Here is a 245,727-nt window from a genome sequence, read left to right as displayed (position 1 = left end):
TTATAAAACAAAAACAACTTCACCTAATAAAAATTCCTTTGTTCATTCACTAGCCAGAGGTATAAACTACAAGAAACTTTTTGATTTTTTGATTTCAGATGAGACTGAACTTAGTTATGCTGCCCACCGCAAGAAAAGGGCTGTTGTCAAAAAATTGCAGTCAACTCTACAAAAATGAATATTTTTGGCTGACAATTTTTTTTAGGGTACCCTAAGTACTATAATTTTACATGTAAAAATTATAAATAAAAATAATTTTTAGTTTTCGAGATATAACTTATTTAAAAAGTCACTTTTTTTACCCGCAAGACCTATGTAACCCCTTCAGGGTAAAAGATCTATTGGGAGAACAAGAATTTCCTGGCTGAGAAACCTAGTAGTATAGTTGCAACTCAGTAGATCTTTTCAGAGCAGCCGCCAATAAGGTACGGATAGCTGTGATGATAGCCAACCTCCGACAGGACAAGAAACTACAAGAAGAAAAAGAATTTACCTTGAAATATATGTCCAGTCATCTCGCTCTGTACCTTCCTCTGTATTATCTTTCTTTCCTGTCTTTTCCGTTTTTGTTTTTATATGTACCTATGTTTCGTATCTTCAAACCAAACCAATATGTGACTTTTTATAATACAAACAATACCATGAGTGTAGCATATGTCTGGGGTAGCGGATAATACCTTTTACAGTTCCCATAAACTGGAACTGCTTCAGGGCTGGGCAACCCTGCCCCAACGCCAGCTACTCTTTCTCTCCTAAGCTCTACTCTTCTCCTAGGAGAAAACAAGTCTTAATCTTGCACTCTATTTTATTCCCATATGGTAACCTGTAATATAATTTCCATTAATATGTGATCCCACATCTCGATCGGAAGAAATACTCAAAGCCACAGAAGAATCAAGTGCAGTCGAACTCGCTTATTGGAGTAGCTCGTGCCAAGCAAAAGTATTCATATAACAGGGATATTCTAATAAACGATCATATATGTACTTAGTAAAAACGTTTTGGGATCTCAAATTTCTATTCCTTAAACCGGGATATTCCTTTAACCAGTATTCTAATAAGCGGGCTACACTGTAATTGTTTTAAAAAAGATTTTTTGATTACGAACAGAAACGTCGAAAAAAGAACATAGAATTTTAATTATAACCATTCAATTTTATTCCCAAAATACAAAATATTCACTGTGAAACATGTTACTGGAAAATTGTTTCAGAAATTTTAATCAGTCCACATCTCTAGATTGTCTTTCGATTGTCATGTTTAATATTTCATTTAATTTCACCATCATCATTCTCTTTGCCTTATCCCTATGCGGGGTCGGCTTTCCTAATTGCATTTCTCCATATAATTCTAACTTGGGTCATATCAATATTAATCCCATTTACCAACATGTCCTGCCTACTCGTTTCCCCCCACATCTTCTTTGGTCTTCCTCTTCTACTTCTTCCAGGAATCTGCACTTTAGCAATTCTTCGTATTGGGTGATTAGCGTCTCGACGTTGAACATGACCAAACCATCTTAACCTATGCTCTCTCATTTTGGCATCAATTGGTGCCACACCTAGACTTCCCCTAATATACCCATTTTTAATTTTATCCTTTTTTGTCACTCCACTCATCCATCTAAGCATTCTCATTTCCGCCACATGCATTCGTTGTTCCTCTTTCTTTTTCACTGCTCAACATTCATTTCCCTACACCATAGCCGGTCTTATGGCTGTTTTATAGAATTTTCCCTTCAACTTCATTGGAATTTTCCTGTCACACAGCACACCACTCGCTTCCTTCCACGTCATCCATCCAAGCCTAATCCTACTGCATGCATCTCCATATATTTATCCATTACTTTGTAATACCGATCCCAGGTACTTAAAACTATTGCTTTTTACAATCAGTTCACCATCCAAAGATACCATTTTATTTGTAGTAAATCCATCTTTAAATGAACATTGTCTTTGTCCTACTAAGTTTTAAACATTTTTCCTCCAGAGCTTGTCTCCGCACTGTTCCAGTTTTTGTTTTAAGTCTCTTTCACTATTTCCTACTAACACGACATCATTAGCATACATTAAGCACCATGGAATGTTACCCTGTAGTTTCGCTGTTATCTGGTCCAAAACTAATGAGAATAAATACGGACTAAGCACCGAGCCTTGGTGCAATCCTACTTTCACATGGAATTTATCTGTTTTTCCCACACCTGTCCTAACACTAGTCGTTACTCCCTCATACATATCCCTCACAATCTTTACATATTCACCAGGGACTCCTTTCTTATTGAGTGCCCACCACAGAATCTCTCGAGGAATTCTATCATATGCTTTCTCAAGATCGGTGAATACCATATGAGCGTTTGTTTCTTTGCTCCTGTATTTTTCCATCAACTGCCTTATAATGAAAATTGCATCTGTTGTTGATCTGCCCTGCAAAAAGGCAAATTGATTCTCGGATATTTCGGTCTCTTTACGTATCCGTCTATCAATTACTCTTTCCCAATCAATTAAATTTTATTTAATTTCACCCTGTGTATTAAAAACTTGTCTCGCTTGGTATTACTTACATTATTGTTATGGTAGGGGAGCCCAAGCGGGGATTTTTGCAGTTACTCGAGCGCATCAGATTATTACATGGGGAGAAACGTACCCTGAAAATGTACCTCTATCATATTGGCTCTTAATGCAGGGGGGTTCGTTAAGGGGGGCCCGAAAAAAAATCTGTCCTTAGAAAGACTTGAAATCGTCAGATTAAGATAAGGTAAGTTAAGTATGTACATGCAAAACAGTGGATATTTCAAAAATCTGACGATTTGAGCGGGGCGTAAGGAAATGGACGAGTCCCAAAGTTTCACAAGAAAATAGCGAATATTTCGCGAAATGAATGACAGATCGAAAAACTAAGAAATACGTGCTCAATATTTTTCAAAAATCTATCGAATGATTTCAAACACGACTTCCAACGGAGAGGGGTGGGGGTAAATTTAAAATTTTAAATACGAATCCCGCGATATTTCGCGAAATGAACATCAGATCGAAAAACTGAAAAATAGGTACACTTATTCAATATTTTTGAAAAATCTATAGAACGGCACCAAACACGACCCAGTCAGGTGTGGGGATACTTTAAAATCTTAAATGGGAGCCTCCATTTTTTATTGCAGGTTTAGATTTCTTACTTAAAAATAAGTAACTTCCATCAAAACTGATGGATGTGGATAACAGCGTTAATTGAACTTAAGTTGACTCACCACAATCAACAATATTAAATTCTTGACCACAAATTTGGTTTTTGTTTTTGTTCGTACAGGGTGTAACCATTACAGTGAGGAATTCTTCTACTTTTACTTTTCTTGTGTTGTTCTGGTAGATATTTTCGAGTATTTTGAGTATTCCTTGAGGTACTCTTGAGTACAATAAATGGATAACGTCCTTTAATTTGACCCTGTCAAATGCGTTCTTAAGGTCTACGAAACATAATTATGCCGATGCTTTCTATGGCACTTGTCTCCTTGTATTTCTGTGTGACCTTGTTATTCTTCTACTAGTGTTATAATTTCATTCAATTTATTTTTTTAATATTAACTATTTTCAATGGGAAATAAGCCACAATTTTACCAAAAAAAAAGATTTTATTAACGTTTCGACGCCCAAGTCGGATGTCGTTGTCAAAATACAAAATAATACTAAATTAATCAAAAATGTTGTTGCTTAGTAAAAAATTCTTCTAATTAGATTTTATTATTTTTTTCTGATAGGTAATGTTTTCAGCTGATTGTTGATCTGAGTTCACATCTCATCATCCGTCTATCTTCTATTTGGAGAAAATTTATAAATATATTTTAACAGATTTAAAAATATATTTTTAAATGAATGAGATCTGGAATCTTGTCTGGCTTCATAGGTCAGTAAATAGGTTACTACATTTGCTAATATTTTGGCATGATGACAACTAAATAAAAAGTCAAATAATAGGTAGATATTATACATGGTGTCCCGAAAAGATTGGTCATAAATTATACCACACATTCTGGGGTCAAAATAGTTCGATTCAACTTAACTTACCTTAGTACAAATGAGCTCATAAAAAAAGTTACAGCCCTTTGAAGTTACAAAACAAAAATCGATTTTTTTCAATATACCTATCGGAGATATTTTATTGAAAATGGACATGTATCATTCTTATGACAGGAACATCTTAAAACAAAATTATAGTGAAATTTGTCCACCCCACAAAAATTTTATGGGTGTTTTGTTCCCTTAAACCCCCCAAACTTTTGTGTACGTTCCAATTAATTCATTATTGTGGTAACATTAGGTAAACACAACGTTTTTAAAACTTTTTTGTACCCTAGTATTTTTTCAATAAGCCAATTTTTATCGAGATGCGCCTGCTTTTTTAATATGTTTACATAAAAATTTGATGGAGGTTTTATTCCTTTGAACACCCCAAATGTTTGTGTACGTTCCAATTAAACTATTATTGCGGTACCATTAGTTAAACACAGTGTTTTTAAAACTTTTTTGCCTCTTAGTCTTTTTTTTATAAGTCACCTTTTATCGAGATCAAATTTATTAAGTCACCTTCTTTTTCAAAATATACCTAAAAATATAAATTATAAATAAATTTTTAGATTATTAACAGATTTCTATAATCGTACTTAACCATATACAAATATGTGGCGGATTCGACAAATATTCAAAATATCTCGATAAACGCTGGCTTATCGAAAAAGTACTAGGGAGGCAAAAAAAGTTTTAGAAACATTGTATTTAACTAATGGTGCCACAATAATAATTTAATTGGAACGTACACAAAAGTTTGGGGGGTTTAAGGTAACAAAACCCCCTTAAAACTTTTATGGGGTTCATAAATTTCACTTTAATTTTTTTTCAAGATATTGCTGCCATGAGAATGCCACATTTCCATTTCCAATAAAAAATCTCGATATAGATTAGATAACGACTCGATAAGAGTTTTCGATATATGAAAATAAAACGATTCTCATTTTGTAACTTCAAAGGGCTGTAACTTTTTTTGTGTGCACTATTATATAGGTAAGTGAGGTTCAATCAACCTATTTTTGACCGCAGAATCTGTGGTATAATTTATGACCAATCTTTTCGGGACACCCTGTATAACGGTTACAACGATAGATGACGCAACATAATATGCATTACTGTTGAAATATCAAATCAAGGATTAAATATTTCCTTCAGAATTACAAACATTAAAAAACTGCAACAGTTTTTGTGCACATACTAGAATTTGCTCACTTAACCTTCGCATGCAACCTACTTGACCCCACTTGACCTAACATTAATACAGTATGTCACTGTAACTATGCAGTGGCGTAGCTAGGGTGGGGCGGAGGGGGCAGTTCGCCCCGGGTGTCGCCCGTTCTGGGGTGACACCCGAGAGACCCGATCACAAAAGAATGAATTGTTAATTTGTAACTTTACTCACTTTACACTCAAAATAAAATTTGATATTAATATATGAACACGCGAAACCGTGAAAAGTCAAGGTCAAAAAGGCATTTCTTGGATTTTTTCCGTTAAAAAGGAAAAAGCAGCTGATCTAAGTAACGAAACTCTCAAGAAGCTTGAAATTCATGGTTTAGATAATTATGAAGTGCCGTTCACAGGGATACGATAATGCAGCTGGTATGAGCGGGGGACATGGATGATTAAAAGCTATTATTAAACCAAAAAAAGGCCATTTTCGTTGGATGTGAATTTATGTGGCCAGCACTCTTTTGCACAAAATACATCTTGTGTAATATTTTTTGGAACTGTAGAGGCAATTTTTTTTCTGCTACCACTAGCTGCTGGGAAGTGCTTATTAAACACAGCAAAGCATATGTTAAACGACTTTCCACAATTCGTTGAAGTGCTCACTATGCCGCAGTTAAAGTATGGGCAGAACATTTTGATAGTTTTGTTGCTGCAATTGAACAATTATATCATCAATAAGAAAATTTTAGACACCAGAGGTGCTGCACATAACCATATGCCCGATGTGTGTAATTCTACATTTATTTGTTATATTTTCTTTTGGAGTGATGTACTGAGATATAAATTTTTGTCAGATTAAATTGCAAAGTAAAGGCATAACTGTTGATCAATCAGCGACCGAAATAGGTGCACTTTATATTGAAGAAAAACGTGGTCATAGTATAGCCAAGTATAGCTGAAGCAATAGATATCGCCACGAAAATATGAGGACGACGGCCTTCCTACCGAAAAACGAATTCAGGAATCACATTTCGAGCCGAACTTCAAAAGGATATGATGGAATATTTTGACCTATTTAATTTTGAACTTGTAACCAGTTCAAAGTCCATTCATGATGTGGCTTCATTGTTCGAGGTTGTGCAGACACACACTTTGATTTTCACGAACAGTGAGCAGTTGAAATTAGCAATGATTAGCTGTAGATTTTTTAAAAATTCAATGTGGAATGGGATTTCATGGAATCCCTCCCAAACTTAGTGGTCACATTAAAATTGTATATGACCACTTGTATATCGGTTGTTTCATGTGTGAGAAGTTTTAGTAAGCTAAAATTAATCAATAATTACTTGCGGGTAGTAATTGCGCCAACAAGGCTAAATAACGTCAGCTTATTAACTATGATTCTTAATTTTTTCATTATTCAAAATATACGTTTATCGGAATTTCGTTGATTTTACCAATCTTTATTTTTTTGATTTGGAGTGACACCATCAATTACCGCCCCGGGTGTCACCCATGTTAGCTACGCCACTGTAACTATGTATAATAAACTTTCCAAAGAATGAAGCATGCAGCTGCTGTCCTGTCGCATGGTAATGGTAGTCGTTTCGCATAACCCTGTAACTTTCCATCCGGTATAGAGACCGTCAGTTTAGTACGAGTTGAATCAAATCGCTAAATACCTTCATCATTTTTATCTACTTACAGTGTTGTACATATTTTACATGTACTAAATATAAAAATCAGATAAGTAAGACAGTTTTGTTGAATGATGAATTTAGATATCGCGTATTTGTTTTAATTTTGAAATTACATAGAAATAATAGCTATAGTTTAAAGAATATTTAACAGTTGTAATACGTGGTAAAATAGATAGGTATACGTCAGTATGTCAGCAGAAGAATTGGATCAGTATTATGAAACGGCTGTTGCTTTGGCAAAACGATTGGGGGCAGTAAGTATCATTTTTCTTAAAATCCATACAGAATACAGTCAAACCCGCTTATTGGAATAGCCTTCGTGCCAAGCAAAAGTATTCCTATAACAGGGATATTCTAATAACCGATCATATGTGCATAGTACAAACGTTTTGGGACCTCAAATTTTTATTCCCTAAACCGGGATATTCCTTTAACCGGTATTCTAATAAACGGGTTCGACTGTATAACCAAAAAGAGGCATCTATTGTAAGAAATTGTCTCTGCTAAATAGGGACTAGGTACAGTCATAGGCGCCTATATAAAAATTTTCAGGGGGAGGCAGACGTGAAGATTTTGCACATTACATTTTGAACACTATGGATAACAATATATTACAGTCGAACCCGCTTATTGGCATAGCCTTTGTACCAGGCAAAAATATTCTTATAACCGGGATATTCTAATAACCGATCATTGGTGGCTAGTCGAAATAAGTGTACCGAATATACGTAATAATATTATTTACATACTATGCCAATGTGTAGTTTTACATACTATGCCAATATGTAGTTTTACATACTATGCCAATATGTATATCATATATATACCTACATAATCAGTATATGTAAATGTTTTTAGGTCTTTTTACGTCAACTACTTATCTATGTATGTGTTAAATACCAAATTACATTATATTATGTATGTGAATGAATACAGTAGCAGTAGGTAATTAATATAAAATGTATGCAATATGTAGATATGTAAATATTTTCTTATTAAAATGCATATAACAAAATTATTTATTTTTTCTTGAGAAATTATCGGTAATTATAGCTTTTTCGTTGTTAATCCGTGTGGTCATCCTTAATCCATTGGTTGAATGTAACTTTTATTGGCGGCAAGAAATGGATGAATTTAACAAAGCCATAATTTACATCTTGCAAACAAGTAGGTAAATACTCTCTGGGTGAATTCTAAATAAACTGCTTCTAACAATTTTATAGCAGGCAACAGTGCCTTTGTGTAGACAAATAAAAATTACTTTATGACCCATGCATTTTTCGGCTAAAGATCGAATTGGTAGGTACTCGTAACAAAGTAATAAATATTTATTACCCTAATAATATCTAATCCAGCACTACAGGCCCTTGACGACTGACCATAATACCAAACATAATTTAAATTTTTAGTAAATTGTAAAAAAAATATTCGTTGACCTGCAAAATATGCTAATAAGCGGTATTATCTAATTAGAACCTATTCCAATAAAAGGATAAATTTATTAAGGAGTAAATGGAAACGTTTCGGGAACTCGAATTTATATTCCATAAACCGGGATATTCCTATAACAGGGATTCTAATAAGCGGGTTCGACTGTATAGCTTAAAGCAAACGAAAAGATAGGGGGCACGCTCCCCCCTGCTCATGGGTAACGGCGCCTATGGGTACAGTCAAATTCATATAATGTAGTAGGTACTTAGTCAAAGATTATAGGAAAGAAATTATTAATAAAGCAGACGATAGATAGATCATCGTGGTAAAAGTCAAAGTTCCAAAAAGTAAGAAGTTTTAACTCAAGGAATTAAATTACAAGGAATTACATTATTCTTGTTGGCATCATAACCCTGGATTTTTATTTTATTTATTAATTTTGTATCATCTTGTCTCTGGGCATCTCTCGGCCCTGACAATCTCTACCTTTTAACCAATCTTACAATATCGTGCCCTTCATTCAACGCATCAAGTTTTCCATTATTTTTCATGTGCCGTCTTCCTCTTGCTCCGGGCCGTATACTTTTCTCAGTATTTTTCTCTCAAATGTCATAGCATGCAATAGCATGCGCTTAATATTTTTTTCGTCATTAGGTACCCAGACCTCACAATCATCATATAGGTTACTACGGATCAAATTAATGTTCTGTAGATAGTCATTTTTGTTCTTTTGTCTAATAATTTCGATGTCATCAATCCTTGAGTAGCATCCCACTGAAAATACTTGCATTAATTTCGCTACTTACGGTATTCTTTTGATTGATTTCTGTATCCAGATATGTCAAGGAATCCACACGTTCGAGGGTATAGTTATCTGTTACGATATTTTCATTGTCAGGTATTCTTTTGGCGGTCACGTACCTACTTGGTTTTTGTTTTGATTATTTTAAGCCCTCTTTGTCGTTCCTCAGGATCCATTTCCTTGTACCCTTGATCCTTCCTAAAGGCGCTTAAATCAATATTTGAAACAACAATCTACCACATATAAATGATGAACTAAAGAATTTGAAAACATGAAGGTACTGAAAAAACAGCTCATGAGATCCCAGGAACTCATGGAATCAACAAATGAAAATAAAGTATATGAAAAGAAACTAAAAGAAAATGTAGAATGAAGCAAAAACAAACACATCTGGTATACCTAGCCTAAAGTATGACTGGTATGGTGGAAGTAACTAAAGGGTGATTCATTTAGAGGTACTTTTTTTGGTGAGGATTTGTTGGGAGATCGTGCATGAATGGTATCACCTAAAGCTGCTTTCTTATTCAGTATTGTTTGACATTTCATCCTAGAAAGACTTAACTGGGCACAACGTCTAGAAATTATTTAGCTGTATTACGAAAATAGGCGTTCAATGAGGAATGTGTTTCGTGCGCTTAGAGCAAAAAAAATATTTTCCGATGAGGCCCGTTTTTGGCTTAATGAGGACGTGAATAAACAAAATAACCCGTATTTGGGTTGATGAGCAACCCAAAGAAGTTCAAGAGTTGCCAATACATTCAGAAAAAACCACTGTTTGGTGTGGTTTATGAGCCGGTGTCATCGTCGGTCCATGTCTTGGACCGGCCAGAATGTTACTGTGAATGGAGACCATTATCGCGCCATGATAACGGACTATTTGGTACCATAAATTGAAGTTCGTAGTTTAAGTGACATTTGGTTCCAAAAATACGGCGTCAACTGTCATATATCCCGTGAAAGCATGGCTTTACTGAGAAAACGGTTCGGTGAGCAATTTATTTCACGTTTCGGACCAGTGACTTGGCCGCCTATATCCTGTGACATCACACGTCTAGTCGTTTTCCTCTGGGGCTACCTCAAGTCCAAAGTCTAAATAAATAAACCGGCTACGATTGAGGCATTGGAGGCCAGTATTAAGGAAAAGTGGGGGAATGGTGCGCGGCGGGTAATCGTGCGCTGCATTGTATTTCAAATTCCGTGGAAGATTTTACGAACTCAACCAGTCCTACACCTTTCAACCGATCTCATGAACGGTTTACGCCATTATCTTCAGTCGACCATTGCACGTGGACTAAGTTAGATCCGAATATTGAAAATTGCAAGAATTCTTCTAGTCTTTCTGCTCCAAAAAATAGGATAGTAAGTCCTTAGGCTTTATTTAAATGCTTTGGACTTATTATTGATTTAAATCATGTTGTTTAACGTGTATTTTGGTGCATCTGTTGGTTGATATGGTTCAGTAGTTTTCCGTTTGTGATGATGATTAGTATTAAGGGCACAAAGGGGTAATAGTGCGCAGGAGTGCGCACGATTACCCCACAAACAATGAAATGGTAAATATAAAAATTACCATTTTTATTGCCAGATGCCACGAACCTACTCTAGTAAATCTACATATCTACATTATGGCTTAACATAAAGAACTTAGATGATTGGTATTCAGGTATGTTGAAGAAAATAATATCCTAAATAATTTTAATAAAGAGAAGAAGTTAGCTAGTTCGCTTTATGGGTTTACAAAAAGGAGTCCTGATATAACATTAAGACAACAATTACAAGCACACCAATGAAGACAAAATTGGAGGAAGCCCATGAAAAGAGATGATTAATGGACGAGAATTTTAAGAGAAAGGAGGAACAGAAAACAGCAAGAAAGGCAACTGCTGAAGATGTTTTGATAAAGAATTGCCAGATATCTCGCCAGGCAGAGAAAAGGAAAAACAAAAAAAGGCAAACAAAAAAAGAAGACAGTGGAGAAAGAGCTAACACCTGAGTCGTCTGATGTAACAGACGGTTATTTGTCAGATATTATCGATGAAGACGAATTAGATGATGTTGAATGAAGATTCATTCCACCACCATTAGAAAAACCAACTGCACGTAACGAGACATGCTCTATTTGTGGGGAAAGAGGGAAAAAAAGGATTATGATATACAAGTGTGTTATGTGCCTCGGGGAATCACGCAGAATGTACAGCTGTAAATAGGTACCCCAGAAAATTATAAATGCAACTTTTGTTTACGTTAAAAATATGACATTTAAGTATACCATACAATTCTTATTTCTTCATAATATTTTTATACTTTTGAAAGAAGTGTTTTTATTACATTAATTTTTAATTTATAATTAAAGTAAAACTTATTTTACATATGCAAAGTAGAATAGTAAGGGCTTACTCTAACGTACTGGATGTTATGATAGATTAAAAGAATTTACCAACAGAACCGATTTTTGCTTAAGTGCGCACCATTCCCCCACTTTCCCTTACTCGAGTCACTGGTCAAATACCAATCGAAAAGCTCGAACGCGTCATCGAGAATTAGAACTTCAGAATGGACCATCTTGACCGCAGTCATGGCAAACATTTGAAAGAAATTATCTTTATATTATTATAAGTAATTGTAAAGAATGGTTCTCTCTTACGACTATAAAGATTTTCAAATAAAATTCATTTTTTTCATTGTTTTTTCTTTTTTAAAAAAGTACCTCTAAACGAATCACCCTTTATTTTACTTCAGCATTTATTTTTACTCCAGTTTTAATCGGTCTATAACTGATGGTTATATTTATACATTTTAGATAATCAAAGAAACTGCTTTAGTAAGGAACAAATCCACTACCAGCAAACTAAACAGAACAGACTTAGTAACCGAAACAGACAAACACATAGAGAAGCTTCTCATCAGCACCGTTAATAAAGAATATCCCCACCACAAAATTATTGGAGAGGAGTCAACGTTTGAAGGAGCAGAATGTACTCTCACCGACGCACCAACCTGGATCGTAGATCCAATAGACGGAACCATGAACTTTGTCCATTCATTTCCCCATTCCTGTATTTCAATAGCTTTGTTTGTCAACAAAGAACCTGAGATTGGTATCATTTATAATCCCCATTTGGAGCAATTCTTCTCGGCCAGGAAAGGAAAAGGTGCGTTTTTAAATGGGGAACCTATAAGTGTGTCTGATACGAAAACTATGGCTGATGCTTTGGTGTTAACAGAGAGTTTCGCTCGTGAAAATTCCGTCAAAGAAAAAGTCATTTTGGAGAACTATAAGATGCTAATGCGGGAAACTCATGGGTAAGTGGTTTTTTTTATTCTATTTTGCAACCTTTTAAAAGCACCCACTCTAACGAAAAAAACTTGATCCTTCAAGCTTTGGAGTTGGAGTTTTATGCCAACAAACTGTCATCTTTTAAAAACAGCCGTTAACATCTTTTTTGCTAAATTCTGATAACTTCTTAGCCTTCTGTTGTCCATTTTTGGATATAGGCCTCTCCCAACTCCTTCCATGGATCTTTATCCTGAGCCACATACTTCCAATTTGTCCCGGCTCTTTTTTTGATGTCATCTACACTTTCCATTTTAGTCGTCTACCTTGTCTAGCGATATCTTGCGAAGCTCAATTTGAGTTTGGCAATTTTTGTTGTTATGTCCTCGACTTTTGTTTTTGATCTTACCCAGTCGTTCCTCTTTCGATCTGATAATCGTATATAACATCGACATTCCCATTGCCATTTCTGTTGTGGCTAGTTTGTTAATATTTGTCTTGGTTAGGGTCCAGGTTTAACATACATATGCCATGATAGGAAGGATACACTGGTTGAACACTTTGCTCCTCAAGTATTGGGGTATTTTGCTTTTCTTATATAAGTATCCAACTAAGTTTTCCAAATCCTGCCCATGCAAGCCTTGCCTTTCTAGTGATTTCCGCACTTTGGTTCTCTTCATCTAGTTTAAAAATGTGTCCTACGTACCTACCTAGATATATTATTGGACTAGTTCTATCTCATTGACATTATAGTTATAATACGTCTGGGGTCGTCTGTATTGTCATTGTTTTTATCAACCATAATTTGCAGTTCCTCGAATGTGCTAACTATAATCACGATGTCAACGAATTTGATGTACTTTAACTTGTTAACATTAACGTTGATTCCATATGTTGACCAATTTTTAGTTTTGGGTCGTCACTTTAAGAGGCCCGGTTTAGGAGCCGTTACTGAATCAATCCTTCAGCAGAGGTGATTGGCCTCCAGACTCTGCTCTATTGTGGCGAAAGTTCAATAAAATTATATAGTTACCGGTGATCCATCTCCGTCGCGCATTGAACTAAAGTGGTAATTAGTGGGAGTGCGCGCGACAGAGCGTTAGTAAGCCATCGGCGCGAGCTGGCGACGCTAACGCTAAAAGCTTTATTATTCTTTAGCTCTTTTAAAGTTCTTTCTATAACTTACAAACAAAATAATATTAAATATGACCATAATGTATTGTCTATTTTAGACCGAGATCACTAGGTTCAGCAGCTATGGACATGTGCATGGTAGCCTGCGGTGCTGCGGACGCTTACTATCAATACAAACTCAACATTTGGGACATAGCAGCAGGTGAACTCATCGTAAAGGAAGCAGGAGGTGTGGTACTTGATACTGATGGCAGCCCCTTGAACCGATTCGCAATGAGAGTCTTAACGGCTAATTCAGAAGACGTAGCTCAAGCTATCGCGAAGAAGTTGATACAGTACGATCCAATCACTGACCAATAGATTTATTTGAATTAAATGTAATAGTTCATATTTCAGTGTATAATCTGATGTCATTTAATAAATTTTCCTTTAGTTTTATTTCTCTCCAAGGACTTATTACAGTTAATAACAAACAGTTGGATATTTTGGTAAGTAGTAAGACAGCAAAATAGTCCATAGGTCTAGCTTTAAGCCAGTTCGTAGAACAATCATAAATAATATTGTTCTGAAGCACTTTCCTTGTGCCATCTTATGCAATTTACTATTTTATTTGGAAATAATCTACAATTTAACCCTACAATTCTGAATTCTTTATTTTACATAATATAAAAATGTATACCATTTTTATTAAGTTGCAATGCGAAGGCAAAACAATCCTATTTTTCACTTAGAACAGGGAGCGCAGTCCAGCACTCTGAATCGACGATTTTCGACTCTTGTTGGAGTCTCATCGGAGAGGCGTAGGCCTGCTGCTCTCTGCTAGAAGTGACCCAACCATGAAAGTTTATCCCCGCATTGCAACTGACGTGTATGGAGTAGGTGACTAGCTTCATCTGGGAACTGAAAGGTAAAGTTTTCAATCCTAATAGCAACATTAATGATATTGAAAAATATTACTAAAAGATTTTTAAATTGAAAACTTATTGGTCCATTTCCCTGGTAACACCTCCATGGCTTCTAAAATTTGCAAGCCAGATGGATGCTGCAGTGAAGACAAGAGGGAATTCTAAAAAGTTGCAATTCACACACAACCCCCGTCTGCAGCTTGGTTAAAGTTCCAACGGAAAATGGACCTAGTTACTCTATAGGAGTAATACTAATATAAAATAAAAATGTATACCATTTTTATTCAGTTTATTCAGTTGCAATGCGAAGGCAAACCTATAGAGTAACTAGGTCCATTTTCCGTTGAAACTTTACCAAGCTGCAGACGGGGGTTGTGAATTGCAACTTTTTAGAATTCCCTCTTGTATTCACTACATATGGACCAAGAGCTAGCAACGTCGGGAAAACAGTGATTTTAAGACACTTGGTTTTTTAATATATTATTCCCTGTGCTTCCTTGAACACCTTACCGCCCATGTGGCTACTGAGACAGGTTGCGTTCATTACTGCGCAGCGCACCTGTATAGGTAAATCTATCGAATTTAAAATTATTTTAAGACGAAAAATTTGTTTGCCATTACTTTTTAAACATTATTAGAAATATGAATTATAATTGCCAGGCATTTCTGTGGTTGCTAAATATGCGCCAGACGCTATTTTTTATAAATAATAATTGAAAAATTTAAGTCATTTTAGTATGTCTGAAATTTTAATATTATATTATTTACACATAAATAAATGCAAAATTGATTTGCCAGGCATTAATTCGGTTGCATTCATCAGCCAGATGGATTTAAAATCATAAAAATAATGTGTATTTTCAACAAAACGATCGCTGCTTGGGTTAAGAAACTAGACAAACAAAAGATACGACAATTTCGGGGGTGAATGTTGTCCGCACATGTTATTAAGATGGCCAGTCACAGTCGCAATAAATTCACAGTTTGTTAACGATTCTTGTCGAGTTTCTATTTAGTGAAAAGTAATTGTGATACAATATAATGGCAAATAAAATACAATGTGTGTTTTGCAAGAAAAAAAACGAGAATATAATAACTTCTGTGGATGAAAAACTGTTAAAGTGTAAAGAAGTTTTGAGTGCGCGTATGAAATACAATTTAAAATATAATAATGTACAGTTACCGGACCAAGTGAATACCACTGATGGATACCATAAAAAATGTTACATTTCTTTAGCAGCCTTAATGGCCAAGTACCGTAACATATCTGACATTAATTCAGTTTTGTCAAATCTTCGTCATACATCAAGTTCTTCGCTGTCAAGTGTGAGTGACACTGTTTTAGATAGTGATGAATTTTCCAATTTATCGTCGACCGGTTTTTCTGATACATCTAGTTCTAAGACATTATTACCAAAAACTTCAATTAGTATAAGTGAAACAGTGGCATATGACGAGGCTTCTTCAAGTTTATGTACCAGTTCAAATTTCCAAGAAACAAACTTTTGTCCTGAAATCCCGCCGATTGATGATCATCAGTCAACAGACACAGGTAATAAAAGAATATGTTTTTATTGTGGAAAAGATAGAAAACAATTGAAGTGTAAGAAACAAATTCTACATTCCTGTAATGATGTTAAGATATATAATAAAATAACAGAGTGGGTAACAAAATTACAAAATCAGGAGTTATTAAAAAAAATTAATGATAGTAGAGCTTTAAATACCTAGTTTAATTTTTTATCATCATTCATGTGAATTGGAATATTTAAATAAATATAAAAAAATTATTTCTGATACTACACGTACCTCCTGGCACAATGTGAGAGATATTCACATGAATATTTTTAAAAAAATTGTGTCCATAATTGAAGAAACAGTAGTAGCAAAAAATAAATATCTGTTATTAGCTTCTCTTTGTGACACGTACAACGACGAATTACAAGAAGAGTTAACACTTCAACCTGATGCAGATGTCCATGTAATTACAAATAATCAGCTTGAAGAAAAAATATTAAAACATTTTAAGCAAATTAAGATTGTAACAAAAAAGAAGAAAAAAATTATTATGCATAAAAATAGTCATTTATTGTAAGATGAAGATATTGTGACACTTGAAGAAAATGATCTTATCGATAAAGTTGCGTACGTTTTGATGAAAATATATATCATTTTAAATGATTTTAAATCCATCTGGCTGATTACTGCAACCGAGTTAATGTCTGGCAAATTAATTTTGCATTTATTTATGTGTTAATAATATAATATTAAAATTACAGACATACTAAAAAAATTTACATTTTTCTATTATTATTTATAATAAATAGCGTCTGGCGCGCATTTAGCAACCACAGAAATGTCTGGCAATTATAATTCACGTTTCTAATAGTGTTTGAGAAGTAATGACAAAAAAATTTTTTGTCTTAAACTAATTTCAAATATATTTACCTGAATCTTTTGTTTGTCTTATTTCTTAACACAGCCAGCGTACGTTTTGATGAAAATATATATCATTTTAAACGATTTTAAATCCATCTGGCTGATTACTGCAACCGAGTTAATGTCTGGCAAATTAATTTTGCATTTATTTATATGTTAATAATATAATATTAAAATTACAGACATACTAAAAAAATTTACATTTTTCTATTATTATTTATAATAAATAGCGTCTGGCGCGCATTTAGCAACCACAGAAATGTCTGGCAATTATAATTCACGTTTCTAATAATGTTTGAGAAGTAATGACAAAAAAATTTTTTGTCTTAAACTAATTTCAAATATATTTACCTGAATCTTTTGTTTGTCTTATTTCTTAACACAGCCAGCGTACGTTTTGATGAAAATATATATCATTTTAAACGATTTTAAATCCATCTGGCTGATTACTGCAACCGAGTTAATGTCTGGCAAACTAATTTTGCATTTATTTATGTGTAAATAACATAATATTAAAATTTCAGACATACTAAAATGATTTAAATTTTTCAATTATTATTTATAAAAAATAGCGTCTGGCGCATATTTAGCAACCACAGAAATGCCTGGCAGTTATAATTTATATTTCTAATAATGTTTAAAAAGTAAGGGCAAAAAAATTTTTTGTCTTAAAATAATTTTAAATTCGATATATTTACCTGTACAGGTGCGCTGCGCAGTAATGAACGCAACCTGTCTCAGTAGCCAGATGGCCGGGAAGGTGTTCGAGGATTCATAGGGAATAATATATTAAAGAATCGGCTGTCTTAAAATACTTTCTCGAAAACGTTGAGAGCCATTTAGACTATAGCGTCTGGCACGTATTTAGCAACCACAGAAATGTCTGGCAATTATAATTCATATTTCTAATAATGTTTAAAAAGTAATGGCAAAAAAATTTTTCGTCTTAAAATAATTTTAAATTCGATATATTTACCTGCACAGGTGCGCTGCGCAGTAATGAACGCAACCTGTCTCAGTAGCCAGATGGCCGGTAAGGTGTTCTAGGATGCATAGGGAATATTATGTTAAAGAATCAGCCGTCTTAAAATAGTTGCTCGAAAACGTTGCTAGCTCTTAGACCAATAGGGTTACCATAATTTATTAAGGCCCAATTCGGACGGGGTAGTCCAACGGGTTGTAGAAAATGTGAATTTGACTGTATTGCTACCTCCACATTGTACATATATATGCGAAATGCATATGGCACAATTAAAAGTACAGCTGTTTTGCTACAATGTGCAACTAGCATCGAATTTCTCTGCCAGTTTAAAATCCATATTAATCTATGTTTTAACATGACAAGCAGTGCGACCAACTTAACTAGGTGCTGCGAAAAATGAAATTTTCCACCGATGCAGTTGGGCCAAGTGTTTTCCAATTTTTTTAGTAAAGATAAAAATCCGGACATTTCTCATATCCGGATTGTCCGTATGGTAACCCTATCACTGCAGCATCCATCTGGCTTGCAAATTTTAGAAGCCATGGAGGTTCTAAGTGAAAAATAGGATTGTTTTGCCTTCGCATTGCAACTGAATAAAAATGGTATACATTTTTATTTTATATTAGTATTACTCCTATAGAGTAACTAGGTCCATTTTTCGTTGGAACTTTACCAAGCTGCAGACGGGGGTTGTGAATTGCAACTTTTTGGAATTCCCTCCCTTTGTCTTCACTGCAGCATCCATCTGGCTTGCAAATTTTAGAAACCATGGAGGTGTTACCAGGGAAATTTACCAATAAGTTTTCAATTTAAAAATCTTTTCGTTAGTAAGATATTTAATATTTTTCAATATTATTAATGTGGCTATTAGGATTGAAAACTTTACCTTTCTTTATTTTACATTAAAAAAAATCATATGCACAAGTATTTTATAAAAAGTCCGAAAAAAATAATTAAAAAAAACGTAGTTATTTTTTTTAATTTCAGGACAGTTTTGGTAATGTATCAAATTTGATACAAAGTGCATTTGTGCAAAATTATATATAGGAAATAAAATACTTAAGTACCTTTATAATATAATATTTTTTTGAATAAAAATGGTATACATTTTTATTTTATAATATTTTTATTGACGAAAATCAAAGAAACAATTTGAATTCTTATTAAATAATAAGTGCAAACCACATGTGTCCCATTTAATGAAGGTTAATTTTTTAGTTTGGCTTTTTGCATCGGATTCGATCGCTAGTGTAGATTTGCCAATGCCCTACAGCATCTATTTGAATATCTTTTGAAGGAATATAACTTGTCACCGCTTGCTTTTTTTTAATTTAGTCCAGAAAGCCACTGAGCATCCGCTAGGAAAAATATTCCGATTCGGATTTTTTGCACAATCTTACTCAAAAAGGACCCCTTTTAACAAATTTGCATGTTGCCAGGTCCAAAAATGAGTCAAAATTTTTTTAAACGTTTTTTTTTTGTTTTTCTCCCAAAATGATTTTTTTTTGCATCGAAAAAAGTTTTTTTAGGTTTTTTGGATCATTTCAAACAGAAAAGGTCTGTAGTGACGTTTCTCTAAAGTTGATAGTTTTTGACATATATAAGCGATTAAAAATTTAAAAATTGCGAAATCGGCCATTTTAACCCTCAACAACTATGTGAAAAACTGAAAATTTCGATGTTGCCAAGGTAAGAAGATATTCTTTGAACATCGATTGATGAAATCGCGAAGACTTTTTTGCAATACAATATCGAAAACCCCTTTGATTTTTAATTGCCAATCAAGGGGCCGCTTGATTGGCAACCGATGCATGTGTATGTATTTTTTTTTGTAACATGCGCAGATATATGGGCGGAAAAATATTTCCATTAAATTTTTTTTTCACCATCTTGCTTGAAAATATCCCCTCTTAACAAATTTGTATGTTGCCAGGATCAAAAAAATCATACCTAATTTTTTTTAAACGTTTGTTTTTTGTTTTTTCCTAAAACTAATTTTTTTGCATCGGACAAATTTTTTCAGGTTTTTTGGATCATTCCAAATAGAAAAGACCTTAAGTGACTTTTCTGTAAATGTAATACTTTTCCAGAATAATCGATTGAAATTTTAAAAATTGCAAAATAGGCCATTTTTAACCCTCAAAAACTATGTAAAACACCGAAAATTTCAGTGATACCAAGGTACGTAGATATTCTAAGAATATCGATTGATGAAATCCCGAAGAGCTTTTTGCAATACAATATTGAAAACCCCTTTGTTTTTTCATTGCTAATCAAGCGGGAGCGACACTATTTTCAACCGTTGCATGTGTATAATATGTAATCGGAGAACATTTTAAGTTTAAAAAAATTGTTTAAAAATTTTTTTTGACACATTTTTGACCCTGGCAACATGCAAATTTGTTAATAGGGAACCTTTCTAAGCAAGATGGTGAAAGAAAATTGAATCAGAATATTTTTCCGCACATTACATACAATGTTGCATACATGCAACGGTTAAAAATAGTGTAGCGACCGCTTGATAAGCAATTAAAAAACAAAGGGGTCTTCGATATTGTATTGCAAAAAGCTCTTCGGGACTTCATCAATCGATATTCTTAGAATATCTACGTACCTTGGTATCATTGAAATTTTCGGTGTTTTACATAGTTTTTGAGGGTTAAAAATGTCCAATTTTGCAATTTTTAAATTTTCAATCGCTTATATCTGGAAAACTATCACATTTACACAAAAGTCACTTAATGTCTTTTCTATATGGAATGATCCAAAAAACCTAAAAAAATTTGTCCGGTGCAAAAAAATTCATTTTAGGAAAAAACAAAAAACAAACATTTAAAATTTTTTTTGACTTTTTGATCCTGGCAACATACAAATTTGTTAAGAGGGGATATTTTCAAACAAGGTATTGAAAAAAAAATTGAATCGAAATATTTTTCCGCACATATATTTACGCATGTTACATATACATGCAACGGTTGCCAATCAAGCGCCCGCTTGATTGGCAATTAAAAAACAAAGGGATTTTCGATATTGTATTGCAAAAAACTCTTCGGGATTTCATCAATCGATGTTCAAAGAATATGTTCTTACCTTGGCAACATCGAAATTTTCAGTTTTTCATAGTTTTTGAGGGTTAAAAATGGCCGATTTCGCAATTTTTCAATTTTTAATCGCTTATATGTCAAAAACTATAAACTTTAGAGAAAAGTCACTTAAAGACCTTTTCTGTTTGAAATGATCCAAAAAACCCAAAAAAAAACTTTGTTCGATGCAAAAAAAATAATTTTGGGAAAAATAAAAATAAACGTTTAAAAAAATTTTGACCCACTTTTGGACCTGGCAACATGCAAATTTGTTGAAAGGGGTCCTTTGTGAGTAAGATTGTGCAAAAAATCCGAATCGGAATATTTTTCCTAGCGGATGCGCAGTGGCTTTCTGGACTAATTGTATATCCTGTTCAATAGAACTTATAGATGGTCTTCCTAGCTTGATTTATACATTTTGCATACCTGCTCTACACAGGCAGTTCGCTACCTCAATTCTAAAATTTACCAGCGTCATAGAGTTGTTTCCAGTTTCTTTGCATACTCTTTTATAAAGAATCCAACTATTTACAAGTGTGAGGTCTACAAGAAAAAAATGTGTAAGTATCACTTTTTTGTATGGAGTTTAATTTTGTATCTGCCGATGAGACTGTCTAATGTGTCTCAACCCATGTGTCTGTTGTATACTTTGACCAGATGTGAACATGATATCTTGATTTTCTTATTTTCTTTTGTGTCAAACTTACGTCCTTCTTGCATGGGCAACTGTCCAGAAAAATTAGTGTATCAACTTTGTTATCTTTCCATATCAAATAAAAATACTTTATAAAAAATAATTTATTTATAAAATAAAACTTCTGCTAAAACATTTTGTCGCCTACGAAACACCAACACTCGTAGGTTGAATATCTTTCTTTTCTTGACTAGCATACATTTTTGCGAGTTCTCTTCTGGTTTTCACTAAAATCCTATGTCCTTTGCAGTCTAAATCTTCTACATAACATTTATCTCTACAGCACTTTTTGCACAGCCTATATGAACATTTCGAGCCCTAAAACAGAAGATAGCGATGTGCATTGGAGAAAAAAGATCAACAAGACTTATTTAAAGATATTAATACAGTAGAACGTCAATAATCCGGATTAATTGGGACCAGACCCCATCCGGATTATCGAAATTACCTCAACACAAGGCCAGTATACACATTAAAGTACAACAAACGTTTTAAAATTTTATGTTTTCTCTTGTATAGTAAAGTGTCCAGAGGTGAAAATAATCAAAACATTTTTTTATGTTTAAACACTTAACTGTATTGTAATTAATTTATATTAGCAGCATGCGTACAGTAAAAACATCAGACACTATTTGGGGTTTTAAAAAAATGTGTAAAATGTTTTTGAACTGCGGTAGAGGCTCGTTTTTCGCAGCTAAGATCTTAATTTATTTTAAAAGAGTCAGATATTTTTGCTAGATACAAATCCGGATTTTTGACGTCCGGATTATCGACGTTCTACTGTAAATGAAATTTTAGCAATAAAATTGACCCAGTATTTAAGTAATTTTGTTAAAACAAAACAGGCATGTTTGTTAAAACAAAACAAACATGTTTATTTTGTTGTTATTTTTTAAACCCTGTAGATTTAAGTAATTACTGTATATTATAATTGAAGAAAGAAAAGAACAAGAAAAAAAAAGCAAAAAAAGAAAAAAAACTAAGAATATGTAAACCTCCGAGATGTTGAATCGGGTTTATGTCTTAGCGTAGTAAAAAAACAATTAATGAAAAATAATAATAAAAAAACAATTAACTAGTTTTGATAGGAAATAAGCCACAATTTTACTAAAAAAATGATTTTATTAACGTTTCGACGCCCAAATCGGGTGTTGTCAAAATACAAAAAATATTAATATTAAAAATATTAATTAATATTTTTTGTATTTTGACAACGACACCCGATTTGGACGTCGAAACGTTAATAAAATCATTTTTTTAGTAAAATTGTGGCTTATTTCCCACCAAAACTAGTTAATTGCAAAAATGCCACAAGAAAATAACTTCAGAACAACAACAAAAAAACAAATTAAAAATATAATAAAAAATACAAAAAAAATAAATATTTACAACCAAAACAGTGTATTATTTAGATAATGATTGTAATATGTTAGTTTGTTATGTATTTAGAGTTAGAAACACAGAAATAATTCCTCTGATTGAAAAAAAAATTTGTTTGTTTTTAAAATAACAAAATGTCTGGCTAATTGGCTCGGCCAAGGCCATCAAATTCACACACAAAAAATACTTACTTTATTTAATGGGTTGCATGTAAAGTCCATAATATGAAATAAATTAAAAGACGTACTCACAATAAATTTATTATTTAGTCCGGACGACCGGATTCGCTGCCTATAATATGCACAGCATCGTCAGGTCCCAGTAACAGTAAACTAAGCGATGCCGATACAAGGAATGATTTCAGCACTATCAATTGAAATCACTCCTTGTATGTATCACTTGAAATCATTCCTTGTATCGGCATCATTTAGTTTACTGTTACCTGGATCTGACGATGCTTTACAACTTATAGACAGCGAAACCGCTCGTCCGGAGTAAATAATAAATTGATTGTGAATATGTCTCCCAATTTTTTTATTTCTTATACATTGTTTTGAAAAGAGATTATACATGCAGAAAGTACCAACAGTATAAAAAATCGTTTTGCTGAGGGTTCTAGGCAAACTGAGGTAATTACACAATATTAAGATATTTCAGTAGGGAAGATTAGAACTCACCAATGGGTTTACACATACTGAACATTTCTCAGAAGGTCTATCTGCTAAATTTTCTGGTTTCTCTGGTCTTCTACTGATTCTTCTTAGTCTTTTCATCTTTTTCCTGCTTATTGTTCTTCCTTCCGAGTCTTCATACTGTCTTTTGTTCTCAGGCTTCTTAAAAAAACAGTTTATTTTTTAATTAAAATATTAACTCTAAATCACTGTAAACTATACATCTGCTAAAATTACACCACTGCTTCAAATTTATACACTATTTCAAGTTGTCTGTATTTATAACAATAGAAAAAAATTGTTTTTTAACATTTTTAAATCGGAGAAATAAATAGTATAAATATTCTGAACCAATACTGAAAGGAAAGATCTAGGGAAAGAGAAGACTAGGAAGAAAAAGACTATCGTGGTAAAGAAACATCCAGCAATGGACAGAGGGCACTTTAAGAAAAAAAAGAAAAATTTGTAATAAAAGATAACAGTTTAATGACAATAGCTGTTTAGAACAATGCATTACAGAATGTTTTGCCATACAGAAAGACTTGCATCAACTGAGTAGATTTGATTCGCTAGATATTATATGGCATATAATAGGCTATTGATTATATTCAAAATAAGACAGCTAAAAGGAACTACAACGTTAACAGGATTTTATTGTCTCATATGGTCAATGGACCTCAAAATTTGAAAAAACCACCGAGTGCTACCATTTAAATTGGTGCGTTTTTGAGAAAGGGGTAAATTAGTCCCTAGGCACAGGGTGAATTAGGTTGAGTTCTATGCACTTTTGGTACAAACACGTCTACAGGAAAATTGTTCTAGGTTAAATTTTCTATTGAAATATCACATTGTAAAGTAAAAAATTTTTTTTACAAAAATATATTCAAAAGAGAAGCAAGAAAAAAACACGAAAGAAATCAATTTTGTTTTTTTGCCCCATAACTTTTTCCACAGGGATATAGGTATAGGCATTGCTTTAGCAAAAAATAACTTCCCTTCCTCTTTAAAAAGAAGTTTGGTAAAAGTCTCTAGGATTTACAGTTTCCGAAATAGGATTTTTCAAAGTTCGTCACTCACAGCATTTTTGGGCCATTTTCCCCATTATTTCGCAAACATTGTTCTGTAACTTTTTTCTACGTATTACTAGGTATAAATATGCAATGGTACATTTAGTAGAAAGAAGTCAATTACCTTTAAAATGGTCTATTGTATAAGTTTACACAACTCTTTTTAAGCAAGTTATGCTTTTTCAAGGTTTTATAGTTTTAATGATTTTTGATATTTTTAATGGTCATTTTTTAAATTTCTTATTATGACTTTTTTTCTTGTACATTTGGGTATATACATTGTGACATAAAAAAAGTTTTTTTATATTCTAAAATGCTGTATTGCAAAAAATTCTAGGACTATTTTTAAACAAGATATCCGTCGGATATCTTGTTTAAAATTACGGATACCAAAGGTATCCGTAATTTGAGAAAAAATTTAAATTTTTTTAATTTTTCTTTTCAATTAGAAGAATATAATTACATATTATAACATAATTTTTAATTCCAAATAACTTTTCTTAATAACACGTTTCGATATTGTGAAACTAAAAGGTACTTTACTCTTGAGTGAAATTCATATTTTTTAACATACCTCGTACACTATTGATAAAATTTGATATCTGATGATTGCATCTTAGGTGTTTGACTATGCATAGCATTTTATAAACAATATTTTTTTTCATAAAGGTAATAATAAAAAAGTTTTCCATATATGGTTCCAACTTAGTGGGACCTATTGCATGTGTATATGTCACATTTTAAAAAAGCATATCTTGTTTAAAAATAGTCCTAGAACTTTTTACATTACACCATTTTAAAGTAAAGAAAATAAGCTTTCTTTTTTATTATACAATGTATATACCTAAATATACAATAAAAAAGTTATAATGGGAAATTTAAAAATAATCGTAAATATATCAAAAATCATTAAAAGTATAAAAGTTTGAAGAACCATATCTTGCTTAAAAATATAGTCATACAGTCTACAATAGACCATTTTAAAGATAATTGACTTTTCTTCATATTAAATGTAATATTGCGTATACCTAAAGATACGTAGAAAAAAGTTACAGAACAATGTTTGAGAAATAACAAGGAAAATGGGCCAAAATCGCTGTGAGTGGCAAACTTTGAAAAATCATATTTTGGAAACTGTAAATAATAGAGACTTCTACAAAACGCCATTTTAAAGAAGAAGGATGGAAGTTTTTTTCTGTGAAGCAATGCCTATAGCTATATCCCCGTGAAACAAAGTTAAGGGGCAAAAAACAAAATTGTTATCTTTCGTGTTTTTTTCTTGCTTTTCTTTTGAACATTATTTTTGTAACAAAAAATATGTTTGACTTTGAAATGTGATGTTTCGATAGTAATTTTAACCTGTAACAATTTTCCTGTAGACGTGTTTCTACCAAAAGTGCATAGAACTCACCCTAATTCGCCCTGTGCCTAGGGACTAATTCACCCCTTTCTCAAAAACGCATCCATTTAAATGGTAGCACTCCGCGGTTTTTTCAAATTTAGATGTACTTTGACCATATGAGACAATAAAATCCCGTTAACGTTGTAGTTCCTTTCAACAATACATAATCAATAGCCTATAAATTGTGAACATCTGTACTTAAAATTTTAATATTAAAGTGGTTTCAGTATGCAGATTTTTTTAATAATGTACAAACTGGAAGTGAACTGAAGCAACAACTTTTAATAATAATACTCTTAGACTTTTGAAGTGTATTAGTGACCTCATTTAATTATTGTCACTCTGTAGATATATTTAAGAAGTACTATTAGATCATGCATTTGATTTTAATGTCACAATAACCTTACCTCTTCCATTTTCTTTTCTTCTACTTTCTTAATATGATTTTCAGGATCTTCCCTGACATACGATTGACACAACCATGGTGGAAGGAGAATATTTTGAGTGTCCCGCTCAGTTGTCTCTTCCCATACTTTTAATCCATTGTGGTATGGCTCATACATGCCTTTGATCTCATTCACTATTTCCTTAAACTGTTTCATTGTATTGGCAGATCCTAGTCTAATTCTTAAGTTGTTGTTCGAAGGGAGAGATAGACTGAAAATTTTAATCTAATACAAAAATCACTTTTGACTAACACTATAGAGTAAAGTGGACTACAAAAATTAAAATGGGAAATATACATTTTCCAAAACTTAATATGATAATCTAGATCCAGATGCAGTCGCTCATTCTACAAGAGACGTGAGAGAGGTGTTTTCAGAACTCGAGGAAGACACAGGCAGTCTGGGCCTTCGAATAATTGAAGAGAAGAATAAATATTAGCTTATAACCAAAAATCTAAGACCAAGAGTTAGGCAGAACATAACTACTAATGACCAAAACTCCGAAATAGTAAAGGAGTTTAAATATCTGGGGACGGTAATCACAAATGACAACTACATAGAAAAGGAGGTCTCAGCAAGGATAGTTGTGGGGAATAGAGCCTTATACTTCCTATCCTCGTTATTAAGATCTAATAGACGTAGAGGCAGCGCTGAAAAATCTCTTTGAATTTAACAAAGCTAAATGTTTCACAGTTGATTACTGTGATTGTGTAGAGAAACATACTGCGGTCGGTCAAGCGAAACGTAGAACAGGGGTTACTAAGAGGGTATCAAAGTTGCTTTCCTACGTAGGTAATTAAATCCATTTACTAAGGCTGAAAATCAGTACACACATTCTAAATTAAATATAAATAAAAGTTATTATAGTCGGTCAGCTGTATGACGGGACAGAGCCGGTCGGTCGGCCCCAATAGTCGATTGAGGAAATGAAGCATTTTGGCTAACAATTTTTTCGTCCAGCATGGATTTACAGTTCACCAAGAATAGCTGAAAGTCTGAAATTCTAACTGCCTGCGCGAACAATGAAGTGAGAACGCACTCGGAAGGAAAAAGATAGCCTGTACGCGCGGGTGAACTTTAAAATATAGGTACAATCGGAGACACAAATATAGAAACGTTTGAATAGTTTCTAATAGGTCCCGTACACAATTATTATTACTGTCATTACTTTTCTTCAGTATATTTGTAGTATTTTTTTACAAAGTGAGATGTAATAAAATAGATCCAACAAAAACCGCTTGTGTTGCTATAAATTATAAACCAAAAATTATATTTTTATATTGACTATTTATACTTTATATTACCATTATATTGACCAAAAGGTTTCGGAGAAAAAGGGCGTAAGCAGTAGGGTAATAAAGTAGTAATAAAATCGTCTATTGCAATACTAAATAGAAATTAGATGTTCGGTCCCGGTGAAGCATAAAATGGTGTCTTTGTACCAGTACCTTTTGTTAAAAGAGATATTTATAACCTTTCTCGTATCCATTTCCATAACATTTGTGGTCATCGTTTTATTCAGTCCACACAAACTTTTCATTAATTTAAAATCAAAACTGACATTTTTTCAGCGACATATTGCGTCATAGAAGTCCATACTAACTCTATAGGATTCAAATCCGGATAATATCTTGGGTAACCGTAAAACTGAATGTCCTTTATCCTCGAGTATTTTGTCAATTTCATAGGTTTTAAACAGAGGTGTGTGTAATTTTATAATGTCGTATAATTCAAGTTTCAACATGTCATCTGTAAAGGAAATATTTCGCGTTGTCAGCCACTGCTGCATTTCTGCTTTCCTGGAAGACATAGTTGGACATTTCTCAGTTTGTACGTTGTGATACGGTGCATTATCAATCACTAAAACGCTGTTCGGGGGCAAATTTGGTATCAGTTTATCCTGAAGCCACTTTTTGTAATTGTCGTAGTTCATTGCATCATGATAATCTCCTGTTTTTATAGTAGGTTTGTAGCGCAGATAAGCGTTTTTAACAAACCCACTTTCACCTCCAGCATGCACTATCACAAGCATCTGTCCTTTAGATACTGGTTTTTGTTGTATGCCCTTGTTTGAACTATCAGACCAGCTCTTTTGGTAGGTATGAGATGAATGGACGTATGTTTCATCCATGTATATAATTGGGTAATTTGTAACGTTTCATACTACGTAAGAAATTCAGTCTAAGATGTTGAATATTGGGCTTTTCCATTAATAATTTTCTATTAGTTCTGGTTTTTCGCCAACGAAATCCCATCTTTCTAATTACTGTTCGTAGGCTTTCTATGGAACCTGAGTAGTTGTACTCCTCTGCAAATGTTCAATGTATGCGTTTCACAGTTGGGACTTGTTTTTGTGTTATACAAAAATCCATTATATAACGTCGAAGACGCCCTATATCAAAATCGTCCAAGCATGTTTTTGAAGCGCTTTTTTTCTCTTTTTGTTTGGAGTTACAAATGAGGAATATTCGCCATCTTCAATTAATTGCATTTCCCGAGCAATTTTTTGAACGCTGCTTAAACTAACACCTGTTGCCAATACCACACGTTCCTGCACTTTTTTCAAATCTCTACACGGTTCATTGTTTTTCGCTTCATTTATCATAAAATGAATCACGTTTGCTATCACTTCCCGTGTCTGATTATTCAAAACTTTTCCCTTCAGATTCGATTTAAACAAAATTTGCAAATTTTAAATTGATTCTCCTTTGCGGTTCGTACTTACAAAAAATGTTTCGCAGACTGTACCGACTTGTTCACGTTACAAACGGTAGATATTAAGTGAACGCTCAGTGCGAGATTCGTCGGATGACGAATGCGCATCATGGGCGTGGTTATTTTCAGACTTTCAGCTATTCTTGGTGAACTGTACTTGAAATTTTCACAGAAGGTAGGGAATAGTCCAAGGATCATTTTCTATATCATGCCGCTATCATATGCTAAAACTTTGGGGGTGGGAATTTTTTATTACATTTTAACCATGTGATTCGATGGAAAATGTGATTCTAAGAAAAAATTGTTTTTTACATTTTCTTCGTAAAACTAATATTTTTCGAGTTATTCGCGCTTGAAAATAACAGTTTTTCGACGAAAAAATCGACTAGAGGGTTTTTTGAGAATACCTCGAAAAATATGCATTTAATCAAAACAAGCTGAAAATGCGAGCATTATCATAACGAAAACTTTGTTTATTTACGTAGTTTAATTCATAATATGGAAAATTGCTATTATGAAAAGATGTTTAGAATTAAAAATTATGTTTTAATGTGCAATTATATCATTCTAATTTAAATGTTGTGAATTATAAAGGTACTTTACTCTTGATCGAAATTCATATTTTTTATATACCTCATATAAAATTAATAAAATTTGATATATGATGGTTGCATCATAAATCTTAGACCATGAAGAGCTTTTTATGAAGAATAACTTTTCTTCGTCAAATTAAAAATAAAAGAGTTATAAATGAAAATGTTGTTAGTATCCATAATTTGAGAAAAATCTTCAAATATTTTTTTCCATTAGAAGGATGTAATTGCACATATTATTATAAGACAATAATTTTTTATTCCAAACAACATTTCATATATTCGGTTCGCTAAACTCAGACACAACTGGCTAGTGATTTTAGTCAGTAATTTGGCCAATTCGACAAAATAATTAGTAATCTTGCCAATTTCGGCAAAATTGGCAAAAAACAAAAAAATTACCTACTAAAATCACTAGCCAGTTGTGTCTGAGTTTAGCGAACCGACTATAATAACAATTTTCATTTCATAACAAATGGAACAGTCCATTTATCATTAGGTGGTCCCATTAAAGGGGAGGCCGTGTACTCGTATAAACCTTTTTAAAGTTAATAAATTATTGCTTTCAAAATATTCTCAAATTGTATTTTTGAATATCTTATTTATTTTATATAATAATTAAATTCACTATCAAATGTCATTGATATTTTATTAATACTTAATTTAAAATTTAGTTTGACATTCACGAAATGTCAAACTCAAATGTAAATAACCCATATGCTTTGCTTAACAAATTCAGATTAAAAAAACTAGCTTACTTACCATAAACGATTTCAGCTGACGTTTAGTGTGTCGGCGGAAAATAAAAGGATTGTGACGTCACATTTTAGACTTTGAGGTCGATTATCTCGAAGACGGTTAGAGATATCGAAATGCCGTTTTCAGATTTTTATTCAGAAGACAAAACTACATAAGAATCCATCGATAAATCTACTCTAAGTATTGCAGGAGCGGCGACGCAATAACACACAGACTTTGCGAATTTATAAACGAAAAGTTTTCGTTGAAAACTGTAGATATCAAAATTGTATATTTTAGTAACACAAACCAAATTATTTTCCAATAATATCTTTAAGACCAATACAAACCGTGATACGGCATGTTAAAGGTTAGCCTTTTCGTCAAATGCATAATTTGAAATATCCAATAGCTTCAGAACAACATTCAAAGCCAAATAATGGGAAAAATTGGAGTTTAAAGAAAAATGGATTTTTTGCAATTTGGAATTTTTCACCTTTTACTTCAAAATATCTCCGAAAATACTGAAGATACGGAAAAAATTATAAACTACTAAATTGTAGCTTTTTTAATGACTAAAATTACCCTGTGCATAGGTTTTCATTATAGTGAATAGTTAGCCAGATATAGCTGTTTAAAACCTCTATTTACCAGCAAACATCCCCTCATTCGAGCCCTTTAAACCCGTCCCAATTAAAAACTAAGGGATCTTACGGAATTTAATTTACACAGTCTTATAGCTCTTTAAAAATCCTACAAAATTATTTTTGAAGAAACTTTTTATCGCCAAAAATATATAGAATATTTTTCGCGGTATTCTCAAAAAACCCTCTAAAAAAGTCGATTTTTTCGTCGAAAAGCTGTTATTTTCAAGCCCGAATAATTCAAAAAATATTAGTTTTACGAAGAAAATGTAAAAAATATTTTTTCTTAGAATCACTTTTTCCATTGAATTACATGGTTAAAATGTAATAAAAAATTCCCACCCCCGAGATGGGGTGGCAACCACCCCCAAGGTTTTAGCGTATGATAGCGGCATGATATATAAAATGATCCTTGGACTATTCCCTACCTTCTGTGAAAATTTCAAGAAAATCCATGCTGGACGAAAAAATTGCAAAATGTTTTCAATTTTTGAGCCAAAATGTTTCATTTTCTCAATTGACTATTGGGGCCGACCGATCGGCTCTGTCCCGTCATACAGCTGACCGACTATAATAACTTTTATTTATATTTAATTTAGAATGTGTGTACTGATTTTCAGCCTTAGTAAATGGATTTAATTACCTTCGTAGGAAAGCAACTTTGATACCCTCTCAGTAACCCCTGTTCTACGTTTCGCTTGACCGACCGCAGTATGTTTCTCTACACACTCACAGTAATCAACTGTGAAAAATCTAGCTTTAGTAAATTCAAAGAGACTTTTCAGCGCGGTGCATGTCAGTTATTCGCTCATTTGTTACCTATGGAAGTGAAACATGGACTCTACATTAGCGGGAAATAAATAAGCTACTGGCATTTGAAAGGAAGGTTCTCAGAATGATATATAGCGATACGCTTTAATTACTATTTTTGCTAATTCATTTAAAATTCACATGTAATACACAATCCATATGCCAACAAGGGCCGTTGATTTCGAGAAACAAAAATGTATTCCTAAACAGATTGTATAAAATTAATGTTTTTTTCAAGGAAACACTAATTGATTACGATGCAAGATTGCCACCCTCTTCATGTCAACTTCTTAAAATACAAAAAGGTTCTTATCTTTTAAAAGGCAGATGCAGTAATTTATGGCCCTTCTGGCCATTATCGCAAAACCACAAACCAGTTGACATAATAGTTGGTGGTCCGGCCAGTTAGTCTCTACACAGCATGCGAACGATTTAGACACACCCTCGCTCTCGCTAACAATACCCTTTCGAGATATAAACAAAACACCACGCTTGTTTACCCAATACAATATATTACTGTTCGTTGTTACACTTATTTTTAATTAATTCCATCAACACACCACCACCGGCATAGATATTTCGCCCTCAAAGAGATGAACTGACAGTATTTAATTGACATTGTACTCAAAATATCTTCAGACATATAAAAGCTAACCGGATAAGATGGAATGGACAGGTTATGTGGTAAGATCAGAGAAAGGCAGAGTGTTACAGACAGTATTTTTTGAGAGACCAGATGGTAGAAGATCAGCAGGCTGTCTCAGAAAAAGATGGAAGGATGATGTTGAAGCCGATTTATCTAGGATTGGGGTACAACAATGAAAAATGGAAGCTTGAAAACTCACCGCAAGTTGTAAAGCCAGTCAGGAAGAAGAAGAAAACTTAGTATCAATAATATGTTAATACTTACATGTGTTGAAACAATTTAAACAAGTGTCCCCTAATGTAAGACAGGGGACAAGGATATTTTTCAGCAAGATCTAGATACTCTTCAGCAGGTACCCATGCTGGAGGATTTTGTCCCATAAATAAAGCAGGATTATATAGATTGCCCTCTGCTGTCATCACACCAACTGCTCCAGTTTCTTCTAAACATTTTTCTACATCTTGGATACATTGGATATTACCATTAGAGATGACTGGTATTGAAACTGCTTCTCTAATATTAAAAATTTAATAAGATTTATTCAAAATTTTAATTTTATGTAAGTATTATATTATGAAAGAACACTTCAAACATCTTATTAAACTCAAATAGATTAAAATTTACATGAATAGATTCGTCACTAATTTACAATCATTTCATATAAATGTGCCGATTCTGAATTTTGATTAATACCGGCACAAATTGATATAAATAAATCTAACATAAAATGGGTAAGTATGTACATAAGTTAGAGTGAGAAAAGAGATTTTGTGAATGGGCAGTTCATAAAACTTTTTGCAGGTATTAAGGTCTCTTATCCTATAGATAATAAATGACAATGCACTGTGACACTCCGCAAAATAAGGGTAAGCTTATTGCTAGGTTAAGCTGTATTCAATAGTGACAAGACTAATAGTATTTATGACAAGGACGGTTTTATGAACTTCAAAAGTGTGATTTCCATAAACTTTAATTACAATTTACGTAGTTATTAATCGAAATTCAGAGTTGGAGCAATAATATGAAATGATTTTAATTTTAAGACGAATCCAATCATGTAAATTTTATTATATTTGAGTCACATTACATTTTCCGTAAGATGTATTTGTTTTCATTTATTAAATGAATGTAGCTTACCTTACTGCCTTAACAAAACTCCAGTCAGCTATTCCTGTAAGTGGCCCTTTTTGCTCCCTTGTTCTTCCATGAACTGTCAACATTTTACATCCTGCTGATTCTAACATTTTCGCATATTGCACTGTTTTTTCCTTAGTTTCAAACCTCCTTATTTTACAAGTAACAGGTACTTTCAAGTTCTTGCTTAAGGTACTTACTACAAACGAAAATTGCAGATAAGTCTTTTGTAAATCATTAATAATTGTCTAAAGAAACATGTCTTTTTTTAAGAATAATTGTAATACACTCGAACCCACTTATTGGAATAGCCTTCGTGCCAATCAAAATTATTCCTCTAACCGGGATATTCTAATAACCGATTATTGGTGGCTAGTAGAAACGTTTCGGGCCTTAAATGTCTATTCCTTAAACCGAGATATTCCTATAACCGATATTCTAATAAGCGGGTTTGACTATAATTAAACGGTACTTACCAATATTTTCTAATAAAGGCCATTCATCTTGGAGAAAAGCCCCATAGTGTCCTCTTTTGGCTATAGCCTGAGGACAACCTAGATTAATGTCTATAGCAGAACAGTAGTCTTGAGCCAGAAGAGCAGCTTCCAACATAATGTCTGGATCATTGCCACAAAACTAAAAAAGATATACGTAAATTATTTAATAAAAATAAGACCGGAATCGTTGCTGTGTTGCTTGAGCTTCAATATTTCCGTTAACCCTTTCAGGACAGTACCTATTTTTCCTTGCAGTACCACACAGTCGCTAGTTTTAACATGCCTTATGGATGGTCATCACATCACATCATTATCAGACTAAAAAAATTAAGGGCTTGCTTAACCTTTCCACTGCCACCCACAATAAAAGGTTATTCTCCATATGCCAGCGAAATATTAGACTCATAAGATGAATCATATGAGGAACGCGAGAGTTGAGTTGCCGGCACATAAACAAAGTTTGTCAAAACGCGAGAGCTGTGTTGCTGGCAGTCAATAGGTTAATAAATGTGTATTAATTCAGTAAATATATCTCTTCTGTCTTTTTGTTTAACACCAAGAAAATGTCAGAATTTTTCAATCTGCTTCATCTTTTTGTAATTTTTCTTGCATAGAAGGCGTACAAAGTCTGTTAGGTCTAATAGTCCCACGAGAATTCATTTTATGTTCATACAAAAAATGTGAGAAGATTGGACTGCTATAAAAATTATCTGTAAACAGTGAGGGACCTTTGTTCATCAATGGTTTCATAACCTGAACCACAATATTTCTAGTAGCCTTTGATAGTTTTTTTGGGAGAATATGTATTCTTTCCAATATAAATATTAAAATCCAGAACAAAACTAGTTTCGCAGTCACATATAACACACAGTTTTATACCAAAACGGAGACATTTGGTTTTCTGTACTATGTATTTAAAAAGAATTCTTTCCTAAACACATTCCGTGCGGATGGCATACATGTGAGCAACATGATGCCTTTACCAATGTGCTGATGGCGCGCATCTATGCCATTGATAACATATGTTACAGTTCAAGTTGATTCTCAGTTAGAGTTGACTCCAACTAGTTGGAGTCAACTCCAACTGAAACGAGCAGTAAAAGTTGATTTTAAAAATTTAAATCAACTTTTACTAGTTGGAGTTGACTCTTCCTGGATCGATTCAGTAAATGTTGATTATACGAGAATCTCAAGTGCATTTTTGATGAGTGTGCGTTTCTTTGTTTTGACCGTTTCAACTACTTATTAGTATAGTCTGTAACGTCGCCCCCGTTAGGTAAATTATTCTGATTCGATTTTTTGCACAAACTTACTCAAAGAAATACATCCGTATAACAATCCTTATAACAAATACACAGGGTGTCACGCGGTACCGCGGTCGAAAAATTGTTTAACCAATTTTTGTTAACCAAATTCACAAAAATAATTTTTATCTACTTTATCTCATATTATGTAAAGCAGCGGTTCTCAATCTGTGGTACATGTACCACTGGTGGTACATATCATTATTTGCGCTGGTACACAAAACACACAAAAACTTAAAATAGTAGTACATAGTAAGTCTTGATTATACAATCTAAAAATATAGAAATATAATAAAAGAAACTTTAGATGGTACATGACTCAAAAAGATTGAGAACCGCTGATGTAAAGGATTTATTGTGTAAAAATTGTAAATATAGATAGCAGTACATGAAGAGTTTAAAGTGTGTCTGAAGTAACAATGTATTTTAAATGGGTTTTACTTTTTCGCAGTGTTTTTAGCACACTTTCATATAATTAAACATCCTTAACTTTCGCCTTCGGGAGGAAATCAGATACGCCCTTGCAACGGCAACTGAAATACTCACAAAACAGCGACCACGGAAGCAAAGATGGATGACAGAGGAAATATTGGATTTAATGGATGAAAGAAGAAAATGCAAACATCACAAAGCAATGTACAAAGCATTAAATAGAACCATTAAACAAAAAATAAAAATTGCAAAAGAAAAATGGATAACCGAACAATGTGAAGAAATCGAAAACTTATATAAAAAACATGATGACTTCCATCTGTATAAGAAACTCAAGGAATTCACAGGCACAACATACTTACAAGGACCAAATAATCTAATCAACGCAGAAGGCAAACTGATTTCAAGCCCTGAAGAACAAATAAACATGTGGGAAGACTATATAAAGGAACTCTTCTATGACATCAGAGAACCTCCTACATTAAATACCGAAAACGACGAAGGTCTTCCAATACTGAAGTCCGAACTGGAATATGCTCTACGTCAACTAAAAAACAACAAATCTGTAGGAAAAGATGAAATACCAGCTGAGCTATTGAAATTAATCAACGAGGAAAACTTAGACCTTCTTCTTGGACTATTTAATAATCTTTACAATACAGGGACTATCCCTAAAATATGGCTTGGATCAGTCTTCATACCACTGCCTAAAAAGAAGAACGCCAAATTATGTCAGGACTTCCGCCTTATAAGTCTATGAAATAACATTCTAAAGCTTTTCTTGCGTATCATACAGAACAGAATATATTATAGAAAATGTGATGAGGTCACCGGTCAAGAACAATTTGGCTTCAGGAAAGGTATGGGGACACGAGAAGCAATATTCTGTCTTCAAACTCTGGCACAAAGATACAAAGATCAGCAAGCAGACCTTTTTATCTGTTTCATAGATTTTGAGAAAGCTTTCGGTAGGGTGAAGCACAAGACCTCGATAGAAAGATTGAACGACATCGGAGTCGACAAAAGAGATTCTAAAATTATAGAGGCTATTTATTGGAATCAGACAGCAATCATAAAGACCAATGGTAATACGTCAAGGCCAATTGAAATACAACGAGGTGTTAGACAGGGTTGTGTGCTATCACCCATACTTTTAACGTCTACTCTGAGGTAATATTTGCGAACTCTTTATCGCACCCTTCAGAAGGAATCAGGATAAACGGTCAGAGAGTAAATAACATCCGCTATGCAGATGACACAGTATTAATGACTGATTCGGACCATAGTCTGCAGATACTGTTGGATAGGGTTACTGAGAGTTGTGAAAAAATGGGGATGAAGAACAATACTGCGAAAACCAAAGTTATAAGAATATCAAGGAACAAAAATTTACCTCTTCCAATAAATATGTGAAACACCAACAGCTTGAATACGTAAGCCAGTACAAATATCTTGGTTGCTGGTTCAACAATCAACTTGATTATAAACAAGAAGTCAAGAGCGAGAATAGAGGTAGCCCGACAGGTTTATCAAAATGAAAAGATTATTTGTTAATTAAGTTATTAAGCCTTGAAAATGGTCATTTTCGTATTTTGCAAATTTTAAATCGAGTATAACTCGAGAACAATAAATTTTAGAGAAAAATCACAAAAGACCTCTTTTGCTCCGAATGACACCCAAATGATGTAAAGAAAATTGTCGTAAATGAATTTTTTGAAGATATTCTTCTTTAGCGGCGAATCGATTGAGGGTAAAATTGTACATTTACCGCGCGCCTGCGCACACTGACAGTATGTAGTTCATTGCTAATCTTTCAAGATAGGTATGTATGTATCTGTAACCGTGCAAATAAGTCATTAAAAGAATATATTAGTGGTTTTAGGAAATGTATTATTTATTATAATTCTTGTGTTTTTGGATTAATAAAATATTATGTAAGCATAACATTTTTACACTATATGTCGCCGTGTTGTGTAATTATATCCGAAACTTACATGTTCATTTCTAGTGCCTCGATGGAGTAGTTAGAAATGCGTTAGCACTGAGATTGGAAGGTTGCGGGTTCAATTCCCGGGGCGATTCATATTTTTTTTTTATTTTTGGTTGTTTTAATAAAAATTTTTGAAAGTGGTAGATAAGAAAGTTAGTTTGATTTTTAAATAAAATACAAATAACCTTTTAAGTATATTTACTTCGTTTAAATTACCTATTATATAATAGAAGAATATCTTCTTACGTGCGTACATAGTACACACATTCTTTTTTTTGTGAGTTTGTTTAAAAAAATTGTTTAAACAATTTTTCGACCACAGTACCATCTGACACCCTGTGGATTCGTTATAAGGACCTCTTTTTGAGTAAGTTTGTGCAAAAAAATCGAACTGGAATAATTTACCTAACGGGGGCGACGATACAGCCTAGACTAATTTGAACATATTCAGTAACATTTAATTTCTAGAATCGGCTGTTTGTGTGAATCAGAATCAACTTTTACTAAATGGCATTGGGAAGAGTATACTTTTCCTAGTTGGAGTCTACTTTTACTAGTAAATGTTGAATATAAATTTTCATTTTATATTTATAATCAACTTTTACTGAAACCAGCCGTTAGAGTTGACTCCAACTAGTTGGAGTCAACTCCAACTGGATAATCAACTTGAACTGTAACATATACACTTTTAATGTGTTATTTTTGTCCGTTCAGAGTTTAAGTCTTAGGATTAGACATCCGCACGCAATGTGTTAAGTGTTAAACAAAATCATATTAAAATCATTGTTGATAGGTGTTAGGTTAGATTAATCAAAACAAATAAAATTTGCTGCCTTATTTTTCCTATAATTTTTTAAGTTTGGAAAGCATATTAAACATAATATTGTGTCTGCTAGTTAATTCAGTTGGTGCTTTTTATATTCCATAAATAATACACCGCAAAAATCCCAGGATTGCTAAAATATTTGAAGATTTAAGTTTGAGGTTATCCATTATCATGGCTAATAATTGTAGTGCTTGTTCCCAAGATCTCGGTACTGATGAAAAGAAAATAATAGCTTGCGACAGTTGCCGTTCAAAAATACACCTCGCAGAAGAATGTTCTGGCTTGTCCACATCCGAGATACGGGCAATCATTTTGCAGAAACGTCTGCTTATGTACTTTTGCACTACCTGTCCTGATGCATTTAAGAGTGTGCCTATGTTTGTGCGAAGATTTGCCAAGCTGGAGGAAGAAATTACCAATCTTAAAGAAAAAATCACATCAATGGAAAATAGCAATTCACAGACCACTGCTAATTCTGTTTTGTACGAAGTCCAACAACGTAAGTATAGATAAAGCTCAAAATCTCATGGTTTATAAAATTCCTGAACATAATTCTAATGTATTAGCTGATCGCATTAGCTAAGACAAATCTCAGGTGAGTGAGATTTTTCGTTTACTTGGCTTACAGCAGGAGGAGTCCGCCATATCACATGTTGTCCGAGTTGGTAAAGTGTCCAATTCCAACAAAGCTAGACCAGTCAAAGTTATATGTAGTGCTAACACAGTGAAACTGGCTCTTAAGGCTGGTAATAAACTTCGAAATACTGTTTGTAGAATCTCTAAGGATCAAACAAAGATGGAACTGGAAGCATACAAGGCAGCTAAAAAGGAACTAAATGAAATAAAATTTGCTGGCAGTGAAAATCTATGCATTAGATACCGCAGTGGTGTACCTACAGTTTGTGAGGTTAAACAACAAAAAAACTAGTATCCTTCCCATTAACAGTTTTTTATCAAAATGTTGGAGGCATTCGTACAAAGATTTCTGAGGTCCTGAAAAGTATTTCCTGTTGCTCATACAATATAATTATTTTAGTGGAGAGTAACTTAAATGATAACATAGCTGATTGTGAAATTGGATGTGATGGTTTTAGTATTTACAGATGTGATAGAGTAGAGTAGAGTAGAGTATTTATTGGTAATAATGTACAAATGTACTTTTACAGGTCAGCAATAATTAAAATTGTCTAAAATTACATTAAAAGTTGACAGTACTTCAGTAAAAAAAAAACCTATTACTAAAATTTAAAAACTAAACACTAATTAAATTACAGGACAAAACAAAATTTAGATCTGAAGTACTCCTCAAATGAGTAGAAAGCACCCATCAGAAGATAATTTTTAATTTGTCTCTTAAATTGGTTAAAATCAAGACTTTTAATAGATATTGGTATACAGTTATAAAATTTCAATGCTAGGTATCTGGTTCCATTTCTGGTCCTCTCAAGTCGACTGAAGTCTGGTACAAGGGCATCATGATTTCTAGTCTGATAAGTATGCTGTTGTGTTTTATACAGATCTACATTTTGATGAACATACAACAGGCACTGCATAATGTACACAGAAGGTAGTGTGAGAATCCTCAGGTTTCTGAAAGACTGCCTACAATCGTCCCGATAACCCTGACCTGTGATTATGCGAATACACTTTCTCTGCTGACCAAACACCTTATCTATATGGCAAGAGTGTCCCCAGGAAAGGATTGCGTAAGTTAGTCGTGAGTGAAAGTTGCTGTGATATGATGTAAGAAGGGTTTGAAGGGAGGTAACCTTAGATAGGTTTCTAAATAAAAAGAGTTGGCTTGAGAGCTTTTGGGAAAGTTTCAGTATGTGCCGTTCCCAAGTGAGTCCCTGATCAAGATAAACACCAAGAAATTTAGCTTCCTGTGAACAATCTGTTAAAATGGGATGTGTAATGGTGTTATGTCTTAGGGTAAAGTTCACTGTTTGTGATTTTGAGTTATTGAGAGAGAGACGATTTGCCAAAAACCATTGGAACAAATTGCTCTCTGTGGTCTCAAGATCAATATCACTGATTTGGGAAGGGTGGTAACTTTGATAGCATGTAGTATCATCAGCAAATAGGACTGTGCTTACCGGGCCCTCTTGTGAAAATCCCAAGTCATTTATATAAATGAGAAATAATATTGGACCTAGAACTGACCCTTGAGGCACTCCATACATCAAAGGTTTTTTATCAGATTTAAGCTGGTTAAAAAACACATATTGAAATCTATCTGATAGATAAGACTCAATCAATTGAATAGACATAGGATGAAAATTATAGGCATGTATTATAGGATAGATCCCAGAGAACCAGTGCAAAGTTGAGTGGCGGTGGTATACTAGTGTTTGTTAACAATAAGCTAAAATCACAAGCCATTAGTATTCGTGAAGATCTGGTTGAGCAAATATACACCTTATGTCAACTTAATGAAGTCAAGTTTGTGGTTGGTGGTGTCTATAATATACCTCCATAGTCACCTCGCGAAGTATACAACTGGCATTGTCAAACTGTGGAAAATGTTGTTCAGCAATACTCAGCACAGAATTTCTATATTTTTGGTGATTACAATCTTCCCAATGCATCATGGGAGAATGATGAGTTTGGTTTGATGGTGCATTGTCCTGCAGGTGATCCAGCTGTGGATATTGCTCAAGCCTTTGGTTTTTTAAAATTGTTTCAGCGTAACAATATTCCCAATAATCGTGGTGTTTATTTAGATTTAGTTTTTTTTCTAATATTAGGGAGTTAAGTATCTTAAGAACAAGCGATCCCCTTTTGGGTCCTAGCATCCACCATGTGGGTTATGAATGTTGCTTAATGCTAGATGTGAAAGAAACAAATAGAAATAAGTTGATTTATAATGAGTTGTTTTATGATTTTCGGAATGATGATTACATAGGGCTTAACAACTTCCTTGCTTCCATAGACTGGCAGGTATGTATAGTTGATGATATTGATATTGCTACAAAATTATTTTATGAAGCTCTTTCAATAGGTATTTCTTACTTTGTGCCATTAAAGAAATATAGAACTTCAACTTTTCCCAAGTGGTTCTCTGCTGATCTTAGAAGACTGACTCTGGAGAAAAAACATGCTCACTATAATTATGTTAATAATCGTTCTGATGCTGACTATATTAGATTTTCCCACCTAAGAGCTGAATGTAAACAACTGTCTGAAATTTGTTTCAACAACTATATCAAAGGGATAGATGCTGGCATAAAAAATGATCTAAAATCATTTTGGAAGTATATAAATGATAAGCGATCTAGTCACAGCTTACCTAACTCATTATTTTATCAAGCCCATTCAGCAACAAATGGTCAAGAAATAGGTAATTTATTTATGACCTTCTTCCAAACTGTGTATTCACCTAATAGCAATAACCTTTACGTACCTATCCATCCATTAAACAACAATGTTAGTACTAATATTTGTCCTTCGAAAATTACCACGACCGATATTTTTAATGGCATATGTGAACTGCCCAATAAGCTTACTGCTGGCCCAGATGGAGTGCCTAATTATTTATTAAGAAAGTGTGTCTGTACCCTTGTAATGCCGCTTGTTATGTTGTTTAACAGATCTCTGGAAACCTCTATGTTTCCTTCTTCATGGAAAGAAAGTTATATTGTTCCTATATTTAAAAATGGTCAGAAAGTCAACATTGAAAATTATCGTAGTATATGTATACAATCTGCAATCCCTAAGCTCTTCGACTGTCTTATAGGAAAGCAACTTTCTTGGTTCTGTAAAGGCTTAATATCTCAATCTCAACATGGATTTTATAGCAAAAGATCCACTGCAACCAACTTGGTTTGTTATCAATCCGATATATTATCTCAAATGGAAAACCGTAAACAGGTAGATTCTATATACACAGATTTTTCCAAGGCATTTGATCGTGTTGATCATCAAATACTATTGGACAAATTAATTAATGTAGGCTTTCATGACACGTTTGTTGAATGTATTAAAAACTCTACATATGGTAGAAGCCAAAGAGTCAAGATAGGTTGTCATCTGTCTGACAGTATTTCAGTAACATCTGGAGTTCCTCAAGGTGGCCACATTTCTCCACTTCTTTTTAATATCTTTGTTAACAACATCACTTCCTGTTTCCTAAATAGCAAATGTCTAATGTTGGCAGATGACTTGAAATTTTGGAAAGTTATAGATAGCCTAAAAGACCAAGCTCTGTTGCAAGATGACTTAGACAGATTACAAAATTGGTGCAATCAGAACAAACTTCACTTGAATATAAAAAAATGTTGTTTTATAAGTTTTTCTCGTAAAGTCAATAGAATCGAAACAAGTTCTATTAACAATATGCCTTTGAATTATGTTTCTTCTATTCGGGATTTGGGTGTTATTTTCGATGAGAAGCTTACTTTCTGTGACCACATAAACACTATTTCAATAAAGGCATCTAAACTTCTTGGTTTTGTTACCAGGAATTGCAAGTACTTCTCCATTAATTCAACAAGGTTAGTGTATTGTTGGCTAGTTAGATCTATTTTAGAATACTGCTCAATTGTTTGGTTACCCTATTTTCAGAATAATATTGATACATTGGAAAGAGTCCAGCATAAATTTTTGAGATATTGTGCTTACCATGTTCACACTACCATTAGAAATCATGATTATTCCTATATTGAACAACAATTATCTTTACCCCCACTTAAGAACCGTCGTGATATATCAGGTACTATATTTATATATAAGATCATACATGGATTTATTGATTGTCCAAACCTGTTAAATCACATTAACTTTAATGTTCCAAACCAAGCTGTACGTTACCACAATGTTTTCAACATTCCTTTCCACAGAACAACATATGGCATTCATAACCCATTGGATAGATGCATGGGGCTATTAAGTGAATTTGACTATGATATTTTCAATTTAACTTTATCTCGGTTCAAAAGATCTCTTACTTTGTGATATATATGTATGGTATTGTTGAATTTTGTTCTTATTATATTTTGTATGTTTTTAGTATGTAGTGAACTTTTTAAATGTAACTTTTGTTATTGATTTTACACTATAGGTAATTCATGTTTTGAAACCTAACTGGTATTGTATTGTAATTTAACTGTTAATGGGGTTATCCCGTGTTTTAAATAAATAAATAAATAAAAACTTTAAAAAGGGTAAACCCTGTAAAATCATATTCTCATCAATAATGAGGTTTTCAAAAGGTTTAGGGTTATCAGATATATCGGTCTGCAGTCCATGTGGCAATTTTTCTTCTGTCAGATATATTGGTCAGTCTTCCTGAAAAGGTTAACATAAAAAATTCAAACTGAGGGAAAATCAAAAAGGTTTAGATTCCGAATAAAGTTAAATAATAGGGAAACACTGTAAGCATACAAATAGCACAAGAATCGCTATTAAAATGAGAAAATATGCACTACAGACTATGTTAACCAATGTGTTACGGGACAAATAGAAATAGACCTCATATTATTACACTAACGGTTGGCTGCGTCGACTGTGTTGAAACGCACTGTGACAAACGTTCACTAGGGGACATAATATGTGCCTCGAAACGCACTTAACGTAAGTTTATAAATATGTCAAATGCAGGCAAGGCCCAAGGTGTTAAAAATAAATAATAATGTAGCAAAATGATTTTTATTGTATTACCTGAACAATCAAGGGTTTGTCTTCCTCGCAAGAAGCCAGGGCTTCTTTCCTATATTTAGGATCTCTGGTAAAAATGGCACTATGTAACATTGGTGTATAACAGAGTTCAGCTCCATATCGTCTGCTTAATAGTCTCCATGCCAGTTCACTGGCATCTACCATGGGAGCCACTATTTTTACAGGAGAACCAAGGATATCTTTCCACAAATCCATGTTTTCTAATTTATTTATAAACAAGATTAATTCAAATCTTTAAAAATTACTATTCTAACCTAAAATTAATTCACAGATGACAGAAAAATATGGAATGTCCACTGTCCACATGGTTTTGTGTCACTGTCAGTTGTCACTAATTTAGACTACGAGGGATCTTCCATACATTATTAATATTCGATACATTATTGAATCCCAGTAGGGAACTTGCACATTTTTTTTATTAGATAATAATGTTCAGTTTTGTTTAAAAATGAGATTTCCAAAATTTCACGCTTCAAAAACTCGTAATAACTTAGAAAAACATATTTAAAGTCTTCTGCGGTATAAAGTAGTTCAAACGGCCCGTGACGTCACATAGTTTTGCATTAGTTTTTATCATGGTTATATTTCGCTGTGTCTAGGTACACGATAACGTGTACGCAAATAAAAAAGTTAGGTAGACGCGAATTAAATATAATACCTACATGTGAGGTTTTTACTTCATTAGTAAGTACGAATTAAACTTCATCAAGCCAGTGACGTCATTATTTAGCTTGCGCAGTGACTATATACAGGGTGTAACAAAAATACAGGTCATAAAGTTAATCACATATTCTGGGACCAAAAATAGTTCGATTGAACCTAACTTACCTTAGTACAAATGTACACATAAAAAAAGTTACAGCCCTTTGAAATTACAAAATGAAAATCGATTTTTTCCAATATATCGAAAACTATTAGAGATTTGTTATTGAAAATGGACATGTAGCATTTTTATGCCACTATTATCTGAATAAAAAATTATAGTGAAATTTGGACACCCCTTAAAAATTTTATGGGGGTTGTGTTACTTTAAACCCCCCCAAACTTTTGTGTACGTTACAATTTAATTATTATTAATGTTGTTCTGAAGCTATTTTCTTGTGGCATTTTTACAATTTTAACTATTTAGAATGGATATTTATTTATAAATAAATCAAACAGATGAAATAGAGAATGTGGAAAAATCCCCTTACGAACAATTCACACATCCACCATTTCGGGTTGGGAAAAATTTTTTTGAATAGAATCAAAGATCCAAACACCAGTTCTTAGAAATGTGTTTCGCCCTCTTCAACCTCTCTGGGCTTATCAATAAAGATGAGAGGTTGAATATCTTTAGACACATTCCAATCAAAAAACAACATTCGAGACCTAGACATAGAAGGTGCGTAAATCTACGGCAAGTCCGACAATGACAGTCTCAAGTTTTAATTCCCTAATTACTTAAAGTAAGTAAAATATATGTTTAAAAACATGAGATGTAGATCCTTGAAACACACTCAGTGATCAAAAGATCCAAGGTTAATGGTTTGACGACCACTCGTACGAAATCAAACAGATGAAATAGAGAATGTGGAAAAATCCCCTTACGAACAATTCACACATCCACCATTTCGGGTTGGGAAAAATTTTTTTGAATAGAATCAAAGATCCAAACACCAGTTCTTAGAAATGTGTTTCGCCCTCTTCAACCTCTCTGGGCTTATCAATAAAGATGAGAGGTTGAATATCTTTAGACACATTCCAATCAAAAAACAACATTCGAGACCTAGACATAGAAGGTGCGTAAATCTACGGCAAGTCCGACAATGACAGTCTCAAGTTTTAATTCCCTAATTACTTAAAGTAAGTAAAATATATGTTTAAAAACATGAGATGTAGATCCTTGAAACACACTCAGTGATCAAAAGATCCAAGGTTAATGGTTTGACGACCACTCGTACGAAATCAAACAGATGAAATAGAGAATGTGGAAAAATCCCCTTACGAACAATTCACACATCCACCATTTCGGGTTGGGAAAAATTTTTTTGAATAGAATCAAAGATCCAAACACCAGTTCTTAGAAATGTGTTTCGCCCTCTTCAACCTCTCTGGGCTTATCAATAAAGATGAGAGGTTGAATATAATATTAATTACCATTTTAATTATTATTGTAGTACCATTAGTTAAACACAATGTTTTAAAAACTTTCTTGCCTCTTAGTACTTTTTTCGAAAAGTCAGTTTTTATCGAGATACTTGGAATATTTATCAAATCCACCACATATTTGTATATGGTTTAAGTACGATTATGGAGACTTGGTAATAATATGAAAATTTATTTATGATTTACATTTTTAGGTATATTTTGAATCATATTAAAAAAGAAGCCACATCTCGATAAAAAGTGCCTTATCGAAAAAATACAAAGAGGCCAAAAAGTTTTAAAAACACTGTGTTTAACTAATGGTACCGTAGTAATAGTTTAATTGGAACATACACAAACATTTGGAGGGTTTAAAAGCACAAAACCCCCATAAACTTTTTATGTAAACATATTAAAAAAGAAGCCGCATCTCGATAAAAACTGCCTTATCGAAACAATAATAAGGGGCAAAAAAGTTTTGAAAATATTGAGATTAATTAATGGTACCACAATAATAATTTAATTGGCACGTACACAAAAGTTTGGGGGGGTTTAAGGGAACAAAACCCCATAAAATTTTTAGGGGGTGCACAAATTTCACTATATTTTTTCTTTAAGATGTTCCTGTCATAAGAATGCCACATGTCCATTTTAAATAAAAAATTTCTAATAGTTTTCGATATATTCGAGAAAATCGATTTTCATTTTGTAACTTCAAAGGGCTGTAACTTTTTTTTTATGTGCATATTTGTACTAAGGTAAGTTAGGTTCATTCGAACTATTTTTGGTCCCAGAATATGTAGTTTAATTTATGACCTGTATTTTTGTTACACCCTGTATATTTTGGTACATGCTATTTTGATATGTTTAGTGTTTGTTTGATAGAAACATATTTGATAAGGGAAGGGAAGCAGAACTATTCAGATGTTTCAAACTTAATTGTAATAAATCAATGTATAATATAAAAGTATATATTTAGGTTAGCAAAATAATTATATGTATTTAGTTTACATGACATGTAGGTACAAAATATTGTTAAAATAATTTTTATACGTAAGTGAATTATTATAATCAACTATTCTAAATGCAAAATACGCCACAATTTAACTAAAAAAAATATTTTATTAACGTTTAGACGTCCAAATCGGATGTTATTGTCAAAATACAAAAATTAGTCAGATTAAATAAATTATTAGAAAAAATTTTTTACTAAGCAACAACATTTTTGTTTAATTTAATAATATTTTGTATTTTGACAACGAAATCCGGTTTAGAAGTCGAAACGATAATAAAATCAATTTTTTAGTTAAATTGTGGCTTAGTTCTCATTTAGAATACTTAGTTGATTACAAAAATGCCACAAGGATAATAGCTTCAGAACAAGTTAATTATTATTGTGAAAGCTTTAGGTCTTCATTATATTTTAATCTTTTACGGTAATACTATTTCATTTATAACTAAAAAAAATATATATTAATTTATAGTCTCTTATCTTTTTCGTACTGTTTTAAAATGTTCTTAAACTCATTAAAAGAACTAAATAATTGTCCACACTCCGTAGTTAATTTAAAAACAAACACTAAACAAATAAAAAATAAGAAATCACCGACACTAACTTTTTTATTTGCGTACACGTTAGCGTATACCTAGACACAACCTTATATTTAGGTATATTCTTCTTCTCCTTCTTTAGTTTATTGGCCTCCACCTACTTGGGTATTTGGCAAGCTCATCGTCGTGGAATAAGTCAAAAATATTTATATTCTAATGACATTTATCGTATATCATTGTAATAATATATACCAGTTTGTTAAAATTGTAGTTTTATACTGTTTTTGAAGGAAAGGAACGAAGGTTTACTAGTGAAAATAAAACCATTTTGTAAAAGTACAAATTTTCTATGAATAGGTCTAACGATCAAAAACACTTGTAACGTCACATAAATGTATTTTCTACTGACGTTTATAACGTCTAATTTAAAATTCTGTTTACTTTATTGGAAAAATGTACATGTAAAACCAAGTGACGTCACGACTCATTTTGGACCACATGTTTTAATTTGAATTTTTAATCCTCTTTAGGGGGCCAAACGAAAGACAAACAAAACTTTTTTATCTTTGATACATGTTTTAAATTATGTTCTGTTGTGATTTATAACATTTTTTTCGAATTTAAAAATTTATGCAAGTTCCCTGTTTTTCCGTTTTCTGGCCAAACGGTGCATTTTTGTATAAAGGCATAAAGGCATGTACAGGGTTATTCACTATATTTTGACTCCCTGTAAACTGCTTTATTTACAGAATTAGAAAAAAATATTAAAAGTTATTGGATTTTTAAATTATGATTTTTTGACATATTATTTCAAGAATTTTTTGTAATTGGGCAACAATGTCAACTTAGATCTCTAACGTAAATAATGACGTGCAACGGTAAGTAAATTAGACGGACTGTATATCATACTAGTGACGTAATCCATCTGGGCGTGATGACGTAATCGACTATTTTTTAAATAAGAATAGGGGTCGTGTGATAGCTCATTTGAAAGGGTATACAATTCTTTATTCAGTAATATAAACATTAAGATAATTATTTATACAGGGTGTCAAAAAAAATTTTAATTAAATTAATTGACACAAAAAGAAGAATGTATGTAATTTATTTATTTCAAAATATCTTCTACTGCTGTTAGAAAACAGAAATAAAAGTTTATTGCACAAATAAACATTGTTTTTTGCTTAAATTCAATGTTTAAACTGCCAAGAGGCAGATGGGTGGCAGCTTGAACATTGAATTTAAGTGAAAAGTAATGTTTATTTGTTAAATTAACATTTATTTGTGTTTCCTGACAGCAATAGAATGTATTTTGAATTAAATAAAACATACACTCTTCTTTTTGTGTTAATTGATTTAATTAAAAAAAAAATTTTGACACCCTGTATAAATAATTATCTTAATATTTATATTACTGAATAGAGAATTGAATAACTTTTCAAATGAGCTAGCACACGACCCCTATTATCAATTAAAAAAATAGTCGATTACGTCATCACTCTCAGATGGATGACGTCACTAGTATGATATATACGTCAAAAAATCATAATTTAAAAATCGAACAACTTTTGTATGTAACATTTTTTTCTAATTCTGTAAATGAAGCAGTTTACAGGGGGGTCAAAATATAGTGAATAACCCTGTACCTATACATTTTTGGAATCATATCAACAATATCAAAATCATAAAAATGTGGCTTTTGAATATGATTAAGTTTTGCGGATTCACGTGCATGAAGTCTTCTAGACATTGATTTTGTCTCTTGTAGGTACAATGCAATCGTAGTAATATTCTAAGGATACCTACTTACGAGAACAACTAGCAAACAAATTTTCTATAAAAAAACTCTAGTAGCTTAACTGTCGACTTCCAATTCACGCCAAAATTAGTTCGTTTTTCTAGAATTTTTGCAGATTCAGATCTTTAACAAATTGCTTTTCAGGTAAACCGACAGTCATAATGAAATTCTGAAGGCCCAGTAAAAACGAGGAACTAATATTATCCTCTAAAGTTGTAAAAAACACTGTTTTATAGCAATACCAAGTCACAGCGGCCTCATAGCCAGCATAACCCATGCCATGTATCAAATTTAGCCTTAGGTGTTCGTAAAAAAGAGACAAAACTCATTCAAAACCAGAAACTCAGCAAGAGCAAAAAAGATATAACCTACAAGACTGTTAAAGATTCTTCCCCTTTTTTAAGTCCCGTCTCTCAATCGGAGATTGGATATCATCATAACTATATTTACCTACTCTATCTACCGCTATCCTGAGGAGTTCTGTTGAACTGCATTTTAACCAGTGTCTTAAACTTTTCAACCATGACAATCTCCTTCCTATACTCCTTCCTCCTCTTATCTTTCTCTTTAATATCAATATCAGCATTTTCATATCGCTACCTCTAGGTCTATCGTTGCAAGATATTGCAACTTTCTTATTTTTTATTGTGATTATTATTTCGTATTATTTGTCCACGTCTAGCAATATTTCCCTGTTCGTTTTCTTCTGTGTCTGGCATGCAAGTCCATATTTTGGTATCGAAAACACATAACATCTCAAAGCTCTTACTCTCAGTTCTAATCTAAGATCTTGATTGCAGAGAATTGTTTTCATTTTTGCAAACACATTTCTTCCTATCTCTATCCTGGCCCTTATTCTGTTGTTTGATCATTATTTTCTCAAATTTAGGTTCCCAGATATTTGTATTTATTAACTCTTTCTATCGTATCTATTTTCCAAATGTATGTTTGTTTGTAGGTATCTCCTGTTTGTTTTCTTTTTTATTATCATATATTCAGTCTTCTTTATATTCATTTTTAGTCCATATTTTTTACATAAACTTTTCACCTGTCTTGTTTAGTAGTAGTTGGAGTTGTTCAGCAGAGCTTGTTATAATCACGGTGTCATCTATGCATATCTTACGTTGTTAACAGTTCTTCCATTAATTATCTTCACTTTCAAATAATAATAATTCAAAGAGAGTAGGTACCCTAAACAATCTTACTAGTTTCATTCTTATTAGAAATCATCAGAGCAGAGCCGTGCGGTACATCTTTTCAATATGATGCAAGTCTTCGAAGTGCCGCCCCTTAAATGTTATTGAAACATAAATTTTATTTTTATTAAATGAAATACACAAAATGAACGAAAACTTTTATTTTAAAAACAAAACATACTTTAAGTTAAATGTAGTATGTACCCTTCTGACTTTAATTTTGACAAACTCGTCAATCAGATTGGTGTAGTCTACTGGGGATAAATAGGTGTAGCAGCTAGTGAGAACTCTATTGAAATAAGTGCTAATTTTTTTAGTTTTGTTTGTCTCATGGAGCTTTTTAAACAACTTTTATTGAACTAATTTTGAATAACTTCTTTCTCTACTAGCTACCGAGATAGGGAGTGTTAATAGAATTCTTAGTGATACAACTACATTAATAGGTATAAAGAAATTAGCTCATTTTGGCACAAATATGTAGTTCAAAACCTCTAAAGGTATCATTTGGGATATACTTATGTATCACGCAATTCTTCTAGAAGATCATTTGCCTCTATATGAAATTGTTTTTCTATTAAAAGTATTGAATGATGATTCATACAATATTTTTTAGTGCTTTATAGGTCTGGATCCCGCGTATGAAAAAAAAGTTGATTAATAGCAAGCGGAAAATTTGTTAATAGCTTAAGGGTGTCCAGTCGGACGAACTTTGATAATGGGAACACTGGAACAGGGGAAGTTTTAATTGTGGAACAGGTTAAAAATTTGGAACGGTCAGACCACGAAAACGTCACATTAATTTTGTCCGACAGAACTTCCAATTGATTTGTTACCCTTTCATTAAACTCTCATGCAAAAATCAGACTGCTATTTATCACCTGTCATAATTCCTGTCATTTGACATATTCTACGTGTTCCACTCATTATAATTCCCATTTGGTGATAAATAGCAGCCTGATTTTTGCATGAGAGTTTAATGAAAGGGTAACAAATTAATTGGAAGTTCAGTCGAACAAAATACATGTGACGTTTTCGTGGTCTGACGGTTCCAAATTTTTAACCTGTTTCCACAATTAAAACTTCTCCTGTTCCAGTGTTCCTATATATCAAAGTTTGTCCGACTAGACACCTTTAAGCTATTAACAAATTTTCAGCTTCCTATTAATCAACTTTTTTTTCATACGCGGGATCCAGACCTATTATCATCTATTTCCCTCAATTTAAAAATATATAAAAATTTAAAATTTTTATTACCAGCTTCTAGAAGCATCTGAGAGACGTGGTCTGGAATAACCCATATATGAGAATGAATAACAAAGTTAGAATTTATAAAACTTGCATCAGAACTGTTATGACCTATGGTATTGAATCAAGATAAGGCACCAATAAAACCAAAAGCATGCTACGAACAGCCGAAAAGAAGATACTAAGAGCAATAGTAGGGAAGACAAGAAGGGATAGAATAAGAAACAACATCATCAGGGAACAATGTGGCGTGCAAGATATAGTAAGATGGGGTAGGCAAAGACGAAGAGAATGGTTCAGTCATGTAAAAAGAATGGAGGGGCACAGACTACCAAGAATTGCGCTAGAAGGAAAACGTGCTGGCAACCGCCCACCGGGGAGACCACCAAAAAGATGGAAAGATAGCCGGTAGTCTACCTCTTAAGAAATACTTCAACGTCAAAATTAACAAATCGACAGATCTACATCAAGTACAAGAAGAAGTTTATAGAAGCAAAAATTGACCAATCAAAGAATTAACGGCAATGTCTAAAATATAGATGAACAAAATTATTTTAAATTTAGCGTCATCTAGCTCGTCCACAGATTTTTCGTAATCAAATTAACGCTTCTCCTGGCTCGAATTTCATTTTCAGCTGGAAATTCGGAACTTATATCAAGATTTTCCGCAATTTCATTAAATTTTTATTTGGTCATTCATTAGTCATAACTTTTATTTTTATTTATTAACTTTTTATTTTTTCTATAGTTTCCAAAACATTTTTAAACAATCTGACATTTTTTTTTATTTTAATGATTATGCAGATGCCGCCCCTCTTGTGATGCCGCCTGATGCGACTGCCTCGCCGCATCATAGCACCGCACGGCCCAGAGGTTGTATATAAGGAGATCTCTGAACAAACCAAAATAAACACAGCCGACCGTTACGACATACGTATCTGTTTGTTAGTCACGGCTCGATACTGGTCGGCTGTGATTATTTTGGTTTGTTCAGATATCTTCTTATAGACAATCTCTGATGATTTCTAATAAGAATGAAACTAGTAAGATTGTTTAAGGTCACCATCATCAGACTCTCTCAATCCACTGCTGGACATAGGCTTCCCCTGTTTGTCTCCAAAGTGTTCTATCCTGTGCTTTCTGCATCCAGTTTTTTGTTGTCTTTCGTAAGTCGTCTTGCCATCGTATTGGTGGTCTTCCTCTGCTACGTTTATCGGCTCTTGGTCTCCATTCAACTAGTTTGCGAGTCCATCTTCCGTCCTTCATTCTGCCAACGTGTCCAGCCCATTTCCATTTTAAATTACAGCTTCTTTCAATGACGTCTATGACTTTGGTCTTAGCTCGTAGATCTTCGTTTATAATCCTGTCTCGCAGAGTGGCCAATATCATTGATCGCTCCATTCTTCTCTGCGCTACTCTTAGGTTTTGTGCGTTTTTCTTTGTGAGCGATATTGTTTCCTCACCATAGGTCATCACCGGTAGCACGCATTGGTCGAAAACTTTTTTCTTCATGTTAGTTGGAATGTCACTCTTAAAAATGTTCCTAAGAGCTCCGTATGCTGCCCATCCTTGTATTATTCTTCTGGATACTTCGGTTGTTTGATTGTATTTACCTATCTTAATTTCGTGACCCAGATATATATATTTGTCTACCAGTTCTATTTGTTCATTTTGTATTTCAAGGTGTTTACTTGGTACTAAGTTCGTCATATATTTTGTTTTTGTTATATTCATTTTTAAGACTATTTTATGACATGCCGTACCAAGTTCTTCCAACATTTTCTCTATTTTTTTCCCAAATCGTCTGCAATCAGGACTATATCGTCTGCGTAGCTTAGGTGGTGTAGCATCTCTCCGTCCACATTGATTCCTTTATCACCCCATTCGAGGGTTTTGATCGCTTTTCTAGAGCCGATATAAAAAGTTTAGGTGACAACGTATCCCCTGGACGGATACCTCTTTGAATTATTATTTGGTTGCTGTCAGCGTGTAGTTGTATCGAGCTTGTCGCATTTTTATATATATATATTACATTTTAGCCTCGAATATCGGCTATCAATGCGGCTCTCGTTTAGTGCTTATATAACACTGTCGAGTTCTACTGAGTCGAATGCTTTGTGGAAATCTACGAATGCTAAAACTAAGGGCTTGTTATATTCTATGGATTTTTCGATGAGTTGTTTTATTGTTTGGAGGTGATCGTTGGTTCCAAAGGTTGCTCTGAATCCAGCTTGTTCTCTACTTTGATATAGGTCTAATTTCTTGTTTAAGGTACTCTCTGAACAAACTGAAATATAATACACCTTTTGTTTTCGTTTCACGACAACATTCTTTTCAAATAATAATGTTTCTTCAAAAATTGTTAAAAAAACATCTACTACAATTTGCGCTCTTTGATTCCAGTAAAGATTTGTTATTATTCTTAAATCCATTTTGTCTTTAGAATTTTGACTAATTTTTCATGTCTTACTTTGTCAAATGCTTTTTCAATATCAACGTAATAAATATGAAAATATCACAAGGAAAAATTCCTGTACTGGCTGTATACCATAAATCACAAAAAATAAAAACCATATTTTGTAAAAGGTATATGTATTTAAAATCCCTAAAAAGGGCTGTATCACAAAACGTTTTCGGAATCAATATTCCATCATCAGTGTTATCGCAGGTTTACATGATTTAAGCCACCAAAATGTATGGGTAAAACCCTTAAATTGATTTTAAAGAGTTGGACTTACATTATGTTATCAGATTTTGAAGGATGTTACAAATATTTTCAGATTAGCCCCTGGCATCACATGACATCAACCATATTGGTTGGAAAATAATACCATATTGGTAACTCAGTTGTCACCTAAACTCTGCCATGTAAGGTTCTACCTACAATTTTCCAACCAATATGGTTGATGTCATGTGATGCCAAGGGTTAATCTAAAAATATTTGTAACATCCTTAAAAATCTGATAACATAATGTAACCCCAACTGTTTAAAATCAATTTAAGGGTTTACCCATACATTTTGGTGGCTTAAAGCATGTAAACCTGTGATAACACTGATGATGGAATATTGATTCCGAAAACGTTTTGTGATACAGCCCTTTTTATGGATTTTAAATACATATACCTTTTACAAAATAAGGTTTTTATGTTTTTGTAATAAATATGCACATCCACATTCATATTCATGTATCTTTGATTAACCACATTAAAAACAAATAACGCCTCCCTGGTTCCTAGTCCGTTTTTGAACCCAAATTGACTTTTAATTATTATCTATTCCATCTTTCAACAATAATTTGAGAACATGACTTATTCTTAGTAATGATATTGTTCTGTATTCAGTGCAGTATTTAGGGTTTGTATTTTTAGGGATAGCGCAAAAGCTAAAGAGTATCCATTGTTTCGGTAGGTAAATGTCCTGTTTTGTATAATTTGTTAAGCAAGTCTACCACATCTAACTATATCCAATGGTTTCATCATTTAAGAATTTTAAGCTTTCTACTGGGATTTCGTCTGGACCTACTGTCTCTATGACCAAAGTATTTATAGTTCATCAGTAGGGTACTAACCTTGCTGAAGACTCACTCCTTCTTTATCCGGGGCTGGGACCAGAAACAGTATTGTTAAGCTACTCAATCCATCTAACAGCACTGCTGGCAGAGTTCTAGGACACATATAAAGCTATAAATAAAAAATAAGAAAAAGAAGAATAAACTAACTTATAAAATAGATAAAATGACGCTCATTGATGATGATGATGATGATGCAGACATGTTAATGTAAGATGTCTAATTCTACTAGAAGAGAAATATTATTATACAAACCAAATATTTAAAAATAGTTCAATATTGGCTTAAAAAACAAAAAGCTTACGTCGTATAATCGTCGTTTTGTTGTTTTCCTGATACTAAATATAAACACATTCAACCTTTCTTAAAATAAACTAACTTATTGAAAACAAAACGATACCATAGAGTTCTTTGAGAAAGTTTTGCTCAATATTGCGGTTCAATCAAAGGTTGTATAACTATTTCAGAAAAAGTTTTTCCTCGGTTAAAGACTTACACAATTATTTGAGACAGCAATCCAACGTGATAAGATCAGAAATACGAGTAAACACCTTTCAATATCTACACTATAAAAAATAAATATTTACATAAAGATTTTAAAGCTTGTTCATCTGACTATCTTCAAACATTTGAAGAGGAAACTAAAACAGTTGGTGAAACAGTAATAACATATCCTCGTTTTCTTCTTCTTCTTTTTGTATAGACATGACTCTGTCTGTTTTTTCAATGTGCCTTTAGTAAGTTCTCGTTCCATCGTTTTCGTGGTTTTGCACTGATCGTCTTCCTATTGGGGAACCGTCTCTCGCTGTCCTGACTACTCTATTTGTTGTCATTCGGCTTATATGGTCATTAAATTCTATTCTTCTGTTTCTTACCCAGTTATTAATGTTATCCACCTTGCATCTCATGTAATCAAGAAATTTCAAGATCTTGAAATTGACAAGATATAAGATGTCAAGAAAACGTCAAGACAAGATTTTTTAAAATTTCTTGATTTTTTCTCAAGACAAGACAAGAAGTTGTTGTCAAGACAAGAATTTTTGTCTTGTCGACCCCTAGTTAAATTGGTGCAGCATACGTTGTAAATCATCTTCACTTTGAGAGATTAATATTGCATCGTCTGCATAGCAGATTATTTTAAGTTGTTTTTCTCCCATTTGGTATCCTTTTTTAGTTCTTATTTTTTTATTATTTCTTCCATGATCAGGTTGAACAATCAGTGACTCAAGGAATCCCCCTGTCTTATCCCATTGCCGGCTTCAATTGGGTCAGTTAGTTCATCTTCCACTTTTACTTTTATTGTGTTGTTCTGGTAGATGTTTTCGATCGTTTTAATTATTCATAGAGGTACCTCTCTCGAGTATAACAAATGGATAACGTCCTTTAATTTGAACTTGTCAAATGCTTTCTTAAGGTCCACGAAACATACATATGTCGGCTTGTTGTATTCCAATGATTTCTCTTGAAGTTGGCTCATTACAAATATAGCGTCAGTACATGACCTTCTTGACCTAAAACCTTGTTGTTCTTCTGCTAAATGGTATAATTTCATTCAATTTGTTTGTTATATATAACTTCTGTTGTTAATTTTAATGTTGTGTTCAATAAGTTAATTTATCTGGTAATTCTCCGGGTCCGATTTGTCTCCTTTTTTGAAGAGAGGTATTAGGATGCTTGATCTCCTTTCTTGTCGTATTCTGTTTTGTTCTATTATTTTTTGTATTAGTTTTAATAGTTGTTTAGTTAGATCTTGTCCTCCGTACTTTAGGAGTTCGTTCAATATTTTATCCTCTCCTGGAGATTTCTATTTTAACATATTATAACATAACATATCCAGGAGCTGAAATTTATAGTAGTCACAGTCTTTTATATGCTCTTATTGCACTAAAGTTAAAAGAGTGCTCAAGTATAAACTAAGAATATGCTTCAGAAACATGAACCATCAAAAAATCCGATTCGAAGCGTATAATGGCATCTGAAATGTGGGTCTACCTAATGCTCTTCATCAGACAAAAACTCACTCAATTTACAGAGAAAAAATTGGGGACTACCAGCAAGGATTCAGAGAAGGTAGATTAACTGCAGATGCGATTAACGCAATTACACAAACAATAATTGAGAAATGTCACAAATACAACATAGAACTCCATACCCTCTTCTTAGACTTCAGACAAGTCTTTGACTATTAGAAGAAATAAATTATTTATTTAATGAAATGGATCTCGAGTTAAAATAATAATAGAAGAACGTAACACAAACACAATAGCATATATGCAGATGGTTTAGTTTTGAAAGAGACAAGGAAAGGTTAAAGGAAGCATTAAAAGCCCTGGCAAATGAAGCACTGAAAAGAGAAAAATAACAAAATATCTACTCTGCTCTAGAAGAGAAGATAATAAGACGAGAGAAATCAAGATAGAAAACTGATTTTGAAATAATTCAACAATTTAAATATTTGGAAGTAATTTTGAATGACAAAAATAAAAGAAGTGATGAAGTAACAGAGCGAATACTAGCAGGAAACAAAACATACTGGAGGTATCATAGGGTAACACAACATAGGGAAGAAGGACACAAACTTATCCAGAAGTACAAAATTGAAAATATAGAGTGGCAATCAGACCAGTAGTTACTTTACTCTGGGCTTATTAGCAAAATACAAGGAAAAGTTATTTACCAGCAATTTTATTGCTGGAATCGAATCTTATGATTGTATATATAGTAATAATATAGGTATGCAAAGTCCGCAGATAGTGTGCTACTTTTTTTATGAACAAAATGGCGCCCGAAAATCGTGTTTTTTTCAATTTTTGCTCTATAACTCCAAAGATTTTAACTTTACACCAAAAAAACCCGAGTAAAAATTCACCGTATAATTAAATTCTGCATGGAGACGTGTTTTTCCCAAAATCTGTACTAATCTATACAAAAAGAGCTTTGATATTACCAAGTTATTTAATTATTAATAAACAATTACTTATCTAAAATTTTAGTTGAAAATTATAGATTTTGTTGGAAAAACCCGCATTTTCCGGGGAAAATTTTCGTCGAAGTAAATCGGAAAAAACACGTCTCCATGCAGAATTTAATTATACGATGAATTTTTACTCGGGTGTTTTTGGTGTAAAGTTAAAATATTTGGAGTTATAAAGCCAAAAATTAAAAAAAAACACGATTTTCGGGCGCCATTTTGTTTATAAAAAAGTAGCACACTATCTGCGGACTTTGCATATCTATAATATTAATCATAAGCTTCGATTCCAGCAATAAAATTGCTGGTAAATAACTTTTCCCAAAAATGGCCTATTCCCCGATAATATAATCTGCCCAGACTACTTATGCAGCTGAGACAATGTGCCTCACAGATAATGAAGAAAAGTTAGGAATATTCGAAAAAATCCTCAGAAGAATTATGAGCCCAACAAGAATGGAAACAGAATGAGAAGAATGAACTAGGAACTAAGAGACATAGTGAAGGGATAAGATATAGTTAGATTTATTAAAACGAAGAGACTGGGCTCGGACACATAAAGAGAAGGAAAAACGATCTACCGATTAAGATTACTAGATGAAAGCCAGAAACCGAAAGATCAAGGGGGAGACCCAGAGAGAGAAGGGAGGACCAGGTCATGAGAGATATCAAAATCGTGAAAGTGAGAAACTGGAGGGAACTATACGCAAATGGAGTAAAAGAAAATTGCATAATTTTTGACAATGCACAAGAAGAGTGCTTAATGATTCACCGCAAGAAGCGAATCAAATAGCTCTAAGTAAGAGCAGCAAACATTCCATCAGGAATAAAATGCCTTGATGATGCTGATGTCAGCTGCTTACCTGGTCCAATTCGTTTCTTAATTTCATTTTAACTAAGGGTTTCTTTAGTAAATGTATGGTTCAAGTGGAAATCGGTGGGACTGTGCATTTTATCAATGAAATTAGATATGTCTCAGACACTCCAGAAGCCGCTAACGATAAAATGTTTTAACATCGCATTAATCATTGTAAATTAGTCGACGGATATTAGTACAGTGAAAATAATAAGACGAGAACTGGACGATAATGATTATAAAGAATAAATTTTAAAATTTTTTTTACTTTAATGACAAAAAAGCAAGCTCATTAGCAGAAACCAATTCAAAATTGTTTTGCACATCATATGTGAAACATTATTTGGTTGAAAAATCTCATTTTTGTTGGCACAAAAATATATTAATTTGTCTGGACTAAATTACAGTTCTGTTTATCTAAAAGGGATATGTTACTATCAACATTCACACAGTGTTGCTAAACTGAATTTTGTTATTTTGGGTGTAAATTTTTTCCACCGATCTCGGTACGATAACTCCAAGGAACTTACATGACTCAACACTCCTAATTTTAAATACAGTGGTCTAGCACTAGATAATTTTGATCTGCTTTTTCAACAACTATGAAAAAAAACATAGATATTCGGTCTGTTTCATATTTATTGTTAAACCTAAGCATTATATTCTTCATCCAACTCTTTGAGCATATATCTTACATCATCCTCAGCCTTAGCTAACATCCCATTCCTCGAATATACGACCCTCTTGGATTATCGCGACACCGAATATTTTACTGTGCAAAATATGAAGAACGAAAGTAAATTGCAAATTATATTGTTGTTTATTGGAGTAATTGAGTAATTGGAAAAACAGATGAGAAGAACGAGGCATTTAGGACCATGCAACAACGGAAAACTAGGACAACAATAGATAGATACAAAAACTTAAGAAGAGAGGAAAAACGTATACACCGAAAAAAGAAACGAGACTCGGAAAATGACATATTAGAACGGCTTGGAAGCCATATGAGTCACGGAGAAACAAGAAAGTTCTACCATCAAATAAATACTATTAGAAAAGCATTCAAACCGAGAATCAATTATTGCAATGATAAGGAAGGTAACTTACTTAACAACAAAGATAATATCCTGTTAGATGGGTAGGGCACTTTCGAGTTGCTGAAAGGGGAACCTACTAACAACATTGAGCTGGAATAACGAAATGAGGAGCTCGTGAAACCCCCCTCGGTAGAAGAAGTGAAAATATCTATTGAAAAACTAAGGAACCACAAATCTCCATGAAGCGATGGCATCCCAGCAGAGTTATTTAAGCACAGTGGAGAGCAGATCACCAAGGTGATGCGAGAAATTGTTTGTAAAATTTGGTCTGAGGAGCAAATGCCTGAAGAATGGAGCTTAGGATTAATATGCCCGTTACACAAAAAGGGAAACCAACTGGAATGCAATAATTACCGCGGAATAATTCTCCTAAATACACCATACAAGATATTGTCAAACATTTTACACGAGAGATTGAAGCCCCATACCGAAACGTTTCTAGGAGAATATCAGGCAGGATTCAGGCGCGGACGTTCAACCATTAACCAGATCTTTACACTACGACAGATCCTCGAAAAAGCGCAAGAGTTTAACATAGATATGTACCATATTTTTGTCGATTTTAAAGCGGCATATGACAGTGTCTTAAGACCAAGTCTTTATAATGCTATGAATGAGTTGAGAATTCAAAAAAAAAACTTATATCTATGATAAAAGTGACAATGGCGAAGATGCTATCAGCAGTAAAAATTCAAAACGACTCGTCAACCCCATTCGAAATAAATAAGGGGTTAAGGCAGGGAGATGTGCTGGCGTGTCAGCTTTTTAATGTAGCCTTAGAAAAAGTTGTACGAGACGCTAATTTAGACAGCAGAGGAACAATATTTAATAGATCAGTCCAAATTCTTGCATATGCAGATGACGTGGACATTATAACAAGAACCAGGGCGAGAACTGCGGAAATCCTAACCGATCTAGTAGCAGCAGCAGAACTAATGGGCTTACATATAAATCAAAATAAAACAAAATTCATGGCGATCAACACAAACACAAGAGCTGGAAATGTTGACGCAGATCTAATCATCAATGACCAAAACTTCGAAGCGGTCAAAGACTTCATATATATCTAGGGACATCGGTTAACCCCAATAATAACACATCTGAGGAAATAATAAGGCGAATAATAATTGCAAACAGGTGGTATCATGGTATATCAAAGTACTTATCGAACAAACGTCTGTCTCAAAAAACTCGTATAAGGCTGTATAGAACATTGATAGTCCCCGTTCTCACATATGGTTCAGAGACATGGACGCTAACTAAAACAGATGAATCCGCTCTATCAATTTTTGAAAGAAAGGTACTACGCAAGATATTCGGAGCGGTTTGTGAGAACGGAATATGGAGGCGTAGATATAACTTTGAACTGCAGAATATCTACAAGCAAACGTTTGGTGAAAAAGATATTATCACTATAATTAAGCGAAATCGCCTGCAGTGGGCAGGACATGAAGCCCGAGCCCCTGAATCGAACATGATAAAAAGGATTCTAACAGCTCAACCCGTGGGAATGAGAAGACGGGGTAGACCAAAGTTGAGGTGGATGGACGGGGTAACACAAGATGCCGAGAAGATCGGAGTCGGCAACTGGAAAGTGCAGGCAAGGGACAGAACAGAATGGCGTAGAACGCTTGAGAAGGTCGAGGCCCTCTAAGGGCTGTAGCACCATGATGATGATGATGATGATTGGAGTAATTATTAGAGCAAAATACTTTCGTACTTCTTATGTTGCACACTAAAATATTCGTTATCGCGATAATCCAAAACAGTCGTATATTCGTGGAATACACCATATGACCTGTAGTCCAGAGCGCATCTAATTTGAGATGGACGTTGAGAGGTGACTCAAATTTTTTTGCAGAAATTGCTTAAAAATAAATCAAATCATAATATTTGAGTTATCCTCCCTCTCATAATGGTCCGGAACATGGTTTAAATAATCAAAATATCAAAAAATTAAGGAAAAGTTCGATTTTTTTCTTCGTTTTTTAAATATAACTTTAAAAGTATTCATTTCCGAGAAAAGTTGTACCAATATAAAAGTTGCGTAATTAAATTTCCTACAATATAGAATTGGTTAAAAATTTAAAAAACAGTCACCCTAGTTGCAAAATAGCAATAATTGCGAAAAAAAACATACAAAAACAAGTATTCGAATTTTACGTTTTTCAACCATTTATGCTACACTTAGGACCTTCATATTTCATCCAGAAAAACTTAATGATACAGTAAAATAATACTGTAAATATCATAAAAATCGGTTCAATAGATTTTGCAAAATAAATTTTGCAATCCAGCTTTCGCAGAAAAAAATCATTTTTCAAAATGTTACAGGACTGAAAATAAAGCAGATAGCAAGTTGAAATTTTTTTTGCTTATAGAAGTGTACTGTACCTTTCATTTGCAAAATTAAAATCGATTAATTACCACGACGTCAGGAAATTTTTTAAATAAACAATAATTTTTGGTGCTACGCGCAGGACAGCGGTGTTCGATTCACACAAGTTGATTTCCACAAAAATTTCTTCCAATCTTTATCTAATATATTATTTTCTTACTCTATATTTTGTTGTATTTTAATATTTTAATTCCACAAAAATCAAACTAATTTTATTATTGTTTGTGAAATATTGTTTAAACAATTGCATATGTTTAAAAATAATAAACTTTTATTTTTTAAGTTAAAATATATGAACAAAGAAAGTTTTTGCTAATAAAAGTGTTATTTCAAAAGATAGAGTATGTGTTTTTATTTTGCAATAAACAAATTTATTTATTTATATCGAAATTTAATAAAAATTAAAATGCATCAATCATTATCAAAGGTCATTGGAATGCCCAATCAGAGCAAACTATCCGCTGTCCTGCGCGTAGCACCAATAATTAATGTTTATTTAAAAAAATTCCTGACGCCGTGGTTTTATTCGATTTTAATTTTGCAAAATTGCAAATGAAAGGTACAGTAGACTTCTATAAGCAAAAAAAATTTCAAGTTGCTATCTACTTTATTTTCAATCCTGTAACATTTTGAAAAAATGAATTTTTTTACGAAAGCTGGATTGCAAAATTTATATTGCAAAATCTGTTCAACCGATCTTAATGAAATTTACATTATTATTTTACTGTATCATAAAGTTTTTCTGGGTGAAATATGAAGGTCCTATGTGTAGCATAAATGGTTGAAAAACGTAAAATGAGAATACTTGTTTTTGTATGGTTTTTTTCGCAATTATTGCTATTTTGCAACAAGGGTGACTATTTTTTAAATTTTTTACCAATTCTTTTTTGTAGGAAATTTAATTACGCAACTTTTATGTTAGTACAACTTTTCTCGTAAATGAATACTTTTAAAGTTATAATCAAAAACGAAGAAAAAAATCGAATTTTTCCTTAATTTTTTTGACATTTTGATTATTTAAACAATGTTCCGGACCTTTTTGAGAGGGAGGATAACTCAAATATTATTTTTTGATTTATTTTCAAGCAATTTCTGCAAAAAAATTTGAGTCACCTCTTAACGTCCAAATGTATTAATATTTTTACAGATGCGCCCTGGTCTACTGCTCATCAGCAAAGTGAAAAGTTTAATATTCTATTTATTGGGAAATAAGCATATTTGAGAAACTCATAGACACAAATTTTACGCTTGCAGTAGAGTTGAGTAGAGGCAACTTAGCAGAATAGAAACAGATCGAGAACCACCGTTAAAAGGGTAATAAAAACTGTAAAAACCATAAAGATTTGAGGCGTCTATGTAGACAAAATCAAACACTAGTAGAGTGAGGAATGTCAATTAGAACAAGATACTAATTGCAAAACTAAAACTCTGTTTTTCTTTTCAATCTCAGCAGCGGAAACGTAAAATCCAACGGAACAATATTACACAATAGAAATCTTCATTTCGTGGACCACAAACGTGATTTACTCACTGCGATAATACGGGAAAGTGTAAATGAATAAAAAACACACATTTAGAAAAAACAACCGATAAAAATGTCTCTTAAATGACATGTTGAGGGTATCGGGATGTGATTGTATAACTCGGCAATACATAACATGTCATTTTCCAGATTTCCCTCAAATCCGCCCGGTTGTTTTCTTTTCTTGCAGTGTAACAACTTTGCATTTGTAGTTATTTCAGTGCGAATTAGTGGAGGGGGTTTATATATACCTAAGTGGTACAAAAATAACTTTCACAGAAGCAAACAACCCTTAACATGTTCTTATTCGATTGAGATAATTAGTAAAAAGTTAATCGAATTTAAAACTGAAATGGTTAAAATTTTCGTGCTGATTTTGATTGTTTTGGAGATTTTTGGAAATTTAGGGAAAGCTAGTCTGTTTGTTTTTCCAAAAGTTTTGCCCGTGATAGCTGTAACTCCGGGTTTTCAAAATAATTTGCCGGTGCAGATTTTGGAGACTTTCTTTATAACTGTAAGTATAATTTTGTTAAAAAGATAATCGCATATGAGATCTAAAATATATTTTTGTTTTTGCATGCAGCAAAGAAATAAAAATATTAACTTTTTCTATCAGTGGTGATTGTGCCTTTGACTATTCGTTAACCTATAACATTTTGACATGGTGTTATTCTGTTCTTTTATTGTTTAACTATAATAAGTAACTGTCAATAAAAAAGGTAATATTTATATTTTTAATTCATTAGATTTCAGAATTCCTTATTTCATGTGTGCTCCCGATGTTTCTCCCTATGTACAAATAACTTTCATTCGATTCCGTCTATTATTTTTATTTTTAAGTTTAAATCATCCATGTTTTCTAACCTTATCCTGACTCTGTAGTTGTTTCTTCATCTGGTTCCATATTCTTTAGTTTCATCCTATTATTATTCTATTCTTACATGAATTAATCTTCTTTCTCTTTGTTTTGATTACAGTCAATTGTACATCCAGGCTGATTTTATTATATGACTTCATTCCTGCCTATTTTTGCATTTCTCTTTCCATTATTTCATTTTCATTATGTTTATGTCGTTTTCTATGTCACCTGATAATCTTGTTCTTTGTCTCCCTTGATTTCTTAGTTGGATTGTCTCTCTTTTGTTATGCCTTTGTTTCTTTTAAGTATTTTCTCTCCGTAGAATTGTCCTCTTTATTTTCCTTTTAAGCCTTATTAAGTTTTCTTCTCCTCTTTTTGATCTTTACTGTTATTTCCTGTATCTTTTACTGTATGTGAAAATTAGGAAAGCGAATGAACAAGAAGCAATAGAAAGATGTGAAGAAATTAATACTCACTGACCGTTGGACAAGACGGAGCCAAAAAGGACATGTCTACTGATTCTGACGAAAACGTGATCTTGGACAAATAGAGTAAAATAAGAATGTAGAGAAAATGTTTGCATACCAAAGAGATAACACCTTTGAGCTAGAAGAGGAGGTAGACGAAGATCTAAGAATATTGTAGCAAGAAGTTTTTTCTGAGAATGGCTGAAGTCTGAGTTTATTGCACTTTTGGTATAAAAGTGAGGATTCTGGGATGTTACATCTTCAATGTTCTTTTGTCGGTGTTAAATCGTGAATCCTGTACGAAGATATGTGCATGAGATTGGATGCATTTGAGAGGCTATAATGTAGAATACTTAAGATCCCGTGGACTGATCGGGAGGAGGTCACAAATAAGGAAATCTTCAAAAAAAAATGAAGAAGAACCGAGAAGTACTGATCATCAGAAAATCTCGTAAAGTTACAATCCTTCCTTAGAACATATTATGCGAAATGAGCCCAGATATACCCTCCTACAAGCCATCCTGCAAGGAAACATTTTTGGAAAGCGAGGTCTAGAAAAAAATAATATCCTGGTTAAAGCATCTCACTGCTTGGTTCAACGGAACATATGTACAGCTTTCCCGCTCTGTTAAAGACAAGATAAAGATGGTCATGATAATCGCCAAAATTCGTATCTCATTATTTATAATTTTATTTATTCTTTTCAGAATCAGAAAGATGAAGAAGAGGTCAACGTGATATCTGGTATTCAACAAGGTAATTCTGAAAACGCAAAGTACAGAAACTTGTTGAACAGCAACAATCGTGAGCACACAGTGTTTTTGATCAAAACCATTCGAGAGAGAAACAAAAGATACTCCACATGTAAGTATACCATGATCAAATGTTACTACAGTAGGAAAAATGAAAGAATACCCATGAACGAACATATAAAACACGCTGTATTTTCCTGTCACCGTGTCACACAAAAAATTGGTCAGCGCAAGTACATGTAATAATTATTATTACATGTACTTGCGCTTTACAATTTTCTTTGTGACACGGTGACAGGAAAATACAGCGTGTTTTATATGTTCGTTCATGGGTATTCTTTCATTTTTCCGACTGTATTTAAAATTATATTTGTCATTTATACAAAAGTTCTGTGGTGATGACACGCGCAATCCTTTAAAACTAAAGATATTGTTACAAAACTGACTTTACGTGGTTGACTTTACTATTTTATTATTTATGTTTTTATAGGCACTAATGTTTAATCTTAAATTACTTTATTTATTTTTAATAACTTACATCTAAACAAGAAGTAAATCACTAAATTTATTATTAAATAAACCAAAGACTTACGTGATATTGTTTTATTTATAAAACGTGCAATTAACACTTAATTTAACTTCAACACTAATAAAACACATAACTAAGAATTCTCACGCGTAATTTATAATAACCTATCTAATAGAAGTAATTTATTCATCTAGGATACAAAAACAACTGAACTATCCCTAATTCAAATGCACCTTTTTATATCTTGTTAATGTTCCATAATAAGAAAGATTATTTCGGAAGAATTCTTACAATACAAACATCCTATTCTAGAATAACAATCGAAGGGTTATTTAAACAAACTACATTTTCTAGAACAAAAGAAACATCGAGGTGTGTACCTGTTAAAAAGGTCCCACTTTTAAACACAAAAATCAAATTCAGTAAACAAAAAGGGGTATCAGACAGTTCGTCGCCAGAAGCTTCTGGTGTTAACAGGGCCGGCCTGGGACCGTGACAACATTATCAGTCGTATATCAGTCGTTTTTTAATCGCTTCGTCCCTTATTCCGTTATTTGAAGCTGCAGATGGATAAACTGCATGCTGAGGAGTCGTGTGATATATGCTACGTTGCTAGGGGATACAGTGTCAGCTCAGGTAGCCAGGGGCTGCCCACAGGGGGAGTCTTATCTCCTCTATTGTGGAATCTAGTCATGGATGGCCTAATAGCTAGACTCGACCACTATAGGCATCATGTTCTGGGCTATGCGGATGACCTAGTCATCTTAGCCCACGGAAAATTTAATGGTACAGGCTCTGACCGTAGTTACGGAATGGACATCAAATATAGGGCTTAACATCAGTCCTCTAAAGTCAAAAATCATGACATTTATTAAAAGGAGGAATTCAGAGGAATTGGGTCCTCTAAGTCTAAATGGCTCTTTAATTTAATATATGGCTCTCACACATGGACGTTTACAAAAGAGAATATGGAAAAAATAGCAAAGACAGAAAGAGCCATGGAAAGACAAATGCTGAACATTAAATTATCAGACAGGAAACGAAACGAATGGATCCTTAACAAAACAAAAGTGAAAGACGTCTCTACCCAAGTAGCAAAGCTTAAATGGAAGTTCGCCGGACACACTGGGTCAAAATGGATGCAAATTGCCCAAGATAGAGAGGCATGGAAGAAGGAAGAGGAGGCCTATATCCAAGGATGGATGTTTAGGGCTGATTAGATAGAAGTCTAAATGGTCTAGATTTAAATCTGGTGAGTGAAGTGAAGTATCTCGGGATAATATTAGACTCAAGACTTACTTGGAACCAGCAGAATAGGAAGAATAACGAAGAGAGCGGTAAATACGTTAATGGTAGCCAGACGTACTCATGGAAAAATGTGGGGTTTGAGACCAGACATGGTATATTGGACTTATAACATGGTGGTAAAACCCACAATTAAATATGCATCAGTGGTATGGTGGCCAAAAGTGTAACAAAAAAAATGCCATCATCAAATTAAGCAAGGTGCAAAGACTTGTTTGTCTCTGGATCACGGGGGCTATGAGGGGCACACCTACGGCAGCTATGGAGGCACTACTGGATATCCCTCCTTTGCATATAACAATAAGAGATGAGGCGAGAATGGGATATTATAGACTGCGAGAAAACCTAAGCAACGTACCAGTTAAATCAGGACATAGTTGAATAACGAATGAAAATAATGATGCCGAATGGATGATAATTTCTGACCATATGACATCAAGATAAAAGCCTGAAGTACCTTTTCAAGTGGACATTTGCCCACGAGACGAATGGGACAGAGGAAACTCTCGACCCAGACTGCAGGGTTACACCTGATATACGGACGGGTCTAAAACTGCAGACGGTTCAGGCGCAGGAATATTCTCTAGTGGTGGAAATTTCAACATTTATATTCCACTGGAAGAATGTACCTCCGTATTTCAGGCAGAGATTTTTGCAATCTTGCAATGTACAAGAGAAAACAACCTGACGGCATTCGAACTGCAGCTGGTTAACATATGCACAGATAGCCAAGCAGCCATTGGGGCTCTTATAAACCCTAATATGGACTCTAGGCTGGTGTGGGAATGTCGACAAGCATTTGACAGACTGGCACAACATAACAGTGTTATACTGGTATGGGTTCCAGGTCATCGGGGCATATACGGTAATGAAAGAGCTGATGCACTTGCCAAGAGAGCATCAGCTACAAAATACCTTGGTCCAGAGCCTGCCGTGGGAGTGCCAAAAAGCACCGTCCGCGATCGAAAAAAAGCCTGGATCCGAAGCCACCACAACTCACACTGGGAGAGTGTACCCGGTCAAACACATGGCAAGATGTATATCGGACGGGCATGTGCTAGTAGGGCTGAGTTACTGCTGAAAACAAGCAGGAATCAGTTCAGAGTCATAACAGGTTTCCTCACTGGACATGCGCCAGTTAACGGTCACCTGCATACAATGGGGCTGTTTCATAGAGACTTAAGCTGTAGACTCTGTAACAGAGAACCTGAAATAGTCAACCATATTTTGCATGACTGTGAGACATTGGATCGGAGGCGGCAAACACTTTTCGGAGACATCGAAGTGACTCCAAATATATATAGCACCCACCCACTAGACCTGTACAAGTTGGTACAGGGTTCCAGAATTCTGGAATGGGTTTCATAAACGAATGGAAGATGTACAATAAGCCAAGTGGCTGCAGTACAACCGGTTCACAACAGACGGCTTCCAGGGAAAAAAAATCGAAAGTAGAACTGGAAGTCGATATTTTGAGCTCTTCGTGTAACTTTACGTCGATTGATATATCGATTTCACTAATTTTGAGTCAGTTTTGCCACACTTGTACTATTTCGGCGGCTTTAAAATAGTACTTCCGGTTACAACTCAAATTCCGAAGTTAGATTTTTCACCTCTAATATCATCTTAATAACAGAGGAGTTATATTTGCGGACAGACGAACAGACAGGCAGGCATAAAACTGGAAGTATATATTTCTTCTCGTCTTGCTAAGGCGCATCGAATAATATATCGCTTGCACTATTTCGGCGACTTTAAAAGAGTACTTCCGGTTGCAACTTTAAAAACCGGAAGTCTTAGGTGAAATGTCACAGCTTTTATACCATCCTTGGGATATAATCTTTCATTCGATATCTCATATTTGTAATTCTATATTATGGTCTAATGGCTGAGGAGTTGTGTTTACAATGTTTGAGGAAAAGCAAACATGGATAATTCAACGTTTTCACGTTTTTTCAAAATGGGTGAAAACAATAGTCTCTAAAAACAAATTGAAAAATCTTGAACAAAAAAGTTTATGCCTCGTGTCTTGATTATTCAATCTAAAGTTATACTGTTTAGGCAAAAAGTAGTTCATTTCGACTTTATACGGTTTTGTAGGACTTCAAAAGGAATAATAAATTCAATTTCTTCACGTAAGCTACTTCTCAGAACAGTTATGTAAATACTTCTTTATAGCTGCAAAAGAGCAAAGTCGAGAAAGGGCTCAGTTTCGAACTAGGTAACATTTCAAACGTTCTCAATTCATGTAACGATAGGGTTGGATATACACAGCGGCGTTCTAAGGGATTATTTTTTTTATAACTATGTTTATTTACAACCTACATCATTACAGAATATTAAGTAAATATGTTATAGATCTGTAAAAATATTAGTACATTTGGACGTTGAGAGGTGACTCAATTTTTTTTGCAGAAATTTCTTTGAAATAAATCTAATAATAATATTTGAGTTATCCTCCCTCTCAAAAAGGTCCGGAACATTGTTTAAATAATCAAAATTTCAAAAAATTAAGGAAGAATTTGATTTTTTTCTTCGTTTTTTGATTATAACTTTAAAAGTATTTATTTCCGAGAAAAGTTGTACTAACATTAAAGTTGCGTAATTAAATTCCCTATAATATAGAATTGGTTCAAAATTTATAAAATAGTCACCCTTGTTGCAAAATAGCAATAATTGCGAAAAAACCATACAAAAACAAGTATTTGCATTTTACGTTTTTCAACCATTTATGCTACACTTGGACCTTCATATTTCACCCAGAAAAACTTTATGATACAGTAAAACAACACTGATAATTTTATTAAGATCGGTCTAATAGATTTTGCAAAATAAATTTTGCAATCCAGCTTTCGCAAAAAAAATTCATTTTTTTTTAATGTTACAGGACTGAAAATAAAGCAGATAGCAAGTTGACATTTTTTTACGTATAGAAGTCTACTGTACCTTTCATTTGCAATTTTGCAAAATTAAAATCGATTAATACCACGGCGTCAGGAAATTTTTAAATAAACATTAATTATTGGTGCTACGCGCAGGACAGCGGATAGTTTGCTCTGATTGGGTATTCCAATGACCTTTGATAATGATTGATACATTTCAATTTTTATTACATTTCGATATAAATAAATAAATTTGTTTATTGCAAAATAAAAACACATACTCTATCCTTTGAAATAACACTTTTATTAGCAAAAACTTTCTTTGTTCATATATTTTAACTTAGAGAATAAAAGTTTATTATTTTTAAACATAAGCAATTGTTTAAACAATATTTCACAAACAATAATAAAATTAGTTTGATTTTTGTGGAATGAAAATATTAAAATACAACAAAATATAGAGTATAATATATTAGATAAAGATTGGAAGAAATTTTGGTGGAAAGCAACTTGTGTGAATCGAACACCGCTGTCTTGCGCGTAGCACCAAAAATTAATGTTTATTTAAAAAATTTCCTGACGCCGTGGTAATTAATCGATGTTAATTTTTCAAATTGCAAATGAAAGGTACCGTACACTTCTATACGCAAAAAAAATTTCAACCTGCTACCTGCTTTATTTTCAGTCCTGCAACATTTAAAAAAAAATGAATTTTTTTGAGAAAGCTGGATTGCAAAATTTATTTTGCATAATCTATTGTACCGATCTTAATGAAATTTACAGCATTGTTTTACTGTATCATAAAGTTTTTCTGAGTGAAATATGAAGGTCCTAAGTGTAGCATAAATGGTAGAAAAATGTAAAATGCAAATACTTGTTTTTGTATGGTTTTTTCGCAATTATTGCTATTTTGCAACTAGGGTGACTATTTTTTAAATTTTTTACTAATTCCATGTTGTAGGAAATTTAATTACGCAACTTTTATGTCAGTTCAACTTTTCTCGGAAATGAATACTTTTAAAGTTATAATCAAAAAACGAAGAAAAAATCGAAATTTTCCTTCATTTTTTGACATTTTGATTATTTAAACAATGTCCCGGACCTTTTTGAGAGGGAGGATAACTCAAATATTATTATTTGATCTATTTTCAAGCAATTCCTGCAAAAAAATTTGAGTCACCTCTCAACGTCCATCTCAAAACAGATGCGCCCTGGACTATTACTGGTTTTGGGCTTGAAGAGAGACATCCAATGATGTTTCTTATTTTATTTATGTTCTAATTTTCAGTGTATAAGCAGGTCTTGGGTCAGGTTCTATCTAGTGTTCATGTGGCAGGAGCATTGTTGAATAATTCCCTTACTAACTCATTTTTCTGATGAATAGTATGTTCATTTTGTAACTCCGTGGACAAAAGGAATCTTTAAGTTATTGAAGTGTTTGATTACTTACGTACCATGGTGCATCCACTAACGATCTTAGAATTTTAGACTGAAATCTTTGGATGATATTCTGCGACGTTGGCTTTGCAAAGACTCATAGGTGTATGTAGTACATAGTAGTAGATAGGTTTGAGTATGGCTTTGTATAGAAAAATTTTTGTTTTTTATGTTGAGTTTTGATTTGCGTCCAACGAGCCAGTACATTTTCCGGAATTTTAAGTAGAGCTGTCTTCTTTTGGTCTGGATACGTTTCTTCTAAGTGAGACGTTGGTCGAGATATATACCAAGCTATCTAGCGTCTGTTACTGTTGGTATTCTTACATTGTCCATTCTTACAGATAGTTGTGTTGTGACGGATATTAAATATTATTTAAGATGATTTTGTTTTGTTTACTTTTATATTCTATTATTTGTCCTCTGAACAAGATTCATATTTTGTAATTTATGGAAGAACACGCTAGAAGCCTCTATAGCATGTGGCGCAGTTTGACTCTTCATTTATACCTCATTTGGTTTAACCTCTTTATCTCTCAGTTTTATTTACCGTCTCGTTATATTAATAGATTTCATAACAGAGCAGGACGGATCTGTTTTGAGGTGGATGTGAGAGGTGGCATTCGGATTTTTGCAGATAAAGTTAGGTGACAACTTCAATCATTATAATTGACTTATTCTCCTTCTCAAATATGCCCGGAACATTAGTAAAAAAATTTAAATATTTAAATATTTCGAAAAATATCGATTTTTTTCTACTTTCATTGCTTATAACTTTAAAACAACTCATTTTGGAACAAAGACGTAGTAGGGAAAGAAAATAAAGGTAATTGAATTTTGTATAATAAACGACTGGTTTAAAATGTCTTAAATTATTACCATTTCTGCAAAATAGCAATAAATAGAAAATAAGGGGACAAAAAGACTGTTTTTAATCAATGTTTTTCAACCACTTTTGTTGCACTTAAAACCTTCATAATTGACTTAGAAAATTCTTACAGCATACTTAAACCGTCCACCAAATTTCATTAAAATAGATTTAATAGATTTTGCATAATAATTTTGGAATCTAAATTTTTTTAAAAAAGATCAAATTTTTTGAAAACTTTCTGAACAAAAAGTAGACCAGTTAGAAGTTTGCTAATTTTTTTACATATAAAGAGGTTCTCTACCTATCTAATACACTTTACTGAATTAAAATCGGATTATTTAAGCGGCCTCAGCACTGTTTTAAAAATATAAACAATATTTTGGCTTATAAACAAATACAGTGAGGACGTTTTAGTTGGAATAAATTCATTTTCTTGAGAATAGGAGACTCTGGAGATAAATCCCGAAACAGATTGATTCTTATTTTGAAATTATAATTTTTTGGCATAAATATCATACTAGTGACGTCATACATCTGGGTGTGATGACGTAATCTAAATATTGGGACTAATTTAATTCAAAATTTTTTTTTAATTCAAACCCTGTATAAATAGTTATGTTAATATTTATATTAGTGAATACAAAATTGAATAGCCTTTCGATTGAGCTATCACACGGCACCTATTCTCATTTAAAAAAATCATCGATTACGTCATCACGCCCAGATGGATGACGTCACTAGTATGATATATATACCAAAAAATTAGAATTTAAAAAAAAATCGACCTATTTCGGGATTCATCTCCAGAGATATTCTCGAGAAAATGAATTTATGCCAACTCAAACATTCTCACTGTATTTGTTTATAAGCCAAAAAATTGTTTATAACTTTAAAACAGTGCTGAGACCGCTTAAATAATCCGATTTTGATCCTGTAAAGTGTATTAGATAGGTAGAGAACTTCTTTATATGCAAAAAAATTACCAAACTTCTAAATGGTCTACTTTTTCTTCAGAAAATTTTTAAAAAATTTGAACTTTTTTAAAAAAATTTAGATTGCAAAATTATTCTGCAAAATCTATCAGGTCGATTTTAATGAAATTTGGTGAACGATTTAAGTATGTTGTAAGAATTTTTTAAGCGAATTGCGAAAGTTCTAAGTGCAACCAAAGTGGTTGAAAAACATTGAATAAAAAGAGGCTTATTTTGCCCCCTTATTTTGTATTTATTGATATTTTGCAGAAAGGGTAATAATTCAGTCGTTTATTATACAAATTCAATTATCTTTATTTTATTTCTGTACGACTTTGTTCCAAAATGAATCGTTTTAAAGTTATAAGCAAAGGAAGTATAAAAAAATCGATGTTTTTCGAAATTTTTAAATACTTTAATTTTTTTATTAATATTCCGGGCATATTTGAGAAGGAGCATAAGTCAATTATTATTGTTGAAGTTGTTACCTAACTTTATCTGCAAAAATCCGAATGCCACCTCGCACATCCAAAAATAGACGTTTTTTCACAGATCAGCCCTGGTCTATTAATAGATTTCATAATAATAATGACCCAAAATATTACGAAACTTTTACCTTTAAATAGATTTATACTTAATGGCACATTGCTGAAACTTATGACATAAGATGTTTGATCTCATTAAAACACCTCGTTTAAAATATTGTGTTTCATAATCGTTTATCGAAAACAGTCAGAAACGCCCCTGTTTAAATTCCGCCCTTTCGTTACATGATATATATTCATGTTCAAATATAGCTATATTATTTTTGATCTTAAAGGGTTTCTAGGTGTTCTATTTGTTTTCAAAAACATTCATATATACCTAAATAAATACACATACCTATAGTTTATAAGCAACTCAATATCACCAGTTTACCTTTAGTCGTTAAAATATTTACAGTATTTTGAAACACTTCTCTTTATCATAGTCCTTTTCACAGTTATGTTGAATAATATATGATTAAATAATATATTGTCTGTCTTTTTAGATTCCTTGTCCGTCCATTCAATGTACTTAGTTTTTTTTTCGTTTATATGAAGTCCTTTTTCTCCAGCCACTGTTGCTAATTGGTTCACTACCTTCTTTATTCTTCCTTGCTTCTGGACATAATTATTACATCATCCACGAATGCCAAACACTGATGTTTTGTATGATGTATTGTAACACTAATATGCCCCAGACACGGTGGGCGACAACTTTGTAGCAGTAATGGATTCGAAAGAAGAAGAGCTCGACACGTTAAATGCCAAATTAAACAAAATATAAAAATATAGTTGGTGCTACTTAACTTTTTGATATACCTCGGTAGCTCAAGTCTTTAGAGACCTAGGGGTGTGGATTCTTAATAGATGTTAAATAAAATTAAAACTTGAAATGCTCGGGGGGCGCCATAATTAAAAAAAGAAAATATCATATATGTTTACTTATAAAAAAAAATATATAAAACTAAGAATGCCGGTTATTTGAAATATCATGCGTGATTACTTTATAAGGACAGAGATTCAACGACATTTCTCTACACTACACACGACATTGTACAGGGTTATTTACTATATTTTGACCCACCTGTAAACTGCTTTATTTACAGAATTAGAAAAAAGTGTAAAATACAAAAGTTATTCGATTTTTAAATTATGATTTTTTGACATGTATATCATACTAGTGACGTCATCCATCTGGGCGTAATGACGTAATAGACTATTTTTTTAAATGAGAATAGGGGTCGTGTGCTAGCTCATTTGAAAGGATATTCAATTCTTTATTCAGTAATATAAACATAAAGATAAAGGTGTCCAAAAACATTTTTTTAAATTAAATTACTTGACACAAAAAGAAGAATCCATGTAATTTATTTAATTCAAAATATCTTCGACTGCTATCAGAAAACAGAAATAAAAGTTTATTGCACAAATAAACATTGCTTTTTGCTTAAATTCAATGTTCAAACTTCACCAAGAGGCAGATGGGTGGAAGCTTGGGTTGCAGCTTGAACATTGAATTTAAGTGAAAAGTCATGTTTATTTCTTTAATAAACATATATTTCTGTTTTCTGACAGCAGTAGAATGTATTCTGAATTAAATAAATTACAACCATTCTTCCTTTTGTGTCAATGAATTTAATTTAAAATTTTTTTGGATACCCTGTATAAATATTCATGTTAATATTTATATTACTGAATAGGGAATTGAATAACCTTTCAAATGAGGTAGAACACGATCAATATTCTCATTTAAAAAATAGTCGATTACGTCATCACGCCCAGATGGATGACGTTACTAGTACGATATATATGTCAAAAAATCATAATTTAAAAATAAAATAACTTTGGTATTTTACATTTTTTTCGAATTCTGTAAATAAAGCAGTTTACAGGGGGGTCAAAATATAGTGAATAACTCTGTACAAGATCTATCCAATTAGAGGAAGATTATTCAAAGAAATATAATTTATTATGTACAGTACTTAATTTTAAAGTTAATTATTAAAAAAATTATTATTCAAAAAATTAATTGAAAGTAAAATTAAGTTACTAAACATTTCCAAACATCATTAACATAACTGAAGTAAGGATCACAGTATATACTTACAATTAATGAATGTACTTTTTAGGACGATAAAATATAGACTACTTCTTACTTTACTTAATATTTTCTATTTATTCAGTGCCCTATACACTATACAGTATACATGATATCACAAGCTACAATATAATGTTTATGTTCCGTTTCTCAAAGTTTGATTAATTTTACTAGATGAGCATTCTTACAGTCAAAGAGCTGCCTACAGCTCATAGTGACAACACTGTACGTTAATTCCTATTCCCTGATAAAGAACCTACGGCTCTTATTACCACGAATATTTTTTTTACATTTATTTTTGGTAAGCTACAGGGAGTTTTGCTTCAACATATTTTTTGCTAAAAAATTTCCAGAATTTTGCGCCCCTCTAATGCCTGCGCCCCAATGCACCGCATTGGTTGCATTGGCGTTAGTTAAACCACTGCGGCCCATAACGTACGATTAAAAACTTTGACAACATTGTAGTTATTTTTGCCATATAGAAAGCACAGGCGTATCTCTGTAACGCTGCCATCTGAATGTGAACTCCAGTATAATTAATATTTATAACTGGCGATAGGTGATCATACGAATTTGACAGTTAACTTACTTAGCCTTGATCTTGTAGGCATATACCCATATTTAGAATGAAGTTTTAAGAGGTTATTTTGTAGCTTCCGTATGCTTATTTCATGAATATTGACGCATTTCCCCCTCAAATTAAAAGTGTTGCATTCATGAGGTATTTTATGAATGTAGTTCTTTGATCTCTCCTGTGTATTGTTGGTATTTGATCGAATATAATTTATGGAATAGTAAATGTCTTGAATTGAAAAGCGTGTTTTTCAGTCGTTGGTTTGTTTACATTGGTTTTGTATTTTAATGAGCGTTGTCCATACTTATTAATAAAATTAACATTAAAGGTGTAAGTAAGGTCTTCTGTAAGATTAATTTATTGATAATAATAATTGTGAAATATATATTATATTATTCAATACTGAATTGTAGATAACTATATTTCTTTTATTTCAGATGTTTCATATTGCCCCTTCAAAGTATGTAAATTTGGTAGACGACGAAGAACCAAACAACTTTTTGCAGATCACCAAAGTTAACATCAATAGAATAATCTGTAATTTTTGGCTAAATTTGAAAGTCTACTGATTTGTCCACTTATTCAGTTAAAACCAAAAAACAAATTTTGTACAAATATGCTTCATGCATTTACCCATTATGACGTAAATTTAATTAGTATAAATGAACTGTTTTTTATAAAAATGGGTAGGTAGGTACTAAGTAAAGAATAAGGCTAATTTTCATTGCATGTTTTGATGCTGGTTTTATAAATCCGTAATATACCAAAAATTATTTTCTATCTATTTAAAGAAAATTCTGGTTCTTAGTAATGTTAAGATTAATAAATAAATTCACAATGAAGATTTTTTATAAAAATTGAATTGAGGAATCAATTATTTGCCATATCTTTACACAGGAAATTGTTCTATCGATAAAATAATGTTTTTTCTGTAATCTTGACCTTTTCTAACGCTGTTGATTTCTACGCCTTTTCTTCTTCTCTTTGTATTATTGCCTACGTTACTCTCCTTTTTCTTTTTCTCTCTTCTTCTAAGCTTTTTGCCCACGCTGCTTTTTCTCTGCTTCCTCTTCTTGCCTACACTTCTTTTGTTTTTCTTCCATTTTTAAAAATTATGCTGGAGGTCTGGACATATTCATTTCTTTTTCAAATTCAGTAGATCCAAATTTCAAATTCATTGGCCAAAAACAAAAAATTGCCTACTAAAATCACTAGCCAGTTGTGTCTGGCACACTGTCAACTGTCAACTTCCTGTATATATACATGTTCTGGCGTTCCAAACTCTACGAGGCATTTCGTGATATTTCGATGACATCTAGAACATTCTAGATTTTTAATACTTCTTCTATTTTGTCAAGGGACTTTTTCTATATCGAGTAAATCTTACGGATTTAATACATTTGGCATATGAGAAACTGTAAATTTTTTTATTCTTAATGTTGTTCTGAAGCTATTTCCTTGTGACGTCTTTGTAATCAACTATTCTAAATGAAATATTAATGTTGCCATTTTTGTTTAATTTATTAATATTTTGTATTTTTGACAACAACACCCGATAGAACGTCGAAACGTTAATAAAATCATTTTTTAGTTAAATTGTGGCTTATTTCCCATTTTTTTATTCTTTTGAAAATGAACTCAAATTTGGAAACAATTCATAATTTGAACAAGGTTATTTACTTATAGGTTCCAAAAGCATTAATGTAGATAAAAAACTATTAATTTTAAGCTTTAAGCATAGTATTTAGCGTATTGTGGTACCAATTCTGTGTCTTAACCTTCCAAGTATTCTTAAATATTTATAGTGGTAATTTGCATGTTTAGAATCCAGCGTTTCTATTTCAGTCAACACTTTTAATAACTTTTTTAATTATTTAATTTAATATTTTACGCTATAGAATGAAAATATCGAAGGAGAAGAGGAGTTTGCAAGATGTTGCATAAAGTGCAATGTAGAATAAGGAAACTCGTATACTAATCAAAGAATCAGGAACAAATGACAAACTGCTTGTAAAAGAGTAATTTTTTTGAAAATTGTTTGCTTCTACTTGGCTTTATTGAACTAGTTAACTTGAAAGCTGGACATAGAAGCAAGAACACACATATAAGCTACAGTTATTTGAAATGTGGTGTTATAGAAGGATGCTTAGAATAGAATGAACACAGAAGAAAACAAACACGGAAGTATTGCGAAAAAGGGAAATAATAAGAAAGAATAAATAACAGATAATAAAGAAACTATAAAAATAAGAAAGTTACAATATCTGGGACACGTAATAAGGGGACAGCGATATGAAATGCTAATACACATAATACAGGGAGAGATAAGAGGAGGAAGGAGTATAGGAAGAAAAAGAGTGTCATTGCTGAAAAATTTAAGGGACTGGTTTAAAGATAAAACGATAAAACTCTTAAGAGCAGCGGTAGATAAAGTAAAGATAGTCATGATGATATCCAACTTCCGATTAGGGGACGGCACTTAAAGAAGAAGAAGAACTAGTTAACAACTTAGGGACAGTTAACGGGAGTTGACTGTATATTAGCTCATTCGGAAGAATACGTAGATTAATTGTACGATTAAGTAAAACTTATTTTCAGTCTTCTTCCAGCTACTTTATCAATGCTGGTTACATTCCGGGAGTACCTCAGGTGTGTCACAAAAAAAATCTTTATAAAGTGACAGGCACAACATTCACAACGATTGACTTGAATACATATAGGAACAAGCTGAAAATGCGAGCATTATCATAACGAAAACTTTGTTTATATACGTATTTAAATTCATAATATAGAAAATTGCTATTAAAAAAAGCTGTTTAGAATTAAAAATTATGTTTTATTGTGCAAGTATATCATTCTAATTTAAATGTTGTGAACTATAAAGATACTCGAAATTCATATTTTTTTACATACCTCGTATAAAATTAATAAAATTTTATTCACGATGGTTGCATCATAAATCTTAGACCGAGAAGAGATTTTTATGAAGAATAACTTTTCTTCGTCAAATTAAAAATACAAGAGTTACACCTAAATGAAAATGATGTTGGTGTCCATAATTTGAGAAAATTCGTCAAATATTTTTTTCCATTAGAAGGATGTAATTTCATATATCAGAACATACTTTTTTATTCCAAACCACATTTTAAATAACAATTTTCCAATATTGTAAAATAAATAATACATATAGTGGAACCTCGATAAGTCGGATTAATCGGGACCACGGCCGATTCGGGTTATCGAAAATCCGGGTTAGCCGGAGAATATGGTAAAAATTAATAAAACACGATGTACTTACAGATAAACTACATTCGAATGTCAAAAACATGAAATACATATGCACAATACATCTAAATTACGTACAGTTGTCTACAGTATTGCTCATTTCTTGTTAAAAAATCAGTCAAACTGAAAAAATGTTTCGTTTTGTCTTATGAAAATCGGTCCGGGTTAGCCGGACTTCCGGGTTATCGGGGGCCGGCTTATCGGGGTTCCACTGTACATGATAAAGATACTTTTTACTGATGAACTTTACTTCTCGTAAATTCCACGGCTTGCGCCACGCTTCACGCAACCGTATTTACATAATTGTATTTATAGTTTTATAATCGTGCACTGATTCATTATTAATATAGTATAATATATATTATTGCTTTCAAAATACACTCAAATTGTATTTTTACACATTTATTACACATATTATTTTGTATAATAATTAAATTCACTATAAAATGTCATTTATATTTTATTAATAGCTAAATAATTTAAAAGTTCTTCTTCTTCTTCTTCTTCAGTTTATTGGCCTCCACCTACTTGGGTATTTGGCCAGCTCATCGTCTCGGAACAAGGGAAAAATCCCTTATTCACTTACAATTTGGAGTTAGTACATTATACAATTTGTTTCTTCTTCTTCTTCATCTTTTTCTTCTTCTTCTTTAGTTAACTAGAAATTTTGGTTGGTGTGGGACAAACATGACAAGATAAAAAAATTTCACGCTGCAACCTCTCTTTTCTTGTCTAAGGGGGCAACTGTCTATCAATACACAATGTTCTTTTTCTTCTTTGATTTAGGAGAAATTTTGAGTTGGCATGGGACAAATACAAAAACTTAACTTTTTTTTTTCCAACGACATTAAACTTTACTCTCTCAAGGGCAACTGCCGACTACTACACAATCTTATTCTTCTACTTCTTTTTTAGTTTACTGGCAATTTTGAGTTGGCATGGGACAAATTCAACAAAGACACAAACTTTGCTCTCAGGAGCAACTGCCGACCATTACACAATCTTATTCTTCTACTTCTTATTCTTATTCTTCTAATTTAAAAGTTAGTTTGACATTCACGAAGTGTCAAACTCAAATGTAAATAATAACATTTGCTTTGCTTAACAAATTCAGGTTAAAAAAAGTAGCCTACTTCCTAATCAAAGATTTCAGCTGACGTTTAGTGCGTGGTATGAGATAACCGGATTGTGACGTCACATTTTAGACTTTGACGTCGATTATCTCGAAGACCGTTAGAGATATCGAAATGACGATTTCAGATTTGGATTCAGAAGACAAAACTACATAAGAATCCATCGATACATCTGCTCTAAGTATTGCAGGAGCGACGACGCAATAACACACAGACTTTTGCAAATTTATAAACGAAAAGTTTTCGTTGAAAATGTAAAACAATGATTTTATTTCAAAGAACCTTTCTTATTTCACTGGATCCTTTGTAATATAATAGTTTCCTGCTTTTTTAACTTTACAGAATTTTGTAAATACGTTTTGTAGGACCGGACGAAATACCGACAGAAATATTGCAACTTATAGCCGACTGGAATATACATGTAATGGTCGAATTATTTAATATCATTTACAGAACAGGTATATTACCTAAAGAATGATTTCTATCAACATTCGTGACTATACCGAAAAAGAGAAACGCCAGACAATGTTGCTAACACCGTACCATCAGTCTAATGTGCTACATACTCAAAGTATTTATAAAGATTATTCATCGTAGAATATATAAAAAGTTAGAACAAGCCATTGGACAAACTCAGTTCGGATTTAGAAATGCTCAAGGAACCAGAGAAGCATTATTTGCTGTAAATGTGCTAATACAGAGATGTTTAGATGTAAACCAGGACATCTATGTCTGCTTCCTAGATTATTAACAATGCATTCGATACGGTGAAACATAATCCGTTAATAAAACTACCGAGAACAAAGAACATCGACACAGGGGATATAAGAATAATAAATAATCTGTATTATGAACAAGAATCTGTCATAAGAATAAATCATTTAAACACCAATAAAATAAAAATCAAAAGAGGCGTTAGACAGGGCTGTGTCTTGTCGCCATCACTGTTTAATGCATACTCAGAAGAAATATTCAAAAAAGCATTAGAAGATGAAGTAGCAGGCATAAAAATAAATGGCCTGCCCATATATGAAATTAGATACGCTGGTGACACAGTACTAATAGCAAAAACTATTAAAGATCTACAAAGAATTTTAGATAAGTTTGTTGCAACTAGTGAAGAATTTGGTCTGTCTTCTTCTTCTTAACGTGCCCTATCAAGTCCCCTTGACGTTGGCGATTAACATGGCGAAACTGTATCTGTCTCGAGCTATTCTAAATAGGTGTTCTGCTTTCTTTATTCCTGTCCACTCCCGGATATTCTTCAACCAAGAGGCCTGCTTTCTACCAATTCCTCTGCGTCCTTCGATTTTACTCATCATAATAAGTTGAAGAATATTATACCGGTCTCCCCTTACTACGTGTCCAAAATAGGCCATCTTTCTATATTTGATGTTATCAAGCAGCTCGCGGGTAGCATTTGCTCTCTTAAGGACTGCCACATTTGTCAGCATAGCCGTCCATGGTATTTTCAGAATACGTCTGTGCAGCCACATTTCAAAGGCCTCCAAACGGTTAATGGTGGATATTTTTAATGTCTATGCTTCGACACTATACAAGAGTACTGACCAAATGTAGCATTTAATCATGCGCTTTCGAAGTTGAAGTTGCAAGGTATCATTACAGAAGAATGACCTCATTTTTAAAAATGTCGTGCGGGCTATCTCGATTCTACATTTTATCTCTTTATCTGGATCTAGTTGTTCAGTAATATAGCAACCAAGATATTTAGAACTGGGTACTCTTTGAATTATATGACCATCAACATATAAACGTGAATCTTGATGGGCCAAACGGCTAAATACCATGTATTTTGTTTTTGAACAGTTTATATTTAGACCAAAGTCTCTTCCCACTGTGTCAATGGCATTTAAAAAGTGTTGTAATCCATTCATATCATCACTTAAAATAACTGTATCGTCTGCATATCTGATTGTATTTATCAGAATTCCATTAACCTTCACACCCCATTCCAAATTATGCAGCGCTTCCTTAAATATTTTATCTGAATACAAATTGAACAACAGTGGGGACAGTATACAACCCTGTCTGACACCACTTTGGTCTGTCACTAAACTTAAAAAAAACAAAATTCATGGTTATATCAAAGAAAAATATTATAAACATCAATCTACACGTAAATAATAATATGATAGAACGAGTTCAGAATTATAACTATTTAGGGACAAACATTAGTGAAACAAACGAGTACACCAAAGAAATTTGAATTAGAATAGAAAAGGCTAGAAGTGCATTCACTAATATGAAACAAATATTATGTAGTAGAGACCTCAGCCTAAATCTTAGAAAGCGAGTACATACTAAAATGTTATGTATTTTCTGTTCTTTTGTATGGTGTGGAGACATGGACTCTTAATAAACAATGTCTCAATAGATTGGAAGCATTTGAAATGTGGACATATCGAAGAATGCTGAGAATCTCCTGGACAGACAGAATAACCAATGAGGAAGTACTAATAAGAATACAGAACAGCAGGGAGATACTGGATTCCATCAAAATAAAGAATCTTCAATACTTGGGTCGTATAACACATGGTGACAGATATGAACTCCTAAAATTAATTATGCAGGGAAAGGTTCAAGGAAGGCGCAGCATAGGTAAGAGAAAAATGTCCTGGCTGGGAAATCTCAAAGAATGGTTTGGATGCAGCTCAACTGAACTCTTTCGGGCTGAAGTGTCAAAAAAGTTAGAATAGCAATGATGATTGCCAACCTTCGTCGCGGAGATGACACGTAAAAAAGAAGAAGGAAATACGCTGTGGTTGATGCATTGTGAGACGAACCATATATCCAGTTTGGTGGTACATATTTTAGTGGCTAAGCTCATGTATTGGGCAACCAACTTGACCATACCGTCAAATTACAAAAATCTACGAGGAAAATAAAATTCCTGTATACCATAAATCACAAAAAATAGTACAAAATATTAGAGATTACAAGGGATCCAGTATTTTTTGCGATTTATGGTATACAGCCAGCTACAGGATTTTTATTTTTCTTGTGGGTTTTTCTTTCTTATTTTGATAAACATTGATAATATTTTAAGATTTCGTAACAAAATGGTTATTGGAATAGAAACGATGTTAGAATGTGAAATAGATCTCCGATTATATTAACTATCCAAATCAAATCTTCTAATTCTGATCATATTCTAATTTACGAATATTGTCATAAAAAGCAGAGAGTTGTATTGTAAAATGTATATTTTTAAAAAGGATACATATTTTTTATTTACGTTTAACTGTAGACTATTGTTATTGTTTAAGATATTGTTTATTTTTGTGTGATATAGTGAAGATATAACTTAAATATATTTTAAAACTATTTCTATTTGTTTTTTATATCCCAAAAAAGCAAAGCTTAAAAACCAAAGATTATCAAAGATAATTACATATTATAGTTATTATAGATTTTCTACGGTAAGGGCAGCACCTATTTTAACCTATGTATGGTACTGAAACTTGGAAGGTTCGAAAACAAGAAAGCCAAAGAATATAGTTAACAGATAATACAACACCAAATTTTTAAGGGAAAAAGGATGCACATACAAAAGGAAAACAAAAGGATCTCGTGCATGAGAGTATATTGAAAGAATGAACCAAGACAACAGATTGGTAAGACAAGTTGTAAAGTATTAACAACGTGAAACGAAAAACGTGGGACGACCCCAAAAAAGTAAAAAATCAAGACACTTTTTATCGTTGTACGGCAAAGAGCGTTACAAAGAAATCCTCTTTATAGACAGAAAAAAAATGACTGGCGGAACCTTTTATTGAGCAAAACAAGAGTTTATGCACGGTCACCCAAGGAAGCCTGAAAGTTCACCCAATGAAGAACTAGTCCATGGATCGAACGAGGTTATTATCCTGCCTCAATATTAGTTTGGTGGGGAATGTCTTGTACAGGAATTATATTAGCATCCCAAAAGCAATTCATATCTATTTAATTTTTAAAGGTCTAAAAACAAACATTACTATTTCTTGTAAAATAACTAGGTGACACAGATTCCCAATATAATGCACTTGTTTCGAGAACGCTCGTGTCATGTATTTTGATATGAATATTTCACGGTCGAATCGTGTCAGCAATCATAATAAAAACAATTACAAGATACGATTATTTATAGATACGGAGAAAGTATTACAGATCAATCGTTAATCAATCTTTATTCATTCAATATTGAGACATTAAGTTAGTGAGAAGATAGACGTTGCCCACCAACTAGTTACTGTTACATTTAGAGTTCGTGAATAAAATACATATCTAACCAATAGTGTTTTACCTCATCAACCCTCATCATAGGGGGTAACTACCCCAACCACCATAGCGTCACTTTTTCCATTTTTGTGAAAAGAGCGTTAAAACAGCAGGGAGAAATTATCAACGGGACGTTTTAACAAATTTAGTGGAACCCATTAACTACCCTATGTTTCAAAATAGACCAGTATTCCGTAGCTCCGTATATGGCCAAAACGTCTAAACAGTGAATTAAAATTAATTTACCCGAATTTATTAATCGTTAATGTTGGCCGCCAGACAGCCCAGACCTTAATCCACTAGACTACAATTTAAGAGGACATGGTATGTATAAGAAATAACCATAATGTGGAGTCATTGAGCAGGGATTGGTAGAATCTGTGGACAGTTTTCGTAAGGATATCATCCATACAGCAATCCATGAATAACCTAAGGCCGTCCGCACATGGGTCGATCGGAGACACGTTTTGAAGTTCGCGCGTCTTGCTCGTCTTGTACGAACTCAGCAGCACAAGCGATTGCTCTCCGCACACTAGTCGATTCAATTTGCTCACATCTTCCAACCAAGAAGAACGAATTTTTTATATATCAACCCAAAGAACTATTTCGGTATGTGAAAAGTGCGTTGTTACATTTTTAGTATACATTGTATACAATCAGCCTTTATACAATAGGGAACTTGCACATAAAAATATTTTTGCATAAAATCGTTAATTTGTCTGACGTCACCAACCATGATGTTTACCACTGTTCTCGTTTGGCTAGTGCGAGAAGTGCACTGTGCAGACAACATTTTGAAATTTTAAAGATTTTCAATTATTTATAATATTGTTTTTAGTTTAAGTAAATACATTTTTATTTTACAACCTATCTCAAATGCCAAATTATATTATAAAGTTTGAATAAAATTAAATACTTAGATCATATTTCTTAAAACTATAACTGTGTACATAGAGACTACTAAAAAATTACTTAGAAAAAGAAAGGATGTTTTATTAAAATATATAAATAAACATTTAATTTAAAATTTGAATTTCATTCTCACATAAAGAAATAAAAAATATTTTATGGATTATTTTTTTCACCTGTCAAATTCTGACGGTTTTGCTTTTTCAGCCAATCACCACGCGTCGTTCTAGCCAATCATTGAGTGTAATACTGATAAAACAGCCTCTTCCGTGATAAAACAGTCTCTTCCCTGATAAAACTTAAGGTACCCTAAATTTCACATAGTACGTTACGAACGACATTGGAAAACCTCATATTAGTTATAAAAATTGTGTTTTTAATAATTGTTAATTTTCGATTTAAACAGTTTTTTATGTATTAACAATATAATAAATAAATTGGTTCATTTTTAAATCATAAAATAATTTATCTATAACCTACTTAAGACATTGATCCTAGTTGTCTTAAAAATATTTCACAGATGCCCGTATTTACTAATAATACATATTGGTTCACAAAATAATCTTTTTAAATACCACTCGTCCTCTAAATTTTGCTTGATAAATTTTTTCGTTTTCATACTTAAACTTCTTTATTTAGGGTAAAATCACTCAAACAAACCGAAATGGATAAAATCACTCGTCCTTCGGACTCGTGATTTTATCATTCGGTTTGTTTTCGTAATTTTACCAAATAAAGAAGTTTTCGTGAAAACAAAAAAAATTTATCGATAAAATTTAGAGGACTCGTGGTATTACCTTTGATAAAACTTTATTTTATCAAAGTTTTATTCCAAATTTATTTTTAATAATTAGCACAGCCAAATAGATGAGGGAGAATATTTTACACTCTAAAAGTCTTGTGCTATTAATAAAACTGTCAATAAGACCTGCGTCATAGTATATCCAAATATAAGTAAATTTTGAATTATTTTCAAAGTTTTTACTTGATTGTCGACAACACAATTAGATTTTAGCTCTCTGTCTCGGTTTTCTAACAACACAGCTTTTTAAATCCAAAACTTTAGTCCCTTATAATAATTAAATGTTCCCAAATTGGTTGTAATATTCTGTAATAAACAAAATTAAAACCTATCATTTATAAATATTTTAGATTCATAACAAAGGAGAAATAAAAAAACCTTCAAAATAAATAAAACTTTTAGTAATAAAAGTAAGAGTAACTAAAATGTATTATTATAAAAAATTTAAACATGCTTATTAATAATACTTATTCGTCTTAACACCTGATAAATTTTAGTTTGAAACTACATAAACTGATTATGTAGTATACAATAACACAAATAATACCTTGGAATTTCCAATTAAATATGATTAAAATGGAATTAATACAATGCCCAAAACAACCATTTTTCTTTTGAACTTTTATTTATATAATGAAATTCTACATGAGAGTTTGAAGTGAATGCGAATGAATTTGTAAATAATATTTTCGAAATATCCTAGCACTTTTGTTGCCGATGGCAGGTAGACCGTGGTTCGTGACGTCAGACCCCGTTTACGCGCCTCTGAAGAAATTTGAATTTTATACCATTTTCAAAGGCTCGTAATAAGCGTATGAATTAAAAGTATTTATTTTTTTTGCGTGCATGAGTTTTAAGATCATATTACCTTATATTTTTTAATAATATTTTAATATTTAAAAATATATGCAAGTTCCCTATTGAGGGTATTTTTCTAGTTCCCCAACGAATTTTATAATAAACATATAGAAACAGAAGTTCAATGTTTTCAGAATTTTATATTACTAACCATATATTTACACATAGCTACTAGTACTAAATCAACGAACATAACATTCACCGATCTTTAAATAAAACTAAAATTTAATTAAGAAAAACGAAGGAAACAAATAAAATAAACTACCTGTATGACTGGAAACGTGCGTCTCACTCGAACTTTCTCGTGCGCTACGGGTCGCAAGGAACGAGAGACGTACAAGACGAGGAGACGAGCCACACAAACATTACTGGGACTATACTTGAGGAATACAATTATACCATCTAGAGAACAAAAAGTCCCAAACATTAATGGAGACTTAATATGGTTCACTGATGGATCTAAAACTGCCCATGGTACTGGATCAGGAGTCTTTGGGCAAACATGTAACTATAATAAATCTTACAGCCTAGGTCAACATACAACGGTGTTCCAGGCTGAAGTTTTTGCTTTGGTGGCCTGCATTGATGAAATCATTGATGAGGACCCTAAAGCTAAGAGAATCAACATTTACACAGATAGCCAATCGGCTATTCTGGCTGTAAAGAACCCTCTCACCAAATCAAAACTGGTGAGAAACTGCAAAGATCTCCTCAATAACCTGGCAAAAGACAACAAAGTGTCTTTAATATGGGTGCCGGGTCATGAAGGGGTGCATGGGAACGAACGAGCAGATATGTTAGCGATTTTGGAGAAGGAAGCTTGCCGAGTACTTATTAATTAGGTATATTTACTGGGAGACATAATTCATATGCAACGCTTCGTGACGACCATTTTATTAGACTACTTCAACTGTCAATATTGCCAACCTGATTTACATATACTTGGGGATCAGGATAGCTAACATTTCAATACCCCCTCTCAATTTATACAACATTTACATAAATAGTAAATTTGGATGAATTGTCGACTAAACAACAATCTTGACTCTAACCAAGTCTTGACAAAAATTGAACTAAATGAAATCATAAAAACATACTTATACATCCTACATTACTCAGGTTACAACTCATACCTATATAGAAAAATATTCAAAAAATAACTTTCATTAACTCAAAAAATATTAACATGAGAATATGATAAAAAATAAAAAAAAGCAAATAGATAATTCACATGAGTTGTGCCTAAAGTATAAAAGTACTAATCTATAAAAACTTTCAACATTCTTGAATTTTGATCAAAGTTCTGAGACGTGAGAATATTTCATTTGAAGGAGCTTTAGTGAAAATATCAGCACAGTTTGATTTTGTATTTATGTACTGTAAAGTAATTACATTGTTTTCAATTAAATTTCGAATGAAATGATATTTTGTGTCTATATGCTTAGACCTTTTACCTTTAAATGAATTTGTTGCAATACATATAGCTCCCTGGTTATCTATATATAATATACTACCAGTTATTTTCTCGTTCAATAATTCTTCTGCTAAGTTTTTTGTGAACAATAACTCACAACATGTAACAGTTGATGAAATATATTCGGCCTCAGTACTGCTCAATGAAACAGTGCTCTGTTTCCTTGAATACCATGAAACTGGATTGTCTAGAAAATATACTATACCTCCTGACATGCTTTTTCTATCATTTACATTTGCTGCCCAATCTGAGTCTGAATATGCAAATATTAAAGGTTTTCTTTTTATATTTTTACTGTATATAAGACAGAAATTAATTGTATTTTTTAAATATCTAATAATACGTTTAGCAGCTTTCCATAATATATCATCAGGACAATCGAGAAATTGACTCAAATAAGAGATTGAAAACATTATGTCAGGGCGACTACCCAATGCAATATACATTAAGCTTCCAATTAATTGCCTATAAGGCACATTGACAGAGATTTGATTATTAGCATTAGTTTTGTCAACCTGAAAACCTGTTTCCATTGGTGTTTTGCTAACATTGCAATTCGTCATATTAAATTTCTCAATTATCTTATTGATTAAGGGTTTTTGAGAAATATACATTTTTACATCATTTTTATTTACAGAATATTCAAAATCAATACCCAAAAAGTTGTTTACACAACCAAGATTTTTTGCGTTAAACTCACTTTTTAAACTTTCAATAATTTTTTGAATCGAATCGCTATCTTCACCGCACAATAGGATATCATCGACCCATATACACATACACACATTTTTCTTTGTATAAACGCAACAGTCACTTTCCGCACTTTTAAAACCAATTTTGATTGCCCATTTGTTGAATCGTTGGTTCCAGCATTTGGGTGATTCTTTTAGTCCATATAAAGCCTTTTGTAGTTTGAGAACTTTGCTTTGTCGTTTATAACCCTTAGGACAATGAATATAAACATCATGTTGTAGCACTCCGTTGATGAACGCTGAAGGAATGTCTAATTGGTATACCTTCCAGTTGTTATTGAGAGCCAGTGATAATAAAATTCTTACACTTGCCATCTTAGCTACCGGTGAATATATATCTAAAAACACTTCTTCTTCATAACCCTTGGCGACTAAGCGAGCTTTTTTCGTGCCATCACTTTTTGTTTTAAATACCCATTTTGTATTTATGATTTGTTGATCATGAGGTATTTTTGTGGCTTCACTCCACGTGTTCATTTTTTCAAGACATTCTAGTTCTGTTTCTATTGCCTGCTTCCATTCATCCTCCTCTACTGCTTCTTCATAAGTTACTGGTGTTGATGTAACTAAGCAATATGCATAATAAAGTTCATAGTCTTTGAACTTCGAAGGTTGTTTTATTTCTCTATTGGAGGAAGTAATTTTGGTATTTTGTAAATTTACTGGTTCTTCATCTTGTGAATTAATTTCAGTAGTGTTTCTTAATGTTTGGACTGTACTTTCTTCATAATTTGTTTCAAATGTTTCCAATTCATTTTGGCTTGGTAAAATTTCCTCAACATTTTGATTATTCGACGATATTTCTGGAGAATATTTATACTGTGTTTCATCGAAAACAACATCTCTTGAAATTTTGATTTGCTTGGTCAGTGGATTCCAAATTCTATAACCAGCACCACTGTATCCAACCATTACACCTTTACTTGCTCTTGGTTCTAATTTACTTTGCTTTGGTAGGTTGTAGTACCATACTTTTGAACCAAAAATTCTAAGTTTAGACAAGTCAAGTCTGCCTAAGTATATTTCTGCTGGTTCTTGTAATTCAATTGCTCGTGATGGAGTTCGATTAAGCTGATAAACAGCTGTTCTAACTGCTTCTCCCCACAAACTCTTTGGAAGATTTGTTTCTACAAACATTGCTCTTACTTTGTCTTCGGCTACATGGATATTCTGTTTACCTTGTGTATCATTATTGGCTCTTCTGCCACGGGAATAGTTATTTCCTCGAAAAAATCTACCTCGATTATTGTTTTTTCTGAAACAATTGGACACTAGATGGCCTTCAAGTCCACAAAATGAGCATCGGGGTTTTTTATTGTATTGCTTCGTATAAAAAGAGGATTCTTCACTTTCTTGTACATTATTTTTCAGCTTCAATTCTGCATCTAATAATTTTGCTTTAACGAAATCAACAGATAGTTTATCATTTGAAGTTTCTAGGACAGTAATAACGGTGTCAAACGTATCTGTCATTGTCAACAAAAGGTGACATACCTTGTCATCTTCTTCGATTGTAGTTCCAGTCGATTCAAGCTCTCGGATTAAAGAATCGAATTCAACGAAAAATTTTTGTAAATCGATACCTTGTTTATATTTCAACGTTAACAACTTTTTCCGCACATATAAACGAGAAAGAATACTTTTTCTTTCAAACACTTTTTCTAAACTTTTTATCATTTCGAATGCTGAGTCACAGTCACGAATATATTCTAAATGTTCATCTGTAATGCATGTGACAATGATCGATCTTGCTGTTGCATCATGCTTTTTATGTTGATTTTGCTCGTCTCTTGATAATTGTGTGAATTGCGTTGCAGTTACTTCAGTGGTAATAAAATCTTTAACACCTTTGGCATCTAGAAGATTGCCTAATCTAAATTTCCATGACGAAAAGTTCGTAGATGTTAATTGCGGATACAAACTCACGGTTGAATTCGCGCCATTTAAACCTTGGACTGCCATTTTTTTGCGGTCACTCACAACACTGCCGGTCGGTATAAACAGCAACACTAAAAAACTTTACTTCTTATTGAATGTACTCTTGGCATGTAAAACTGGAGTCCATAACCTTTTGGAGAAGGAAGCTTGCCGAGTACTTATTAATTAGGTATATTTACTGGGAGACATAATTCATATGCAACGCTTCGTGACGACCATTTTATTAGACTACTTCAACTGTCAATATTGCCAACCTGATTTACATATACTTGGGGATCAGGATAGCTAACATTTCAATAAGCGAAACAAGGCTCGAGAAAAACTTTTGAAGGACCAGAACCTTTCTGTGGCATCACTAAAGATGCTATGAAAAACGAGGTTCAGAAATGGCTGATAAAGAATCATCAAAATAAATGGAGAACCACTCAAGGTCAAATCCAGACTAAAAAAATAATCAAAAATATTGATAAAAAACTCTCGAACAGTTTCATGAACCTCAATAAACGAGAGATCAAAACGGTCACTGAAATGGTGACTGGACATTGTCGTTTAAGAAATCACCTATACAAACTAGGTAAGGTGAATGAACCATGGTGCAGAAAGTGCGAAATGGAAGAAGAAACTGCCATACACATACTATGCTATTGCAGTGTGCTAGGTGATGTAAGGCAGAACTTCACTGGTCAAATGAGGTTTGAACCAGAAGAGATCTTAAAACTACCAATAAGAAAACTGTTGGCCTTCGTTGAGGCCACAGGACTTATTAAAGTTTAAGGAGAAGAACAGGGTTTGGTACAAAGGCCTTATGACCAAGTGCCAGAGACTAACGAGTCTCGCCTGAGTTAAGAAGAAGAAGAAGAAGACGAGGAGATTTGCCATCTTAAACGCTCCGTGTACGGAGCTCAATGCCACAACGAAGGAACTCGACTGGCGGGGAAAGACCTATGCGACTGGAATCGAGTCGAGTAGTTCGAGCGTCGTCCCATGTGCGGACGGCCTAAGAGATTTCGCTTGTGTCCAGGCAAATAGTGGTCATTTTGAATATTTTTTTGCAGTTTTTTGATCATTATATCAGTAATAAAGTGAGTAAAACTTTTTCAAATCAAATTAGTGGTTTAATTTTTTTTAATTACATACATTACGTCAGTATTTATGGAAGATATCGCCGGTCCGGAATAAGAATAACGTAACTGCAAATTTGGTCAATCCCTGTTTATTGCGTAATAACCTTCTAAAATACTGTATACAAATAATACAAAAGCGACAGAACTGTAACTATGTGCCGAGTCACTACAGGGTAGTTACGTCGTTATTGAAATACGCACCATTTTAGACTTTGTTTGAGATGAATAATGACGCAACTGTAAATATGGTTAAAAATGGGGGGACTAAATTAAGATAATGAAATTCGGACCTATTGTGAAGAAAATAAAAGCCATCGCTGTAAGAATAAACGTCATTCTAAATATCTTAAAATAGTTTTTTGTACAGAAAAATTTTAAGATCAAGAATGACGCAACTATAGATAGAGTTGGAAATGGGGGGTATTAAATTATGATAATGAAATTCGAACCAATAGAGATGAAACTAAAAGCTAAAAGCTATCAGTTTAAGGATAAAGTCAATTTCGATGTTACGGACGGTTACTATTTATTTAATCACGATTTTAAATACACTCCTCTCCAAAATTAACGCATAATTTTAAAAGTATAATTTCTGTTGTAATGAAAAAAATTTTGTTTGTTATTTTGTGCTTTATGGTTGCTTTTAGAACATCTGAAATAAAAAATATGTCTTTTTTACAAAAAATTTATTGAAATAAACAATATAACATAAATCTAAACATCTAAACAAACTAACATTATAAATAAATGGCGGAATTGAAATTTTTAAAGTTAAAAAAAGTACTAGTATCGAGTATTGCCACCTCTGGCATTTATTACTGCTTGGCAACGTTCACACTCATACTAAGAATTACCGTTCTTATTTCTTCTTGATCAATTTGATCCCAAATTTCAACAAACCGAAAAAACAGTTCATCTAATGTGTTTGGTGAATTAGGTAGTTGTCGTAGTCGTCTATGATGTCCCAAACATGTTCTATTGGGTTGAGGTCAGGACTTCTCGCAGGCCAATCCATGGCAGGAATTCCAACCCCCTGACGATATTCCTGTACAATTCTTGCCATGTGTGACCTGGCATTATCTTGCATAAGCATGAAATTATCCCCAATAAACGGTGCAAACGGTACGACATGCTGTTCTAAAATGTCTGTAATATAGCTGTGTGATGTCAGCCGCCCGCGGTCTATTCTAACTAATTCCGTACGAGCCTCCAAATTAATCCCAACCCATACCATTACCGAACCGCCGCCATACTCTACAGTCTCTACGGTGTTACACTGTTCGTAGCGTTCTCCAGGCCTTCTGTACACCAGTCTTCTGTACACCAGACCTTCCTGTACACTTTGTTTCTCCTGTCATCAGAAAAAAGACAGTACCTGGATTCATCGGTGAACAATATTCTTCCCCAATCGTCATTATTCCTAACAACATGTTCACGAGCAAAGTGCAATATTTGCCTTATATGGTCTCTGGTCAAAAATGGGTCAGTGGGTGCCCTTCCAGGGCGTAGGTAGTTTTCGGCAAGTCTTCTTCTAATCGTATTTTGGCTGATTCTAAAGTTATAACGATCCAAGAATTCATTTTGTAGAGAAGTTACTGGTAAGAAACCTTTGTCTCAGCGTACGAAGTGTCAAAAACCGGTCTTGAGTAGGAGTTGTAACCCTTTTACGGCCTTGACCGGGTCTTCTCGAGTTACTTCCAGTAACAGAAAAACGTGTCAACACTCTTGAAATGGTTGACTGAGTGACGTTAAAACGTTCAGCGAGTTCTATTTGAGTGTATCCTTCTTCGCGAAGGGTAACGATTCTAATACAGTCACTTTCTGACAAATTTCGATTTTCTTGCTTCTGGTGGTTCATTTCAAATGAAAAACACTTAATAAACTTGAAAAACCTCTTTAAACGTTCAGCACAACGTATTCCAACCCAACTAAATCAAATTAAAATGAAGCACAACTAGCATATTTTTAATTTTTTTGCAAAAAATGATAAAAACGTCGGCGTTTTTTACCGTTCTTTCGATAAATTTTACAATATACCGGAGGTAACAATAATATATTATCAAAAAGTACCAGTGCCGCTTACCAAAGCGGCCATTGAAAGTAATCTGATCGAATACCCATGATGTACTAGCTGTTATTAAGAATAGAAAGAATATAAATAGTGACAAGAAGATTTTCGTTAATGTGAACCAAACTCCTATGCAGGTAAAACAATATAAATATGTCAAAGCAAAACTTAAACTACGCCAAGATCAAGGCGAGGATAACTTAATCATAAGGTATGTAAACAACATTCCAAAAATTGTTCCAAAAAACTTTTAGTCAGTGTCAATTCAAACGAATGCAATATTATTGCAACATAAATTTTATTACCAAAATTTTCCAAAAAGACTAAGCAGCCCAAATTCTACAAAAAGCTTTTTAGTATATTACCAGAACACCCAAGGCTTACGAACTAAATTGAATGTACTTCAAAATAACTCGCTAGCTTGTCAATATGACATAATTGTATTGACAGAAACATGGTTGAACAGTGGCATATTTGACGCAGAACTTAGCTTCACAGATTTTAACATATATCGCCAGGATCGTTCTACTAACACCAGTGCCTTTAAGAGAGGAGGGAGTGCCTTAATTGCTGTACGCAAATCAATACCTAGTAAACCTCTCCTAGTTCCTGATACCTAGTATTGAACATGTTTTTGTTACAGTTGGATCTGTTAAATCGAATATTATCTTGGCAGCAGTGTATATTCCTCCAAATTCATCAGCACATTCATACGTCACTTTTTCTGAAACATTACATTCACTCGCTCTTCAAATGCCTAATTCTACCCTGCATATTATGGGTGATTTCAACTTGCTAAATGGTATATGGCAAGCTGGCAGACTTAGTTCGACAGTGACTACAATTGGTGCACGTCCTCAAGAAGTGTCATGTGTACAAGTTATGTCAAACACATGTAATTTCCACAACTTGTTCCAACTTAACTCACACTTAACCTCACACAACAGCCTTCTGGATCTGGTATTAACACAGGATTCCTCTACCGAGGTCAAACAAGCAGACTATTTTTGGTTCCTCCAGTTGTTCACCCACCACTATGTATTAAGTTGAATATTGGTGTTGTAGAGGGTGAAGATGGTCTTGAGTTTGATGGATTCTATAGAGATTTTAACTCTGCAAATTTTCAAGATATTATAATGTTTCTGAATCAATTTAACTGGGACTTTTTACTTTTAAATAAGCCTCTTGAAACTATGTTAAACATTTTTTATGAAATTATCTTTATTGCAGTGGATATATTTGTTCCTTTAAAGAAATTTTTGGGCAGAAAATTCCCGGTATGGTTCTCAGTTAAACTAAAAAATTGTATTATTCAAAAGAAAAAATTGCACAAAAGGTATAAACAAACACAGTCAGCTGATGACTATCGGGAGTTTTCTAGGTTGAGACAACTATGCAAAAATCTGACGCAGGAATGCTATGCTCAATATGTGCACTGTACTGAAACAGCTATTACCTTTAACATAAAAAAATGTTGGTCATTTGTTAACAATAAAAGGAAAAGCAGTTCTTTTCCAAATACACTTAAATATTTGGATAAGACTAGTTGTTCTGGGGAGGAAATATCGAACATGTTTGCTGATTATTTTTCGACAGTGTACTCACATGATAATATTAATATTCCCACTCATCAAATATCCACATCCAATAACCATATTCCACACCTTGATATTAAAATATCAGATATATTTAGTAAACTCTCTTCTTTGGATGTTAACAAAGGGCCTGGACCAGATGGCCTACCTACCTTATTCTTAAAAAAATTCTCATTTATTCTTTCAAGACCTCTGTACCACATTTTCAAGCTCTCCCTCCAAACTGGAATCTTCCCCGACTACTGGAAAGACAGCTTTCTAAAGCCCATCTTTAGTCAGGTGGACTTCTTGCTGGACACCTTGGAGAAGGGGTATCAAGTGGATACGATATACACTGACTTCTCCAAGGCATTCGACAGGGTGCCACACAATATTTTGTTGCATAAGTTAAAATTGATTGGGATTGATGAGCCTTTATTGTCATGGTTCCAAAGCTACTTATCTGATCGTAGACTGATTGTTAAAATTGGCACTTTTCTTTCTAAAATTATCCAAGTTCCATCAGGAGTGCCTCAAGGCTCTCACCTTGGGCCACTCTTGTTTAATATTTTCATAAACGACATAAATGAATGCTTCGCAATCAGTTTATTTTTGCTCTTTGCTGATGATCTAAAATTAAACTGTGTGATTAAATCCCCAGAGGATTAAGAAAAACTACAGTACGATTTAAATAACTTGCTAGAATGGTGTAAAAGAAATGGCATGGAACTTAATCCAACTAAATGTAAAACTATGACTTTTTCCCGTTCCAGAAATGCTATTGTTTTTGACTACAATATTGGTCACTATAATCTCGAAAGAACTTCCCTTTTTAAAGACTTGGGGGTCACCCTTGATACAAACTTACAGCTTTCTCATCATCTGGAGAATGTTGTTAATAAGGCTTTCCAGATGCTTGGTTTTATTAGAAGATGCACCCAGGACTTCACAAATATTACAGCTTTAAAAACCCTCTACTGTGCCTTGGTCCGTCCCCATCTTGAGTATGCCTCCTGTGTATGGTCTCCTTTTTATGGAGTGCATACTAATGCTCTTCAGTTAGTTGAACATTAACTTTTAAAGCAAATTGCCTATAGACTCAATATCTTGACAACTACAATGATGCAGATATTCTTAATATCATGGATATGGCACCGGTCACTGCTCGTCATAAGAGAAGGGATCTCATCACTTTTTACAACATCCTACATGGAAAAACTGGAACTCCAGAGCTTCTTCAAAAAATTAATATTCATGTCCCACTAAGAACAACCAGGGCTACAGTTAGTTTCCATTACCCAATCCAACGTACTAACTATGGTCTTAACAACTTCCTCACTAGAACTGCCAGACTAGCAAACCAGCACCTTAACCTTGACCTTTTTCAAACTTATAGCAAGTTCCTGAGTCATGTTTTAGTAAACATTAACTAAGACTTATTGTGCTGTAAAAATAATAATAATAATAAACTCAAAAGTGACTTGTCCGCTTATGTCCGCCGACCACACTAATTAATGTCCTTAGGTACGATTATTTGTGTAATTTGTATTGGTAACATATTTTATTTATATTGATAATATTATGTATTTAAATTGATAATATTATGTATTTAATTATATGTATTTTTTGTTCTCTATATTGTATGTAATGTATATTTTAATCTATTGTTTTTTTTTCTGTAAATGGTTGTAACCGTATATAAATAAAAAAAAATCGAAACATTAAAATTATTTGATATACCAGGGTTTTTAAAATTATGCGTTAATTTTGGGGCGCAGTGTATTTAAAAAATTTTAGATGAAGAAAGACGCAACTGTAAAAAGGGTTGAAAATGCGGGGATTAAATTAAGATAATGAAATTCGAACCAACAGGTATAAAAATAAAAGCCATAATTGTAAGAATAAACGCCCTACCGATGCTCCTGGACGATTACTCCTCATTTAATCCACATTTTATATATTTAAAAATTGTTTTTTTTTTGCTCTCCTGAGAAATTTGGCTTTTTACAGTTACGTCATTCTTATTCCGGACCGGCGATATAATATATCAATACCAGAAGTTACTTATTTTATAGTCAAAAACTTCCACTAATAATATTACCAGGATTTCCAATTATCATAATTAAAAACGGAACTGGAACGATGTAACAAGAAAGATATACGACTAACGACTGCTATAGCCTGTTGAGTTATCTCAGTTTGATTAAATTCACGTAATTAATTTCGCCACAAAACTGGAATATAACTTTAATTAAATGTGAAAATTTATGAGAAGTTATCCCGACATACAATGTCGCCAAACGGGGTGACATTTCGTAAATAGGATTATATTCATTAGTCATATTCTATTTGTCATTAAATGGTTAATTCATTAGGAATATAAATATATTCTTAAATAATTTTTATGGGGAAAATTTAGAGAATTAATTTTATGTCAAAGACCACGAGATCGTAAATTTTCATCGCCTTGTATATATAGCCTAATAAAATAAAAAAAAGTCAAAATGTAAATTCGTACAGGTTAATACAAATTTTATATCAAAGTTTAGGTGGGTACAAAAGATATTTTCAAGAAAGTATCCAATTCATACAAGGGGATCATTGTTTAAATAATTAAAAAGGGGTCATTTTTGCAAAAAAAAAGAATGTGTGTGTACTTTGTACGCACGTAAGAAGTTATACTTCTACTACATATTATGTGATTTTTAAGACAATACCAAAAATTTAAAAAAATAAAAGAATAAAACGCACACAAACACATTGAAAAATGCCACAAAGAAAAAATGATTTCTGAACGATAATAATTGTTGGCAAAAATTTTAAATACGCATTTTCTGAAAAAAAAATTATATAACAAATATACTTACAATCATAACATGCATAAAAAAATAAAAAAATAAAACTTGCATCGGGAATTGAACGCGTGAATTTCGTGTCGCTTTCATTCGTAATCGAAACGTAGACTAACTCGTCCAATCCTACATTATTTATCATGTGGAAAAATACGGTAACTGAACGTTTTACTGTTTGACAGTTGCTTTGAAAATTAAATTATGTAGTTTAAATTTTGTGGAAGAAAATATAAAAATATAACAAAACAGTAAGAAAACAATATATTAGATGAAGATTGGTAGAACTTTTGTTGGTAACTAATCAAATTAAGTATGTAAATCAAAGCATTACATACCTACTATGTAGATAAATAAATCTACGCCAAAAAATCATAATTTAAAAATAAAAATCGAACCTAATTTGGGATTTCTCTCTAAAATCCGCATTCTTGAGAAAATAAATGAATGTATTTCAACCTAATCCAAATGTACAATTACAATATGATTATAATAAAAACTACTTACCAAATTAGAATGAGTTTTCCTTGTCCAAGATAGTCCAAAAGTCCAAAAATATAGGTATTTGAAAACTATTTAAAAAGGCAGTATAACTATTAACTATCTTTTGTTTGTTGTTTCTTTTCACACAAATTTTAAAACGCAATAACCATAAATAATCTAACTACAGCTGTGCCACAGCCGCCATATCGAATAATTTTTGACATGTCATTTGAACATCCAATCAGAACAAAGTTATAATGCGCATGCGCCCGGTCGCTAGGTTTTACCATATAAAAATTCACCCTCTATCGCCGGTAAAGAAGTATAACTTCAAAAACTTTTTTAACTGCTGAAGTAATTTACTTATTAATGAAGGTCTATGGGATTTTTTTCTGCAAAGACGAAGGGTAAATCTTTCACATAAGACTTACTGAATTAAATTTGACCCACTATTTATTTAAATAATTGTATATAAAACTTTAAAAGCAAATTTGCAAAAAATTATTTTTAGCGTTTTAAATAAGCACTATAAAATATCTTATTTTACAGACTAAGTTGTGCTATATTACCAGTATTAAGCAAAAAAATTGGTCGAAAAATATTTAATATTTTTTGAGATATTGAATTTGTTTATTAAATGTTACTCTATTTTCAATTGCAAAAACGCGGTTGTTGCCAAAGAAATATTCACCTGCTTAAGGTCTCATTATTTTTATTTTTATTTTCGATAAATGTATTGATAAATTCAAATTTCAATTAAACTCCCCGCTAAAATGGCATTTGAAAATTATTTAAATTTGTTTATAAATTGTTTTTTTAATAACGTCGCGGAGATTAGGTATTTTGAAATGCCGTTTCAGTAATTGGGTTTCTGGGAATCTTTTACTAATTAACAAATTTTTTTTTGTAGTTTTTTCTTCTTCTTTTTTTTTCTTGGAGTTATATTACTACGGGCCCTTTTAGGGTTAAATTTTATTAAGAATGTCGAATCTCTGAGTTGTAGATTCTAGATCTAAAAATATTAAGATTTAACTAAAATCTCTTAAATGAAATGTGGCTACTTACTGAGTTACAAGGTGTTTTATTTAAAAATTTAAAAATTATTTTTACCAAGTACTTTAAAACTATTTGACATATCCTTATCATACTTGGCAGAAAGTGTGACTATTAAACACCCTACTAAATTGTGATTAATAAACGTTTCTAGCTAGTGCCAGAGGCGTACGACAGGGGATAGTAAATGATTGACTCTTCCCAAATTCTACGCCACTGAGTTAATTACTATTTTAGCGAAATTTTTCGATTCTCCAATACTTTGTGTGTAAATAACTTTATTGGTATCGATAAAGTCATCAGTTTGAGAGATATTGGAAGTTTAAAATGAATGAATGGATGAATCAAAATAACTATGCCGTTTCATTTTTAATGTCCAATATCTCGAAAACTAATGACTTAATCGTTACCAGTAAAGAGTATATTATTTACATAGAAAGTATTGGAGGATCGAAAAATTTCGATAAAATAGTAATTACCTCAGTAGCGTAGAATTTCGGAAGAGTCAACCATTAACTATCCCCTGTCGTACGCCTCTGGTAGTAGCTAGAAACTTTTATTTATCACAATTTAGTAGACTGTATAGTGCCCACACTTTCTGTCAAGTATGATAAAGATATGTCAAATAGTTTGAAAGTACTTGGAAAAAATAATTTTTAAATTTTTAAATAAAACACCCTGTAACTCAGTAAGTAGCCACATTTTATTTAAGTGATTTTAGACCAATCTTAATATTTTTAGGTCTAGAATCTACAACTTAGAGATTCGACATTCTTAATGAAACTTAACCCTAAAAGGGCCCGTAGTAATACAACTCTAAGAAAAAAAAAAGAAGAGGCAAAAAAGACAAAAAAATTTGTTAATTAGTGAAAATTCCCAGGAACCCAATTATCGAAACGGTATTTCAAAATATTTAATCATCACGACGTTATTAAAAAAACAAATTATAAACAAATTTGAATAATTTTCAAATGCCATTTTAGGGGGAAGTTTAATTGAAATTTGAATTTATCAATAAATTTATCGAAAATATACATAAAAATAAACATAAACAGGTTTAATACAGGTGAATGTTTCTTTGGCAACAACCGCGTTTTTGCAATTGAAAATAGAGTAACATTTAATAAACAAATTCAATATCTCAAAAAGTATTAAATATTTTTGGACCATTTTTTTTTCTGTTAATACTGATAACATAGCGCAATTTCTCCTGTAAAATATGATATTTTATAGTGCTTATTTAAAACGCTAAAAATAATTTTTTGCAAATTTGTTTTTAAAGTTTTATGTATAATTATTTAAATAAATAGGAGGTCAAATTTAATTTAGTCAGTCTTATGTGAAAGATTTACCCTTCAACTTTGCAGAAAATAATCCTATAGACCTTCACTAGTAATTGAATGACCTCAGCAGTTAAAAAAGTAATTTTTTTGCAAAAATGACCCCTTTTTAATTATTTAAACAATGATCCCCTTGTATAATTTGGATACTTTCTTGAAAATATCTTTTGTACCCACCTAAACTTTGATATAAAATTTGTTTCAACCTGTACGAATTTACATTTTGATTTACGTGTAGTGTAATTTTATTTTACTAGACTAATAGCCAAAATTTGTAAATAATATGATTTAGCCGTAAGCAGTGTTTCGTGGAAAGAGGAAATGTTTAGTGGTAAAGATTCTACGAACTGACTTATACAAATTAAACAATGAACTAAAATACGGTCGGATTAGAAAGTGAATGAACTCGCGGTTGGAGTAGACAATAGAATGTTTCTAAATGATTTCCTAGAAAAAAACGACGATAAATAATTTTGTTTAGTTTTAGAATATAGGGTTTTTCTAAAATGTAAGAAAAAAGTAATTTTAATATCTCCTAGAAATTTGATAAGACAGAAAATTTTTATACAACACTATTTGTTCTTAAGAAATGAAAGTAGGGATGTAATGTGTAGAGAATGCTTGTGATAGGCGAAGAGATTGATGGAGGGAGAATAGAGTGGTTGAGTCTCAGATTGATGAGGGAAAAAGATTTACTGTGTAATTAAGATCGAAAGGGAGCAGTCCAGTTTGAAAAATAGTAATTTTGTGTAAAGTGGTGAATTTGGTGGCCGTGTAAGCAGATTCCTGTTGAGACGAAATCGTAATCGAGTCGAGAAGTACAATCTCCTCGTGTCCGAATAGATTCCAGTTTCTGTATGGAATGAGTAGCCGGTTTGTATCAATTTTGCACAAGATATCTTTGCACACAAGCTGAGAGAAAAAATCTTAGAGTTATAAAGATTGATATTGTTTGTATCGAGTCGGAGACTAAATAGAGGAGAGATTTCGAGCGAGTGCTGTGTTTTGTTTGTGAAACAGTTTGGAAGAGAAAGACCGTAGCAGCATCCAAGGAGCACGTGTGGGAGAACCGAGGACAACACAATCCATGAGAAGAAGTAAAGAAGATAAAAAAAAGGTTAGTCAGATTATTTGTGAAAAGGAGAGATTTGTTGTATATTACATACCATGTTTGTTTTTTGTCAATTTAACAGTTTTTACAGAATAAATAATTCATTCATAAATTCATAGAAGAGATAAATAATCTATTTAAAAGGTAAATTAAATATTGCTTTTTTATAATAACAATAACAGTCTACAGAATCATTTGAATGAAAATTTGTTAAAAGAAAAAGGAGATAGTAGAAATAAAGAGATATATTTTATTAGATAAGAAATTTTGACAACAGAATAAAGTTTTAGCATACATTTTGAATCTTATATTTATTGTATACGCTGTGAGCTCGTAGGTACAGGGGATAATTACAAATTCGCGAGCGCCAGTAGTGACAAGTGTGTAAACCTTTACTGGAAATTTGCTTTTTGACGTTCTGCATTAAGTTGCATATTATAGCTTTTAAATGTCTCACGAAAGTTGTTGTATTAAAGAGTGTCGAAATACTGGTTACAATAGTAACTGTGTATTCTACAACTTTCCTGTCGCTAAGCATAAGGTGATTCAACGACAAAAATGGATTGATGCAATTAGAAAAAAGTAAGTAAACAAAATTTCAATTTTAAAACGGTAGAAAAATGTGAGCTAAAGGATCAGTTAGCACACTCTCGAATTTTGACGGTTTCAATTTTACAATCCAATCCTGAAACAAAATTTGAATGCGTGAAGATAACGACCAATCACAGCAAACGTAGGATGCGCCATTAACTGTCATTCATAAGTTAATATTTAAAAAGTATTATACTATAATTATATTAAATTATTATACTTTTTTGCAGAACAATTTTTTTCTAAAATTAGTTGTCAACATAAACGTCAAAACGATAAGCAACGTCTTAAAAATATTCATAATGAATAATAAATTCTGTACTTACTGCTATTAATTATCGATTACAATCCAATTACTTCTTTACGTTGTAAATATTACACGATAAGAATTAAATAATAAGTTTGAAACAACTATTATTTGCTTTTCTACTGTCCTCTTTAAAATTCCGGCCGAGATAGGAACACTAGTCAACCGTTAGATGGCGATAGCAGCCATACCAGCGAAACTCACAGAGTATAGGCAACACTTTTTTCTTTCCAGAAAATTTCCGGTAAAAGTTATACTAGTAATCCTGTAGGTAGGTGGCGATACCAGCGAAGCTCGGAGCGGATAGTATATAAATAAATACTATTTATAAAATTTACATGATTTTGAGTAGGTATATCCATTTTCCATGTTTTGTCCTGGATAGAGTAAGCAACGAGAAATACTAGAAGCCACAAACTAAAGGTAATACATTAAAATAAATTAGCCCTGAGAATAAATTTTATTGGAAAGTTTTATTAAATTTTGGTTTTGTTTCCATGAGTAGCAATTAAAATAATTAATTAATTAATTGAATTAATAAAATGCTGATCAATCTCATGACAGAAAAAATACAGAGCATAACAATATATGAAATGTTCGGATAGATTTCCGCGGCCAGGCAAATAAAAATTACTAAGTTCTCAGAAAGAACCGCGTTGAGAATTTAAAGCTCGACGTTTTGGCACCCATTTTGGAGCCATTATCAATAGGGATATGGTTCCTTTGGAGTTCGGGTTCTCACTCTGCCTACTCTCCTCACCCGAGACGTAGCAGTCCCTAACGGCACTGAGGTCTCAATCTGCCTACTCCTCAATATCGTATGACATCTCCCGACAATAATACGCGCTTATATCCGGTGGTGCCCAAAATCCCGACAGCCAAAATCCCAAAATCAATCGATTTTATTTTATCTGATATTTTTTCTGTCTGACATTCTCTCCTCTGTGCTTTCTTATTCCTAATGCCGGGACGTTTTTTAAAGATTTAAAAAATGCTTCAAAATAGTTCATTTCTTGCTATTTAAGCCTTTCGTTTGCCGTGTCCTCAATTGAGGACAACATTTTCTATAATTTTTTGTATTTAGCTCCATGTGTTTTTAGCCTTGTACCACATTGTCCCCGATGATGGACGTTATATTCCGTCCAATGAGTACTTGTTCTGCCATCTAACAGCTTATGAACAAAATATTTAATTTTTTGAAATATAGGTTACTATAGTTACTTATGACTGGTGTATACAGCGCTAGTTCATTTGAGTTTCTTTGGTTATAAATGTGAACAATTGGTATTTAAGGTGTCTTAATTATGGTGTTCATAAATAGTACAATTTGTTAAAAAGCTATTGTTAATAGCGGTTTTGATTAAAATTAGTTACTGCGGATTTTCTGAAAAGCGTGTACTCGTTTGTTGACATTGTGAGTTAACGGAAAAATTAATTTTTAGGTGAATATAAAAACACGCCCAGTCCAAAGATGAATAGATGGATTTCATCATTGGTTCATACACGAGGGTAAACTTAATGCATCCAGATGTAAATTATCTGGTTGTAAGGGCAACTCACGAATGAGATGCGACAAATGCAATGTTCATCTCTGTATAAGTAAAGAAAAAAATTGTTTTGTAAGATACCATATATTACTTCTTATTGAATAAAATAGTTTAGTTTTTGTTTTTTGTTAGTATTTAAAAAAATATCTGATATGTTTACTCCCTTTGCTCACGATGTCCTTAAATGAGTACATCTTGTAGTGCCTAAACTGTTCATTTTGAAAATGTAAAACTAATATAAAAAATTCGGAAAAAAATCATTCTCGCTATGTTGCAAATTTCTGATTTTTATCTTAAAGAAATTTAATTCGTGAACGAAAGAAATTCAGTTTATCTAACAATAAAACACTGAAAACGTTTGTTTTCTATACTTCCACAAAATTTATTACAACTAAGTGACTACAGCTGTTTCGGCAGAGTGCCTTTCTCAAGTGATTAAGTTTTGTGGGGAGCTGTTTGTCTCGAGTTGGTCATTCAGAATTATATCTGTATTTTTCAATTTATTAATTTCCATAGATTCTAATAAAGATAGCTTAAGGCCTTTATTTTGAATATGCAGAATTTGGAACTGTTCATTAAAAGAATGATTATGATCTAGAAGGTGAAGTGCGTATGTAGAAGTGTCTGTTTTTCTATTGTTGAAAGCCCTTTTGTGTTCTGCTATCCGTTTGTCAAAGGTTCTGCCAGTTTGACCGATGTAAGTTTTCGGACAGTCACCATAAGTTAGTTTGTACACACCACTCTGTAGTTGCTTTCTCTTTCGGCTTTTATTGTTCTTAATATATTTACTTAAGTTGTTGTTAGTTCTGAAAGCTGGTGTTATTCCTTTCTTTTTTACGTATCTGGCTATTTTTGTTGTTATCTTGCCAGTATATGTTAGAGAGCAGAAGGTACTGGGTTAACATATACTGGCAAGATAACAACAAAAATAGCCAGATACGTAAAAAAGATAGGAGTAGCACCAGCTTTCAGAACTAACAACAACTTAAGTAAATATATTAGGAACAATAAAAGCCGAAAGAGAAAGCAACTACAGAGTGGTGTGTACAAACTAACTTGTGGTGACTGTCCGAAAACTTAAATGGGTCAAACTGGCAGAACCTTTGACAAACGGATAGCAGAACACAAAAGGGCTTTCAACAATAGAAAAACAGACACTTCTACATACGCACTTCACCTTCTAGATCATAATCATTCTTTTAATGAACAGTTTCAAATTCTGCATATTCAAAATAAAGGCCTTAAGCTATCTTTATTAGAATCTATGGAAATTAATAAATTGAAAAATACAGATATAATTCTGAATGACCAACTCGAGACAAACAGCTCCCCACTCCTCAACCTTTTCAATTAAAGACTTTAAATAGGCAAACCATTGTAAACTAAATCACTTGAGAAAGGCACCCTGCCGAAACAGCTGTAGTCACTTAGTTGTAATAAATTTTGTGGAAGTATAGAAAACAAACGTTTTCAGTGTTTTATTGTTAGATAAAATGAACTTCCATCAAGTAACGGTCGAATCCATCAATTATTAATTCAGTTTATCTATTTTTTACTGAATATAAAAATGATACGAAAGTTTTAATTAGTATCCAATTTTCTAACTCAAAGTACTAGGTAGGGTAGATATTTTTGTAACCTAAACAAAGTTAGCAGTATTTACTATTGTAAACATTTAATTAAATGTACAACATTCGCAATCCGTCAAGCTATTTGCATTTCTCGACATCCCAATACAAACTAGATAATTCTGTGGTATATGTTCGACGTCAGTGATCTACGACATCTTCCACCCCCTAGGGACCGAAACTACCCCGATTAAACAAACGCAGATACGCCCAAACAGCTAAATAATTGACATCAATTTGTGGGACATGGTCATTATGTCTAAATGATTGTGATGTATTCCTCAGCAGGTTAATTAGTTGTCTACCACATATGTATCACTTTTAAAGGAAACATAATCCAAGAATAAAAACATTTTAATAGTTTGACGATGGCTATAAGATTTTTGACATATCCTTTTTTCCATATCTTTTGGCTTATTTATAAAAAATTACCTTTGAGTGGGTGTGTGGTCTAAAATAGACCACATCTAATGGGCCATCTTTTGGCGCTTTTTGAGGGATAGCAGCTCTTGAACTTTGAGTTCCTAGTAGCTCGCATGTTCCCAACCAAGGTAGCGGTAGAATTCAAGGACAACGGCCAGACTACATATTATAATGTAAGAACCTTATCTAAATATGATAAAATTATGGGACTGTAGAAGAACTCAGACGTGTTAAATAGGATATTATAGGAATTAGCGACGTCAAAAGAAGAGGTAAAAATCAAAACAACCTAAAATGAGGCAACATATACCAATATACTTACTTATTCCTCTTCACTCCATGCGGAGCATAGGGCGTCAACCGTCTGCCTCCATTCTGTCCTATCCTTTGCACTGATCTTTATTTCTGCTGAGGTTTTCCCAATAGCATTAATTTCTTGGTCGACACTTCTTTTCCACGTTTGTACGGGTCTACCTGGTCTTCTCTTTCCATATGGTGTGTATTCTAGGGCTTGCCTCGCTATGTCTGTGTCAGGTCTCCTTAGTGTGTACCCCATCCAACTCCATTCCCTTTTGCATATTGTCTTAGATATAGGTTCCTGGTTAGTTCTTGTCCATAACTCTTGGTTTGACATGCGGTTTGGCCAGAAAATGTTAAGAATCTTTCTTAGGCATTTATTTATGAACACCTGCATCTGTCCGATACATTTTCTTGAAACTTCCAAGTTTATTCTCCGTATAGTAGCGTCTTCATGTTGCTGTTGAATAATCGTATCTTGGTTTTATTTGTCATCTGACGTGAAGACCATACTTTCCTTAGCATATTGAATGCGTTTTGAGCTATTCCTATTTTCCATTTTACGCCGTCCACCGTTCCTCCTTTGTTGTTCAAAATACTGCCCAAGTAGTTAAAATTCTCTACCGTTTCTAATTCCGTGCCTTCCACTTATATTCCCATTTCTCTTGGAATATTTATTTTCGTTATCTTAGTTTTTCTGACGTTGCATCTATCATATATCATCTGCAAATTTCAAGTCCTCAAGTTGGTTAAAATCATTCTATCTTATACCAGTCTTATTACTAGTAGCGTTGGACATGATCCGTTGGAATAAGGTCGGAGAGAGCACACAGCCTTGCCTTACTCCGGTACCAACATCTATTTGTTCTGTTAACTTCCCTTCGTGGACTATGCTTGCTGTGGACCCTTCGTAGAACAGTTCTATAATTCTGATATGTTTGGGAGGCATTCCGTATTTCTCTAGTAATTTCCATAAGGCTTTGCGATCCACACGATCAAACGCTTTCTCGAAATCTATAAAGTTCACCTATAGCTTATTCTGCAACTCTAATTATTGCTTGTACCGATCGCCGTGTGCAAGTACTTGGAGGGGATACGAGAAACGATCGTGCGCGAATAGCAGAGAAATCTTGCAACTTTTTTAAATAATTCACTGTCAATTGAAATTGTCAAATTGACGTAAATGTCATATCTACTGTCAATAGAGAAGAAAAATTATATGTTGCTCCGCAATATTGATATGATATGCAATTATTATAGAAAAGTAAATTTAATTTATTGTATTTTGCTTGTAGTAGTGTATTTTAATAATTAATTCTATTTACTACATACAATTGTTTACCTTTTAATAACATAACCTTAATATTACTTTTTCTGCTTATAATTTTTTTGGGCTATGGCCTTGACAACTGTCCAGCAACCAGGACTAATATAATTGGCCAATATAATTGAAAGTGCTAAAAATGTTGCTGAGCTATGAAACCAGGTGTCGCTCTTCCGAACTTGCACGGTCCCAATAATCGTTCTCATCGTACAAATGTGGTCAATGCAGGATCTTCGTGCCGGGAAGCCAGCTTGGATTTCTTTTAGTACTTTATCAAATTCCTTCTTCATTCTTTCAAGCATGATTCGGATCATTATTTTGCTCGTTGTGCATAGCAGGGTGATCGGTCTCCAATTTTCACATTTGGATGTGTCGCCCTTCTTAGGAATTTTACAATTAAGCCTTGCGTCCATTCTCTGGGTAGCTCTTCGGCTCTCCAAATTTTATTTAAAAGTGTGTACAGTACAGAGGTGGACGTTTCGATGTCTGCTTTGATTAACTCAGCAGGGATATTTTTCTAATCCGGTAGCTTTTCTTCTTTTTAATTGTTTAATTGCATTAATTGCAATTGCACTCATTTTATCTCTTCATGTGTGAATTCTGCGGTGTTCATGTTCATTGGGTGCCTGTTAGGTTCCTCTTCTATTTCGTTTGTTACATTCTATTATTCACACAATTCTTTGAAATAGTCTATCCATCTAGTAAGGATTTGTTGTTCTGTTTTCAGTACGACACCATCTTTACCTCTTGTATTTTAGTGGTACCATTTCGGCTTGTTCTTGTTATATACCACAATAAAGGACAAAAAAGATCAGAGCATTGACGGCATTTCCGCAAGAGTTATGTATACAGAGTGGGCCAAATAAAAGTGTCCACCTCGATATTTGGCAGTATTTATTAGATTTTAAGAAAATGACAAAACAGGTCGATTTTTGATCTAAGGGGGACACATTTTTACGGTACTTACTATTGTGGATCAATCTATCAATCAAAGATAGAATAAAAATTTTAATTTTTTTTAATATAACGCGGGCACATAAATTTGATCCACCATGTACATTGATTTGTAACTATTTATTATAAGTAGTTTTTAAGAAATGATTTATCGTTAGTAAGCTCTTTCCCTGAAAAATAGAACACATTAGGAAAGAAAGTGATATGAATAGACCGTAATTGTTCAGGGTATTTGGAGATTATAACGATGTTTTGTTATGCACGAGGGCAAAGCCACATTAATTAGTTCTTAGGAAATTAATGTAAAGAAAGTTTGGAATTTTAAATATGTTTGTTTAATGATAGGAATATTTAGATAATTTCCGGAAGGTCGTAAGTTTGGGTAGTAATATTTTTGAGAGAATGACTGTTTGTTCTCAAATAAAAAAAAGAAGGTGGGGAGATAAATGTTTCTGATTGGCTAGGCACTTTGGAATGGGGAAAGTTTTGTTTTGAATGTTGAGATAGTTTTGGAAAGAGGAACTCATTATGTTATTGGCATCGCTGAAGAGCAGTCAACGTTTTCGTGGATAGTTAGATAGCAAGTACCAGTGGGTGTTTTGATAGTGGAGAATAGAGCTGAAAAGTGGAATGAGAGACAGATCAAATTGAGACAAAATACCTCTTTGATTCTGTATTATTGTGAGAAGGAGAGGAGAGAATTTTTGGAGTTTGTGTTTTGTTGGAGAATTGGTGCTGGTATGCTGATAGATTTGGAGCTTGAGAACGGAGAGGGCTTTGATGGGTAGCCTAACATAGTCAACGAGGAGAGCTGTTTTGGGTCAAGAGAAGACATCAGAGTGAGTGAAGCAAAAGGTCAGTCAATTTATGTGAAAGATATTTTTATGTTCGGAAACTAAAATTTTGAGTAAAAGCATATGAATTAAGATTCCAATATTTCAAAAAGTAAATAGGAAATATAGGTAATTTGCGAATACCTAAATTTGTTTGTTTAGCTTGTTTTATCAAAATCATCGGGAACAAACGATAAATTGTTTTTTAACTAGAATAAATTTAAGTGGTAAAAATTTCATTCGGACAGCTGTGTCTACAGGTTTTAAATTTGATCAATTTTTAGACTATTGATTTTGATAATAAAATTCTGTATGCTTATTTTATATTTCTATTTAATTCCTTTTCCTAATATTTTTTCCCGATTAGAACCAACTAAGAGATACTGAAACCACGAGAGAAGATAAGTATAACGTAAGATAATTTAGATATTTTTTTGTATTATAAAAAGGCACCCTGAGATTTTTTATTAATTTTTTTGTATGATTTGCGACAATTGGATAAGTGATTAAATAATTAATTGGAGTTATCAAATAAAGATTAAGTGATATTAAAGTAATAAAAAGTAGATCATAAAAATACATATGTCATTTGTCAACTCCCTCCCTTCCACATCCCCACCCCTTATTTTTAAATAGGGAACAGGGGTTGTGTGTTAGCTCATTTGAAAAGTTATTCAATTCTCTATTCAGTAATACAAACATTAACATAATTATTTATACAGGGTGTCTTTTTTTTTTAATTAAATTAATTGACACAAAAAGAAGAATGTATGTAATTTATTTAATTCAAAATACATTCTACTGCTGTCACAAATCAGAAAAAAATGTTTTTTGATAAATAAACATTGCTTTTTACTTAATTTCAATGTTCAAGCTGCCACCCATCAGCATCTTGGTAGGTTGAATATTGAATTTAAGCAACAAACAATGATTATTTATCAAATAAACATTTTTTTTTCGTTTTCTGTCAGCAGTATAATGTATTTTAAGGTAAATAAATTACATACATTCTTCTTTTTGTGTCGAATTTAATTTAAAATAATTTTTCTTGGACACCCTGTACAAATAATTATGCAAATGTTAATATTACTGAATAGAGAATTGAATAACCTTTCAAATGAGCTAGCACACGACCGCTATTCCCTATTTAAAAATAAGGGGTGGGGGATGTCGAAGGGAGGGGGTTGACAAATGACAGATGTATATACCGTAAAAATGTGTCCCCCTTTGATCAAAAATCGACCTGTTTCGTCATTTTCTTAAAATCTAATAAATACTGCCAAATATCGAGGTGGACACTTTTATTTGGCCCACTGTATAAATCTAAGACTGAATAAGTAAGAGATACAATTTGACAATAATCCAGGTAGATATATGCTCCCACCAGCGATTACGTCATTTAAACAGTTGGCTATTCACAACCTCATCCCCAACTAATGCATAAAAGCATATCTAATTCTGGAACATGCACTCAAAATTCTGTTTCTTATTCAAATTTCTTGTGCAGGTATTCTACAAGTGTCACAGTTTAAAAGACAGGTTATCTAGCTAGAAAGAGTTCAGCTATTCCGGTAAAACCAAACAGTTATTTCAAACGATGTCATCGCACGGTATCCTTATCGAAAAATTCGTGCTGGTCTGATGTCGCGTGCCATAATATTTAAACAAGTTCGGTTAATATCAATTGCGCCCAAACAGACTAGGATAGCCATACCAATTGGAAAAATAAAACAATCAGCAGATCAAATTGGACCAAAATTTTGGAACCACCTTCTTTCTTCTTAAAGTGCCTATCCGTTCCGGATGTTGGCGATCATCATGGCTATCTTGACTTGTTTACCGCAGCGCGGAACAGTTCAGTGGTAGTCGTGTTATACCACTTTCGTAAATTTTGAAGCCAAGAAATGCGTCTTCTTTATGACACTATTCCTGTAAGAAAGCTGTGACAGTCTCTTGAACGATCTTCCTTAAATAACACCTCAACATCAAAAATCAAATTAAACAACACCTTATCAGAAGAATTTCCAGTAACAAAAGGATTACGACAAGGATGTTGCCTCTCCCCAATACTATTTAAGATCTATTTAAATGAAGCACTAAAACACTGGAGACGATCTTGTTCAGGGATATGAATTCAACTTGACGATGATAGTACGTTGAATACCTACTATACATTTCGCGGATGACCAAGTCATAGTAGCAGCGAATAAGGAAGATTTAGAATTCATGACGAGACGGTTATTTCAAACATATTATGAAGAGTGGGCCCTTTCTGTAAATAGAAACAAAACGTAATACTTATGCATCGTGACTGAAGTAGAAGATCTAATAGTTAACGAACAAGAAACGATCAAGAACTGTGAGGAATATGTATATTTGGGAACAACAATCAACAAGAGTGGGCGCACCGAAAAAGAGATAGAACAAAGGTTCGTGAAAGGAAAAAGGGTGATTGGATGCCTAAACCCGATGCTATGGTCAAAAGAACTATCTAATCAAGGAAAACATCTCATCTTTAACTCCATCTTTAAAAGTATAGTGCTCTATGGATGCGAAACATGGCAACTTACTAAACCCTGGACCGACGCCTACTGCATTGTAAATGGACATCTGGAGAAAGAATACAAAATGACCAAATCAGAAATATAATGGGAGTCAAGTCAACCATCATAGACGAAATTCAAAGGAGACAACTGATCTGGCATGGTCATGTAGAAAGAATGGACGACGACAGACTGCCAAAACAAATTCTAAAATGGACGCCAAGGGAAATAATGAAGAGAGGAAGGCCGAAACAATCCTGGCTAGGCGGCATTCAGAAGGCAATGTCGGAAAGGAATCTTCACCCTGGCGAATGGAACGACCAACGTAGCTGAAAACTGGGAACCGGAAGGCGAAGAACGCTATAAATAACCGGGATAATAATAATAATAATAACACCTACGCATGTTCCGCGCTTAGCTATTCGTTTGGCATTGTTAAGTGGACAAAAGTGGACATAGAGAATATTCAGCGAAAAGTAAGAACACACCTCACAAAGGCACAAAAACACCATCCTAAAAGGGCAGTAGAAAGAACGACATTACCACGGAATCTAGGAGGAAGAGGACTTATGGATATAGGTGAGCAATTAGATAAACAAATTGCTAATTTAAGAACTGCATTCAGGATCATGTTATACCAACCAGAAATTACCTGAAATATATCGTCAAAGACCCTAGGTTCAAAACGACAGATGCCGATATGGATGTCAAGCCCAAGAAACCATCCAACATATTACAGGGGGCTGCCAGGCATTTGCTGCAACTGAATACATGGAACGGCATGACGCAGTGGGAAAAATCCTTCATCAGGAGATAGCTATCAAGCTGGGACTTCTCCAAACGGACCATCTCCCATATTATCAATACGTCCCTGAGAGTATGCTTGAGGATGGCAACTACAAGCTATACTAGTACCGCACTGTGCTCATAGACCAAACAGTGGCACATAATAGACCAGATCTCGTACTAGTTAATAAATTAACCAGACAAACAACACTAGTTGATGTGGCGATACCTAACAACAATAATCTACGTAGTAAATTTACTGAAAATATCGCCAAGTACAGAGATCTGGAAATTCAAATACAAAGACAATGGAGAATGCAAAGTACCCAGACGATACCTATTGTTATGTCTACTACTGGAGTCATTCCGAAGAACCTCCTCGAAAGCATGAAAAACCTGGGTCTAAATGAACATCTATACAAGACCATGCAGAAAGCTGTACTACTCGCAACGGCCAGATGTGTACGAAAATTTTTGGAAGATACACCTGCATACCAAGTCACCTAGGGCTCGATAACACGGAAAGAGTCCCACCAGAGCTCAATCCTTTTTATACCGTAGGTATCTGGGATGAGTCAATTTTCCCCTTAGAGGGAGTTTGAGTCGTATGGCTAAATCTGGATAATAATAATAATGCGTCTTCTTCCCGGTCAACCTTTACCATTTACCTTCCCTTGGAGAATCAGTTGGAGAAGGCCGTAACGTTCTTGATTTCTCGTTACATGTCCTAGATATTACAATTTTTTAGTTTTGCTGGTCATGAGAATTTCACACTCTTTTCCCATTCTACGCACGACTTCCACATTAGTAATTTGGTCAACCCAGGATATACGTAAGATGCGCCTATAACACCACATTTCGAGAGGTGCATTCTGACTAGAGCGTGTTCTTCCGAGCGAACCAAACAAACCGAACGATCCGAGCGCCCACAAATAAGTAGGTAAATGCCCAGGTTATTCGAAGTGTTCGTTTTATTCGTAGCGTTCCCATGTTCTGCTCATTTTATTTCAGTGTTTGTCCTACAAAGAAAAAATGCTCGCTTTTGATCTTTCAACGTATACCGATATCCAGTACAAAGCGGAGTCAGACAAGGTGACTCGTTAAGCCCACTGCTCTTTAATATAATAATGGACGAAATAATAGAAGCAGTACGTAAAGGTCATGGTTACCGAATGGGGAACAAAGAAATCCAAATATGTTATGTAGATGACGCCGCATTAATCACCGAGACAGAAGACGATTTCGAAAGATTAACACACATCTTCAATACAACAGCCAAGAAATACAATATGATAATATCAGCAGAAAAAACCAAATGTATGACAACATATAAATACCCACTACGATGTAAAATCGAAATTGATGGGAAAATAATAACGCCGGAAGCAAGGTTAGGGGCAAAGTAAGGTTACGAAGCAAGGCAGATATCTGGGAATAGATATAACCAGTTACGGAGATGTTGAAGAGGAAGTACGACAACAAAGCTTAAAAGCAAGTAAAGCGACGGGATCTCTTAATGACACAATCTGGAAGAACAAACACCTAAGACAAGACACAAAAGCAAGAATCTATAGTAGTAATATAAGTATAGAATATAATAGTATAGAATCTAAGTAGTAATTAGACCTATATTGACATACACGGCGGAGACAAGGCCTGACACATCTAAAACGAGACGACTACTACAAACAACAGAGATGAAAATACTCCGATGAATATCAGAAAAAAGTCTGTTGGATAGAAAGAGAAGCGAAAACATAAGAAGATCATGCAATGTAGAAGACATAAATGGATGGGTGCCAAAACGGAATCAGGAGTGTAACGAACACATTAGTAGAATGGCAGAGGATAGGATACTACGAATAGCACGAGATAAGGCACCAAATGGACGAAGAAGTATTGGCAGATCAAGAAAAATATGGTGCGATAATTTAAACAATTTAGGAGGCTAATATTGAAGAAGAAACAGGCATTAAAGCCTACATAAAAGAAGGAAGAAGAAGAAGAAGAACGTATACCGATACTCCTCCGAAAATGATCGGCTCGGCTCGTTCAGTTCGGCAGAATTTTGTTGGTTGCTCTTCATTGGACTACGTCCATTTTTCCGAGCGGAGATCTGTATGTTCCTCTTAAAAAAAGTAGTCATAGGTAATGGATTTTGGCAAGAGCTACGACCTTGAAAATTTGAAGTAAACTTGTGTACTAAATCAGTATGACTCATAGCTCCTGGCAAGATCCAATACCTATAACATCGACCTAGTATCAGTAGTAATTGCACAAGAGCTCTAAAATTATTGAATTTTTCCCGAGTGACACTTTGACAGTTTTAATTTCACGAGCCGAAGGCGAGTGAAATTATGTCAAAGTGTCACGAGGGCAAAAATTCTATATTAATTTTAGAGATCGAATGCAATTTGTTGCGATTATTCCATAAATAAAACTGTTCAAAACCAAAATTTTATTGTAATTTATTTATGTTACAAATTAGTACAATTCAACACACAGTTGTTATAAATATTTGAGACGGTTGAAAGTCATCACTTTTATAATTTTTAAAACATTAATTGTCATTAATGTCACTGAATGTATTTCTTCGTAGCAACGAAGGGCATCTGACGTAATATACTTGACGACGGGAAATTATCAAAAATTATCAAAGGTAATACCACGAGTCCTCTAAATTTTATCGATAAATTTTTTTGTTTTCACGAAAACTTCTTTATTTGGTAAAATTAGGAAAACAAACCGAATGATAAAATCACGAGTCCGAAGGACGAGTGATTTTATCCATTTCCGTTTGTTTGAGTGATTTTACCCTAAATAAAGAAGTTTAAGTATGGAAACGAAAAAATTTATCAAGCAAAATTTAGAGGACGAGTGGTATTTAAAAAGATTATTTTGTGAACCAATATGTATTATTAGTAAATACGGGCATCTGTGAAATATTTTTAAGACAACTATCAATCAATGTCTTAAGTAGGTTATAGATAAATTATTTTATGATTTAAAAATGAACCAATTTATTTATTATATTGTTAATACATAAAAAACTGTTTAAATCGAAAATGAACAATTATTAAAAACACAATTTTTATAACTAATATGAGATTTTCCAATGTCGTTCGTAACGTCTAATCACTGAGAATAGGTTTTACCAGGGTACCTTAAGTTTTATCAGGGAAGAGACTGTTTTATCAAGGAAGAGGCTGTTTTATCGTATTACACTCAATGATTGGCTAGAACGACGCGTGGTGATTGGCTGAAAAAGCAAAAACGTCAGAATTTGACAGGTGAAAAAAATAATCAGTTTAATTTAGATTTCTGTAGCTTTCTATTGGTCAGAATCTCCTATGAATGAAATAATCACAATAATCATAATATATTTATAACTTAAATTATGTCATTTATGGGTCATTTGACATCGTTCTGTGGTTAGTTTGCATTACTAGATGTTTATCACTGAGGACGGTCCGATAGGACTGAAAACGTTCTGAATTTATAAATCCATTTTTGATATTTTAAAAAAACTTATACCATTTTTCCATTGAAGTGATTATTTCGTAGTAAGTTTTTAAACACTCTTCTTTAGTTCAATCGTTTGGGTCAAATCGTTTGACGTTAATTTGACTGCCTTTTCTTCAATGCAAATGAATGAAAATTTGGAGACATATGTATTCGCGGGAACAATACACGAATAGTCAATAAAAAAAATTTTATGTTTATTAATTGTTTAAATAAAAATAAACGATTTTAATGGAAAATGCTTAAATTCTCTTGTTTTTTACAATGAAGAAACTTGAAAAGAAGAAACTTTCACAGATTGTAACTAATTATATGAACTATACATAATTTCACTTTTTACGTTATGCTTCATGTTTTTTGCCGATTCCGACTACTTTTCATGTTTGTACATCATGTATATAAACATTCTAAGCGGCGACGATTTTGAACGCTCATATCTTTGTTTATATAAACATCGGCGCTTATTCTTATCAAATTTCAATGCGATACAAAGAAGAGATGGAAAGACTGCGAAAACTGTAATAGGTGTAAATAATTATTTTGTTTTAAGAAATGTGTGAAGAAATTACAGAAAATATACAATATATGTATCAAATGTTGAAATAAATGCAAAAAATGTGTCTATCATATACATCCTTTTTTTAAACATGACGATACAGTTTAATGATTGAAAAGTGTAAGACTAAAAAGTAAAAAAAAATATGAAAAATAATTTTTTTTGGAAACGCATTTCTTTAGTTGTCTAAATGACTAAAATTAAAAATATTATAAAAAAAAATTAACTAAAAGGCAAAAAATAAAAAAAATTCAAGCTCCAAGGATTATTCGAAAAAACTGTTAGACAGATTAAATATACAAAAATCTCATACATTCGTTAAAAAATTCAAAAAATCTAACACATTAGTTAAAGAAAAGCCCGTCTTCATCGAATAAACGGTTTGAGGATAGATACTTTTTTACTTTTCGCTCCCCACGCTTTTCTTTAACGAATGTGTTAGATTTTTTCAATTTTTTAACGAATATGTGAGATTTTTGTATATTTAATCTGTCTAACAGTTTTTTCGAATAATCCTTCGAGTTTGATTTTTTTTTATTTTTTGCTTTTTAGTTGATTTTTTTTTGTATTTTTAATTTTAGTCATTCGTAACTAAAGAAAAGCGTTTCTTAAATTTTTTTTTCACATTTTTTTATTTCTGACTATGGTATATAGCCAACCACTGGGATTTATTTCCATTTAAAATTTTAATTAAATCTTGTACATCAAGAAAAGAGCGGACTAAAGGACCGAGTCAGTTGTGTGCAGATGATCGTGTTCAGTGCAACGTTTTTCAACAGAGGATAACTAAGTAGATGTTTGAGTCTTGTAGCGCCCTCCAATCCCACAATTTGAAACCATTCTGCTCCTATACTATTTTCGATTAACGACGTTCTACACCATCGGCAAAGAATTAAGGATTTGCATGAAATTTTAATATGTTATAGTTTACTTCAAAAAACTAAGACTTGATTTTTTAAAAATTGTTTTACCGTGCCGTTTAATTACTATTAAAGTTCAAAGTTAAGTTTTAACATGGGCTCTTATGGGAATTCTTAAAAAGTTAATAACTTTTGACCCAAATTTACGATTTTTAATTTTTTGTGTTTAAATTAAAGGTTTTTTGTAAGGAATAACATATTAAAAAATGAGAATTGTTTACCGTACCATTATTAAATAAAAGAGACAACACTGTTTGGAAAATACTGTTTCGCTCTTAAAAAGTTAATAACTTTTGACCCAAATTTAAGATTTTTAATTATTTCTGCTTAAATTAAAGGTATTTTTTGTTAGGAATAACATATTAAAAAATGAGGATTGTTTACCGTACCATTATTAAATAAAAGTGAAAATACTGTTTCGAAATCATGTTTCGCTCTTTTGGGTCAAAAGTTAATTACTTTTGACCCAAATTTACGATTTTTAATTATTTGTGCTTAAATTAAAGGCTTTTTTGTAAGAAATAACATATTACAAAATTAGGATTGTTTACCGTACCATTATTAAATAAAAGTGAAAATACTGTTTCGAAAATACTGTTTCGCTTGCATATAAGTTTCCCCCCTTTCCTCTGAGAGGCATACCCCTCAACGAAGGTGTAGAACGTCGTTAAACTCATTTTAAGTTTTCTGTCCGGTTTATCACTGTTTTTTACGTTTCCTTCTTCCAATTTTTTTATTTCCCATGTTTAGGTTTTCGCTTTGCAATAGTTATTTCGGTCCTTACTTCTTCGATCTTACAAATTCATTTTGTTAATGTATTATGATCGCATCCTGGGACTGGCACTAATGCTATCTGTTAAGTAATAATATCCTGAAGTATATTTAAACTTCGTGGTTTCCGTTCTGCAGTAGACGCTGCACCACGAAGTCGAATTAACAATTTCCTTCTTTGATCCGTCGCGCCGCTTCCTCGGCGCCCCCGATCGATATCGCCTCTTTCTCTGACGTCGAGCGGTGCTTCTGGTCCTTCGCCACGGCGCCGCTGCCAGTATGCACGTGACAGAACAGGGCTTCACACTTGGCACGCGGCGCCATGGACTCGTCGTCGTCGTCGTCATCTCCGTGGGCTCCCTGCGATGTTAAACACGGGAAACGGTAAAGGAAACTCGGGAGACGGCGGCAGCGTGATCCAGACCAACAGGCTGCGCCGTCAGCACGGCTTCCAGCTGCCGTTGCATCCCCTGCAGGTGAGGAACCCGCTGAAGATGGCTTTCAGATTTTTGCACCTTAACAACTTTCATGCTACGAACAATTTTGCACTCTATCGCTACCATAGAATTATCATGGCAGAGCACACCTTGAAGACAGTTGCCAGTATTTTATTTAATAGTCACCTTGCTTTTTGAACTCTGTGCACCTTATTATTGTTTTCTTTTATTCCATTATGTTCGAAAACAGCTTTAATCTTTGAGTTGCCGCCATTTTTCAGCCATTCACTAGCACGTCAACATATACTCAGCTGTTTTCCATTGTTGTTATTGAAGGAAAATTTAAAATCTGTCAAAATCGCACACTTGTGTGAAGTTTTACGCATATTATAATCACAAACCTTTCTATAGTAGTGTAAAGTTTAATGTACTTCTTAACACATTTCTTCCATTATTTGCGACTTCATATCAACATCTGTCCATGACATTTCTCTCTCTCTATCTAATAACTCCACCAACTTAGCTGTATCTGTTCTAAAAACTGGTATTTTCTATCTAATAACTCCACCAACTTAGCTGTATCTGTTCTAAAAACTGGTATTTTCTATCTAATAACTCCACCAACTTAGCTGTCTCTGTTCTACAAACTGTATTTTCCTTGTATCTGTGTTCCTTATTCTATCCATTTTGGTAACACATTTAACTCTTCTCAAAAACTTCATCTCTACAGCCTGTATTTTCCTCTTTTGTCCTTCCAGCTGCTGTTGCATCCCCTTCAGGTGAGGAACCCGCTGAAGATGGCTTTCAGATTTTTGCACCCTAACAACTTTCATGCTACGAACAATTTTGCACTATATCGCTACCATAGAATGATCATGGCAGAGCACACCTTGAAGACAGTTGCCAGTATTTCATTTAATAGTCACTATGCCTTTTGAACTCTGTGCACCTTATTATTATTTTCTTTCATTCTATTATGTTCCAAAACAGCTTTAATCTTTGGGTTGCCGCCATTTTTCAGCCATTCACTAGCACGTCAAACTCAGCTGTTTTCCATTGTTGTTATAGAAGGAAAATTTAAAATCTGTCAAATAGTACGTTCTTTAAAGGTAAAATATTGCAAAACCTCTAAATTTTAAAAAAACCGCTTGGATTGACATGAAATTTGGCATACACATAGCTAACAAGTCATAAAAAAAGTGATATTGTGCCGATGTGTGCTTTTGCCCTAGGGGTGAGTTTAACCCCCTTTTTTAGGGTGAAAAATATATGTTCGAAGTAAGTCCGGAAATGGATAAAATGACTAATTCTAAGCAACTTTTGTTTCATACAGTTTTTTCACCAAGTTAATACTTTTCGAGTTATTTGCGAGTGAATATGTTAATTTTTCTACAAAATAACCACGTTTTCAGACGGTTTTCGCAAATAAACTCAAAAAGTAAGTATTTGGTCGAAAAAAAATTCACATCAAAAATATAGCACCTAAAAAAGTGAAAAACATGGTGTATATATTAGGTGACTATACCTAGTAGAAGCAGAGTTATAGCTAATGAAAAATAGGTTCAAATTCCAAATCGAATATTTTAACGTGCCATAACCAAAAAAAGAAGCACTTTTTTGAGGAAAACTCATTTTAACTTTTTTAAAGTGTTTAAAAAATGCTTATTTTTGTTTTTTAAAAAAAATTTAGCATCGAAAGTAAACAAGTTACGCTCAAAATAAAGTTAGTCCCTTTTTTTTAGTAAGAAATCGGGAAAATCACCCCCTAATTAGCATTTCAAATGAACTTAATTGTTTCCACTTCACAAGTTTTTTTACTCGCGTATGTATTGATCATATGATCTGTAAATTTCATCCGTTCAAAGCCTTATTTTTGAAAGAGCTGTAGTTAAAAGGGCTTGAACGAGTCACTTATCACGAGTGTATGCAAATTTAGAAACACCGAATCTTAACCAACTTTTGTCTTACGGAAAAACAAAAATATACAAAATATTCAGAAAAGTAAAGCCGACTTTTTTTATTGTTTAAGATTTTTTGTATATCATTTTTAAGTTATTTTGAAAAAAGCATTTTTTCAAATTTACTCTATAGGCAACAACCGCGTTTTTGCAATTGAAAAAATTGTAATTTTTTATAAACAAATTAAATATCTCATCAAATACTCAATATGTATCAACCAATTTTTTTGTCAATTTATTGTGATATTATAGTGCAACTTTTTCTGTAAAACAAAGTATTTTATAGTGCTTATTTATATCGCAAATAATATTTTTTTGGAAATTTGTTTTTCAATATTGATTTACAATTATTTAAATAAATTATGGGTCAAATTTAATTTAGCAAGTCTCATATAACAGACTGTTTCTTAATCTTTGCAGAAAAAAATTGTAAAATCCTTAATAAAAGCACAAATTACCGCAGCAGTTAAAAAAGTAAATTTTGTGCAAAAATTACCAATTTTTAATTATTTAAACAATGATCCCCTCATATAAATCATATACTTTCTTGAAAATATCTTTTGTTTGGACCTAAACTTTGATAAACAAGAATGTGTGTGTACTTTGTACGCACGTAAGAAGTTATACTTCTACTACATATTATGTGATTTTTAAGACAATACCAAAAATTTAAAAAAATAAAAGAATAAAACGCACACAAACACATTGAAAAATGCCACAAAGAAAAAATGATTTCTGAACGATAATAATTGTTGGCAAAAATTTTAAATAAGTACGCATTTTCCGAAAAAAAAATTATACAGGGTGTTTCATTAATAATTGTCCATATAGTAACTGGAGAAACCTTAGCACAAAATATGAAGATTTAACCTAAAACACGTAAATAAAATGTGGTTCCTTACTGAATTACAGGGTGTTTTATCTAAAAATTTAAAAACTATTTTTGCTCAGCATTTTAAAACTATTCAACATATCCTTTTCATACTTGGCAGGAAGTATAGGTACTGTACAAACTACTAAATTATGTTAAACATACGTTTCTGTCAACTACCAGAGGCGTACTACGGGGGAAAGTGACTGGTTGACCCTTTTCAAAATCTACGCCACTGGCGGAATTGCTATTTTAGTTCAATTTTTAGATTCTCCAATACTTTCTATGAAAATAATACACTCTTCATTCATAACGATAAAGTCATTAGTTTTCGAGATCTTTGAAGTTAAAAATGGAACGACACGGTTGTTGTGATTAATGTATTGTGTCGCTTCATTTTTAATTTCAAATATCTCGAAAACTAATCATTTTATCGTTACGAATGAAGATGATATTATTTACATAAACAGTATTGAAAAATCAAAAAATTACACTAAAATAGCAATTTCGTCAGTGGCTTAGAATTTGGGAAGGGTCAACCAGCCACTATCCCCTGTCGTACGCCTCTGGTAGTAGCTAGAAAGGTTTATTTATCTTAATTTAGTAGGATGTACAGTACCTACACTTTCTGCCAAGTATGATAAGGAAACGCCAAATAGTTTTAAAGTACTGGGTACAAAAATTTTTTAATTTTAATCATATGAATCATACCATAAATTAATCAAAATAACTGTGCCGATTCATATTTAACTTCAAATATCTCGAAAACTAATGACTTTATCGTTACCAATGAGGAGTACGTTATTTACGTAGAAAGTATTGGAGAATTTAAAAATGGGACTAAAATAGCAATTCCTCCAGTGGCGTAGAATTTGAGAAGGGTCAACCATTTACTATCCCCCGCCGTACGCCTCTGGTAGTAGATAGAAACGTTTGTTTATCATAATTTAGTAGGGTGTATAGTAGTAGCACTTTCTGCCAAGTATGTAAAGGATACGTGAAATAGTTTTAAAATGCTGATCAAAAATAGTTTTTAAATTTTTAGATAAAACCACAGGTAACTCAGTAAGGAACCACATTTTATTTAAGTGTTTTCGGTTAAATCTTCGTAATCTGTGCTAAGGTTTCTCCAGTTACTATACGGACAATTATTAATGAAACACCCTGTATAACAAATATACTTACAATCATAACATGCATAAAAAAATAAAAAAATAAAACTTGCATCGGGAATTGAACCCGTGAATTTCGTGCCGCTTTGATTCGTAATCGAAGCGTAGACTCACTCGTCCAATCCCACATTATTTATCATGTGGAGAAATACGGTAACTGAACGTTTTACTGTTTGACAGTTGTTTTTAAAATTAAATTATGTAGTTTAAATTTTGTGGAAGAAAATATGAAAATATAACAAAACAGTAAGAAAACAATATATTAGATGAAGATTGGTAGAACTTTTGTTGGTAATCAAATTAAGTATGTAAATCAAAGCATTACATACCTACTAGATAAATAAATCTACGCCAAAAAATCATAATTTAAAAATAAAAATCGAACCTAATTTGGGATTTCTCTCTAAAATCCGCATTCTTGAGAAAATAAATGTATGTATTTCAACCTAATCCAAATGTATAATTACAATATGATTATACCAAACTACTTACCAAATTAGAATGAGTTTTCCTTGTCCAAAATAGTGCAAAAGTCCAAAAATATAGATATATGAAAACTATTTAAAAAGGCAGTATAACTATTAACTAACTTTTGTTTGTTGTTTCTTTTCACACAAATTTTAAAACGCAACAACCATAAATAATCTAACTACAGCTGTGCCACAGCCGCCATATTGAATAATTTTTGACATGTCATTTGAACATCCAATCAGAACAAAGTTATAATGCGCATGCGCCCGGTCGCTAAGTTTTACCATATATAAAAATTCACCCTCTATCGCCGGTAAAGAAGTATAACTTCAAAAATTTATTCCGACCTGTACGGAATTACATTTTGATTTACATGTATGGTAATTTTATTTGATCGGTCTATATTGCTTATCTGCCAATTTTATAAGCTGCTTTATTCGTTCTTGCAAAATTTGTTTTGTTTGAGATTAGAACCTATTTGTCAAATTGATACCTCTGTAGTTTTCTGGTTGTTTCGTATCTCCCTTTAAATAATAAGATTCCTTCTTTGGTCCTCCATTCTTCTGGTATTTTATTGTGTCTTATAGTCTGGTTAATTAATGTTGTCAGTTGATACTCTGGGCTAATTAGCAAAATACAAGGAAAAGTTATTTACCAGCAATTTTATTGCTGGAATCGAATCTTATTATTGTATGTATTAATAATATAGATATGCAAAGTCCGCAGATAGTGTGCTACTTTTTTTTATAAACAAAATGGCGCCCGAAAATCGTGTTTTTTTCAATTTTTGCTCTATAACTCCAAAGATTTTAACTTTACTCCAAAAATACTCAAATAAAAATTTACCGCAATTAAATTCTACATAGAGACGTGTTTTTTCCGATTCACTTCGACGAAAACTTTCCCCGGAAAAAGCGGGTTTTTCCAACAAAATCTTTAATTTTCAAATAAAATTTTAGATAAGTAATTATTAATCAATAATTAAATAACGTGGTAATGTAAAAGTCCTTTTCGTCTAGATCAGTGGTTCCCAACCTTTTATGTCTGGCGACCCACCTTCTGATGTTTTTTTTCATGTTCTCGACCCATTCCACACCCATGATGATACATATATGTACGTTATTCAGCTACTGTAAGAGCCAAGCCGCGACCCACCTGAAATCCGCCCGCGACCCACTAGTGGGTCGCGACCCAGCGGTTGGGAAACGCTGGTCTAGATTATAATTCCAGAAGCCAATGGAAATTGAATGAACAGTTTAGCAACAATTGAATTGTTAATTAAAAATTTACGGTCGCTATAATAACGACAATAATTATGATGCATAAGAATAGCTATTATTTTTTCATAAAAAGACGCTACACCTATCTAGTGTACTTTACAGAATTGAAATTGGAGTATTTAAGCGACCTCAGGAATATTTTAAAATTATAAACAATTTTTTGGCTTATAAACAAATAGAATATCTCGGGAAATATTAAACTAAATTAAATTGTAAAAAAGGTATTCGAAAAACAGCGGCACGATGCTTCTTTTAAAAGAAAAACGTTTAGTTATAACGAGTGGTTCCTGAGATAAAATCAGTCAAATTTGACCGGAATTTACGGCAAAGATATAAACAATAGGACCATAATTTTCAAACCATCACCTTTTTATTTTTGTCCTTTATCTCCACACCAATTTTCATATCTTTAAAATAATTATAACATATATTATTATAATAAAAACTATCGATAATACGTGTGAAAATTGCCAATTATAGCAAAATTCCAATCAAAAATTAGGTTGGAGAAAATGTAACCCTCAAAGTTCAAAATCGGTATACGTTAAAAAAATGCATTTTCGCGGCTTCCCATGGAGCAATTTCCTTCATTCTTTTTTTGTTCCCAAGTAACTCGAGTAGAGCTATCGAACTAACGCATTATTAAATGTCAGACTTGCTTTTGTTTTGTTATAAAAGATTAATTTATTGATAAGAACAGAAAACTACATATTTTTTCCTGTTGAAGGCTTTTTTTTAGATAAACTTACTACAGGTGTACCTTTTAAAGTTAAAAACATAAATATTCTCATTTGAAAGCTGTATAATTATTTAAACAATTTTTATTTAAACAAATTAAAATTTTGTGTTATAATAAATAAATAAATTTATTATAACAAAACAAAAGCAAGTCTGACATTTAATAATGCGTTAGTTCGATGGCTCTACTCGAGTTACTCCGGAACAAAAAAAGAATAAAGGAAATTGCTCCATGGGAAGCCGAGAAAATGCATTTTTTTAACGTATACCGATTTTGAACTTTGAGGGTTACATTTTCTCCAACCTAATTTTTGATTGGAATTTTGCTATTTTTGGCAATTTTCACACGTATTATCGATAGTTTTTATTATAATAATATATGTTATGAGTATTTTAAGGATATGAAAATTGGTGTGGAGAATGAGGACAAAAATAAAAAGGTGATGGTTTGAAAGTTATGATCCTATTGTTTATATCTTTGCCGTAAATTCCGGTCAACTTTGACCGGTTGTATCATAGGAACTACTCATCATAATTAAACGTTTTTTCTTTTAAAGGAAGCGTCCTGCCACTGTTTTTCGAAAACCGTTTTTATAACTTAATTTAGTTTAATATTTCCCGAGATATTCTATTTGTTTATAAGCCAAAAAATTCTTTATAATTTTAAACTATTTCCGAGGCCGCTTAAATAGCCCAATTTCAATTCTGTAAAGTACATTAGATAGGCATAGTCTTTTTATGAAAAAATCATAGTTATTCTTATGCATCATAATTATTGTCGTTGTTATAGCGACCGTAAATTTTTAATTAACAATTCAATTGTTGCTAAACTGTTCATTCAATTTTCATCCGCTTCTGGAATTATAATCTATACGAAAAGGGCTTTTACATTACCAAGTTATTTAATTCTTAATTAACAATTACTTATCTAAAAGTTTAGTTGAAAGTTAAAGATTTTGGTTGGAAAAACCTGCTTTTTCCGGGGAAAGTTTTTGTCGAAGTAAATGGAAGAAAACACGTTTCTATGCAGAATTTAATTGTGGTGAATTTTTATTTGAGTGTTTTTGGTGTAAAGTTAAAATCTTTGGAGTTATAGAGCAAAAATTGAAAAAAACACGATTTTCGGGCGCCATTTTGTTTGTAAAAAAAGTAGCACAATATCTGCGGACTTTGCATGCCTATATTATTAATATATACAATCATAAGATTCGATTCCAGCAATAAAATTGCTGGTAAATAACTTTTCCCAAAAATGGCCTATTCTCCGATAAATCAGCCCAGACTATGATACGTTAATGCCGCTCCACTATATTTCAACAATTCATTTGGTATACCATCTTTAACTGCAACTTTTCTGTTCTTTAGTTTTTCAAGAGTTTTTTACTTATTTGTACTTCTTAACTTGGGCTTCGTTAATATTCATGACTGCCCATGTCTTTTGTTTCCTCTTGTGACTAGTTATTATTTCTTGTTGTTCATATCTTCGTATCGCGTTCTTTGTTTTTTTTTTCAGTTTCCTTCTTTGTGTTTCTTGGTTATTCGAAAACGCTAAATAGACAGTAAGTTCCCTTGCCTTAATCTATTGACACTTTATCGACGCTTGCTAAAGTTTTTACAATATTTTTATTACGTTTCAATAACTTTCTAAAGCTTTCACCACGCTATTTTGATGCTCTTAGTGATTTTGCATCGTTTTTTACACTTCTTAACGATTGTTTGATGGTTTCCACTTTTGCAGATTCTATCTCGACGTTCTTAATACGTTTTAACACTTTAAAAGCTTTTTAAGCGATTCTTTAAGCTTTGTATTTTTCTTTTAAATTGCCAACGTTTGTACGACTTTTTTCAGGTTTTGATACGTTTTTTTCGACAATGTTAATCATCTTTAACGCTTTCATAGCAATTGTGGGACTACCTTTGAAGTATTTTACAATGCTTTTTGTTAGTATTTTTCATTATTTTTATACTTTGGTAAATGTTTTTGTAACTTCTAATGATTTTACGCTGAAATTAGAAGCTTTTTAAACGTTTACAACGACGATGTTTGACATCATTAAAGCTTTTTAGCTTTTTAACAATGGCACAAAATTGTTTAATGTTATTAATCCTTTTCCAAAGTTTATAGGTCCTTTACAAGGAATTTAGAAGCTTTTAACAATGTTACAACGCTTTTTCAACTCTTTTACCACTTTTTAAATAGTTATATTATAACAGATTCTCGACACTTTCATGGTTTTTCAAATAGTCCATTCTTTCACGGTTTTTGCTCTAAATTTTAAAGAACCGCTTGGATTGACATGAAATTTGGTATACGCATAGCTTACATGTCAAAGAAAAAAATGATATTGTGCCGATGTGTGCTTTTGCCCTGGGGGTGACTTTCACCCCCTCTTGGGGGTGAAACAATATATATCCAAAATAAGTCCGGAAATGGGTAAACTGACTAATTTTAAGTAACTTTAGTTCTATAGAGCTTTTTCGCCAAGTCAACACTTTTCGAGTTATTTGCAAGTGAATATGTTCATTTTTCAACAAAATAACCACATTTTTAGACGGTTTTTCGCAAATAACTCAAAAAGTAAGTATTTTGTCGAAAAAAAGGTTCTTAGCAAAAATACAGCCTATAAAATAGTAAAAAAAAATTGTGTACGGGATAGGTCTCTGGATCTCGTAGAACCAGAGTTATAGCCAATGAAAAATAGATTCATATTCACCAAATTTCAAATAGAATATTTCGACGTGAAATATCCAAAAAATTAAGCACTTTTTGGGGAAAATCTATTTTAACTTTTTTTAAAGTGTTTAAAAAAAGCTTTATTTCTGTTTTTACAAAAAGTTTCTAGCATTAAATTTAAGTAAGTTACGCTCAAAATAAAGTTGGTCCCTTTTGTTTTTGCAAAAAAAAATCGGGAAGACCACCCCCTAATTAGCAACTTAAATTAAATTAATCGTTACCGCTCCACAAATTATTTTACTTATGTTGTGTTTATATGATCTGTAAGTTTCATCGATTCAAAGTACTTATTTTTGAAAAAAATTGGTTTCAAATAAAATTTTTAAAAATTTAAATTTTGAAAAATATGCTTTTTTTCAAAATAACTTAAAAATTGTTAGAGATACCTACCAAAAATCTCGAAAAACAAAAAAAGTCAGATTTGCTTTTCTGAATATCATGTATTTTTTTGTTTTTCTGTTAGACAAAAATTGATTAAGATTTGGTGTTTCTAAATTTGCATACATTCGTGATCAGTGACTCGTTCAACCCCTTTTAACTACAGCCCTTTCAATAATACGGACTTTGAACCGATGACACTTACAGATCATATAAACAATATATACATGAGTCAAGAAACTTGTGAAGTCGTAACGATTAAGTTCATTTAAGATACTAATTAGGGGGTCATTTTCTCGATTTTTTTACCAAAACCAAAAGGGACTAACTTTATTTAGAGCGTAACTTGTTTAATTTTGATGCTAGAAATTTTTTTTATAAAACAAAAATGAATCTTTCTTAAACACTTTAAATAAGTTGTAATGAGTTTTCCCCGAAATGTGCTTCATTTTTTGGTTATTTCACGTTAAAGTATTCCATTTGGAATTTCACGAATATGAACCTATTTTTAATTAGCTATAACTCTGCTTCTACTAGGTGTAGAGACGTGATATATACACCATTTTTTTAAATTTTTTACAGGCTATATTTTTGTTGAGAATGTTTTTTCGACAAAATACTTACTATTTGAGTTATTTGCGAAAAACCGTCAAAAATCGTGGTTATTTTGTTGAAAAAATGAACATATTCACTGCCAAATAACTCGAAAAGTATTGACTTAGTGAAAAAACTCTATAGAACAAAAGTTACTTAAAATTAGCCAGTTTATCCATTTCCTGACTTTCTTTGGACGAATATTTTTTCACCCCCAAGAGGGGGTGAAAACCACCCCCAGGGCAAAAGCACATATCGGTACAATATCACTTTTTTTCTTTGACTTGTTAGTTATGTGTATGACAAATTTCATGTCAATCCAAGCGGTTCTTTAAAATTTAGAGGTTTTGCAATATTTTACCGTTAAAGAACGGACTAAAACGCTTTTATAATGATTTTTTCATTCTTCTTTGGTGTTTATACAAAACTTTTTCAAAACTATTAGCACTTTTACAACGCTTGTCATTAATTAATGCTTTTTTCACGCATGGAACAATTTTCACAATACCTTTTAACGTTTTTTAATTGCAGGTAACTTTTAAAATGATTTTTTAAGACTTTTTGAGAACTTTTTTTACTGGTTGAATGTTTTTTATTGCTTTTATAAAGTCCTTTAATGCTTTCTAGAAATATTAATAATTTTTAGATGCTTTTAGCAAATACGTGACAAAAGCCCAAAAAAAGAGCAAATTACAGAGACGTGTATAAAAACTAACATGTGGTGACTGTCCAAAAACTTACATCGGTCAAACCGGCAGAACCTTTAACAAACGTATAGCAGAACACAACAGGGCATCAGTGGCGGCCGGTCAGGGTCGGCAGGGTCGGCAGTGCCGACCCACACATTTATAGATATAGATTTTTTAAATATTTGTCTTCTTCTTCTAAAAGTGCCTATCTTCTAGAGATGTTGGCGACCACATTGACCCATCTTATTCTATTTACGGCAGCTCGAAATAGATCAGTTGACGTTAGACCAGTCCACTTCCTAAGATTGGCCAGCCAGGATATACGTCTACGTCCAGGGCCTCTCCTGCCCTCAATCTTGCCTTGTAGAATCAACTGCAGCAGTCGGTATTTTTCATTACGCATAATGTGGCCGAAGTAAGCCAATTTTCTGTTCTTTACGGTGTTAATTATTTCTTTGTCTTTTCCTAGCCTCTGGAGAATAGTTATATTAGTTGTGTGGTGTATATATGAGACCCTCAACATACGTCGGTAGCACCACATTTCAAACGCCTCTAACCGTTTTATGGCATCTTCTGTCAGGCTCCAGCTTTCAACTCCGTATAGGAGGACACTAAAGACGTAACATCTAAGAATTCTTATGCGTATATTGATACTTAAAGACAAGTTGCAGAGAATTTTCTTAAGACTGTTAAAAGAGCTTCTGGCTTTTTCAATACGAGTTTTTATTTCGTAGCTATGATCCCAAGTATCCTTAATGTTGCAGCCCAGGTAGCATATTTTCTGTACTCTCTCTAGAGGTGTATTGTTTACTGTAATTTGGGCGTTTATGTTGGTGTTTTTACTAATGATCATTATTTTTGTCTTCTTACAGTTTAGTTTTAGGCCGTATTTGTTACATGCTTCTACAACATTATCCATGATCCTTTGGAGCCCCTGCGCACTATCCGCCAGCAATACTGTATCGTCTGCATATCTAATATTATTTATAAGTTGTCCATTTACTGCAATACCATCTTCTGATTCGTCCAAGGCCTCTCTAAAGATGTTTTCAGAGTATATGTTAAATAATGTTGGTGACAGTATGCAACCCTGTCTGACTCCTTTTTCAACCGTGAAGATTTCGGACAGTTCATTTTCGAATCGAACTGTTGCTATTTGTTGGAGATATAAGTTTGAAACGAGTCTTATATCCTTACCATCGAGTCCTGATGTTTTTAGGATATCGATTAGTTTTCCATGTGGGACTTTATCAAATGCCTTCTCGAAATCTATGAAACATGCATACACATCGCAATTGACATCCCTGGCTCTCTGTATTAGAACTTGCAAGCTGAAAAGTGCTTCCCTCGTTCCGAGTCCTGATCTGAATCCAAATTGAACTTCACTCAGCTGTTCTTCTAATTTGGTGTATATGCGCGAGTGAATGATAGTAAGGAGTACTTTAAGTACATGGCTCATCAAACTAATTAATCTATGTTCTTCACATTTTCTAGCGTTGGCTTTTTTGGGAAGTGGAATGAATATTGATAGTAGCCAGTCTTTTGGTAAGTAACCAGTCTCGTATATGTTGTTGAATAACTTCGTAAGAGCTGTAATTTGTTGTGCCTCTAATAGCTTTAAAATTTCACCATGCACCTCATCAGGTCCTGGTGATTTCCCATCTTTAATCCGCTTAATGGCCATAGTTACTTCTTCGTTTGTTATTTCTGGGCCATAGGGATTGTCTATTTCATACGGACTTCGTGCAGCATCTTCGAATAATTCTTGCATATATTCTTTCCATCTTCTTAATTTATCATCAATTGTAGTCAAAATTTGACCTTCGACGTCTACGACTATGCCTATATTGCGTTGTTTTCTGATGTTCTGTACTTCTTTAATCTTTTTGTGCATATGGAAATCGTCATGTTTGCGTTGTAGTGTTTCAATTTCTGTACATTTCTCCATCAGCCATGCTTCTTTTGCCCCTTATATTTCTCTTAGTATACTCTTATGCAACTTTTTGTATTCATTGTCATTTCTACCTTTTAATTTCCTTCGCTCTTCCATCATCTGCAATATTTTATCTGTCATCCATTCTTGCTTCTTTTCTCTTTTTGATTTAAGATATTCATGCGAAAGTGTGTTGATAGATGTCTTCATTTCGTTCCATTGTTCTTCTACGCCACTAGGAGCGTCTTCAACTATTTTCGCAAAATTCTTATTAATCTCTGTTTTTACTTTTTCCTGGATGCTATTTTCTTTCAGTAGTTTTATATCTATCTTGGGTCTTACTTTCTTTTGAATTATTTTGAGTCGTATGTTGATATTTGCAACTAACAGACTATGATCTGAGAAGACATCGGCGCCTGGATATGTTTTTGTTGAGGTGATAGAATTTCTAAACCTTTTGCTTATGTTAATAAAATCAATTTGGTTTCTTATGATTTTCCCTGGGGTATCACCGGGTGCTTTCCATATATAAAGCCTTCTTGGATGTAATTTAAAGAATGTGTTCATTACAACCATATCCGTCTCTTGGCAGAATTGTATCAGTCTTTCTCCTCTTTCGTTTCTTGTGCCAAGACCATATGACCCCACAACATTCTCGACTGTACCTTGTCCTATTTTGGCGTTGAAATCGCCCATGATGATAGTTATCTCATGTTTTTTTGTCAGCTTTAGAGAGTTTTCTAGAGTCTGGTAGAAATTTTCTATTTCTTCTTCGGTTGATTCGGATGTCGGTGCGTAGACCTGAATGATATTTATATTAGAGGGACTTGAATTAATCTTCAATAGCACAACTCTATCTGATATGGGCGTAAATCCTATTACTGCTTTGGCTATTTCCCTTTTTACTATCATCGCTACGCCATTTCTGTTTCTTGTTGTGTCATCTCCCGAATAATAGATATGGTGTTCACCTATAATTTGTATGCCAGAATTTGGCCATCGAACTTCACTGCATCCTAAAATATCTATGTTTAGGCGAGTCATTTCTTGAATAATATTTGCTGCCTTGCCTGCTTGATACATGCTTCGAATGTTCCACGTACCGATCTTTTTCACTTTTGGGACATTATTGGCTGACCGGGGGATTCTTAGCACCCTCTCCCCATTTAAGGGTTGCCCGGGACTGAGGGCCGTTTGTTTTGGGTTTTCAGCCATTGTGGTGTCCTGGGGATATCCTTATGGATCTTTAATGTGGTAGTCATCCCGTGGCTTTCCACATCTCAATGCCGTTGGCTAATTTACCTCATCCGTCTTCGGAGTCAATTTCCCAGCTCCAGGGCAATGAAGTGCCCTACCAAATGTCGGTTCTTCCACCCGTAGCTGTTGACCAACAAATGGGAGATTACTTATACCGGTAATCGTTCGGTTAGTAGAGGGTGTAGTAGCAGGAAATATAGTGACCCGTCTGACTTCGGAAACCTAATCGCCATTCGGGGTCGGAAGAAACAAGAGTTAGCCAAGAAAGGCTGATAGGAAAGATTGAAAGACATTTCACTCAAGACAAGTTGAAAGAGAGTAAAATGTGAAGGCCCTTATGATCCGCCAGGTGCGTTTCATAAGCGTATGAGTATTAATACATTTTGTGTTCCCGCTCATACTTCGGGGTGTTGACTACAGACTGTATGGCTCGTCCAGCATGCCATAGCATGGAGGATGGGGTACACGACATTTTTACAATGTAGATACTCCAACTCCATGGCCTGACCCTAAATATTTGTATCTCTGAAATAAAAAAAAATCTATCAGATAATACAGACTAAATTTTATTCATGGTTTTTAAAAGAATTTGATCAATCCGAGCGTTAAGTGATCCCTGCGCATAACAGACTTCTCAAAAAATCAATGATCCGAGCCATTTATCTGACTTTTCGGCTAGCCATCCCTAACATCCGTAGCTTGACAATTTACACGTAAAACTCAACGACGACGTAACAAGTCGATGAGCAAGCGAGAAGCGAACATTACTTTTCTCCGTGGACAATAGAAGATACGGCATGGCAGGTTACGCGCCAAGTACGGCCCATTTAGGTCTGCCGGTCGGTGTTTCATTTGGAAGCATGCATCGGTAGAAATTGTCAAAAATAATCACGCCGTTTTACGTCGTTTAATTGATATTGTAATTTTTTTAAGTTGTCAGGAATTATCATTTAGTGGACATGATGGATCGAAGCATTTGTTAAAAATCAAAGTAATTATAGGGAATTAATAAAATTGTTTTAGAAATACCTATTTACTTTCTGATTCGAAGTGTATTCGTAATACAGAATGAACTACATAATACATATAATCAAATAGTTAAATTTTGAATAACGTTGTTGAATCTGAGATTTAGAAAGCCATTTGCTTTTCACTGAAAGTAGATGAAACTTCTGATTATCATGTCATTCATAATTATCAATTATTTTGTTCGATACGCGTTACGTGGTAATATTTATGAGAGGTTTTTAGGTTTTAGAGATGTGAGTAAAAGCAATAAGGCAGAATATATTTTTGGTGTTTTAAAGAACAGATTCAAATTTTTTTATACCAAAAATAAATTGGTAGGGCAAACTGGGGCAATCTTATGACGGCGTTGCTGTGATGAGTGGTGAATTGAATAGTCTCCAGGCAAAAGTTAAAACTATTGCATCACAAGCTTTATTTACTCACTATTATGCGCATATAATGAATTTAGTTTTACATGATACGTGTAAAAAAATAAAGAATATCGACTTTTCTTGCCAGTTTAGCTCACCTAAACGGATTACTGCTTTAGAACAAATTTGTTTCGAAAAAAAAGCGAACAGTTTGTCAGACGCGATGAAATTTTAAATCTCGGTTAGTTTTATCTAAGCAGATTATCTCTTATAGTTTTAGTATCTGTAGCAGATTTTCGTGAACAGCTTTTGGAAGTTTTTGATTTTATTATCGAAGGCGATGATTTTGAAAGTGGCGATACCTCGATCCGTGAAGCAATCGGTTTGAGAACTTTATTAAATACTAATGACTCTTTCAATATTTTTTTAAATATTTTTAAGACAGAGTTTTCCCAAGATATTCCTTGTTGTTCAAAATCAGTCAACTGACATTATTTATTCTAAAAATAGATTACGAAAGCTGGTGCAAAATCTCAGAGATTTTCGTAATGATAGTAGTTTCCAATATATACGCAGTGACGTTTTGGATTCGCTTGATATTTCCGAACCACCCCAAAAAAAGACAACGACATGATACATATTCTCGAAAAACGAGTAAGTATATCTTGAAATTTTGGATACCTACTATTATATGCAAATAGATACTCGTTTTTCGAATTTTGAAGATTTGCAAATTTTTGACCTCTTTGACGATTTAAAATTTAAAAGTTACGTTCGCCAAAGAATTTCCAAGATATTTATTATTACAAGTTAGGTACTTAAAAATTATGCTGGTCCAAATATTTTCAGAAAGTGGGATAAATTGCACAATATGTATGTATAATTCTATGTAGTAAGTACTGCAATTCATTACTGCAATTCAACAAACTCTTTATCAATTTTCTTATTACCACCAATTTCTGCCTAAAAAAAAACGGGATTTACCTTGTCTCAAAAGAATCAACACGTATTGTCGAAACACCATGAAACAAGAGAGAATGTCAAGTACATCAAATAAAAAAAAAAGCAAAAAACAACAAAATCTCCTATGATGAATTAAGCCTTTTAGTTTGATGGTATACCTATATGAGGAGACAAAAAAACCTTGCCGACCCTGTCTCCAAGGCCACGAGCCGCCACTGCAGGGCATTCAATAATAGAAAAACAGATTCCACGTACGCACTTCACCTTCTAGATTCTAGATCATAAACATTCTTTTAATGAACAATTTCAAATTCTCCATATTCAAAATGAACGCTTTAGCTATCTTTATTATAATCTATGGAAATTAATAAACTAAAAATACAACTAAATCACCAACTTGAGACAAACAGCTTCCCACTCTTTAATCTCCATTTCAACACTATCAAATATCCATTTTTGCTTTTCATTTTATACAATGTGCTTTTCTCTTTTGACAAAGAGAACACTTAACATCACTCCCGTTTTTCGCACTAGTGAATTTTATTGACCATATTAACCACTTTTCGTTTATTAGCAAACACATAGCACTGCTCAGCTGGTGTTAAACATGTTGCGCGATCTAATTCTGATCATTTGGATCTGCTCCAACTAAAACTCTATTTGCTGAATGGCTGAGTTTATGACACACTAAATAAAACGCGAAATTATTCCATTATTCCGAATTCTAATTTAACATTTAATTTTAGTCATGGATGCATTTTAATTCCACTTCTGTGCCATTTTGAGCCCCATTGTGGCAAACGGATCGACGAGCTATTTTCACAAATGTCACTCTAATGTAATTTGTATTCATAATTGGAAACATGCAGCCAGGTCCGTCTCTGCTTATCAAAATATAGAAGTTTCATGTTAAAAAATACTTTGAAACAAAGAGACGATAAGCTACCCCAGCTAATTGAAATACCATTCGACAATAATACTTCAATACTCTCAGGGTATGTGTTCGTCTTGTCCTAATCTTAAATATGAACTATGAAAATTCAGAATGGAAGCAAACAAAACAGTATTTTTAACTAATCATGTTTATTGTTCAATAAATACAGGGTGAGTCATGATGAACTGTACATACTCCTACCTCGTATAGAGGCTCCTATGGGGAATAACAAATGACCATTAAAAAGTGTCGGCTCCCATTGTTTAATAATATACAGGGCGAGTTTCGGATTTTGACAGAAATTTGTATTTGTCATAATTTTTGAACGGTCAGATCGATGTATCTCCTATTTTGGTCAATAGTTACACTATTACCACCCAATCAACTGATTTAGTCAAACTAAAAAAAGTCAGGTCCTACTTTAAAAAAATTAGTTCGTTTGGGTCTTAGAAAAAATTTCACCCTGTATACGCTTTTTGAAAACTCTAATATAAATTTTACAAATTAGACAAATAGTCCATTAAAATGGCATATTAATTTTTTCCCCCACACGATTACTTAATTTTTTATAAAAAAATCAAATTTGACTATGAATTAAAAATTTGGTTAAGTGAACCATAGATTTAAAAAAATTAACTTTTATTACAAAAATTAATTTTTTTAAACAAATATTTAATTTATGTTACCACCCAATCAACTGATTTATTTAGACTAGAAAAAAGTCAGGGCCGGCTTTAAAAAATTAGTTCGTTTTGGTCTTAGAAAAAATTTCACCCTGTATACGCTTTTTGAAAACTCTAATATGAATTTTACAAATTAGACAAATAGGCCATTAAAATGGCATATTTATTTTTTCCCCACACGATTACTTAATTTTTTATAAAAAAATCAAATTTGACTATGAATAATTATTGTAAAATTATTATAAAAGTTTGGTAAAGTGAACCATAGATTTAAAAAAAATAATTTTTATTATAAGAATTAATTTTTTTTAACAAATATTTAATGTATGTTACCACCCAATCAACTGATTTATTCAAACTAGAAAAAAATCAGGCCCGGATTTAAAAAATTAGTTCGTTTTGGTCTTAGAAAAAATTTCACCCTGTATACGCTTTTTGAAAACTCTAATATGAATTTTACAAATTAGACAAATAGGCAATTAAAATGGCATATTTATTTTTTCCCCACACGATTACTTAATTTTTTATTAAAAAATCAAATTTGTCAAAATCGGAATTTTAACCCTTAAAATGAAAAAAAAGAAATCACGGTAACTCGCTACAACTCTGTTCCATTTTAATATTTTTTTTCTGAAATTTTTACAGCACATATCTCTTACCATTCTGAAGACTATAAAAATTGTTGTAGATTTTCAGTCATCTTCTCGTAAAAGTTATAAATTTTTAAAAATAAACGGTGCAGATTCGTGAATTGCAAAGTTAAATCGCAAAAATTAAGTGAAAAAATTTAAAATTTGCCTATTTGATCACGTCTAGGTTAAACTATAGAGTCAAAGAGAAATGTGTGGGGAGATTTAGATCTAGACGTGTTATAGAAAAAAAAATGGTGATACTTTTAATTTTAAGAAAAACCTTGTATAATTTTTTTTATTTTTATGGTAAAATTGCGATTTTGAGAAATTTGATTTTTTAATAAAAAATTAAGTAATCGTGTGGGGAAAAAAATAAATATGCCATTTTTATTGCCTATTTGTCTAATTTGTAAAATTCATATTAGAGTTTTCAAAAAGCGTATACAGGGTGAAATTTTTTCTAAGACCCAAACGAACTAATTTTTTAAAGCCGGACCTGATTTTTTTCTAGTTTGAATAAATCAGTTGATTGGGTGGTAACATAAATTAAATACTTGTTTAAAAAAATTAATTTTTGTAATAAAAGTTAATTTTTTTAAATATATGGTTCACTTTACCAAACTTTTAATTCGTAGTCAAATTTGATTTTTTTATAAAAAATTAAGTAATCGTGTGGGGAAAAAAATAAATATGCCATTTTAATGGCCTATTTGTCTAATTTGTAAAATTCATATTAGAGTTTTCAAAAAGCGTATACAGGGTGAAATTTTTTCTAAGACCAAAACGAACTAATTTTTTAAAGCCGGACCTGATTTTTTTCTAGTTTGAATAAATCAATTGATTAGGTGGTAATAGTGTAACGATTGACCAAAATAAGAGACACATCGATCTGACCGTTCAAAAATTTTGACGAATACTTTTTACTACTCCCGAAGACGGAAGCAGATAATTTTTAATGGTCATTTGTTATTCCCCATAGGGGCCTCTATACGAGGTAGGAGTATGTACAGTTCCTCATGACTCACCCTATATATAATAAAAATATGACTTATTAAATGCATTAACAAATATATTCAAATTCTTGTCAAAAAACTAACAATTCTGGATTATACTGGCTTGTGGTACTGGTTCAATGGTAACTTCTTGATGTTGAATGGCACTGCTGATTTTGCAACTGGCGCTGAGGTTCTAAATGCTGTATTCCACCAGGCCTACGGATGTTGGTCGTTGCAGTCTTGGTGATGTGGTTGCAGTCCAGATGAAATGGTCCTCGTTGTTGTATCGCCGGCGATTTGAGGATGCTTGAAGCTGAGGAGGGAGAAAAGTGATTTTATTCCCAAAAACTATAAGATAAAACGTGTATAAGTCAAACATCAAGAAGAAAAACCAAAAACGAGCCTTTGCCAAATAATCGTAAAAAGTAGTAATTGGCAAAGGAATAAAATAAAATTAATACTGACGGGACTAGTCAAATAATTTGATTAACCATGCATATAATATGTAAGTTAAAAAGATATATTTAAACCTAAAATATCAGAACACATGCTTTTAGAACATGATAGGTTAGATATAAAAAATATTAGAAAAACTGTTATATGTTGAAATGTAATTATTAGAAAAAAATAATTAATTTTCTTACCCCAAGAGAATACGTGTTGATGGATTAAAATGAAGCTAATATTTAAGCTCCCTTGGCTTTTATGAGTTTACCACCACCATTTTGAGAATTGAGAGAGACAAAGTGTCACTTTCATGACAGTAGGACGTAGGAGATGGCAGGCATGCTCCGTATTAAAAGACAGATATCTAGAGAGTAAGGATAATATGGGGTAGGTTCAATTGATCATTTAAATGAAAAGAGATATAGTAAATAGAGGATAATAAAAGAGGGCGCCAACGAGTTTTTAACGAAGAAAACAGGTAAAACAAATAGAAAAAAATTATTAATGAAATATTAGAGAAAATAGAATAAAATAATTACAGTCGAACCTAATTATTGGAATAGCCTTCGTGCCAAGCAAAAGTATTCCTTTAACGGGGATATTCTAATAACCGATTACTGATAGCTAGTGGGAATATATCGGGACCTTAAATTTCTATTCCTTAAACCGGGATATTCCTTTAACCGGTATTCTAATAAGCAGGTTTGACTGTATTTAAAAATAAAATAGCAAAGATGTGACGTTTGTAACGTTACAAGTTATTTAAAAATATATCGTGGAATCAGACTGTATGAAAAGACCATAAAGGAAAAATTAGTAATAGATATACATGATAAAATTGGAGAAGACCAGGCAGGATTCACAGCATGAAAGTCATGCTTAGATCACATTTACACGGTCAAACAACTAATAGAAAAAAGAATGGCGAAAAGTAGATCTGCCCATCTGGCTTTTGTAGATTTTAAGAAGGCCTATGACTCGATACCTAAAACCAAGCTATGAAAATCAATGGAAGATATCGAAGTTACACGAATATTAATAAAAGCAATAAAATCAGTCTACAAGAATAACCAATTAGCTATCAAAATAAAAGATGGAGCTACTATAATTAAAATGGTATCTTTGGATGGTGAACTGATTGTAAAAAAGCAATAGTTTTAAGTACCTGGGATCGGTATTACAGAGTAATGGAGAAATAAATGGAGATGCATGCAGTAGAATTAGGGCTGGATGGATGAAGTGGAACGAAGCGAGTGGTGTGTTGTGTGACAGAAAAATTCCAATGAAGCTGAAGGGAAAATTCTATAAAACAGCCGTAAGACCGGCTATGATATACGGAACTGAATGTTGGGCAGTGAAGAAGAAAGAGGAACAACGAATGCATGTGGTGGAAATGAGAATGCTTAGATGGATGAGTGGAGTGACAAAGAAATATAAAATTAGAAATGAGTATATTAGGAGAAGTATAGGTGTGGCACCAATTCATGCCAAAATGAGAGAGCATAGGTTAAGATGGTTTGGTCATGTTCAACGTCGAGACGTTAATCACCCAATACGAAGAATAGCTGAAGTGCAGATTCCTGGAAGGAGTAGGAGAGGAAGACCAAAGAAGACCTGGGGGGAGACGATGAGGCAGGACATGTTGGTAAAGGGGATTGGCATTGATATGACCCAAGATAGAATTGTGTGGAGAAATACAATTAGGGAAGCCGACCCCGCATAGGGATAAGGCAAAGAGAATGATGACAGAAATAAAACAGCTGGAAATAGATGAAGGTAAACAAATCAAAGGAACAGACAAGTACAATTGTTTAGGTTTCATAAAATCAAACAAAGGAATAACTGAAAAAGATATAAAAAATAGACTAGGACAAACAATGGAATAAGAACATCGGTATAAAAACGAAAAGAAGAATATATAACACCATGACAAGAAGTATCCTAATTTATGGGTGAGAAAATTGAATAATAAATAAGAAATTCAAAAACAAAATAAGAGTAACAGAGATTGAATTTCTAAGGAGAAGCTGCAGAGTAACAAGAAGAGGTAGAATAAATAACATAGAGATTAAGAAAATAATGTGAATAAATTCAGATATAATACACTACATAGAACTGAAGAGATTAACCTGGTACGGACATGTCAGAAGAGCAGACAAAAAACGTTGGATAAACAGAATGACCTAGTGGAGCCCGATAGGAAGAAGGAAGAGAAGCAGACCTCGAAAATCTTTCAGAGGTGAAGTGGATGAAGCAATGAAAAAAAAATCTACAGAAAGATGACTGACAAAACAAAAATAACTGAAGAGAATGGTTGAGTGAAGGAATACAGTGAAAACTGTGGAAATCCTTAGTACGTGTACATATTTGACTAGAGATTGTCACATTTTCTTTATCGCAGGTTAGTTTCTTGACAAGGTTTCACACGATCTTGCTGCTATGTATTCGATTGATCTTCTCTAACGTGTTTATCCATTTTCGCTGCCCTCCTCCCCACTCATGCTCTTCATAAGTTCTTCTCCGCATTATATTGTTTATTTATACATATTTATATACATAATATAATAGTCTCCCGTTTTATACCGCTGTGGTTTTGGGAGTATAGCAGGGTAGTCTGCTATATCTAGGACCTACGGTATACAAGGAAGGTAACAGGGCCAGTGCTACGCTTCAACCGCCTATTATTACCCCTGGTTTTACCCAAGGTACTCATTTTATTCAGGCTAAGTCGACCTGGTACCTATACTCATTTTAAAAATGTCTAGTTGTTCTTGCCGGCGGTACAATTTGAACTACGGACCACCGGCACGCGAGCCAAGCACACTACCACTTAGCTACGCCGGCCCCTATATATTTATATACATCACGGTAAATAAAGTTTTTACAGCTAAAGCGGATTCTAGGATACTTTTAAATTCTGCATATAATTGTGAATGAATTCTATACAATATAATGTTATTACATACTTGCTTCTAAGATTTCTTTGAATTTCCTAAATCCAAATTCTGTACGCCCCTGCAAATCGCAGTCAAAACATTTCCAGCGTTTAACATAACCCTCGATAGAACTACTCTTTTCCCAAACTTTATTAACAAAACAAAAGTCGTCGTGGTTGCCTGGCAAATACGAGTATTTACAAAAGGGATTTTGGAGACGTACTGGAAAAAAATCACAGTTAATGAATGGAATGACAAAAAGAATTTTATTGACAAAACTTTAGCTGGTAGCATGTTATTAGGGAGTTATAAATAATGGGATAATTGGTAGATTAGATCCAGATAATTCGAAAGAGAGTTCCGGAAAGGAGATAAAGAATTCATGTTTTATTTTCTTTGGAAACCAAAAAAATACTAGAAGTATTTGGAAATACATATAGAAATATGTAATACTTGATCTTGATTTTTCGATTGAATCTGAAGTAGAAATCAACTCGGGAATCACACAAAGGGGTAGCTTGCGCCCACTGCTTTTTAATTTAGTAATGGACAAAATCATAGAAAACATTAAAAATACAGGAAAAGGATATAAGATGGCAGTAAAACAAATAAAACAAATCAAATTCCTCTGTTTTGCTGACGACGCAATCTTAATCTCCGATAACGAGGATAACCTACAGCGAATGGTACAAACTTTCAATACAGTGGCGAAGAACTACAGCATGAAAATATCAACAGCTAAGACCAAAACCCTGGTAGTGTCAAGGGAACCCATAAGATGCAAGATAGTAATTCTTCTTCTTCTTAGCCTTCTATCGTCCACGTTTGGACATAGGCCTCTCCCAACTCCTTCCATCGGTCTCTATCCTGAGCAACATATTTCCAATTCGTTCCGGCTACTCTTTTAATATCATCAACCCATCTCATCTGTGGTCTTCCTCTCGGTCGTTTACTTTGGTAAGGTCTCCAATGTTGTATCGTGGCATTCCAACGTTGGTCTTTTTGTCTAACAGTGTGGCCTGCAAAGCTCCATTTAAGTTTGGCAACTTTTGTTGTTATGTCCTCGACTTTTGTTTTTGATCTTACCCAGTCGCTCCTCTTTTTATCTGACAGTCGTATACCTAACATTGCTCTTTCCATAGCTCTTTCTGTTGTAGCTAGTTTATTCATATTTGCCTTGGTTAGGGTCCAGGTTTGACACCCATATGTCATGATAGGAAGGATGCACTGGTTGAACACTTTGGTCCTCAAATATTGATGTATTTTGCGGTTCTTAAGTATCCAACCAAGTTTTCCAAATCCTGCCCATGCTAGTCTTGCTCTCCTATTAATTTCCGCACTTTGGTTTTCTTTGTCAAGTTTCAGGATTTGGCCTAGGTAGATATATTCCTGGACTTTTTCTATCTCACTGCCATTTATAGTTATGCGTCTGGGGTCATCTGTGTTTGTCATTATTTTTGTTTTCTTCATGTTCATTTTTAGACCGACGTATTGGGAGCTGCCTGCGAGTTCCTCTATCATAATTTGCAGTTCCTCGAATGAGCTCGCTATAATCACAATGTCGTCAGCGAATCTGAGGTGATTTAGCTTCTTGCCATTAACGTTAATGCTATAGGTTGACCAATTTGTCGTTTTGAAGACGTCTTCTAGTGCTAGGTTGAAAAGCTTTGGCGATATTACGTCTCCTTGTCTCACGCCTCTCTTAATAGGGATGGGATTTGTATTTTCGTCTAGTTGTACTATCATAGTTGCATTTTCATATATATTATGTATTAGTTGTCTATATCTCGAATCTATTCTACAATTATTAATAGCTTGTTCTATGGCCCACATCTCGATACAAGATAGTAATTAGCAACGAACTAATTGAACAAGTCTCGAGATTCGAATACCTGGGAATCGAAATATGTAGTTATAGAGATGTTAAAGAGAGCGTCCGACAGCAAATAAATAAAGCCAAATACGTGTCAGGATGTTTGAGGGATGTTATATGGAGAAATAAAGATATGAGGCTGGAAGGGAAAGTATGCATATATGTGCAAATCATTAAGACCGATCATGACGTACGCGATAGAAACAAGACGTGACACAGCAGAAACCAAGAGGATACTGAGAACATCAGAAATGAGAACGTTGAGGCAGTGGCGTAGCGTGAGTGTCGGCCGCCCGGGGCGGAAGATAATTTTGCCGCCCTCTTAGTTAGGTATTTTAATTTATTGTATAACATTACATACATTAATTATAGAGAACTTTTCGGCAAGAACAGTCATCATTATTTTGCATTATATAGGTTGGATTTTAAATATTAAAGTTTATCTAAGTTTTACAATCACGTTTATTATTAATACAAAAATTCGTTTACTTTAACCAATTAAATATATTGATATAACTTAGGTACAGTGGGAAAAATGAAAGAATACCCATGAACGATCACATCAATCACATATTTTGTATTTGCTGTTTGTTTTTTCATAAATAACAAACGAAAGAGATATATTATTAATAATCTGAATAATATGTGATTGATGTGATCGTTCTTGGGTATTCTTTCATTTTTCCGACTGTAGGTACCTACCTATCACTTAAGATTAGGTGCACCTTGAAGATCGACAAAATTAAATAAAATCAATTTTCAATTAGAACTAGAACGATACTATAATGTTACATTTTTATTTTTATTGAAGTAATATGAGAGTATCTTCCAGCTTGGATTTAACAATAAATTTAAATAATTCAAGTGAGTCTGCAATCTCAATTTCGTTGTCTGTAGTGCCTGTAGCAGCAACAAAAGTCCGCAGTCGAAGTTTTTCCAGCTTGAAACTCTGCTCGTCAATTTCGTCAGATGCGTAGTCTAGATTACATTCAGTTTTGTTGCTGTTGAAAATGCTGACGAATTTCTACAATAACTCTATCTAACAAAGAAAACAGCTTTCGTCTCAACTCATTTTTCCGTCATCGAAAATATGCTTTCTTGTTATGCGCCTCCGAGGTTTTATGGAAATTCCAAGTTCTTCACACATATTTTTGCATAACCTACAGCGCCATTTGCCCATTCCTCTCTTTTCTCTGTCAATATCATCTGCAAAGCATTTACATTTAAGCATTTTCTGAGCGCACAATCTTATGTCAAGTCCCCTTGTTTGTAAATATTTTTGTGCGTTATTCACTTCATGTAGCACCGGTTGCCACAGGCCCAAAAAACAAAGAAAGGAAAATGACTACATCGAAACTAGTAAAGCACCTGCATCTGTTCTAGTATGTAAGCTTTCACCTGCCTCTGTCAGTTTTTCCAAAGTGACGAGAATGTCTTTGTAATGATGCAATGTTACATTTACATATATTTGCCCATTATGCTAATATTATTTGAATTATTATATCAATGCACTCCATCTCTTGCACTCCACCGCGTGTCTTGAATCCTTCTTTTGCCTGTAGCTGCTATCAGAACTTCCCAACGATGTGTCGTTGAGAAAAAAAAGAATAGCAACGTTCTAAAGTGCCGAAAAAAGTTGTGCTGATTGTTAGTCATAAACGGGGAATTCTCACAAGTCAGTATAGACGTTGTTGCCAGTCGCAATAAATATCATTCAAAGAAAAGGAATTCCCCGAATTCGTCACAAAATAAGTAATGAAAAATTCCGTGCTCCTTTCAATCGGTCCGAATTTGCACTTGCGATAAAAATATAAAATGGTTCAAATATTTACAAACTATTTTTATTATTTATTGTTAAATTTTGCCGCCCCCTAAAAAGTGCCGCCCGGGGCGGGCCGCCCCTGCCGCCCCCACTACGCTACGCCACTGCGTTGAGGTCATTAACTGGGAAAACACTGAGAGACAGAATACCGAAAGACAGAATAAGAGATATCTGTAACATACAAGACATAGTACGGTGAAAAAGACAGAGAAAACGAGGGTGGAGTGGAATCAGCATGTGACGAGATTGGGCAGTGAGAGAATAGCCCGTATAGCCAGAAATTCAAAGCCAACAGGCAAGAGGCCAATAGAAAGGCCCTTTAAATGTGGCGAAATAGCTGGCAGTCAGCATCACAGATACGAATTCAAGCTCAAAATAGATAAGAGCATGTCAAGAGGCCTAATATAAGAAGAAGAACAAGAATTTCATGCAGTTGTGGCTTAACCCTTCATGTTACAAATGCTGTCTTTCTCATTTTGCTTTTTTCTTTTTTTGCTATGATCTTTCTTGCTGCGTCAATTTCTTTTGTTTTGATTTCTTCCTAATGTTCTTCTGTATCTAGATTGCCTCTATGTATCAGTGTTTGTGTTATTTCTGTCTCATTGTTATATTTGATATCTTGTTTTCTCAATTTTTGTATTATAGTTGTTTTGTTGTTTGTTCCTGTCTATTCCTGTTGTTTATCTGAATTCTGCATCAATATTTTATCTGTACTAGGAGATGATCAGATCGGCAGCATACTCTGTTGTTTTTACTTCTTTTTACTTGCGTATTTTTATTCGTGATTCTTAATCTTGCTTCCATATCTTGCATGATTTTTGATGTCTAGATTTACTTAGTCTGGTAGATCGGTAATAGTATGTCATATCTTTTTTTACAAATATATCTAGGGCACCCATTTTATGCAGGATTTAATGTGTGCAGATGTTTGTTTTAAGGAGCTACACCTGAATTCTAGCTTTTAGTTTAACTTTCTATTATACAGTAGACTCCCTCTATAATGACTACTGAACTGGCGGACTAATTACCTCGTTATAAGCGGATCTCGTTATATCAGAAACAATAATATTGTGCATACCACCACCACTGAAATGTTTTTATGCCTCTTCCGTAGTTTATTAGGTGTCGATGGTCGACCACAACAATGAAACTCGGCCATCGTAAATATTTGTAAATTTCCTACAATAAACAATATTGGTCGATAGATAAACAAGAAAAAATGAGCTTATTACAGGCGGTGGATTTTATTACAGCACTGGTCTCGCAAAGCACACAGATGTTGAGCATTCCTGTATACAAGCAGTTATGGTATTTATTTATGGCCATCACCACGCCAAAAAGAGGTAAAGAAACATATTCTTCGATTTCATTTTTCCTCGTTATAACTAAATATGCCTCGTTATAGAGGTGTTATGGGAATTTCATGGAACATCTAGTGTGCATCCTTATAAGCGAAACCTCGTAATACCCGTGTTCGTTATAGCGAGAATCTACTCTAGAAGTTTTTTTGTCGAGTTCTGTTATACATATTCTAAATCTCTTTTGATTTATTGTTGTCTCCGTTGCATCTACCAACTGATCTTGTGGCAGTTTTATAGAATTTACTTTTCGGTTGCTATCACCAAATATATGACTTGCCTCCTTCCATTTCATCGATCTATTTTACTTCACGTCTCTCTATTATATTTCCTCATCACTTTGAAATACTTGTTTTACATTAACTTTACCATCCAAAGTTATCATATTATTTGTAGTAGTAACTCAAGCTTTAAAGAAACATTCATCATATAGTATCAAATGCAAAGATGTTAAAAGTGATTTCATATAATTTTCTTTTCATGGTCGAAGTTTTTCTCGAATTCTCAAATAAAATTTGCTATGGGTACATAATTCGCAAATATTTTACGTGTATCCCTACTTTTTCTGTCTTTACACGGGAAATTACGTGTAGTAAAATTCACACTGGTATGGATATGTAAACATTACTAGAATGTCATTCTACTTGAAAATGTCATCATTAATTTAAAGAGATGGCTTTTAAATGTTCTTGGATAACTGTTATTTCTATACTTGCAAATTATTAATTCAGTTAATAAATGTGATAATTTTTTCACTAACTATATATTCAGTGATTGTAATAATTTATTTGTACAACAAAAACTAATACTCAATCGAGAAAAGAGGAAAAGTGTTAAAGTGATTTTTTAAAAATATATTGTTATGGAACGCTTACAATTTTGAACATCTTTAACAACAAAATACTTGGATCACAGAATATATTATCCTGATGTATTCTCTTCCACAAATAATACACAATAAATAACTTTTTATTAAGTTCACGTCTTAAATCAATTATTTATCAAATACACTATATATCAATAATATTTAATCAATACCTCAAAATATTCCCGATGCAATGTCAAAAATATTTAAAATTGTCACTGATTGTCAGTGTCTGACTGACAATATATGCTGACAATATTATATTCGGCTGAGTGCGTTGTAAGACAAAGATAGATTTGGAAAATATTACCACGGCATTGTGTTAATTTTTTTCGAATCCTGAAAAAACCAATAAATATTTTTGAAAAATTTAAACGCAGAATGAAAAATTAAATTATTACCGAGGGCCGAAAGTCCCTATAGAATAAATAAAAAGTTTATTTTGAATGATATATTTGAAATTAAAAATCACACTAAATTTTCTCTTAGTTTTTCACCCCTGTAACTTATTTAAAATAACATTATAGAAGTTCTCAGGGACTTTCGGCCCTTGCTAATAACGTAATCTTTCATTCTGCGTTTAAATTTTTCAAAAATACTTATTAGTTTTCTCAGGATTCGAAAAAAATAAATCCCCATTTGAATAGCATTGCAGCCGAAAATACGTACCGATCCTCTTAAGATAAGATCAAAGTTTTTCTAAAGTAAATATTTATGAAGCTCTTATAGATACATAAAAGGAAGTTGACTTTGTGCCAAGATGAATAGTTAAACAATCTCCTACATAAATAAAAATTGAATGAAACGGGATATTTTTGCTTTTTGTGTATTTTGATTTTGGTAAATTTCTGTTTCAAGAGACGAATCCTAAATAAAATTTAGTTTCTAATAGACCTGGATCCCGCGTACAGAAAAAAGTTGATTAATAGCAAGCTAATAGCTTAACGGTGTCTAGTCGGACAAACTTTGATGTACGGGAACACTGGAACAGAGGGAGTTTTAATTGTGGAACAGGTTAAAAATTTGGAACGTCAGACTACGAAAACGTTCCATGTATTTTGTCGGACAGAACTTTCAATTGATTTATTACCAGTTCATTAAACTCTCATGCAAACATCAGACTGGTGTTTATTACCAAAAACGCGTTCCAAGATTGCGGCTGTAATTTTGAATATTTTTTAGAGATATTTGGCACACGTCTTCGTAATATAATAAAGAATGGCGGTACAGAGCCCAATTTGAAAAATATATTAATATGTGAAAATTACTCTGTAATTAAATACAATATTAAAAAATCGAGCCTGTACCGCCATTAAGAAGAACAAAAAAATATACTTTCTTCAAATAAACTTTTTTATCTGATGCCTAGATTTTGTGTCATTTTGGAACTACTAAAATTTTTTATTTCATTAGTAGTTCCAAAATGACACAAAATCTAGGCATCGGATAAAAAAGTTTATTTGAAGAAAGTGTATTTTTTGTTCTTCTTAATGGCGGTACAAGCTCGATTTTTTAATATTGTATTTAATTATAGAGTAATTTCCACATATTAATATATTTTTCCAATTGGGTTCTGTACCGCCGTTCTTTATTATATTACGAATATGTGTGCCAAATATCTCAAAAAAATATTCAAAATTACAGCCGCAATCTTGGAACGCGCTTTCGCTACCTGTTGATCGCAACTGTTTCACCTTAATGAGTAGAACACGAAGAACGTGTCAAATGACAGGAATCATGTTGGTTAGTAATAGCAGTCTGATATTTGCATGAGAGTTTAATGTAAAGGTAACAAATCAATTGGATGTTCTGTCCTACAAAATACATGGGAAGTTTTCGTAATCTGACGTTCCAAATTTTTAAACTGTTCCACAATAATTAAAACTTCCTCTGTTCCAATGTTCCCATACATCAAAGTGTGTCCGACTAGACACCATTAAACTATTAATAACTTTTCAGCTTGCTATTAATCAACTTTTTTTTGATACGCGGGATCCATGCCTATAACTTAAACTATTATTAAGAATTTTAAATAAATTTAAAAGTCACTTTTGGCTTGGCACTTTGTTATTTTTCATTTCTACTAACGAATTTCTGATTTCGTTTTGAGTTATATCTTGCATAAGCTCTGATCCTTGGTTGAATATTATTTTTCACTGATGTGGTTGATTGGTCCCTCATTTGTTAATTAGATATATTTTCTTATAGAAGATTTTTGTTATTTTTAGCAATCTTCCTCTATTTGTCGTTGGGATACCTTGGTTGTCTTTTAGATTAATTTTTTTTTGTTTAGCAGTTTTCTCCGCAACACTTTCATATTTTTATTCTTATCTATAGCTTGTCTTATGTTTTTTATATTGAATTTTCACACTTCTTTCTTGATTTCTTTAGATGTTTCTTTGTTCAGCTCTTTTATAAAAGAATTTTTCAGCTCTAAATAAAATTTAATCTCTAATTCTAAATATATAATAGAAACGTATTTAATTTAATTGTATAAACCTTCTGATCAAGGTATTAGGAGTTTTATATTAAACAGGACAGTAGATTTGTTTGATTCGATTATATTAACCTTGTACTAGTTTACTGGGAAAATCCTTGGTCAATGTCGCTATATATTATTCAAAAAAAGCTTCAATTCAGTAAACTACTTGTCTGTCAATTATTACCGTTTATCTTTCTATTTCTTTTATACGGGGTGCTCTATTCATAAATAAAAAAATGGCAAGTTATAGCCTAATTTACTGGAAGATTAAAGTAGACAGAAGGTCAGACGCTAATAATTTTATAGCATAAAACAATAATTACCACTGAGAATGTCAGTTTGATACGTTAGTGTTGATTATATTTGAAAAAAAAATTTAAAACATTTTATAATAAAATTATTTTTTTCAATTTAATTGTGGTTTATTTCCCATCTAAATAGTTAATTATAAAAATGCCACAAGGAAATAGCTTCAGAAAAACATATTTTTGTTTTGTTTCAGCTCTCCGGTTGGTTGGCTTTGGCCGTTCTCTCAGGCGGATCGTTCTTAGTACTCATTCCAGCTCTACCGATCACCGCTCAACCTCCATTGCTAGCTGTGCTGTCCATTTTGCTCCTACTACATCTAGCAGCTCATTTAGGAGCAGCCCTCGTGGATCCTGCCGAGGTTGCGCTCAGAGAAAGGGAACCTGTACCAGTACCACAATTAGATAGGTAAAGTATTAACCTATATTGTTGTATAATTGTTTTTTGGAAAAATTCAAAAAATAAATTTATATCAGAAACCACGAGATCATAGATTTTCTTCGCCCTGTATACGACCAAAAATTGTATATTTTCTAATTTAGTTAGTAAACAGTGTTTTCGCGGAAGGTGAAATCATTAAGGGGTTTCGTTAATGGATTTTTTGAACGGACTGAGAGACAATGGTGCGGTAATATTGTAAAGTACATTTTATATCGACAATAGGATTTTTGTAAATGATTCTTGGAAGGAGACATTTATTGAGTTAAGAATATAAGGTTTTTGTTTAACATTTGGAAACAACGAAAATAATTTGGTATCTCCTAGAATTTTAACAAACGGAAAGTTTGTATACAAAATAAATTGGTTCTTAAGAAATGAAAATATGGAAGTTTTGGGTAGAGAGGTTTTTTGTGATTGGTGGAGAAAGATCGATGGAAGGGATGAGAATATTGAGTCTGAATTTAAGAGAGAAAAAAAAGGGCACTGTGTAATGAATATCTGGAGACAGCAGTCCAGTTTTTTGAAAAGTGAGAAGTCAGTGTAAAGTGGTGAAGTTGGCTTTTTCGAGCAGAATCGTGTTGAAACAAGATCGTTGACCGAGTTGAAAAGTTAATTTTCCTTGTGTCCGAGGAAGATTCCTGTTTCTGCCTAGGACGAGTAGCCGGTGAGTATCAATTTACACAAGATATCGAGCAGAGAGAAAACTGAGTCGAGAATTAGAGCGAGTCCTGTATTGTTTGTTTGTGAAGCAGTTTGGACGAGAAGGACCTTTCGCAACATTCTAGGAGCACATGTGGGAGAATCGAGGACCGCGCAACCTGGGAGAAGAAGCCAAGAAGAAACAAAAAGGTTAGTCAGATTATTTATGAAACGGAGAGAGTTTGTGTTATATTCACACCATATTTGTTTAATTTTGCATTGAACAGTTTATAGCATAATTTAGTCATTCCAAATTTTAAAGAAGAAATAAGTAATTCCATTCAAAAGGAGAAAAGAAATTTTATTAATTTTGTAAGAATAGTCTTACGATTTATTTAAATAATTTTTTTTGTTAAAACAAAGGAGATATCAGAATTAAAGCTTGATTTATTAGATGAGAAATAGTTGCAACAAATTTAAATTTTAGTATTTTTTTAATCTTATGTTTGCGGTATATTGGATAAATAAGTAATAGTTTACATTTATATCACATTAAGTGTGTTTAATTTCCCTGTTTAATCCTGAAGGAGTAAGCAACTAGAGATACTAGAAGCCACAAATCAAAGGTAATGCATCAAATATAAAATAGCCCTGAGAATAAAGTTTATTAGAAAATTTAATTTGAATTTGGTTTTGTTTTACATAAGCAGTAATTTAAAATAATTAAGTAATTAATCAAAATAAGAATTTTCTGATCAATCTAATAAAACAGATAAAGTAGAGCTTAACAATATACATATTTTAACAAATAAGGTTATTTCGGACCTCCCCCACATGAACGTTCCAACTCTAACCATGTTCTCGAAATCACCACGGCGTGATAGGTGTTCCAGAATTTACTCGAAGGTTGTTCAGAATATTGATGAAATATAGATAGGCGGATCCGTTTTCTGGAATATTCCAGTATTTTTGTATTTTGGTATATAAGGAACAATTAAATTAGTTTAGTAGTGTTTAAGATAAATTTAAACTGAACAGTTGTACTTAAATAAATAAATTGTATATAAATGGCGATAGAATCAAAAGATAAAAAGATAAAGTTTTATTTATTTTATAGGCGATAGAATCCTTAGATGGATAAGTAGAATGACAAAAGCCAATAAAATTAAGAATGAATACCTACATTGGTAAAGTCTATGGGTGGAAGTTTAGGGGGATGAATAAATAAGATTTATAATGACATATCACACAAAACCCCCTTCTGTTTAAGATTTTAGACAAGGGCCACCCCCGTTTTGAGAGTTGATATTTGAGAATGATTATATTTACAAAGTATACCCCACTAAATATAAAAATTGAGAGGTGCGAGCGTTTTTTGGTTTTTACGTCAGTAATTTTTGATGTAATCATTTTATATATGGTAGGTTTAAACTGAAAACAATGTCTGAATTATATTGAATCTTTTAAATCATTATTTTTGGCAACAGAATCTGCCAGTAGATACCGGAATCTTATATAAATTTAGTGCTTTATGAACAAATCGAAATTGTAATCTCAATAATAAACTGGCAAAGTTTGGGACCAAAATTACTCGCCAAATGTGTTTTCTGGAATAAAATATGTATTTACTTTCGGGTAAAAGCCAAAAATTAAATGAAACTTTATACATCCGTATTCCACTGCTAATTCGGGATAAAATGCTAATTAGACAAGCAATTGGACTTCATAAGTTTTAGTTTTTCAGCCAACGTGACAGAAAGTAGAACCGGAAGTCGATATTTGAACTCTTCATGTAACTTTGCGTCGATTGATTTATGATTTCACTAATTTTGGGTCAACTTGTCAAACTTCCGGTCATAACCTTTTAACCGGAAGCGATATAAATACCGGAAGTATATGTTTGTTCTCGCCTTGCTAAGGCACGTCGAATAAAATAAAATTTCGGCAATTTTAAAACAGTACTTCCATCCAGTAGCAACTTCCGAATAAATACAGGCCAATTTGACCTTTCTCATGAACATTTCTGTTTATACTCTGGGCTAATTAGCAAAATTCATGGAAAAGTTATTTACCAGCAATTTTATTGCTGGAATCGAATTATAAGATCCTATATATTAATAATATAGGTATGCAAAGTCCGCAGATAGTGTGCTACTTTTTTAATAAACAAAATGGAGCCGAAAAATCGTATTTTTTTCAATTATTGCTCTATAACTCCGAAGATTTTAACTTTACAACTAAAACACCTTAATAAAAATTTTCCTCGGAAAATGCGGGTTTTCCTAACAAAAACTCTAATTTTCAAATAAAGTTTTAGGTAAGTAATTATTAATCAATAATTAAATAACTTAGTGACATCAAAGCTTTCTTGGTATAGATTGTAATTCCAGAAGCCGGTGAAAATTAAACGAATATTTTAGCAACAATTCAATTGTTAATTAACAAATTACGATCGCAATAATAACCAAAATGATCATGATACATTGATCAAACTTATAAAGATTATAAAGATGAGATGCTTATTTAATATTTTATCGACAAAATATAAATTTTTCTTTTTTTTTGCATAATCTTTAAATTTTGAAAAAAAAATAGTTATAATACGCTGGTCTAATTAGTAAAGTACAAAGAAAGGATATTTACCAGCAATTTTATTGCTGGAATCGAATTATAAGATCCTATATATTATTAATATAGGTATGCAAAGTCCGCATATAGTGTGCTACTTTTTTTATAAACAAAATGGCGCCGACAAATCGTATTTTTTTCAATTATTGCTCTATAACTCCGAAGATTTTAACTTTACACCAAAAACACTCAAATAAAAATTCACCCCAATTTAATTCTGCATAGAGGCATGTTTTTCCCGATTTGCTCCGACGAAAATTTTCCTCGGAAAATGTGGGTTTTCCCAACAAAATCTCGAATTTTCAAATAAATTTTTTGGGCCAGTAATTATTTATCAATAATTATATAGCTTGGTGAAATAAAAGCTTTCTTGTTATAGATTATAAATTCAGAAGCCGGTAAAAATGAAACGAACATTTTAGCAACAATTCAATTGTTAATTAACAATTTACAGTCGCAATAACAACCAAAATAATCATGAGACATTGATCAAACTTAGAAAGATTATAAAGGTGTGATGCCTATTTAATATTTTGTCGACAAAATATAAATTTTTCATTTTTTTGCATAATCTTTAAATGTTAAAAAAAATTGTTATAAACAAATTAACATTTCTCAGAAATTGTTTATTATATTCTAATTTAAAAAAATACTTAAAATGCGTATTTCATAGGTCTTGAAAATGAATGCTTTAAAAAAATTTTCCAACCATTTGCAAAAAAGTTATGAAGCAGCAAAATAAATATACGAAATCTCCGTTGTTTATAATTTGTTTTAATTGTTTCAAAGCTTAAAAGTGAGTCTATGGTACAGCCTAATTACTCACAAAGAATGTCAAAAATTAGTGCAATGGTTATATTTTAATCAAAGATTAAAAATACTTTTTTTTTGTAATTTTTAGCGCAAACGTAGGCCTGATACAGAGTCGGAGCTAAAATGTTCACTCGAAGCGACTGACATGCAGCATGCATTCATTATTTATTAAAAGTGTACATCACGCGGCTGGTCGTCGCTCAGAGTGAAAATTTTAGCTACAGTACTGTGTTACTCTACTTTCGCGCGTGTAAATTACAAAAAAATATATTTATCATCTTTAATTAATATATAACCATTAAACTGAGATCGATATTTTTTTTGTAAATAATTAGCTTGTACAGTGGAACCCCGATAAGTCGGCCCCCGATAACCCGGAAGTCCGGCTAACCCGGACCGATTTTCATCAGATAAACATTTTGATTTTCAATATTTTGTATTTTTCAATTTAATTGTGGCTTATTTCCAATCAAAATAGTTAATTATCAGACAAGCCTTTCAACAATAAAAATGTATGTAATATAATATTTGAGAGATAATGTGTACTTATGTGTGTAATTTGAACTATACGATATTAAAAATGACTCATAGCACACGCCGCAGAAACAACAGCCACCTGTCTGTAGTATCTATTCCTTTTTATTTCAAACTGTCAGCATTGTTTAGGAAAGACTATTTAAAAAATTCTTTTATAAACAATGGTCTTTAGTATTGTGTGTCTTGTATTGTTCGCTTCCATTTGCTTACGTTTGGGTTTGGTGTTTTTTTTTAGTAATTTTAATGAGTAGGTAATACTGTGCATATTTATAAATATATTTCCTGTTATTTCAATTCTAACGGAGTTTATCTGTAAGTATACCGTATTTTATTAATTTTTACCATATTCTCCGGCTATCTCGGATTTTCGATAACCCGGATCGGTCGCGGTCCCGATTAATCCGAGTTATCGAGGTTCCACTGTACTTTAAACTCACTTCTACGCTTTGAAATAATTAAAAAAATATATAAACACAGTAGTAATCGTATGTTTATTTTGCTATTTCATAACTTTTTTACAAATGGTTGCAAAAAAGTTTTAAAGCATTCATTTTAAAGATATTTAAAATGCGCATTTTAGCTATTTTTTAAAATTATAATATAATAAAAACTTTCTGAGAAACATTAATTTGTTTATAGCTATTTTTTTAAAACATTTAAAGATTATGCAAAAAAATAAAAAATTCATATTTTGTCGACAAAATATTAAATAGACATCTCATCTTTATAAGATTTCAAAGCTTGATCAGTGTATCATAATTATTTTGGTTATTATTGCGACCGTAAATTAATAATTAACAATTGAATTGTTGCTAAAGTATTCGTTTAATTTTCATCAGCTTCTGTAACTATAATCTAAACCAAAAAGGCTTTTAAGTCAACAAATTATTTAATTATTGGTAGATAATTACTTATCTAAAACTTTATTTGAAAATTAAAGATTTTGTTGGGAAAACCCGCATTTTCCGAGGAAAATTTTCGTCAGAGCAAATCGTGAAAAACATATCTCTATGCAGAATTTAATTGCGGTGAATTTTTATTTGGGTGTTTTTGTTGTAAAGTTAAAATCTTCGGAGTTATAGAGCAATAATTGAAAAAAATACGATTTTTCGGCGCCATTTTGTTTATAATAAAAGTAGCACACTATCTGAGGACTTTGCATATCTATATTATTAATATATACAATCATAAGATTCGATTCCAGCAATAAAATTGCTGGTAAATAACTTTTCCCAAAAATGGCCTATTCTCCGGTAATCAGCCCAGACTATTATTTATGTTGTATTTAGGCGCAGATAACAGATAACAATATGGCAAGTCAGAAAATTCTGCTTACGTGGGGTATAGATAAAAAAAGGATTAAGCAAGAAATTTATGAGAGACAAAAATATAAGAACAATGTAGAGGAATATTAGAGTGAAGAGTGAATAACAATGTCCTACACTATAGTTAGAGGCGACAGACACTTGGAAAGTGAATGTGTGACTTTCAATGGTTAAAAAGAAATAATAAAGTTAATGAGAAACGCACAAGGAAAGATTGGAAAAAAGAGTAAACTGAAGTAACTATTACTAATAAAACATACGAGAAAGAAATTCTACGATAAGATTTTATTTATCAAAAAAGAAATCAGTACTTATTCTTGGTAGATTGAATCAAAGAAGGACTCGATAAACTACCCCAGTTAATTTAAATAATATTCGAAAATAATACTTCAACCAACTAAGATAGTTATCGACTATCGATCACCCTATGCCTAACTCAGTCTCTCCCAAGGTTCGTCTTGTCCTAATCTTAGATATGAATTCTGAAAATTTTAACCAATCATGTTTATTGTTCATAAAGATATAATAAAAATGTGACTTATGAAATGCATTAACAAATAATATATTTAAATTCTTGCCAAAAACTAACAATTTTTAGATTATACTTTTACATGGCTTGTGGTACTGGTTCGATGGTAACTTCTTGATGTCGGATGGTACTGCTGTTGGTTCTGCAACTGGCTCTGGTGTTGTAGTTGTTCAGGGGCACCAGGCCTACAGGTGTAAATAGAAAACGAACTCGAATGAGGACGAATATCTGAGGAAGGGAAAACCAGTATTTTGAGCCCATTTTAAAGAAAGGCGAAAACGATCATAGCAGTAATAAAGGAATAAACCTATTGAGATTTACCTTTTGAAATTCCTAATCATGTACTAACGAGTATATAACAAGCCAGCCTACATATACTTTATCGATATAGAAAAGACGTTCGACAGAGTGCGACTATTAGATGCTATATATTTAGTATATAATATAATATACAAATACCATTGGATATCATAAAAATTATAGAAAATATATACTGTTATATAATTTTTATGGGAAAAATTTAGAATATTAATTTATGTCAAAGACCACGAAATCATAGATTTTCATCGCTCTGTATATGGCCAAAAATTATAAATAGTATTAGTTAGTCATAAGCAGTGTTTCGTTGAAAGTGAAAATCGTTCAGTATTAATAATTCTCTGAACGGACTTATACCATTAATACGGTCGGATTAGAAAGTACATGTATTCGCTTTGAAGTGAACAATAGAACGTTTATAAATGCTTATTAGAAGGAACAAAAATGGACGCAAATAAAAGTATGTATGACCAAAGCAGCGCAAGTCAGTAATAGAAATATAAAAGATGGATTCAAAGAATGGTTTGATGAAGAATGTAAAATAGAACTGGATGAAAGAAATAAGTTAAGACTCAAAAGGATGCAAGTGAAAACACCAGAGATGGAGATACAATACAACGAACAAAGAAAACGAACTAAAAGAATCATAAGAGCAAAGAAAAGAAAGTACAACGAAGATAAATTGAAATGCATAGAAGAAAACTATAAAAATGGAGAAGTCAGGAACTTATATCAAGGAGTAAAAAATGAGAAAAAGGGGTTCCAAAGAAAACCTGTACACTACAAAAGCAAAAATGGAAGGAATTTAGTAAGCGACGAAGAAATACTGAGCAGATGGAGAGAATACTTCGAAGAGCTTCTAAATGAAATTCCCACAACACAATATGCAGAAGAAGAAGAAGAAGGACCGAATGAAAATATTGATCAAGAAGAAATACAGGAAAGACCGCCTAATGAAAAAGAAATAAAAGAAATAATAGAAAAACTAAAGAAAAACAAGAGCCCAGGTAAGGATGAAATAACAGCTGAAATGTTTAAATATGGAGGACCAGTACTAATTAAGCATTTGGAAAAGCTGATAAAAGAAATTTGGGAACAAGAACACATACCAAAAGAATGGACTGAAGCCACACTGTGTCCAGTTCACAAAAAAGGCGACAAAAGTTTATGCCATAATTACAGGGGAGTAGCCCTACTAAACGTTGCATATAAAATACTTGCAGTACATATAAAAGACAAGATAACACAAAAGATAGATAATGACATAGGAGAATATCAATGTGGATTCAGAAGAGGACGCAGCACGGTGGATCAAATTTTCCTGCTGCGTGAGATACAAGCGGAAAGCTACGAATACGGAAAATCTACAATGGCCCTATTCATTGACTTTAAACAAGCTTTTGACAGAGTTAAACGAAAAGAAATATACAAAGCACTATGTGAAATTGGAATTAGTAAAAAATTAATAAAGATGGTAAAAGTTACACTCAGAGAAACAGAGAACAGGGTTAAAATAAATGGAAAGGAAACAGATAAGTTTAGGGTCGGTGAAGGGGTACGACAAGGAGACCCACTGTCATCACTGTTGTTTAGTATCCTTCTTGAAATAGTCATCAGAGAAGCCGAAATTAACAGGACAGGACTTGTATACCAACGAAAACACCAATGCTTGGCATTCGCTGATGACATAGTAATGATAGCCAGAAGCAAACAAGAATTAAAAGAAATACTAAAAAGACTAGAGGCGATAGGAAGAAAGAAAGGGATATACATAAACGAAGAAAAGACTAAATATATGGAATGGACAGAACGAGAATACACACAAGGACAATACCTGACAATAAACACAGAGGCAAAAATATATAAATTCGAGGAAGTAGAGAGATTCCAATATCTAGGAGCGACATTCACTAGGAGACCAAATATAAAAGAAGAAATCCAAGCGAGAATTATGGCTGGCAATCGTTGTATCTTTGCTCTAAACAACTTATTGAGAAATAAGAACATATCTAGAGGGGCTAAGATAAGAATATACAAGACAGTGATAAGACCTATAGTCTTGTATGCCAGTGAAACATGGACGATGAACAAATCCGAGCAAGTCATGATTAAAGTATGGGAAAGAAAAGTCCTAAGAAAAATATTTGGCGGAAAGATATGGAATGGAATGTGGATAAGAAGACCAAATGTGGAATTGGAGAGGATGTATGGTGAACCAAACATAGTAGGGATCGTAAAATCACAAAGACTGAGATGGTTGGGACATATCCAAAGGATGCCAAACACGAGACTTCCCAAAAAAATACTAACGGGAGGAATAGGAGGAAAGAAGAAGAAAGGTAGACCGAAAACCAGATGGAAGAAAGATGTTGAAAAAGACATAGAAGAACTGAAAATCACAAATTGGAAAAATAAAGCAGCAAATAGGAGAGATTGGAAAGGAATAGTAAACCAAGCCATGGGCCTTCTAGGCCTGGAGAGCTAAACTATATATATATATATATATATATATATATATATATATATATATATATATATATATATATATATATATATATATATTAGAAGGAAAGACGACAATTGTTGAGTTTTAGAATATCGGTTTTTTTATAGCATATAGAAACACAAAAGTAATTTTGGTATCTCCTGGAATTTGACGAAACGGAAAAGTAGTATACAAAATTAATTTGTTCTTAAGAAATGAAAGTCGGGATGAAATATGTAGAGAGGATGTTTTGTGATTGGCGAGAGGGACGGTTGGAGGGAGAATAGAGTGTTTGAGTCTGGTTTTGAGAAGAAAAAAAGTTTCACTGTATAATGCACATCTGGAGAGAGCAGTCCAGTTTTTTTTTAAAGTACGAAGTCGGTGTAAAGTGGTGAAGTTGGCGGCCGTGTAAGCAGAATCGTGTTGAAACAAAATCGTTGATCGAGTTGAGAAGTTAAATCTCCTTGTATCCGAAGAGATTCCAGTTTCTCTCTGGAACGAGTAGCCGGTTAATATCAATTTGTACAAGATATCGAGCAGAGAGAAAACTGAGGAGAGATTTCGAGCGAGTGCTGTTGTTTGTTTGTGAAGGAGTTTGGACGAGAAGGATCGTTCGCAGCATCCTAGGAGCACGTGTGGGAGAATCGAGGACTACACAATCCATGAGAAGGAGTAAAGAAGAGAAAAAAAGGTTAGTCAGATTATTTGTGAAACGGAGAGAGTTGTTTTATATCACATACCATATTTGTTTATTTTTTATTGAACAGTTCTATAGCATAATTTAGTCATTTATAAATTCAAAGAAGAAATAAGTAATCTATTCAAAAGGTGCAAAGTAAATTTTGTTTATTTTATATAATAGTAAGAGCAGTCTAACGAATTATTTAAATGAAAATTTTGTTAAAAAAGGAGATAGCAGAATTAAAGATTAATTTATTAGATAAGAAATAGCTGCAACAAAATTGAGTTTTAGCATACATTTCAATCTTATATTTATGGTATATTGGATAAATAAATAATATTTATAGAATTTATATGACATTGCCCAAGTAGCAATTTTACGACCTGCAACCAATTTTGTCCTAATGGGACGTTAAATTTAAGGACAAAATTGGTTCACAATAAGCCTTAACCAAGGACAACGGCTGTTTTCCTATGGACCAACGTTGCTGCTAATAAGTAATATAATCTGATGACCAACCGACATCGGGAATAACGACGTCAATTATTAGGATAAGGTTTGACGTTAAGTTGACGTCGGTCTTAACCTATCTGTAGTATAAGTGCAATTAAGTGGCATACATCAACGACTACTCAACGTCGGGAATTACAACGTATTTTTTAGGATAGATGCCAACGTTCAGAGGACGTTGGTGTTTTATCGAGTATGGTAGACGTATTTTTCGGGAAAACGACAACGACAATCCAACGTTGAGAATACCAACGTTAATTATTAGGTTAAGGTTTAACGTTAAGCTGTCGTCGGGTTTAACCTCTATACTACAATGTAATTTACTGGAAGACATTTAACGACTGCTCAACGTCGGGGATTACAGAGTATTTATTAGTATCGAACCCAACGTTCAGGAGACGTCGGGTGTTTTCTCAGTAGCTATATGGTAGATTGCTGCGTGTACTTGCGGGAAGGTGAGAACGACAATACAACGTAGGTAATAACAACGTAGTACTTAAGTAAAGTTGTATACGTTAACCTGACGTCAAAGTTTTTTTTATAAGATACCTGTAATTTACTAAAAAACGTCGACGACTATCCAACGTCGTAAAGTAAATTTTCGACAATTGGTTGTTTAGTTTCCAACTACAAAACGACGTAAAAATTTGCTGGTTAGGGCCTATCTGACTTGACTCATCTTGACTTATACACAGTTTTTTTGCTTATACGAATTGTTGTATAAACCTATATACTGTGACTTATATGACTATAATATTACAGATATTACATTGCATAACATAACCTTACTTTTTTACACTTGGTTTTTCTAGTTTTTCTGTAAACAGTATATTAACAATAACAATTTATTGAATGAAAAACCTATATAGTTAAAAAATATATAGTTGTTCTTTGAGAAAAACAATGTCTCAAAATAAAGGGGAAATGCATGGAAAAAAGAAATCAAAAGCTTTTAGACATGCAACATCTTTTTACAGACAAAAAGCTAAACTTTTGAAAATGGCACATACAGAACCTGAAGAGCTAATTACTCAAAATGGGACTAAAGATTTTCATGAGGTAAACATATATGCAACAAATAAAAATAACCAACTATAAGTAGATTAATGCATCGTCCACCAGATTAAGGCGTGTTCACGACGACGACCGGTTGTCGGGAGTCTGTCGTCAAGGACAGGTTGTTTGCGCTTACTTTAGGACGTATTAGGTATACCAATAGGTAAATTCGAGGTGTGCAAGGTAAAAATAGATTATACTAAAGGTCGGCAGGGGGTGTCCTTGTCCAAATCAGTTAAAATGTAGTGCAATTTAGGTCGCGAGTCAAATCCGCCATTAATGAAAGATCGCCATGATTCAGCCATTTTTTGAAATATAATGTTTGGCAATTTTTTTGCTAGATTTTAATGAATATTTCATTTTAATTAACGAATTTTGTTTATATTTAATTCAAGGATAATTTTGTATGGGTCTAGAGTCTAGACATAAGAATATGTTTTTTTAATTACGATGGTTATTTCTGTTTTTACCGTTTTGTTCGATTTAACCTGTAAATTTCTGAGGCGCTTTCAGTTTTTAGCAATTTTTATACCTAGTTTAACAGTACACTTCCTTGCGTTTGTAAATTTTCGACCGCATTATGCAATGAGGCAGATGATTAATAAAATAATTATACAAGTGACTTAGGTTATATTCTGAATAGAGTAGGAACCTACTTAAATAAGTATCAACAGCCCGTCATGCATCTTGGTTTCTGATGATTTAATATCCTCCAAGATTATTAACCTATTTGGTAAAAATGAAGTGTGTCGGCCATACTTCTGTGGTAGAGAATTTTATAAAATTACTTTACAAAACCAAAGTCCTAAAAACTAACGTAATTTGACGATAAAATATCTCGAGCTGAGAAGTCGAGAGAGGGACGTCGAGGCAACCCGTATTTCTATTCCCCACTTAGGTGCAAATAGCGGTTTTCTGACCGTCGTCGCAACGTCGCGTATTAACTTTGGGGCATTTAATTTAACGTTAAGACGTCGTAATATTACGTCCAATTGCTTCTTGGGTGAGTATGTTTATTTTCCCTGTTTTGTCCTGGATGAAGTAAGCAACTAGAGATACTAGAAGCTACAAACCAAAGGTAACACATTAAAATAAATTAGCCCTGAGAATAAATTTTATTGGAAAGTTTTATTTAATTTTGGTTTTGTTTTTCATAAGTAATAATTAAAATAATTAATTAATTAATCAAAATAATAATATGCTGATCAATCTCATGACAGAGAGAAAAGATAGAGCATAACAATACAATAAATATATAAGAAAACTCAGAATTCAAAATGATAATCTTGGGTTTTCTTCAAAGGTGGTTGGATAAGCTTAGAGGCACATTCTGCAGAGAAGTATAACGAAAAAAAAAACATATTAGCAAAACAACAGAGTTCATTAAAATCTATTTCATCCCACTTGAATTTTCCAGTGGAAATTATTAATTCGGTTCTATTATACTTCAATTTCTTAGTTTCAATATATTTTGTATCAAGGGCTCGTCTTTTCGCTGCAATTGTTTGTAGTTTAATTTAAAACGAAAATATTTTCTTTTGGGTAGAGGAACAGTTTAGATTTATCTTTTAATGCGAGCGCTACAAATGGTTGAACGATCAGAAACACATTCAGCAGATTATTTCATTCATAGGAGATTCTGATCAATAGAAAGCTACAGAAATAAAAATTAAAGTGAAAATTTTTCATAATATCCCGTCGTCAAGTATATTACGTCAAATGCCCTTCGTTGCTACGAAAGAATACATTCAGTGACATTAATGACAATTAATGTTTAAAAGTTATAAAGTGATGACTTTCAACGGTCAAATATTTATAACAACTGTGTTTTTAATTGTACTAATTTGTACTTACATAAATAAATTACAATAAAATTTTGGTTTTGAACAGTTTTATTCATGAAATAATCGCAGCAAATTGCACTCGATCTCTAAAATTATTATCGAATTTTTGCCCTCATGACACTTTGACATAATTTCACTCCCGTTCGGGTCGTGAAATTAAAACTGTCAAAGTGTCACTCGGGAAAAATTTGATAATTTTAGAGCTCTTGTGCAATTACTAATGATAATTATCACGATCAATAGAACAAAAGCACATGTATAAAACAGTAAATAATGAATGAAAAGTTCATTGCAATCTACTTCATCCCACTTGAATTTTCGTGCAGCCATATTAAACTTTTCTTTTACAATAATTTAGTCCTTTTCTACTTCAATTTCTTAGTTTCATTATATTTTGAATCTAGAGATCGTCTTTTCGCTGCAATTGTTTGTAGTTTAATTTAAAACGAAAATATTTTCTTTTGGGTAGACGAAAAGTTTAGATTTATCTTTTAATGCGAGCGCTACAAATGGTTCAGCGAGGAGCGGGAAATTAGCGAAGTTCTGACTCTCTGCGGAATTTTCATTTCCTTTGTAGTTTTCCCGCTGTACGTCTGCTGACGCTCTTTGGCCAATTAGTTTTCGAAATGTAGTAATATTTACTTGGGAAATTGTTTGATGTTTTTTACGGTATTAATTCTAAGAAAGCTTTTATTACTTATAAAAATACGGAGGAAAAATGAAGACAATTTCTAAATATTTAGTTTTGTACAATATAGCTGATATTATTGCTTTTTTATACAGGGTGTCCAGAAACTCTCCCGACAAATGAAGTCAGGAGATTTTTCAGATAATTTTAAGATAATTTAACCCAATTTACCTAGTCCGAAAATGTTTCGTAGGGGAGCTAGAGCTCTTTGAAGATGGCGTCTGGTAATTAGTTTTTCTAAAATACCTCAAGAACGCTTCTATTTAGAAAAACAAAAATTGGTACGCGTATTTATCTTTCAGAGATAAATCAATTCCATCCATTCGGACTTTCTAGTACCGGTCATAGGCGTCCGTTTTGGGCACGGCAACGGTTATTTTATCGCATAACTTTTATGTCGTTAATTTTTAAGCATTTTTAACTCTGGATTATTAAATTGAAAGGTATTCTAGTACTAAAAGGTGCTCCTACTTTAAATCGATAGGAAACACCGTTTTCTAAAAAAAACAATTTGAAAATTTTTCGTTTTTTGCATTTCAAAAAATTTTTTTAAAAACTATTTAGAAAAACGAAAACTGGTACGTTTATTTATATTCCTGAGATTAATCTATTTTAGTCCAGAAAGCCACTGCGCATCCGCTAGGGAAAATATTCTAATTCGGATTTTTTACACAATCTTACTTAACAAGGACTCCTTTTAACAAATTTGCATGTTGCCAGGACCAAAAGGTGGTCAAAAATTTTTTAAACATTTTTTTTTGTTTTTTCCTAAAATTATTTTTTTTGCATGCAAAAAAGTTATTTTAGGTTTTTTGGATCATTCCAAACAGAAAAGGTCTTTAGTGACTTTCCTCCAAAATTGATAGTTTTTGACATATAAGCGATTAAAAATTGAAAAATTGCGAAATCGGCCATTTTTAACCCTCAAAAACTATGTGAAAAATTGAAAATTTGAATGTTGCCAAGGTAGGTAGATATTCTTTAAACATCGATTGATGAAACCGAAGAGTTTTTTGCAATACAATATTCAAAACTCCTTTGTTTTTTAATTGCTAATCAAGCGTACGCGACACTATTTTCCACCGACAGTATGGTGCAAATGAAAGGAATAAATTCGATATTTCGTAAACCGGCGTCTTTAAGGAAAAATCCCGAAACAGGTCGATTTTTATTTTTAAGTTGTGATATTGTGGCATATATGGAATACTTACTAGTGACGTTATCCATCTGGACGTGATAGCGTAATCGATGATTTTTTTAAACGAGAATAGGGATCGTGTGCTAGCTCATTTGAAAGGTTATTCAATTCTCTATTCAGTAATATAAACATTTACATAATTATTTATACAGGGTGTCCAAAAGATTTTTATTAAATTAAATTATTTGACAAAAAAAGAAGTAGAAGGACACCTTGTATAAATAATTATATAAATGTTTACATTACTGAATAGAGAATTGAAGAACCTTTCAAATGAGCTACCACACGACCCCTATTCTTATTTAAAAAAATCATCGATTACGTCATCGCGCCCAGACGGATGACGTCACTAGTATACCATATATGTCACAATATCATAACTTAAAAATAAAAATCGACATGTTTCGGGATTTTTCCTTAAAGTCGCCGGTTTACGAAATAACCAATTTATTACTTTCATTTTCACCATACTGTCGGTGGAAAATAGTGTCGTGCACGCTTGATTAGCAATTAAAAAACAAAGGAGTTTTGAATATTGTATTGCAAAAAACTCTTCGGGATTTCATCAATCGATGTTTAAAGAATATCTACCTACCTTGGCAACATTCAAATTTTTAGTTTCTCACATAGTTTTTGAGGGTTAAAAATGGCCGATTTCGCAAATTTCAATTTTTAATCGCTTATATGTCAAAAACTATCAATTTTAGAAAAAAGTCACTAAAGACCTTTTCTGTTTGGAATGATCCAAAAAACCTAAAAAAACTTTTTTCCATGCAAAAAAATAATTTTAGGAAAAAAACAAAAAAAAACGTTTAAAAAATTTTTGACCACTTTTTGGTCCTGGCAACATGCAAATTTGTTAAAAGGAGTCCTTTTTGAGTAAGATTGTGCAAAAAATCCGAATTAGAATATTTTTCCTAGCGGATGCGCAGTGGCTTTCTGGACTATTTCACTAATTGCAAATTTCTAGTAGCGGTCATATGCGTCCTTTTGGGTAGGTCAACGGTTATATTATCGCATAACTGTTTGTCTTTAATTTTTAAGCATGTTTGACACTATATTATTAAATTATAAGGTATTCTAGTACTAAATGTTACTCTTCCTTTAAGTTGGTAAAATACACCGTTTTTTTTTGAAAAAATTTTTCAATTTTTTTCAAATACAAGATACAAAAAATTTTTAAATCGATTTTTCTAGAAAACGGTGTGTCCTACTGACTTAAAGCAAGAGCACCTTTTAGTACTAGAATACCTCATCATTTAATACTCCAGAGTCAAAAATGCTTAAAAGTTCAAGTTAAAAAAGTTATGCGATAAAATAACCGTTACCTAACCAAAACGAACGCCTATCACCGGTACTAGAAATTTGCAATGGATGGAATCGATTTACCTCTGAAAGATAAATTTAATATGCGTATAAATTTTCGTTTTTCTAACTAGAAGCGTTCCTTACTGAACGTATTTAAGAAAAACTAATTACAAGACGCCATCTTCAAGGAGATCTAGCTCCCTTAGGAAGCATTTTCGGACTAGGTGAAATTGGTTAAATTGTCTTAAAATTATCCGAGGAATCTCATGTCTTTATTTGTCGCTAGAGTTTCTGGAGAGCCTGTATAATTTTTCCCTTTAGCTTCAGTTGAATTTTTCTGTCACACCAATAACTTGTTAGTTTCTCTCCTAGTGCGATCCATATTTCCCCAGGAATATTATCTGGTCCAACTGTTTTTTCTTTATTTATTTTTAAAGTGCTTGAATCACTTCTTCGTTTGTTATTTTGGTGACTATTGCTGTTACTGTTTCTGTTAACCTATTGGATTTCTGTCAAATATTTCATTTAATAAATTGACAGTTCACCACAACCTGACAAAAATAATAAAATACCAGTTCACCAAAGTACTTTGTGAACTGGTATTTTATTATTTTCATCTCATATACATCCAATTTGATTAAAATCTTTTGCTTTATTCGATCTATGTTATATCTCTATTTTATACAGGGTAGCGAGAAAGTATGGAAACACGGCAATTTCTCGGAAACCGCTGAAACGATTTTTATAAATTTTGGTGGGTAAGGGTTTTCTAATACGGCCGATATTATAGTGGTAATTACATTGTTGTCAAATCTTCCGTTTTTCTGGAAATCTAATGAACTTTCGTATTTTAAATAGAATACCCCATATATTTTTTGCGTTTTGACGTCCTTAAGAAATATTATTATTTTCCATGTTATATTCCCTATACCTAAATGCCATAATTTCGGAGTTATTGCTACATGTATTAAAAAAAATTTAAACAAATTTTACAAATCAAATTTTTGGGCCCAGATAGACATTATTTTAGGTTCTTTGAGTCATTGGAAACATAAAAGGTCTTTTGTAATTTGTGTCTAAAGTTAATCTTTTCCTAGTTATAAACAATTTAAAACTAAAAAAAAAATCGAGAAATGACGATTTTCTAGGTTCAAAAACACAACTAAAAAATATTATATTTGAAACAGCGAAGGGCATAAATTAAAGATCAAACCTTTGTGAACACACACATACAAAAATCTCACACACTAATTTGATTAAATTCAGAACTGTTAAACAACAGTAAAAGGTTCAGTTAGCTTATCTTCCCACATGACAAGTACGTGTAAGTGGTCAAGTCGGGTGACGGGTGTGTGTAAGTGGATTTCAAATCTAAGCACGCGGGTTCCACTCCCAATGCAAGTATTTATTTTTTTATTTTTTTTATACATTTTATGATTGTGAATATATTTGTTATATAATTGTTTTCAGAAAATGCGTATTTAGTTAAAATTTTTGCCAACAATTATTGTTCAGAAATCATTTCTTTGTGGCATTTTTCAATGTGTTTGTGTTTTATTCTTTTATTTTTTTTTTATTTTTGGGATTGTTTAATAAAAATGTTTGGAAAGTAGTAAGTATTAAAATTAGTTTAATATTTAAATAAAATATAAATAAACTGTTTAAAGTACATATTTATATTAATTTCGTTGGAATCATATAATAGAAGTATATGCTTCTTTTCATGAGCATTTTTCAGTGCGTCACAGTTTTTCGATTTCTCTCTAACGCATTAAATTGTATGTAACAGAAAAAAACGCACGTCGCTGATTACATTTCGTCGGTGACATTTATAACATTTAATCCAGTTGTCAATAGCTGGCGCTAATAATATAATATTAAATAATATTATATTATTCTATATAAAAAAAATTTTAAACTGTACAATTTATAAGACTATACAAATCAAAGAAAATACCATTTTATAAATGCAATAAAAAAAATTGATTTGTTTTTATACCAAATTGCAAATAAAATGTGACAACTGTCAGATTTAACTAAAATGTCATGTTAGAATAAATGTTATAAATGTGTATTTATCACATACTTACCTTTTTTCTATCATTTGTGACGCACTGAAAAATGCTCATGAAAAGAACCATAACTTCTTACGTGCGTACAAAGTACACACACATTATTTTTTTTCAGTTTTACATTGTTTATAACTCGGAAACGATTAACTTTAAAAAAAAATTGCAAAAGATGTTTTTTGTTCCCAATGGTCCAAAGAACCTAAAATATTGTCTATCTGGGCCGAAAAATTTGATTTTTTATAATTTATTTAAAAAAAATTTTATAAATGTAGCAATAACTCCCAAATTATGGCATTTAGGTATAGAAAATATAACATAAAAAATAATCAATATTTCTTAAGCACGTCAAAACTTAAAAAATATACAGGGTGATCCATTTGAAATAAGAAAGTTCATTAAATTTCCAGAAAAACGGAATATTTGACAACAATGTAATTACCACTATAATATCGGCCTTGTTAGAAAACCCTTACTCACCAAAACTTATAAAAATCGTGTTAGCGGTTTCCAAGAAATTACTGTGTTTCCATACTTTCTCGCTACCCTGTATATCTTTCTCCTATCCTTTTATCAATTTGATTTTATAGATTTGCATACTCTTTTGCTTTAGCTTTTGCTACTGCTACTTTCGTTTCGTTTTAGGTGACCGTTCCTATAGCGTTCCTATAGCTGTTTATATAGGGTGAGGTAGATAAAGAGCCTATTAGAAATATCTCGAGAACTAAAGGAAACTGAATTATGAAAATTGGAATAATGGGGTTTTGAAGACTAATCTATTTAATGAAAATATTTTCATCTACTTGGTACTTCCGGTTATACCGGAAATTGCTTATAACTTCGTTTTTTTAAACGGGACACCCTGTATATTTTGACATTTTTGGATTCTCCTCGATTTCTTCTTTCTTAAAATATAATGTTTTGTAACATTATACAGGGTAGGTTAAAAGATATTTACGTTTTTTTATTAATTTCGTAGCAATATTCACACCCTGTAGGATTGTAGTAGTTTGACATAATAAACTTTATTTATATTCAAATGATTTTCAATATAGTCTACTATTGTTAGCAATTATTAGTATAGCTAAATTTTTAATTTTAGTATTAAACTCGGAATGAGTATTTTCTGAGTTTTCTTAAATGGAATACCCTATATTTTAGTATTGTAATGAAATGATATTTCATGGTACTTTTTTATTTCTTAAGCATTCCCTATACCTAACTGCTTTAATTTGTGCTTAATTGTTAATCGCACCAACAATCTTAACTTCGATGGTATTTTGACAGTTCAACCATTATTGGCAATTTTAAGTATCAGTCTAGATTAATATGTATTTATTTCCAAAAAATGATTTGTGATTGAATATTTTCACGGCCAACCTAATACAATTTCACATATTTTGTGTTGCAATTAATGTTTTGCTTGAATCACCAATAACTCACAAATTAAAGCAGTTAGGTATAGGGAGTGCTTAAGTAATTAAAATGTACCATAAAACAACATTTCATTACAATACTAAAATACAGGGTGTTCCATTTAAGAAAACTCAGAAATACTCATTCCGTGTTTCGACCAACCCTGTATACTAAAACGAAAAATTTAGCTATACTAATAATTGTTAACAATATAAGACTATATTAAAAATCATTTGAACATAAATAGAATTTATTATGTCAAACTACTACAAGCCTACAGGGTGTGAATTTTGCTACGAAATTAATAAGAAAACGTAATCGTATCTTTTAACCTACCCTGTATAATATTACAAAACCTTATATTTAAAAAATAAGAAATCGAGGAGAATCCAAAAATGTAAAAATATACAGGGTGTCCCATGTAAAAAAACGAAGTTACAATCAACTTCCGGTATAACCGGAAGTAGCAAAGAGACCAAAATATTTTCATTAAATAGTTCACACCTCAAAACCCCTGTATAACAATTTTCATGATTTTCTTACCTTTGGTTCTCGAGATATTTCTAATAGGCCCTTTATCTGCCTCACCCTGTATAAGTTTTTCTTTTCTTTTATTTTTTTTAACTTCATTTAACCATCACCAAGTCTCTTTATTGTAAAATCAATTATAAAAACTCGTTTTTCAAAATCAACAGAGTATAAAATACTTAAAAGAGGACATGGGTCTTAAATCCCTTATTATTAGTGATGTTAATCAGAAGGAGAAGAAAAATCTGTAGGATATTGTTGCAAATCTAATAAGTAATAAACTTCATATAAATATTTTGTCAATCAATTTAGTTTACTGCTAAATATCGACTTATGAAAAACGGAACTGTGATAAGAGGCCACTGCCAAGGTCAGTTTCCGTAATGTTTACAATCAGGTGTATGAAGTAAAAGTGTTCAATCATAAGAATAATCTGCAAATAAGTAGTGTTGTTGTAATTAGTGAAATGCGTTCCCCTGATTATCAGGAATTATTTAAAAATGTGAGGATATCTGTAGGTGTCAGCAACTATTGGACCTTTCAAGGTAAATCATAATATGTGTCACATAATGGGTCTCCAAATACCCGCCAAATATCTTTATTTCTGTTGTTTATAAGAGGATTTTTGAAGTTATACTTCTTTACGCGCGATATGAGGGTGAATTTTTATATGTTAAAACCTACGATCCCGGCGCATGCGCATTATAACTTTGTTCTGATTGGATGTTCAAATGACATGTCAAAAATTATCCAATATGGCAGCTGTAGCGCAGCTGTGGTTTGGACGGTTGACGGTTTGGTTATGTATGGTTGTTGCGTTTTAAAATTTGTGGGAAGAGAAACAACAAAGGTTAGTTAATAGTTATATGTACTGCCTTTTTAAATAGTTTTCATATTATATCTTTGAAGTTATACTTCAAAATGTTTTAATTTATGTATGTATCAGTCCAGAAAAGATGTGGAAAGAATATATTAGTGTTTTTAAATATATTTTTCTACAAACGTGTTAAAAATGCAATTTTTAGGACTCCATAGGAGCGTTAAAAATGCTACTTTAAGGCACTAGTGCTTTAAAATTTTTAAGGCACTGCACTTAAAAGTGAATTGTCAAATTGTGAAACGTCAAAATATTTATATTTCATTTATTAACATTAATATTAATAATACAACTTGCGCAATTTGAAAAAGGTGGTTTAAAAGGTTTTTTATTATAATTTTGTGTCTTTGGATTTGTGTTCCTTGGGCGTAAAATAATAAAACATCAAATCTATTTTTATATTTCACTTGTCACCGTGATGTATAATTATGTATATCTGAAAGGTAACTAGCATGCGGCTTGATGGCCTTGTTGGTAGAGCATTGGACCAGAGATCAAAAAATCGCGAGATTGCGGGTTCAAATCCCGGACGATTCATATTTTTTTCTTTTTTTTTTAATATTTGGCATTGTTAAGTTTTGGTTCATTTTTGGTAATTATTGTTAATTTTTTGTATTGTAACTGTTAAGTAGGTATATTTATTTCGTTGAAATTATATTATAACAGAAGTATAACTTCTTACGTGCGTACAAAGTACACACACATTCTTTTTTTAATTATTATTCGAAGGAGTTTTTATTTACTTTCATTGTTTTTTGACACTTAAATTCAAATTTAAGTATTCACTTTATTTTGATTTATTAAATAATAAAGTAATCATTGGTGAAATCTGGTGTTAAATTAGAGTGTATTTACTTCCACTTGAATCCACTTATTTACACTTTTTTGTATATATTAAACGTGTCATTCTTTTTCTGCAGTTCATCTATTCATGATATTTAATAATGTACAATTTTTCTTTTGCATCCCGAATTTTCCTTCTGATTTCTTTATTGATTTTTGATGTATTCTTCGGTGATTTATTTTTCTCTCTTCGTGTTTTTCCTTAAGGAATAATAAATGTCTTTATTAATATTTACAAATTATAAAATAAGGATTTATAATCTATTTGTAGGGCGAGATTCAGTTTGCATATTGCTGTCAATAGACAGCAATATACACCTGCTCTTCCACCTAACCCCCAGCACTAGGGTTACCATAATTTATTAAGGCCAAATCCGGACAGGGGTAGTCCAAGGGGTTGTAGAAAATCTAAAATGTGAATTTGACTGTGTGTTGCTACCTCTACATTGTACATACAGTGTGTTCCAATGAAAATTTAACCCCCCCCCCCCCCACAAACTCAGAAACTGAGAGTTTCTTCACAAAAACACGTCAATTTGTATTGGAAGGGGGACGAATTTTCATGCAAAATTCATGCTCTCAAATGTAACCCCCTACTGACCCCCAGTGTTTTTTAATTAGCAAGTGTAGTCGAGTTGCACATCATTTGAAAGGTAGTTTTTTTTCTCTACACGACCCTCTATTTTTTTAATTTGCTAAATAACTTTAAAGACAGTTTTGGATTTAACTAATTTATAATACATTTGTTAAGTTCAAAATTATCTTCAAACTTGTTATGTAACTTGTTATGTAAATTAAAAAAAATAGAGTGTCGTGTAGAGAAAAAAATTACCTTTCAAATGATGTGCCATACGATCACACTTGCTATTTAAAAAAAAATGGGGGTTAATGCCGGGCAGTGGAGGGTTACATTTGAGGACATGGATTTTGCAGGAAAATTCGTTCCCCTCCCATTATAAATTGACGTATTTTTTTAAATTTTGAAGAAGCTCTTGGTTTCTGAGTTTCTGGGGTGGTCAGATTTTCGATGGAACAGACTGTATATGCGAAATGCATATGGCACAATTAAAAGTACAGCTGTTTCGCTACAATATGCAACTAACATCGAAAATCTTTGCCAGTTTAAAATACATATACGCCTATGTTTTAACATACTTTAGACCTAGAACTTAACCAGGTGCTGCGCAGAATGAAATTTCCCACCGTTGGGCCAAGTGTTTTCCATTTTTTTTAGTAAAGCAAAAAATCCGGACATTTCTCATATCCGGACCCCAATCCGGACATGCCTTTCAAATCCGGACTGTCCGGACGAAATCCGGACGTATGGTAACCCTACCCAGTACCAATATTTCACTGGGTGTCCATTCTTGTTTACGTTTATTAGTAAAGAGTTTTATAATTTTTGGTTATTTTTTTAATAATAATTTTATGTCTTCTAACGCCTTCGACGTTATATGTTTCTTCCGATTTTTAGGAACTTCTTTTCCATCTCAAGTATAATTTCTTATTTCTAATTTGGGCAGTCGGTTGTATGTGTTTTACTCTCTAAGCTTGAGTTGAATATTGGTTGAATTTCGGTATCTTTCGGTAATTATAATTCTTAATTAATCTTATTTCTTATGATTTCATCTTTAGTATTTGCTGGTGACTTTCAAGTGCATAAACGACGCTTGGGTTGTTTAAAGAATAAATAAATGGTTCTCTGGTTGAACAGAATCCTTTAACTTTAAAGATTCTTCTTTCCAGGACCAAATACGCTCACGTGATAGAAAGCGGCAACTGCCACCTCTGTCTGATCCAGATCAGCGGGCCACGAACCAAGCATTGCAGCTCCTGCAACAAGTGCGTGGCTAGATTCGACCATCACTGCAAGTGGCTAAATCATTGCGTCGGCGCACGAAACTACGCGTTGTTTGTGATGTGCGTTTCGACTGCAGTCGCCGCAGCAGCCGTCGTGACGGCCCTGGCCGTAGCTCAGTTGGTTCTGCATCATTCATCGTGGTACTGGAGTAGTCAGCAAGACGAAGGAGACTCCAACGCCGATAAGAAGGTAAGAAACAAAGGTTCAGTTATTTTGCTGATAGACTGATAGACTTTAAAAACTTCTCTTAGCTGGTCTTCTATAGTAGGTATCTAGCTCTATTCCTTTGACATGGATAGTTTTCAGCCTTCCCACACCCAGCTGCAGGATGATTATCTGTACCTATGTACATATACTTGGTCGTTTTAACACATTCGCCGCCTATCGAAGAGGATGGAACACCGCTAGGAACCATTTTGTTGAAACAGTGCTTGACTGAAGTAACCATATCACTTGCTGACGCGTGAAAGATACCTGACTGAAGTAACCATATCACGCGCTGGCGTATATTATACAGGGTGTCCCAAAAATAGCGGAACGGTCGAATATTTCGCGAAATGAACATCGGATCAAAAAACTGAAAAATATGTGTCAATGATTTTCAAAAATCTATCGAATGACACCAAACCATAGGCGTAACCAGGAGGGAGGTTTTGGGGGCTATGACCCCCCATTTGGATGTAATTTGACCTCTATACGTTTAACACCATTACTATTCCATACTCCCCAGAAACCATCAAGTAGTTGTAACCCCCTCCCCCCACGACCTCCACTCTGCCCCTGGAGGTACGGTGGGGGTAACTTTAAAATCTTAAATGGAAACCCCCAGTTTTTATTGCAAATTTGGATTTCTTATGTCAAAGTAAGCAACTTTTATTCAAGACATTTTTTCGAATTGTGGATAGATGGCGATATAATCGGAAAAAAACGATTTATCGTGATTCCATAGGTAAATTATAGAAACGGTCTAATATCTCGAGAAATACACTTCCAAATGAAAGTTCAAAAAATACTTGTTTAATATTTTTCAAAAACCTATCGAATAACATCAAACACGACCCTCCACCAAGTGTATTTCTCGAGATATTAGACCATTTCTATAATTTACCTATGGTATCGTCATACATCTTTTTCCGATTATAGCGCCATCTATCCACAATTCGAAAAAATGTCTCGAATAAAAGTTGCTTACTTTTAAGCAAGGAATCCAAATCTGCAATAAAAACAAGGGCTTCTATTTAAGATTTTAAATTTGCCCCCACCACACCTACCAGGGGTGGAGTGTTTAGTGTCATTCGATAGATTTTTGAAAATGATTGAATAAGTATTTTTCAGTTTTTCGATCCGATGTTCATTTGGAGAAATATTCGACATTTCCGCTACTTTTGGGACACCCTATATAACGATATACCACATAAAATTGCGTGCAAATATAAGTTTGTGCTAGTCTATCTTTTGTTCTCTACGTTTTTATTCACTCTTGAATACCTAATTATGCAAATATTAATAGGTACAACTATGGAGTGCGAATTAATATAAATATAACTTTTATTGATTTTTTTATTACCAAGTTTTATTTTCCAGTTCGTTTAGAGACACGTGTCCTAATGTTATTTTGCCAAGACACTTCACTTAGAGGTCATTGGATCTAACTTAATCCAAGTTAGAGCTATTAGAACTAATGAAAAGTTTACATTATGGTATTTTATTTAAAGACAATTGACGTAACCAGTAAAAATTGGTTAAAAACATTCAACATTTTTACATAACGTTCTACTCATAGACTCTACGGGACACTATAGAGTAGAGAGAGTATAATAAAGAGACACTTTAGCATGTGGTCTTAAACTGTCTGATGTGGATTCGACAAATCCTTCATCGGACTTGATTGTTTAGGTAATAAAACCAAGCTGTCTGTTAATATATTTTAATAATAATTAAGCCCAGTATATTGTTTTTTTTTTGGTGTCAAAATTCAGTTTTAATTTTATTTTCCCTTTAAAAAATCATTTTCGTTTTGGTTTTATGAAAACCACACATAACACACGTATGAAAACGTCACATAAAACGAAAAGCTTAGTAATATCAAAGAAACCAGTAAAGTGTAAACTTGATATACAGGGTGATTGATTAGTAGGGTAAAGCTCAATAGCTCCGCTATAGTAATAGATAGCAATAAAAGTTAATAACAAAAATTTTAGCCACATTTGAGCATTACAAAATTAGTTAGAATGTTACATGGTGTTCGATCCTGTGAGCAGACCAAACTTATGTTTTTTTAAATGGAACACCCTATATTTTATTTTAAATTCGAAATCCTGTTAACTTCTCCATCACAAAAATATAAAGGTTTGTTATGTTTTACAGGGTATTTACAAAGTTATAACCAATTTTATATGAAAATCGTAACAAGTTCAACTCCCTGTATAAATAAAAATAAGCAAAACAACAATGGTTTATTAATGCCATATTTTTTAACGTATTGTCAAAATTTTCAAGAATGGTCGATATTGCTAATTATCTTTATATCAAATACAGGGTGAGTCAAAACGCAAGTACATTATTTTCTCAGTAATTTTAAATAGAACACCCTGTATTTTATATCCCTATTGAAAAGTACCATTACCGTACTTTAATTTTTAAAAAACATTTCCTATGTCTAAATTTACTAGTTTACGAGATATTTTCATTTTTCAATGGACCAGTAGCGTTGCCACCCAAATCACCAGAATTTAATAAACTGGACTGATTTTTTTGGGGTTACGATAATAATGAAGTTTATAAAATACCTCCAACAACAAGGGATATATGAAAAATAGAATACAAAGTGTATTTCGATGTGTTAATTTACAAATGCTCCGTAGAGTAAGTAGCTCATTCAATGATCGTTTTTAAGCGTACATAAATGTGTTAAGAGATAATTTTGAACACCTTATGTAATTAAATATTAAAAATATTTTATTAAAAGTAGCTTCTAATTTTTTCAAACATGTTTTTTTGCAAAATGTATTACTGATAAATTATGTTTCGTTCTTTATTTGTTACATTGTTACATTTACATACAAAAGTAGTGTTTAATTGTCTTCACAAAATATTGTATTTTGTGTTTGTGTGTTTTTTTGTAAAATTTATTACTAATTTTCTTTGTTTATTTGTTGCATTTACATAAAAAGATAGTTTTTGTGTTTTTTTTTTTGTAAAATGTATTACTAATAAATTATTTTTATTTCTTTATTTGCTACAGTGTTACATTGATTACCGGATTGATAATCGGTAATCTTCAATTGTCAATTCAGTAATGGCTTACTTATAACATTACAAACCTTTATATTTTTGTGATGGAGAAGTTAACAGGAATTCGAATATAAAATAAAATATAGGGTGTTCCATTTAAAACAACATAAGTTAGGTCTGCCACTGTGTTATCGAACACCCTGTAACATTCTAACTAATTTTGTAATGTGAAGCTCAAAGGTGGCTAAAATTTTTGTCATTAACTTTTATTGCTATCTATGACTATAGCGGAGCTATTGAGCTTTACCCTACTAATCAATCACCCTGTAGAAAAGCAAATGATGTCATGAAATTTAAATCTCTGGAAATAAACTTATCGTGCGACAATAACATTGAATAGGAAGTACGGAAACAAGTAGCAAAAGCAAGCAGCAGGATACCTGAACGACACAATATGGAGAAGGGCACAGAAAGAAAAAGAGAAAGGTACAGCCATATCAGTCCAGTAGCAGAGAACAGAGTAGCTAGTTACAATAGCCCAGAATAAGTCACTAAATGGACGAAGAAGCACAAGCCGTCCACGGACAAGATGGAACGATAATATTCCACTAGGGTAAGAGGCAAGAGGTGACATCGAACAGAAAACATCGGCAATTCTCCTGTATAAAAGTAAAAAAGAGGAAGTAACTATAATTGATGTCTCAAAAATCTAGTCGTATCTATACAAACTTTACATTCAAGATGCAGTAGAAATAAACAATCCAAAACACGTTAAATGCTACTAGGAGCACCCCCGAATCATAATTTACAACGTATAAACTTTGGAAATCATTATTAGTATATACTGTTATGCTCTACTTTATCTCTTTTATTAGATTGATTAGCAAATTCTTAATTTAATTAATCACTCAATTAATTTAATTGCTGCCTATGTAAACAAAACCAAATCCAAATTAAATTTTCAAATAAACTTATTTTAGGGCTAATTTTGTATTCGATGCAATACCTTTACTTCGTGGCTTCCAGTATCTCTAGTTGCTTACTCCTTCCAGGATAAGACAGGGAAATTAAACACATTCAATATCATATAAATGTAATCTATTATTTATTTATCCAATATGCCATATAGATAAGATTATACTAAAATCTAAATTTGTTGCAAAAATTTCTTACTTAATAATTCAAGTTTTAACTCTGATGTCTCCTTGTTTTAACAGAAAAGAATTATTTAAAAAAATTTCATTTATTCATACTAAATTTAATAACACTTACTTTTTTTCTTTTGAATTGATTACTTAAAGTTGGAACGACTAACTGGGTTATACATGTAATCTGGGGTATATATATAACTGTTATACAGTTATAGAACTGTTCAGTACAAAAAAAAATTAGCATATATGGTGTGGATAAAAACAAACTCTCTCAGTTTCAACAAATGATTTGACTAACCTTTCTGTTTCCTCACTCCTTCTTCTCGCAGATTGCGTCGTCCTTGATTTTTCCTCACGTACTCTTGGGATGTTGCGACAAAGTCCCTCTCGTCCAAAATGCTTCAAAAACAAACAAACCCAGGACTCCCTCGAATTCTCCTCAGTTTCTCCTTGCTCAATATCTTGTGCAAATAGATACCAATCAGCTACTCGTTCTAGACAGAACAAAGGAATCTTCCTCGGACACAAGAAAATTTTATTTCTCAACCAGTCAACAATTTCGTTTCAACTTGATTCTGCTCGCAAAGGCCGATTTCACCACTTTACACTGACTTCTCACTTTTCAAAAACTGGACTGCCCTTTCCCGATATTAATCACACAGTGACCTGTCTTTTCTCTCTCAAATTCAGACTCCACATTCTCATCCCTTCCATCGATCTTTTTCTACCCAAAACATTCATACTTTCCTTTCCTAAGAAACCAACCTAATTTGTATCCAACTTCCCATTTTGTTAAAATTTTAAGAGACATCAAATTACTATCGTTTTTTTCACATAACTGAACAAAAGGCCTTACATTCTAAACTCAATAAAACCTGTTTACCGTTTAAATCTTCTACGAATTATTTACAAAAATCCTATTGATTCACTTTCCAATATTTTCGACCCATTGTCTGTAAATCCTTTTCAAAAAAACCCATTAACGAAAACCACATTAACGATTTCACCTTCCCCGAAAAAGCACTGTTTATTAACTAAATTAGACTCTATACAATTTTTTGTCATATACAGGGTGAAGAAAATCTATGATCTCGTGATCTTTGATATAACTTTATTTTCTGAATTTTTCCAAAAAAACAATTCTACAACAATACATTGTAAATTATGATTCGAGAGTGCTCCTAGTAGCATTTGATGTGTCTTGGTTTGTTTATTTCTACTGCATCTTGATTGTAAATTTAGTATAAGACCATTGGACATCATCGAGCCATGCCGCTAGACCCATTCTGGAGTAATTCCTTCAGAAGCTACATATCTAAATACTTCTTTTTGAAACGCTGAAGAAAGACTTACTAAAACGCAATCAGCATCATCCTACAAAGTGGAAAATCAAGCTGTAAAACTTAACTACATAAACTCTCCCTCAAGGCACACCTTTGGAAACATTTCAGATAATTCAGATAAGAAATTCAAAGATATTCAAGTTCAAATGTAAAGTAGATTTAGTTTTGACGATTTTAGGACAAACGACGTTAGGTTAAATGTCTTTTAGGTGATCTGTCTTATATAAGGTGACTTTAGATCAAGTGCATGTAGGCGAAATGTTACGAATAGAATAGTACAAAACATAATCCGTAAAAATGAAAAGAAATATAGCGTATATTTCAATCTTGGTACTAATCTATTGTTCTATTATAACTTTTAGGATCCATTTCTCCCAGATCTAAACTCAACAACCTCCTTGCCTCCGTCCTCTCTGCCGTCCAGTGATGCCGCGTTTTTAGCAGTCGTAGCAGCCTTAGGACTCCTAGCAGCCATTACAGCTGGTCTTTTGCTCCATCTGTGCTTTTTTCACATCTACATCTCGTTCCTCGGATTGACTACTTACGAATACATCAGGAATCAGCGACAGAATCCAGTTCCTGCGGCTATTCCTGGTCAAGACGAAGAACAGGTAAAGTATATATATTCATTCATCATCATCAATTAGCCAATCATGTCCACTGCTGGATATAGACCTCCCTCAGTTCTTTCCAGTGTTCTCTACACTGGGCTGCTTGTAGCCAGTTTCCCTCTATACTCTTTTTATGTCGTCGGTCCATCTAGTCGGTGGTTTTCTTCGGCTTCTTTTATAGTTTCTGGTCCTCTATTCCATGATTCGTCTTGTCCACCGTCTATCTTGTGTTCTAGCTAAGTGCCCTGCCCAGTTCCACGTTAGCGTCGTGATTCTTTCGATGACGTCCAACATTGCACGTTCAATAGCTCGTTGTGTAACTTTAAGTTTATTCGCGGATTTTTGTGTCAGTGTCAAACTCTCTGCTCCATAAGTTTGTACAGGCAAAATACATTGGTTATACACCTTTCGATTGAGACTCATGGGAATTGATCTTTTTAGAATTTATAAGTACATTAAACTCGTTTAATAGAGTTATACGCCTTTCCGTTCCTAATCGCCTCTTCCCTCTATTGTGGCAGTCTTCATCTTTTAAATTTATTTGCTAGTTGCTAGTCCTTCTCGTTTTCGTTTTTCTGTGGGGCTAAATTCTAACACTTTTTTGGGGAATCTCCTTTCCTCCCTTCGTTGTACGTGCTCGTACCGTACTAGCTGTTGTCTTTCGTGTCATCTGTGATAGTTCTGTCTTTTTATTATGTATTATTATATTATCAATCCTTCTTTCCACGTATGTGGTACCGGTTATCCATTTAACAATTCATTAAATAATATTGTTATTTTTGCTGATTTGTCAGTACCATTTTTAAGTAGTTCTGCGGGTATTCTTTCTGGCCCTGGAACGCGGCCGTTTTTTTAAAAGGTTATTGCTTTTTTTGATCTGTTCCTCATTTATATCGATTGGCTGTCCTGTGACCTCGATTATGTATTGTGCCTGAAGCGTTTTACATGTCTGCTCTGATGGGATAATAATAATAATAATAAGGAGTTTATTTTATTTTATATTTACATTTTTTTTTACATATGCATGAATATGTTGTATAACTTAATTAAAGAAGTTTATCTTTAAATTAATTATAATATTACAATAATCAAAAATAAAAGTCTGTCGTCTTATATTAAAACCAAAAGTTATATAGCATTTACAAAGTAAAAAAGAATATGAAATTATTAATTATTTTAAATAAATATAACTTATGGAAAATTTTATTAGTAACATTGTCCTAATATTTATATATTTTTTACAATTCATACGTCACATTAATGCTTTTTCAAAATAAACAAAAAAATCCCATTTATGTCCCGTAGGATGCGCATGGGGTATTTTTTGTTCAACAGATTATATTGTAATGGTTTCTACAATATGTATATTATTAATATTTTTTTTACCAAACTCTATTAATTGAAAAAAAAAAAGAAAAAGGGATCGGGGATAAGACTAACTACTTAGATACTGGGGGGTCGAAATGGGCTAAAGTAGAAGGAACAGGCACATAAAGCTTCTTTGCGAACGACAGCTCAGGTTTTGTTGGTGGCGGATCATGGATTCATTAGGGGGGGTGAGAGGGTTTAAAGAAGACTTACTACCAAATAAACAAAGGATACTTACACAGACTAGAGGACTTTTCTATGATTTAAAAATGGACGCCGTTTGAAATAAATGCTCTGGTTCATTACTGAGTACTTACTGGACATATTCTGTACTTACGGGTACCAATTTGGGACATTCATCTTAGATTCCTCGTTGGGCTTAATCGGGCTATCTTTAACATCAATATTCTATGGCTTCTATGCCATTTCTTTTGCCGTTCCTCTTAAACTTATTTCACTTTTATTAATAACTGTTTAATAATTTTCCAAAAAAAGGTTACAGAAATAAAAAAAATAGGTACATTCTACAAAGTTTATTCAAACCTTTAGACTTTATTTTTATTTAAAAAAAATATTCTTATGACAGGAAATGAATAATAAAAACAACTATAACTTCTACATGACTTTACCAAGGACAATAAAGAATTTACAATCTTTTCTGACTTCCAAAAATACACAAAATTTATTATTTCACATGATTTTTACATACATACATAACTTTTTAGAGCAGTGTATCAAAACAAAGTTTGACTCATGTTGTCAAATGTCACTGCCATTTTATTTACTTTACATAAAACTTTCCATGTTGAAAACAAACTATGTATTAAAATATTTAAAATTTTTACCAACTTTAATATCCACTTGGAATTTAATCAAAAACAATAATATCTCATACCTTATTAAATGTCACACTTCGCACTTAACCAAAAATTTTCCATCCAAGACGGGCGGGGAAGGCATTCAGTTCATGACTAAACAGGAAACAGGGCAAAGTTGAGACCAAACATCTCATCGGGAAATCAGGACTTCTATACGGGAACAAGACCATAACATCATAAAAAAAGGAACAGCTACACAATGTGACAGAAACGACGCACTTCTCTACCGGCATAACTGCGTCACAATACTGTATACTCGATTTTCACCGTAAATATCCAACATAATGGAGTGAAATTTTCTACCAGTATTCCATAACATTCACAGGACAAGTTGTAAATCCTTCACTTAGTTTAACATAACGACAACAGCCAATTTTAAGCCGGTAGGTGCTGTTCTTTGTGCTAAACTAAACTATTCTTCATCACCTCTTTCGCGCGTCCAACCGAAGCATCTCTCCTCGGTCGTCCGACCGAAGATATTGACCAATCGTCCGAGACAACTCAAAGTATCTTCAAATTCTAGGCCAATATTAACAAGGGATTCTTCGCGCTCAAAAGAAGGGAAATATACGCAGAACTTTTCAAGGAATTTTTAAGGAATCATTCTAAAATAACGAATGTTTACACAAATAAACAGGAAATTTCCTAAAGTTTCCAAATGTTGCGAAATATTTTGAAATATTTCCAACAGGAGCGGCTTAGGATATTTTAATGATATATAAACTCACAAAATAAATTAGAAAAATAGATATTTTTCTTGAGATAGGATATAAAATTAATGAATGCTCTTAACAAACATTGTGACCTTTTTTCTACCAATAGTGCTTTGTAATGCCCTTCCCATTTCGTTGTTGTTATGGGGCTTATTACAGTTTCTTCTCTTCTGCTGATTCTTACACTCTTTATAAATATCTAGGCTTCTCTATATTTTCGTTCTCAGATGTATGTGTTCAACTCCTGACATGTGTCTTTCATTTTTTGACTATTGGCGTTTATTACCTCAGTTTAAAAATTGGCATGTGCTTGCTGATATTTACTTTTTTATTCTCGTTTTCTCGTATACTTCCTGTTTATGGTTTTTCATTTATTCTACTTGATTATTCCGCCATTAACTCCACTGTATATATTTAACTTGGGTAGTATATTTTCTGAAACTATTATCATCATCATCCAGCCTCAAAAGTCCACTGCGGAACATAGGCCTCCTCCCCTCGTTTCCAACTTCATCTATCCTGCGCCGCTCTTATCCAGTTTTTATTTACCTTTCTTAAGTCGTCAGTTCATCTTGTAGGCGGTCGACCGACGCTTCTCTTGTCTTCTCTTGGCCTCCATTCCAATAACCTCTTTGTCCATCGCCCATCTGTCATTCTGGCTATATGTCCTGCCCATCTCCACTTCAACCTGGCTATCCTCTCGATGACGTCAGTCACCTTTGTTCTTCTTCTGATTTCTTCGTTTCCGATTTTGTCTCGCAGAGTTATTCCTAACATTGACCGCTCCATTCTTCTCTGCGTGACTCTTAGTTTGGTAGCCGAGGCTTTAGTTAAGGTAAGTATTTCTGATCCGTACGTCAATACTGGGAGGACGCACTGATCAAATACCTTTCTCTTTAGGCATGTGGGCAACTCACTTTTAAAAGTTTCTCCCAGTTTTCCAAATGCTGCCCACCCAAGACCTATTCTTCTCTTTAGTTCATGAGTCTGGTTATCCCTGCCAATCGTAATTTCATGTCCCAGGTATTTATATCTATCTACGAGTTCTATTTCCTTCCCACCAATACTGATGTTATGGTTGGGTACCAAATTTGTCATTATTTTTGTTCTCGAGATGTTTATATTTAAACCTACATTTTCTGTAGCCACAACGAGTTTCTGTACCATCTCTCTTGGGATACCTAGATCCTCAGCTATTATGACTATATCATCGGCGAAACGTAAGTTGTTTAGGTATTCTCCATCTATTTTTATTCCCTTTGTCATCCAATCCAAACTCTTGAAAGCATGTTCTAATACCGTATTAAAAAGTTAAGGTGACATTGGGTCTACTTGTCTAATCCCCCGTTCTATTTTTATGCGATTACTGTTAGTATGTAATATAACAGTGGTTGTTGCCTGTAAGTATATTTTGTGTAATAATTTTGTATATCTGTATTATTTTACTATAGCTATATATTTTATTATACTATCTAGCCTGCATTCTTTAAGCGCCTGTAATATTTTGCTAAGCTCAACTGTGTCAAAGGCTTTATGAAAATCGATAAAAACTAGAACTAGAGGTTTATTGTATTCCACTCTACTTTCTCTATTAGGGTTTTTATACTTTTGTAGATGGTCATTTGTTCCGTAACTTTTTCGGAATCCTGCCTGTTCTCTTGGTTGATAAATCTCTAACTTTCTTTCCATTCTCTTAACTATTATTCGCGTAAATAACTTATATAAATGGCCGAGGAGGCTAATCGGTCTGTAATTCTCTAAATTGGCTTTGTCTCTTGCTTTGTGTAATAGAATCATAGTAGCGTTGTTCCAGTCTGTTGGAATATTGGCGTTGTCATTGGCCACATGAAACTTAGGAACAAACATAGAGAGATAGTCAAACAAAACAACAACTATGGTTTATTTTTGCAGGTGACAAACAACCCAACTCTTAGACATCGACCTCTCAACCTTAGCTGTGGAGAACAGAAGACGAAAACCACGTTGTTTACGTGTACTGTACTAGAAGAAACCTTCTCTAACTGTAACGTAGAACCAACCCCCACACCCCCTAGTACTCCTCAAGATTGCCAAATGTGCGTAATGTCTAGCAACTCAGTAGGTAAGTTGCATTAAGAAAATTTTTGAAATGAATCGTTCAATATATTGCCTATGTGAGTTCATTTCCATTTAGGTAAAGAGAAATAAATAAAAAAGAGTTAGGTACAATCAATTTATTCTACCAAGGACGATCGGTTTTGCATACTATAATTTACTATGACTATGCATTCTCCGGTCTCCAGTACAGCAAAATTAATTTTTAGACGCTTTTCTTTACTTCAGTAGTTTGCATCAAATCTTTATAGACCAGGGCGCATCTGTAAAAATATTAGTACATTTGGACGTAGAGAGGTGATTCAAATTTTTTTGCAGAAATTGCTTGAAAATAAATCAAATAATATTTGAGTTATCCTCCCTCCCAAAAAGGTCCGGAACATTGTTTAAATAATCAAAATGTCAAAAAATTAAGGAAAAATTCGATTTTTTTCTTGGTTATTTGATTATAACTTTAAAAGTATTCATTTCCGAGAAAAGTTGTACTAAAATAAAAGTTGCGTAATTAAATTTCCTACAATATAGAATTGGTTAAAAATTTAAAAAATAGTCACCCTTGCTGCAAAATAGCAATAATTGTGAAAAAAACATACAAAAACAAGTATTCGCATTTTACGTTTTTCAACCATTTATGCTACACTTAGGACCTTCATATTTTACCCTGAGAAACTTTATGATACAGTAAAACAATACTTTAAATTTGATTAAGATCGGTTCAATATATTTTGCAAAATAAATTTTGCAATCCAGCTTTTGTAAAAAAAATTCATTTTTTCAAAATGTTACAGGACTAAAAATAAAGCAGATAGCAAGTTGAAAATTTTTTTGCATATATAAGTGTACTGAACTTTTCATTTGCAATTTTGCAAAATTAAAATCGATTAACACCACGGCGTCAGGAATTTTTTTAAATAAACATTAATTATTGGTGCTACGCGCAGGACAGCGGATAGTTTGCTCTGATTGGGCATTCCAATGACCTTTGACAATTATTGATACATTTTAATTTTTATTACATTTCGATATAAATAAATAAATTTGTTTATTGCAAAATAAAAACACATACTCTATCCTTTGAAATAACACTTTTATTAGCAAAAACTTTCTTTGTTCATATATTTTAACTTAAATAATAAAAGTTTATTATTTTTAAACATATGCAATTGTTTAAACAATATTTCACAAACAAAAATAAAATTAGTTTGATTTTTGTGGAATTAAAATATTAAAATACAACAAAATATAGAGTAAGATAATAATATATTAGATAATGATTGGAAGAAATTTTGGTGGAAATCAACTTTTGTGAATCGAACACCGCTGTCCTGCGCGTAGCACCAAAAATTATTGTTTATTTCAAAAATTTTCTGACGCCGTGGTAATTAATCGATTTTAATTTTGAAAATTGCAAATGAAAGGTACAGTACACTTCTATAAGCAAAAAAAATTTCAACTTACTCTCTGCTTTATTTTCAGTCCTGTAACATTTTGAAAAAATGAATTTTTTTTGCGAAAGCTGGATTGCAAAATTTATTTTGCACAATTTATTGAACCGATCTTAATGAAATTTACAGTATTGTTTAACTGTATCCTGAAGTTTTTCTGGGTGAAAGATGAAGGTCCTAAGTTTAGCATAAATGGTTGAAAAACGTAAAATGCGAATACTTGTTTTTGTATGGTGTTTTCGCAATTATTTCTATTTTGCAAATAGGGTGACTATTTTTTAAATTTTTAACTAATTCTATGTTATAGGAAATTTAATTACGCAACTTTTATGTTAGTACAACTTTTCTCGGAAATGAATACTTTTAAAGTTATAATCAAAAAACGAAGAAAAAAATCGAATTTTTCCTTCAATTTTTGATATTTTGATTATTTAAACAATGTTCCGGACCTTTTTGAGAGGGAGGATAACTTAAATATTATTATTTGATCTATTTTCAAGCAATTTCTGCAAAAAAATTTGAGTCATCTCTCAACGTCCATCTCAAAACAGATGCGCCCTGGACTATTAGACGTTAATTTGACTGACCTTTCTTCAATGCAAATGAATGAAAATTTGCAGACATATGCATTCGCGGGAACAATACACGAATAGTCAATAAAAAAAATTTTATGTTTATTAATTGTTTAAATAAAAAAAACAATTTTAATGGAAAATGCTTAAATTCTCTTGTTTTTTACAATGTAGAATCTTGAAACTTTTACGGATATGAATTATACATAATTTCACTTTTTACGTTAATTGTTTACGTTATGCTTCATAAATAAATAATAAAGTTTCAAATTTTGAACCCTCATATATTTGTTTAAATATAAATCGGCGTTTATTCGTGTCAATGTGTCAAATTTCAATACGATACGAAACAAAACTTCAATTAAAACTCGAATTCAAAAAAATCCTTTTTTAAAGTAGTCTTAGAAAAACCACCGGTAGAGACGTTTTGTGCTACAATTAACATTAGAATTCGTTTTGTCGTATTAATTAATTAAACGTTTCTCTTTAATTCAATCGTTTGGGTCAAATTTTTGGACGTTATTTTGACTGCCTTTTTTTCAATGCAAATGACTAAAAATTTGCAGACATATGCATTCGCGGGAACAATACACGAATAGTCAACTTTTTGTTTATTAATTGTTTAAATAAAAAACGATTTTGACGGAAAATGCTTAAATTCTCTTGTTTTTTACAATGAAGAAACTTGAAACTTTTACAGATTGTAGCTAATTATATGAACTATACATAATTTCACTTTTTACGTTAATTGTTTACGTTATTCTTCATAAATAAACAATAAAGTTTCAAATTTTTTGCCGATTCCGACTACTTTTCATGTTTGTACATCAAATGTTTTATACATATTTTAATAAACATGACGATATATTTTAATGCTTGAAAAGTGTAAGACTAAAAAGTAAAAAAATAAAAAAATATGAAAAAAACGTTTTTGAGAAACGCTTTTCTTTAGTTACGAGTGACTAAAATTAAACATATTATAAAAAAATCAACTAAAAAGCAAAAAATAAAAAAAATTGAAAAAATCTAACACATTCGTTAAAGAAAAGCGTGGTACGAAAACCGTTATTCGATGAAGACGCCCCACGCTTTTCTTTGACGAATGTGTTAGATTTTTTCAATTTTTTTTATTTTTGGCTTTTTAGTTGATTTTTTTATAATATGTTTAATTTTAGTCACTCGTAACTAAAAAAAAGGCGTTTCTTAAAAATATTTTTTTATTTATTATTTCTCTTTACTTAAACATTTTAAATGAATTTATTTAATAGGCTGCTCAATAAGTTTTGCGAAGAGAAACACAAGGTTATGGTTTAAAATACTTTTTATTATTTAGTGTACTGTCCCTGAACATCAAAACACTTCTTCCAACAAGATTCCAATTTATGAATTCCATCCCTGAAGTGAGAATCTGGAAGGGTACGCTTTCCACGCATGAATTTTTTAGGTATTGAAGCAGATAAAAGTCGCTAGGGGTCAAATCTGCTGAACACAGTGGATGCTCTAACAATTCGAACTGTAGTTGATGGATTTTAGTCATTGTAAAAAGCTGATATGACACGGTGCATTATCCTGATGAAAAGGATTTTTGCTTTGTGTCCTAAGTTTTCCTTTTTAAATCAACAAGGTTGTATGACACACTACCACGTTACTAGGTTAAGTGTGTTTTATATAAAAGTGCTGATTATGCAATGTTGACATAAAGTGTAAATAAATGTTATGAAATAAGACACGCATTATATTTGATACGTGCGCTCTAGTACTTCTAATGAAAATAAAGACGCTTTCCACGCATGAATTTTTTTAGGTATTGAAACAGATAAAAGTAGCTAGGAGCCAAATCTGTTGAACACAGTGGATGCTCTAACAATTCGAACTGTAGTTGATGGATTTTAGTCATTGTCAAAAGCTGATATGACACGGTGCATTATCCTGATAAAAAGGATTTTTTCTTTGTGTCCTAAGTTTTCTTTTTTAAATCAACAAGGTTGTATGACACACTACCACGTTACTGGGTTAAGTGTGTTTTATACAAAATTGCTGATTATGCAATGTTGACATAAAGTGTAATTAAATGTTATGAAATAAGACACGCATTATATTTTATACGTGCGCTCTAGTATTTCTAATCAAAATAAATACTTCTAATATTTTTGGATTCGTAAGCATTTGTAAGATACTGATCTAATAGTACATGTTATTGTTTAGCTCCTGAGATCAAGCCAGTGCAACAGAGAAAGGTTAGAAAAAAGTGGAACTGTTGTGTCTCGGTGCCCGACAGCCCCGACGATCCGCACAGTCCGACGGAACCGAAGTGTCTTATTTCTCTGTGCAAGCACAAGGTGAAGAGCAAGAGTTTGCCGGCATTGGAAGGAAGGCCTCATAGGACGACACACGGTCATTGGTCCAGTGCTAAGTTAAGAATGATATTTAGAGTACTAGGTAAGAGAAATCGAAAATATATTTTTTACTATTTTTATAGCTTATACAGCGTGTCTACTTAAGTTGGAAACATATGGGAAACTTTTTTGTTATTCATTTTACGAAAAAAACCTATTCTTTATAAAAAGTTCTGCATGCTCTAAAACCTAAGATTCATTCATCAGATATCAAATTTTGTCAATATTATACGAGGTATGTCAAAAAATATGGACTTCGTTCAAGAGTAAAGTACCTTTGTTTCTCTCAATATCGAAAATTCTTATTATGAAAAGTTGTTTGAAAATAAAAACTAAGATCAAATATGCAGTTACATGCTTCTAATTGGAAAAAAATATTTTCCAAATTTTTCTCAAATTTATTGATACCAACTTCGTTTTTATTTATTACACATACGATAACTCTTTTATTATTACTTTTACGAAAAAAAAGGTATTCTTTATAAAAAGCTCTGTATGTCCCAAGACCGAAGATGCAACCATCAGATATCACATTTTATTAATTTTATACGAGGTATGTCAAAAAATATGAATTTCACTAAAGAGTAAAGTACCTTTATTTTTCACAATATTGAATAAGGTTATTAAAAAAGTTGTTTAGAATTAAAAACTATGTTTCAATATGCAATTACATCCTTCTAATTGAAATATTGTGAAATATAAAGGTACTATAATCTTGAGCGAATTTCATATTTTTTGACACACCTCGTATAGAATTAATAAAAGTTAATATATCATGGTTGTGTCTTAGATTTTAGACCATGCAATGTTTTTTATGAAGAATAACTTTTTTTCGTAAAATGAATAATAAATGAGTTATCATATTTGTAATAATTAAAAACGATGCTGGGTATCCATAAATTTAAGAAAAAATTTTTAATTTTTTTTCAATTAGAAGCATGTAATTGCATATTGATCTTATTTTTTAATTCCAAACAACTTTTTTTCATAAGAATTTTCGATATTGAGAGAAATAAAGGTACTTTACCCTTGACCGAAATTCATATTTTTTGACATACCTCGTATAATTTTGAGAAAATTTGATATCTGACTATTGAATCTTAGGTTTTGGGGCATGCAGAACTTTTTATAAAGAATAACTTTTTTTCGTAAAATTAATAATAAAAAAATTTCCCATATGTTTCCAACTTAAGTAGACACGCTGTGTAAGTATTATACAGGGTGTCCCGAAAGGATTGGTCATAAATTATACTACATATTCTGGGGTCAAAAATAATTCTATTGAACCTAACTTACCTTAGTCCAAATGTGTTCATAAAAAAAGTTACAGCCCTTTGAAGTTACAAAATGAAAATCGATTTTTTTCAATATACAGACGAACCCGCTTATTAGAATACCCGTTTAAGAAATATCCCAGTTTAAGGAATAGAAATTCGATGTCCCAAAACGCTTTTACTAGCCACCACTGATCGGTTATTGGAATATCCCGGTTATAGGAATACTTTTGCTTAGCACCAAGGCTATTCCAATAGGCGGGTTCGACTGTATCGAAAACTATTAGAGATTTTTTATTGAAAATGGACATGTATCATTCTTATGGCAGGAACATCTTAAAACAAAATTATAGTGAAGTTTGTCTACCCCATAAAAATTTTATGGGGGTTTTGTTCCCTTAAATCCCCCCAAACTTTTGTGTACGTTCTAATTAATTCATTACTGTGGTACCATTAGTTAAACACAACGTTTTTAAAACTTTTTTGCCTCTTGGCATTTTTTTTTTTTTTGGTTAAGCCAGTTTTTATCGAGTTGCGGCTTCTTTTTTAATATATTACATAAAAATTTTATGGGGGTTTTGTTCCTTTAAAACCCCAAATGTTTGTGAACGTTCCAATTAAACTATTATTGTGGTACCATTAGTTTAACATAATGTTTTTAAAACTTGTTTGCCTCTTAGTCTTTTTTTGATAAGTCACCTTTTATTGAGATGTGGCTTCTTTTTCAAAACATACCTAAAAATGTAAATTATAAATAAATTTTCAGATTATTAAGTCCATTCTTTCACGGTTTTTGCTCTAAATTTTAAAGAACCGCTTGGATTGACATGAAATTTGGCATACGCATAGCTTACGTGTCAAAGAAAAAAAGTGATATTGTGCCGATGTGTGCTTTTGCCCTGGGGGTGACTTTCACCCCCTCTTGGGGGTGAAAAAATATATGTCCAAAATTAGTCCGGAAATGGGTAAACTGACTAATTTTATAATATAATAACCACATTTTTAGACGGTTTTTCGCAAATAACTCAAAAAGTAAGTACTCTGTCGAAAAAAACGTTCTTAGCAAAAGTATAACCTATAAAAAAGAAAAAAAAAATGGTGTACGCGTTAGGTCTCTGAATCTCGTAGAACCAGAGTTATCGCCAATGAAAAATAGATTCATATTCACCAAATTTCAAATAGAATATTTCGACGTAAAATATCCAAAAAATTAAGCACTTTTTGGGGAAAACCAATAATAACTTATTTAAAGTGTTTAAAAAAGCTTTATTTTTGTTTTTACAAAAAGTTTCTAGCGTTAAATTTAAGCAAGTTACGCTCAAAATAAAGTTGGTCCCTTTTGTTTTTGCAAAAAAAAATCGGGAAGACCACCCCCTAATTAGCAACTTAAATGAAATTAATCGTTACCGCTCCACAAATTATTTTACTTATGTTGTGTTTATATGATACGTAAGTTTCATCGATTCAAAGTACTTATTTGTGAAAAAAATTGGTTTCAAAGTAAAATTTTTAAAAAGTTAAATTTTGAAAAATATGCTTTTTTTCAAAATAACTTAAAAATTGTTAGAGATAACAAAAATCTCGAAAAACAAAAAAAGTCAGATTTGCTTTTCTAAATATCATGTATTTTTTGTTTTTCTGTTAGACAAAAATTGATTAAGATTTGGTGTTTCGAAATTTGCATACATTCGTGATCAGTGACTCGTTCAACCTCTTTTAACTACAGCCCTTTCAATAATAAGGACTTTGAACCAATGAAACTTACAGATCATATAAACAATATATACACGAATCAAGAGACTTGTGAAGTCGTAACGATTAAGTTCATTTAAGATACTAATTAGGGGGTGATTTTCTGGATTTTTTTACCAATACCAAAAGGGACTAACTTTATTTTGAGCGTAACTTGTTTAATTTTGATGCTAGAAATTTTTTTTATAAGGCAAAAATGAAGCTTTTTTTAATCACTTTAAATAAGTTGTAATGAGTTTTCCCGGAAATGTGCTTCAATTTTGGTTATTTCACGTTAAAGTATTTCATTTGGAATTTGACGAATATGAACCTATTTTTCATTAGCTATAACGCTGCTTGTACTAGGTGTAGAGACGTGATATATACACCATTTTTTTTTTAATTTTTTACAGGCTATATTTTTGCTAGGAATATTTTTTCGAGAAAATACTTACTATTTGAGTTATTTGCGAAAAACCGTCTAAAAGCGTGGTTATTTTGTTGAAAAAATGAACATATTCACTGCCAAATAACTCGAAAAGTATTGACTTAGGGAAAAAACTCTATAGAACAATAGTTATTTAAAATTAGCCAGTTTATCCATTTCCTGACTTTCTTTGGACGAATATTTTTTCACCCCCAAGAGGGGGTGAAAAGCACCCCCAGGGCAAAAGCACATATCGGCACAATATCACTTTTTTTCTTTGACTTGTTAGCTATGTGTATGCCAAATTTCATGTCAATCCAAGCGGTTCTTTAAAATTTAGAGGTTTTGCAATATTTTACCGTTAAAGAACGGACTTTTAACCCTAGAATCTGCGGTATAATTTATGACCAATCTTTTCGGGACACCCTGTAAAAGCTTTGTATTTGCTCTGTTAGCAGATCCTTGAAATAGTTTTCGAGCCTGCTTTTATTGCTACATCGTCAATGATCAGTTGTCCTTCACTATTTCTAAAAAGATTAGTACGTAGTTTATATTCCTCTTTGAGTTGTTTTAGAAATTTATATGCTCCTCTCGTGTCACTCTGATTGAAATCTTCCTCCATTTTTAGTGTTTGGTCGTTTTCTTGCCTCCTCTTCTTTCTTCTGCATATTGTGTCTACCTTTCTTGGTTCTCCTTCAAATTTTTCGCGCCTTTCTCCTGTTCTTCTTTGAATATACTCCACGTATAGTACATTTCGAGTGTCTCTTGTTTACATTCTTTATCAAACCAAAGCTCTTTTCTTTGATGTGTTTTTTACTCTTACCACTCTTTTATAGACTAGTCTAGTATATTATGATATCATAATTGCATAGTGCAGCGATCGTTTCTTTTGAATTTGAGCTTTTCACAACTTCTCCGTGATGATTGAAAAAACATTAAATACCTATTGGGACCAACGAACTGTCAATACTGATGAAATGACCCCGTCCCATTCAAACAGTGAAGCGAGATTGAGGCCAACATAAAAGAGAGAGGTCTTAGGGAGACAGAATTTGTCAGGGAAAATTTGCTACAAGTACCACCAGAGTTGCCAGATGTGATTTTATTAATCCCCACTTAAAAACTGAAATTCCCTCAAATTGAAGCTCAAATCTTCCAAATTTAAATTTGTGACGCATTTTGATAAATTGGTAGTCAAATGTAGAGAACAGTAAACCAAATAATTCCCCCCCCCCCCCCCAAAAAAATCCACCAACCATTTCTACTTAGAAACATTCCCTTAGACGCTTTCAAATTACTCCAAAATTGTGGGAAAATATCCCAATCTGGCAACCCTGACTACCACTATCAATTTTTTTGTTTACGAAGATGGCGATTATCTTCTATCCTTCCCTGACTACGCTCTCTCATCCTGGCCGTATTAAATTCGCTTCATGCCCATTCCATCAGTATTGACAGTTCGTTATGATAAAACTGAAAAAACTATCTGTCTTTTTTTGCCAAACCGTCTCTGGAGTCTGGAAGCTTCCTGTAGCTCCGTTCAACTTCCACGTCCCTTTATACTCCTCTTCCTCTTCCATAAGATAAATATAGCTCCCTTTGTTTTGTAGGTAAGGAGGTAAACACGTTTACCTAGATGCCACTAATAGCTACATGTTTTCATTACATCATCATTACAGTACTGATTAACATTTCGCTTTGTGTAAACAGTTTACTGAATATGTAAACATGTTGATGCTAGAGCGGATCTTATTGTGTTAACTGAAGAATTAAGATATATATCTATTCCTACGCTTTTAGCAAAATCGATACATCTGTTTTCGTGTTGGAGCTCGTATTGTGTAGTTTAACAAAGACGTTTATATACACTGCTTCAAGACATTAACGCACCACTTTAAAATTTACCATATAACATGAAAATATTAACTGAAATGAATCGCATTTCATTTCGTATTAGTTTACTTTGTAAAACAAACAGGTCTGGTCATGTCACTAACCGCCTTCAATATTCATAAACTTAACACAATCTTAAAACAATGAACAACAAAATCGCCAAATCTAAAAATTGAAATTGTTCAAATTGTTTGCTTAATATGACGTATTTCCCCCACTGCGAAAGACAGCTTGGCATCGACGATTCATACTCGAAATAAACGGTCTTAAAGTATTCTCATCCAAAATAAAAATGTATACCATTTTTATTCAGTTGCAATGCGAAGGCAAAACAATCTTATTTTTCACTTAGAATGTCGCTATTAGGATTGAAAACTTTACTTTACCTTTCAATTGTCAGATGGCGCTAGTCACCTGATCCATTCACGTCAGTTGCGTTGTGGGGGATAAACTCTCGTTGTTGGTCACTCAGAGTATGGAGCAGCAGGCCTACGTCTCTCCGATGAGACTCCAATAAGAGTCGAAAATCGCCGATTCAAAGTGCTGGACTGCGCTCTGTATTCTAAGTGAAAAATAAGATTGTATTGCCTTCGCATTACAACTGAATAAAAATGGTACACATTTTTATTTTTATTTTCATATTAGTATTGCTCATATAGAGTAACTAGGTCCATTTTCCGTTACAACTTTACCAAGCTGCGGACGGGGGTTGTGAATTGCATAGTGTAGAATTTCTTCCCTTTTGTCTTCACTGCAGCATCCATTTGCCTTGCATATTGTAGAAGCCTTGGAGGTATCACCAGGGAAATGGACCAATAAGTTTTCAATTAAAAAATCTTTTAGTAATATTTTTAATATTTTTCAATATTATTAATGTCGCTATTAGGATTGAAAACTTTACCTTACCTATTCTCATCCAGTTCATTTCAAATTTGGACAAGACGTTGATCCAGTTCCTGCAGAGTGTTTGGTTGGTTTTTGAAGTTATACTTCTTTAGGCGCATCAAAAGTCTTGGTCCTGAGCGCAGCTCAAACGTTATATGGGCTCTGATTGGGTAATTACAATGGCCTGTCAACAATTGTTCAGTATGTCGGTTATGAGTAAACAAATGTGTATATTAGTGTTTATTGTTGTGAGGACGGAGAAAAAAGCAAGTTTATAATTGTAGTGACTTTTTAAATAGTTTTTAAAAGCAACAGGTACGTAATTGTAAATGTTTCAATATTGTAATAAAAAATTACAAAGGTACTTACCTATTTGGAAAATGTATGTACCTATCTAGTAGGTAATGCTTTAATTTACATAATTTGAATAACAACAAAATGTCTACCAATCTTTATCTAATATATTGTTTTCTTACTCTATGTTTTGTTGTATTTTAATATTTTAATTCCACAAAAATCAAACTAATTTCATTAAATTCAGAACTGTCAAACAGTAAAACGTTCAGTTGGCCTATCTTCCCACATGACAGGTACGTGGAAATGGCTAAATGTGTAGATGCTTCGATTTAGCGGTTTAATATACGTGCGTCCATAAAGTAACGCATAAATTCATTATTAGCTAAATAAGCGACATTGTCCTAAGAAAGGTCGATAAAGCACCCTAATAAACGCTGGTTCGAATTCCAATGCAAGTTTTTATTATTTTTTTAGTTTTTTTATACATTTTATGATTGTAAGTACCTTTGTTATATAATTTTTTTCAGAAAATGCGTATTTAGTTAAAATTTTTGCCAATAATTATTGTTCAGAAATCATTTCATTGTGGCATTTTTCAATGTGTTTGTGTGTGTTTTATTCTTTTATTTTTTAATTTTTGGTATTGTTTTAGTAAAAATTTTTGTAAAGTAGTAAGTATTAAAATTAGTTTAATATTTAAATAAAATATAAATAAACTGTTTAAAGTACATATATTAATTTTGTTGGAATTATATAATAGAAGTATAACTTCTTACGTGCCTACAAAGTACACACACATTATTTTTTTGTTTTTGTAGATGGTGCATTAATTTTTTGGAGCAATGTATAAACCTCAACGCCACGCGCGTTGTTAATATCATTAAGGAAAATAACCGAAATAGAAGTAAAAGGAACAATAATAATTGACAAGAAACCTACTCGCGAATACGAAATCATTGTGGTTAGATTTTCTGAGTCTTGTCGCTATTGTAAATTTAACTGTCCAATTAGTGTTCTAGAAACGAATTTAAACTATATAATTACGAGTGCTGTGGGTGCCATTTCCAGAAATATGACAGGGTAATGAATAAACTAATTTTAGGGAGTAAATATTTAAGTACTTTGAGGTTGTTAAAATTTAACTAAGCCGAAGAATTGGTCTAACTCAATTGGAAAAATTAAATTTTTTCTATTATGGCTTGAATTATTAACACAAACAACAAACAAAGGTAAAAAAGTAGATGAGTTTAAAGCTTTTGGCCATTTCTATAGTGGAATATGTGTCCCACAGCACTTAGGCCACAATTGACTCATTGTGCATCCTCCCAGAAGGATGTCGTCCTTAGTTCATTATTCATCCTGCCATATCCTGGAAGGCGGACAAATCACCATGGGACATCTTCCCTATTTCGGCAGGTGTAGGCCAAAGCTCGCCGAACGCATACTCTCGTATTGACGATAACTCCGGACATTCACATAGGACATATTTATTTATTTATCTTATGGCAATTACAACACATTTTGAACAAAATTACAAACACTAGTAATATGACAAACTTTAAATAGTTACAAACAAACATCAAGTGTATTAATATAATCAATTGACTCAATTGAAGTTGCAAACAGGAAGTCTTCAGGGCTACCATTGTAGGATCTTGAGGGACACTCTTCAATAATGTGGTCAATGGTTTGGTTCTCCCCACAGTCACATTGAGGAGACGGGTTCTTTCCCCATTTATGTAGCATGTATGCACATCTGCCATGTCTGGTTCGGATCCTATTTAGAGTGGACCATGTTTTACGTGGAAGATCAAAACCTGGTGGCTTGTGGATAATGCAGGGCATGTTATTTTGCCATGCGCTCCATTCTTGGGACCATGCATTCGTGATGTTGAACTCCTCATGTATCATTCTTGCCGTTTTTATTGGTGGTTTTCTAGAGCGGAGACGGGTATTTCGTGCATCCTCGGTATCTTGGTGGATCGTCAGATTTATATTGTTAATGATCTTTTTGTATTCACGTGTGTAAGTGCGTCAACTCGTCGTAAATGTGGAGGTGGGATGTGACTTAATACTGGAAGCCATTGGATGGGAGTTGATTTAATTGTACCAGCTATCATCCTCATAGTATTGTGCAGCTGAGTGTCGACATTTTTACGTGTGGGCTGTGTAGCCAAACTGGAGCACAATATTCAGCGGTCGAGATAACAAGGGCTAAGGCAGTAGAGCAAAGAGTGGAAGCCGATGCTCCCCAGGTGGTACCGCAGAGCTTCTGTATGATGTTATTTCTTGTACTCAACTTTTGGGCAGTTTTTGTTAAATGCTCTTTAAATGATAGCGTTCTGTCTAGTGTTATGCCCAGGTACTTCAGTGTTTTGTTGTGGGTAAGTATGGTATTTTCAAACCGTATATTGTTTATTGTTCAGGTGAAAGCAACTAACTTCTGTTTTGGATGCATTTGGTTGAAGTCGCCACTTGCGAAAATATTTGCCCAATATATATGTCTGCCGTCAGAACTTCTTCAGACGTTTCTAGTGTTCTTCAGCATCGTGTAGTGAGGGCCCAGTCGTCGGCGTATCCGAACTTTCTTGATTATGTTTCCGGCATACATACATAAATAGGACATAGGACAACATAGACAACATAGGAAAACATAGGACATGTTCGACAGTTTCGTCATCTCATTCACACTTCCTGCTAAGAGGTGTGTCAACTAGCCCCAGTGTGTGGAGGTGTTTTCTTAGTTGACAATGGCCAGTTAAGATACCAACTGTCAAGCGTAGGTTTTTCCTGGTCATTCTAAAGTACTTTTCTAATGCTGACTTCCCAACGTTCCTTAGTGTTATCTTGGCAAGTCTATATCCTGGCTCTTCTTCCCATCTTTTCAAGGTTTGCGTGTGGGAGTGACATTTAGCAATTTCCGTGATTGTTACAGTTGACCAACCAAAAAGATCACCAGGTCCTAAGAGTATTAGGCCTGCTGCCTTCCTAGCTAGCTGGTCAGCAATGCGGTTGCCTTTATTTCCGTTGTGTCCTTTAACTTACCTCAGGATGATGTTGTTTCCATCCGTGGTAACACCATATAGTACCACCATATAGTGAAGTAGAAAAAGGCAGAAGAGTAACAGCAGGTATAGGTATGTTGATCAAGAAAAGGCTGACTCGAAATATTAACAACTTGTAACAAATCAATAAAACTCTATTTAAAGTTGAGATGAAGCTGGAAAGACACGACTTTGTCGTAGTGGGTGCGTGCGCACCTTCTGAAGATGGACAGGACGAGGAAAAGAATAAATTTTACGACAAACTTGCGGATTTGGTAGAGAATATTACAACAGAGATTATATTTAACCTACTACGTGCCTTGGTGTCTGTTCTACTGTCTCTAATCGTTTTGCAAGCTTCTTTACTTCTTGCTCTACCCAAAAAATTCTCTACGTTATCGCAGATTTTATTCCACATCTCATGATTGGCTTTATTTATCGCTGTTTTACTTCGTTGTTTAACCTGTTGTACTGTTTCCGATTGTACATTCGTTGGAACTTTGTAAGGATTTTGTGGGAGATTAAAGATATAATCATACAACATTTGTAAACTTTTATAAAGTTTATATATCAGCGAAACATATCAAAACTTCAGTAATACTTTTTTTTTCTATATTTTATTATAAGAAAAGGTTTTCAAGTGTTGGAACTTTCCAAGTGATAAGTTGTCTAATGAATAATAAAATATATATAATACAGTGGAAATGCATCAAAAGTTTCTTTTTACCTGCTATAAACCTTTTCCCTATTTCTTCCCACTAGAGGCGAAGTTTTTAAGTAATTGAATGTCTATATATCTGAATGTTTCATTTTTTTATATAAGGGTAGTATTTACCCTTAAATAACAATATTCGCACATCGAGAGAATATAACGTTTAATACAGTGGAGCGTCATGAGCTGGTATACTAATGGTAGGGGAGACCAAGCGGGGATTTTTGCAGTTACTCGAGCGCGTCAGATTATCATATGGGGAGAAACCTTGTACCCAGCAGATGTACCTCTACCATATATTGGCTCTTAACACACGGAAGTTCGTTAAGGGGGCATGAAAAAGAAACTCTCCTTAAAAATACTCGAAATTGTCAGATTAAGATAAGGTAAGTTAAGTACATGCAAAAGAGTGTGTGTATATTTCAAAAATCTGACGATTTAAGAGAGGCGTAACGAAATGGGTGAGTCAAAAAGTTTCACAAAAAAAAAGCGAATATTTCGCGAAATGAACGTTAGATCGAAAAACAAAAAATATGTCTTCAATATTTTTCAAAAATCTATCGAATGGTACTAAACATGACCCCCACGGAGAGGGGTGGGGAGTAAATTTAAAATTTTAAATACAAACCCCGCGATATTTCGCAAAATGAACATCAGATCGAAAAACTGCAAAATACACTTCCAAAATGTTTTTGAAAAATCTATGGAATGGGACCAAACACGACACCCCACGGAAGTGGGGTGGGGGCTACTTTAAAATCTTAAATGGGATATTGCAGATTTGGATTCTTTACGTAAAAATAAGCAAATTTTATTCAAGATATTTTTTCGCATTATGGATAGATGGCGCTATAATCGGAAAAAACGATTATTGGAAATGGAAAATTAAATTAAAAATGGAAAGTCCCCACTAAAATGGAAAATTTTACTTAACTTTTTTTGGTTTTAGGACTTAACAAGCACAACCCAATAGGTCCCCATAACGCTCGAGTGACTGCAAAATTTAGCATACTTTGCTCCCCTACCATAATCTTCAGAACAATTTATGGAATCCGTGAAGTTTTTGTTTCTTTTTGAAGTTATACTTCTTTACGCGCGATAGAGGGTGAATTTTAATAGGATTAAAACCTTTGATCCCGGCGCAGTCGCATTACAACTTTGTTCTGATTGGATGTTCAAATGACATGACAAAAATTATCCAATATAGCAAAACAAAAAAGTTTATAATTGTAGTGATTTTTAAATAGTTTTTAAAGCAACAGGTACGTAATAATTGTAAATGTATCATAGGTACCTACCAAAATACATAGTATGTAATATCATTTGAACTATCATTTGAACCAATATAATAATATATACTATACAAAACTACCAAAATAAATAGTAAGCATGTAATACTTTTATTTACATAATTTGATTACCATCAAAATTTCTATCAATATTTACCTAATATATTGTTTTCTTACTCTATGTTTTGTTGTATTTTTTCAATTCTAAATCATTTCAATTCAAAATCAAAATAATTTGATTTACATAATGCAAAAATGTCAAAAGTTTAATCCGTTTAGTTAGTCGATCTTCGCACATAATGACACACTGTCTCCGTGGCGAAGCGTAAAATGCGAGTGAACCCCAATACAACGCCAATACCAGCCGCGCTGGTAAGTTGGTTCAAATCCCAATAGAAACTTTTATTTTTTTATTTTTTTTTATACATTTTATGATTGTAAGTATATTTATTACATAATTTTATTTTCAGAAAATACGTATTTAGTTAAAAAAATTTCCGACAATTAATGTTCAGAAATCATTTGTGGCATTTTTAATGTGTTTGTGTGTGTTTTATTATTTTATTATTTTAATTTTTGGCACTGTTTTAATAAAAATGTTTGAGAAGTAGTAAGTATAAATTAGTTTGAATTTTAAATAAAATATAAATAAAAAGTATATTAATTCCGTTTATAATTATATAATCATATAATAGAAGTATAACTTCTTACGTGCGTACAAAGTACACACACATTCTTTTTTTTTTTCTATTTCTACCTTTTTCTTCTATCTTATTTCCTAAAGTGTTAAGATTTTTAGTTCAAATTTTCTCGTCTCGTTGGCTTGTTCCAAAAGTATGGTTTCCACATTCTAAGTTCCCATTTGTGCTTTGTCTATTTTGTTTTTTTTTTTTTGTGTTTACTTTTATATGGTATGATTCAAATTTCAGTTTTTCGAATTTTTTTTCTCTTTATTATTTAATACATTTTTATTCATACCCTTTTCTTTTGCCTGGTCTGTTTGTTATACGTGCTTGTGTTGAAGTGTCTTTGTTCCATTTCCAAACAGCTTCAATTGGCAGTTTGGCGAATCCTCTTTCAACTATTTTTCTGTTATGCCTTTCTTTATATTATGCTTCCCATCTAACGCTTTTTTGAATTTTCCTATCCACTTTAATATATTTCCTGCCGTGGTCTTCTTCATATTATCAATTCGTTTCCAAGGCTAAGGATGTTATCCATTTATTGAACGCAAGAGAGGAACCTCTAGGACAGCGTTTCCCAAACTGTGCTCCGCGGAGCACCGAGTGCTCCACGAAGCATCTACTGGTGCTCCGCTATATGGCGATAATAAACGGTTAAACATTAGAAAAAAAATAGATAAGAGTTTCAAAATTAAAATACTAGTTTGACATGGTTAATTTGGCATGGCATTGGTTAATTTAATTGGCATATTAAACAGATATTTTAATAAGGTTAATGAAGTTAGTCTCTCACTTCAGGGAAAGACAATGACTGTCTTTAACGCCAATGATAAAACACAAGCGTATAGGAAGAAGTTAATTTTTTTGGCAGAATCAGTGAAAAATAAAAATCTGGATAGCTTTCCACTAATCACAGAATTTAGAGAAAAACTGGAATCGGACATACCTGAGGCTGTCTTTAACGAGTTCCACACTCATCTGCTAAATTTACTTGAAAACTTCCATAATTATTCTCCTGAGGAATTCCACGACAAAATTAAAGAAAACTTCTGGGTTTCAGGTCCATACCTTGCAATGTTAAAAAAACCAGCTTCCTTGACATCTCAGCAGTATCAATGCCTGATAGATTTGACATCGGATTCTGCGATAAAAAAACATTTTGAAAGTAAATCGCTAGTAGATTTTTGGTATCAACTCAAAGAAGAATTTAAAATTCTGTCAGATAAAGCGAAAATTATTCTTCTCCTATTTGCATCAACATACTTATGTTATGTGAAGCAGCATTCTCCGCCTAGGTGGCCACTAAAACAAAATATAGATCTCGACTGAATGCGGAACCTGACATTCGATTGCAGTTATCCCAAATTTAACCAGATATTACTAACCTGTGCAACTCAAGGCAGCCTCATTCTTCACATTAAAATAAAGACATTACGTTTTTTAAGATTTTAGAAATAGGATCTGCGTGTTCATTTTATTTTTGTTATTCGTTATATGAGTTTGTGATTGAAAAAAAATTAAATAAAGTGAATAGAAAATGTAATGGTTAGTATCAGCCCCCAACCCTTCCCAATTAATATCTCTCGTTCTCTGTGGCACCTATATAGGTTTCAAGTGCAATATGGTAAGTTCTCACTACAGAACTTCTGTCCTGAATAGTGTTCCTCGACTAAAAAACTTTGGGAAACGCTGCTCTAGGAATAATAATTAAAACGATCAAAAATATCTACCAGAACAACAAAATAAAGGTAAAATTAGATGAAGAACTAACTGCCCCAATCGAAGCTGGGATAAGACAGAGGGACTCCCTGAGTCCTCTGTTGTTCAACCTGATCATGGATGACATAACAAAAAACGTAATAACAAAAAAAGGATACCAAATGGGAGAAAAACAACTTAACATAATCTGCTATGCAGACAACGCAATACTAATCTCTCAAAGTAACTAGGTCCATTTTACGTTGGAACTTTACCAAGCTGCAGACGGGGGTTGTGAATTGCATAGTGTAGAATTCCTTCCCTTTTGTCTTCACTGCAGCATCCATCTGGCTTGCATATTGTAGAAGCCTTGGAGGTATCACCAGGGAAATGGACCAATAAGTTTTCAATTTAAAAATCTTTTAGTAACATTTTTAATATTTTTCAATATTATTAATGTCGCTATTAGGATTGAAAAACTTTGCCTTTCAATTTCCAGATGACGCTAGTCACCTAATCCATTCACGTCAGTTGCGGTGAGGGGATAAACTCTCGATGTTGGTCACTTAGAGTATAAAGCAGCAGGCCTACGTCTCTCCGATGAGACTCCAATGAGAGTCGAAAATCGTCGATTCAGAGTGCTGGACTGCGCTCCGTATTCTAAGTGAAAAATAAGATTGTTTTGGCTTCGCATTGCAACTGAATAAAAATGGTGTACATTTTTATTTTTAATAAAAAGAAAGTATGGTAAAGAGGACAAATATTGTTCGTCCATTTTTATTTAAAATGGGATAGTCCCTGGTCTATGCCAGTCGAGATGGAATCTTTATTGTGCACAAATAGTGTATGTCCTCTTAGAAAGGTTTGCTAGTTACTAAAGTAGCATTAAAGACATGTCCATTAACAACATCATAAACTTAGAGCACAAATGTTGTATATACAATACTTTTGCGTTCACAAAATTCAAACTAAACGACTCTTTTATTGTATGTCCAAAGATACCACATTTATCCACACTATGAATTTCGACCCTCGGTAATAATGTAATCTTTCAGTCTTCGTTTAATTTTTTTAAAAATAAAAAAGGGTTGGTCCGAAATTTTGCCCTTGCGCCCTTAATAAAAAATTCATTTGTACTACTAGTACTATTTTCACAATTGCAGTGTGGAAATAATATATTGTATGTCCATGTTTTACTTTATATTTATTGTATGTCCATACAGGAGGTTATTTTAGCTTGTTAAATGTAATTAATATTTAACCCTAACAGAAATAGAACTAAATAAAATATAAAAGAAAGGCGTAGCTCGAACTTAACTGTAATTTAGTTACTTTTAAAGTATGTACGGTTTGTCACGGATAACGGAAACTTTTAAATTGATTTTACCGAAAACATAAATTTTGGACATTATTTGTCCTTTTAGCCATCGATATATTTTATATTTTTTTATATTATTCTTTACGCTGTTTATAAACTGCTCCAAACTAAAACAAACAAAATGATAAGATGCCGAAATTTCCGATAACTTTGTATGTGAACGTATTTTCATCCTGCTTCAGTACCTAATTATAATTTCAGAGGGCGGTATCGAAACTATAACGATCAGTCAGCAAAGTTCATTTACCCACCAATTTCCGTGCTTATGACAAAAGTTCTTGTATCGCCGAATAATTTGCATTTTTATACAATCCAACGACCTCATCGCCGCCCCAGCAACCTCAACCGTCCCTAAAAGGTTAAACAATGGTTGTCGATCTATACCTAAAGTGTGAAACCGGTAAAAAATATCCCCGATAATATGAAATTAGAGAGGTGTGAACAATTTATAGACGTTTGGTAGGGCTTCGCCTCTTTCCCGACAAAACATAAACCCATTTGGTGGTATTTAAAGGTTCAGAGGCGGCAAACGAAGTATTTAGGAAGGGAAAGTGTATATTTTCTCGACATTTCAAAAAAATATAATTAATTTCAAACAGGACTAAACTACTTTTGAAAATTATAGATAGCACACTTTTTAGGACACAGTTGTTAAAATTGATTTCATTTTAGTACGTTCTTTAAACGTAAAATATTGCAAAACCTCTAAATATTAAAGAACCGCTTGGATTGACATGAAATTTGGCATACACATAGCTAACAAGTCAAAGAAAAAAAGTGATATTGTGCCGATGTGTGCTTTTGCCCTAGGGGTGAGTTTCACCCCCTTTTGGGGGTGAAAAATACATGTTCGAAATAAGTCCGGGAATGGATAAAATGACTAATTCTAAGCAACTTTTATTCTATAAAGTTTTTTAACCATGTTAATACTTTTCGAATTATTTGCGAGTGAATATGTTAATTTTTTACAAAATAACCACGTTTTCAGACGGTTTTTCTCATATAACTCAAAAAGTAAGTATTTGGTCGAAAAAATTCTTATCCAAAATGTAGCACGTAAAAAAGTGAAAACTATAGTGTATAATATATTAGGTGACTATACCTAGTAGAAGCAGAGTTATAGCTAATGAAAAATAGGTTCATATTCGTCAAATTCCAAATCGAATATTTTAACGTGCCATAACCAAAAAATGAAGCACTTTTTTGGGGAAAACTCTTTTTAACTTTTTTAAAGTGTTTAAAAAATGCTTATTTTTGTTTTTAAAAAAATTTTAGCATCAAAAGCAAGCAAGTTACGCTTAAGGATACCCAAAGTCCGAAAATTGAATTTTTTAAGTTTTTTTTTGTTATAATTGAAAATTATTCTCTGAAATCTTCTCTTTCCAACGATATATAACACATTATAGTACAAAATATCCATGGTTACAAAATTATTTGTTTTTTGAACGTCTGCACTCAACTTACCGTGTACCGGTAGCTTTACAGCCTATTAGAGTGTTTTATGTTTTTGCGATTTCCCGAATACTGGGTTTTTAACTTTTGATGTCAAATATCTCTGGATCCTTAGATGATAGAAGGTCCAAATTTTTACAGTAGTTGTAGATAGATAATATCAAATGTTTAAAAACAAGTAAAATAAAAAATAAAATCCAAACTTTTTTCGTTTTTTTTTGTAAGAGAATTTTAAAAAAATTTAAAACAAATGTTTTTTTCACTCTAACTTTACAGAAATCTACGCGGGACTAAACAATGCATATAGTTTCAAAATAAACAAAAATTGGGTCTCTATGTTCTTTGGTTACAGAGATATGTGACATAATGTTAACATTGTCGTCAAATGGGATTTCGGGTGCCCTTAAAATAAAGTTGGTCCTTTTTTTTGGTAAGAAATCGGGGAAATTACCCCCTAATTAGCATTTCAATTGAACTTAATTGTTACCACTTCACAAGTTTTCTACTCGCGTAAGTATTGATCATACGATCTGTAAGTTTTATCGGTTCAAAGTCCTTATTTTTGAAAGAGCTGTTGTTAAAAGGGCTTGAACGAATCACTTATCACGAGTGTATGCAAATTAGAAACACCGAATCTTAACCAATTGTTGTCTTACAGAAAAACAAAAAAATACAAAATATTCAGAAAAGTAAAGCCGACTTTATTTATTATTTAAGATTTTTGGTATCTCTAATCTTTTTTAAGTTATTTTGAAAAAAAGGATTTTTTTCAAAATAAAATTTTTGAAAATTTTACTTTAAAACCAAATTTTTTCAAAAATAAGCACTTTGAATCCGTGAAACTTACAGATCGTATAAACACAACATAAGTAAAATAACTTGTGAAGCGGTATCGATTAATTTCATTTAAGTTGCTAATTGGGGGGTGATCTTCCTGATTTTTTTTTGCCAAAAAAAAGGGATCAACTTTATTTTGAGCGTCACTTGCTTACATTTGATGCTAGAAAATTTTTTTTATAAAAACAGAAATAAGGCTTTTTTTAAACACTTTAAAAAAGTTGTAATGTGTTTTCCCCAAAAATTCTTCATTATTTGGATATTTTACATGGAATTTTTCGAATATGAACCTACTTTTCATTAGCTATAACTCTGCTTTTGCTAGGTATAGAGACCTAATATATACACCCTTTTTTTCACTTTTTTATAGGCTATAGTTTTGCTAAGAATATTTTTTTCGACAAAATGCTTACGTTTTGAGTTATTTGCGAAAAACCGTCTAAAAACGTGGTTATTTTGTTGAAAAATGAACATATTCACTTGCAAATAGCTCGAAAAGTGAAAAAACTCTATAGAACAAAAGTTGCTTAAAATTAGTCAGTTTATCCATTTCGGGACTTATCTTGAACAGATATTTTTTCACCCACGAGGTGGGGTGAAAGTCACCCCCAGGGCAAAAGAACACATCGGCACCATATCATTTTTTTTTTCTTTGACATGTTAGCTATGCGTATGCCAAATTTCATGACAACGCGGTTTACTGATTACAACTGATTACAGAAATCTACGCGGGACTAAACAATGCATATAGTTTCAAAATAAACAAAAATTGGGTCTCTATGTTCTTTGGTTACAGAGATATGTGACATAATGTTAACATTGTCGTCAAATGGGATTTCGGGTGCCCTTAAAATAAAGTTGGTCCTTTTTTTTGGTAAGAAATCGGGGAAATTACCCCCTAATTAGCATTTCAATTGAACTTAATTGTTACCACTTCACAAGTTTTCTACTCGCGTAAGTATTGATCATATGATCTGTAAGTTTTATCGGTTCAAAGTCCTTATTTTTGAAAGAGCTGTTGTTAAAAGGGCTTGAACGAATCACTTATCACGAGTGTATGCAAATTAGAAACACCGAATCTTAACCAATTGTTGTCTTACAGAAAAACAAAAAAATACAAAATATTCAGAAAAGTAAAGCCGACTTTATTTATTATTTAAGATTTTTGGTATCTCTAATCTTTTTTAAGTTATTTTGAAAAAAAGGATTTTTTTCAAAATAAAATTTTTGAAAATTTTACTTTAAAACCAAATTTTTTCAAAAATAAGCACTTTGAATCCGTGAAACTTACAGATCGTATAAACACAACATAAGTAAAATAACTTGTGAAGCGGTATCGATTAATTTCATTTAAGTTGCTAATTGGGGGGTGATCTTCCTGATTTTTTTTTGCCAAAAAAAAGGGATCAACTTTATTTTGAGCGTCACTTGCTTACATTTGATGCTAGAAAATTTTTTTTATAAAAACAGAAATAAGGCTTTTTTTAAACACTTTAAAAAAGTTGTAATGTGTTTTCCCCAAAAATTCTTCATTATTTGGATATTTTACATGGAATTTTTCGAATATGAACCTACTTTTCATTAGCTATAACTCTGCTTTTGCTAGGTATAGAGACCTAATATATACACCCTTTTTTTCACTTTTTTATAGGCTATAGTTTTGCTAAGAATATTTTTTTCGACAAAATGCTTACGTTTTGAGTTATTTGCGAAAAACCGTCTAAAAACGTGGTTATTTTGTTGAAAAATGAACATATTCACTTGCAAATAGCTCGAAAAGTGAAAAAACTCTATAGAACAAAAGTTGCTTAAAATTAGTCAGTTTATCCATTTCGGGACTTATCTTGAACAGATATTTTTTCACCCACGAGGTGGGGTGAAAGTCACCCCCAGGGCAAAAGAACACATCGGCACCATATCATTTTTTTTTTCTTTGACATGTTAGCTATGCGTATGCCAAATTTCATGACAATCCAAGTGTTTCTTTAAAATTTACAGCAAAAACCGTGAAAGAATGTACTATTTTAGTTTTTAATGCTGGAATAACGGAATATTTAAAAGTTTGGCGAAGGGGCAAATACGGAATATTTGAAAGTTTGGTGGAGGAGCCAGGTCTAGTGATAGTCAAGCTTGCTACTATTGTTATTACTAAGAATCGTCCAAAAATAATACAATCTCGTTTCTCGCGGGGTTTTTGGGGTCTCTGAACATGAATATCATGTCGACGATGTGCTCCGAGAAACTTGGTAACAATATTGGGGTCATCTGGAGTTTTATGAAAATGCAATACAAAATCAGTGCAAACTCATTACTTGGGGATTTTAGGGACGCTGATAACAAACACCATGCATGATGGCGATGGTCTCCGAGGTACTTGGTGCTCAGGACGGGCCTTGTATCCTGGAGTGTTGTGGTTGAAAGTGTATGTTATATTTTCGACATTTTAAAGAAATGTAATTAATTTCAAACAGGATTAAACTACGTTTGAAAATAGCTCTGTTCGCGCTGGACATCCTGAATGTACCCACAGGGAGAACGCCTGCGCATTACAAAATTGAGCGTTGGCGGAGGTCGAATCTCTCCCTCTGAACACCCTCCGGATTTTTAATTCGGTGTTCGCGCACTACAGAAAAATGATCCTGAACGGGTCCGGGATACCCTCTTGACGTTCGAGGATTTTTTTGGATTGTAAGTTCGTACAGGCGCACAAAATATTTGAGAATAATTTATTGACATTTTGACCACTATTCTGTTCTTACTCCCTCCAATTCTTAACCTAAAATATTGTTTTGTTAAACAACTTGTAGACGTAGATTCTAGTTTTTAAAGTTTTGAAATTATGTAAAGTGTTGTATCATTCAAATATTCTTCAAACAAATTTTAATATTTTTTATATTAAAGCTTTTTAGTTGTTTTTGTTAATGTTTTCCATTTAGTAAGTTTATAAATAAGTAGGTTCCTTTTCTAGTATTATTATGTTATTAAAAAACCAATACAGAAGTAAAAACTTCGAGATGTATTCTGGTATAAAATCGTTTATTTAAAACTATAAAATGTCATGGATTTCAGAACGTTTTCGTTCTAAACAGAACATCTTCAGTGCCTAGAATGAAGTATTTCTACGTTAGTTTAAAGCTAAACCTTTTGCTTTAAACTAACGTGGAAATACTTCATTCTAGGCACTGAAGATGTTCTGTTTAGAACGAAAACGTTCTGCAATCCATGACATTTTATAGTTTTAAATAAACGATTTTATACCAGAATACATCTCGAAGTTTTTACTTCTGTATTGGTTTTTTAAACTATGGTATACAGCCAACTATTGGGATTTTCCCATTGATTTTTTATTATGTTATTAGTTTTCATTCGATATTCGATAATTATCTATTACGGTAATATTACAATAAATTGTACTCTGTTTTTACTTAATTTCTTCTACCTAGATAAGCTTATAATAGTACCTACATATTCTTGTGGTTTATTTTTAAGTTTAATTTATGAGTTAAATTAGTCTCTTATTGAATATGATGAAACATAAACAACACATCAAACTTATTGTGAAACTATTTCTTGTGTCTTGTTATATTTCATTATTTTTGTGGTGTAATAAACCACAACACAATGATACAACCTATCAAATTCAATACATATATCAAAATTGGAAATTATTGCTTTACTAAAGTATTCCTTCCTTCAGATAATGTTCAACCCCCAGGAAGTTAAAGGTAACTTTTATATCTAAATACCAAGCTGCAATTTACAAGTAACTCAACAATCTTTTACTATCTACAAAAATTTAAGCCGGATTTCGGAGTGGAAATACCAAATTATATTGTCGACACCTAATGGTATAAGAGGCAATCGATTATGTATGTATGTATTGTCGAAATAATAAAGACGCTAATCAAATTTCTAACTTCTAAGAAAGGCATTGAATAGAAAATTAATCCTTTGCCTGTTGCTGTTATTCTCTTTCTCTTTGCTTACATACAAATTTGTTGCATTTGCATTTTTTGTTGACATAGATTTCGAAATAAGAAACGGACAAGAATAAAGGCTTCCTTCTCTAACCTTAATGTATGCAACCCGCAGGGCCGCCGCTACCATGTGTGCAAAGTGTGCATCGCACACGGGCGGCCGAATATAGGGGCAGCCAAAAACAGGCCACTGATGATAATACTTTTTTAAAACGAAAATAAATTCAAAAAATTAAATAATAATGATTCAGATATTTCTATACACTCTAATATTCCAAACAATCTAAACAAAAATGCCAAAAATGTTATTTATTAAATGAACTGCCCTTTTGCAGCTGTAGTCATAAAGTAGTTCCGAGAATGCTTTTTAGTTTAAAATGGGTGGCGGCTTTCGAACTTTAAGATATTTTTATCTACGTGGTCCATATGCGATTTTGTCAAATTCTGAACATTAATCATTTCTTCAGCGCCGGACTGCACTTGTGATTTGTAGTCGTGCGATTGTTTTGACGCGAAGATTGAACACATTGTTTCAAATACAAGTCAATCCATTATTTAGTCGCAAATGGCTTGACTTATATTTGAAACAATGGGTGCGTTCGGACGACCATAGCGGCTGGCGGTCAGCAGAAATCGGCTGAGTGGTTGTATCCAGCCGTGATAGGGAAAGCTTAGTAAATCACTCAGCGGCTGGCTTCCAGCGGTGACGTCTGACAGCTACTGCTGGCTCAGCTGTCCAGCCGCTGTGGTCGTCCGAACGCACCCAATGCGTTCAATCTTCGCGACAAAACAATCGCACGGACATGAATGAATATGAATGGCCTAAAGCGAGGTTAGGTTTAGTTTAGGAGATGTGTTTTGTTTATTTCTTGCAAGGAAAACTAAAGCAAAAGGTATTAATATGGCTGGCTTTTATGGAAATTTGCTGGTTTTGAAGGAATTAGAATAGTATTAAATTAGAAATATAATAATTGAGAATTTCCACAACGTGAATTATCAACAAATGAAAGATTCTGGGAAATAATCTGGGAAAATTAGTATAAAACAAGGAAAATTACCAGCTATTTTATTGCTGGACAGGCTGGAATCAAATCTTAAGATTTCATATATTAGTAATATAGCTATGCAAAGTCCTCAGAAAGTGTTCTATTTGGTTTATAAACAAATTACCGCTCCGAAATCTTTTTTCAATTATTGCTCTGTAACTTAGAAGATTTTAACGTTAAACCAAAAACACTCACATAAAAATTCACTGTAATTTAATTCTGCACATAGATATTTGTTTCCGATTTCCTTCGGCAGAAATTTTCCTCGAAAAATTCGGGTTTTCCAAACAAAATCTTTAATTTTCAACTCAAATTTTAGGGAAGTAATTATTTATCAATAATTAAATAACTTGGTGACATAAATATTTTTTGTTATGAGTGTCATGAAGATATGAAAATTTGTATGTACAAAGAGGACCGGAATAAAAATGTAATGGTGCAAAGATTGAAATCTTGTTGTTTATAACTCTGTCGCAAATGCCGGTCAAATTTGACCGGTTATACCTGGAACCACTCTTCGCAATTCAATTTTTTTTTCTTCGAAAAGGGTACAGATTCCGTTCCCTTTTCAACAGCGTTAACTTAATTTAATTTAATCTAATATTTTCTGAGGGGTTCTATTTGTTTATAAGCCAAAAAATTGATTTTTTGTAACATTCCTGAGACCGCTCAAATAGTCCAATTTCAATTCTGTAAAGTACGTTGAATAGGTATAGTGATTTTTTATACGAAAATCATAGTTATTCTGGTGTATCATAATCTTTCTGGTTATTATTTCGACCGAAATTTTTTATTAAAATTTTAATTATTGCTAAACTATTGGTTAGATTGTCCCCGGCCTCCTGCTATATAATCTAATATAAAAAATCTTCCATGTCATCAGTTTATTTAATTATTGATAAATAATTTCTTCCCTAAAATTTTAATTGAGAATTGCAGATTTTTTGGGAAAACTAGGATTTTCTGAGTAAAATTTTTGTTGAAGGAAATCGGAAAAAAAATAACTTTGTGCAGAACTAAATTACGGTAAATTTTTATTTGAGTGTTGTTGGTTTAAAGGAAAAATCTTAGAAGTTACAGAGAGCACTAATTTAAAAAAAGAAGATTTAGGAGTGCTAATTTGTTTACAAATAAAATAATACACTTTCTGCGGACTTGTCATACCCCATATTACTAATATATGCAATCTTAAGATTCGATTATAATAAACCGGAGCGCTAACCCAAATTTTAATCAGTGTCAAAATGATAACGTTAATATCTCCAGTTGTAACTAATATCGAAATAAATAAGAATCGCTATAAATTGCGACCATCATGGCGGCGTCGAAATTAAATAGCGACCTCGAAATGAATTAGAATCAGGGTCCTGGAGTGTTGTTTAATATTCAGTGGTTTTTTGCATCTCTAAAAACATCAGTGTCCTACATTGAAATATGTTCTCTTGTTTATATTCAATCCTCAACGAGTTTTCTTATCATTTATAAAATAAGCTATGACATCTATCGATTAATTTTTAATTAAAATCTCAGATGCAAATACAAATGCATCTAAAAATCTAACGAAATATTGCAAAAGATATTTAGACCAGGACTAATCTGTAAAAAAACGTGTATTTTTGGATGTGAGAGGTGGCATTCAGATTTTTGCAGATAAAGTTAGGTGACACCTTCAGTAATAATAATTCAATTATGCTCCTTCTAAAATATGCCCGGAACATTAATAAAAAAATTAAAATATTTAAAAATTTCGAAAAACATCGATTTTTTTCTGCTTTCTTTGCTTATAACTTTAAAACGGTTCGTTTTGGAACAAAGTCGTAGAGAAATAAAATAAATATAATTGAATTTTGTATGATACACGACTGGTAAAAAATGCCTTAAGGTATTACCTTTTCTGCAATATAGCAATAAATACAAAATAAGGGGGCAAAATACGCCTGTTGTTATTCAATGTTTCTTAACTACTTTGGTGGCACTTAGAACCTTAGTAATTCGCTTAGAAAATTCTTATAACTTACTTAAATGGTCTACCAAATTTCATTATAATAGACCTAATAGATTTTGCATAATAAAATTGCAATATAAATGTTTTTAAAAAAGTTCAAATTTTTTTAAATCTTTCTGAACAAAAAGTAGATCATTTAGAAGTTGGCTAATTTTTATACATATAAAGAGGTGCTCTACCTATCTAATACACTTTACAGAATTAAAATCTGATTATTTATGGGGCCTCAGCAATGTTTTAAAATTATAAACAATTTTTTGGCTTATAAACAAATAGCTTTGTTTAATAATAAAACAAGAATGTGTGTGTACTTTGTACGCACGTAAGAAGTTATACTTCTACTACATATTATGTAATTTTTAAGACAATACCAAAAATTTAAAAAAATAAAAGAATAAAACGCACACAAACACATTGAAAAATGCCACAAAGAAAAAATGATTTTTGAACGATAATAATTGTTGGCAAAAATTTTAAATACGCATTTTCTGAAAAAAAAATTATATAACAAATATACTTACAATCATAACATGCATAAAAAAATAAAAAAATAAAACCTGCATCGGGAATTGAACCCGTGAACTTCGTGGCACTTTGATTCGTAATCGAAGCGTAGACTCACTCGTCCAATCCCACATTATTTATCGTGTGGAAAAATACGGTAACTGAACGTTTTACTGTTTGACAGTTGTTTTGAAAATTAAATTATGTAGTTCAAATTTTGTGGAAGAAAATATAAAAATATAAAAAAACAGTAAGAAAACAATATATTAGATGAAGCTTGGTAGAACTTTTGTTGGTAATCAAATTATATATGTAAATCAAAGCATTGCATACCTACTAGATAAATAAATCTACGCCAAAAAATCATAATTTAAAAATAAAAATCGAACCTAATTTGGGATTTCTCTCTAAAATCCGCATTCTTGAGAAAATAAATGTATGTATTTCAACCTAATCCAAATGTATAATTGCAATATGATTAAAATAAAAACTACTTACCAAATTAGAATGAGTTTTCCTTGTCCAAAATAGTCCAAAAGTCCAAAAATATAGGTATATGAAAACTATTTAAAAAGGCAGTATAACTATTAACTAACTTTTGTTTGTTGTTTCTTTTCACACAAATTTTAAAACGCAACAGCCATAAATAATCTAACTACAGCTGTGCCACAGCCGTCATATTGAATAATTTTTGACATGTCATTTGAACATCCAATCAGAACAAAGTTATAATGCGCATGCGCCCGGTCGCTAGGTTTTACCATATAAAAAATTCACCCTCTATCGCCGTTAAAGAAGTATAACTTCAAAAATTAATTTTTAGCAATGCAAATAATTAAAACCGGTATAATTTGACTTAAACTTTCAAATGCTGTCAGCAGAATTGCTATCTTACTTTTTAATCAAAAGTTTCTCGTTCAAAAATTGCAATTTTTCGATTTTTTGAATGTTTCTCCGCGTTTATCTCGAAAACTATGCATCCTACGAAAAAATTTGTAAGAACATTTTTTGCTTAGACTTACCCAAGAAATACAAAAAAAATGTTTTATTTTGCGAAAAATCGATGTTATGTAATTCTTCAAGTTCTTTGTTTATAACAATCTTATCGACATTCGGATCAACTGTTACCCAAAAAATTCGTGTTCTACGCGTCAAAATACATAAAAAAAACTTGGGTAAGTCCATCTAAATAAAGGAGCTCGTAGCACCCCCTCGTGGACACAGCACTAATTTGTTTATAAGCCAAAAAATTGTTTATAACTTTAAAACATTGCTGAGGCTGCTAATAATCCGATTTCAATTCTGTAAAGTGCGTTAGATAGGTGGAGTGCTTCTTTATATGTAAAAGAACATGACAAATCTTTGTATGTTCTAGTTTTTGTTATGCAAGATTTTCAAAAATTTTAATTTTTTAAAAAAGTTTAGATTGCAAAATTATTATGCAAAATCTAGTAAGTCAATTTTAATGAAATTTGGTGAACGGTTTTAGCCCATTACAAAAATTTTCTAAGCGAATTAGGAAGGTTCCAAGTGTAACCTAAGTGATGGAAAAAAATTGAATAAGGACAAGCTTGTTTTGCCCCCTTATTTTATATTTATTGCTATTTTGCAGCAAGGGTGTTAAATTAAGACATTTTTAACCAATCGTATCTGATAGAAAATTTAATTATCTTTGTTTTATTTCGATACGACTTTGTTCCAAATGAATCGTTTTAAAGTTATAAGCAAAGAACGTAAAAAAAACGAAATTTTGTGAAATTTTTAAATATTTTATTTTTTTTTAATAATGTTCCGGGCATATTTGAGAAGGAGCATAAGTCAATCATTATTAACGAAGTTATCACCTAACTTTATCCTCAAAAATCCGAATGCCACCTCTCACATCGACCTACCACAGAAACCTGGACACTCACTAAAAGAGAGGAAACATTGCTAGTCACCTTTGAAAGAAAAATCTTGCGACATATATATAAGGGCACAAAAGAAAACGGAATTTGGCGAAGAATGTACAACTTTGAACTATACGAAATATACCAGGATCCGGATATCATACCATTCATTAAAATAGGACGGCTGCGTTGGATGGGACATGTAGAAAGAATGGAAGAAGGCAAAATACCAAACAAAATATTCAAACAGATGCCAGTAGGAAAAAGAACAAGAGGAAGACCGAAGCTGAGATATTTAGAACAAATAGAAAATGATATAAAAACCTTAAAAATAAAAAACTGGAGAAAAAAAGCACGAAACAGATCAGAGTGGAGAAGAATCCTGGAACAGGCCAAGACCCAGAAAGGGCGGTCGAGCCAATGATGATGATGATGATATTTGAGAAGGAGCATAAGTCAATGATTATTAACGAAGTTATCACCTAACTTTATCCGCAAAAATCCGAATGCCACCTCTCACATCCACCTAAAAACAGATCCTTCCTGCTCTAATTCCCACGTTCCGTCTATGATTAAACACCAAACCAACATACTTCAAGCGCTATTGTAGCGACGGGCCCTCGAATAATCCATTGTTGCCTTTGTCCTTTTTACAATGAGTGTTTTTGCCCTCAAATCGATATGAATTTTCCGTGTTCTATATAAAAAGTGTCATTACCTACTTTCCCTGGTATGTTTATAAAGACCATACCCACTTCCCCAACATTAATTCGGTTATTATAGTCTAGTAAAATAAAATTACACTACATGTAAATCAAAATGTAAATTCGTACAGGTTGAAACAAATTTTATATCAAAGTTTAGGTGGGTACAAAAGATATTTTCAAAAAAGTATCCAAATCATACAAGGGGATCATTGTTTAAATAATTAAAAAGGGGTCATTTTTGCAAAAAAATTACTTTTTTAACTGCTGATGTCATTCAATTATTAATGAAGGTCTATAGGATTGTTTTCTGTAAAGTTGAAGGGTAAATTTTTCACATAAGACTTACTAAATTAAATTTGACCCCCTATTTATTTAAATAATTATACATAAAACTTTAAAAACAAATTTGCAAAAAATTATTTTTAGCTTTTTAAATAAGCACTATAAAATATCTTATTTTACAGGATAAGTTGCGCTATGTTATCAGTATTATTAAAAAAAAATTGGTCCAAAAATATTTAATATTTTTTGAGATATTGAATTTGTTTATTAAATGTTACTCTATTTTCAATTGAAAAAACGCGGTTGTTACCAAAGAAATAATTACCTGTCTTAAATCTTATTATTTTTATTTTTATGTATATTTTCGACAAATGTATTGATAAATTCAAATTTTAATTAAACTTCCCCCTAAAATGGCATTTGAAAATAATTCAAATTTGTTTATAAATTATTTTTTTAATAACGTCACGGGGATTAAATATTTTGAAATGCCGTTTCGATAGTTGGGTTCCTGGGAATTTTTCACTAATTAACAAATTTTTTTGTCTTTTTTTCCTCTTCTTTTTTTTTCTTGGCATTATATTACTACGGGCCCTTTTTGGGTTAAGTTTCATTAAGAATGTCGAATCTTTAAGTTGTAGATTCTAGACCTAAAAATATTAAGATTGGTCTAAAATCACTTAAATAAAATGTTCCTACTTACTGAGTTACAGGGTGTTTTATTTACAAATTTAAAAATTATTTTTACCAAGTACTTTCAAACTATTTGATATATCCTTATCATACTTGGCAGACAGTGTGGGTACTATCCAGTCTACTAAATTGTGATAAATAAAAGTTTCTAGCTACCACCAGAGGCGTACGACAGGGGCCAGTTAATGGTTGACCCTTCCCAAATTCTACGCCACTGAGGGAATTACTATTTTAGCGAAATTGTTCGATTCTCCAATACTTTCTATGTAAATAATAACTCTTTACTGGTAACGATTAAGTCATTAGTTTTCAAGATATTGGTCGTTAAAAATAAAACGTCATAGTTATTTTGATTCATTCATTCATTCATTTTAAATTTCCAATATCTCTCAAACTGATGACTTTATCGATACCAATAAAGTTATTTACATACAAAGTATTGGAGAATCGAAAAATTTCGCTACAATAGTAATTCACTCAGTGGCGTAGAATTTGGGAAGGGTCAATCATTCTCTATCCCCTGTCGTACGCCTCTGGCACTAGCTAGAAACGTTTATTAATCACAATTTAATAGGGTGTATAATAGCCACACTTTCTGCCAAGTATGATAAGGATACGTCAAATAGTTTTAAAGTATTTGGTAACAATAATTTTTAAATTTTTAAATAAAACACCCTGTAACTCAGTAAGTAGCCACATTTTATTTAAGAGATTTTAGTTAAATCTTAATATTTATAGGTCTAGGATCTACAACTCAGAGATTCGACATTCTTGATAAAATTTAACCCTAAAAGGACCCGTAGTAATATAGCTCAAAGAAAAAAAAAGAAGAAGAAAAATGACCAAAAAATTTTGTTAATTAGTAAAAAATTCCCAGGAATCCAATTATGGAAACGGCATTTCAAAATACTTAATCCCCGCGACGTTATTAAAAAAACAAATTATAAACAAATTTGAATAATTTTCAAATGCCATTTTAGTGGGGAGTTTAACTGAAATGTGAATTTATCAATACATTTATCGAAAATATACATAAAAATAAAAATAATGAGATCTTAAGCAGGTGAATATTTCTTTGGCAACAACCGCGTTTTTGCAATTGAAAATATAGTAACATTTAATAAACAAATTCAATATCTCAAAAAATATTAAATATTTTTCGACCAATTTTTTTTTCCTTAATACTGGTAACATAGCGCAACTTAGTCTGTAAAATAAGATATTTTATATTGCTTATTTAAAACGCTAAAAATAATTTTTGCAAATTTGTTTTTAAAGTTTTATGTATAAATATTTAAATAAATAGGGGGTCAAATTTAATTTAGTAAGTCTTATGTGAAAAATTTGCCCTTCAACTTTGCAGAAAAAAATCCTATAGACCTTCATTAGTAATTGAATGACCTCAGCATTTAAAAAAGTAATTTTTTTCCAAAAATGACCCCTTTTTAATTATTTAAACAATGATCCCCTTGTATGATTTGGATATTTTCTTGAAAATATCTTTTGTACCCACCTAAACTTTGATATAAAATTTGTTTTAACCTGTACGAATTTACATATTGACTTTTTTTTATTTTATTAGGCTATTATGTTTTATCGAATATTAGGTCATGCCTTATACAGTAATGAGCGCACTACTATCAGGCAAAATAAAGCAAAAGATGGACAACGTAATGCCTTGTGAAATAAAAAGAGATGAAACTAGTAGAGGTGGGAAATTATCGGTATAAACCTATAAAACAGGACCACTTACAATAGTTTCCCACCTTTAGCGTTATCTTTTTTTTTCTTTTCGACTGACACAAATAATCGTCAAAATATGACAAGGTAGTAGCTGAATAGTTTTTGCCTGAGGAAGTGTGAAAACTGTGTCTGTTTAATTTTTAAATAAAAGTATTCTAAAAATTAAAGTAAAATTAATAACTCATTAATCATAATCTTTGTTTGTTATTTATTTATGGACAACCTTGTTTCCAAACTCACGGATTCTATTCACGTTAACGTCATACGTAGGTATGACAGTCAACTAGCTATTATCTAACGTCTAAAGGTTTGAAACTATCGTAAATGGTAATGTTTTATAACTTAATACCGATAACTTTCCACCTCTACTGTTTTCATCCCTTTTTATTTCACAACGTATTATGTTGCCCATCTTTTGCGTTATTTTGCCGGCTATTAGCACGCTCATCACTAGGGTGGGGATTTTATGCTAAATGCATATTGCATGCATATTTCGCATATTTGAGGACTAAATTTTGCATATGTTTAAAGAAACATGCATATTTTGTGCCTGTTTAAAAACATTTAAGTCCAAAAAAAAATTTTTTATTTTTTAATTCGACACAAATATTTCTCCCCACATTTTACCTGAAGAGAGACGGCTCATTCACTGCCTCACATTTTTTCTTAGAAAATATCCGATCTTTACACAAAGTACTTATAGTACGATGTTATAAAATGATTGTAGGATGCTAAAATGATGAAGGATGGTTTGCCGGGAAATCCGAATTTTATTTACTTTTATTATTTGGACAATTCTATTATTTAGTACAATTTGTATCTCAATTTAGTAGGTACATATATAGGGGAGTGCATTTAGATTTTCACTTCGGAAAAAATCAAACAAGATAAAACTTTTTGTAATTTCATTAAGAAATGTTTAATAAACAACATATCAAAAAGTTCTACTCGAGAAGTGGGTGCTTCATTTTTTATTAAACAAATGAACAGCGAAGTTAGATGTTTTTTTAAATAACTCCGAAAATATAATTTTTAGAAAAAAACTGACTTGACCATTGAAAAACTAACTAATGGATCAAAAGAAATTTTACAAATTGGACATGAAACAATATGAAATAAGCTATTTTATGGTTGTAATAAAAAGAAATAAAATGTATGGATATAAGTACGGTGTGGACGGAAAGTGAGACTTACATGAATTTTGTTTAAAAATGATTTAAAAATCTGTAACTAATACAATTTTACTTATAAAGCTCTCAAATTTGCACAACTTACCTCTCAATCATCTTACTAAACGATGTTTCATTCAAAAAAAATCTCAAAAATGTAATTCAAATAATACGCTGTCTCAAAAAATGTAATTTTTGAAAACTTCGTTGTTCTACAGAATTCCCACCACTTTAAGACGGTATTACTCAAGTTTGAATAAATCTAATACAATTTTTTTTGATATTTTTTTAAAGCCTAGGATGTGATCTTTATAAAACACTGAATTATTTTAGTTTAAAAATAAAATAAACAATTTGTTTTTGAGAAAACTAAGAAAGATAACAAAAATGTAATACAAAAACCGAAAATTACCAGCTGAAAAATGTATATACAGAGTGATCAAACCTTTTTTCTGTAAAACTTACCTAAAATTAATTTAATAATAAGCTTCAACAATAATAAATGTTCAACAAAAAATTTTTTTTTAGCTCTTATACAGTATGTTTGCGTAACTTGGAACCTATTGATAACTTTTTTAATATCAGTTTTACGAAAAAAAGTTATTCCTTATAAAATACTCTGCATCGTATATAACATAAGATCCAACCATCAAATATCAAATTTTGTTAATTTTGTAAGAGGTATGTCAAAAAATATGAATTTCACTCAAGAATAAAGTACCTTTATATTTCACAATATCGAAAATTTTTATAAAGAAAAGTTGTTTGGAATTAAAAACTATGTTCCAATATGTAATTATATCCTTCTAATCGAAAATTTGTTTTTTTTTAATATTGTTTCAAATTAATTATACCAAACATCATTAAATTTTCACTTATTATTTATGATAACTGATTTATTATTAATTTTATGAAGAAAGTTATTCGTCATAAATAGCTGTTCATGGTCTAACACTTAATATGCAAATATAAAATATTATATTTTATCAATATTATACGAGGTATTATGTAAAAAAATTGCATAAAAGTGTAACTGCATATTGACACATCGTTTTTAATTTTGAACAGCTTTCCATAATAACAATTTTCAGTATTATGAAAAATATAGGTATTTTACTCCTAACTGAAATTTTTATTTATTGACATATCTTGTACAAAATTGATAAAAATTGATATTTTATGATTGCATTTAAAGTTTTAGAATATGCAGAGCTTTTTACTAAGAATAATTTTTTATTTATGATTTGCAACAATTTTTTGAATATTGAAGAGATAGATTTTGAATAATTTGTTCTTTCTTTCTAATACATTTTAATTTTTAATATTATTGTGAAAATTATTTGTTTATCTTTTTTTTTAAGAATGAAATTTCATATTTGTTTGATTGGATTCTACTTGTTTTTCATTTAAATATCCGCCATTTTGAAATTTAAATTTTTAATCTTTAATTCAGATTCAACAACCTGTTAAAAATAAAGACAATAAATGTTTTAGAAAAATGTTCTTTTTTATGTTCTTTTTATAAAATCCGCATTTTGGATCCGCCATTTTATAGTTTATAATGTTAACATTTAAGTTAGGTTTATCAAAGCTCTCAAAAATAAATATATGTAGAAATAAATACATTTTGTAAAGAAATTATGATTTTACAACTATTTTTTAAGTTATCCGCCATTTTGGATCTGCCATTTTATAATTTAAATTATCAAAATTTTATTCGGGTTCAGCAACCTCTCAAAAATATCCACATATATGTAAACAAACACGTTTTATAAAAAAAATTCGGATTTTACAACTGCTTTTTAAGGAATTTTAGGAAAAAATCCGCCATTTTGAATCCGCCATTTTGAATTTGCAAATTGTAATGCCAGATTCGGGTTCAGCATAATCAAAACTAAAATAAAAACATTTTTTATCAAAATAAAATGTTGAATTCACCCATATTCTTAACATTATTTATACAAAACAATTGTTATTGTTTAAACAATTAATAAACAATTAGCGGCGAAATTTGTGAGTAGAACTTTTTACTTTAACATATTTATAAACTAACAAAAAAAATTTTAGAAAAATATAACCTTGTTTGATTTTTTCCGAAACATTGTATCTTCTCGTTCTAATTGCACTCCCCTAATAATTCTGGTGATTCTTTTAAATCCCCTATTGTTAAAAGGAATTTACACCTAGTTTTACGATTTTCTAACGGAAATTGAAATATTCATGCTTTAGATCAGATCCCGTCTTTAAACGGCTTTAAAACTTTGCCTTTTTTTAATCGTCTTTGTTTCCATCCCATATGCAACAACGGGTCTTTTTTAAGGCCTTTTATTATAGTTTCATCTTTGTTCTTTTACTTAGAGTCTTACTTCTAAGTAGATTTCCATTCATTCCATATATTTTTCCACTTTCATAATTTTTTCCTCCGTTCTCTCTTTTTCCGGTTTTCCCTATTGTTACCCCCAATTAGTTAAAGGTGGATACAGTTTCAAATTTATGGTTCTGCGATATTAGATATTTCTGAGTTATTGTGTCATCCTACCCTATCGTCATGTATTTTGTTTTGTGCTGGTTTATCTCTAGCCCTAGTCTCTTTGCTTCCTTATCTAATTTTTACTGCTTTTATAAGTGTCATCTTCATCTTCGCTATGATGACTAGATCATCTGCTTAGGCTATTACTTGAATTTGATCTGTCATAATGTTTGTTTACGAAGTTTCTCTTTATTATTGCTTCCAATATCAAGTTAAACAGTGTCGTGGAGATAGTCATATTTTTTCACGGTATTTACTTTGATCTTCTTAGAAGTTGTTCCGTTGAAACTGATCTTTGCTGTGGTGTTCTTTAGATTCATTGTTAGCACTGTCTTAATTTTTTTGGGATTCCAAGATGCTCTAGCTCTTCCATCATTTTCGTCCAATTAATTGTATTAAAGCGCTTTTTAAATTTACATACATGATTGTTGCATACAGTAGTGATATAAACATTAAAATAATTATTTCTACAGGGTAACCAAGAAATATTTATTTTTTGAATTAAATTAATTTAAGAACGAGAAACCTGTATGTAGTTTATTTAATACAAAATTTTATTTTACTACTGTCAAAAAACAAAATGTCTATTCAAATTGCCACCTACCTGCCTCTTAGCAGTACCTGAACCAATAACTGCATTCTTCTTGAATATCGTTAATCATTTCTGGAGTTATATTATGAATTTATAATAATATTATATATATTTATAATAATATAATAATATCGGTCTATATTGCAGGTAATTTAGGACACAACAAAAGAAACCCGAGTCAACCAACTAGTCAGCAGCTATCCCAAATTGCCCGAAGCAACCAAGTGGTGCCTAACTCCGACCAAATCCACTCCAACAACCAACATCACATCCAAACCATCAACAACTTAGTACCTGTCACCTACCCGGAAGTAACGCGAAGGGCCAACGCCCTCCCCGCCCTGCCCACTCCTCCGCGGCGTAGACTGATCAGTGAGACCGAATTGGCAAACGCGCTTTCCGTGTTGCAGCAGCAGCAGCAACGGTGCGGGCCGAGGAGGCCCCTGTATAGGAGAAGACGAAGGAGCGTGGTGCATAGGCCAAAGACGCCCGCGCTGTCCCCGATTAGAGAAAGTGGCCTGTCCAATCCCGCATCTCCGTCCCGACAGACTTGTACCGTGTCCACGTTGAGCGCGACCACGGGCAATCGTCCATTTTAAATTGTGAGCTATACCTTTGCGAAATCTTTAGATGGTTTTATGACAGTCAAAATTTAGATATCCATTTGAAGTTATAATCAGATCAATGCTGTATTATTATCAATATTTTGCATTATTTGTCGCACTTTTGATACACGAGAAAAAATTTTAATCATTGATTAAGAAAATTACCTTAAAAAAGACTTTAACCGTTGAAATCTGATATAATGTTTATTTTAATTTTTAAACTCTTCTAACATTAATCCAAAACACAATTAATTTATAACATTTATTTATTTAACCGTACAAATTTATTTAAAGACTAGTCCCTTTAAATTAATTCTAATAAATTCTAATTGCCCTTGTATATAGTTTTACTCACTCTTAAGCAAGAAACCCATTATGAACGGCCGGCACGGCACAGCCCGGCCCGGCACAGGACAGTCCAAATTCATTTGTATAGTTTCAAATGCAACGTAACCCATTATGAGCGGCCGGCTCGGCCCGGCACAGGCCAGCACGCAAACGGAACGGCCAAAATTCTCCGAGGAGAATAAAATCCGTTGAAGTCGAACGGCCAGTTGGCGCCAGTGCGTCATAATTGTTGGCAATAAGCAGATATATTGTTGATTTTTTAATTGAAAGCGCGTTGTTTCTTTTGAAATAAAATAATATGGAAGAATTTTCATTGAGAGTGTCAGAGAATACCCATTTTTGTATGATGCATCGGACTCAAGTTATCATGATAGTAAGAAAAAGGACAATACATGGGTACAAATATCCGAAAATTTTGATCAGTGGACAGGTACGTACATTATCTTTTAACCATGAATTCGTTTTTTTAACATGATGCATATTCATTAACATTGTGTAGTTTATGTCTTTTAAAAACTTTTATTTTGCGATAGTTTTTAAAATATATGATCATTTTTACGGTGCCGTGCCGTGCCGGCCGTTACAAATAGGTTTTTGGACGTGCCGGCCTGTGCTGTGCCGTGCCGGGCGTTCATAATAGGTTTCTTGCTTTAGACGTGTTTCTAGAATCCAGCGGAATTCTCGTGACGTAGGAACAACCGTAAACATCTTCTACGAATCGCCTAGTAAATTCAATCAGGGGCGTAGCAAGGCTGGCGTAACACTATAACCAAATGGATTAAGCATTGATTGAGAAAAAGGCAGCAATGACTCTCTTAAAATCTCAAAATGTATCTCCATGGACAAATGCAGGCTAGTAGAACTGTAGCATTCATGGAGGAATACCGAATGAAAGCAGAGAAGAAACGAGAATACCCGAGAAGCAACTTGTGACAAAAAAAGTCATAAGAAAAATGAGTGAAGCAATAAATGATAATAAATTATGAAGAAAACGCTTTAGTTTTGAGCTATACTACATATACAATATACAGATAGTCTAATATCATAAAAAGCAATTAAAATCATGAGCTAAGATAAATGGGATAGCAGATCTACAGATGGAACCCATTTCTGTACCACCAATAACCAATCTATTTCCTTCTGTTGTTGAATTAGTAAATTTAATAAAGGGAAGTGAATATGCAGCCTATCTTGGCATACACCGTATTGTGTGCGCTACGCTTGGTTGCTATGTAATCCATGAAACGTAGAGAAAGTGTTCAAACATCTTCTGAATTTTTTTTTCTCGTATTCTCTAATTTGAAACCAAAGTGCAAAATGAAAGATACCTATATATGATGGCTCAGTCTTACTATAGACTTACTAACTGCTAATCCGTAATATTTTAATATAATTTTACATAGTTTTATAAAAATTAGAATCAAAATTGAAGAGTAATAATTTTTGCACACATATTTTTCTGGAATAGTATGAAATTATCTAAGGAATTTCGAATTTTGCATTGTTGTGTAACTGACCATATCGCTTAATGTTTTAAAGTAAGTTCAACGGCAAGTACTCTTAATGACATATACATTAATAGCATAGAGAACTTATTGATTCATGTAGGAGTAAAAACACCTACTGAAATATTTAGTGAAGACATGATAATAAAATTAAAATACTCGCATCAGAGCTACAAACAATATAGAAATCCTTGTAAAGTGGTACCATATACAAGCATGTATAGATATTTCAATCGATACCTCTACTCGTGCTATTCTCCTTACAATTTTGTAATCCATTTTAAAAATAGTTCTAGGCTACCTAGACACCTGAAATTTTCAGGATAGCTTAGAACTAGCTAACAATGCAATATTTAACTGCTATTATACAGGGTGATTAATTATATAGTGGGGTGAAGCTCCGTAGATCCGTTATAGTAATGTATAGCGATAAAACTTAATAACAAAAATTGTATCGAACTTTGAGCTTCATATAACAAAATTAGTTAGAATGTTACAGGGTGTTCGATAACATAGGAGCAGACCAAACTTATGTTTTTTTTTAAATAGAATACCCTGTATTTTATTTTATATTCGACATCTTCGTAACTTTTCGATTACAAAAATATAAAGGTTTGGTATGTTATAGGGGGTATTTACAAAGTTATAACCAATTTTATATGAAAATCGTAACAACCTGTATAAATAAAAGCAAGCACAAGGTCAATGGTTTATTGACGTCATATTTTTTTATTTCTTGTCAAAATTTTCGTAAATGTTTGTTTTACTAATTTTCTTTATATTGAATACAGGGTTAGTCAAAACGCAAATACATTATTTTCTCAGTAATTTTAAATAGAACACCCTGTATTTTATATCATTATGGAAAAGTACCATTACCATACTATAATTTTTATATAACATTCCCTATGTGTAAATTTATTAGTTTTCGAGATATTTTCATTTTTCAGAGCAAAATCATTAATAATTACGGGTCTAAATCTTTCCAAATTTTAAGTAAGCCATGGCTGAATAATTGTCTAAAACTTACAATTTACGATTACTGATTATTATCAATCTGTAATCAAAGTTGGCTACAATTTTTGTTATTAACTTTTATTACTATCTATTGATATTTTATTAATTAATGATATTTTAAAGTACGTTAATAAATCGATATCTACAAATTGATGGTGCCTCAGTAGCATTAGACTGCAGATCGAGAGGTCCCCAGTTGGAACCCGGCTGTTGCGTATCTTTTTTTAATTGTTTTAATAAATAATTAAAAGTTTATATACTTAAAATTATATATACCATTTTAAACAACCGTGGTATTATAAAAAATACTATTTTATACTAGTGTAATTTTTGGAATCATAATTATAAATAACAGGTAATACACCTACTAAAAATTCATATTTTGTAAGTTAATTATTCTTTCCAAACATGTTGTGTCCTACATATGTACATGTACAATAACAAAACCGTGATATAATATCATATATATTATAATATATGATATTATTTATTATAATATTTTTATAATGATTATAAAAAGTACTTTATCTACTCTATGTCACATTATGTATATGTTTTTAGTTTGTGAAAACTGTCATTATAGATAGCAGTACGTGAAGAGTTTAAAGTGTGCGTGAAGTAACAATGTATTTTAAATGAGATTTACTTTTTCGCACACTTTCAATGGGTTTTTTGGCACACTTTCATATAATCAAATATCCTTAACTTTCGCGTTGTCATGGTGATGACAATCTGAGCAATGACTTACAACAAAATTTTTGACAGTTTTGTGGTTTGAAAGTATGATAGTTAGGATTTTTAAATGTCAAAGTTCTAAAAATTGTAGAATAGAAATGAATTCCAGGGACAAAGAGTTAGTTGTTTTATTTGTTTATCGTAGATAAAATATTGTATGAAACTGTGCGAGAAGTACTTTTTGCGAACTTACGCGATGTATAGCACTCACTCCGTTGTCGCTCGAGCTCTAAAAATCGCGTGCATACTTCACGCTCATGTGCTTCATACTACGCTCTAAAAGCATACTTCACGAACTGTTTCAAAATAACTATTTTTATTAGAGTGTAATTTTTGGAATTTTAAGCATTTTATCGTTAAATCGTTTATCGGTTAATTATTTTATATTCTTTCCTATAAATAATAAAAAGGTTTTATTATAAAAAAGTTCTTTTTTATAAAAGGGTAATTATTTTCCATTAGTGTCCACTTCGAGCTTTTGAATGTCCATCTCGATTAATCGGCTCTTCTTACGTCTGAATATAAAATTAGATGTATTCTTCTATGTAGCACAATACATCTTGTTGTAGTGTCATTCTTCGTTTTATTTCTTTATCTTTTATTGATCTAAAATATATCTAAATCGATGTATAGGTAGAAGCTGGTTTATTAAATGACCACCTCGTTCTCCCCATTTAACCTCATTAGACTATTGCTTGTGGGGGTATTTAAACAGCAAATTCTATATAAATAGGCCAGAAAACATCGAGGAGTTGAAATTCTAATTTGATTTAATAACAGTCATTCATTTTATCATTTCTCTTTCTATTTTTACCATTTTCCTCCTAGAGTATTACAAGAGATATCCTCGAATATTTCATAAAGTAATTAGTGAAGGATATTTGTTCAACTGTTCTACTTTTTTCTGAAAGAACTATTAATTTCTTCAATTAAAAAAAAAACAGAAAAAAATTTACATGAAGGCTAGAAAAAATGTGAATAGTATTTGACACTTTTGGGGCACCCTATATAAAAAATATTACTAGTACTCTGCTGGTGAACTTACTTCTCGTGCGTTTGGTCGAGATATTCTATATAATAACGAAAAATAGTTTCACTGTCATAAAGAAGAAGTCTGAAGCAAAAAGAGTGTGAAATTAAAAAATATTGGCTTTAACAAAGGTGAAATTATTGTTTCTCTAAATGTTATCAAAAACATATACTCAAGAGGTAAACGGCATGTCAGCATTGTTTTGTATTTTTTAATATAGTTCTTGGTGCAGAGAACAATACAAATAGACAAAGAGGGTTATAACTTAGTAACTATTAGGAAACTATTCTTTTTTTGTATAAGGAATGAGTCTAGTCTAGTGTAAGTAATGCTGTTCGTTTTGTACCTAAAATAATCCAATTTGAAGCTAAATTTAAAATTTTTGAGGGTGCTATGATCAAGGCCGCCGAGAGGGATGAGCGGGCCCCGGTAACACGTAAAGAGCGGGCCCCCGCAAAAAGTGAAGAGCAAAAAAATTGTTTAATTTTTATAAGAAATAAAATTATCAATAATAAATAATAAGAAACAGTTCAATTATAAATTTTATTAAATTTTGAATATATTTATAGGGAAAATTTTTGTAATACTTACAGGTACTTTTCGAGTTTTCTGATTAGCAAAGATGTCTACAATTTTCGAAAAATCGCTAGATTTTACCAAATCATCAATGAACAAAGTTGCTAGGCCAGTTAACCGATCCTATTTCATTGTAGATCTCATAGCATTTTTAATGCGAGAAAGACAACTAAAGGATATTTTCTCTTCAGCGGGTTAAATTGCTTAATTGCTTAAAAAATCTCTGATAATATTAAATATTTCACAGCAAAATATTTCGTCGGGCTCAAAATGATCAGTCACGTAACTACTAGGCCCAGGCAAATCATCAAAAAATCTGGCAAGCTTCTTGCGCCGTTTTTAGAATAAAACAATAAAATATGTTTTAAAATAGAGGTAAAGCTCATATAAAAGATAGCCGACTGTTAATTAAACGCATTATGCACATAAAGTGAAGAGCAAAAAACGGGAAAAATTACGTCTTTGGTCTGGTCGACGCCGGGCCCCGGTAAAATGTACTGGCTGTACCCCCCTCCCCCCCCCCCTCCCCGAGTGGGCCAGGCTATGATTATAATAGCTGCATAAATTATTAAATTTTACATTTTTATAGCTATTTTTATTGTTTTTGTAGTTATCTTTATTTTATATTGGCATAACTAAATTTATATATCAAATATTTTGTGTTAAAGCAACCAGTTTTTTCGCTGAAAATATAGTGCAGTCCTTGCGCTCAATCTTTCCGTGAATATATCCGTAAATCAAAGTAGTATACTTATCAATCCCTGTCTCTTTCATGTGCTGTTTCCTCTTCAAGATCTCTAGTGCGCATTGCTATCTGATTCTCTCTTTCCAAGGTCATATTTGTCTACCGGTCCATTGTCCACTGTCGCTTCAGCAACAGATCATCAATTGGACTGTCTTGCTTCAATTTTTCCAATTCCATTATTATCTACCATTGAAATATCTGTTCTACCATAAACCTTTGGCGTGTTATCGAATGTTTATTTAAGTTTGCTATTCATGCAGAAGTTTATCATCAATACTCCATTTTCGCTTTGAATATTCTGGTTATGTTTTTGCTTGATTCCGGGTATTATTCGGTTGCCTATTCGAAAGTTAGTCTCCCATTATTATCATCTTTTCTCTGGATTGGTCTACTACTTGTTTTAATGAGCCATAAAAGTTCTTGTTGTTTAATCCGCGATAAAATATTGTCTTGTTGGCTTATTATTTTCTGGGCTGTATATTCCGATGACGTTAAGGTCTCCTGCACCATTCTTGTATTTGCTCTTATAATCCTTTTTGACTGTATTGACACTCTTTGATCTGATATTGGTATTTTTGGTTAATTAATAAAGCTACACCTGCTTTGGCTCGGTTTTTACTCACGTTGTAGAATTTGGCATACCCATTTTCCAATCCTGGAGAATATCATTGTATCATAATGAAATTATCGACCAATGCTACTTACTCTAAATCACCCTGTATATTTCAGTAATGTCATAACTAATGACTCGAACTAGCTGCTAAGGCAAGAATATCTACATAACTGTGATCACTAGATGTATATAAAGATAGCATTACTTTCACGATACCTCAGACATCTTTTCAATATCATCTATCTTTCATAAACTTCTAAGTAATATGTATCTAGAAAAGACATAATTTTTACCTTTAAGAACAAACTTTGTATAGATTTTATAGAAACATAGACCTCTCAACCTGCTACCTCCTATTTCAGTCTTATAAGATATCTACAACTAGATGTAGAAAAGAAAATTAAAACTTAACGAATAGTACATTTTTGAGGTGATATTAATGAAAAAATATTCAAAATTACGCATATAAAGTATACGCTTGAATTGTAGAGAAGTTTAGTTTCTAGTAGATCTTAAACTTTTTCAAAGTAACCCTAGGAAGAGATATCAATTATACCAAAGTTGTTACATATTTTTCTAATCTAGCAATTATTTTTACTAAATAAAACTTATATAATAAAACTCAAATCTCTAATCGATAGTTGTGCTTTTTAATTCGTTCTTTATTCTAAGATATTCTGTTTTGTTTATATTGATTGTGAATCCCCAATTTTCGTATTCTTCGGTTAACTTTAAAATAATATAATTCATGTCTTCCTCATCATTCGCCATAATCACTTGATCGTCTGCGAAGAAAAGATTTGTTATGTACTTATTTTCAAGTTCTATTCCCATTCCTGTGAATCCTGAATATAGGGTTTGAATGGAGTTGGGGATAAAGAACATCCCTGTTCTAAGCGTTTTGTGACAGGAAATACGCCTGAGATTTTATTTTCCATTTTAACGGCACTTTTTCCATTTTAACGGCACTTTTTTCATTTATGTATGTACATGTTCGGTATAGTGTTGACGTATGCATTACTTAGGTCTACCTTCCTCAATATTGCAAACAATCTTTTTAGGGGTACTGTATCATAGACCTTCTCTCAACGAATACTCAATCAGTCGGTTTTCTGGCTGTTCCTTTCTTTTCCTTTCTTTATAATTTGTTGAATTACAAATTTATTATCAACACAAGATCTGCCAGCACGGAATCCACTCTGATCTTTATTTCTTTTATCAATCGACTGTACAACCTTTCCAATGGGCTAATAACGCTTATACTTCTGTAAATTTTACATTTCTTTTTGTTTCCTTTTTTTCAAACTTCAATCTTATGGAATATTTTCTTGTTTGATTAGAATTTTATTAAATATCTAATCCAAAAATTCTATTAGTATTGACGGTCCGAGTTTTATTAATTCAATGGGAATGTTTCCTGGTCCTATGGCTTTCCCATTTTTCATTTTCCTTAAGGTTCGTCTTATCCCGTCCACACTGATTGACTGTACTTCGCATTTTGACCATTTGATTGATATAAATGTTTCTGATAATTCTTCATTATTTGTTGTCTATATCGTCACGGTGACCGTGAGGCAATCTAAACAGTGCTATACGGTATGGTGCAAATGCAAGGAATAAATTCGTTATTTCGTAAGCTGGCGACTCTAAGGAAAAATTCCGAAACAGGTTAATTTTTATTTTTAAATTGTGATTTTTTGGCATATACATCATACGCTTAACGTCATCCATCTGGGAGTAATGACGTAATCGATAATTTTTTTAATGAGACTAGGAGTCGTGTGCTAGCTCATTTGAAAGTTTATTTAATTCTCGATTTTAGTAATGTAAACATTAACATAATTATTTATACAGGGTGTCCAAAAAAAATTTCAATTACATTAATCGACAAAAAAAGAAGAATGTATGTAATTTATTTAATTCAAAATACATTTTACTGTTATAGTCGGTTCGCTAAATTCAGACACAACTTTCTAGTGATTTTAGTAAGTAATTTTGCCAATTTGGTAAAACTGGCAAAAAAATAATTACTAAATAGTTAATCATTACTAAATAGTTAGTAATTTTGCCAATTTTTGCAAAATTGGCCAAAAACAAAAAAATTACCGACTAAAATCACTAGCCAGTTGTGTCTGAGTTTAGCGAACCGACATACCAGAAACAGAAAAAAATGTTTAAACTTCCAAAAGGCAGGTGGCTGGCAGGAGCTGGCTTGAACATTGAATTTAAGCGAAAAGCAATGTTTATTTGTGAAATAAACATTTTTTTCTGTATTCTGGTAACAGCAAAATGTATTTTGAATTAAATATATTACATACATTCTCCTCTTTTTTGTCAATTAATTTAATTGAAAAAATTTTTGGGCGCCCTGTATAAATAATTATATAAATTTTATATTACTGAATAGAGAATTAAATAGCCTTTTAAATGAGCTAGCACACGACCCCTATTCTCATTTAAAAAATCATCGATTACGTCATCACGTCCAGATGGATGACGTCACTCGTATGATATATATGCCAAAATATCATAATTTAAAAATAAAAATCGACCATTTTCGGGATTTTCCTTAAAGTTGCTGGTTTACGAAATAACGATCCTTTTATTTGCACCATACTGTATAAAAACAGCCGACTAGATGTAGATATATGACATAATAATAGCTCCTAAATACCGATATCCTGTTTAAATATCCACCAGAAATTAACTAAAAATTTTAGTAAACTAGTGTAGCTGTAAGAAAATAGTTTTTTCAATAATTCATGAATAGACTGTAAGAAAGTTTCTCCACATTCCCATGAGAGTTCTAAGATATCTTTAAATATCAGATAGTTTCAATTTGATGATGAACCTTTAAACATTTTGCTGATATACCGTTTATCTACATGAGATTTGATATTAAAGTTTATGTCAGAATTTGTTGTGGCGTATTAATATACATATTTTTACTTCATAAAGACGAACAGCTCTTCAACACAAACACTGAAACGTAATCACAAAAATTGAAGACAGCTGCAGTTCGTTCTTCAAAATTAAAAAATTTCCTGTTACAGAAAATTGGCCAAAAGACTAAAACAAACCTATGCTAATATGTTTTTTCTGTTTCCTAGTATCAAGTTGAAGGGCATTACTCTTCTTCTTTAGGTTTCTTGCTGCTTGCATCCACTCCTGGACAAAGGCCCCCTATTAGTTCTCCATTCTTCTCTGTTTTGTGCTTGCTAGTTTCTCCCCACTTTTGCTTTGATATTGACTAGCCATCGTTTGTGTGGTTTTCCTCTACTACAACTGTGTTCCCGTTTTCTCCAATGTACAATGTTTCTCATCCACCTTTCGTTGTTTTGTCATGCTACGTGTTCTACCCAGTTCCATTTCATTTTCGCAATTCTTCTAATTGCATCTTCCACCTTCGTCCTGCTTCTCACGTCCTCATTTCATCTATGTTTTCTCAGAGATAACATAGCTCGTTCGATCACCCTCTATGCTGTTCTTAATCTATTGGCTGATAACTCTAGAAGTGTTACAGTCTGCATTCCATAGGTCACAACTGGTAGAATACAACTGTTGAATAATCATCTTTTTGTTATTTTCAACAGAATACTTCCTACTGCTGCCCAAGTCATTCAGATTCTTCTATAGCTCTGCTGTTTGATTCTGTTTGACCAGTTTGACCGTGTGACCTAGGTATATACAGGGTGTCCAGAAACTCTCCCGACAAACGAAGACTGGAGATTCTTTAGATAATTTTAAGACAATTTAACCCTATTCACTTAGTCCGAAAATGCTTCCTAATGGAGCTAGAGCTCTTTGAAGATGCTCTTTTTTAAATAGAAGTTTTTCTTAAATACCTCCAGAACGCTTCTATTTAGAAAAACAAAAATTGGTACGCGTATTTATCTTCCAGAGACCTACCTTAGGAAGGTAGTGCCAGAATCCGGGCAGCTGCCTAAATTTTTAGTGACGGTTTCACGATATTGTCAAAAAGGATATAAAATAGAAATTAAAAAAAAAATAGGTGCAGATATTTTTTATATTACTATTTTTGGGATGCCAAGAAATTTACCAAAATTTATCAAAACAGTTCCGTAAATTAAGTAATTAACAATAAAAAAACTCAACTTACCACCAGTATTTACTGCTGATGTACTTTTTTTTTCATCACTAGGTGGGGAATCTGCAAACAGACGTCGGAAGTAAACATTTCCTACAGTGCTGGGTTCCTGAGCTGAAACCTCATCAGTGTCACGTCGACCAGTTTGGCCCTAAATCGGACCACCCTGCCCTCCGTAACTCCGATGTGGCCGGGACCAGCTAAACCCCACCCCTCTCATACTAGGGAATCAGGGTGGAATCGCCCGTTAGGGCATGATTTCTCCCCGATGTCCTTCTTTTGCCCGATTCTCAGTCGCTCGTCATCACGCATCAGCTTCCGTCTCTCTCGCTCATCCGACCACCACGTCCTTTAATCCTATGCTGTCAATATTTCATTCTTCCTACCACTGTTGATGTACTTGAAGTTTTTTGTTACGATTTGGTCTCTAGAGCCTATTTAGAAAATTATAAAAATAACACTATTCTATTATTTACACACACGCACAAAGTTATTTAATATCACTGTTAAAGTTTACGATATGTGAAGTCCATCCTTCTTTCTTTTTTGGTGGCAAAGTTTTCAATGACTTTGTTATTAAAATTGTCAATGCCATTTACAAAATGTATTTCTGCAGACAGCATACCTAAAGTACTTAGTCGTTCTTCCTTCATGGTATTTCTGAGGAATGTCTTAATTCGTTTTAGCATTGAAAAGCAACGTTCTGCTTCAGATGTTGACATGGGAATGGTTATTAATATACTTAAAAGTTTAACAGTTTCTTCAAATCTACATTTTAAACCTTCATCATTTAATAAAACTGATAACGGAACAGCCCCACAGGTAGTACTTAATTCGTCTCGCTGATACAATACTTGTAATTAAGTTTTAAGCCGAGTTTTGTTTAAAAATAAAAATTGTGTGCATGTTTCATTAAGAAATGATTCGGGGAACTTATCCTTATAAGCAGAAAACTTCTCTGGCATAAATAAATGAGAAGCAACTAAATGTCCGGAGAAGGTAAACCTTGTTTTTATTCGCAACAAAACTGCATCGCATATCTCGTCACCTCCAAACAAAACGCATACAAAACAGAACAGTTTATTAGTTTGTTTGCAACCACACAACCAGCTATTTTTATCATAAATAGTTTTATTAAACTTACGACAGCGAAGTTTTTGTCCATTTCCACTTTGTTTTTCAATTTTTAAATCAGGTAAAGGCCGACCGAGTTCTTTATTTTGAAGTTTTTTTTTCTAACGAAAAACCACCAAAAGAGTTTTTTAATATACTAATTTGTCAATTCATTGTCAATAAATAAATTAAACGTATAAAATAATCAAAATATTATTTATATACCTACGACACCCACGACCACGACGCACTAATAATTACAAATTAAAAAATATAGTAGAGTATAAACACAAAATACTCGTACAATACAATAGTAGATAATAAACACAACAGCGTCAAGCGAACGCGTAAAGAAACTAGAAATAGATCTAAAACATTGTATCTTAAGATCTACTTTTCGAGATTTCGAGCCTGGCACAGAGAGTCCAATTTAAACGTATATTAAAAGTGCAATACCGCTCTATCTCTGTCACTTACATAGGATGCTCATACAATCTTTCTCTTTTCTGGCGTGCCACTATACCTTTCGGCACCGGGATTTTCATGATCTTCATCCCTTATCCGGTCAGCTGTGGGTGGCCAAAGTCGGTGGTTAGATGTGCATTGCGCTACACAGAAATAATCACAAAAAAAATTAACAGGCATTAAGATGTTTTTAAGATAAAAAATATGTTTCTGCATAGTTAGCAAGGTAGTGCCATGGCTCTATGGCACTACCTCACGGGCCGCCACTGTCCAGAGATAAATATATTTCATCCATTGCGATTTTTTAGTACCGATCACAGGCGTCCGTTTTGGGCAGGGCAACAGTTATTTTATCGCATAACTTTTTTGTCTTTAATTTTTAAGCATTTTTGTCACTGTATTATTAAATTGTGAGATATTCTAGTGCTAAAAGGTACTCTTGTTTTAAGCCGGTAGGACACACCGTTTTCTAGAAAAATCGATTTGAAAATTTTTCGTTCTTTGAATTTAAAAAAAAATTCAAAAAAAACCTATTTAGAAAGTCGAAAACTGGTACATTTATTTATATTCCAGAGATGAATTGATTTCATTAACTGCGAATTTCTAGTACCGGTCATAGGCGTCCGTTTGAGTAGGTCAACAGTTATTTTATAACGTAACTTTTTTGTCCTTAATTTTTAAGCATTTTTGACACTAGATTATTAAATTATGAGGTAAGTTTTTTCAATTTTTTTCAAATTCCAAAAACGAAAAACTTTCAAATCGATTTTTCTACAAAACGGTGTGTCCTACCGACTTAAAGCAAGAGTACCTTTTAGTACTAGAACACCTCACAATTTAATAATCCAGTGTCAAAAACGCTTAAAAGTTAAAGACAAAAAAGTTATGCGATAAAATAACCGTTGCTCTACCCAAAACGGACGCCTATGACCGGTACTAGAAATTCACAATGGATGGAATCGATTCATTTCTGGAAAGTAAATATGCGTACTAATTTTCGTTTTTCTAAATAGAAACGTTCTGGAGTTATTTAAGAAAAACTAATTACATCACGCCATCTTAAAAGAGCTCTAGCTCCCTTAGGAAGCATTTTCGGACTAGGTGAACTGGGTTAAATAATCTTAAAATTATCTAAAATATCTCCTGTCTTCGTTTGTCGGTAGAGTTTCTGGACACCCTGTATACTCTTCGATACATCAGATCTTACTTTCAGCTAAGTCGATTATGGTACATATTTTGATTTGTCATCACTTTTGTTTTATTTAAATTTTTAAACCGATTTTCGCAGATTCTTTTTTAAACTAATTTAGCATGTAGATTAGCTCTTCTGCATTGTTACGTTTTCGAGTGTTATGTCATCAACAAATCTTAGGTGACTTAATAATCTGCCATCAATTTTAATTCCGGTTTGTTCCCAATTTAACTTCTTGAACACATCTTCTAATGAAGGAGTAAATAATATTGGATAGATAGTGTCTTCCTGTTTAACTCCACTCTCCGTTCTTGTTTTGCTTGTCTTTATACCTTCTGCTACATTTATTTGCATAGTTGCTTTATCGTACATATTTGTATTTTAGGAGTATGTGGTATCAGTCCTTGCGTTATTGAATCCTTTTAATACGGCCCAGAGTTCTATTAAATCAAATGCCTAATTGAAATCCAAAAATGCCAAATGAAGAGGTCCATTGTATTCGTTATACTTTTCTATAAGTATACGTATTGGCTGTAGGAGTTTTATGGTACAATAACCTTTGCGGAAACCGGCTTGTTCAACAGGCTGGTATCTATCTAATTTATTTGATAGGCTGTTAGTTCTGTAATTTTCTAGTTTGTCTCCATTCTTGTGTAGTAAAAGTACCTGCGCATTTTGCCAAGAGATTGGAATAGCATCCACAAAGAGGCGTTACTTTTTTTCTTGCAATAGAGGACAGCCAAGCGAATGATCTAAAGTATTTTTTTAAATAAAAATATAAATTCTCGTAGAAAGGGAAATGAAAACTGAAGCCAAATTCAGAGAAATCCATGTTTTGCTTTCTTAAAAACCCATGTCTTTTGTTGTTATCTAAATTAAACATGCCGCAGGAGAACAGTTTCAAAACCTTGCTAAAACTTAAATATTTTGATAAGAAAAAAATATGCTACAAAATACGCCTCAACAAACTTCTGACAAAAAACACATATTTGTTGTACAAAGCAGACATGTTTTTATATAATATTTAAATAATTTGTTATTTAATCAAATTATATCAATGTTTTTGTGTGCATTGAATTGTTAATAAAATTATATTTCTATTTAAAGTGTTTTATTTTTTATAAAGTACGGTGCAAATGAAATAGTCTAGGCGCCAAATAGAGGTCACCGTGTCGTTTTCAATTCTGATGGACTAACTCAACGGTTTCTTATGGATTTTGGGCTTCTGATTACGAATTTCGAGGGGGGATTTCGATCCGAGTGGTCAAAATATTGTTATAAACAATTTAATTGTTTATAAATTGTTTATAAGGCTCTGGCTCATAAACTAAAAGAGATAAAAAAAATGTTTCAAATAAAATTTGTTCCCGAATAAAAAACGAGGAAACAACCGTTTACTAAACTTAAATCCGACAATTAGAACTCAAGATATTGTAAAATTAGTGCACAATGCAAATTGTAAATTGCAAAATAAGTATTTTTCGAAGCTTTACCGATCGTAACTCGGCTTCTACTCATGCAAATGAGCCTTATAGGGTGTGCTTTTAAAGCTTAATTAAGAGGCTTCCAAACAAAGTTTGTTAAATTATTTGATCTTCATTTGTTTTAAGGTTAGACCCGTTTGAAATTATAATTTTCTTAAAAAAAATTGTACATTAATTTGTTTATAAAGGTTTCAAGTAAACTTGAGCTATAAACATTTATACTTTAATTAACAATAATGTTAAACAACTCAAAAGGAACAATTTGAGCTTACGAAAATGTTCGTAAGTTTATTTTTGGCTAAGATGTCGAAATTTTAATGGCGCGCTGTGAGGCGTAAGATTGGCTCACAGTCAAGTAAGTATGTATTCTTCGACGCTTTATCGATCGTAACTCGGCTTCTACGCATGAAAATGAGCCCATGTATGATATCCATATAAAAATGGATCGAGTTCTTTTGCAGCATCATCATTGCATATAAAATGAGCATTTATGATGTGGCGGCATACACACAATTGACGGGACTTGATGATGCTGCAAAAGAACTAGATCCACTTTATATGGATATCATATAGATAATTAGACTGTGAAGCC

At 32.5% G+C, this 245,727-nt stretch overlaps 3 protein-coding genes across 4 annotated transcripts; 2 read left to right on the top strand and 1 right to left on the bottom strand.

Annotated features, from left to right (window-relative positions):
* Nucleotides 1-6,876: 6,876 nt before the first annotated feature.
* LOC114325619 (inositol monophosphatase 2) lies at nucleotides 6,877-14,010 on the top strand. The gene is made up of 3 exons (XM_028273724.2): nucleotides 6,877-7,185; nucleotides 11,965-12,467; nucleotides 13,671-14,010. The coding sequence occupies exons 1-3, from the start codon at nucleotides 7,120-7,122 to the stop codon at nucleotides 13,930-13,932; spliced, it is 831 nt and encodes a 276-aa protein (XP_028129525.1). The 5' UTR covers nucleotides 6,877-7,119; the 3' UTR covers nucleotides 13,933-14,010.
* A 7,754-nt stretch (nucleotides 14,011-21,764) lies between these two features.
* LOC114325618 (tRNA-dihydrouridine(16/17) synthase [NAD(P)(+)]-like) lies at nucleotides 21,765-56,257 on the bottom strand. 2 transcript variants are annotated; one of them, XM_028273722.2, is made up of 8 exons: nucleotides 56,133-56,257; nucleotides 44,629-44,846; nucleotides 34,398-34,557; nucleotides 33,925-34,120; nucleotides 33,052-33,300; nucleotides 26,603-26,852; nucleotides 23,733-23,885; nucleotides 21,765-21,993 (listed from the first exon to the last, which is right to left on the bottom strand). In XM_028273722.2, the coding sequence occupies exons 1-8, from the start codon at nucleotides 56,236-56,238 to the stop codon at nucleotides 21,820-21,822; spliced, it is 1,506 nt and encodes a 501-aa protein (XP_028129523.2). In that variant the 5' UTR covers nucleotides 56,239-56,257; the 3' UTR covers nucleotides 21,765-21,819. The 2 variants fall into 2 exon arrangements, with proteins under 2 accessions (XP_028129523.2, XP_028129522.2); XM_028273721.2 differs by having other exon boundaries at nucleotides 23,733-23,888; nucleotides 56,133-56,256.
* Nucleotides 56,258-122,544: 66,287 nt separating this feature from the next.
* Nucleotides 122,545-244,716, top strand: LOC114325617 (uncharacterized). The gene is made up of 7 exons (XM_028273720.2): nucleotides 122,545-122,751; nucleotides 154,659-154,870; nucleotides 178,943-179,246; nucleotides 185,148-185,396; nucleotides 190,267-190,456; nucleotides 194,672-194,905; nucleotides 229,747-244,716. Exons 1-7 carry the CDS (start codon nucleotides 122,641-122,643, stop codon nucleotides 230,196-230,198), a joined length of 1,752 nt encoding a protein of 583 aa, XP_028129521.1. The 5' UTR covers nucleotides 122,545-122,640; the 3' UTR covers nucleotides 230,199-244,716.
* The last annotated feature ends 1,011 nt before the right edge of the window (nucleotides 244,717-245,727 follow it).

Source organism: Diabrotica virgifera, chromosome 9, assembly GCF_917563875.1.
Source record: "Diabrotica virgifera virgifera chromosome 9, PGI_DIABVI_V3a".
Classification (NCBI taxonomy): domain Eukaryota; kingdom Metazoa; phylum Arthropoda; class Insecta; order Coleoptera; family Chrysomelidae; genus Diabrotica; species Diabrotica virgifera.
This window is presented reverse-complemented; position numbering and strand designations above follow the sequence as displayed.

Excerpts from the sequence above, each read along its gene's own strand:
- LOC114325618 (XM_028273721.2), bottom strand. The coding sequence starts at position 56,238 with ATGTGTCCTAGAACTCTGCCAGCAGTGCTGTTAGATGGATTGAGTAGC. Across the intron at positions 34,558-44,628 it reads ACAAACCCTTGATTGTTCAG|TTTTGTGGCAATGATCCAGA; the intron begins GTAATACAATAA and ends TATCTTTTTTAG. Across the intron at positions 34,121-34,397 it reads GCCTTTATTAGAAAATATTG|TAAGTACCTTAAGCAAGAAC; the intron begins GTAAGTACCGTT and ends TTTCGTTTGTAG.
- LOC114325619 (XM_028273724.2), top strand. The coding sequence starts at position 7,120 with ATGTCAGCAGAAGAATTGGATCAGTATTATGAAACGGCTGTTGCTTTG. Across the intron at positions 7,186-11,964 it reads TGGCAAAACGATTGGGGGCA|ATAATCAAAGAAACTGCTTT; the intron begins GTAAGTATCATT and ends TATACATTTTAG. Across the intron at positions 12,468-13,670 it reads CTAATGCGGGAAACTCATGG|ACCGAGATCACTAGGTTCAG; the intron begins GTAAGTGGTTTT and ends TGTCTATTTTAG.
- LOC114325617 (XM_028273720.2), top strand. The coding sequence starts at position 122,641 with ATGTTAAACACGGGAAACGGTAAAGGAAACTCGGGAGACGGCGGCAGC. Across the intron at positions 154,871-178,942 it reads CCAGTACCACAATTAGATAG|GACCAAATACGCTCACGTGA; the intron begins GTAAAGTATTAA and ends TCTTCTTTCCAG. Across the intron at positions 194,906-229,746 it reads AATGATATTTAGAGTACTAG|GTAATTTAGGACACAACAAA; the intron begins GTAAGAGAAATC and ends TCTATATTGCAG.